General features: G+C 36.6%; 1 protein-coding gene across 6 annotated transcripts; it reads left to right on the top strand.

The window, feature by feature from the left end:
- The first annotated feature begins 132,556 nt into the window (after positions 1–132,556).
- ATP11B (ATPase phospholipid transporting 11B (putative)) lies at positions 132,557–267,579 on the top strand. Of its 6 annotated transcripts, none has more exons than XM_073232003.1 (31): positions 132,557–132,846; positions 164,792–164,908; positions 175,577–175,666; positions 177,325–177,405; positions 180,960–181,067; positions 181,259–181,387; positions 181,974–182,077; positions 188,027–188,074; positions 190,104–190,168; positions 197,393–197,474; positions 199,493–199,643; positions 200,752–200,949; positions 208,131–208,373; positions 208,952–209,127; positions 209,544–209,612; positions 210,900–210,973; positions 211,047–211,150; positions 213,330–213,511; positions 214,682–214,885; positions 219,667–219,820; positions 221,030–221,132; positions 223,187–223,332; positions 224,665–224,724; positions 235,540–235,667; positions 236,660–236,798; positions 245,820–245,885; positions 246,410–246,513; positions 247,793–247,958; positions 250,559–250,644; positions 259,756–259,889; positions 264,004–267,579. In XM_073232003.1, the coding sequence occupies exons 1-30, from the start codon at positions 132,820–132,822 to the stop codon at positions 259,856–259,858; spliced, it is 3,507 nt and encodes a 1,168-aa protein (XP_073088104.1). In that variant the 5' UTR covers positions 132,557–132,819; the 3' UTR covers positions 259,859–259,889; positions 264,004–267,579. The 6 variants fall into 6 exon arrangements, with proteins under 6 accessions (XP_073088104.1, XP_073088105.1, XP_073088106.1 ...); XM_073232004.1 differs by lacking the exon at positions 264,004–267,579 and adding an exon at positions 253,429–253,554 and having other exon boundaries at positions 259,756–259,892; XM_073232005.1 differs by lacking the exon at positions 250,559–250,644 and having other exon boundaries at positions 199,493–199,638; positions 200,831–200,949.
- Positions 267,580–288,358: the final 20,779 nt, after the last annotated feature.

Genomic DNA, 288,358 nt, shown 5'->3' with positions numbered 1-288,358 from the left:
TGGTTGATACTTTTTACCTTTGCCAATCTAATAGATAATAATCAAATGTAATGTCATTTTTCTTTCAAGTACATTTCTTTGTTAGTGAAACGGAGTATTTTCAAATGACTATTTTGTTAATGTTGTAAGGAAAGCTAATTTTGGGGGGTTGACATCTTTACATGCTCGCTTATGGATTGGAACTATTTCATTTTTATTGGCCACTATCCATTTAGCCCAATAAATGATCATCCCCATTTTATAAATGAAGAAGCTGAGTCCAAAGCAGTTAAGTAGATGGCTGAAAGAAAGCGAATAGTTGACAAATCTCCTAATGCTAGTGCTACTTCTGGAAGCGAGCAAAAAAAAAAAAACAACAACAACAGATGGGGCATAGTCTGTGCTGTAGACAGGAAGTGAAAAGCAAAAACATGAAACGACTCACATTTATCCTCATTCTGATCCAAGCCGTACAGAGTCCAATTGCACGTACAACAAAAAACAGCTTGACAAAACACTTGAGTTTGGATTCCAAAACTCCAAAATCTAGACCCCTTGTGCCAACAGTAACTGTATGTCATGTTCGGGTCTGTAGTGTGTGGCGTAAAAACTGGGACAGATTACCTACGGTGTTGAGAAAAAAGAAGCAATTCAACCCCAATGGAAAACCCGTTAATTCTGGGGACGACCCACCTCGGACCCATGCCTCTAACAGCGCATAGAGTTAACCGGATGGAGTCTCTCAATCTTTAATTTTCTATCCTGACATCAAGGAAGAATTACCTGAGAAAGAAAACACAGAAAAGAGCTTGCCCGAGGTGGGGGCGACAGGTGTGTAAGGGGGGATATGCGTGCCCATGTTAAAATTCTACTTCCCTGTGACATTTAGCTTTCTAATTCCATTTTGGTACTCAGAGTAATTAAGCAACATCTGCTAAATACCCTGTCAAAGGTGTTTCCTTCCCCGATCCCAGCCGCACCTCCACTTAACTGGCTTTGTTTCTTTCCTTTCTTTATTTGGAGGCTTGTCAAGGCCTCCCAGTCACCACCTGTGTGGTAAAACTAGCCTCCCCTCAAGATCAGCCGCTCTGCCACAGTGCACAGGTGTGTCCTGGAGCAATCTCGGCATTCTTGTTTTTCGCTTAGGCAGAGAGAAAACAAAAAAGCAGAAGATTAAGTTATACCCAGGTACCAGCAGATGAGAGAGAACATAGGAGAAGCCGTGGGAGCTAGAGACACATCAGACCAATAGTATTGGCGGGGGGTTCCTAGCGATGTCACTGGGAAAAAATAAACAGCTACAGAGACATAGAAGTCTGACCGATTAATTACACCTGTTGTGGAAACGGCAAGTCTGCAGTAAATATGATTATATTATTGAAAGGGAAAAATAGAATTTACATGTATTCAGTACACCTACTAAGTGCCATGTAGTATTTATGCCAAGACTTTAGGTGTTTTTCTTGCTTGGAAGGTTGCACTTTGTCTCCTAGACACAAAGTACATGAATCTATAAAAATTAAGTTATCTGATTTCTCCTTCCCCTCACCAGTTCGCTGGTAGTTCCTGAAGCTTCAGATCTGCCAGCTTTCAATGTGCAAACATTCTCTAATCCTGGCTTCTTCTCTCTCACTCTCTCTCTCTCTCACACATACACGCATGCACACACACACACACACACACGCATGTTGTGATATTAAGTATGAAAATGTTGCATTCTCAGGAAGGCACTGCACAAACCCAAGACTCCCTGAGCCCTGTCAATATAATGCATAAATCCAAGGAGATAATAACTACAGTATTATGTTGTGTTGAAGGAAGGCAAATTAAAATTTTGAAAGAGGGAAGGATTTTTTCAGTAGAGGACAGCAATGCTTTTTCTTTTTCTTTCTTCCCTCCTTCCTTCCTTCCTCCCTTCTTTCCCAAGGAGTGACTCCCATGTTGCAGTAAGACTTCCAGACCCTTGGGCAATTGTAATACCAGTCCCTAGGTACAAAGTATTACTCATTCTGTGGGTGAAGTTTTCTCAGGCATTGGCATGCCAGGACATCAGAAAATCACAGAAAAGGCCAAAGCAATTAATTTTTTTTATGTCTACAAGAAGAAAGAATATTTTAAGCAAACAACCTTAGCCAACATGCATAACTAACAGCGATGTTTTAGAGAGGCTTCCCACTCAAGGAGACTCATGCTTCATTTAGTTTCTGGGATTTTATACCTGACCCTGGAGATGGTGATAGCAAAACTGACAGCAAACCATCTCTGGTAGAAATTTACTCTTGCTACCTAAATATTTGCTGGCCTTAGCTCAGAGATGGAAAACTGAGAAACTAATTCACAGGACTCCAGAATACTACCGCCACACTAATGACGAATGGCCCAGGCGTGGTCCTCCCCAGACCTTGGTCCTGCTGCTGAGTTAGGACAGGCTATAGAACTAAGCAGAAACTGGGGACAGGGATGCATAGCACAGCGGTTAGGCGCAAGGGTGCTCAGTCCACTTGGACTTAGTCCCAGCTCAGCTGCTTACAAACACTGTGACTTCAGGCGAATTATATAACCCCTCTAAGTCACTATGTCTTCATCTGTACAGTGAGCACAGGAGTAGCACCTTCATCTCGAGTTTGCTGCTGTAGGCAAATGGGACAAAGCCAGTGATGTTGGTGGCTGCCCGGTGCCCAGACCAGTGCTTGACAGACGGCAGCAGGCAGCATTGCTTTCCAGGGTCATCCTCTGGGAAAGGCCACGTGACTTGCCCAGGTCTCCCAGCTAGTCAGCCGAGACTGCTGCAGTTAAGTCCACTTTCCCCTTTGGCACTGGCAGGTGGCCCCTCTGCCCCACCATGACTGTGCCCCAGCCCCGCCCTCCCTAGTCACCCTGCTAAGTCTCAATGGAGGCTTCAGAGCAGCCAGGCCTAAGCACAGTCTAAGAAGATAGTGAGGCCAAGGCCCAAACCCTTCACCCACAAATGCAGGTTGTAAACTGCTGCCATTGTCAGCAAAAGGCGGGGATTTGCAAAATAGGGAAAAAGAAATGGAAACCAATAAGTGGTCCCCAACCAGCTCTGGCCAAGCAGCTAAGTAAAGGAGCTTATCAGGGTTCTGTTGATAAAATCAATCCCAACAAACAAAGCAAACTTCCACATAGGGAGAAATGGAGTAAAGGCGAGGCCAGGTGCCCTGGCCACCAGCTCCAGAGTCCCTGATCCTCAGAGGCAGTGGCCAAGAAAGTGAGAAGCGACCACAGAAGACGGAGCCCCACAGGTCTGAGCAGACAGCGAGGACTCGGGATGTCCTGTCTGGCTCACACAGAATGCCGTGCTCAGGGCTGGGCCCCTACAAGAGAATAAGCAGACAAACACTAGGATGTGTCCAGAAGATGGCAACCAGGCCAGCAGGTGAGTCTTAACACCGTGTGGGAAAAGGAAGAGAGAAAAGATTTCAACATGTTTGCCATGGGAAAGAAACCTCTTGGTTCTGATATGTCTACTATCTCTGAGTTGAAGCTAAATCAACTTTGTCAGTGTGGCTCCAAAAAGCAGAACTAGGCTTGGTGTGTGGAAACTACAGCATAATTTCAGCATAATATAAGAAAGGTATGTCCAGCTGACATCTGGAGTTGTAGTGGGAGAGGTGAACTATCTTGGCAGTTGTCAAGGAGAAGGTGGAAATAGAATGGGCATGGTTCCTATATTAGGTAAGGCGGGTAAAAGAGATGACCTCTGATACCTACAGCCCCTTTCAATTTTGACATGGTAAAATGGGGTGACTCAGTAAGCACAACCCAGAATTAATAATTAATACCATTTTATGTTTCCTCCCCTCTTCCCACTGCTTGATTTTTTTTCTAAGAAAGTAAATGTGACATAACTCTTTCCTAACCCTCAGATTCAGTAACACTTAAGAGGTGAACTTATTGAAAATGCCAGATTCTCTCTCTCTCTCTCTCTCTCCCTCATGTTTTGGCAACAGGGAAAATAAGAAGAAATAAAAATACATTTTTAAATGGTCAAGATTGAAAGATTCAACTACACACACTTTTAATTCTCTATATAAGAAACAAAACTAAGGCAAATACACTGGAAAATGACAATGTTTAAAACATACTGAGCAAAAGGATAGTGTCTTAATATGAAGAGTTCATAAATCAATATGGAAACAATCATAGTAATAGAAAAGAATGGAAAAGACATGAATAGAAAATACTCAAAATGATATTTTATGTATATATGTTTTAATATATACATGAATAATGAATGAATGAACACATGAATACAAATGTTCAGATTTATAAGAAATGTCAGTAAAAGCAATAATGAGACAATGTGTTGGACTTATAATACTGGTTTTTCTTTTTTTTAATCAAATATCCAAACACATCTGTATCCCCATTTCTTTGTGGATCAGACACAATGAATTTTATACACAAGGTGTTTGCTTCAGAGGAGAGAGGCATTCGATCCCTCAATTTCTGACCTCTTTTTAGACAGAAACGATTGGCAGTGAAGCTCAATCACAGTACAATTACTCATTTGAGATGGGTTCAGTGGGCAGACCTTCTTCTGGTCTTTGGTAGCATTAAAAAAGCTGTTTTATTTGCTGAAATGTAAGATTTATCTTTCTGAGAAAGGTGCAGACAGATTTTGAGGAGACAGACTAGAAAACAGTAGATAAGAGTCACAACTTTATATTTCCAAATCTTTGCAAGAAAAAGGTAACATCATTAAGTGTACAGTAAGTGACAGAGCCCTGTAGGCCTGTAACAGAATATCTAGCCAATGGTCTCTGAAAATATAATTTCAAATAGGTAGTTTTTCTTCTATATTGCTTGTAATATAGATAGAATTATTTTTAAAAATACTGAAATTCCATTTTGATGCTTGTAAAAACCTTATGTGAAGTTTTGTTTAGGAAAATTTCTAAGCACTAAAAAGAGATGTATGGATATCTTAAAGTCAAAGATATGTGGTTTCCTTGTTCCACATCAGGAGTAACTGAGTAGAAGACAGAGGACAAAACATTGCGATGAGAAATGTGTGCACAGAAGGGTGAACGCCCTTCTCTGAAAGAGGGTGACTGGGAATGCAGGGACTGAGAATGCAGATACGTAAGTCAAAAGAGGAAGAAAGGAAAAACGTGAAAAAGGGAAGAAGTAGGGGATGGAGCAGAGGGGATTCAGTGCAGCACCCAAAGGGGAGGCTCCCTTGGGGCTCTTCTGGAGGTGCGTGTCCTTGAAGGCAGGGAACCAGTCTGCTTGTTTTGAGGGTCCCACCTTCCCAATGCTCTCTGCTTACTGAATCTTGTTGATGGAAACTGAATTTAGAGAACATTGAAGTTGTTCCTTGTTTTCTGTTTTAAATTTTTATAATATTTTATGACTACAACCTATGTTAATTGTAGAAAATTTAGAGAATACAGAGGAAGCAAAAGGAGTAGACTACAATGCACTTTTACCTACTTCTCAGACAACACTAAGTATACATGTCCCTGTTTTTGTTCTTATATTTTTGTTTTCAAAATAAGGATTTAAAAAAAAAAAAACACCCAATGAGCAGTATCTGAAAGTTGTATAATACTGTTTCATATAAACAATAAAAACAAGAGTAGAAACTATTTGACACTTTCAACTTTTCAATGGTATGAAAGTTTCAATTCATTGTTTTCTTAGGAAAAAGGTGGGAGAGTTGGGGTGGCAGTCTTGATCTTGTCAAGAGCCGGCACAAGGGGACAGGCAGCCAAAAAGATAAAGAAATAAATAAATGTGTATAATTCAGAAACTGGGTAAACTACTTTGAATAAAGAATATTCTGTATAAATTACTTTCAGTTGATATAGGAAATAGCATATTATTTATATAAACAAATGTATAACTGGTTAAGCAAATGCCCTTACTCTACAGAGTTTTTAGGGTAACAGTTTTCAATACAATCATTATTAGAGACTGTACTGCAGCCTAAGATTTTTTTTTTCCAAACCAGCCCAAGGGAATCAGGGCAAACCTCCCCAAGGAATGACATCTAAACCGAGACCTGAGGGGTATGTAGACAGATGTGTGAACCAGCTGGCAGGGGAACTGAGGCTGAGGTAGCAAAGAGAATTCCAAGTAGAAAGAATAGTGTGTTCAAGGGAGAAGCAAACATGTCACATTCTAAAACCTAAAAAGGGTTCAGGGTGTGGTGAATGGGGAGCTCCAGGATGATATGGCATGAGATGCGGCTGGAGAAATGAGCCAAATCAGGCAGAGTGCTGCCCAGCTCCTTACCAGACCTGACACAGCATTTGTTCCACATAGGAAGCACTGGTCATAGAAGTCATGGCTTTGTGAGCCACAAAGAAAGCTCTCTGTAGGGAAAAGCACTTACCTGGAGCCTTCTACACTGTAGCACTCTACCACGAAGTTTACCATTGCCACCAATATATGGCTTCTATCAAGGCTGGTCAAAATCAACTAGCACATGTAATAGCCAGCAAGCATTTCTATAGCACTTACTATGTTCCAGGCATTGTGCTAACAGCTGTGCATGAATTCATTGACCCTTCACAATAATCAAATGAGATAGAAGCTAGGATAAGCCCCATTTGCTGATTAGAAAACTGAGACACAGAGAAGTTAAGTGACTTGCCCAAAGTCACAAAGCTGGCAAGTAACGAGGCAGGCAATCTGGCTCCAGCAGGCTTGTTTAAAGGGATAGTCCATACACCTTCTTCATGGACATCAAATGCCCATCATATGCCCTGCGCTTTGCACTGGTGTGAAACAAACAAGCCAGCCTGGGAATGTGTCCTGGTGACAAGAACTCAGCATCCTGCTACAGGAGACCAAACCTCCCCAGCAAGTCCCTTAGCTAAATATTTCAGTAATTCATCAACAGATGCACCTCACTGGTGGCATCGAAATGGTGGTGATTCCCGCTGGTATTTCTACAACACTTTGTCATTACCTCCCAGGTCAACTCAGGGTCACAGCTCTTACAACAACCCTGTGAAGCCAGAAAGACAAGACTGTCTTGAGAATCACACTGTGAGGAGGGAAGTGACGGCCAACGGTGCCAGCCAGAAAGCCCAGTGTCAAACCATGGGGTCCTCGTCACAGCCCTAAGGGGGCCCACAGCACCTGCCCTGGCCTTCGGGTGGACTCATTGCCTGGACAATTAGAAGCTACCCATTTGCTAATTATGTGACCTCTGCCTCAATATCCTCACCTCAAAAATAGGAATAATACTGTCAACAATACACAGTTGTTGGGAAGACTCAGTGAGGTAATAGGGGGCAAAGGTCACCCAATTCTGCTTCCTTTCTCCTATCGACTGCATGTATCTGCCCATCAAGAAGGTATATGTCACATTCCATTTCAAATTTTAAACATAGTTTAGATGTTGTTATATAATGAAACAGCTCCTCCCCTTTTCTTCCCAACATCACTTGCGGAAATTCTGATTTCCCATTTGGGATTTTCTTAAGGCAGATCACTTGAAGTATGATCTCCAGAAAAAATGTTCATGTAGGGGGATGAAGGGCACAGATTCCCCACCACATTTCTGAAGGCAGCAAAGTAACTGTGGCTGGCTCAAACTTCCATGGCCAGTAGATGCCAGAGACAGAAGGGACTTGCTGCGGGATCCCTCCCCAGCAGAAGCACCAGACCCTTGCTCTCCTGAAGCCCAGCTCAGTGTGCAGGCCAGCCATTCACACTTTGCTCTTCCCCAGACGCCGGGGACTCCACTGTCCCCAAAGCACAGATGCCTGCACATCCGAGGAAGGCAGCCAGAGCGTTCAGACCCCCAAGGCCGTCCTGCCACTGGTCCTTGGGGCTCCTTTCTGGCAGCTGCAGCTGCTCACATGTGCTCTGTATTCCCCTGCAGAAGCAACCAGCAGACAAGGCTGGGGACTCGGGAGACTCACTGTCACCTTGAAAAACACGTAAGAAAGAAAACATATGTCATGCTTTTTCTGTGAAATAAATTCTGAAACTGGAATGTCTACAGGAGAAAAGGAGTCTTTGAAGAGAAGCCTGAAGCTGGGAAAGAATGGAGGGAAAAGGTCAAATTTCAAAAATAATTACATTTCTTTTCTTTCTTTTAAACACTGCCTGTTCAAGCAAGAATACGCAGTCTCCAACAGCATTCTCCATTCAGCTCTTCCTACAGCCTCCTCGAAATCCAAGGAGGAAGAAACATAGCTTACTTTGCATCTCTCTGCTGTATTTCTGTAACACTTGATTGTCCTGATGGTATTTACCTCACAACTGTGGCCTAGTTCAGGCCAGAGGGGAAGCAAAGCCAATGAAAAGAACTGCACGGGCTGGAAGGTGAGCAGGCTAGAGACCGAGCAGGGGCCGATTTTTTTTTTAGAGGCAGTTAGTAGTGGGCTCGGGCCTCAAAGGATGCTGTGTCCATGGAGGGTGGTTAGAGTGCCCACAAGGGACGCCAACCTGTGGTTACAGACAGGACTCCATTATCCTAGAACATGGGCCCAAGAATAGGCCTCTCTTTTCCCCCACTCAGCTGGAGCTCAGTTCACCCTGCTTTCAATCACTTACAAAAGGAACGGGAAGGCTTGTAACGAACGGCCTATCACATTCCTCTCCCACCCCCCACATCTCATAGCCTCTTGTATAGCTCTTTGCTTTAAATGCTGTCCTTTGCAGGGAGTGTTTGAGGACCACCCAGGGCAGAACTGGGGCCCCTTCTGGGTCTCTCACAGCAAGATGTTTCACTTTACTAGTGGTGCTTCACTGTGCTGTAATTTCAGTATCTTTTCTTTCCTCTCCCTGACTCTAACTTCCGTAAGGGCAAGAATGGGCTTGGCCACCACCATTAAGTTGAAGTCTGAGAAGACAGAGATGTCAGACCCCAGTAAGCAGGAAGGTGCCCTCAGTAGCTGCTGCCCGTAGCCCCGCCCATTCATCGCTCTCCTTGGAATGCCTCAGGTCATCTACATGGAAGGAAAACGTCAATATACGGTTCGATTATGAGTTGTAATGGATGAAACATGGGCTGCAAAGTCAAAACAGGTTAATTCCTGTACTACCTGTACAAACTTGGACAATTTTTTTGTGACTTCTCTTACTAATTGTCTGTTTACAAAATAGCAGTAGGAAGATAAAACTCATACAACGAACAGAAAAAGCAAACAAAATCATCATGTGATGGGTACTGTACAAAGCCTGGGCATTGCTGACCAGCTGGTTTCCAACTCCTACATTCTTCTACCAATGTCTTTAAGTGAAACCCTGGCCTTTAGGTTCCCCAGCCTCTACTGTAGCCTCCCATTTTTCACTGCCTAGTGCACACAGAGTAATTTCTTGATTTTGTTTTTCCAAAGGCTCAGCTCCTAAAAATCAATAGATTTGGGGGGACTACAGGTAGAGTGGGACCCCCTTCCAGTTCCTCCACTTCTGCCTCCAAGCCCTTCAGAAACAAGTGCCATCTACAAGCTGGGAGAAGTGAAGAGAACAAGTTAGATGTTGATTTAAAGTCCAAGATCCTACACCCTTAGGCCAAGCCCCAGGAAAGAGAGGAACTGTTAGGGGAGGGAGATGGTAGAATATTTATAAGTTTGGGCACCCCTGAAGAGAGGACACTTGAATCCCACTTGCTCTGAGAGGGTCTGCTGGTAAACCTCTATGGGAATCTCAGGCTGGATTAAGAGACACTGCAAGAAGGATGCGGCATGTACACTCCCTCGGGGAAGCCAGTCAGAATACAATTATTTCTTAGGAGATTGTCAGTGTGGAGTAGGACATGCATGGTGGATCAAATCAACCAGCTCTGTCTCATGGGAGATGGAACAAGATCCCAACAGATCAAGAAAGATTTGCCATCCTCTTTTTCACATCTACATCAGCATTTTCACAAATCCCTGTAGTTTTGAGAATCAATATCAGAAAGAATGAGAAGAAGAAAGTCCAGATTTGTGTGCACTTAAATATGAAATGACTAATGTAGTCACCAAGGGGACCAAATTGACATAGATATAACTAAACTAAGCTTTTATACATCAGAAAAAAATGAAAGTTTAAGATAAAATTTAAGTTCACTTATAGAAAAATAAAGAACTCTATATTCCTGCCTTTTTCTGGGCCTGGAGACTCATACAACAAATATAAAGCACCTAAAATGGGGCCTAGTACATAGGAGGTTCAGGAGAAATTAGTTTCCCTGACCTAGAAGAAATTATTTTTTTATGGTAATGTTTCTCTCTTTGAAGTCTGTGATATTTGTAGCTTGGCTCAAGGAAACAGGTTTACTTTGAGAATGCAAACAAATAAATCAGCAATAATTATAAAACCCAATAACTGTACAAGGGGAGCATTGTCCTTCCAGGAGGTGATGTTGTCAGAAGTAAAACCAGATAACAGCCTCATTACCAATGGCCATTGTCTCTGTAAGGCGGTAATGGCAGAAAGGCAATTAAGACCTACAGGCTGTATCTCCTACAGATTTCAGCCGTCAACCTTTCCACAACTCTCAGCCTAGTCCAAGATGCTGTCTCTCATCTGGAAGCTGCCTGGTCTCCCTGAGTCTACTCCCTGATCTTCACAGAGTGACCAAAAACACTCTCAAGAAGCTGAATTCCCATTATCCTCTCCCCCGGGGATAGGCTGGATTCCAAAAGGACAGAGCAGGGAAAGGGGAAAAGAGTAACTTTACGGTGGAGAAATCTGGCAAACCTACCTTAATTGAATGAGAGTTAACATCACCATCCAGGGTCATGTGGACATCAGGTACCCTTTGATGTGACCTGATGTGATCAGAAGGGCACTTGTCTTGCCAATGGGTTTCAGCCCTGGGCAAGTTCACTGTGGATTCACTGTGACCAAAGAAAATAACAGCAAACATTCTTAGGGGTGAAAGGGTTTATCATCTGGCTTGTTCTCCCGCTGGTAGGTCGAGCGCTAACATCTCTGCCTACGCCCAGAGCACTGGGCTGAGCTCTCTATATAGCGCAATAATAGTTTATTGCCTAAAGGTGTGGAAGTGGTAGCCCAGCAACAGGCCAGTTACATCATCAGGTGGTTTAAGTTCAGTGAGGATCCTGGCCATAGGAACCCCAACTTCCCCACAGCACTTCACCTCTATGATGTACTTTCCCAAACCAACAACCCCAGTCTAATCATGAGAGAAACAACAGGCAAACCCAGGTTGAAGAACATCCTATAGGTCATAAAAACAAGGAAAGACTGAGAAACTGTCACAGACCAACAGAGACTGGGGAGACATGACAAATATGTGCAATGTGTTACGAGAGATTAGATCCTGAAACAGAAAGATGAAGTTAATGAAAAAACTAACAAAAGCTAAATAAAACCTGGAATTTAGCTAACAGTAATAAACCAATGTTAATTTCCTAGTCTTGACAAATGTACCATAGTAATTTAAGATGTCAACAACAGGGGAAAAATGGATAAGTGATACACAGTAACTCTGTACTACTGTGGAGAAAGTGAGGTTCCTATGGTCAGGATTCTCACCTGGCCCTGGTCGACTTGCTCACTACACACATGTGGGCAATACATTGTTACTGACTCTATAACAAGAGCCCCACCCAGTGCTCTGGGCTGCACAGCTGAAGGGCTGTGGGGGAGCCAAGGCTGGAGTGGTGGTAGCGTGGAGGACAGAGACTGAGAAGGCTGCGGGGGCGAAGAGGCCCGGAGGCAGGGACCAGTTTGCTGCACGCAGACTCGCTCTGAGTGGGCAAGATTCTAGTGATTGACCTGCCACTGTGGGAATAAAGTTGGGTATAAACTCTTTCACCCCAAGAATGTTCCACTGTCATTTCTTTGGTCTCATTGAATCCATAGTGAACCTGCCAGGGGCTGAAACCCATTAGCAAGACAATTGGTTAAGAAACTGGTATAATGTATTAATGAGACCTATCTTTTTTAACCGATTGGCATACAGATTTCTGACTGCAATTATTTTTATAATCAAATTGTAGGGAAAATTGCAATATTTCCAGAATCTCTCACCTGGCCTTAGTGCATCTCCATATCAATAGGTGTTTCCAAGAAGTGAAGTCCATCTCCATATCAATATGTGATTACAAGAGTAGGGGGAGCAAGGGTATGTTTGGACCAGAGAGGTTGGGTGGGGTCCCTTTTTTGCAGCTGGGTCGTGAGAGACACAGGCAAGCAGAATAAAAGGTAAATCACGATTGCTTGTAAGCAATAAATGGGTTTCTCCACTTTATTTCTCCCTTGGACTGATTTCAGTTTCAAAGGTAATTTTCCCTGGGCTGGGAACATACTTTCCCCTCAGAGTTACACAAATATGGTCTACATAGTTCAAACTGTGGCCCTTACAGGAGGGAATTTTCTGAAATGATGGAAATGTTCTATATCTTGATTGGAGTGATGGTTACATAGATGAATACATTTATCAAAATTCATTGAATTATACTTAAGACCTGTGAAGAGAACTGTATGTAAATTTTACCCAATTTTTAAAAGTATGGCCCTAAATTGGCAATAATCCCATTCATGCAACCAATGCTAAGAAGACCCAATCTGAAGGAGAGATGTACATGCTTATAAATAACTATCTCACCTAAGGGGGCTTGCCCCTGGGGAAGTTCACTCTGGATTCCATGAGACCCAATAACAGCTACAGAACATGAGGGGTAAAAGGGTTTATACCAAGCTTTATTTTCAAGGTGGCAGGTCAAGTGCTGGAATCATGTCTGCCTCTGAGGCTTTTGCAATCTGTCTCCATCTCTGCCTCCAGGCAGAGCACTGAACAGAGCTCTTCATATAGTAATGTGGACAATGATGGCTCAATGCCTACAGTGTGGAAGCAGTAGCCTAGCAGCAGGCCAATTACATTATCAAGTAGTTTAGGGTCAGGTGAGGATTCTGGCCATAGGAACTTTCATTTTCCCTACAATAACTCAATCAGTTATAGAAGGCATGTAAATATCATAGTGACTAACCTTTGAATTGTACTTTTTGTTTGGAACTTCTAACCAAAAAGCACTATACCGTTTTTCTCATTTATCATCATCACTATATATATTACATTAGTTTAAATACAAATCACCTTGAAACTACGTTTGTTCTCTTCATGCAGAAAAATGAAAACCAATAGGTAAAAAAAACTATTCTTGCAATTCTAAATATTATCTTAGTGACACAATCTTAATTTGAATACTTCCAATTGTGGGAGAATTTGCATGGAGAAAAGGTAAATCCCTTAATTGGAATTAAGCCAGGTAAAACCCCTATTTCCTTAAAAGGGGAAATAAAGATACCTGCAGATAACTAACCTGATCATTAATACAAAAGGGGATGCAAAATATCCACCATGCTGCAAGCACTCACTGTGATTCTGGGAATAATACTGTGGATCTAGAATTCCATCAGTAAATTAGCTTTTAAAATTATTCCAAGGCAAAAACTTTATAACATGTATTTCTGTGTCTAAACTACCAGATTATAATTTACAAGGAACTGACTTTAAATTTTCCCAAGAGTGGTACTTTTACAGAAAAGTAGAATAAATATTGGCAACACTTCTCCCTTCAGTTTCACAAAGATGACCTAATATACTACCAATTACAATATAAACATTTTTTCTTTTTATTTTTATCAAAGAAGACCTCTTAAGGTAGAGATCAGTTGTGTGAGGCTGACAATCCTTTTCAGCACTTGCTTTGGCCATTAACTTCCCTAACTTCACTTAGGTAGCTCACAGCACTTATCACCATCTGAAATTACATTACAGGCATACCCGGGAGACGCTGCAGGTTCAATTCCAGACCACGGCAATAAAGTGAATATCACAATAAAGCAAGTCAAATTATATTTTTGGTCTCCCAGTGCATACGGAAATTATGTTTACACTGTAATGTAGTCCATTTAATGTGCAATCTACATACCTTAATTTGAAAAATAATTTATTACTAAAAAGTACTAACCAATCAACTGAGCTTTCATTAAGTCATAAGCACTGGCCACAGATCACCATAACAAATATAAGAAGAAGAGGAAGGTTTGAAATATTGAGAGAATTACCAAAATGTGACACCAAGACAGTAAGTGAGCAAATGCTATTGGAAAAATGGCACCAATAGACTCACTCAGCACAGGGTTGCCACAAACATACAATTTGTAAAAAAAAAAACATGATATCTATGAAGCAAAAGAAAGCAAAGCACAATGAAACAAGGTATTTCTGTATTTATGTCTGCTGGTTACTTGTTTGTGGGCGGTCTCCTCTCTTGCCATGTGAGCTCTAGGAGAGTGGGACTTGGATCCCCCTGTCTGTGTGTCCCAGCACCTGGAGTGGCAGCCCCATGCATGGTAAGCCCTGAAACCACCAAATCTGCCAACTTAATGGTAAGTACATGCCCTGGAGGAAAGGCAGCCATAAGACTGAAAGAGCGCCAAGCACCTGTGTCTGGGACCACTCCAAAGAGACTCACAGTGCTGGTGCAATGGCCAGATAGCAGGCAGTGTGGTGGCAATAGAAGGTGGAAATAGGTGTGGTTGGGAGGGGTGGTCAGGGCCACAGAACAGTGAGGAAGATGCTGCAGCAAAGGGATGCCTGGCTGGCAAAGGCCTAAGGAATGAGGTGCACAGCAGTTCTGGAGTGGGTAGCCTATCAGAGCGTGAAAAAGCATGTAATGATAGTATTGGCAGCACAGTGGGTCCTGATGCAGGACCTGGAGTAGAGCAGTGACAGTGACAAAGAGGCAGTATGAGACACAGTAGACTGACTCACAGGCAAGGCCAGATGACATGAAGGTTACATAGAAAAGCTATCTATAGTCCATCTGTAATGCACAATCACCATTACCATGTGGGTTTTTTCCAAGTCCTTTGTTTTCAAGTTCACATACTACACAAACACACTACATCCTAGGGAGTCAGTATAGCTACTGCCCCAGGGTCAGTGCACTGTCACACACATGTTCCCACACATGCTCTCCAGTGTCCCACTGGTTGTCTGTCCTCATTCAGTTTTTTCTGACTGAAATGTCCTATCCTTTGCAAATTTCCTCATGACTGCATTTTACCTACTTGTCAAAGGTCAAACCAAATGTTGTATGTGTAATTTAAATTATTTCTTATGTCCTTTTAGAAGATGGGTCTCTCTGAGGGTGAGAATCAGCTGTAGCCGTAGAAAGAAGCAGTGAGGTGTGATAGAGTTCTAGGCTTTGCAGTCAGAAATATCTGGGTTCAAGCCAGCAAAAATCACACTGATAAAATATCAGTTATTCATCAGTTTCCCTACTGCCATTAACCCGTGGATCAAAGAACTGATCAGATTTGAATGGTGTTAAGTTTCATTTCTTCAAAGGTGGGAGTGGGTTTGTGGGACAATTCCTTTGGGTTACCATCTTCCAGTGGACCAGATACAGGGGCTGGATCTAGTATCATTGTATCATATATCTGCATATCAGAACATTTTCTATACAACACTCCTCCTACCCTGGGCAAGGTCACTGGGACAAGTTACCAGGACACAGATGGAGATCTGGCCCTACTGGCTCAAACAGTGCTCCACTGGGTAGCAATGACTGATGGGGACAATTTCTGGTGGTCACTATCTACCTGAAAGGCCCCAGAAGTTGTACTCCAGCTTCTCCCTGTAGAACACTAGGAGAGGAGTCAGGTATTGTTTTGTTCTTGGACGACAATCTAAAACTCCCAGTACTAGAGATCATGCTTCAGGTCTTGACTTTAGCAGGCCAGAATATATGCTGAGTTCCATAAAATATATCAGATACTGGTCAACTGCCCTGATGACACTGCAGGAATAGTGCCTAGGTGCCCATAGGAAGCAGATCTAAATGCCATAATCCTTCCAAATTCAGATGTTGTAGCTCAGTTCTTATTTTGTGAGAATTTCCTTGTAGGTAACTTGTTTTCTGGCAAGGTAGGTCTACATAGGCATATCAAGGCAGGTCCTCTTAGAACTTGTGGAAGTTTTACTTGACTGTCAGTATAGATTATACAAGATGGACAGATTTTAAGGGTCTAGACCAGTGAAAGTCATGTCACACTTTAGGATTCTGGGTGATCTGTGAGGCCAGACTGATTATCATGACAATGATGATAGCAATAGCTAATATGTTAGGCTTTCCATGTGCCAGGCACTACTCTATCCTATGTAGTACCTACTATTATTATTGCCATTTTATGGATGTAGAGACTGAGCTTAGAGGAAAAGTGACTTGCATAAGCCCACACAATAAGTAAACACCGGAAGTGGCACTCAAATCCATTCATTTTGAATCCAAAATCCGCCCTTCAAACTAGGCTGGGCACAGATGGGAGCAGGGCCTAGAGAGAGCAGGGTGATAGGTGCAGTCTTGGTGAGAAATCTACTACCTCACAGTGCTAAGGCAATGTGAGAGAGGTTGGTTGGAGATTAGGATGAGGGAAGAAAAAGAAGGACTCATTCCAGTTCATCAAAAACTATGCCCTTCAGCCCTTCCTAAAACTAAGTCTTCACACTTGATCACTCCATTCTGAAACTCCCACCAATAGGCAAAGCCATCATAATACTGGGGCCAACTTACACCAAATGCAGCCCCAAATTTGTGCTTTCATGGTGCTAAAAGCTTCCAGAAGTCTTCTGAAGGAGGCTTACTAATCTGGAAGGAAAGTTCTATTTAATAGTCTGCTTCTTCAACCTAAGTGTCCATCAGAAGATGAATGGATAAAGAAGATGTGGTACATATACACAGTGAAATACTATTCAGCCATAAGAAAGAAACAAATCCTACCATTTGCAACAACATGGATGGAGCTGGAGGATATTATGCTCAGTGAAATAAGCCAGGTGGAGAAAGACAAGTACCGAAAGATTTCCCTCATTTGTGGAGCATAACTACGAAGAAAAACTGAAGGAACAAAACAGCAGCAGACTCACAAACTCCAAGAAGAGACTAGTGGTTACCAAAGGAGAGGTGTGGGGGGCCGGGTGGGGAGGGAGGGAGAAGGGGATTGTGGGGTATTATGTTTAGTACACATGGTGTGGGGGATCAAAGGGAAAACAGCGTAGCACAGAGAAGACAAGTAGTGACTGTGGCATCTTACTACACTGATGGACAGTGACTGCAATGGGGTATGGGGGAACTCGATAATAAGGGTGAATGTAATAACCACATTGTTTTTCTTGTGAAACCTTCATAAGAATGTTTATCAATGATACCTTAATAAAAAAAAATAGTCTGCTTCTTTCACCAAATACAAGGCAGACCACCTTGACCCCAGACTGTATGTCCCCATGTTCCCTATGTCCTGACATAGCTGCGCCCGAAGGACAAAGCACAGCCACGTCTTTGAGTGGCAGGTAGATTGCCTACAGTGCAGCTGTTGCAGAACTGAGGCAGTAGAAATGCCCAAGGGACCAGGTGACCTGGGCTATGCACTCAAACATAAGTTCCCTTGTCTACAGCATAAGAAGTAGGCCATGGGGCTCACTGTTAGCATCACATGTCCCTCTGTGGCCTCTGGAGGGTGCTGAGGCCTAGACTTGAGGCACCTGGTCCTGAGAACTAGGGACTGAGCCCCAGGTACACCTTCTGAAGCCACCCAAGGACTCTGTGGCCCCCCAGAATTTGCTGCAGCTGGAGAACAGGGTAGGTCCTTGTAAGCACCAGGGTTTCTGGAAATAACTGTCTGACATTGCCTCCCTGTGGCTTCAGGGCATTGGAATCAGCACCCGAGGGAAGACGGATATGGGAGGCAAGGCAGATACAAAGAGACAGTTTCAGGCCAGAATCCACAGTGCAAAGTTAACAATTACCAGGAGTGCTGAGGAAAGGTTCCAAAGGCCGAGCCCAGGTTCCGCCCCAGAGCTGATACAGAGAACCCAGGTTGTTAAGAGAGTGACTGTGGCGATCCCATGGGCAGGGAAGCCAAGGTGAGGGCTCTGTGTCTGTTCAGACAAGAATTCATAAACTACATTTCACCCTCACACTAGTTCTCATAAAACTAGTATTGTCTTACCCTATAAAAGGTAGATACAGTAATTTATGTTTGCCCATTCAGTGACAGGGTGAATTGAGAGTTTCCTTTTTACTTAGGTGTTACAAGTATTTAGAATATACATACAATTTGTACATACATCCTACATATTTTATATATATCAAGTAGTCAACTGTATCTGCAGGTAGTGTACACACAGTGTCTAGGAGGTATATGCATAACACATCTGTAAATATAAGATATTGAAGGAGACATAAGAAGAGAGAGAGACAAAGAGAAGGAAACTGGAAGTGACAGAGACATGGAGAAAAAGAGATTGAGAAAAGGAGAGAGATGTACAGACCTAGAGTTCTACATGTAAGAAGAAACCAGTCTTGTTTGTTTTTTGAGAGGGGTGGTACACTTTGGATTCGTAACGCTGTGTCACAAAAACAATGTGCACATGTCTGGGTTATGTTTGGGTTATCTGCACCCTCCAATCTAAGTGCAACAGGATTTGCCAGTGGACCATGTCCACTGAAACAAAGATGTAAAAAGGATGTACATTCCTTTACACGCGCTGTCACACTGTGACCTCCAGGGTCCAAGGGCCACTTCTGTCTGTGGCACGTCCATCTCCTGTCATTAGGCCTCCATGCCTTCAACCATGACGAGTTTACTAACAGAGAGAAGAAAAAGAAGCTTGACACCTTTAGCGATTTAGTAAAAGCCCCTTTACAGGTAAGTTTTCTTTAGTATTTCCGTTTTCCATCTTTAATATCCAAGGCTACACTTGACTACAGTTAAGATGGAGGCTGCCATGACTGTAGTTATTATGCTTCAGATGTTTATGTTTGTTGATGTGTATGGAGTACTGGCCACTGTCCTCCTTTGCTAGATGCAGTGCATTTGAGTAAAGGGTCCTACCTGCTAACTGATATCTCCACTGAGTGTCAGAGTGCTGGGATATGCATGCTACTCTTTAGTGTGGGTCACTTGAAATGATAAATGTTGGAGGATGTCAGATTAGATTTTCCTGAAATTCTAGCTTTCATTTGTATAAGTAAATGTCATCTAATGCTCAGCAAAAGCATTCAACTGAAATGAATAAGAATCTCAGGTTTCAGACAGAAATGACCAATAGAGATAATTCATGTCATTAGATAAATGTTCCATTTTGCCCATCCGAGGTTTGGCAAATAGTACCTACATGCCAAAGTAAAAATGTTTAGAAGAGGGGTCAATGCACTGGGAGGAAACTGAATTCTCATTTAAAAATTTTAAGGAAATTAGTTTAAAAGACAAATGAGTTGATTTCCACAAGCTATCCAAAATCATAAAAACCCTTTACTTTTTAATTCATAAGGGTATGCAAAATAATCTTATGAAAAGTATCCAACCTTCATCCCTGTAAACATTTCTCTCTGCCCAAATTTTTTCCTCCCATTTATCTTTCCTAAGTCACCAAAATATATAATAATGCATATATAGAGAGGATTTATGACCTCAAACTTTCTTCTGAAATATCCCACAGGAATACTTAATGGCAGTGAATATCTTCACTTATTAAAGCTATTTATTTAACCCACAATCAATCTATGTTTTCTTTCAATCATTCAGAAAGTATTTATGGACTACAAAATGTCAGACATTGTGCTGAGAACGCAATGGGAGTAATATAAACCATTTTCCTGCCTTCATGAAACGTGTAGTCTGCTGATAGAGAAGACAATAATTAAAACAATCACATAAACAAATGTAGAGTTACAGTTGTGTTGAGTGCTATGAGTGAGAATTATACAATCCTATGAAAGCCTATAGTCAATGGATTTGACCTAGAGAATATCAGAAAATGCTTCTTTAAAAGAAAATTGTTATTTGTGTAAAGAGAGCAGAAGGAAGAGTTGAGTGGTAAGTGAAAGTATCAGGGAAAAGAGAAATGTACATACAAAGAGCCTGTGGCAATAGGGAATGATGAATTTCAGAAATTAAAAGTAAACCAGAAACTGCATTAGTCACCAGAGAAATGAAAATCAAAACCACAATGAGATACCACTTCATAACTATTACTATGGCTATAATCAAAAGATGGGCAATAACAAGTTGACAAAAATGTAGAGAAACTAGAACATTCATACTTTGCTGGTGGGAATGTAAACTGGTAAGGCCATTTTGGAACACAATTTGGCAGATCCTCAAGACGTTGAACATAGAATTACTATATGGCCAAGCAATTCTACCCTTAGATATATACCCAAATGAATATGTTTACACATAAACTTGTACATGAATGTTTACAGAAGCATCATTCATAACAGCCCAAAGTGGAAACAACCCAAATGTCTACCAACTGATATGTGAGTAAACAAAATGTGTTATATCCATAAAATTTGGCAATACAAAGGAATAAAGAACTAACATATGCTACAACATGGATGAACCCTGAAAACAGTACGGAAAGTTAAAGAAAGCTAGACACAGAAGGCCCATTTCATTTATATGATTCCACTTATATGAAATGGCCAGAATAGGCAGATCCAGAGAGGCAGAATACAGATCATTCTATAATCTTTGCCAGGAACTAAAGAAGAGGAAATGGAGAGTGGCTGCTAATGGGTTTCCCTTAGGAGTAATGAAAACAGTCTAGAATTAGACAGTGGGGATGTTGCACAACCTTGAAAATAAATTCAAATGACTGAAATGTACACTTCAAAAGAATGAATACTATGGTATGATGTACCATAAAAAGTCAATGCCAAAAAGAGTGAAGGATATCTCAATTTTTCAAAAAAGTAAATCAGGACAAGAGAAGCAAAGAGGGTTATGGGTAGTATAATGCAAAAGGAGGCTGAAATGAGATAGAAGCCAGACCTCACGGCCTTAGTGACTTAAGGATTTGGTCTTTGTTCTATGAAAAATGAAGCCTTTAATGGGAAGGAGGATGTTACTAGACACGTGATAAGAACCAACCATCGGGCTGTATCATGGATAGTGAATTAGAAAGGACAAGAGTGGATGCTGCGAGGCCAGTTCAACTTTTGTAGGATCCCAGGTATGAGAAGTCGGTAGCATGGATCAAAGAAGGAGAAACGGAGATAAAGAGAAGTGGGTGGATTTAAGATTCTTAGGAAGTAACGTCTATACTATTTGATTCGTGTGATAGAGTGTGGTGTTAAGGATGAATCCACATTTCTGATTTGCATAACAGAATGAATTGTAATGCCATTTTCTGAGAAAAAGGAAATTGTAAGAAGACTGGGCAAAGGCAGGAAGACAAGGATCTTGATTTAACATTGATTTGGAAGTGCCTTTCAAAGATGCCCAGGAAGCTGGTGGATATGCAGGGCTGAGGCACAGAAAAGAGGTCCAGACTGGAGCTAGACATGCTGAGACATCTCTGTGAGACAGGGTGAGAGAGGCATGGGGGAATAAGGAAGGAAAAGAGGAGAAAGCTTAGTTTCCTGGATAGGGTTTGACATATCAGGCCCTAAAAATCAGTGTAAGATTGGGGTAAATATAGCTTTAAGGCTCAAAGATCACAAAGCAGTCCAGAGTGGGCCTAAGCATTCCAAATACATCACTTTCAGTATCAAGCACATGTCCACCATATAATCTATTCAGTAGTTGGCTGTTAGAACACACACACATGTTCTCTCTTTCTCTCTCTCCTCTCTCTCTCTCTCTCTCTCTGTCTCTCTCTCTATCTCTCTCTCTGTCTCTCTTCCCGAAGACCAACATTATTCTGAGACAATATAACTAGTAAGGAGGAAAAATATTTTCCTAACTTCTTCCACATCTTGCAATATCAACCATCTAACAATTAAAATAGGCACCTCATCTTTTTATGAAAGACACTTCTTCTCAGTTTCTGTTTTTCTTCGCACTCCATACTGTTTTAATTGTGCTTCTTCAGGTCTTCCAGTAATGATACACAGTTCCATTGTTGAGCCATGCATCTTTTGACAATTACCAAAAGATTCAGCTTATAAGGGACCACATCAAAATATTCTTGCAGTGGGAGAATTTGTTTGATTCTGCTAGAAAACACGACTTGGTTCTTCACATTCTTAGAACATTTGGAACAAGGAGTTGCAGTAAAAATTTCTTCAACTCTTAAATGCATGAAACACAATCAAATTCATGCATAATTTTTATGTATAACTGCATTTCACCATAAGAGATCTCTAAAACTCTAGAACTTCCTAAAAGGTATCAATGGGTTCCTTGTGCCCTTTTTAAGATTTTTAAATGTATTAAAGTCACCATAAGAGAGTCTATAATGCCTATAAGTTTCTTTGGTTTGTGTGGAAATTACAGCAATTCAGTGTTGAATATTGTTTCACATTCATCACCATAGTTAACTAGTAGCTATAATTGTCTTTGCTTATAAAAATTGAATAATTTGAAACTACTTATTAAAAAATTTTGAGGGAAAAAGGAAAAATTCTTTCAAACTTTGCAAATCATGGGACAGATGCGTAATATGACTTTTGCTTCTAACAATGTTGGAAACCACTGCATCTACAGTCTCACTGGAGTCATAGGTGCCCTAAAACAATTCATTAAATGAAGCAGATATTTTCTGGTTTAGTAGTCATAAGCAGGCAGTCTTCTGCTGACAAATTTTTGTTTTGTTTTCTGTGTTTGTGTTTACAGTTGAAAACATTTCTTTCCTTGCAACAACAAGGTTATAATTATTAGATGTTCCCATTAAAGCCATGTAGGGTTCATCTATTGTTACATGATTTTGAAAACATGCTATCTCTTTTGATGACTCTGATATTATTAATTAGCTAATTATCATCACTGGAAAAATATGTGTCCAAGTAGTTTTAAAAACACCTTCTGAAACAAAATAATTTAAACTCTTAGAATGTGTATGTTATTTGCAAATAAGATGCATTTTTATGTGTAATTGCTCAGCTCCCAGCAATGGGAAAAATAAGTACAGGACCCCACAGGAATTGTGTGTTCTTGTTCACATCTGATATTTTTGTGACATTCCCTCCAAGCTCAGCACTAGGTATTTGTCTGTCAGCAATGGTCAGCTAAATGATTAGCTGACACAGCTCTTCACTCTATGGGTCACTGGCAGAACAGACAGGTTCAAATATACAAGATGTTGGCTATAGCTCTTCCTGAATGCCTTTCCTACTTCATTAAGCTTTAAGCATGGCTATTTGTGTAGGAAAATAACATGCATTGGCACTGAAAAATATAAACCCACTGCTTAAATGCAATAGATCAATCTGTGTAGGCATGATCTGACAGACTGATTCTCAAGGTAAGAAGAGATTTCAACTATTTTTTAATTATGTTTTATCCACATAGCCATATAACTATGACATAGCAGAAAGACCCAAAAGTGACCACAAAAAAATATCAGTTCTCCCTCCCTAAATCACACCCCTAAATGAGGTGATATTAACCACAACTCATCAATACAGTTTATGGCCAATGAAATACATTTGGCATTTTCTCAACACATCTTATAAGACAAGGGAGTGATTTACTGCCATGGCGTTGTACTTCTCTGGGAATGACTAAGGAAGACCGGCAAGTAGAAAAAAGGTGAAAAGGACCACGATGTGGAATAATGGGTCAAGCCAAAGGCTAATATTTATTAAATGTAAATTGGCCATCTTCCTTCCCGAAGCCGACTATTAAATAGGAGAGTACCCTTGAATTCTGGGAGACTGGAGACCCTTATATCACTGGCTGATCACTTCACCCCTTGCACCTGGGACTTAGTAGGCATGCATCAACATTTGTTGAGAAATAACTGGAGCTTCAAAGAATTTTAGAAAATCTCTAGACGGACACTTCATTTCATGGAGGGGGAAATGGAAACCCAGAGGAGTAAAATGATTTTCCAAAGTCACAAGTGTCTGACAGTCTCCCCATGGCACTACCACAACATCTTGTTGGTCTTTCCTGGAGGAGGGACCCATTCTCCACACTAAAAGGAAAGTCTTTATCTTTTTCTTCCAGGATTCTATTTCCTATGGAAGTTATGAGTTAACTTTTAAAGAGTTAAAAGTGCTCACCCTAATCTGAGATGTGCTTTAATCTTATTCCACATTCCTTTGGCACCAGAACAGTTTCTCAGAGAAACTCCTTTGCACTTAGATTGCCCCAATTTATGCTTCTCTTGAAGTGATCATATTTGCTGTTGAAAGCTGAGGGGAGGGCTCTACCTGACCCTGCCAGCCCAAAATAGAGGAAATGTTGTGAAGATGGAGGAATTTGAAAAGCCATTTGGTGAAATAAAAAGAAACCATCTATTTGGTAAAACAGAAAGTCATTGAAAGCCAAGAATTTATTTACACAAGAAAGCTCCTATCCCAGTGCCTAGTTGCCATGGTGTTGAAATGTAAGCTAAAATCCTTATTATATATAAAGAAAGGAATTTCCTTTCTCATTTTGAATATGCTTGAGTGGCAATGGCATATTTTGTTATCAGATAAAACAAAAGAATATTACCCTTTGTACAGGGTTTGTAGTAGAAGGACACCATTTTACAAACTCAAAATTGAACGTTAGAGACATAAACCAAGGTAAATTCTGCGGATGTAGGAAAGGATTTAACAGGCAGCTACTGTGTTGGGCAAAAATAGATATATCCACCACCCTATGGGACTGGTCTTCAGCCTTTTTTGACAATGCACGTCAGACCCAAAACTAGAATGTTTGTCCTCGCTGGCATTATGAAGCACCCAGCTGCATGTGGCCTTAGATGAACAGCATTCACGACAAGCAGAGCACACATCCTGAACTCCTGGCCCTCACAATCAAAGGCAACTTTAACACAACTGAACCAAGTGACACAAGGATATTCGATACACATAAACCAAGGAAATTAACACATACGCCCTATTCCACTTACACACAGCATAAGCATGTTTCATAGGGAAGTAGTGGAAAGGGGAGAAAAGTAATGAGGTTTATTTACACAGCCAGCTTGGAGCGTGAAAGAGCTTGTGACCTGTTACAGGTGTATTCAGGATGATACCACAAGAGTGCTGGGCATTCTAGAAGCTCCCGGCTGCCAAGTGATTTGATGAGCATGAAGGGTGAGGGTAGTGGGAATGAAACAACAGCCTAGGAGATTTCTCAGGGGTGAAATGAAGGTGATTTGATAGGCTCCTGGGTAAATTTTCTTCAGAGGCCTGAGGGTCTGAAGAAAGCAGTGGGAGATGGGAGACTGGAGAAAGCAGAGCAGGCCATACATGAAAAAGACTGACACCTCCATGTGAAGAGGTTGACCTCAACCTACAGAAAACATCCACTGGACCCCTAATTTACCTGCAGATGTATTCAAGAATTCAGGAGTATTTTGCACTTTCATGAGCTTGGTCTCCACCTAGGTCATAAGTACTCTGGAGGTAAGAATAGTAATCTCCTGTTTCATTTGCATTTATATGTAGTGGAGAAAAAAAGGAAAATAGGAAATTTAGTCACATGGCTAGATATCCTGGGAACCTAGGAAAACCAAATGACCAGGCTCAGGAAGTTACAAGGTCTGAACTGGAAGGCTACTCCCTACCCAAGGAAGCTCTGGCAGTCAGGTTATTGTCAACAACAGCAGTCCCTGGTCCCTTAATACGGAATTTAGTTGTGGAGTTGTAATCAACGGTAGCTCCAACTAAGTTTTTATTTTCCTCAGGAATGTTGGCAAAATACCCTCACAAGACACTTACCGTCCCAGAAATGGCCGATGTGCTTGTTTACATGGCTGTCTGGGTGCCTGTTCTGGCTCAGAGGGTTCTCCGTGCTCCCCCGTGTGGCGCTACCATGTACTGCAGTGGAGGGTATCCTGTCTCCCTCAATGGCCCTGGTTAAGGCTCATTAGCCTATAAATACAAAATCTGTTATTTTTCCTTAAGTGTGATAACATGTTATTGCACATCTGAAAACTAGATTTTGATGAAAAAAATTCAGTACTGAATTATCTTCTTTCTTCTCAGTTAACTGCTAGTGGAAAAATACATTTCCATTAAAAGTACATGGATAGCTAAAGGGTACTCTGCAAAAGAAAATTTGTTCAGAAACTAATAAACAAAACAAAGTGTATATTTTAAATAAATCCAGAGATGAAACACATGTATGATATTTAAGACTCTAGATGTCTGATTCTATTTTTTCTAGCCCCAAATTTGTATCTTTCCTAAGAACCAAATTTTACAAAAAGAGGGCTTTGCTGTACATCTTTACCTAGTGTGGGGCCTAGTTATGTTATAGCATTTTGTATAATATTATATTGTATTATATATTATTACATATTAAAGCACTTGTACAATGACTATAAAGATAAATAACAGTTTTGTATTTCTGTTTTAGAAATCACAGTCAGTAGAAACAGATTAAAAGAATTTGACACCATATTAAATTTTAAAAGATCATGGTAATTGTTTCTATGCAGAAGGGTTAGATGTGAATAACTTGCTACAAGTACACATTCCACTTAGATAATTTGCTCATAATTCTTGCTTTGACCCTCCCACTTAACTGAATACATGTACTAACTTTCAATTTCAAGAAAAGCAGATTAACATGAAGATTAGACTTAATAGTAGGGTAATGTTAATTTAATCAAAGTAAATTAAAATACCAAATTACAAAATATAGTACAATGCACTAAACAGTTTATTCTGTTCTTGAGTCTTGGTTGTACCATTCCTGATTTCCTAGTTAATAACCAGTTGTCACTGAAAAGAGAATTTTCTTGTCTTCTTAATTAAATTGATCATTGAAAACCTCTTGGATTAAAGCAGTGGCTCTCAAACTTGACTGATCATCAGAATAACCTGGCGGAGTTATTAAAACACATATTATTAGGCCCCACCTCCATGTATTTCTGATTCAGTAGGTCTGGGATAAGACCAAAGAATTTGTATTTCCAAAGAGCTTTCAACTGATGCTAATACTGTTGGTTCAGTGATGATACTTTGAGAACCACTGGATTAGAGCACATCATTGTTGACTATTAGCCTTAACAGATAGAAGAAACTTCCCCATCCGTAACTACCAGGATCTATGGTTTCACAGTGAATATTTCGATAATGTTGTTATTGGCATCTTCAGCAACAGGTTGGTAGGCCAGAGCAAAGCAAATAGTGAACCTGTGCGGTGTTAGCAAGTGGGGTTGATAATTCCAGTGGAGAAGAGAAAGGAAGCTAAGAGAAACTAACAGGATCAAGTCAACATTATAACTTAAGTTGCCCCCACCCCTGAAATCAATTAGAAGATCTGACAGCCAAAAGACCAGATCTCACAATACCTAACTCTGAATACCTGAAATACCTATTCTGTCAAGGTACAAATTGAGTGTGAGAGTCCTGGGAGCTGTGAAGCAGTGGAGAATGGAATCAAGTCATGGAAACAGTTCCTAAAGAATTGGGTGGAAATAGTATGAATATCAATCCCAGGCCAGATTGTTCCTAGAATTTCACTAGAACAAATAAAGAAAGGTAGCTTCTCCAGGTATTGTAGATGGTTATGGTGTGACCTTAGAAGGAGACAGAAAATCCTGAATATCCAAAGTACCCATATATATCACCTGAGGAACTCTTCAAAAATACCAATGTCCAGGCCCCACCCAAGGCCTTAAATAGAATCCCTAGTGGTAGGGCCTGCATATTAATATTTTTAAAAATCTCCCAGGTGATTCTGATAGAGGATTGAAAATCACTGGAACAGAACAACAATATTACAGGTTTAGGGCCGTATTAGAAACCAAAGCAGTACAACAGAAGAAAAATAAAGATGAAAACAAGCCCAAATATATCAATAATTTAAAAATAAAAACTTCAATAGACTAAATTTTCCAGTTTGAGGCAAAAACAGATACTGACATATTGAACTAAAAATACCAAAATCTAGATATATGTTGTTCAGAACAGACACACCAAAACCAAAATAAAAATCTATTATTCCTGGAAAACAGAAATCTGGAGTTGCTATCTTATCAGCCAAAATACAATTTGACAAGCATAATTAGATATCTGAGGTTACTATATAATGATAAAATGCTAAATTGTTCAGAACAATGTAATAATTTTGAATTTATATGCACCTAATAAAATAGCCTCAAAATATATAAAGCAAATATTGCTAGAACTACATGGAGAAGTTAACAAATCCATGGTATATTCAGAAGAAATTGCCAGTCCAAAAGATTCTGTTTTTGAAAAAAAACAAAAACAACTATCCCATCAAATGGTCAATATATTTAGTAGCTCTAGAGAGGATAAATATCCTAGCTTACTTTCTTGTAGTGGCAAAGTACGTCAGAGAAGTGGCATTCATTTTCCCAGTATGTATGCAGAGTGCTAAATGATAGCCAAAATTGGGATGAAAATTTAAAATATTTTTACTATATCTTGTATGAAAGGTAATTTTCAACAGCATTTTGGATTACTAATCTGGAATGGTGCCATAGCATCCTTACTGCACTCCCCATGTCTCTCACTCTTGATCTGACTATCATTCATAGCTTCAGAGAGCACCATTTTCTTTCATAATACTATTTATAATTATGTCCATAATTTACAATGTAGTCATAACACGATTTATAATTGTTGATTTCTGTATTCATTATTGCCTCTTCCTTAAACTATAAGTTCCATGAGGACCAGGACCAAGTCTTTTTTTTTTCAATACTGCATACCTAGCACTTAGCAGAATGTCTGGCACATATCCAATAAATGTTTCTTAATGAGTACATTCATAGCATTCAGAGCAAGTTAGTGATAAAGAAGCTCAGCACCTGCTAGCTAAGTTTACATTCACGAGAAAACAATCAACTCAAACAAGTTTTGTTTCAAAACCATGAAGCAAAATGACTGCAACATCAACTCAATAATGGACAAAGGAAAAAACATTTCCAATTTTTTTCTTCTGTGCCAGATTAAAATACACATTTGAAGCACATTAGAGTGAGGCATTTAAAACATCTTCAACTGCCATAGCAGGAGAAAGCCCTGAAGATGATAGAGATATTGTATGTTAGGAAAGCTAGAATTCACTCTTCGACTCAAATGTCATCCTTCAAAAGGAACAGGTCTTACTGAACAGGCAAATCTATTTCTAAACTTTGTTGTGGTAACCAGCAATCGTAGTGACAACAACTGTGACTTGTAAGGTAACTCTTATGCTCTAAGATACTATTGAGGAAATTGCCAATTTTTATTCTTTCTTTCTTCTGAAGGAAGTATTTATTTTCTATGAAAAATGCAGGGGAAGAGAAAGAAAAGTAAAGTCAAAACAGCCTTGAACAAGATGGGGTCAACTGAGTTACTGAAAAAAGAGTAAACTTCAGTTCACACCAGCTCACCTGGAAGCTTTGGAACAGATGGATCCGTTTCATATCAGTTCTTGGTTGGGAAAGTCTTCCTAACTGGATAATTTATATAGAAAAAGATAGTTATTCTTCCATCCACAAACAAAAAGAGATCACACTGATGTATGCTAGTGTTCCTCAAGTAAGAAGGGCTAAAAGACAGGATGAGTATAAAAGTATAGGGATGATGAAATCTCAAAATGCTTTTCTCCAGTTTTCCTGCTAAGAGCTATTTACAGAAATATACTGCAATAAGATTCAAAATGTCAATAGTGGACATAGAATTTATTGACTACATGAACTTTTAACTTTTTGAAACAACTTCTCTTCCTATTTTCACTTCCATTTATATATGTTTATATATTCACTTTACATTCAAAACCAAACTTGTCAACTTCCTTCCAAAACCAGTTCTTACTTGGAATTTCTATGTTGTGGTTTATTCTTCAAGTTTAGGAACATAGGGACCATCACTTGTTTGTCCTAGTTGTGTGTGTGTGTATGTCTGTCTGTGTGTAAATCCTGTTACTGGTGCTTGAAAATGTTTGTTAAGTCTAAAAATCTGTCTAGATCATTTGCTTAGTAATTCCTTTCTGCTAGAGGAAAATCATAAATAAAGACAACAGTTTGAACAAAATATTTATAGCAGAATTATATATAATAATAAAAATTCAAAGAAAATCTCTGGCACACATATCCATCAATGGCAAATGAATAAATAGATTGTTAAATCCATGAAAGGAAATGCCTTCATTTCTGCAAAGAATATTTAACATGTGAAAAAACTTATCAAATATTTCAGTTGATATATTTTAAACCACTGAAATATATAATAAAATATTAACTTTTATATTCAGTATTTTACAAACTTACTACTTTAATATGCATTTTTTTAACAAAGGGGGAAACAAGTTATTAGGAAGGAAGGAATGAGAAAGACAGGGAGGGAGAGATAGAAAAAAGAAAGTGGGGAGATTATCTTAGATTCATTCCTCCCTATTCTCACTTGGACCACGGAAGTTCAGTGGCCAGGCGCCGCACCTCTGCGTTGTTGTATGGCACCAGCATCTCTTCCTCCCATCCCTCCACCAACTGCTGCCAGATTTCTCCTCCAATCATGAACTCCACTGAATCCAAATTTCTCTGCCAAGAGTAGAATGAAATTCACACTCTCATATTCTCCTACTGGAAACGTGTATTGGCACAAGCTTTCAGTGAAGTGATTTAACAAAATATATCAATAAAAATTTAAATATTCATAAATTTTGAACCAAAATGTGTCTTTTCTAGTAATTCCCCCTATGGATAAAAAGTAAATAAATAAATAAAACCATTTTAAAAATCATTCTCATGGTAGTGTTATATATTATGAGAAAAAACTTAAAGCAACTGAAAGTTTAACAGTAATAGGCTGATTAACTTGCAGCAAGATCACAAAATGTGGTATTATGTAGCTATCAGAAATCATACTTCCAAAAAATACGTGGTGGCACGAAAAAATTCTGATAATGTAATGCTAAATGTAATGTTAAAAACATGTTACAAAGCGCACATATAGTATTATATGTTTTAATTAGAAAAGTAAATACTTGCATAAGGAAAAAATAGAAAAAAATATATAGCAAAGTAGTTATCTCTGGACAGTAGAATCATTGAATATTGGTCTTTTCTTTCCTTTGTTTATGTCTATTTTCCACTTTAAAGAAATATATCTTTATATACTTCACCTAGTCAACCTTGTCTTTTATGACTCACAACTTCAGTCAGAGGGTCTCCTCATTCTCCCTCCAATACCATGACCTTCCCCTCCCCCACACCTTTGCTTATACTGATCCTCCTACTTAGAGTTTTCATCTCCTTTTTCTCAAAGAGCAAGCTGCAGTCTTTTCATCTTCCCTGGCTTTTAGCAGTCACTTCTTTCTCTGGACCTCTGTCATTCCTGAGTTAGTGACATGCACTATCTCCTGTAATCCTCAAACCTCCTGGGAGACTTACATCATTATATCCATTTCATTGGTGAGGATACCATGTGATCCACAGAGGTTAAGTAACTTGTACAACAGCCTAGTTTCATTATTCTTTAATTGTTTCATGTCTCTACATGCTTTATCTCTCCACCAAGATTACACGCACTTAGCATTCAAGGATCTTGTTTTCTGCAGTAGTACCTTATATCCAGTATCCAGGAATTCGTTTTTGCCATAATTGTATTTTCTAAATGATTTTTTGTTTTAATTATCGACAGTATTTTGTGTTAACCATGTTTAGTCATTTTAACAATCTGTACCTTCTTAAATTGAGTATTGTGAGCATAATTAACTTTTTCCCTAATAAGCACTACCACTATAAATATCAGTTATGATACAGTGCTGTAACATAATGATGCTGTCAGAGAATCACAGGGAATAGAAGAATTTGCCATCATGCCAGACATCAGGCACAGAATCCTAGTGTGTCTCACATTAAGTATTACCAATGAGACTCATATATCTGATTCCTTTTCTCTCCTCCCCACTGTTAAAGTGAACCAGTGAGCTCGTTTTAACAAGTACAAGTATCATGTCTATGCATTTCCAGCTGCATCTGTTGATAAAAGGAACGTAGTGCTGAAACACTTCAACTAGGCTAACTGTAAATGAAAATGTACTGAAAAATGAGCAATTTAAAGAATGGGTCAGATGACAAAAATATGTTCTATTTCAAGAATCCTCATATAGGACTTCCACTGAAAATTTCCAAATTGTCAGGCAGGGATAGATAGATAGATTTAGATAGATAGTTAAATAGATAGATAGATAGATAGATAGATAGATAGATAGATAGATAGATATTATCTAGTATGTATTTTATTTATGCTCAGACATATACACACACTGCAAAGTTTATCACTACTGAAAGTCTATTCAGACTCATTTGTTGTCAGATTAGACTCACAAGGTTTTCCAAACTTGCTATATGACAATAACTACATGAGGCCCTTTGGAAATATTCAATTTAACAGTTGAAATATTCAGATTCCAGGTCTGTCCCCAGGAATCTGATTCTGTTGATTTGAGTTGGGGCATGAGAATTGATGTTTTTTTAACATTACTGTGGGTGATTCCAAGGTCTCTCTCAGGAGCTGGAGTTTGCAGGTAATCTGGTCTCTGAGTCCCTGCATATCAGTAAATGTTCCTTTGTTTTTTTCCCTCTACTAATAAGAATATATGACCTTTTCCCTTCATTGGACAAATGGTGAGAGCTTATAATGGGGAGGCCTTACAGTAACAGAAGACACAAATGCTCTGTCCTCATGGTGCTCATATTCTAGGGAGAGAAAAGGTACAATAAAATAAACAGTAAAGTAGATAATGGTAAGTACCATGCAGGAAATAAAGCAGATTAAGGAAGACAGATCAAGATGGGGGTGGGTGCCGTTTTATTAAAATTCAAGGAGCTGCAGAAGGCTTCCTTGGTAAAACAAAAATCAAACAAAGCCCGGATGGATGGGAGAGAGTCATGTGGGAGTCAAATTAAGTGAATTCCAGGTGGACAACAAGGCGCCGTGGTGGCTGGTGAGGTGTGAGCAAGGGGAGAGGGGTGCTAGATGACAGGAGAAGAAAGTGGAGGGCTGCTGAAAGGGGACCTATTACGGAGTTTGAGCAAGGAAGTGATGCAATTGGCCCAATCCTTTAAAAAGATAATGTGGCTAGTAAGTGGAGAACAGGCTTGTTTGTAGGCTATCGGCAGTAATCCAGACGAGAGATCCAGGTGGCTAGGACCAGCTGTTTGGGATGAAGGTTCATGGGTTTATTTCTCTTTCCTCTCTTGTGAGTTAATCTACAATAGTTTCATCTCTGTCTTCTGCAGATGCTATATTCCACTGTCTTATGGTTTTCTGTTTCGAATAGAAAGAACCAGGACAAGCCTGAGCCTTCTGACTTTTTTGCATAACTTGTTCTTGCTGTTTGGAGGCTTTTAAGACTTTCTCGTTTATCCTTGAGCTGAGATTTCCAATGAAGCAGAAAGAAAACACAGAAAGTGGTGTACCAGAGGATATAGTTGGGGTGTCAACTAAAGGTCAGAAAAACCCAAGTTAGGGACAAGAAAACTCTTGGAAGCCCTGGGCCTGAGCATGTAGGCAAATGGGTTGGGGCAGAAAAGCAGCTTTTAGAGAAGGTTGTTTCTGGGACCTTCCTTACCTGGTTTATGCCCTTCCCCATCAGTCTCAGCTCAAACCAATTAACCCTAGATTCCAGGTCCCAAGCTGGATTAACGTCCTATCCTATGCTTTTACTATGACTTTTCCTTGACAAAAAAAATATGTGGTCAGAATTATATTTGGAGATCATTTCACTGACCACATATGTTGCCAACATTTAATTTCTGTATGTCTACTTTCACTGCTATTCATAAGCATCTTACTTAGTACTTAGATACATCTAAGTATTCACACATATCTGTGGCCTTGAAAGAACTTGGATATATTTATTCAGAAGTATAAGTAAAAATTCTGCTTTATATAGATGCATTTCTTGATTTTTTATGTTTCATATTTGGCTAAAAGCTGAGTTCATATCTATAAAAAGTCAGTCTCATTTTGGATGTAGTCAGGGGAGAGCCTTGAAGGAAGTATTTATGCCTGGGGCTGTTTGATGGTGGGAGTGGAGGGGGTAAGCAGGGAAGCCTTATCAAATATGGGGTGAGTCCTGCTTCTGCTGCTGTAGAGTGTGAGTTAGAGCATAAGTTTCAGGAACCTATCAAGAAATGAGCAGGTATCTAATGGGAGACCCCTGCAGGAAAGCAAATGATAACATTTGATAATGATCCACAGAAATATAAATGTTCAATAAAGACAAATAACTTCTCAGTTGATTCTGCGTGTCCTTACTCCTCTGCCTCCTCTGAGATCTGTCTTGCTCCCATTCCTTCCCTGTTGCCCACATTCACTGCATTTTCTCTCTCATCCATTCTATGAACACCTTCATCTGCTATTTCTATGTTTTCAGATGAAAAAACACTTCAGTGCATGTAATGTGCAGCTAGAAGTTATGTGTGCAATTGCGGATGAAGCTAACTAACCAAGGGACACCAGGGGGGCATGAAGACCCAGCAAACTAAGTGGGCCAGATGCCCAGGCAGCGGACGGAAGAGAGAGATGAGCAAAATCCAAAGAGCCACCTGGAGGACAGATGGGGCCTGGGGACCAGAATGCTCTTCCTGATGCCAACAGAAATCAAGAAGGCTGTCCAAAGACTGGGGGGCAGGGAGAGTGAGCCATGCAGAGGCACTCGTGACCGGTGAGCTCCTTTCTTAGAGAATATACCTGCAGCAGGTCCAGACAGAACAGGGGGTTCCCATTAAATATGTATTGTATGCTCAACTGATTCTAGTGGGAAATCTCAAAGGATGCCACAAGTTTCAACCTTAAAATACCCTTTTTCTTCAATGGGTGTCTTTGTTTTTAAGAAGACAAGTACAATAAAATATCCAATGTGGAGTTTTTGATGGAAAAAGGATATCCCAGGGGATATCTTCTGGTGCTACAGGGTCACTGTGTGGAACTTTCTCCCTCTCACTTCATTTTTCATTTGGTTGGAATTGGGATAAAAGAGCAGAATGGGTCATAAGGTCCTGTTCCAAGTAATTAGAGACTTTTTTCTTTTATCTAAACGTGCCTTGTTAAAGTATATCAGTGTCACCAAGTTAATTGGAACTTTAATACATAATTGATGTTAATTTGTGGCCCTTTTTGTTCCAAGATGCTACTGCAGACCTTAAAGTCAGGATACAGTTTTCTCGTTATTAATGATATACAGAAAGCCAATATCCCCATTGAGAAGAGACCTGTGTCATTTGTACCTTATTAAAGATACAGTGTGTCAGCTATAGGTCACTTTTACTGTGTAAGTCCTCCCTAAATTCCTTATTATTCAAAAATAACATAATACACTAATCACAGTAAGTAAAAATTATTTAGAGTTTTGAGCTAAGGCTCATGCATGCTGCATGTTAAAATGTTTAACATACAATATGAAAAAAACCATAACAATATGTATTATATCTCTACAGACACACTGTATTCCACAGGGCCAAGGAATCATTTTGATTTTGGAAATGAGTGCACCGCCTTGGAGCCAAAAATGTCTCCATAAATATAAAGGCAACAGTACTGGCAAACTGAGGCTGCCATGGATGCAGAATGCCAGATGAAGACCACAAAACTTGGATTTCCTTGCAGTTTCCATTGCAATTCTAATTCTTATTAATCACTTATTTGGAGATGAAAAGAGAAAACTGGTGTGTCCTAAATCTACTAAAAAGTAGTGTCCTCAGATTCTTCCACTGTGAGAACTAATGCTAACTTTAGAATTTAGTAGACAAAAGTACAGGATCTTGCAAGAACTGTAAACTGCCTAAGTCCATATTTTGTCCACAGTGCCTTAACCAAAACCTCAAACTAGAAGTTGAGGGAAGTGCTAAATTCAGTGTATGACTTACTTGGTGAATAGAGTTGTAGACTTATTGAGGGCTAAAAGATGCCATATTTGCCAACTTCACCTAATGACTATACCACTTTGAAAATGGAAATAATGGATGGCCTTATATAAATCTACTGTACTAGATTTCTTTCTAAAAGGTCACCATGTTTCATTCAACTTAATCATACCACAATGTGATCAGATATGATATAATGTGATAAAAAGCAGTTGTGTCTCACAATGGAACGTGACACAACATGATGTGTCAAGTTTCTTTTGAACCTTTCTAGCGATCCAATATCAGCCAAAAGGAGGTCATTTTAATCATCAGATGATTAATTAATTAGATAGTTAATTGTTAGAGATAGATGAATCCAAAGACAATGTGGTTCTGTACATGCATGTATATACACAGGGAAACGTGACATTTTAAAATGTATGTACTAAATGAAAAAAAAATGAAGTGTAAGGATTTCAGTTATTTTTTATTGAAGTACCATTCATGAATAGCTACTATGTGTTATGTTGTGTGAAACATGCTCAGAAGTAAAGAGCTTTTCCTGCCCTGAAAATGCTAATATTCAAGTTGGAAACACAAAGCACTCCAAGAAACAGCCTGGACTTTGAGAGAGTGTTTAATAGATATGGGGGTTTTAGTTGGTTTTTTGTTTTTTGATTTTGGGGGTTCTTTTAGTTAATAATAAAGGAACAAGTCCTAAGGCAACAAATTAAAAAAATGTGAACTATACTATGAAGTGTGTTGGCACTGTTTGCTTTTTAAAGGCAGCTACCATATTCCTGGAAGAAGGATAACCAGCATAGCAAAAGTTTTTTTAAAAACACAGGAATGAAGCCCCAATATGAAATACTCATACGAGTTAGGTATGAACCCCAAAAATTAAGATCCTGTGTAAAACTTTAATAAAACAGAGTTTTAAAGTTATTGTATACTTTTTGTTTTTCTGCTAAAAGCAGAGATTCAAGACACGACAAATATTCAGTTTCACACTTTTATCTAGTGGATATTTTACCTGTGAGACATCTCCCTTGCTTCCAGGAAGAGCTGGAGACTCTTAACCCTAATGTAGGTGAAACTGGTATTGTAAGTTCCTTTATACATATTTAATCATTGTTAAATATGTGTCTTAAGCATCTATTTGCATGACATTCTGTCTTAGTCATTATACAAAACAAAATAAGCATGTAGTTGATGATCCACAATCTAAAATGTAAAGTACTTTCCATTATTCTAAATTAATAAAGATGTTCCTGTTTGATTTTTTTCCCTCAACATTTGTAATCACTTCCATTGACCTTTCCAGGCCTCAGTATCTTCATCTGCAAAATGGGGTGCACTGTCTGTTCACAGAGCCCAGGGAGCGCCAACAATCCCAGTGGATCATGTGTGCTGCTCTTTAACTGCCCCACATTAAAAATCAAATATTACCAGAATGTGAGAAAAGAAAAAAGCTATGGCACACTCCAGTTGCGTGAGCCAAAATAGTAAGAGTTCCCAGGCCATCACTCAATATAGCTAAAACTGTTGTAAGTTATAGCCTTTTAGAATGTTTTTCAAAACAGTGTTATGCTAGATCCCCCTCCTTTTCCTGACACCCATTTCCAGTCCATCAGCAAGCAGTGCATGCATGAATGTGCACACTCTTTCCTCATCCTGATCCCTCTCCACCACCTCCCGATCCAGGTCCTCAGCATCTCCTGCTGAGAATGACTGCAATGGTCTCTTCACGTCTGGGTTTCCCCTCCCAGCCCAACGTCCACGCTGCCACAAGAGTGAAGTGCTTTAAGTACACTTCAGTGGGTCCATCTAAGCCCTTTCCTTCTCAATTGACAAACTTATTTCTTATCTTGCCGAGATAACAGAGGCAAATTAAAGAGAACTCCCACAAAGTTCTGCCACATCTAGCCACATACCTGTGCCCACATTCACCCATTTTGCCTTTCTTCTTGTATCTCCAGGTGAATCGTTTCCGTTCCTATCAGAAGGCGACCTTCCGCTTGCCTTCTAGCTCCCGTTCCTTCTTGCCCACTTGATGACATTGCTCCAATGACTCCTCTCCACAGTCACATTTTTCCTTCTCAACTGGATCATCTCTATCAACAAATACACTAAAATCTATCACACCATAAAAAGAAAATTCTCCTTTAGCCTTTCCTGCCCACCTCCCTAAGCCACTACTCCCTCCACACTGAACCCCTCCCCTGAACTTCAGGTTCATGTCTTCAGCTCCCCATGCAACACCTTTACACAGATGTCTGAAAGGCATCTCAAACTGAGCTCCTAATCTTCCCCTAACGCTGTTCTTTTTGCAGACTTCCTCACCTCGGTGGATGGTAATTCCATCCTTCCAGCTGCCCGGATCAATACCCTTGACTCCTCTCTTTTTCTCATCAGCAAATCCTGTCATTTCATTGCACCTACTTCTGTACTTTTCATCAACTGTACTGATACCACCTTGGTCTAAGCTACAATCCCCCATCTTCTAAATTATGTGATGTGGTATATAATTAAAATTTTGTGAGATACTATATAATAGCCTTCTAATCAGCCTTCCTACTATTTCCGTTTGCCTCCCTTCAATCTATTTTCAACACAGCAGCCAAAGTAATCTTTTTAAACATAACTTAGATGATGTCTCTCCTCTGCTCAAAATACTGCAGGACTCCCTATCTCAAGCAGAGGGAAAGTCAGAGTCCTTACTATGTAATATCCTTACATGATCGGAGCCCAGTTATTTCTCTGAGCTCACGTCACCTTCTGTTCTCCTCCTTATGAATCTCACTACAGCTGATCTCCTTGCTATTTCTTAAACATGCCAGGAATGCTTCTGCCTCAGGATTTTTGCATTTGTTCCCCCTGTATTGAAAATTTATCACCTAGATATCCTCAAGGACCACTTTCTCACTTCCTTCAGGTCTTTCTCTTTTGCTCAAATTTACCTTCTCAGTAAGATCTTCCCTAATGCCCTATGTGAAATTTTTTCTCCACAAACCAGACACTCAGCTTTACTTTCCTCTATAGCAACCATACTCTGTCAGCTTCATGAAAGCAGGGAGATTTTGTCTATTTTTTTCACTGATGTACCCTCATGCCTAGTATTGTGTTGGTCAACAATAGGCACTCAAAAAGTTTTAGGGGAATAAGTGATAACAGTTTCAAAAGCTAAGGTTAATGCCTGGTAAGGATACAAGACAATAGTTAATCTCAAATTCTGCTGATTAAAATATAAGTTTTAACAACTTTCTGGTTGTTATGCAGAAGGATCCAAAACCCTAAAGACATAGGTATTATTTGAGTCAACTTATACAACTATGCTATTATAATTGAGCCAAAGAAATTTTCATGAATATGCTGGAAAAAAGTTTGTACAGGAATGCTTATTGCAGCACTCTCTGTAATGCAAAAAAATCAGGAACAATCATAAATGTCAAACAAAAGAGGTTTGGTAGGATAAACTACAGTACAGTACACCTATACAATGGAATTTTATTCATCTAGTCATCAAAATATTTTAGAAGATTATACAACAAAGTCATAATAATAGGTACTATATAATAAAATACAAATTTGTGAGATAACAATACATCCAAAGAAAATAACTGGGAATAGATATCTGTTTATCTCTGGATGATGGAATTATGCATAATTTTATTTCCTTTTTTGTCTGTATTTTCTTAACTAGCCATAATGAATAGATACCACTACTCTAAAAGAAAGTGTTGATAATGACAATAATTAGCTTTACTAAACATTTACAATATGCCATATGCTTCATATATACCATTTCAATTCATTTTCAAAGAGTTACTATGAGTTATTGTTTTAGTCATTTTGGGTGGCTGTAAAAAAATACCATAGACAAGGTGGCTTATAAGCAACAGAAATTTATTTCTCATAGTTCCAGAAGCTGGAAAGTCCAAGATCAAGGTGCCAACATATTTGGTGTCTGTTAAGCCCCTGCTTCCTGGTTCATGGATGCCATTTTCTCATGTGTCCTCACATGGCTAAAGGGGAAAGGGAGCTCTCTGGGGTCCCTGTCATAAAGGCATGAATCCCATTCACAAGCTTCATCTTCATAACCTAATCACTGCCTGGAGAACTCACCTCCAAGTACTATCACACTGGGGGTTAGGTTTCAATATGTGAATTTTGAAAGAACACAGTCACTCAGTCTACAGTAGGTATGTACTTTGATTATCCCCATATTACTGCTTTGGAAATTAAGGCCTAAGGAGCTTAAGAATTTGTTCAAGTTCCCACCATAAATGGCAAAACCTAGACTAGTTATCTCTGACATCAAAGTCTGTGCTTTTAGTTATTATGGGGGTAGGATAGATAAGAGATGAAATATTCTCTTTTCTTTTATGATCCAAAGCACACACAGCCTCAAAGACAATCAGAAAAGGTATCACCCTTTCCCTTCAACTCTTGGCATTACCATAAGCCCCTAACTTTCCTCTTTCTTCCCCTTCCAAAGAAACAGTTTCTTCCGTCACCCCCCGGCCTTCACTTAGGGTAAGCTGGGGCAGAATAGCACAAGTGATAACTGTGAACATCTCAGGACCTACCCAAGCACCTCTGTGATTAGGGCTAATGATTTCGAAGAATTAGTTAGGGCTAAGAATTACAAACATATAAATAGAATATGCAAAAATGAACAATATTTATTGTGTATCAACTAAAGATTTATTTTCTTTATTGAAAGCCCTGTCATCACCAAGTAAGAACTTAGCAAAAGTGGGTAATTGGTTTGAGGCCAAGGGCTGATGATTCCTACTGCAGAGTAAAGGAAAATTCACAAGACAAAATAACTAATCTGTTTCCATACAACTACGAAAGGACTCCAACATTTCAATTACTATTTTAAACATGCAACAATAACTAGTTTCAAGAAAGACAAAATATTAATTGTAATGAAGGCATGTTAAGAAAACACCACTTCAAGGGAAGGACCAAGATAGCAAGATAGGTACTCCTGGACTTCCTTCCTCCCATGAACAATTACAGCTACACGTGGAACAATTCCCTACTCCCTTTGGGAGAATTTCAGAAATTGAGTGACTCCTACACATCATGCAAATGAGAAAATAGCTACATTGAAGTAAGTAGGAAGGACTGAGACATACTTGCCATAAACCCCACTCCTGGCGTAGTACCAAAAAAAATCAGTAGGGAACCCCACAACTCCCAGCTACTCTTTATGGAGCAAATAACTTAGACTGCATAGCTGGAACCCTGCCTTTTAAGGATTCACTTGAGGATGGGCCTCAAAACACTAAGTTCTGAAAGCCAATGGGGCTTATGTCCACAAGACCCACAGGACTATAAAAACAAAGAAACAGTTCTTAACAGGAGCATGACCATGTGTAACCCCCAGGGCTTACTACAGAAGGAGCAGGCAAAATGCCCATCTCCCAGCTTTTCCCTGGAAGTTTTTCCCTGGCTTAAATACATATTTTCCTATCTACTGCTTGGGGGTCTGGCTTCTGATCAGTCTGCATCTAGGTGCTGACTGCAATCTTTTCCTTTGAGACACTGATGGGTTTTGGCACATCCCAAAATATTGGATGCCACAAAGAAAAAAGATCATGGCTGGACAATCATGAAATTTGAGAGACGACAAGGAGCTCTGACTGACAAAGTTTATTTCTTACATGAGACAGTCTGTTAAGACTGGGAGAGGTGGCTATTTCATCTAATGCAGAAAACATCAACAAAGAGTCAAGAAAAATAAAGCAACAGGGAACTGTTTTCTGAACAAATAAACAAAATAAATCTCCAGAAACCGATCTTAATGAAATGGAGATAAGTGATTAACCTAATAAAAAGTTCAAAATAATTGTCTTAAAGATGCTCACTGAGGTCAGGAAAGAAAAGAATGAGCAAAGTAAGAATTTCAACAAAAAGATAGAAAACATTGGAAAGTTCAAGCAGGAATTACAGAGCTAAAGAATACAATAACTAAATATTTAACAGAGGGGCTCAACAGAAGACTAGATCAATCAGAAGAAAGGATCAGTGACTTCAGAAACAGGGCAGTGGAATTCATCCAATAAGAAGAGTAAAAATAAAAAGAATGAAAGAGAGGAGAGATACTTGAAAGGATGTATGGGACAACATCAGATGGACCTGTTTACACAGTTGAGAAGTCCCAGAAAGAGAAGAGAGAGAGAAAAAGAGCAGCAAAAAGCTTATTCAAAGAAATAATGGTTGAAAATTTCCAAATTTTGGAAAGGAGACAGACATCCAGATCCAGAAAGCACAAAATATTAAGTAAGATGAAACTAAAGAGCCCCTCATGAAGACATTATAATTAAAGTGTTAAAAGTTTGAAGACTAAGAGAGAAGCTTAGAAGCAACTAGAGAAAAAGCAACATGTTACATACAAGGGAAACCCCATCACATTACAAGCAAATTTTCAGCAGAGACTCTATAAGCAAGAAAGGAGTGAAATGACATATTCAAAGTGCTATAATAAAAAAGCTGCCAACCAAGAATTTGTTGGCAAAGTTGTCTTTCACTTTAGAATTAAAGGAGAAATAAAGAGTTCTCCAGACAAACATTTGCTGAAGAAGTTCATCAACACTAGATCATTATCATAGGAAATATTAAAAAGAATTCTTTCAGTTGAAATGAAATCCTGCTAATTAGTAACATTGAAACATATGAAAGTATAAAAATCATTGATAATGTCAAATATATAGTTAAATTCAGAATACAGTAATATTGTAATAGTGATGGGTTAGTCATTTGTAACATCAAAAACATAAAATGTTGGGGGAGTGTAAAAATCTAGAACCTTTATATGCATTCAAACTTAAATTGCTATGTTTTATGTAAGCCTCACAGTAAGCACAAAGCAAAAACCTACAGCACTTATACAAAATAAAGAGAAATAAATCAAAATATGCCACTACAGAAATACATCAAATCACAAAGGAAGGGAGAAAAAGAGGAAAAAGAGAGCAAAAGAAATGCAAAACAGCCAGAAAACAATGAACAAAATGCTAATAGTCAGTCCAGACTTACCAATCATTATTTTAAATATAAATGGACCAAATTCACCAATCAAAAGATTTAGAATGGATTAACAGCAACAAAACAACAAAAAACAAGACCAAACTATATGCTGCCTACAAAGGACTCACTTCAGCATTAAAGACATACATAGAGTGAAAGTGAAAGGTTGGAGAAGATACCCCATGCAAATGAAAGTGGAAAGAAAGAAGAGTAGCTATACCTACATCAGATAAAAGAGACTTTAAACCAAAAACTGTAACAAGAGGCAAAAGAGGCCATTATATAATTATAAAGTGCTCAATTCATCAAGAAGAAAGGACAATTATAAATATTTATGTATCCAAAGCAGAACACCTATATATAAAGCAAATATTAATAGACCTGAAGGGAGAAATAGACAGCACCATAATAATTATAAGGAACCTCAATATCTCACTTAGATCAATGGCTAGATTATCCAGACAGAAAATAAATATGGAAACATTGGGTTTAAACTGTACATTAGACCAAACAGACCTAATAAACATATACAGAAAATTCCACCCAACAACAGCAGAGCACACTCTTCTCAGAACACATTCTTCTCAAGCATACATGGAACACTCTGCAAGATGGATACTGTGTTAGGCCAAAAAATTAATTTTAATATATTTAAGAATATTGAAGTCATATTGAGCATCTTTTCCACCCACAATGGTATGAAACTAGAAATGAATTACAAGAAAAAAATGGAAATTCACAAGTATGTGGAGATTAAGCAACATGCTACTGAACAACCAATGGATCAAAGAGGAAATCAGAAAATATCTTGAGACAAATGAAAATGGAAATATACCAAAATTTATAGGAAGCAGCAAAAGCTATTCTAAGAGGGAAATTTATAGCAATAAATGCTTGTACTAAGAAAAAGGAAATATCTCAAATAAAGAACCTAACTTTACAACTCAAAGAACTAGGAAAAGAACAAACTAAGCCCAAAGTTAGTGGAAACTAAGAGCTGGTTCTTTGAAAGAATAGACAAAGTTGACAAATCTTTAGCTAGACTAAGAAAAACAGAAGTTTCAGATAAATAAAATCAGAAATGAGAGAGGAGAAATTACAACTGTTAACACAAAAATAGTAAGGATCATAAGAAACTACTATGAGCAGTTATACACCAACAAATTAGATAACCTAGAAAACAAATAAATTCCCAGGAATATAACCTACCAAGACTGAAATAACAACGAAATAGAAAATCTGAACAAACTGATTACCAGTAAGGAAACTGAGTTAGTAATCAAAAATCTACTGCCAGAAAAAAAATCATAATACCAGATAGCTCCACTGTTTAATTCTAGCAAACATTTAAAGATTTAATATCAATTCTTCTCAAAATATTCTAAAAAATAGAAGAGAAGGATACACTTCCAAACTCATTTTAAGAGGCTAGAATTACTCTGATATCAAAGCCAGGAAAGGACACTATGAGAAAAGAAAATTACAGGCCAATAGATGCAAAATCTTCAACAAAATATTAGCAAACTGAATTCAACAGTACACTGAGAGGATCATACACTATGATCAAGTGGGATTTATTCCAGTGATACAAGGATGACTCAACATCCACAGATCAATAAATGTGATATACCACATTAACAAAATGAAAAATAAATAATATATGATAATCTCAATACATGCTGAAAAAGCATTTAACAAAATTAATATCTTTTTATGATAAAAACTTTTAGCAAACTGGGAATAAAAGGAACGTATATCAAAATAATAAAGGTTGTATATAACAAACCAACAGCTAGTATAATATCAATGATGAAAGCTGAAAGCTTTTCCTTTAAGATCAGGAAAAAGACATGGATGCTCATTCTCATCACTTTTATTCAAAATAGTACTGAAAGTCCTAGCCAGAACAATTAGACAAGAAAAAGAAATAAAAGGCATCCAAATTGGAAAGGAACAAAAAAGTTGTCTCTGTTTTCAGATGACATGGTATTATATCTAGAAAACACTGAAGACTCCACCAAAAAGCTATTAGAAATAATAAACAAATTCAGTAAAGTTACAGGATACAAAGTCAATATACAAAACCAGTTGCATTTCTACATATTAATATATATAGAAAAAGAATGAACTATCAGAAAGAGAAATTAAGAAAATAATCCCATTTATAATTGTGTCAAAAAGAATTAAATACCTAGAAATAAATTTAAGCAAGGAGGTGAAAGACCTGTACACTACAGAGTATAAGATATTGATGAAAGAAATTGAAGGAGACACAAATAAATGGAAAGATATTCCATGCTCATTGACAGGAAGAATTAATATTGTTAAAATGTCCATACTACCCAAAACATAGATTCAGTGTAATTCCTATAAAAATTCCAATGGCATTTCTCACAGAAATAGAACAAATAATACTAAAATCTGTATGGAATCACAAAAGACCCCAAATAGCCAAAGCAATCTTGAAAGAAGAACAAAGCTGGAGGCATCACACTTCCTGTTTTCAAACTGTATTGCACAGCTGTAGTAATCAAAACTGTATGGCATTGGCATAAAAACAGAGACATATCTCAGTGCAACAGATTAGAGAACTTGGAATTAAACTCATCCATGTATGGCCAATTAATTTTTAACAATTAAGGCATGAATATACAATAAGGAAAGGACAATCTCTTTAATTATGGTGCTGGGAAAACTGGATACCCACATGCAAAAGAATGAAATTGGTGCCCTATTTTACACCATACACAAAAATCAACCCAAATTAGAGTGAAGACTTGAAAGACCTGAAGCCATAAAACTTCCAGAATAAAACATAGAGGATAATCTCCTTTACACTGGTCTTGGTAATGATTTTTTGGATTTGACACCAAAAACAAAGGCAACAAAAACAAAAATAAAACAGTGGGACTACATAAACTAAAAAGCTACTGCACAGCAAAGGAAACCATCAACAAAATGAAAAGGCATCCTATGGAATGGGAGAAGATATTTACAAATTATATATCCAATAAAGGATTAATATACAAAATACACAAGAAACTCATACAACTCAATAGCAAAAAAGAAAATAATTTGGAAAATGGGCAAAAGACCTGAATAGGCATTTTTCCAAAGAAGACATACAAATGACTAATAGGTATAGGGTAAGGTGTTCAACATCACAAATCATCAGGGAAATACAAACCAAAACCACAATGAGATCCACCTCACACCTGTTAGGATGTCTAATTTCAAAAAAGATAAGAGATAACAAAAGCTGTGAGAATCTGAAGAAAAGAAAATGTTTCACACTATTGGTAGGAATGTAACTAGGTACAGCTACTATGTAAAATAGTATGGTGTTTTCTCAGGAGACTAGAACTACCATATGATCCAACAATCTCACTTCTGAGGGACTTCATCTCCAAGGAAAATGAAAGCACTATCTGAAGAGATGTTTATACTTCTATGTTCACTGCAGCATTATTGAAAATAGCCAAGAATGGGAACAGCCTAAGTGTCCATCGACAGACAAATGCATAAAGAAAATGTGGTGTATATATATATATATATATATATGTATATATATATAATATATATATATATATATATATGTGTGTGTGTATGTATATACAATGGAATATTGTTCAGTCTTAAAAAAGGAAAGAGGTTCTGCCATTTGTAGCAACACAAATTAACTTGGAGGATATTATGCTAAGTGAAGTAAGCCTGACAAACAAATATAAATGCTGCATGGTATCACTTAAACATGGAATTAAAAATAAGTCAAATTCACAGAAATGGAGAGTACAGTGGTGGTTGCCAGAGGCTAAGGGGGATATAGGAAGAGGCTGGTAAAAGAGTACTGACTTTCAGTTATAATGTGAATAAAGTCTTTGGATCTAACATAAAACATGGTGACTATAGTTTATAATACTGTATTATGTCACTGAAGTTTGCAAAGAGAGTAGAATTTAAGTGTTCTCACCAAAAGTGGAAAAAAGGGTAAATATGTTATGTGGGAATCCTTTCACAATGTATACCTATATCAAATGATCATGTTATAAAGCCCCTGATTTGAAAAGACATATGCACCACGATGTTTATTGCCATACTACATGCAATAGCCAAGATATGGAAGCAACCTTGTCGCGTGCCCTGTCCTCGCCGGCAAGAACAGCATGCAACAACAGCAGGATTCTTCTGCAGAAAGCTTTATTCTTCAGCTCTTTGTGAAACAAATGAGTTGGGCAGGACCCAGAGGGGAAGGAGAGGCTTGCTTATATAGTTCTCATGCTCTGACCTGGTTGGTGCGGCTCCATATGCCTTATTAGCATAACCATTTGGTGGGTCTCATTGGTCCTTATGCCAAGGCGCAATTAGCATGTAGTTTAGTGGTGTGGGATGATTTGTCATTAGGAAGTTCGGGGCCTTCCGGCTGCCCTGCATTGGGCGCTATTTTCTGAGCGCGGCTGCCAACATCTCCCCCTTTTTTGTCTAACAGAAGCTCAAGGCGGAACTTGCCAGCAGAGGCGGAGACAGAGGCCTGACCTCCATCATACTTCCTGATGCCCCCTTTTTGGAGAGGGGTTCTGGGCATCTACCCCTATGCAGTCAGGCATCCCTCTCAGAGGGGTCCAAGACCTCTTGCAGTGCTTTGCCTCGCATCCTCTGGCTGGCGTTGGGACCGCTTGGTACAAAGGGTTTGGACCCTTTTTCTCAACTCTCTTGCACCATGAGCTTCTTAAAGAAAGCTGTGATTAAGCATTGAGGTACTCGGGCTTGGTGCAGTGCCACATGGGCTCAAGGTGCAAGAGCTACCTCAAGCTAAAGCCGAGCTTCCTTCTTAAGCATGTTGAGCCACACTTGGGGAGAGGCACCAACGTCTATCGCCATTAGGGCTTGAGCAAGGATCACCTTGTCCTGCTTATGTTGGTTGCGGAGTCTGCATAACAACAGAGTAAGAGCATGAGACCTCTAAGCAGGAACACGCCCATCCCAGCCATGCCCGCCCACTCCTTGACATGGGAGAGAGCTCTGAGGAACCAGGAAGAGAGTCCTTCCGCTACGGAGATATCTAGACGGGTGGAGTTGATGTGGATAATTTCTCGCCGCAGCTCTTCTAGTGTCCCATCGAAGTCTTGGGACCAGTTTCCTGAAAGATACTGGGACAGGTCTAGTGACAGATTAGGTGCCCGTGTAAAATTTTTATATTGAATGCTAGTGATGCAGAGGGCACGATATTTCCGCTCACATCCCAATTGGGCCATTTGCCAGAGCACCTCTATTTGTTCCTCCACGAGATCTATGCGTTGATTGAGGATCATTATTCCTCCTTTCAGTTTGCCATCAAGTGTGGACTGTTGGTCCAGGGCAGAAGCTACTGAGGCTGCAAGGTTATTGAGCTCTGTAGCCGATTTGATGGAGGTGTCTAAAGCTATACCAGCGGCGGTGGCTGCGACCGCGGTCGCGGAGATCAGGAGCACTATGGCAGCTGTAACACCGAAATCGCGCCTTTCTCGAAACAGAGTCATGGTGTTAGGGGCGTCTACGGGAACAGGGACCCAACGGGGGATGCGGACTACCAAAGCATTGGTAAAGTTACGCGCATCCTAACACTGAGACAGAAAGCAGGTTTCATTGGAGCAGGAGTCAAAGCTACTATTGGATAAGATAAACAGAAATGGGGGGTATACGCATACTGGAGAAGGTGGAAAAAGGGAATTAGGTGACTCTGGACCTGATTTTGCTGAACACGTGTAGTTCTCGTTGTTATGGGTCATGATCATGTTCCAGTGTGCGCGCATGTGGTTATTCTCGCACCAAAAGGTGATATTTTTTACACCGATTCCCCCACCCTGGAGGGCGGAAAAGGGGGAGAGGTCGGTACACGAGCCATTGACTCCACACAGCATCCATTTATGGAAGGGGTTCATGCTCAGCTGCTGACGAAACTCGCCTTCGAGCACCTTTACTGGCCACCAAGCCTCATTGGCTGGCCGTCCCTCCATATCTGGGGAGATGGTAAACTCTTGCCTCTCAGTTGCCCACGTTACTACAGTTGACTGACAGTCAGTCCAGGGCCACAGCTCTCCCTCATAGTCGCCCACACAATGGGAGGCATATTTGGGTTGACGAGGCCTGTCGGTGGAATTGTTCCTGGGAGAGTGTACAAATGTGCCATTGATCCAGAGAACCATCTGGTGGATAGTCATGTTCTTATAGGGCGGGCTCCCTTCCTTATTAGGCCCTTCAAATTTAGCTGACATAACGGGGAGGCTACTGGCCTCTAGAATTATGTCACTGAACCATCCGTATTTCCTCCGTTTCAGGGAGATACAGCCAGCTAGATTCTGAGTGGTGAAGCATAATGACCCATTAGTTACGAAGGATCGGTTTTCTCCCAGGGGAGCTACTAGGGTGTCTTTAACTAAGTAGGGCAAGTTCATACTAGCATTGGTAGTGAAAAAGCGCGGAAAAACGGCTGCATTGAAACGGACAGGCATAGGCTTAGGAAAGGCAGACAGGATTCCCCATCTCAATACTCCCTGAGTCGGGGTCTCCAGTGTCAGGAGCAGGGTCAGGAGGTATAGCGAAGTCATCTCCTTTGTTTAGGACTTTCCTCGTTAGGCGCTCCGGGATCCAGAAGGGATTTTCTTCACCCTGGGGGAAAACACACACAGCTCCCCTGGATCTGATTATGATTGGATCCGGGCCCTTCCATTGGTTAGATAACACGTCCTTCCATTTTACTAGTTCTTGTGGGTCTTTTGGCCACTGATTATGGCGATCCGCTGCTGTATGGCCTTGAGCATCCAGATTCAAAAAATTTATAGTGAAAAGTGCTAGGGCTATGGCAGTTTTTGGTGTGGGGGGTATATCTTCAATTCCCCCTTTTTGTTTAAGTAAATAGGATTTGAGCGTGCGGTTCGCGCGTTCCACAATCCCTTGACCCTGTGGGTTGTAGGGAAGGCCAGTGATATGTTTTATCCCCATGTGATGACAAAATTGAGCAAATTTTGTAGAGGTATAGGCTGGGCCATTGTCTGTTTTCAGAATCTGTGGTAACCCCCATGCGCTCCAAGCCTCAAGGCAGTGCTGGATGACATGGGAAGCTTTCTCTCCTGACAATGGGGAGGCAAAGATGACTCCTGAACAAGTATCCACGGATACATGTACATATTTCAGTTTCCCAAAAGACGAAATATGCGTCACATCCATTTGCCAAACTTGTAAAGGCCTAATACCTCTGGGGTTGATCCCAACATGAGGTGTGGGAAGGAAGCTGCAGCAATGTTGGCAGCTAAGGACAATGTTCCTAGCTTCGGCCCTGGTTATGCTAAACCGCTTGCGCAGTGTTTCGGCAGTGACATGAAATTGTGTATGGAATTTTGAAGCTGTGGTGATAGGGTCTAGCAGGGGAAAAGCTATATTTCTGGTTGCGAGGTCTGCCAGGTGGTTGCCTTGGGTCATAGGCCCGGGAAGGCCTGAATGTGCTCTGATATGAGTTATATACAAAGGAGATTGCCTATGAAGTAGTGCTGATTGTATCTGTTTGAACAAAGTGGCTACTGGGCTGGACGCTTTGATTAGCCCGGCCACTTCTAGAGATTTGACTGCATTAACTACATAACAGGAGTCAGACACAATATTTAAAGGTTCAGGAAAGATTTGTAGGACCTCTAAGACTATGCGACATTCTACTATTTGTGGAGTGTCAGGCGTGTAGCCTTTTGTCACAACTTTGCCATCATGGACATAGGCACCTGTGCCTGTCTTAGACCCGTCCGTGTAAACTGTTTTTCCATGAGGCAGCGGGGTTAGGCTAGTGACCCGAGGAAATACTAGGAGATGATTTTTGGCGAAGTTGATGAGGGGATGTTTAGGGAAATGATTATCAAAGGTTCCTGAGAAACTGTAAGCAAGTATGGCCCAATCATCGTTCATAGCACATAATACTTGTATCTGTTCTACGCTGTAAGGGGTTATAATTTTAGCTGGAGCCTCTCCGAAATGTGTCATGGAGGTTTTTACTCCTCTCAAAGCAAGTTTGGCCACGGCTGCCGGATAGTACTCTATTGTCCTAGCCTGAGAGGCTTGGGGATGGATCCAGATCAGTGGGCCGTGCTGCCATAAAACTGCTGTTGGCAGCTCCGGGGTGGGAAGCACACACAACTCAAAGGGTTCATTCGATTGCACTCTATTTAATTGTGCTGTCATCAAAGCCTGTTCTACTTTGTGAATGGCTTGTAATGCCTCAGGTGTGAGGGAGCGCGGTGACGTTAGTTGTGGGTCTCCTTCTAGGGTTTTAAATAGTGGAGTCAATTCAGTGGTGGGTATCTTTAAGTATGGGCGCAACCAATTAATATCCCCTAGGAGTTTTTGGAAGTCATTCAAATTTCGCAATTGATTATGTCTTATCTCAAGCTTTTGGGGGCAAATTACATCTGTGTAAATGGTTGCTCCTAGGAATTTGCTAACACTAGATTTTTGGACCTTCTCGCTTGCTATATTCAGTCTCCAATTTTCTAGGGATCTAGTGAGATCTATATATGCTTCTTCTATTTCCGCTGGTTGTGGGGAGCAAAGAAGGATGTCATCCATGTAATGGATGATCTTTAGCGTGGGATAGGTCTTACGAATTGGGTCTAGCGCTCGCTGAATGTACAGTTGACATATGGTGGGGCTATTTGCCATTCCTTGAGGGAGGACCTTCCACTGAAATCTGGCATCGGGTTGTTCACGGTTAATAGCTGGCAAAGTAAAAGCAAATCTTTCCCTGTCCTTGGAGCTTAGAGGTATAGAAAAGAAACAATCTTTAATATCTATTATGAGCACTTTCCATTCTTTGGGTAAGGCAGAGAGGAGTGGCAGTCCCCGTTGTACGGGTCCAAGCATTCTCATTTGAGCATTTACTGCTCTCAGATCATGAAGCAACCTCCATGATCCTGACTTTTTCCTGATTACAAATATGGGTGTGTTCCATGGGGACACAGAGGGTTCTAGGTGTCCCACTTGGAGCTGCTCTTGCACTAAGCAATGAGCTGCTTCTAATTTTTCAGAGGATAGGGGCCACTGAGGAACCCATACGGCCTCCTCTGTGAGCCAAGGTATGGGCATGGCATCTTCAATGGCCCCTATGAAAAACCCAGGCCGTGACGGTCATTCTTTACTTTGGGCAGGATGGGCTCTATGTGTCCCTGTTGGTGTTTCCCCAGCCCCTTGCCAGGGATGTATCCCATGTCCATCATCATGCCTTGGGCGGGGGTGGAGTATTCATTAATGAGTTTGAGGCCTAAGTCTCCCATGACATCCCTCCCCCATAAATTGACCGGTAGAGGGAGTACATAAGGGGTGACTGTACCCTCTTGTCCTTCAGGGGCTCGCCATTTCAATGGTTTGGCACTAATTGAAGGGCTTGACTCATATCCTAAACCTTGTAATGAATGTGAGGATTGGGTCACAGGCCACTTGGAGGGCCACCAGGTTGCAGAGATAATACTTTTATCTGCTCCAGTGTCTAGGATTCCCCCAAAGCTCTTTCCCTCTATTTGAAGAGTTAATTTTGGTCTGTCTGCTAAATCTAATACTATGAAGGCTGAATCCCAGTCAGAGGAGCCGAAGCCCCTTTCTCCCCTCTCCGTGTTGGTAGCAGGATAATTGGCGTGGAGACTAGGTAAAACTAAGAGCTGGGCTATGCGGTCTCCCGGAGATATAGGGTAGATTCCTCTAGGGGCCGAACACATGATTTTTACCTGTCCTTCATAATCTTGATCTATGACTCCGGGATGAACTACCAGGCCTTTCAATGCAGCAGAAGAGCGCCCTAGGAGTAACCCAATGGTATTTGGTGGTAGGGGGCCTTTAAAGTCTGAAGGGATAGGCTGAACTCCCATCTGTGGAGTCAACACTATTCTGGTGGTGGCACGGATGTCCAATCCCGCGGAACCTGAAGTGGCTCTCCTTGGGGGGCCTGGTTGTTCCCGAATGACACTTGCATGCTGGTTGCCCCATATATTTGCGGGCCCTGGTGACAGGGGCCCCTCTGGGCATTTTTTGGCAGTTCTAAGGGTTTCCCTTCTATATCTTTAATAGACCGGCACTCATTGGCCCAATGCCTGCCTTTCTTACACTTAGGGCACAACCCAGGGGTCTTTTGGGTTGTTTGTTCTGAAGCTGGGCTCCTACACTCTCTCTTTATATGTCCTAATTTCCCGCATTGAAAGCATTTGATACTTCTGTTAGTGATCCTGGCTTGTTTGTGGCTCTGTAATATGGCCGCGGCTAGGCCCGCATTGGTGAGTGGCCCTCCTATTTCTCTACAGGCTTTCAACCAGGCATGTATCCCTTTTTGTTTCCAGGGTGTTATCGCCTGTCTGCATTCCTTGGTACATTGTTCAAATACTAATTGCTCCACTAGGGGCATTGCTTGTTCCTGATCTCCAAATATTCTGCCTGCGGCCTCCATCATACGAGCGACAAAGTCAGAAAATGGCTCGCTCAGCCCCTGAATAATTTTTGTCAAATTGCCTGATACTTCTCCTTTGTTGGTGAGGGCTTTCCATGCCTTGGCGGCGCACGTGTTTATTTGTGCGTATACCTGTAAGGGGAAGGCGGTCTGGTTGGCTACCCACTGTCCTTGGCCCGTCAGCATATCATATGACCACGCAGGCTGTCCTTCGGCCGCGTTTGCGCGTGCCTGGGTCATGCTGATATCATGCCACAATGCCTTCCATTCTATGTATTGCCCCATACTAGAAAGGCATGCCTTAGTTACATATTGCCAGTCTGCAGGTGTCATGGCTGTCTCTGTTAATCTCTCAACTTGTGCTATGGTATAGTTGGCACTGACCCCATACGCTCGGACGGATTCCGCTAAGTCTTTAACTTGTTTATGGCTCAGGGGCTGGTGAGAGCGTACACCGTTATCCTCAAATACAGGAAACATTTGTCTAATTGCCTGAAGAGTATCTGGGTGGCAAAAGGAGAGTGCACCACTCACGTAAGGTGGCGGGGCAACGGGCGTTGGGGGACACCCTGCTTTCATTTTTTCCTTGGTCCGCTTTTCAACTTTGCTGGTTCCCTTACTTCTACACTCTGCGGTTTTATTTTCTTCCCCTTCCTCTGCGGACGTTAATTCCTCCTCAGATTCCCTATTGGAGAGTTGGAGGTCCCTCAACTCTTTCCAGGGGTATTTACTATTTTCTCCAAGGCGATCGTCACTCGCTTCTCGGGGCTCTTTCGCTTTTGCCCTAGGCGGGCTTTCTCCCTCACTCTGAGGTTTCTTTACCTTCGTTTTTGTGGCCTTTTTTCGGCCGCGCGCTCTCTCTGTTTCCCGTTCCGTTTCTGACATGCTCTCTTGAATATCTGTCAATGCTCTCTGACCTTCTTTTATTACCTTTTCACATCTCTCATCTTGCAGACAAGCTCTAATCAGTTTCCAGAGGGGCCTGGTGCCTCCCCTCAGGCTACCCTCCTCCTCCTCTCTATCAAGATCTTTCCCCAGTTTGTCCCAGCTTGGGATTGAGAGGGACCCTGAACAAATGAACCAAGGGGCCACACGGTCTATCTCCTTCACAAAAGATCCTAAGACTTTGCTGGAGACCTTCAAGTTTCGCTCTTTGAGAGCTGTCTGCAGTGCCGTGACTAATGACGGTGCATTCCCCATGGTGCCTCCTTATTTACAGAGAACCATCAACCATCATCCTAAAAAGCAGGGGCCTCTCGGAACTTACCCCTCCGGGCTTTCTTCTGACCTGCAGTTCTGAATCCTCTCCAGATGTCTGAAGGGTCCTCCCTGTGCCGGTGATGTTCTGGTTCCCGGGATTCGGCACCACTTGTCGCGTGCCCTGTCCTCGCCGGCAAGAACAGCATGCAACAACAGCAGGATTCTTCTGCAGAAAGCTTTATTCTTCAGCTCTTTGTGAAACAAATGAGTTGGGCAGGACCCAGAGGGGAAGGAGAGGCTTGCTTATATAGTTCTCATGCTCTGACCTGGTTGGTGTGGCTCCATATGCCTTATTAGCATAACCATTTGGTGGGTCTCATTGGTCCTTATGCCAAGGCGCAATTAGTATGTAGTTTAGTGGTGTGGGATGATTTGTCATTAGGAAGTTCGGGGCCTTCCGGCTGCCCTGCATTGGGCGCTATTTTCTGAGTGCGGCTGCCAACAAACCTAAGTTTCCATCAATAGATGAATGGATAAAGATGTGGTCCATATACACAATGGAGTATTATTCAGCCATAAAAAGAAAATAAATCTTCCCATTACAACAACATGGATGAATCTAGAGAGTATTATGCTCAGTGAAATAAGCCAGGCAGAGAAAGACAAGTACCAAATCATTTCCATCATTTGTGGAGTATAACAATGAAGCAAAACTGAAGGAACAAAACGGCAGCTGATTCAGACTCCAAGAAGGGACTAGCAGTTACCAAAGGGAAGGGTGGGTGGGGAGGGAGAAAGAGGGTGACTGAGGGTATTACGATTGGTAAACACAGTGTGGGGGGGTCACAGGGAAGACAGTGTAGCATAGAGAAGACAAGTGGTGACTCTGTGGCATCTTACTACACTGATGGACAGTGACTTAGATGGACTATGTGGGGGGCTTGATAATATGGGTGAATGTAGTACCACAATGTTTTTCATGTGAAACCTTTGTAAAGTTGTATATCAATGATATCTTCATTAAAAAAAAAGCAAAACAGAAGAAACAAAATAACAGAAGACTCAATAGACACCAAGAAGGGGCTAGTGGTTACCAAGGGAGAAGGAGAAGGACTGGGGAGGGTTGGTGGGGAGGGAGAAGGGGATTACAGGGCACAATTATTCACAATCACTATATAAGTTGGCCACAGGGACAGGGACAGTAGTACAGCACAGAGAATACAGTCGATGATTCTGTAACATCTTACTACATTGATAAATACTGACCACACTGGAGTGAGGATTTAATAATATGAGTAACTGTTGAACTACTGTATTGTATGTCTGAAACCAACATAAGATTGTATATCAATGATACTTTAATTTAAAAAATCATGTTGTACACTTTAAATATATTACAGTTTTATTTGTCAATTATACCTGTTTCATTAACTGAAAGAAAACGAAAGAAAACACCACCTCTTCATTATGCAGTTACCTTCCTCCAAGGAGCTGCAATAACTCAAATAATTTGATTCTACACAAGCAAGGCAAAGGGCAAATACACTAGCCAGTCCAAAACATTTATGGCAGTAATTTTCAGAGGATTATTCAAGCCATTGCAAGTCTTCACGGAGCCTATTATGTTACTAACACTGCTAGAGCCTCTAGGAGTAATAAAATAAAAAAATGGAGGAGGAAGGGAACAGGAAGAAGTTGAGAAGGATGTGTGTTCTTGTCATAAAGGTGCTTTTAACACTTCAGAACATTAGTTTGAGAATGAGCACATGCTAAGATCTCAGTTGGCCCCTCTGCCTCCACTGTGCACCGTTGTCTGTCTGTTCTCCACACAGCAATCTGAGTGATTATTTACAAGCACGAATCAACACTTGTACTACAAAGTTAAAATCTCATGGCTTCCCAATTCAATTACCAGGGGAAAAAAAGCACGATCCAATCCTCACCAAAGGGCCGCAAAGGTACTCTGGGTCTGCAGACCTCTGAGACTCCATCTCCTACCACACGTCTCTACTCTCCCTAGTGCCAGACACACTGACCTTCCTGTTCCTAGGTCAGGCCAAGCTCTTATCTGCCTTGGGGCCTCTGTACTGGCCAGTCCCTCCCCTGATACAGCTGGCTGCTTGTCTTCAGTGAGATCTCAGGCCTCGGTTACCCCTGCGAGAGGCTGTCCCTGACTGACCAGTGCCAGCCAGCACCTCACCCCACTCAACACTCTCTGGCCTGTGTTTTCTTCACAGCACTTTTCACCATCTGAAATGGTCACCATTATTTGCATCCTTCCTTATTGTCAGTTTCCTCCTACATGTTATCCACCACAGGTACTTGGCTTCTATAAATACTTAGGGATGAGTAAATGAATGACAGGCAGAAAGTACGTCTGTGTTGATTAGAGTTTTCCAGGAAGACCCCAGAAACTCAATGGGCCTTGAAGGACAAATAGTGATAAACCACTCACAGTCTGATTGGGCTAACTCTCCCTCACCGTTTTCTCACTGGCTACCTCCTTCAGCATCAGCGAAAGTCAACAAGTAACCCAGAGAGCAATGCTAAATGCTGTTGAACTGAATAACTATTTTTAAACAATTTCATGTGGCATGTATCACTTCTGAGTAGAAACCTTAAGAGCCAGTGTGAGGTTCAGAGGTATTTCTAATGCCAGTGTCCCAGATGGAGGCTGCTCTATGCCTAGGGCAAAGACAAAATTAGCAGAGCTGCAAGTAACCCACACTGGTGCTGAGGTAAAAAGAAACAAAAATCTACTCCAAGCAAGCTCCCTTCCCATCTCTAAGCCTCAAACCTGACCTAACAAAGTACATGGAACATGGCGTCTTGTCAGCTTTTGTGACTTAAATGCTGCAGTGCTTGCCTAGTCAAGTTTTGGCCTCTATATCATGCTTTTATTTCTGGAAATACTTACACAAAGGAAAGAAATTTAAGGCCTAATCTCACTCTCTATTATATATCCAAACTCCCAAAGTTTTAAACCATTACTACTTTGAATAACGGCACCCATTTCCAGCCCATGGTCCCTAACACCGTCATTTCCACTAAACCAGATGGGATACCAAAGGGGATTAAATGTTCATTCAGAATGAGACATGTGCAGAAAACCCCGTAAGAAGCAAAGATCCCTTTTCTATTCATGTCTAATAATACTGAACAAAAAAAGAAAAAGGCAAATGGAAAAGCAGCAAGAAGCAAGTACAGGATTGTTTGGGAGCTAAGGGGTTGACAGAGCTTTCCCTGGTATGACAAAGGTCTTGAGCCTGGTGTTTGTGAGACCAAGACGGAGATTGTGATCCTTTCTACCTGACACATTATGTCCTGGAGAACACTCCAAGGCAAAGGGAAAACTTGGCAAACAAGAAAAAGTGCTGTCTAAAATACATAAAGCTGCCTCAAATCTTAGACTGCACAGTATTGGCTTTGGCAAATTAGTTTGTGTGTGTGATAAAGTCATAAGCACATAGTTAAGAAATGTTTCATTAAATGTCTGGAAATCAGTAAGTACTCAGACACATGTAAACACACAGTTTATACTTTGTGGAGGGGAGGGAGATTTGCCAAATGTGTTACAAAAGATCAAATCCGTATGATGTTAAACAGTTTACAAATAAGGAAAAGACAACTGCCACAAGAATAAATAAATGAGCAATATGAAAAAGCAACTGACAAAACAAGAAAGTCAAATGTGCTACTCACACTTATTCAGTCTTTTATTCATTCAGTGAATAAATACTTATTGAGTACCAACTATGTGCCTGGCATTACACAAGGCATCAGGCATATGGTGATGAGCAAAAAATGGCCCTGCTCTGAAAGAGCTCATAGTATATAATACTAAACCTGACTCATAATCAAAGAAATTAAAATTAAAATGGTTTTCACCTATCAGAAGCCTTGAATTTACATCCTATAAATTTGGCAAGATACACTAAGGAGCTTAAAATTTTTCATATGCTTTTTCCTGGTTATTCCATACCTGGGAATTTTTCCTAAGGGAATAATCAGAAAGAGGCAAAAAGATTTATGTACAAAGATGTTATTGTGGTATCCATAATAGTGGAAGATGAAAACCATCTTAATGTGCCACAGATGGTCACTTTTTTCTAAATATATTTAATGCCATTAGAAAATTCTCACCAAAAAAAAGTGTGCCTGAAAAAAATCACGATACAAAACTGGAGATAGTAATACCATGGTGTATATTTCATTTTTTCTACAAAGTGTCTAGTAATTAAGAAAAAAGCTTTAAGATTAACCAACATGAGTCCTTTTCATAACCATGTCATCTTGTAAGCTAACTGCCAAATAAACCGTCTATATATGCTTTCTTGAGTGCTCACAATTCGGGCACATTTTGTTGGGGAGCATACTGGGGCTAAGAAAATCCTGCTTACGCTGGAAGCAATACAAATCAATCCTCCTCATCATTTAAGCAATAAAATGCTACTTTAAGCTGTTTTTAAAAGAAGATTCAAAGTTGAGCTTGACATTCACTTCTGCCTTTATAAGAGAAAGATATCCTATAAAGTCGTTTAAAACCTCAGACCACCGACTTGGGCTCAGGTCCGGGTTTCGCTGCGTTTCGCCCTGACTCACAGAAGGTCCCCAGCCGACCCGCGGTCTGCAGATGGCAGCCTCCGGGGGAAGCAGCTCCACTTCCTGCCTGGGGGAGGCACTTCGGGCCCTGGCCGGGATTTCAGAAACCTGTTCGAGCCATTCCTCTATGGCTGAACGTCCTTATTTAGTAAATATTTATTTAGCTCTCTGAGGACTCAGAACTAATCACTGCCACTTCTGTTTAATAATAAATGGTGAACTTCAAATGCTGCAGAACTCGACCGACTAATCAGTGCTCGCCGGGAGGTGCAAAACCGACATGAAAGACTAAACATTTCCTGTCCCAGCTCGCGGCGGCCCTGAATAAACTTAACTCCGAGTGGGCAGGAAGGTGCTGAGGCGGCCGCCCCCCGCGCGCCGGCCGCAGGGGCCCGGCCTCCATCTGCCCATGGCAGGGGGGTCCGCCCTTCCCTCTTTCGCCCCAGGGCCCCCAGCTCTGCCTGCTCCACAATCTGTACTGCCGCTCCCTTAGGTGCTTAATGCTTCCATCAAACTGAGTGCTCAGTTGCACATCAATTCGCTCTTTCTGTCTGGCGTGGGGAGAAACGTGGGCTCGGCGCTCTGGGCCCCGGGGCTGCTGCGCCTCGGCTCTGCTGACCGGGGCAGCCCGCGGGGCGGCACCTACGCCCGCATTCCCGGCTTTGCTCTTCAAAGTCATCTCTCACTGAGGAAGCTAAGGATGGCCCCTTTGAAGGTCTTATGCTAGAATGTGTAAAACAAACTATAAGCCCGCACCCACCCACCCATACCCTTGTATTTGCATAATCAAAACGCGGTTCCACCTTCATCCACTGCTGATTTGGAAATGCTATCGGGCCTTTGGAAATGTTGAAAGACTTTTGTCCCAGGCACAGGAGTAAAGATGAATATGTATTGGGACCTAATTCATATTTATCTAAACTTCTGTTAGTCCAAGATGGAATGTGAATTCTGTATTGCGCATTATGATAAAGGCGTGGGCACTGAGGTAGAGTCGACTCTAGTTTTGCTGATAATCCATACAATAGCCTTAGAACTACATTGTCCCCAAATTTTTCCATTGTTTGCATAATTATTTTAGCTTTGTATATGGAGACCCAAACAGATCTTAAGTGAAATTCGGTTACAAATGTAACGTATTTCTGTTACATTTCTAAAGATGAAATGATTTATAGAGTAGGTTGCTAGCATCATAGGATTTATGTTAAAATGGCTTGGCCGTGTTCACAAAGAGCCCTGCCCAAGTACTTTGAACTCTGCCTATTTAATCCCAGGTGTGGAGAAAAGATTGGAAGCGCAGGTTCACCAGCCGCTCACTGAGCGTTTTCAGTGGTGGGCTTGGAGTGCCTCTCCGTGGAAGAAGAGGAGCACTACAGTTTCTGTTTTACAGGTGACTTCGTAGTTGCTTCTACTGTCTTGGGAGAGTTTTAGTTCTGTATCTCTGTCCTCCATGAGGTGAGATGCCACTTTCTATTAGCATCTGTGAGTTGAATCCACTCTTTTCTTGCATGCCAACATAAATATTTGTTGAAAATCATGAATGAATCCTTTTTCCTCCTCTCTTCCCAAAGTCTTCCGCAGCTGATAAAACTTGAGAACATTAATTTTCCCACGAAACCCATGGTTGAGTTAGTCCCCAATTCTGACATTTGGGAGCAGATAGAATGAAATGATAAGGAGCACAAATAGGTGCTATCTCACGTTCCAGTTCTCAGCAATTGGCAGTGGCTGCCACAGAAGGATATTAAAGCCAAGTCTGGGCTCAGACTTGGGTGATGTGCTAAAGTGCAGAAAGGAATCTAATCACTGTGTGCTAGGAGCTGAACCCTGTATTGTTGATTAAAACAGTACTAGCCATTGGCTCATTGTCACTGAGTTTGATTTATTTCAGTCCTTGTTTTCATCTCAAAAGTCAAAACAGTGTATTTGTCATATCCCTTTAACCCCCCAATCAACTCCATTTTCTCAATGTGATAATAAATTTTAAGATTCTCCCTAGATAATCATTGCTGTAGCCACTACCCTGTTTTTCCAGCTGGTGACTCATTCCATCCTCCTTAGGCTGTTCTATTCCTCAGTCATGTAGCTTATAAGCAGGAACTAGTAGAGGGGTATATTAATAATTATGGCAGCATAAAACTGGGACTATCCTGGGCAAACCAGGACATGTGGTCCCCCTACTTATGAACCCTAAAGTTCACGGGCTAGGGTCACTGTGCACTCCTAGAATGCAATGAGCAACTGGTTCACTCCACACCTGCTAAGCTCACCTCTCTGAACTGCCCTCAATAAATGTTCTTCAAAAACAGTGTATATGCTATCCAGTAATTCACTTTTCTTGGCTCAACAGTAGATATGTCTAACTACAAATTCCAGACTCTTTGCAAGCTTCCTACTAACTTCTGGAGGAAACTTAGATATTTGCCACAGAAGTTTATCTACTACTAGACCCTAAGAAATTGAGCACAGAGATGATATTTAACTACCCAGAAGTCCAGAACAAGTGTGCTTCCAGTTTGCACAATTGACATGTCCCTGAAAAATTATACATAGGTGAATCACATATTAAATTCACTGGGGAAACTGGGTAGATAACGAAACCTTGTAGTGAACCTCCTATAAAATATTTTGAACTCATTTTAAAGACAAATAATTTACTGTTTTATAAATCTGGGTCTTTGTAGAATTGGTTTTCTTAAAGCAGAAAGTGTGACCTAGAACTTTGGTTTCCCTCAGAGGTAATGAACCCTTACTTGAGAAAAATGTTGAAGTTATACTCTAAATGGAGATAGTTTCATTAGGATGCTTGTAATGGCAAGTAACAAAAAAAACTCATCTGTCTTATACAATGAGAATAATGAATGCATTGGCTCATTTAGCTGAGAATTTCAGCTCAAGCTTCAAACAAGTGTTGATCCAGAGGCTCCAATAGTGTCACCAAAGTGTTAGTTTCTTTCTGTTTTTCTGCTTAATCTTCCCAGCTTTACCCTAAAGGTGAATGAATAAAATCTCCAACACTATCATAGCTGCAAGCAGTGTTCTCTAAGAAGGAATAGCGGATGAAAGTGGCTTAGTCTTTTGAATCGAGATTTTTTTCATGAAATAATCTATAGATTAAGCAGTATTTAAGAAAAAAAACTCTTTATTATGAGCCTATTGAGGTCCATGATGGAGGAACATGTCCTCCCTTTTGCTGCAGTACAATATTAGTGTGGTAGTAAGAGGAGGTCATGGTGAATAACCCAGGCATCACATACATCACACTGACAGCACTAGAAGAAACCTTAGAAAACAATTGGTCCTGCCTCTTTTAGTGAGCTGGGGAAGTAGCTAAGACCCAGAGATTGGGGATGAACATAAACTTCATTTTGAGAAGTGAAGAGGAGGCACTTTAAAATGTGAGTGGGGTTCAAGACTCTGCATGCCCAGATTTGTTTATCAAGAAACAACACCTGCAATTCAGAATCTTAAGCAGAACTTCAACCACTCTAGACCAATCAGGTCCCCCAGTGAAGACTCCTTGGTGCAGTTTCCGGACGTAAATTCACTTAGTTCTGATACCTACAGCTTCTTATGGCCTTAATATGGTATTTTCTGGATTGAGATATACATACAGCACAGATGACTTGGGAAGTTTCCACTTATTTTTACATATTGTAGGAAAATACACCATATATAAAGTTTGTGGTTTCACCAAGGTTATTGTTTAGGATGAGACTATAATTGATGTATTAGTGGTATTCCATTTTATTCATTCCATTTTTAACTTTAAGTATAGGATTCAGAAATACCTAAGACTTCTACAGAGTCAGCTTTACACTTGAAAGCAATTTATACACTGCTGTATCCACATAAAACCTTGAATACCCTAGGTATGTATGAAGATCTAAGAGAAAATGTTTATAAAGATTTAAAGATTGTCAATCTCATTAATGTCAAGCCAATGATTTCTTTCTTGTTTTATTTAACCTTTTTTAGAGATGGAGCTCAATAATGTTCTCACTCTTCTGTTTGTTTTGTAAGAAATTCCAAGTCTCTTCTGTATTTATCTCCAATCTGCCAAATTGTATGTGTGACTTGTGTTGGTGTTAAAAGATAGTTGCTCCAGAGAAAACAAGTAATGACTCTATAGCATCTTACTATATATAGTGACTGCAGTGGGGGAGTAAGGACTTGATAATATGGGTAAATGTTGAAACCACAATGTTGTTCATGTGAAATCTTCATAAGATTGTTGTATATCAATGATACCTTAATAAAAAAGATAGTTGCTCATATCAACATTTTAAATATAGACTTCAATGACAAGTTTACATTCCACATGCAAGATAAAGTGCAGGGGAAGATCATAAAACTGGAGCTATGAGGAACACTGCTTGATCATGTCCAGTAAGATGGGTTGTCTGAATTACCTTTTTAAACTAAGCTAAAGAACTAATTGTAAATATTTTAAACCTTATTAAAGAGACACTGGAAAAAGAAGAAGCCTCAGATTTTCACTTCTGGCAGTAAGAGAAACTAAATATTCTGAAAAGTCCTCCCGCCATAAAACATAAAACAAGTAGGTCCTGGGTAAACAATCCTTATTGTATGTCTGAATTGGTAAGAAAAAGGGAAAATCCTTAGGGTATTCTCTCCAAAAGTAAGCTTTTAAAATGCAAGTAATAAAATGGGCTAGCCTAAAGGCAAGAGCCAATATCAGAGCTACAATAGCTGGACTAAGTCTTGAGCTTTAACCAAGTATAGGAGTTGAACTTGACAGTGTCACATTAAGCTGATATTCTCAAAGGGAACTGCTGTGTTCCAGGCCAGTAGTCTCCCTGCTTCCTCCATAATGGAGGAAACCATCTCCACAGTATTCCAACAAGATTCCCACATCTTAAAAGTGAGTAAATATGAGCTCAAAACCAAAATCAGAAATTACACATGCAAAGAAGACACCATTATTGCAAATCGTTAGTAACTACTTCTGTTTAAGTCCCCCAAAGAATTCATATTTTGGAATTGTCAGGTTCAGAATATAAAATTGCTATGTATAAACTGTTTAAATAATTAAAGGTGTGTTCACAAAATGAGTAGTTGTTAAAAGCTGGTCAAAAATATTTGCAAATTTGAAAAAGAGAAATAAAGAATATAATCATTGAGAAAGAACTGTAAATGGAAGGTTTAGATTGCAGATTAGAATTGAATGAAGATAGAATTCATGAACTGGAAAATATCTCTGAAAGAAATATCTAAGATTCAGTATAGAGAAAAAATAAGATAGAAATTAAGAGAGTTGTAAGATATGGAGAAGATTAAAACTTGATTCATTTAAACATAAGTAACAGAAGTCAATATACAATAAGCAAGATAAGTAAAAAGAAATCCACAAAGATATATATTGTAATGAAATTTCATACCACAAAAGACAAAAAAGAAGATTTTTTAAATAACCTGAAAGAAAAGGAATGATATTTAATCTCTCAACAGTAACAAGAGGAAGCAAAAGAAAAGGGAATAAAATTTCAAGATGTTGAGAGAAATTAACTGTCAGTATTATGAATTCAGAAAACTATCTTTTCAGAAATAATGAGAACATAAACACACTTTCAGCTGAACAAAAATTTAGAGAACTTGCCACCAGCAAATTTTCACCATAGGAACTTCTAAAGAATGTGCTTCAGTAAGAAAAAAAAACTATTACTAAAGGGAAGCCTAAAATGCAGAAAGAATAGTGAATAAATTGGTAAAGATTTGGACAATTTTAAAATGACATTGTATGTATTAAAAAGAGAAAGAAAAGGACAAGGAAGAGGAGGAGATCTAATTTATAGTGTTTGAAAAACAAAGTATAGAACTAAAGTTCTAGCCTCCAATAGCATCTGAATCAGAAGTGAGTAGTTGATTGAAAGTGTCCTAAGATCCTTGTATTTTCCAGGAATGCCTCTAACATACTTACTTAATTGAAACCAATTTAAATTTAATATGTATGATAAAATTTAAATACTAATTACTAAAAAAAAATACTATATTATTTTTAACAAGTAGAGGGGAAATATTTGGTTAAGAAAAAAATTAACTAAAAATGATTAATTTTTAAAAGGCAGGGGAAAGAAGCAAAATTGAAATGGGAAATCTTACATTGATGAAAATAAGTTCAAATATATCAATAGTAACAATAAATTAAATGACTTAAACATCAGGTAATTTTTAAAAATCCATTTATAATATTTATAATAGTAACATCTAAAATATAAAATACAGAAAAAGTCTAAAAGTACAAAGACTAAAAAACAAATACCAGGGTGGAGCCAGGATGGCGGCGTGAGTAGAGCAGTGGAAATCTCCTCCCAAAAACACATAGAGCTATGAAAACATAACAAACAAAACTCTTCCTAAAATAGAGACCAGAGGACACAGGACAACATCCAGACCACATCCACACATGCAAGAACCCAGCGCCTTGAGAAAGGGGTAAGATACAAGCCCGGGCCCAGTGGGACCCGAGCGCCCCTCCCCCCGGCTCCTGGTGGGTGGAAAGAAACCAGAGAGGTTTTTTTTTTTTTTTTTTGGCGAGTGCTTTTTGGAAGCCTTAAAGGGACAGGGACCCCGGTGCTAGGGAGGCAGGGCGGCGGGACTGGTGAGCGGGTGCCTGGGACGGGCACCTGAGGACAAAGAATATCACGCGTTTTTCCCTACGGGACCGGTGGGCAGGTGCCTGAGACCAGTGCCTGAGGATGGAGGAAATCGCAGGCTTTTCCCCTTTTTTTTTTCTCTTTTTGGCGAGTGCTTTTTGGAAGCCTTAAAGGGTCAGGGACCCCAGTGCTAGGGAGGCAGGGCGGCGGGACTGGTGAGCGGGTGCCTGGGACGGGCACCTGAGGACAAAGAATATCGCGCGTTTTTCCCTGCAGGACCGGTGGGTGGGTGCCTGAGACTGGCACCTGAGGACGGAGGAAATCGTGCATTTTTCCACTTTTTTTTTCCTCTTTTTGGCAAGTGCTTTTTGGAAGCCTTGAAGGGACAGGGACCCCGGTGCTAGGGAGACAGAGCAGCAGGACCAGTGAGCGGGTGCCTGGGACCGGCGCCTGAAGACAAAGAATATCGCGCGTTTTTCCCTGTGGGACCAGTGGGCGGGTGCTTTTTGGAAGCCTTGAAGGGACAGGGACCCCGGTGCTAGGGAGGCAGGGCAGCAGGACCAGTGAGCGGGTGCCTGGGACTGGCACCAGAGGAAAAAAAAAAAAATCGCGTGTTTTTTCCTTTTTTTTTTTTTCTGTTCCCTCTCTCATTGCTGCTGTTGTTGTTTTGGTTTGGGGAGTGCTTTTTGGAAGTCTTAAAGGGGCAGGACAGGACACTTAGACCAGAGGCAGGGAATCTGGGGATCTCTGGGCACTCTAACCCCCTGGGCAACAGGGAGCATAGAGGCCCCTTACGGAGAAAAGTAGCCTCCCGGCCGCTCCCCCTCCAACGGGGCTCCAGCACTTTGGAGGAGCAGCCCCAGCCAGGCCACGCCCACAGCAACAGCGGAGATAAACTCCATAGCAAACGGGCAGGTAGCAGAAGCCCTGTCTGCGCACAGCTGACAAGCATAAGCCACTAGACGTCGCTATTCTCCCAGGAGAGGAAGGCCACAAACCAACAAGAAGGGAAGCTCTTCCAGCGATCACTCGTGCCAGGTCTGCAAACTATCTCTATCACCATGAAAAGGCAAAACTACAGGCAGACAAAGATCACAGAGACAACACCTAAGAAGGAGACAGACCTAACCAGTCCTCCTGAAAAAGAATTCAAAATAAAAATCATGAACATGCTGACAGAGATGCAGAGAAAAATGCAAGAGCAATGGGATGAGATGCAGAGAAAAAATGCAAGAGCAATGGGATGAAGTCTGGAGGGAGATCACAGATGTCAGGAAGGAGATCACAGAAGTGAAACAATCCCTGGAAGGATTTATAAGCAGAATGGATAAGATGCAAGAGGCCATTGAAGGAATAGAAGCCAGAGAGCAGGAAGGTATAGAAGCTGATATAGAGAGAGATAAAAGGATCTCCAGGAATGAAACAACACTAAGAGAACTATGTGACCAAACCAAAAGGAATAATGTTTGTATTATAGGGGTACCAGAAGAAGAAGAAAGAGGAAAAGGGATAGAAAGTCTCTTTGAAGAAATAATTGCTGAAAACTTCCCCAAACTGGGGGAGGAAATAATCGAACAGACCATGGAATTATACAGAACCCCCAACAGAAAGGATCCAAGGAGGACAACACCAAGACACATAGTAATTAAAATGGCAAGGATCAAGGACAAGGAAAGAGTTTTAAAGGCAGCTAGAGAGAAAAAGGTCACCTATAAAGGAAAACCCATCAGGTTAACATCAGACTTCGCGACAGAAACCCTACAGGCCAGAAGAGAATGGCATTATATACTTAATGCAATGAAACAGAAGGGCCTTGAACCAAGGATACTGTATCCAGCACGACTATCATTTAAATATGATGGCGGGATTAAACAATTCCCAGACAAGCAAAAGCTGAGGGATTTTGCTTCCCACAAACCACCTCTACAGGGCATCCTACAGGGACTGCTCTAGATGGGAGCACTCCTAAAAAGAGCACAGAACAAAACACACAACATATGAAGAAGGGAGAAGGAGGAATAAGAAGGGAGAAAAGAAAAGAATCTCCAGACAGTGTATATATAACAGCTCAATAAGTGAGCGAAGTTAGGCAGTAAGATACTAAAGAATCTAACCTTGAACCTTTGGTAACCACGAATCTAAAGCCTGCAATGGCAATAAGTACATATCTCTCAACAGTCACCCTAAATGTAAATGGACTTAATGCACCAATCAAAAGATACAGTGTAATAGAATGGATAAAAAAGCAAGACCCATCTATATGCTGCTTACAAGAAACTCACCTTAAACCCAAAGACAAGCATAGACTAAAAGCCAAGGGATGGAAAAACATATTTCATGCAAACAACAGTGAGAAGAAAGCAGGGGTTGCAGTACTAATATCAGACAAAATAGACTTCAAAACAAAGAAAGAAACAAGAGATAAAGAAGGATACTACATAATGATAAAGGGCTCAGTCCAACAAGAGGATATAACCATTCTAAATATATATGCACCCAATACAGGAGCACCAGCATATGTGAAGCAAATACTAACAGAACTAAAGAGGGAAATAGACTGCAATGAATTCATTTTAGGAGACTTCAACACACCACTCACACCAAAGGATAGATCTACCAGACAGAAAATAAGTAAGGACACATAGGCACTGAACAACACACTAGAACAGATGGACCTAATAGACATCTATAGAACTCTACATCCAAAAGCAACAGGATATACATTCTTCTCAAGTGCACATGGAACATTCTCCAGAATAGACCAAATACTAGCTCACAAAAAGAGTCTCAGTAAATTCCAAAATATTGAAATTCTACCAACCAATTTTTCAGACCACAAAGGTATGAAAGTAGAAATAAATTCTACAAAGAAAACAAAAAGGCTCATAAACACATGGAGGCTTAACAACATGCTACTAAATAATCAATGGATCAATGAACAAATAAAAATAGAGATCAAGGAAAATATAGAAACAAATGACAACAACAACACTAAGCCCCAACTTCTGTGGGACGCAGCGAAAGCAGTCTTAAGAGAAAAGTATATAGCAATCCACGCACACTTGAAGAAGGAAGAACAATCCCAAATGAATAGTCTAACATCACAATTATCGAAACTGGAAAAAGAAGAACAAATGAGGCCTAAAGTCAGCAGAAGGAGGGACATAATAAAGATCAGAGAAGAAATAAACAAAATTGAGAAGAATAAAACAATAGCAAAAATCAACAAAACCAAGAGCTGGTTCTTTGATAGAATAAACAAAATAGAAAAGCCTCTAGCCCAACTTATTAAGAGAAAAAGAGAATCAACACAAATCAACATAATAAGAAATGAGAATGGAAAACTCACGACAGACTCCACAGAAATACAAAGAATTATTAAAGACTACTATGAAAACCTATATGCCAACAAGCTGGAAAACCTAGAAGAAATGGACAACTTCCTAGAAAAATACAACCTCCCAAGACTGACCAAGGAAGAAACACAAAAGTTAAACAAACCAATTACGAGCAAAGAAATTGAAACGGTAATCAAAAAACTACCCAAGAACAAAACCCCGGGGCTGGACAGATTTACCTCGGAATTTTATCAAACACACAGAGAAGACATAATACCCATTCTCCTTAAAGTGTTCCAAAAAATAGAAGAAGAGAGAATACTCCCAAACTCATTCTATGAAGCCAACATCACCCTAATACCAAAACCAGGCAAAGACTCCACCAAAAAAGAAAATTACAGACCAAGATCCCTGATGAATGTAGATGCAAAAATACTCAATAAAATATTAGCAAACAGAATTCAACAGTATATCAAAAGGATCATACACCATGACCAAGTGGGATTCATCCCAGGGATGCAAGGATGGTACAACATTCAGAAATCCATCAACATCATCCACCACATCAACAAAAAGAAAGACAAAAACCACATGATCATCTCCATAGATGCTGAAAAAGCATTTGACAAAATTCAACATCCATTCATGATAAAAACTCTCAGCAAAATGGGAATAGAGGGCAAGTACCTCAACATAATAAAGGCCATATATGATAAACCCACAGCCAGCATTATACTGAACAGCGAGAAGCTGAAAGCATTTCCTCTGAGATCGGGAACCAAACAGGGATGCCCACTCTCCCCACTGTTATTTAACATAGTACTGGAGGTCCTAGCCACGGCAATCAGACAAAACAAAGAAATAAAAGGAATCCAGATTGGTAAAGAAGAAGTTAAACTGTCACTATTTGCAGATGATATGATACTGTACATAAAAAACCCTAAAGACTCCACTCCAAAACTACTAGAACTGATATCGGAATACAGCAAAGTTGAAGGATACAAAATTAACACACAGAAATCTGTAGCTTTCCTATACACTAAAAATGAATCAATAGAAAGAGAAATCAGGAAAACAATTCCATTCACCATTGCATCAAAAAGAATAAAATACCTAGGAATAAACCTAACCAAAGAAGTGAAAGACTTATACTCTGAAAACTACAAGTCACTCTTAAGAGAAATTAAAGGGGACACTAATAAATGGAAACTCATCCCATGCTCATGGCTAGGAAGAATTAATATCGTCAAAATGGCCATCCTGCCCAAAGCAATATACAGATTTGATACAATCCCTCTCAAATTACCAGCAACATTCTTCAATGAATTGGAACAAATAATTCAAAACTTTATATGGAAACACCAAAGACCCCGAATAGCCAAAGCAATCCTGAAAAAGAAGAATAAAGTAGGGGGGAATCTCACTCCCCAACTTCAAGCTTTACTACAAAGCCATAGTAATCAAGACAATTTGGTACTGGCACAAGAACAGAGCCACAGACCAGTGGAACAGATTAGAGACTCCAGACATTATCCCAAACAAATATGGTCAATTAATATTTGATAAAGGAGCCAAGGACATACAATGGCAAAATGACAGTCTCTTCAACAGATGGTGTTGGCAAAACTGGACAGCTACATGTAGGAGAATGAAACTGGACCATTGTCTAACCCCATATACAAAGGTAAACTCAAAATGGATCAAAGACCTGAATGTAAGTCATGAAACCATTAAACTCTTGGAAAAAAACATAGGCAAAAACCTCTTAGACATAAACATGAGTGACCTCTTCTTGAACATATCTCCCCGGGCAAGGAAAACAACAGCAAAAATGAGCAAGTGGGACTACATTAAGCTGAAAAGCTTCTGTACAGCGAAAGACACCATCAATAGAACAAAAAGGAACCCTACAGTATGGGAGAATATATTTGAAAATGACAGATCTGATAAAGGCTTGACATCCAGAATATATAAAGAGCTCACATGCCTCAACAAACAAAAAACAAATAACCCAATTAAAAAATGGGGAGAGGAACTGAACAGACAGTTCTCTAAAAAAGAAATACAGATGGCCAAGAGACACATGAAAAGGTGCTCCACATCGCTAATTATCAGAGAAATGCAAATTAAAACTACAATGAGGTATCACCTCACACTTGTAAGGATAGCTGCCATCCAAAAGACAAACAACAACAAATGTTGGCGACGCTGTGGAGAAAGGGGAACCCTCCTACACTGCTGGTGGGAATGTAAATTAGTTCAACCATTGTGGAAAGCAGTTTGGAGGTTCATCAAAATGCTCAAAACAGGCCTACCATTTGACCCAGGAATTCCACTCCTAGGAATTTACCCTAAGAACGCAGCAATCAAGTTTGAGAAAGACAGATGCACCCCTATGTTTATCGCAGCACTATTTACAATAGCCAAGAATTGGAAGCAACCTAAATGTCCATCGGTAGATGAATGGATAAAGAAGATGTGGTACATATACACAATGGAATACTACTCAGCCATAAGAAGTGGAAAAATCCAACCATTTGCAGCAACATGGATGGAGCTGGAGAGTATTATGCTCAGTGAAATAAGCCAAGCGGAGAAAGAGAAATACCAAATGACTTCACTCATCTGAGGAGTATAAGAACAAAGGAAAAACTGAAGGAACAAAACAGCAGTGGAATTACAGAACCCAAAAATGGACTAACAGGTACCAAAGGGAAAGGAACTGGGGAGGATGGGTGGGCAGGGAGGGATAGGGGGGAGGAAGAAGAAGGGGGGTATTAAGATTAGCATGCATAGGGGGGAGGGAGAAAGGGGAGGGTGGGCTGCACAACACAGAGAGGACAAGTAGGGATTCTACAACATTTTGCTAAGCTGATGGACAGTAACCGTAATGTGGTTGTTAGGGGGGACCTGATATAGGGGAGAGCATAGTAAACATAGTACTCTTCATGTAAGTGTAGATTAAAGATTAAAAAAAAAAAAGAAAGAAAGAAAGAAAGAAAAGGGGGATTACTCCTTGATAGGATAAAACTATTGGTAAATCAAAGATCAATGCATGCTTTAAATATCCTTAATGTTGATCACTTACAGGATGTCAGATGATCAGCTATGGAGGTACTTTTTTCTGATAATATTCCTTTCTCTTAATAAAAAAAAAAAAAAAAGCAGTCCCTGTGTGCTGACCTCCAATGAGTTCTGCACAGTGGTATAGAGGGCATGTCAAAGTGTGGGCAAAGGGTCTGTTTGTTTCTATGCAGAAGATCAAGGCCTAGCTTGGATACCCAGAAAATGAATCTAAGATACAATATGAGGAGGAGCTTCCGGCATCAGCACTCTCTGGAGGACTCGTGCCGGGGATGATCATCAAAAAGCCTCCACAGGGATCTGGGCGATACTGTGGTTGTGGCTGCGTCCACCCCACCGTTTCCTGGACTTGCCATTGGAATGAGGAGGGAGATGTCTAGGCTGGCATATGCATACAGTGAGACAACGAATTTGACCGGATCTGTACTGTTGGAACTCAACCAGGAGTTGGGAGGGGTGCAAGTTGTAGCACTCCAAAATCTTATGACTATAGACTATTTAAGGTTAAAAGGACATATGGGAGGTGAACAGATCCCAGAAATGGGCTGCTTTAATTTGTCTGATTTTTCTCAGACTGTTCAAGTACAGTTGGACAATATCCATCATATCATAGACAAATTTTCACAAATGCCTAGGGTGCCTAAATGGTTTTCTTGGCTTCACTGGAGATGGATGGTAATTATAGATTTGCTTTGTTTATGTCACCGTATTCCTATTATGTTAATATGTGTGTACAAATTAGTAGTTTAAAACCTATACATGCTTAAGGTACTCTACAAGAAGATATGTCAAAGAAATAATCAATCCTCCCATGTTTTCTTCCATATGCTACCTCTATAGCTTTTCTTCTTCCTTCCTAATTACAACCCTTAAATAGAATTCGTGCCTCATATCAAAGTTACCGAGTATCATAATTCCTCCAGGTGGTACAGATACCTCGAGACAAGTGCTGGGTATAGAAGCCACAGGGCATAAATCTGCAAAGAAGTAAAAAGCTAACCTTTTCAAACAATATGGCTTCTCTCTCACTTACCAACTTTACATTTCCCTGTATGGCCCCGGAAGATGACTGGTTAGCCAGAGACGGATAAGATTCCTCAAGGGAGGAACAACCTAAGACAGGCACAGTTGCAGGGGGGCCATCAGGTGAGAAATTGGGGATCAACAGAGGTGAGGCTCAGAACCTCATCCCCCCTGCTTTGAGAGAAATCTTCTGCGTCCGTGGATGTTTTATTGCCCTTGTCTAGCTTGGATTAACACATAGTCTACAGGCACACACCTGATTATCTACAATTGCTCTCTTACAACACTAAACTATGTTTTATACCTTTATCTTGCATCTACCTACCACTTCAGCATTTTATTAAAAATAAAAATAATAATAATAATAAAGGGAGAAATGTGGGATCAACATATAAATCAAGTATAAAAATCAAACAAATATTCATATTTGACCTGATTGTTTATAGTTCATAATGCGTGATCAAAACCGAACTTTTCTGTGATGAATGCCCTTGTACTGTTCACCATGTAAGAATTTATTCACTATGTAAGAATTCATTCACCATGTAAGAACTTGTTCATTATGCTTCAGAAGATTGGAGACTGACGAGAGTTAGGCTTGAGATGGATTAATGATTGTACATTGAGCATTGACCCCCCTATACTGAATTTTATTGTTGTTAACAACCATTTGATCAATAAATATGAGAGATGCCATCTCAAAAAAAAAAAAAACTAAAAAGAAAACAAATACCAGACAAATACCAAAATAATGCAGAGATTGCTATATTAATATTAGATAAAATAAAGTGTAACACACAGAACATTATTGGGAAAATAGAAACTCACTATATAATAATAAAAGTTTTCAATTTACTATGTGAGTATAACCATTTTAAATTTTGATGCACATAATAAAATTGCCTTAAAATCATTATAGGATATTTTAGCACACCTTAATAATTATTGATGGTCTAGAAGACAGCAAAATGGTACAGGTAAAGAATATTTAAAGAATATAACAAAATTGCTCTAATAAACATTTTAAATCATTTATCTAATAAATAGAGTTAAATTATATATCTAATAACTGTATATCTAATAACACATTCCTCTAAACATTCTCAAAAATCCTTCACATTCTTCACAAGCAATACTTCCAAAACTCAACCACTTACTCAGCTATAAAGCAAGTTTCAACATACTTCAAAGAATCAGTATCTTAAAGACCATATTCTCTGGCAACAATATAGTTGAAAAGTTAAGGGACAATAAAATAAACTTGATGGAAGACTTCAAGCCATACATTCAAGAAGCCCTATGAATCCTGATTAGAATAACTACAAAGCAAAGCAAAACAAATAGCTAAAAATAGCTGAAAATCAAAGACAAGGAGCAAATTTTTAAAGCAGCCAGTAAGAAAATACATATTATTCTTAAAGGGCCAACAGTAAAATGAGCAACCATGTTCTCAGCAGAAGCTATAAAAGTCAGAAGATAATGTGCTAAAAGAGAATAACAATAACCTAGTTTTCCTATTCACCAAAAAATCCTTCAAATATAAATGCAAAATAAAAATAGATTCACTCATGAAAAACTGGGTGAATTCATCCTAGTAGACCTGCATTAAAGTAAATGCTAAAGGGTGTTCTTCAGGCAGAAAGGTAAATAATCCCAGATGGAAGCTCAAAGATGCAAGAAAAAAAGAAAAACAGGGATGATAATATGTGGGTAAATATAAATGAATATTTACTATATAAACAAGAAGAATATTATTTTGGGGCTATTAAATATCTATATGACAGTAATAGCACAGAAATCAGGAGAAAAATAAGTAGATTCAAAGTGTTCTACAGCCTTTACACCTAATAGAGATTCTCAAGGTGTAGTCCCCAGGTCAACATCATTAGCATCACTTAACAAATTGTTAGAAATGCAGATTCTCAGGCCCCACCTCAGACCTGCTAAATCATAAATCTAGGATTTAGTAATCTGTGTTTTAACAAACCCTCAAAGCAATTTGGATGCATGGCTTAAATCCTAGGGCCATTAGCCTAAAAAATCAGCAAAAGTACTAATTTACATAGAAATTTCATGATTCAAGTTACACGTTGTTAATCTTACAGCTAATCATTGTAAGGTTAGTAGTTATGTCCCCTTTTTCACATGTGACATTGGTAATTTGTGTCTTCCCTCCTTTTCTCAATCTGACTGGAGGTTTATCAATTTTACTGATCCCTTCAAATAATCAGCCTTTGATTTCATTGATCTTCTCTATTTTCTGTTTCCTGTTTCACTGATTTCTGCTATCTTTATTATTTCCCCTTATTCTGCTTACTTTGGGCTTGATTTTTCTCTTCTTTTTCTGGTTTCTTAAAATAGAAGCAGATAAAGGACACCTACAAAAAACTTATACATGTCAGGCTTAATGATAAAAGACTGAACACTTTCCCCCTAAGATCAAAACAAATCAAGAATGTACACTGTCTGCTGATATTCTACACCATAATGGAGACCCAGTGGAATAAAGTAAGAAAAAATAAATCCAAGGCATACATATTGAAAATAAAGAAATAAGCCTGCCCTTATTTGCAGAAGACATAATTTTCTATATAGAAAATCCCAAAGAATACACACACACAAAGACTAAACTGTAAGTTTAGCAAGAACACAGGATAAAAGATCAATTTAAAAAAATATCAATAGTCAGTCTATACACCAGCAGTGAACAGTTGAGACTTGGAATTTAAAAGCAGAATTATTTACAATAGCAACAATAAACGTGAAATGCTTAAGGATAAATCTAACAAAATGGTGCAAAAGCTGTATACTGAAAAGTATAAAACAGTGCTAAGAAAAATTAAAGAACTAAATGTACTGAGTTTATAGATCAGAATATTCAATATTGTTAAGATGTCAGTTCTTGCCAAAATATCTACAGATTCAATAAAATCCCAGTCAATATCCCAGCAAACTTTTTTGCAGAAATAGACAAGCTGATTCCAAAATTTATATGGGAAAGAAAAAGACCTAAAATAAATTATTTCCCTACCAGCCCCCAACAAATTCCCTATACCCCTGTTTCATACTATCTTATGGTTAAGAGTTTTCCCCTAACTAAACCTGTTTGTCCTGTAGTCACTGCTTAATTTATTGTACCTTGAACCCTTGTTCATTTTTTAAGCCATATACAATCACATTTTACTAAGAGCAATGGTTGACATAAATGCATTCCATTAAAATAACTTCCCCATCTAGATTGACTTGTTGCGATGATCAAGAAATTCATATATCAATGTGTGAATTTACCATACAACAGTTCTAGAAAATAAAAGTATGAACCTGTATTTTTCTCACTCATAAACAGTGGCAGGAATGAGTATTCTTTTCCATATTTTTCACAGCAGCTTCTGTCACTAACATTTATATAATGTTTATGTGAAAATACATAAGTTATAAGTTCTATCAAAAAGCATGATATACAGAGCATGTGTGAACAAAAACCTTAAAATATGAATAGCACAACCTTATTTTTAAAGCATTACCTATGTCATTTTCTTTTATGGACCAAATTGTGTCCCCCCAGAATTCATGTGTTGAAGCCCAAACTTCAGTGTGACTATGTTTGGAGACAAGGCCTTTAAGGAGGTAATTAAAGTAAAATGAGATAATAAGAGTGGGGTCCAAATCCAATATGATTGGTGCCCTTATAAGAAAAAGAAGAGATACCAGGTGATGTATGAGGAAAGGCCATCTGCAAGCCAAGAAGAGAGGCCTCAGGAGAAACCAAACTTGTTGATACGTTGATCTTGGACTTCCAGCCCCAGAACTGTGAAAGAATTAATTTCTCATGTTTAAGTCACTCAGTTTATATAATTTTGCTCTGGTAGCCCTAGCAGAGCATAACATAGTCCATCAAGCATTTGCCTATACCCTTTGCTTAACCTGTTTCTGTAGATGTTTCTGTAAAATAACAGACCAAAATTCATGCCATTTGGCCTCCTCACCCCTTACATTCTGCCACCATTTGTCTGACCCAGTCATCTCTCCACCTCCTGTATATAGCATGTCTCCAAAACCTCCTAGAAATTCTGCAGAATTTGGGTTAGTTTCTGCTGAACCTTTTTGATTAGCTCATTTTGCAAGTTTCTGGGTTGATGCAAACTATCACAAAGCCCGCTCGGCCAAAGGACAGAAATTAGTAAGGAGGGAGACAGCAGGAACAACAGGGGCTGGGTTCAGAAACCTTGCCACACAGTGAGCTAGCTTTGTTGAGCTTCATGGCACAAGCCCATGTTCTGTAAACTTTTCATCTGCACACAAATTGCATTTCATAGTGTTACTAAAAGGTTGGGTTACGGATGCTGCATGTGGGAGGTATGTGCACAAATCCTGTTATCAGATAAATAGGATTACCATGCATACCTCCTGAGCAAGCTTTGAAAGTTTACGCCTTAATCTACATATACAGCTGCAGGCCAGCCATTTTATTGCACAACAAATAAAATTGCTGCCAAATCAATTTTAAAGCCACTCTTATTTTCCTCATTATTTCTATCATCATTTCTGAGTTGAGCTGAAGCAACGGCCATACCAAAGACAGCATTTTCTAGTTCCTTCTCACATCCACACCATCACACCCCTACCACCCAAGTAACACCAAAATTTTTCGTACTATATATTCGGAAATCCACAGGAAATTATAGGCCTTAAAGAAACTAAGGGAAAAATCAATAGAAACTGGGTATTTTAGCAACACTGATGAGGTGTTTTCTACAAAATGCATAACCAAAGACTTATTTAAAATGATTATTTACCATACATGTTGTCATCAGCTTAGAGTTAACCCTTTCACTTAGTCTTAGGTTATGGACAACACAGGTGCAGGTTCAAAATTTCATGTGAGTGACTTTCATCCTCTTGTGGCTAGGAGGGCCTCATGCTGAGTCCCAACTTCACCACACTAGCTGAGGAAATTGTTCCTTGTAGAGACCAGAGCCTTGATCCTCAAGCTGATCAAAGTCCTGAGCCAAGAGCCAGAATACCTCATCTATCAAAGATTTTTCTTTCAAATGTGAGTTTATTTATTTGGAAATTATTCAACAGATACAAATAAATCTCATATATACATTTAATGAATTATTTTTTCTGTAAATTATATGAAGAAAAATATAAAATGTGTATAAATAAACTAAATATACAATCCAATGAGTAATATACCTGTTTCAGGTAACACATGAACACTTGGAATCTTGAATATCCTAAAATGTTCAGTGCAAGATGAGTCTAGGAGAAATTATGAAATGCATTATGTTTAATTCCATACCAATGCTGTAACTCCCTTCCTTATATCCATTCAAGACCCTCCTTTATGATCCTTTGACTGGACAGAGCCTCAGCTTCAGCTGCCCTCTGCCTTGCTAAGAGGGATCCTGTCTGTTCCCCATTACTTCCACTCATCCTTTCCTTAGCTGTCCTAAGTCTCATTGCCTCAGGGTTTTACTTTAGTCTATGTATTGAAAGAGAATTCCGTTCCATATGCTTTAGAAGTGTCACACTCTTTTAATCATCCATGTAGGTTTGCCTTCATATAAACTTTGCACGCACTCCTTCTGGACCCTGAACAAATCTTGAGAATGCCCTGACGCAATCGTGTATACCCAACACCCAACAACTCCCTTGAATTTTTTGGTAACTACTTCCCTGCTTTGTTTCATAGTTTTACCACCCAAGTATGAATTTCTAACCAATATAATTCAGTTTTGACGACTTTTGAATCTTATTTAAATAGAATATTCATACAGTGTGTTTTTTTGTTTTTGTTTTTGTTTTTGTTTTGCATCTGGCTTCTTTTACTCAAAATTATGTACATAAAATTCATCCATGTGCTTGTGTTGTTGTTTGTTTCTTCATGTTTTTTCTTGCCATATAGTATTTCATTTTATGATACTACACTTTATTTAACCCTTCTATTGTTAATGGATATTTGAATTGTGTGCAGTTGGGGTCTATTCCGATTAATACTGCTATAAACATTCATGTACATGTATCCTGGTAAACATAAGCACATATTTCTTTAGGGTATATACTTAGGAGAGGAATTTCTAGGTTACAGGATATGCAAATCTATACTTTACAGGATAATGTCAGTCTTCTGGAATGGTTGAGTCAGTGAACCATCCTCTAACATACCAGCAGTGTATGAAAGCTCCTATTGCTCCACATCTTTGCCAACACTTCTTATGGTTAGAACTTTCATCTACTCAAACTAATGGTATGTAGCTGTACTTCACAGTAGTTTTAATTTGCATGATCTTGGTTCCTCATGAATCTAAATACCCTTACATATGTTTACTAACCATTTTGACATCCTCTTTTGTGAATTGTTAAGTCTTTTCCATTTTTCTATTGGACTGTTTGTTTTTGCTCTTGAAGGGAACTGAAGGAAGTATAGAAGTTCTTTTTTTATAGATGTGACCCTTCTGTTAGATGTGTTGCAAGTGTTTTCTTCTCTCAATAACTTTCTTTTTCCTTCTTTTAATGTGTCTTCTGACACATAGTAAATTAACAATCTTTTTTCTTATTTAAAAATATCATTCCCTAATCCATAAGCATAAGGATTTTCTCCTAGATTGTCTTCAAAAAAAGCTTTGTTGTTTTGCATTTAACATGGAGATCTACTTTCCATCTAACATTGACTTTTGTGTATAAGTCTTAAACTATTATGCTCATTTGCATTCATTTGTCTGTCTTTGAACCAAAATGATGTTTCTTAATTTTTAATGCTGTTAATTCCTTTTATCAAGAAAAACTAGTCTCTGTTCTCTGGATTATCTTAGCTATTTTTGTACCTATGCATGTCCATAGAACTTTTGGAATTAGCCTGTCAAGTTTTACAAACATACACACAAATACACACAGAGAAAAAAAATGTTGCTATTTTGACTGGGATTGCACTGAATCTGTAATTAATTTGGAAAGAATGAACATTTTTTTAAATGCTGAGTCATTAAATCCATAAATGTGACACATTTATTTAAGTCACCTTTATTTTCTTTCATTAAGTTTTATAATTTTCTTCACAAAGGTCTTACACAGTTTTTATACTTATACCTAGGTACATGACTTCTTATGCTCTTTTGAATGGTATTTTTTATTTCCTTTCTAAATATCAGTTAATACTATTTAGAAATATAATTCATTTTTATATTAATTTTGTACCCACTGCTCAATTTTTTTATAAATTTTAATAATGTGTAATTATTTAAGTCATTTTATAATATCAATTATAATTTTAATAATGTATTCATAGGTTCTTTTGTATTTTCTATGTCATAATCATATCATCTTTAAATAATGATACTTATTTCTTTTTCTTATCTAACTGCTCTGAGTGGGGCTCTGATAAAATTCTAAATGGAAATAGTAATAGTTGACATCCTCATGTTTTTCATGATTGTCTCATTTGTAACTTCAGGATTTAATTTATAGAGGTGACTAGTGATGACATGAGAGGTTAATATCATTGAAAGATTTTATCACTTACAGTTCCTGAGAGAAGAAGTCACACCACATCACACAGGACCAAATGGGGACCACCACCTGTGGTCAGGAGGCAGAAGAGAAGAGAGGAAAAAGCCTAGGCCCAGAGCCTTTGATGGAATTTTTGTTGGAAAGGCAGGACAGAATAAACAGTTTAGGATTGGCAAGTCTGAACAGTAAACAGTGCATTGTGAGATAGGGGTGGCTGCCTGGTACCTGGTTCTGGGATGACTTAGTCCAGGGGAAATATTGGCTTAGTGTGTGAGAGTTAAATAAAGGAGGTGGTTCACTTGCATATGAGAGGCATGCTCCCAAGTAAATTATTTACTAATTTTAGGAATTAGCTAGCCCTGGGAGGCATCTCTCCTTAACTGGCAAGATTTTTTTTTATTGAAGTATCATTGATATGCAATCTTGTATTGGTTTCAAATGTACAACACAGTGGTTTGACAGTTACCCATATTATTAAATCCTCACCCCTTCTAGTGTGCTTACTATTATCAATGTAGAAAGATGTTACAGAATCACTGACTATATTCTCCATGCTGTACTACTGTCCCTGTGACCATCTTATATTGTGATTGCAAATTATTGTGCCCCTTGATTCCCCTCACTTTCCCCCCTACCTACCCCAACTCCTCCCTTGGTAACCATTAGTCACTTCTCAGTGTCTATGAGTCTACTGCTGTTTTGTTGCTTCCATTTTGCTTTGTTTTTATACTCCACAAATAAGTGAAATCATATGGTATTTGTCTTTCTCCACCTGGCTTACTTCACTGAGCATAATACCCTTTAGATCCATCAACATTGTTGCAAATGGCAGGATTTCTTTTCTTTTTTATGTCTGAATAATATTCCATTCTGTATATGTACCACTCTTCTTTATCCATCTACTGATGGACACTAGGTTGCTTCCATATCTTGGCTATTACAAGTACTGCAGCAATAAACATAGAGGTGCATATGTCTTTTCAAATCAGGGACTTTGTTTTCTTTGGATAAATTCTTAGGAGTGGAATTACTGAGTCAAATAGTATTTCTAATTTTAGTATTTTGAGGAACCTCCATATTGCTTTCCACAGTGGTTGTACCACTTCACATTCCCACCAACAGTGTAGGAGCTTTCCCATTTCTCCACATCCTCACCAACATTTGTTATTTCTTGTCTTTTGGATGTTCGCCATCCTAACTACTGTGAGGTGATATCTCACTGTGGTTTTAATTTGCATTTCCCTGATGGCTAGCAATGTGGAGCATCTTTTCATGTGCCTATTGGTCATTTGTACTTCTTCTTTAGAGAAGTGTCTGCTCAGGTCCTCCACCCATTTTTTAATCAGGTTCTTTTTTGGGTGTTGAAGCACATGAGTTATTTATATATTTTGGATGTTAACCCCTTATCAGTTGAGTCATTCATGAATATATTCTCCCATACTGTAGGATCCTTTTTGTTTTTATGGTTTCATGACTTATGTTCAGGTCTTTGATCCATTTTGAGTTTACTTTTGTATATGGGGTTAAACAATAATCCAGTTTCATTCTCTTACATGTAGCTGTCCGGTTTTGCCAACACCAGTTATTGAAGAGACTATCATTTCCCCCACTGTATGTCCGTAGCTCCTTTATCATATCTTAATTGACCATATATGCTTGGGTTTATATCTGGGCTCTCTAGTCTGTTCTATTGATCTATAAGTCTGTCCTTGCTCCAGTACAAAATGGTTTTGATTACTGTGGCTTTGTAATAGAGCTTGAAGTCAGGGAGCATAATCCCCCAGCTTTATTCTTTTACAGGATTGCTTTGGCTATTCAGGGTCTTTTATGGTTCCATGTGAATTTTAGAACTATTTCTTTTAGTTCATTAAAAAATGCTGTTGGTATTTTGATAGGGGTTGCATTGAATTTGTAAACTGCTTTGCTCAGGGTGGCCATTTTGACAATATTAATTCTTCCTATCCATGAGCATGGGATAGATTCCTATTTTTTGGTGTCTTCTTTATTTCTCTCATGAGAGTTTTGTAGTTTTCAGAGTATAGTTCTTTCACATCCTTGGTTAGGTTTATTCCTAGGTATTTTATTCTTTTTGATGTGATTGTAATTGGAGTTGTTCTCCTGATTTCTCTATGCTAGTTCATTGTTAGTATGCAAATGTGACAGATTTCTGTGCATTAATTTTGTATCCTGCAACTTTGCTGAATTCAGTTATTAGTTCTAGTAGTTTTGGGGTGGATTCTTTAGGATTTTCTGTGTATAATATCATGTCATCTGCAAATAGTGAGAGTTTAACTTCTTCCTTACCAATTTGGATGCCTTTTATCTCTTTGTGTTGTCTGATTGTTGTGGCTAGGACCTCCATAGATGGTGGATTTTATCAGATATTTTTCTGAATCAATTGAAATGATTATATGATCTTCTTCATATAATCTGTCAGTATGAATACCTACATTTATTGAACTATCAGTGTTAAACTACATTTTTATTTCCCAGAACAAATTCAATTTGGTCATGATGCACTCTTTTTTTTTTAATGTATTGATGGATTTGGTTTGTTAACATCTTACTAGAATATTTGCAACTACATTCATAAGTGCAGTTGGTCTGCATTTTTCTGTGTGTGCAGTCTCTATTGAATAGTAGTATAAGATTATGCTAGCCTCCTGAAATTAGCTGAAAAGTGTACCTTTTTATTCTATGCCAAGAAACAATCCATAGAATGTTGGACATGTTTTCCCCGTTTGGTAGAACACTCCAGTTAAGCCAGTCAGGTCTACAATCTTCTTTGCAGAATGAGCTTTAAATAGAGACTTTATCTCCTTAATAGCTATAGACATATGTAGGTTTTCTGTTTTCTCGTGTCAGTTTTGGTAAATTGGTAAGCTGTATCTTGGTAAATTTGCTGTTTTTCCAGAAAACTGAACATGTTGCCTAAATTTTCAATTTTTTGACAGAAGGTTATTCATTTTATTCTCTTATGATCTTTTTATTTATTATTTGTTCCTTCATTTTTTTTTTGATAAGTCCCACCAGAAGGTAATAGATTTTGTTGGTATTTTCAAAAACTACATTTTGGCTTTATTAACTTTTTCTATTGAATGTTTATTTCATTAGTTCATGTTCTCATCTGTTTTATTTCTTGCCTTCTAATTTCTATGGAACACTTTTCTGTTATTTTCTAACTGCTTGAGACTAATGTAAAGCTAAGTAGTTTTCAGCCTTTTTTTTCCTTCTTAAAATATATATTTAAAGCAACATATTTCTAAGTACTGATCTAACCCTATCTTAAGAGACTTAATTTGTAGCACTTCAACTATTATTCAAATAAAAATATTTTCTAATCTCCATTGTAATTTCTTCTTAGACCACTGGATTGTTTAGATCCATAATGATTAAATTCTGTATATATGGGGCTTTTTGTCTTTTTGTTACTGATTTCAAGCATGAATATACTGTATTAGAACATATTCTGTATGATTTCAGCTCTTTTAAATTTGTTAAGACTTTCTTTGCTGCTCAGTGTAGTGTCAATGTTTGTAAATATTCTGTATGACTTTGAAAAGTGTGTACTATGCAGCTTTTAGTGCAGTACTCTATATATTTGATCAAATGTTCAAATGTGTTAACTATACTGTTCAAATCATTTATATCCCTCCTAATTTTTTTATCTCCTTGCTTTATCAGTGAGTGTAAAAGATGTGTCGAACTCTTTTCTATGAAGGTGAATTTGTTTCTCCTTGTAATTCTATCTTGGTTTTCTCTTTATGTGTCCATGTTGTCATACTAAAAGCATGCAAAAAGATACACTTGCCATATCTTCCTGGTGAGTTTAACCTTTTGTCATTATGAAGTAAAGCCCTTTAACTCTAGTAATGCTTTTTCCCTAAACTCTATTTGTTTGGTATTAACATAACTGCTCCAGTTTTAAAACAAATTGGGCAGAGAGGCTAATATTTTGCTTTCTGTCTTTCTGTATGTTTATCTTTATCATTGAGTTACATTGCTTGAAAAAAAATGTATATATAAATTATATATTTATATATACAACTTTTTAACCAGAGAATTTAGTTGATTTATACTTAATTACTGCTATCTTTGATGTTATATTTACCTTCTTACTGTATGCTTTCTACCTGTCTACCAAGTCCATGTCCTGTTTTCTTTCTTTCCTTTCCTGCTTTCTTGGGTCATGATTTTTGTGTGTGCCATTTTCTCTATCAGCTTGAAATATACACACTATCTCTATATTTGTTTTTTTGTGATTGCCCTAGAATTTACAAAACGGATTAAACTTTTAACATCTAATGTAAATTGAAAAATTATTTGTAGAAATAATTCAAGGCCTAGAGTAGGATTATAATCTTCCAGGTGTTATTTTTATTTGCTTCATTCAGGCATCTGGAAGTAGTAACGGTTAGGATCACCATGCTTGGGATTTTCTGATCTGCCCATATGACTGGAAAGTATTTCCATTTCATTTTTATTGCTCTTTTTCCAGTCCAAGGAGTAGAGATAGGATGTTATTTATCAGGTCATGCCCTGGATTCCAGTTTTGACACCTCAGGCTCAGTGAGGCCTCAGGTCAGCCTCATGACTCCCTCTTCTGAACCAGCAGCAAAAGTAATCAAGTGATATATTAACAGTTGAGCTCCCATTCTTTGCCAGATCTCAGTCTAATAATAGTTCACTATGTTATTTGCTCTTAGATACTTTTTATTTATATTTCAAGTTAAATGTTTGGGGGCTTTTTAATTTTTTTATATTGAAGTACATATAATAAATGCACAAACTTTAGTGTACAGTTTGATGAATTTTGACATGTGTATACACTCATGTAACCATCACCCAGATCAATATAAACATTCTTACTAGTCATTTCCCCCTGCACCTATTTCACCCACCCCCCATCCCCCACACCTATGGCAACCACCAGTCTTCTGTTCTCTATGTTTATGAGTCTATTTCAGTTTTGTTTGTTTGTTTTGTTTTTTAAATTCCACATATAAGTGAAATGTTCTCGTGTTTGTCCTCTGACTTATTTCACTTAGTGTAATACCCTGTAGGTCCTCCCATGTTGTTGCAAATGGCAAGATTCCATTCTTTTTTATGGCTGAATAATATTCCATTGTATGTATGTGCCACATCTTTTTTATCCATTCATCTGTCTACGGACATTTAAGTCATTTCCATATTCTGGCTATTGTAAATAATGCTGCAAAAAACATAGAAATGCATGTATCTTTTTGGATTAGTGATTTTTTTCTGTGATGGTTTTTAGAAAAAAAAATCATATAGTTCATTCAGGTTTTTAATTTCAGTTCCTTTGAGATTACCCCTCAGTTTTTGCCACTGAGGTTGTTGGAGTTGCTTATAACCTTGTTGCCCATTTAGCCAGTACATATTGAGAGACTATTATGTGCCTGGCCCTGTTCTAGGCTCTGGAAATTCAGCAGTAATGCCCTGCCTGCATACAGTTGACCCTGTAGTTGGGAAATGATATGATAAACAAGTAAACATATCTGAATAGAGTGAGAGAGTGAACTATATAAAAGTCTGGGGAAAAGTTTCTTTGGCAGGTGAAACAAGTTCAAAGGCCCTGGGGCAGGGGAATGCTTGTTGCTTAGACTAACAACAGGGAAGGCAGACTTATATGATCAGACTGAAAGGAGGGTAGCAGAGATGGGATAAGGGCAGTCAAAACAAAATCACATAGGACCTGGTAGGGTGTTATTCTAGGTATAATGAAAAGCTCTTAGTGTATTTTGGGCAAGGCAGAGATTTGCAATGACTTGTATTTGTACTAAGTTTCTCTAGCAGCTTTATGGAAAATAGCCTGTAGATCTTCTTTCTGATTCTGATTTAACACACTCCAATAAATTCCTTTTCCGTCCAAAATTTGTTACAGTCATAACCCCATCTACCCACCCACTCAAAAAAAAATCCAAGTAATTATAAAGGGGACTACAGAGAAATGTGAGATATTTTATTAGACTTAGTTAAAGACAGTGAAAACCCCTATTTACCTTCCAGGTTGGGAAACTAGCAGCCCTCGATTATGTAGGACTCAAGCCCTGATATCCTGGGTCTGGCGTCCCAAGGTGGCTACTCCCTGATACAGCCACACCTACAGCAAGAGACTGAGCAAACTGCTGGAGCCTGGGACCCAGGCTGTTCTAAACCAGCCACTCCCCTCAATCAATCAGGTCCTGTTTCCAGCCTAGATCACCAGTCCTGATTTCTCTCCCCTTCATCCCCAGAGGGATATTTGGTGTTCTCTGCTTCAGCTGAGGTGAACCTCTGTCACCTGAGATGTTCTCAAAATGGAAAGAGGTCAGGCAGGGACAGAACAGTCACAGATTGCACAAAACAGGAAACCACTGAGTAGTGGCAGGACACCCCATCAATTTCACTCCTACAGACACGGAGCATTAATAGACGGGCACAAAATGTCACAGAGCAGTTTTTTGACCATTCTGGAAAAATAAAGTAGGAATAAAGTAGTTAGGGCATAAGAAAGAGAGCAAATCCTTATGGTAAAATCTCTAAGGTAAATGGTTTCCCATGCCTAGATTATGTGTGTGAACAGATATTAAATATGACATATGCCAAGATGGGCCACGAAGTCAAAATAGCCATTTTAGTCCCATGCACGGTAATATTTTGTCTCTTCAGAATCCAGCCATCTAGCTATTTCAGCTGTCCGGAATGCAGGTAAGAAACTGGTAAACAAAAACTAGCCGAAGAACGCAAATAGATCTTACAAGGTTTGTTCACTAAGGCCCATATCTTTTACTCAAAGGGGAACCGTTTGCACACTTTGTGTTTCTTTTCTCCTAGTTTATTCACATTTGCCTCAGTTCTCTTTTGTCTCGGCTCTTTTTTTCTCTTAGTTATACACAACATATTGATATCAGAGGTGAGAGATGAGCTACCATCTGACATACACAGGAAGCAACCAGAAATAATAATTCAACATGACGAAGTAACAGTCCACCAGAGTAAAAATTCAAAATAATGATGCACATCTCCAAAAACATTTTTGAGGCTGGTTTCATTTTGTTTATGGGTAAATGGCACCACAGTTTTCAACTACAGCATTATAGCATCACACGACAGCTGAAGTGCACAATGATTTCCCTTAAAGATCAAGAAAAAGTTGTTTTCTTGAAAACAGCGAGAAATGTGTATTGCACTATGAAAAGAATCCCTCTAAAACCGAGTCAAGATTCATTTTGAATAATGAGTGTATATGGGAGGGTAACTCACCTATTCCAAATTACTCTTTACTACAGTAATTTCTCTCCTCACATGGTGGTTAGGTAACACTCTTAAGAAGCCATATAATTGTGTGGTTAAGAACTGGGGATCTAAAATTAGATAGATTTGGAGTCAGATATTTAACAGCTGCATGACTTTGGACAATTTCCTTACTTCCCTAAGCCTAGGTTCCTGATTTCTAAAATGAAATCGTTAGAAACTCACAGGATTAGTGTGAGAATAAAACTAAACTAAGCACATGAGGCCCTTAGTCCACACAGTAACTGCTCAATAAATGGAAGCTATTACATTTACTATCTCAGTGCTGGAGGCATTATTGCCTAATGCTATGGACACTACAGCCAAAATGCATAGGTTCAAAGTACAAATCTTGGTTTGACTACTTACTTAACCAAGTGAGCTTGGGTTACTTACTAATCTCTCCATGCCTCCATTTCTTGGTCTTTAAAATAGAAATAGTGATTGTACCTACTTCATAGGGTTGTTGGGAGAATTGAGTTACTGCATAAAAAGTGCTTAGATCTAGGCCCGACACATAGTAAGTAAGCACATGTAAGTGTTGCCTGTCATTGCTATTAATGACTGACCATACCATTATTACAAAGCACTTTCCTCCTTCAATTTAGCCATGACTCCCCAGTTCTGTCCTCTCCTGGCAATCATGTCATATATAAAGTGCTCTTATGTGCATTATCCCAAGCAAGTCTTAGGACATCCTGTGACACAATCGGAAGGAGAACCTTTATACCTGTAAGTTCCGCACAAAATTATTTGTCCAAACAAGTGTTTAAATGAATCATGAACCTAGCATCAAACAATTCAAGTATCACATGACATAAAGGTAAACTTTGACCAAGAAAAGAAATTAACAGTGCCTTGTTACAAAACAGATTTCCTTATCTCTCTAATTCATGGAGAATTATAGAGACTGAGTCTAGTACAGGGAAACACATCTAAATAGGTACAGTTCATTCAATTCAGCATAAGGTGGCGCCAAAGTATGTTTTGCCACGCACTGGACAAGGCGTTCATCCAGCTTAGTCAGAAAGTCTAGGAAGGCAGCAAGAGCTTCCACGCTACTTGGGCACTCCCGCCTCAGCTGTCAGCAACTTCCTTGAACATCCTGTGCCCAAACTTCTGAAGCTGCTTCATCTTGGGTAAGATCAGGAAAGTTCTACAAAAGTGCACCTTCGGTTCTACTGATGGTATTAAACTCAGGCAAACGTGTTTGACACCTGTCAGGAAGCTGTGTTTTCCCTTTGTTTCTTTAGTTTCATTTCTGATAAACAAAAGTAACATAAACACAGAAGGAAATCCATTAGATTATACTACAAGATACTACGAGATAATGATGTGTACTACCACAACCCAGAGATAACCATTAACCTCTCCCCAATATTTCAGCCTCCCAAATTCATTATTTCTGTCAAAAGTACCAATATTCTCCCTGACTAAATTCACAGCATTTGAGTTATTTTATTCTTCCCTAACAGAAACTATAATATCCACAAAGAACTTTATTGCTGTAACTACTGGAAATCTGCTGCACAGCAATGTGATTGTATTTACTATTGAACTACATACTTAAAAATGGTTAAGATGGCAAATTTTGTGTTGTTTTTTTACCACAATTCAATTTTTTTAACTTGCAGAATGAGAAGAAAAATAAACCAATAAAGTATTTAACCATTAACATTTTGATGCCTTTAGTTCAAGTTTATTTAAGCAGTTGTGTCCATAGTACAGAGAGGCAGTGGGAAATGGGCCAATAAGCAAGCTCATGTTAAGAAAATAAATCACCTTGTGACTTTGGGACTCACTGAGCATGTGTTCCAAGAACACATACCGTGCCTAGTGCTATGGGTGACAAGAGGGCAAGACAGACGTGGAGGTCAAAAGCAGACCTTCAGCTTCAATGTCAACTTCTCCCATGGCTTGGCCCTGTGGTCCAAGCTACCTGAGCACTTTAAGGAGGTTAGACGGTGAGCAAAAGCTGGAAGAGTCCTGGATTAGACTTTGGCACCCATAAGAATTATTGCATGTTTAAGACACAAGGAAGTAATGAGAGAAAAACTAAACTGGTTGCTTTTTGAGATTCCATCCAGATTTCAGGTTGGGGTGGAGGAAGGAGGTTTTATATGATGTACTTCAACAGAAGTCACATTGAAGTGAGGTTTTGGAACCTGCAAAGCTCCAGAGGCAGACCAGACTGTACAAGTCCAAACCCTGGTTCTGCCATTCACTCGATGCATGGCTAGCTTTGCAAGTTACTTTATCTTTATGTTCCCCTCTGCCCATTTTGTAAAGTGGGCATAACACTGATCATTGTAGTATGTATAGAATCGTTAAGTAAATTAAATGAGTTAATATATACAAAGCTCTTAATATGGCACTTGACATAAACACAACTGATAAATAGTAGTGACTGTACAGAATTTGGAGGGCCCTAAATCAGTCTGAAAAGTTTGAATGGTAAGCAGCTACAAGACACACTCAGGAAGATAGGATGAAGGCAAAAGCACAATAGAAGATCAATGTGTTGACCGGGGGAAATGGGAGAAACAGACTCAGTAAATTGGGCTTGAGGTTTCAAGAGCCTGTCCTGCAGTGGTACAGTAGGGAGCAGTGTGTGTTGAGAGATAGTTGGTTATCATAAGGAACACACGTTACAGGGCTTAGACGTGGGAAGAGCATGCTGCTAAGAGCTTGGTGACTGGTTTCTTTAGCTAAGGGGTCTTAGGTGAGTCACAGTCACCCCTCCCAACCTCCAGTTATTCCTCATTAGTTTGATGAATATCTTCACTGCCTCCCTTACAGGTTGGATTTTTCATATAAATTTTCATACTGGTATGAAAATACTTGTAAAACAATGAAAGTAGTTTATGTTTTCTGCACTGGAAGGAACAGCAGTACCATAGTCATGAGGGCAGTTACATACTCAACAGAGACTTTGTTTTCTGCTGGGCATAAGTACCCCCGGGTTTGTCTTTGGGATGTCTAAAGCCTCCTCCCTGAGTGAGGAGGCTCTCTGTGAAGTCTCTGCAAGTTACCCTTTCTCCTAGGCTATCCTGAGCTGAGGAGAGAAGCTCTCCTGGTAGGGTGGCCCCTCTCTCCTGGACCACAGAGGGTCAGATCATGTAACAACCAAGAAAATTACAGACTTGAAAACAAAGCACTCAGTTGATAATAAACACTCTTGTAAAACAAAAGATAATGGTGAAATCAATCTAGAAATGTGGATTTACTGATGTGAAGGCTTCATTTCTAGTGTGGTGACCCCCAGTGATGAACTAGGCTTGGTGTTTGATGAGCGTTAAGTAGAAGTTTTTGTAGGTTCTAAGGATGAAGAGTAAATGTCCGCCCCATGTCTGCTCACTGCAATGCCGGTTTCTGTTGGAATTCAGTTTCCTTTCTTTTTTTTCTGTATACGAACATTATGGGGACTATTTAACTGCCCTCATGCTGTGGTTCTGGCGTTCCTTCCAATGCGGTAAGTTTGCTCCTATACTTGATGCTAGTTTTTACTGAAATATTTGTTTGGTTACAGATATTGTCGACTCCCTGTATAGAAATTCATTCAAACATATGTTATGTTGCTGCTTGCTTTGTGGCCATTTTTACTGATATATTTCTGTAGGTTGTACAGAAATGTACTCTCATGTGTTTTCTACAATAACTCACTTTTTAGTGCTAGTATTTAATAAAATAAAGTCTCAGTATTTGCTTTTACAATATGACATGTAGGACAGAGGACTTAATTTACCAGTCAGTTTGTGATGTTTTAATCTCTTCTAGGCACCAACATTCAATGGTAATCAATATATTTCTTTAGAATTACTATTTTATTTTTTATATTTTATAGTACTTTTTATTTTTCCAAAGTTAGTAGGATATTGTAAACCATATATTATATGAAAAACTATTTTCCACACAAAAGCCAGTTTAAAATCACTTTTAATACAAATTTAGAAATAGATCTATTCATGAACATTTCCTACGTTGCACACAATTTTTTATGTTGTTTCATTTAATCCTCAGGACAACCCTAAGAGGGAGGTACTACTTGCACCCCTATTTTGGAGATGGTGGAACTAAGACTCAAGATGGAGTGACAGAGCCCCCAAGTGGGCTTTGGGGCAGGGCGCTAGCGCTCCTGAGGCCTTGCCCCTATCTGTGCAGTTCCATCTTTCCTGAAGGGCCCCTCCTGGCTCTGGGGTTTGCTTGGGCCAAGAAGAGGAGAAGATGGAAATCTGAGATTTCTGTGCCTTGTGAAGTCAACAGTGAATAGAAAGAGTCACAAATAAGAGTCAGTCCATGTCAGTTCCATTTCCGTCTCCAATCCCACCACTGCTGGCCATGGGCATGCAGACAAGTTACCACTTTCACTGGTCTTGAGTTTTCTCAAAGCACAAATTGGGAGCTTGGCTGAGTGATTGAGAGCTTTTCAGTTCTAAGTGCTACGACTGAGTTTCCCTTCCATGTCTGTAAGTGGAGGAAAGGTGTTGGAAGTTAAACTTCTTGTGAGCCTGTGCAGTCATATCTTATTAACATTTTGATGCCTACCTTTATTCAGCACTCACTGTACACCAAACATCAGACATTCTCTCATTTAATCCCCCAAAGAACCTTAAAGGTCAGTGATATAATTCCCACTTTGACAAGAAAGGAGATTGAGCCTTAGAACAGATAACTAACTTGTCTAAAGAGACAGCCAATGTTTTTTTTACACAGCAATAGTAATGATGCCGGGGTTCTTGTTTGTGGAGTTGAAGAATGAACTTAGCAAACACCCAAGGTGGGAGAGCCAGGGAGAGGCTTTCATTGAGAGATACAGTGAGAGGACAGAGCTCCTGGCTCACACCAGGAGGGGACAAAAGAGCCCGTAGTGGTGCATTGTCTAGGGGTTTTATAGGCAGTTGAGGATTTGGGGGAATGTGAAAAAAGTCTTAGGGGTGTGGACTTATTAAGTGGTCCCAGAATATTTAGAATTAACTTAAACTTCCTGCTCTGATTCTCTCCAAGATACTGGTGGCTTGGTCTGGAGCATATCAAACAAGGCAGCCTGCCCAGCCCCCAAGGTGGGCTGAATTATTGTCTGTTTGCTAAAGAGTAAGTTAAACATCTTACTTAACTTCCTGGGTGCTAAAATGCAATCTTATCTTTAAGGTGGAATCCTTCCTGCCTTTTACTCTGTTGTTTATGGCTGGGCCTGCATGCTAAATTAGTTGCCCAGATTGCAAATCACCTCATCAGGTCTGAAGGAGGAAAGACAGCACATAGGCCTGGGCCTTTTAGCATACTAAAGTGAATCTTACACATGATCACAAATGATTAGCATAATAAAACATGTGCTGCTCTTCTTTATCTGGGGAATATTAACTGATCTCACCGAAGAATGACTCTAGAGCTTAATGTTTAACACAGAGTTTTGGTAGGGGGTTTCCTTGCATGTAGTTATATTGCTCTGACTGTAAATCCTGCCTTGCTTTTTCCAGAGGCCCTCACCCTACTCTGACTACACCCCACGGTCCCGGTCTATACACACAGGAGTCTTAGGTAGAAAGACAGACATGAGCAGTCAGAAAAGGGGAAGATAAGGCTCGGAGAAGAAGCTGCCCAAACTCTGCTCAGATGGGGGGCCCATGTGGAGACAACAAAGGCTTTGCAGGGAGGTAACTTCCTCCCCAACCACATCACAATCAAACGGAACTAAGAACTGCTCAGATCACAGCTCATCACAGGGAAAGGACATGCTCACTGAGAGGGATAGCTATATAGATGGCCCTGTCAATCAAATAGCCCCACCTTGTCAGTCAAAGAGGTGCCCCCTAACCAGAATGCAATATACAGGCCTCCTGTCTAACAGGTCAAGGCTTTGTCTACCTTAACTCTGGCGGCTCCTCCCTTGGAGTTTATTCAAACTTTACCGCTGCTTCACTGTTGTGTCTCTGCCTGTCAATTCTTTGTTGCGGCAGGGACAATGACCAAGGAGAATGAACTCAGCCAGTAACAGTAGTTCTAATCCTTTCAGGTTCCCGGACCCACTTCCAATGCATGTGGTGGGGGAAGGGGATCTTCCTACACAAAACACCAAGCAATTCTCAAACACCAGAAGGGTTCCAAGAACTCAACTCAATTCTGATGCTATCTGCCCGGACACAGCACCAGATTCCCAGGTTAGGGCTCCATACTACAAGGCTGCCCTCCACCACCCACTCCAGACACCTGTTGCAAGCCCCCAGCAGTTCCCTGTGCTTCTGACCTACCAGCTACAGATGGGAGGTTCCCACCACCTCCCTCTTAGATTCAATTAATTTGCTAGAGCAGCTCACAGAACTCAGGAAAACACTTTCAGTTTGCCAGTTTAATAAAGGATACAAGTTAACAGCCAGATGAAGAGATACATAGGGCAAGATCCTAAATAAAGGAGCTTCTATTTTTGTGGAGGAGCTTGGGGCCTGGCTCAGTGGCACTTAGATGCGTTCTGGTTCCCCAAGCATAAAAGTTCTCCCTCAAAAGCAGAATCTGAACAGCAATAAGCTCTTCTCAGGGGTTTTGTGAAGGCTTCATTGCATAGGCATAATTGACTAAATTATTGGCATTGGCTGATCAACCTCCAGCCACCACCCTTGGATGGAGATCCAAAAGTCTCATTAACATGACCAGCAGTTCACCTTTAAGGCTCTCAAGTGTTTTCAGGAGCTGTGGATGAAGACCAAGCATACATGGGGAATATATATTTATTGGTCATCCAAATGACTAAATATGTATTTCTTACTAACTCATTATATTGCAGCCAGTAAGCAGTAGAATTTGGAGTGGAACCCAGGTTTGTCTCCCTGCTATGAACCACTGTCCTGCCTCCTCCAGCCGTGTTAGGCATGGGTTCAATATAGAGATGGGAAAGATGGATTATGCTGGCAGGAACCCTCCCACTTTTCAGAGTGTGGCACCAATTTTGTGAATATGAATGTGTATATGATATGACTTGTAATCTCTCCAAGTGTCCACTTCCTTGTTCTTCCATCCTGTAAGATGGTGCAGGTAAAATTGCAGTCTTTCCAGAATCTCTTGCCTGGCTTTAATTCATCTCCATACAATGGGTGTTTCCAGGAGGTGGAGAGGAGTAGCCATCTCCTTATCAATAGGTAATTACAAGTGCAAGGCTTGTCTGGACCTGAGAGGTTGTGTGGGGGGCCCTTCTTCTGCAGCCTCTGGTTGCAAGAGACACGGGGGAGCACAAGTGGATGACTGCTTGTAAGAAATAAACTATTTCTCCTTTGACTGGTTTCAGTCTCAAAAGTATTTGCCCGACAGTATAGCACAGAGAAGACAAGTAGTGACTCTGTAGCATCTTACTATGCTGATGGACAGTGACTGTAATGGGGTAAGTGGTGGGGACTTGATAATGGGGGAAATCTAGTAACCACAATGTTGCTTATGTGATTGTATATTAATGATGCCAAAATTAAAAAATTTAAAAAAAACTATTTGCCCAAGATTTCCCCCCCTGAGTTAAAGATGGTTAAGATTAAAGTATTAAAAACAATGCAGCATAGGGGAATTAGGACCTGGGTTCTGCCCTAGCTCCCTGACTTACATACTTTTACAAGTACAGATACTCTGTAAAATAATATTGAGAATATTTTCTCTACTAGCTCACAGGACTGTTACAAAAATCAAATCTATTAATTCATTTATTCATCCATTGAATAAATACTTGTTGAGTGCCTAATATGTAAAAAGTACTGTTCTGGATGCTGGTAAGAAAATGGTGAACAAAATAGGTAAGACTCTACCCTCATGACACTTACATTTTAATAAAGGAAAATAAGCAATAACAACGTGAACAAATAAACAGGATAGTTTCAGACTGAGATAAGTATTGTAACTGCAGGAAGGTGACTGACCAAGCAGAGGGGGCTATTTTAGATGAGGATGGGGTGGAGGGGAGCACCAGGAAGGTATCTGAAATCAAATACCTGAAGTTTGAGAAAGAGCCAGTCATTTTAAAGAGCCTTCCAGGCAGAGGGAACAGCAAATGCAAAGGTCCCAAGGTAGGAATGAGCTGAGTATGTCTGAGGAAGAGAAGAAAGGCCAGTGTGGCTGGAGCACAGTGAGCAAGGGGCAAGAGGTAGAAAAGAGGAAGGAGACAGGCATGTAAGAAGGTTGGTTTTATTGCAAGTGCAAAGGAGGCAAGTAGTAGACAGTATAAAACTGAGGAGTGACATGATCTGAGAACTCTTAGAAGAGATCTTTATGGCTGGTGTGTACTTGGGGTGGAGGCAGTGGGAACTCAGGAGACAAAGCTGAAGGCTATTGAAGTCCAGCAGAGAGACCTGGATGGCTTGGGTCTGTGTGAGGCTGGACGGTGGTGGAGAGGTACATCACGAGGGAAAGGGAGGCGCCAAAGATGACAGAGGCAACACCCTAAGTACCAAGGATTGCTCACGTAGAATGCGCTGTACCAAGCTAAGGAGTTATTAGATTATAGCTTTCTGGAGAGCTGGCAGGGAGGATTCCTGCTGGGAAAGAAGTAGAGGTAAAAAAAAGGCTGATGCTCACGACCTTCAGTACAAACTTCTACTCCATAATTTACCTGCATCTGACCCCGCTACAGGGGAAATGTGTTTGAAATTCTAAGGAGCATGTTCAATTCCCAAGCCATTTATGTCTATTTTTACTTCATTATTTCACTGATGCTCTTTTTTAAGGTAAAAAGAATAACATTACATTTACCATCTTAACTATTTTGCATGTACAGCTCAGTAGAGGTAAGTATATTCACAATGTTATGCTACAGACCTCTAGAACTCTTTTATCTTGCAAAACTGAAATTCTATACCACTAAACACTAATTCCCCATCCTTCCTCCCATTTCTATCTTATTTTGAAGGTAGATCCAACTATTCATTCTCCACAGACTCAGAGTCCATCCCTGGGTACTTGTCCTTCATATGTGAAAATATCATTGAAATTAATCAAAGTCTAAAACATCCAACTTAATCAGGTTCTGTTTTCAAGGAATTTGACTCAATTTGAATTAAAAGTCATCAGGTCCATCATCACAAGGGAGCTTTCTGTGGTGTCCATGGCCCCTGTTTCCACGGTGATACAAGCCTGCTCAGTGGTACCGTTCTTCCTTGCGCTGCACCACCCGTGTGGTCTGTGCCAGATTCCCTGCCCCCACCCCAATCACTGTGACAACCAAAACACACCCTCACATTTCCAAACACCCTGGGGGAGTCTTGACCCATCCCAGCAGAGATGCACAAGCTGTACATTATTGGGACCATTTGACTCTGGGGAATCTTGTCTATCATAGTCATATGATCTAGATCAATTATATCATCCCTCATATAGGACACTGACATGGTTCCAGCTACTGATTTTGCAAGAAATAATTATGTTTTCCCACACTATTTTGCCCTACAAGCATCAGCGTGGACGTTTTGGCCAATTCCCTTTGGCTTACACTTCTTTGAAGTAACTATCATTAAGAAAGTCCTTAATAAGAGACTCCTGCCTGCCCTGCTTCGCTCACCTGCCCTCCCAGTCTGCCACCACTTCTGCTTTTTATTTTCTTACACAGACCCAAGGAGGGTGTGTCCAGGAGCACAGAGAGTGCCAGTAAGGGACACAGTTAGAGGAAATGGGGCAATTGTCTGTCTTGTCAGGACAAGAAGTAGATAATATAATCTTTTAATTTAATTCCTGACATTTAATTCTACATTTTAACTACCTCATAGTATTTGCACTTGGTTTTCCTATCCTTGCATGCCAATGAATGGTTCAAAAAGGGAGAAACTGGGTGGCTATCTCCACCATCACACCATTGGTGTGGCCACTTTTTCTGTGCAAAGGCATTACCTTGAAGAATAGTCTGATTTTGTGAGAGAGAATGGAAGTGAGAGAATGCAGCAACTTTTATCAGACAAGACACAATGACTTGCTCCTTCCCAGCAGGTTCCACCAGTTCTTCTGACATTGGGTAGTTTGATCTGATGGTAAAAACCAAGGATAAAATACTTCCTGGCTCTGCCTCTGATTCATAGAAAGTCTTTATTCTTCTTGTGATGAAATATTACTCACCAAAGTAAGCCATAGCCACCAAACTTGATAGTTGGCTTCTCTGAAATCCTCCCAGAGAAAGAAGTACATATTCCAAAGCACACAGTTATGAAATTACTCCAATTGCATCTGTACTTTTACTTCATGTAAGTGATGACAAGTTGTATGTATCATGCCATGACAAGATTGTATTATCTACTTCTTGACAATGGCCCAACTTTCTCTGAGAGCTACAAAGCCAGGGTGTGCATCAGACTGTATCCTTTTCTTTGTTTTTTTTTTTTTTCCCAGCTCACACATCAGTTTGCAGTAACATAATCTTCTGTGAAGTCTCATGGGAAGAAAAGTAATTTGGACACTCCCCACTGTAACTTGATTCACAGACTCTTGAATGCAGCAGACACCTCATGTTACTATCTTACCGATCCTAGAAACACATGATTGATGCCTCATTTTCTCTCCATTCTGCCTCCCATCATCTCTCTTTACACCCTTTCTTTCATCCTCCCCACCAGTCTCAGACAGGGGATGTATTGCTTACTTCCATTTGCTCTCTCCAGCACTGTCTGTCTTACCTCCTTCCTTATTCACTTGACTCCTCTTTTGCATCTTCACTCCCTTCTAATTCACTGGCCCTTCTCTTCTGTCTACCCTCTGAAACAAGCTTCTTCTGTCCTAGTAACAAAGCAAAGCAAACAAAAAATCCAAGGCTAAGCCACTCCATTAGTAAACTATCCTGCTCCTCTCCTTTCCTCTCTGCCAAGCTCCTGGTCTCCACCCACTGCTTCTATTCTTGTATGACCCATTCACTTTAATCTATTTCTACCCCCAAAGTTCCAGTGAATCTACACTCCAGAGATGTTCACCTCATCTCTGCAGTTTCCCACAATTGACTATCCCCTTGAGAAGTTCTCAGACCCTCTGAATTTCAAGAGAGTTTTTTAGTCAATCCTCCCATCTGTTTTTCTTTGTTCTTCATCATTTTCTTCTCTGCAACCACTTCCTCAGAAATGACACCCACACTTGGATCTTCAGCTGTCAGGACACTTTGCAATTTAAGCAGCTGTGCCTACCCAAGCAGCATGTCCCCATTTCACAAACTTTGTTTCTCAACTGCAACAGGTGGTGACTAGTGGCTGGCAAGGGGAAAGTCCTGACTTATTCCTAGCCTTGTTCCCCTTGACACTCATTACTCATTCTGCTGTCACAAACTTACTTCTCCCCTCAGATCATCACATTCTCCCATTTGGGGAACACATTTATTTCATAGATGTTGGATCCTGAATTTTCTCCTGACATTTAATTCTACATTTTAACTACCTCATAAGTACTTCCACTTGATTTTCCTATCATTACCTCAAACGGAGAGCCTAAGAATAAATGTATTTGCCTCTGAGGGAGTGTGGGGAACATGGTATTCTTTATGGCTCACAAATTTCTATCAATGATACCATCATTAACCTAGTCAGTCAATCTTAAATTACCAACCATTTTGCTTCCTTCCTGTTCTAGTTACTAAGCTATCTTAATTCTTCCCCCATACTTCTCTTTCCTTTCTACTTCCAACACTAGCATCTTGATTTCTCCACCCTGTCTGCTACCAGATTAATCTTTATAACACCCTGTTCACAAACATTTGTTACCTATAATCAAAATTCATTCAGTTGCAAGTTAAAAAGCCCAATTCATTTGGCCATTTTTAAAAAGAAATATATTGGCACACAACTAACTGAAAAGGCCAAGGGTCTCTTGTCCTTAAGCATGGTTGGATCTAGGTTTGCAAACAGTGTCATCTCTATCCCTCTGTCTCTTGGCTGTGCGTTGGCTTCATTCTCAGGCACACTTACTATTTGTGACAAAATCACCACCATCACCTGGAGACTTCACTGTACTACTGAAGAAAGGTAGCATCATTAGCTGAAAGTGTACTTTCTCAATTGCCTAGCTGAAGTCCTAACACCGACTCCGAACTGCAAGACCTGGGTCACGGACCCATCCCTAGAGCCTTGAGAGGCATCAACCCACCCAACCTACATAGATTAAGGATGGGAAAAGCATGGTTCTCACAAAAAATAAAGGTGCTATTACAAGATGAGGGGATGGGTTCTGGGTAGGCAAAGGTAACAGATGTCTAATACCCTCTCCCATGATTATATAGTACTATATAGTCAAATTCCTTTTGTCTGACATTCTAGAGCTTTGTATCTTAATGTGACCTAAAACTTATTTTCCTATCTTCTCACTTCTTATTCAACAGAAGCTTTTCTCTAGAGCCAATTTTTTCCAGTTTTATTGAGATATAATTGAAATATAACTGTGTGAATTTAAGGAATATAATGTAGTGATTTTATATGTATATATTGTAAAATGATCACCCCAGTAGCTCCCATTATATAGTTACATTGTTCAGACAAGCCTCGACTTTTAAAAAGAAGGAAAGAAAAGGAAAGTGAAACCATAAATATTTATATCTACTCCTTAGTAAGCTAGTTTATGAAAACCAAGAATTCACCAATTCTGAAATTCCTGCTCCCATTATATAGTTACATTGTTCAGACAAGCCCCTTAATAGTTGAAGAAAAATATCTCTTCTACCCAAGAGGAAATTAGTAAACGAACATAGTAAACAAATATATGGAAAAAAGGTTCATCCTTGACAGTAATCAAATGAATATACATGAAAGCAACTTTAGAACAGAATTTTATATCTAATAAATAGTAAAAAAGTATAGCTTTTAATTATAACAATTGTCAGTTCTGAATGCACTCTTTCTTAATGGCACTTAAATTAATACAATCCTTTTAGAAGGGAATATGGCAATATGAACAATAGACATAAATATAATCAGATTTTTTGTTCCATTATTTCTACTTGGAAGAATTTATCCCAAAAAAATAATTCAAAAAGAAATGAAAAGATGTACATGGATATATTCATTACCTTTTTACCCACAATAATAAGACATTGGTATAAAATAAATAATCAGTAGTCAGGATATAGATTAAAATTTTGACATTTTTGGAAACTAGGTACCACATTTCTTTATCAACCTTAATTGAAAATGAGCATCTATTTTATGATATAAATGTGTAGTAAAGAGACTACAGACACAATCCAGCAGCTTACAGTAGTGAGAAATAATTGATTCGGCAATATAATGTCAAACTTACAAAATTTAATTACTAAACTTTTAATAAAAATATACTTTCAGTAGTTGATGGTCCTACTATAAGGACCTGTACCTAAGACTAACCTAATAGTGATGAGGCAAAGTTTCTTTTTTAGAGTAATACAGCCAGTAAATGAGAAAGAAATAATGGAATTAGAATATCGCTATATAGGCATTACCCAATAATGGCTGCTTACACCCCAAAGAGACAACTAGACATACACCTTCTAATACAAGTATATAATCACCTATGAGGTAGTTTTATGCTCCACCAAAAAAAGTCTAAAAATTTAAATATTGTCAGGCCTCAGGTTTCAGTGTAAAGAAAATACCCAGGCTAGAGGAATACGTTTGATGAGGCCATAGATAATCAGCAAAATCTGGACAGTGAGCACTTCTGCCGGACTATGACTTTTTTTTTTCACTATAACATTGCAAGAAAAAAAAAGGAGATCCAGAGGAAAAGTTTAAAGAAAAAAAGTCCTCAAGATACAGATCATCAATAACAACTACATGGACCTTGTTCGTATCTAATTTTGAACAAATGTTTTTAAAAATGGTTTTATAATTATGGTAAAGAAAATGGGAACCCTGGTTATTAATAGTATTAAGGCAACTTTTCCTGAATTTTGGGGGAGTGATAGTACTGTGGCTATTTGAAAAAGGAAGTCCTTTTCATTTTAAAGATGCATATTGAAACATATGGAAAAAATGATACAATAGCTTGGATTTGCTTCACAATAATCTGGAGTTTCTTCAAATAGAATTCACATCAATCTTGTTACGCAGCTGAAGCCTGTAGAATGTTGCACATGTGCTCCAGACCTTTCCATTTATAAATGTATTTATTCCTTTGAAGGACCTTATCTTTTCTCACCAGAGCCTATTTAAAGCTTACTTCTGCTTCATGGATTTTGTCTAGCTTCTCTCACTACTTCAGTAGCATATGAACTATTTCCCACATTTGCTTCTTTAAAAACATGAACACAAATTCTGATATTAAAATATAATTCCCCTGGCATTCTCATCATATAACTAAAGCCACAGAATCTGAGACTAATTAAACCCATTTTATTACATTTGTTAATGTAATTTTATTTGAAAGTGGTCTTTCCTTCAGATGTGCAAGATGGATTAAGCATGGAATGTGACTGAAAGGTTAAAAATAAATTCTTTCTTAAGGAATTGCTCATTCACCTAGGGGAGAAGACCATGGGGAAAAAATTAACTTCTTACTGTGTGTCCAATATGAACAAAGTACTTTATATGAATTTAATTTCAATCCTCATAATGACTCCTTGAGGTAGGTTGTTGTCCCTCATCACTATTAGGTTAGTCTGAGGTATAGGTCCTTATAGTCCTTATAGGTCCTTATAGGACCATCAACTACTGAAAGTATATTGTTACTACTTCTAAAATACCAATGAAGAAACTGAAGTGTGAAACTTGAGATAGCTTGCTCAGTGTTTCACAAATTGTAGATCAGCATGAAATAGCCTAGAACCCAGGTTTCTTGAAGCAAAAGCCTATGCTATGCACAGTTGCACCAAACTAGCAGTTGTCTATTCAATCAAGATTTGCTCTGAACCTTCACTATGAAGATCCATATACAGTGAACAGTGCCTATACAGACGCCATATGAATGTTCTGGTGGTTCATGTTATGTGTCAACTTGACTGGGCCACAGATGACCAAATACTTGGTCAAACATTATTCTGGCTGTTTCTGTGAGGGAGTTTTGGGATGAGATTAATATTTTAATTGGCAAAGCAGATTGCTTTCCATAATTGGGGGGGCCTCATTTTGTCAGTTGAAGGCCAGAACAGAGCAAAAAGACCAACGTTCCCCACAATAGGAGGAATTCTCCAGCAGACCACTTTGGGACTTCATCTGCATAATCAGCTTTCCTGTGTCTCCACCTGCCAGCCCACACTGCAGATTTGGATTTGCCAGTCCCCAAAATTCCATTAGCCAATTCCTTATAATACATTATCTCACTATATATGCACACACACACATACATACTATGTATACACACACATACAGTTATATATACATATGACTGAGGCATATATTGTGGCCTAATTATATATTTGTTTAACTCAAGAGAGGTTAGGTAAGGTATTTCTCATTATCACAAAAAGTTTTCTGCCCCTTGCTCACAAAATGACATTTTTTGAACAATAACACTAAGAAAGGAGGAAACATTTTGAGCAGAGACAGAATTTGTGACTTACTGGCTAGTGAAGTACTGACTGGGATGTACCTGTGGGGTCATGTAAATCCAATCTATATGTATATATAGCGAGTTAGTTAGTTACTTAGTTCTGTTTCTCTGGAGAAGCCTGACCAATACAAACGTGTTTCAAGAAACCCAAATAGAAAGAAACAGTGTTTAAATTACCCCTATGTTTTGTAACACTGCTGCTGTAATTTTATATGAAAGTGGTCTTTCCTTACATATGCACCCCTATGTTTATTGCAGCACTATTTACAATAGCCAAGATATGGAAGCAACCTAAGTGTCCATCAGTAGATGAATGGATAAAGAAGATGTGGTATATATATATACAATGAAATACTATTCAGCCATAAGAAAGAAACAAATCCTACCATTTGCAACAACATGGATGGAGCTGGAGGATATTATGCTCAGTGAAATAAACCAGGTGGAGAAAGACAAGTACCAAAAGATTTCCCTCATTTGTGGACTATAACAATGAAGCAAAACAAGGAACAAAACAGCAACAGACTCACAGACTCCAAGAAATGACTAACAGTTACCAAAGGGGAGGGGTGAGGGGAGCCGGGGGAGAGGGAGGAGGAAGGAGATTGAGGGGTATTATGATTGGCACACATGGTGTGGGGGGATCATGGGGAAGACAGTGTAGCACAGAGAAGGCAAATAATGACTCTGTGGCATCTTACTACATTGATGGACAGTGACTGCAATGGGGTATGAGGGGTACTCAATAATATGGGTGAATGTAGTAACCACATTGTTTTTTCATGTGAAACCTTCATAAGAGTGTATATCCATACCACCTTAATAAAAATAAAATTTAAATAAAAAAAAGAAAGTGGTCTTTCCTTACAATGAATCATATTCCCCAAAAAATGTGTGCTTAAAGTCATGAGCAGAGGATTCCACCTGCTATGTTTGGTTTCATTTTAGAGCCTTAGTTTAGTCATCACCAATTGTTTCCCAAATCACTCCATTGGTAGCAACACTGACCTTATAGTGGTCTTATACTACTACTTTATGTAATAAAATTATTAGTTAATTCAATACATACTGGCCGGCCCCATGCAAGGCACATAAATCCACAGAGAAAAGAGTCCCTGGCCCCAAGTAGCTTATAATCTTAGTTAGGAGCCAGGGAAGCTAAAACCACTACAATATAATGATACCAGCTATATTGGAGGCATGTCCCAACTGTAACTGGTAAAGCCGTTGGCAAAGAAGCAGTGTTGAAATCTACTAAGAGTCAGGAAGACATCCCAGAATAAAAGTTTTAATAATTTAAAAAATATGTTCTGTTAGGTGATCAGACTGATCTTCCTTTCAGACCTTCACTTAGGGCAAGCTCCGTATTACACAACATGGAAGGACTCCTGGTCCGCCTTTCTGTCCTGCGGACTTCTGTATGCAGTTCTGCAGCTAATGAGTCTACCTTGATACCACAGGGAGCTCATGTTTTCCTAGAGAACTCCCTTTTTTCCCTTTCTCTCTTTGAGAGAATCCCAGAAGATGGCTTTCAGAGCAGCAGTACGCTGAATGATGTCGTGCATGCCCACAGTGGTGTTGCATCCCCTTTTTCTGTTGTACACTCCAGATCAGTAATGTCAGTCTCTGATGCCAGTAGCAGACCTGCAAAAAGAATGATTTATTTCCCCAATGGTTTTCCACACTCAAATTCAATTAAAGGGTTTGAAATTGTTTAAAATAATTAATAATAAGGTCTCTTACTTTTCTTTCCTTCCTGGATTAGTTTTCCTTGTGAGCCATCCCTGAGAGCTCATATGTAAGAACCTGATCTTTATTGACATTAATGGCCCTAATGTTACCTCACAAGCAGCCCCTTTATGCCTATTTGCTCAATCAAAAATAAATTTAATCACTGTATTGCACGCTGTGACTTAGATAATGCTCTCAAATTAGACTCTTTGCCAACTTGTGTCTCCTAGTAACTTTCTTGATCTAATTAGGATCTTTACATTAGAATACTGCTTCATATCTACTGACTGAAGAGTATAAAATAACGGTCAGATTTTAGGTACACTTATATGATTTAAAATTGACCTAATTATATATATTTTTTAATCAAGAGAGACTAGGTAAGGTACTTTTCATTACTGTAACAAGTTTCTACCCTTGCTCTCCCTCCTTCCCTCACAAAATGGCATTCTGAACAATAACATTAAGAAGAGAGGAAACTTGGAGCTGAGACAGATTTGCAACTTACTGGCTAGTGATATACTGAGTGGGGTGTACCTGTGGCATTTGCTCACTGGAAGGTAGAACAGCTTGATACTATCTTATCGAGGGTGGAGAGGTGGCATGTGATAAAGTGCCATTTGTTTCACGCAGGTGTCAGTGGGTATCTGATTGGAAGGGCCAGAGCAGGCAGCATTAGTTCTGGAGATTCTGGGGCCTAAGCGTACAAAGCAGAGAGGTGTGTTTGTGGTGAGATGAGGTGTGCCATGGGCCAGCCCTGGAATCCAGCAGCAGCCAAGAGACAGCTAGCACCCCAGCAAGCTTGCTGCGCTCCAGGCTAACAGAGGTGTAACCAGGCACAAAGGACCAGCTGTGAATTCTGGTCAATTTTAATAAAACTAGATATGAACAGTATCCTTGGTAGTGATGTGGCATCTGGGATTTGCTTTCCGTCATGGGGAGCTCAGAGGGGCAGTCAAGCATCATCCCCAGGGGAGGAGCAGGTAGAAATTAATCTGGGGCTGGGGAAGGGTAAAGGATTCAGGCGATTGTGATGCAGTTCATAGCTTGAGCCCAGTGCTACTGTCCTATTGGGAGTGACCTGAAAACTAAGAACCAGGGATTCAGAAGGAAGGCCAATACAGCAGGCTGACCACACACAGGAGAGGTTGCTGTTAGTACTTCCTCAAGTTCAATATAATATTTCACTTAGACCTCATGTCCAGAATTTAGACACATGGCTGCAGCTAACTACAAAAGGCTAGAAAACATGGTCTTTTATTCTAAGTGACTGCACTCCCAGATTAAAGTTGGATTCTGTTAAGGAAGAAGAGAAGAACTGATCTAGGGAGGAAATTACCACTTTCTATCACAATCCCCACATTGCCTTTTTCTTTTTAAAACTTGACTCTGCCACTTGTCAGTAGTATGACCAAGTGCAAGCTAATGAATTATCTGAATCTCAGTCCTAGCATCTATAAAATGGGCATATCACTACCTAATCCACAGGTTTGTGGAGATGAAGTAAAATTAACATTTGTAGGTGGTAATAAACAAATGTTTATTGTCCTAAAGCTGGTTTTGCTTGTCTATTTACCTTTTTCCTTTACCACTTTCCTGATATTGTTTTGATTCCTTGAGCAAGATTGCCCTGGGGTGTCATCTTGGCCAGATGTTACCCATGAAGACAAGGAAGGGATTCATCCAATGAAATTCCTCTCAGGTCAAGGGAGGGAGTTGGTAATGTAATAAAACACATTCAATGAATTCTTGGCATTTGACAATTACAGATTTTGAGAAAATTTTTGAAGAAATTTATTAATTTGGGCCCAAACTGTATTCTCCTGAATGACACCTTAAAAAGAGTTAAGTGTGTCATTTTGAAAACCAAAGTAAAGACAGAGTTTATTAAAAATAGTTATATTTTTTGTGTCTGCCCTAAATGAAGTTCATAGTTTATGGAACCTAAACACTGCGATACTCAGTGCCTGGAGTAAGATATTTATGGCAGTATGTTTTCTTGTCATATGACTGTCACCTGTTAGATTTCATTATAATTGTGGCCTCATTCCTATGGCTCCAGCTCTTGTTTGCTATGACAATGTTGAACTTAGATTAGATAGGAACTCTTTGCTAAAGTCAGTGGTTGCAAAGTCCCTTCAAGTGTGCAGTACTTGATTGTTCTCCTTTTGACCTTCTCTTTGCATTTTCTTTCGTATCTCGGTAACAATAGAAATAACAAGGAGAGGTACACTTGGTCCAGATCCAGTCCTTCATTGCGTGGAAGGTGACAGCTGCACTAGTGCTTTGTCAACAGCAGTTTGACAGAAAAGACGAAAGGTTGAACGTTGAAGAGCAGCTATTTTGGCCTCAGGGAGTATGCAACAAAGAGGGAGGCCATAGGGATTACTACCCCTGCAACTCTTATCTCTTGCTGTCACCATTAAATGCACTCCCAGGAGCTCCTTGAGTTTTCCCTCTAAGGTCACTGATGCCCACCCTGCTTGCTCTTTCCCACTTACACTCATTTGTCTTTACCTCCCTTTGTTGATCTGACTGTGTAACTTTCTGAAGGTACACAGTGAGTGGGAGCTTTGGAATTACAAAGATCTCCTATGAACTAGTGCAACTGATCCTCAATTTCCTGCTCTGTAAAATGTTAATAAAACCTACTTCTCAGCAACATTGGAAATGCCCAATCTCAAGCCCCACCTCATATCTACTGAATTGGAATGTGCATTTTCACAACATCCTCCCGCCAGATGTCTCATGTGCATGTTAGAGCTTGAAAAGCACTGCTCTAAAACAAAAATTCCTTCTCTTTTCATCCTTTTTCCTGGGGGGCAGAATAATGGGTGCCACTCACCATGTGCCTACTCTGTCAGCTGCTGCTTTCCTAACTGCCTTCTCCTCATCCTCACATCATGAGGTTTGCACTATCATCTCCCTTTGCCAGTGAAGAAATGGAGACAAAAGACCTTTGTCTACTGGCCTTTATTGCTGGAGAAGAAGACAGAAGTGAAAGAAATAAGTTAGAAAACGAAAATGAGGAAGAAAAAAAGGAATACATTTAAACATCACAGGTAACCTTGAATTTCAGTGAAATCAGTAGAGTCCCACTTCCTTCATGATTGAGTACAGCTGTCCTCAATTCTTTTTCAAGTTCCTTTTGCTTTATTTAATATAGCCATACGTTTTAGCACCTGATAAGCCAAGACAACCTATTCCACAAAAATTAAACGATTATTTAATTTTCAGCCTGTTTAGTAAAATGATGTATCAGCTGATGGTGGGACCTAACCCAGCATGTGAGTGCATGACTTTGTGAGTTTCTTTCAGGTGCATTTTTTCTCTTAACTACATTGCAAGATTGTTAGGGGAAAGCAGCTCCTTCCTTCCTCCCTCCTTCCCTTCCTTCCTTCCTTCTTTCCTTCATGACTGCAAGGGTAAAAAAACATTGTATTTTTGTTTCTGGAATGGGAAATGTAATTTACCATCAGATTACTTAATAATCTTAGTTCATCTGCAATTAACCAATTATGTTTTATTATTAATGCTTCTCCTGATTTGAGCAAAGAATCCACGCCGATCAATTTCATTTTAGATCAAGAGACAGTATCTCCTGTCTTGTCTTTTGCACTTATTTGGATGTCTTAAATTTCTGGCTATGTTAACAGCTTCTAACTATGACTTTTGAAATTAAAAAGGCATGAAAACATCATCTGAAATATTTGAGGTTTCAATGGGAATTTTAATAATAATAACAGTGACTACATATGGATCAAAATAAATATAATCTAAAAATTGGCTCAGGTAGAATATACCCTACATTCCTCTATAATGTTGTTAAGCAAGAAGAGTCATGCCAGAACCACAAACTGATTTTTAATCTTTTGGAAGGATCTTTCTTGGAGGCAAACATTTTTCTTTTATAATACTCTTAAGTAAGTATTTTGAAGAGTCCACGCATATACTATGTTCCATATATTTCCCAGGTATATTCTATATTCAAACTGTCAAAGTAAATGAACTGTACCAATTTACCAATTTGCAAATTTTCCTTTATGACCAATTTTTCCATATTTGAAGTTTAATCACTGGACAACATTCTCTAACCAGTCAGAAATGAGATAACTACTGCCAATAAGTAATTTTTTGGAACTTCTCCACTCCACTTATTCATTTAAACTTTAAGACATATTTCTTTAAGAGGAGATGATTATCTGAATTTATCCTGTCTGGACATCAAAACCATAAATGTTAGGTGGTAGTTTCCATGACAAATTCCTATCTGTTGTGGGAATGAATTTCAGTTCACAAACAGCTGTGCAGGGCATATAACATTTCTTTATTCTCCCTACATCAACTGAAATCTGACTTTGAGCCCTTATTCTGCAGAAAAGGCAGAGAATTCACTGTCCTGACAGGCTCTGGCCATAGGACTGTGCTAAGATCCTAGGAAGATACTGATCAATCTAGCACATCCTGGCTTTTGCCAGCATCTTTATGTCTCTTCGGCAGGGTCTGAGGGCTTAGCTGCTTCTGGACCATCCTTGGAGAAGGAAAATCTTAGGGGAAATTTTGGTTCCCTGTACCTAGAGTCTGTCTTCCTCAGGAGCACTGTGAGCCTTCCCCTCAGAGGCCTTGCCTTGTCCAGTGGACACTGCCATTGAGCAATGCAGCAGGTATCTGGAACTCCACAGAACCCACTGACTTCTGTCCCCTGCCCAGTCTCCCACATCTCTCATCTTTCTCTTTTCTGATTTTAAAAATGTCTTCCTCTCTCTTCTTCCCTTCCCTCCCCAGGTTGTCTTCTATGGACTTAGGTTTCTCCAAAACCAGAAGAAGCTATGAACTCATATGTATGTTTTCAGCTCTGTAAAAATTGCTAAGGTAAGAAGTTACAAAAGACTTTCCTTCTTACTTGAGACTAGAGAAGGAGAAAAACAGGAAAACTGGGTAAATTAGAATTTTAAAAAATAAAACCAGTCCCTCAAAGAGGTTTTTATCTTGGGTTTTACGAAGACAATAAAGGTAGTTATGTTTAATTAAATCTACTGTAGAATGAAAATGGTGTTTTATTTTTTTTCTTTGAAGGTGCTAATCATAGCATTTTTTTAATCTATTCGTGCCCTGCAGTATTCTGTAGCACAGGAAACTGAGTTTTATATATATGCATCTCCAAACAGATAATCATACTTTTAGATTTATGCATTTCAGGTTTGTATTTCAGGTATATTAAATAAATATCCATATATAAATTGATTTAAAGGCATGTAACTAGATGTCTTGAGGTCTTTGTCTACCTTGACTCTGGCCCCTCCTCCCTTGGAGTGTTTTCAGGTAAAACTTTCACTCTACTTTGAAAAAAAAAAAGAAAAACCCAAAAAACTAGATGACTTAAAGATGGAAGTCATTTTAAAAGGAGAATAATATGCCACTTTTCCAGAATAAACAAATAAAAAACAATTTTATGCAAATTACATGCTACTGAGACATGTGTGATATAGTATATCATATTTTTAAAGTATTAGAATATGCTGGTAAGATGCTTTTTGGAAACCCTTTTTGGAAAGTGAAGAGTTGACCTTGAGCAATAATGTATCTCTTTGCAGCATGAAGAGATGGATAATAATGTGGCTTTACAATTCAGACTGCATGGTTTTAAATGCTGTCTCACAACTTGTGTGATTTCAAACAGATTACTTAATCTCTCAGAACCTCCATAAAATGAGGATAATAATTACTTCACAGACTTGTGGGGATAGAATGAAAAAAATACATGTAAAGCACTTAGAATTATGCCTGACACACATTTAGGACTTATGTTAACTATTATTAAAAAATTTGTATAGAATGAAGCACCATTGTAAATGATCATGGTATGTAATCCATCCCATCAATTATTTACAGTAGCTATTACTTATTCTTTTGTTTAAAAGTATTGTATATGATATATCTGACATATTTGCTTCTTATAATAGTGAAGCTTCAGAAAATTCACTATGTGTTATCAAATGTGAATGCCTTGAAAAGCTATTGAGCGTGATCAGACATCAGAGTGGAAAAACCTTACTCTAGAATCACGTGGAATTCCACCTCTAGACTCTCTGATACATACCACCTCCTAAACAACACCTACACCCTCACAAATAGATAGCAAAGGGTGCCATTTGCTTCAATGTTTGCATGCAAGAACAAACAAAAAATCTATGTCTCTGAAATAAAATGTTAACTTTTCATGCCAATTGTTTGGAGGAAGATCATTTAGCAAACAGGCACTAGAATTTCACAGCTAGGGTACTGTTTTAACTCAGAATCAGTCTATCTTTCTGAAACCTGATGTATTTTCTTCCTTCTTTAATATGTGTGCTAGTAATAATGGTACCTAACATCCATTGACCAATTACTACATGCTTGTGCTTTCTTTGTATTAAGTTGCAACAACTCTTTGAGCTGGGTGCTCATTATTTCCATTTCAGAAGTGAGGCACAAAAGCTTGAGTAACTTGCATAAGGTTAACAGCTAGTGAGCAGTGGAACCAGGATTTGAACCAGACAGTTGGCTCTAGCCCTGACTCACTTTACCACTACACTGTACTGTACACTAAACTGTGTATTCGTGAGTTAAATGTATAATGTTAATGTTCCACCAAATGCTTGAGTATGGTTTGCATTTGCCCTAGGGTTGATTTTACATCAAGTGAAAATCAGAATTGTAACTCTTAGACTATATTACAATAAACATTTATAACATTTTAAAAATATTTTATAGAGAAATATACCTTATCCAGTTGACATAGATTTTGTTTTTTAAGCTCTAAGTTGGTTCTTTAAAATGAAAAAAAAATTTGCTATAATGAAGCTCACTTTGTCAAGGAATGTATTGAATGAGACTGAAAATAATAAAAACGGCAGCTTCTGTTTGTCTAGTGTTTTATTTTTTAAATGTTTACTGATGTTGAATTCACTACAGAGGAGTAATTCTTTACAAAAATGATCCAGCATTTTCCAAGAATTTCCTTATCACATTCATTTAACTAATGAAGTCCCTAACGTTTCACATATATTATCCACTATCCTCTAGTAGCAGAAAGGAAAGAAATCTGTGACTGCTAATCTGGGATGTTCACATTTGGGAAAGGAGGTGCTGTGGAATGAAGAATGCCCAGTTAAATTTAAGGAATATGGGAAGAAGTCCTCAGGAAGAAAACCTCGGATTTGATTCCTGGGTACTACACTCAATCTCAGGTGATGCCAGGAGCTTTCTTGCCCTGAATATGACTGAATCCATTTACCAACCTTTTTTTTTCTCCTGGCTTCCACCTTATAACTTCAGCCTGAGATAGAGAGGGTTAAGCTGCCTTCCAAAGTACACAAATTCACAAAACACCAGGGCTGGAAAGTAAAACAGGAAATATATTTAGTGATTTTAGTAAAATACAGTTACATGGTTTACTGTCACTTCCATGGGTAAAGTTATTGCTAGCCATTTCAGTGCAGGAAATGAAATAGCTTCTAAGGATATTACTACCAACCTGAGTACTGGCTTATATACAAATCTGTCCTCCCAAAAGTGCAGGGCCAGATTCTCATCATGAGATGTATGTTCCACAGAGGCCTCTACTAGAGGCACTGTTTTGTGGAGGAAAATAAGGTTTAAAATATTAGGAGCAAGAAGCTCATCTGTGAAACCATTTTCCAACTCTTATAGATCATAAATAGAAAAACATGACAGAGCTTTTCCCAAATGTAAATGTAACAGCATCTAAATATTAACGTGATATTGCCAAGTATGAGTTACGAAGCTGAAATAAGCTTGGACATATATATCAATAAAAAAATCAAAAGCCTCAATGAAGCTAGAGGAAATACTGAATTATATTTCTACTTTTTTCTAGGAAATTTTACAAAATAATTGTCAAATGAAGAGCTGATTAGAGAATTTGCAGCCAAAAATGTACCAAGCAAGTATTATACAGGCATGCCAGATAGTTCATTAATAAAAATATTGCTGCTTCTTAGATCTTGTGATTTTGTGATGTCAACTGTTCAAAATTTTTAATTAGTTGTCATTTAATTCTCATCCTAAGTAAATATTTATTTACATACCAACTTTTTCTGTCTTTACCAATCTTTTGGTTAAATGCCCATAATCTGACAACAGACACAATCTCCTACTTCCAAATTTTTGGAATTGAAGTATAACATGCAATATCCTAATAGTTTCAGGTATGCATCATAGCGATTTATACACTACAAATGATGCCCACAATAAGTCTACCTACCTTCTGTCACCATACAAAGTTGTTACAACATTATTGACTATATTACCTATTCTGTACATTATATCTCTATGACATTATTCTATAACTGGAAGTTTGTACCTCTTAATCCCTTTCACCTGTCTGCTCCTCCTTTCCCCTCTGGCAACCACCAGTTTGCTCTCTGTATTTTTGAGTCTGTTTCTGTTTTGTTGTTTGTTCATTTGTTCTGTTTCTTAGATTCCACATATAAGTTAAATCATATGGTATTTGTCTCCATATGACCTATTTCACTTAGCATAATATCTTCTAGGTCCATCTATGTTGTCACAAATGACAAGAATTCATTCCTTTTCATGGCTGAGTAATATTCCATTGTGTATATACATACCATATCTTTATCCATTCATCTATCAAAGGACACTTAGCTTGCTTTCACATCTTAGCTATTGTAAGTGTTACAGCTATTAACATAGGAGTGCATATGTATTTCCAAATTAGTGGTTTTGTCTTCTTTGGGTAAATATCCAAAAGTTGAATGGCTGGATCATATGATAGTTCTATTTTAAATTTTTTGAGAAATCACCGTATGTTTCCATAGTGGCTGCACCAATTTACATTCCCATGAATAGTGTACAAGGGTTCCTTTTTCTCCACATCCTCACCAGCAGTTGTTATTTCTTGTCTTTTTTATACTAGGCATTCAGACAGGTGTAAGGTGATATCTCATTGTGGTTTTGACTTGCAGTTCTCTAATATTTTGAAATGTGGAGCATCATTTCATATTTTGTTCATTATCTGTATGAATTCTTTGGAAAAATATTTTTTCAGGTCCATTTTTAGTCAGATTTTTTTTTGTTGTTATTGAGTTGTGTGAGTTCCTTATGTATTTTGGGTATTAACCCCTTATCAGATATATCATTTGCAAATATCCTCTCCCATTCATACATTACCTTTTTGTTTTGCTATTGGTTTCCTTCACTGTACAAAAGCTTTTTAATTTGATGTAGTCTCACTTGTTTATTTTTGTTGCTGTTGCTCTTGTCTGAGGAGAAGAAGTATTTTTAAGACCATTGTCCAAAAGTTTACTGCCTGTGTTTTCTCTTAAGAGCTTTGAGGCTTCAGATCTTACATTTAGGTCTTTATTCCATTCTGAATTTACTTTTATATGGTGGAAAGTGATCTAGTTTCATTCTTTTGCATGTAGCTGTCCAGTTTTCCCAAAACTATTTACTGAAGAGATTGTCTTTTCCCCGTTGTATTTTCTTGCTTCCTTTGTAATAGATTAATTGGCCACAAAAGTGTGGTTTGAGTTTTTGGCTCTTTATACTGTTCCATTGATCTATGTGCTTATTTTTGTGCCAGTACCATACTGTTTTGATTACTATAGATGTGTAGTATAGTTTGAAATCAGGAAGTGTGATGCCTCTAGTTTTGTTCTTTCTCAAGATTTCTTTGGCTCTTCAGTCTTTTGGGTTCCATACAAATTTTGTATTATTTATTCTAGTTATGTGAAAAATACCATTGGAATTTTGATAGGGATTGCACTGAATCTATTACTTTCTTTGGGTAGAATGGACAATATTAATTCTTCTAATCCATAAGTATAGTATATCTTTTCATTTATTTGGGTCATCTTCAATTACTTTCATCAGTGTCTTACAATTTTCAGAGAACAGGTCTTTCACCTCCTTGGTTAAATTTATTCCTAGGTATCTTTTCTTTTTGATACAATTGTAAATGAGATTGTTTTCTTAACTTCTCTTTCTGGCAGTTCATTATTAGTGTATAGATACAGAACATATTTCTGTGTATTCCTTTTGTATTAGATTATTTATTTGGGATTTTTGTTTGTTTCTTGAGGTAGACCTGTATGGCTATAAATTTCCCTTTTAGAACTGCTTTTGCTGCATCCCAAAGATTTTGGAATGTTGTGTTTCCATTTTCATTTGTCTCTAGGCATTTTTTATTTCCTCTTTTATTTCTTCATTGACCCATTAGTTGTTTAGTAATATATTGTTTAGCCTCCATGTGATTGTTTTTTCCAGTTTTTTCTTGTTATTGATTTCCATTTCCATACCATTGTGATCAGAAAAGATTATTCATTTTCTTAAATTTATTGAGACTTGTTTTGTGGCTTAATATGTGATCTATCCTGGAGAATGTTCCATGTGCACTTAAAAATAATGTGTATTCTGCTTGTTTTGGATATAATTTCTAGGTACATCTGTTAAGTCCACCTGGTCTAATGTGTAATCCAAAGTCACTGTTCCCTTATTGATTTTTTATTTGGATAATCTATCCTTTGATGTAAGTAGAGTGTTACAGTCCCCTACTATTATTGTATTACTGTCAGTTTCTCCCTTTATGTCTGTTAATGTTTGCTTGATATATTTAGGTTTTTCTATGTTATTCCACAGATATTTACAATTATTATATCCCCTTGGCATTATGTAATGTCCTTCTTTGTCTCTTGTTACAGTCTTTGTTTTCAGCTCTATTTTGTCTAATATAAGTATCACTACCCCTCCTTGTTTTTTTCATTTGCATGTTATAGGTTTTTCCATCCCTTATGTGTCTATATCTGAAGTGAGACTCTTGTAGGCAGCATATGGGTCTTATTTCTTATCCATTCAGTCACTTGATGTCTTTTGATTGGAGCATTTAGTCCATTTACATTTAAAGTAGTTAATCCACTATCAATATAGGGATGTATTATTATATATATATATATGTATATGTATATATGCCATTTTGTTCATATTTTCTGGTTGCTTTTGTAGCTCTCTGTTCCTCTCTTCTCTTGCTCTCTTCCCTTGTGATTTGATGACTCTTTAATGTTATGTTTAGATTCCTTTCTCTTTACTTCTTGTATGTATATTATAGGTTTTTGATTTGTGGTTATCATGAAGTTCATATATAACATCCCATTTATATAGCAGTCTGTTTTAAGTTGATGGTCACTTAAGTTCAAACACCTTCTCAAAGCACTACATTTTTATTCTCCTTCCCCTCATCTTATGTATTTGATGTCATATTTTATATCCTTTTCTTTTGTTTATCCCTTAATAAATTATTATAAATAGAGTTTATTTTACTATTTTTGTCTTTTAACCTTCATACTAGCTTCTAAGTGTTGAATCACTACCTTTACTATATGCTCATTTTTTACCATTTTTTCTTTCAGAATTTTCTTACTTCTAGTAATGGCTTATTTCTTTTCTGTTTAAAAAGTCCTTTTTTAACAAATCTTGTAAGGCCAGGGTAGTGGCAGTGGACTCCTTTATATTTCTTTTCTGTTTAAAAAGTCCTTTTTAACATTTCTTCTAAGGCCAGGGTAGTGGCAATGGACTCCTTTAACTTTTGTCTGGAAAACTCTTTTATTTCTCCTTTAATTCTCAATAACATGGCAGCACAGAGTATCCTTGTTGTAGGCTTTTTCCTTTCAGCACTTTGAAGACATCACACCACTCCTTTCTGGACTGAGAAATTTCTGTTGAAAAATCATTTGATTTTTTTTTATGGGTTTTCCCATTTATGTGACTAGTTGCTTTTAATAGTCCCTCTTTCTTTAAGTTTTGACATTTTAATTATTATGTCTATGCATGAACCTCTTTGGGTTCATTTTGTTTGGGTCTATTTGTGATTCCTAGACCTGGATGTCTGCTTCCTTCCCAGGTTAGGGAAGTTTTCAGCTACCATTTCTTCAAATAAGTTTTCTGCCTCTTTCTCTCTTCTTCTAGGACTCCTATAATGTGAATGTTAGTATGTTGATTCTATCTAGTGTGGTTTTTTTAAATATATTTTCTACCCATTTGTTGAAGTTCTCACTGTGTTCACCCGTTCTCCCAAATTCAGTGAGCATCTTTATGACCATTACTTTAGACTCCTCATCAGGTAAATTGCTTATCGCTGTTTCATTTAGCTCTTTTTGTGAGGTTTTGTCTTTTTCTTTCTTTTGGAACACATTCTTCTACTTCTTCATTTTGCCTAATTGTCTATGTTTGTTTCTATGTATGCAGTAGGTCAGTTAAGTCTCCTGGTCCTAAAAGTAGTGGCCTTATGTAGAAAATATCCTGTGCGATCCAAAAGTATGACTTTGAAATATGAATTTAGCATTGCAAAAAAAATGTTTTAATTCAAGATTAGCCCTGAATCTCCTTGCATTCAATTATATTCCTGAACTTGGGATTAGGAATTTACTTTGAACAACCAAACCATTTGCCTCTCTACAGTCTTATTTAATAAAAAAATGTGAAGTAGACATTAAGTAAAAAGTTTTTTAAGTTGTTCTAAGAAAATGCAATATATTTAGTAAATATTCATTTGGACGGATACAGAGGGTATTGTTTTGAGAGGGAAAACTCTTTTTTTGTTTCCATTTGGAAAACTTCGTAAATTTACCAACCAATCCTGTGGCCATCCAGATACAAGTCAGTGTACTACCTGCTCCCTTTGGAAGGTGACTTTTCAAGCCAGACCATGGCTCTGCTCCAACCCAGAAAAGCAAGAAAGAAGAGGAGTAGGGCCTGAAGAAAGCATTCACAGAATAGCTAGTGGACTTGGCTGTAGCTTAGATGTAGTGTACAAGCCAGGAGTCTCAAGGTCAAGTAACCAAATTGACTTAAGCTGATTTAAAACTGACAGGATTTTTACTTATCTGCTTTGAAGTTTACTGGCTTTAGCAATTTTCTTGACCCATAGAGACATAACAGCAGTGAGAAAATGCTCAGATAACAATGATTTTACAGAACATTTTATGTCTTGCATGGATTTTACTTCTAGGAAATTTAATAAATTGTTTTCTTTTTCTTGTTTTAATTGGCACCCAATTAAATAATAAGCATGGTAATTAAAATAGCAATAAGAGCATAATATTTGACTTTTGAAACAAGTGAATTCATCAAAGGGTTAGTTAGGCATTAGGAAACCCCAATTTTAAACCTAGCTCATTAATTATGCACTCTATTTTCATGCTATTTCTTCCATTTCTGAAATTAATGTAAAACTAGAAATGATGTCAAAATAATTAATAGCTAAGAGTTCAGTAATCACTCATAAGTAGAGTATGGGATAAGGATATACTCTCAAATAATGGAAATAAGATTGCCTTCTGAGTTTTAAACTCAAAATCAACACTGAAATTCACCTAAAGGACAGAAATTAGCCTGCCAGCTAATTAACATAGTGAATGAAGGTAAGAATGGTAGTGAGACCTGGTCTGACACAAAACATAGGAATAGGAGACTCACAGTGTAAACATTGGCAGAGCCCAGTTATACTGTATCTTGATGAAAGGGAATTTCCTTAGAGGAAGGTAATTTTTTAGAGGAGAAATGCAAGCATTAGGCTCTCATAACATAATGTCATTAAATATAAGCCTCTCATAAACACCTCCTCTTTTAAGCCTGAGCTCCTCAAAGTATCTGTTAATAGTTTGGCTTCTTATGGGGTTTCAGTTGAGAACATGAGAGGAAGAAATATTGAAGAATGAGATCTGCAATCCATGAAGGTTTTATTTCTCATTGTGAATTAATAAAATGCCTTTATGGTTTCATATGTCAGTCTTAGGGGAAGTTTACTAAATTGAATATCTCTAGTCTGTTCAGCTACAAAATACTAATGAAACATTTTCTAATCTGCAATGTTTGGAGTAGACGCTATGGAACAGTGAGTTCTCCAGTTCTTGTTCAGGTGATTCCTTCTGCTTTGATGAGTGTCAGGCAAACCTTTTCCATTCCAAAATGTCTACACCCTTACTAATGAGTGTGGTGTGCTCCATCTCACACTCCAGCTGCAGAATGTAAACATAATGGTGGATGCACAGGGATGACATCTGGAAGTTATTTTCTTCCTCTGTTCCTTTCAGGTGAAGCTGACCTCACTTGCTCCATCTCCCTTGAACTATATAGTAGCAAATACAGCTCCTAGCACATAGTAGAGCTTCAGTAAATAAGTGTTGAAATGATGGCTGCTCTTGGGCATGTTTGATGGCATCTCACAGAAGTAAGGTAGCAGCTAATCATTCTGGGAGTATTTTCATAACCACGTTTGACTAGACCATTTTGTCTCAGAGTCTCAGAGTGTGGCCCTAAAGACCACAGAATTTCCCACAATTTGGGAAACTTTCTAAAACAGATACTCCTCCGGTTCCCAGGGGGGAAAAACAATGCAAAGAAATGAGGCTAACATAATCATCACCAGCTCAGGCCCTCTCCAGGGTACTCACTAGAGATTCACCCTCCCCTTCCAGGTCCCTCTGGCTCCCATCATGGCCCCCGGGGATATCGGCCGCTCCAGTCCTCAGCAACCACAAGAGCTCCTACCTTGGCTGCTCCCCACCAATTCTGATCTTGCTAGGTGGAATGATGAGGAACTTCAGCTTCAGGTATGTTCTATGAGTCTCTGAGCTCTGATATCACCTGCAGCCACCTTGAACCTGTGGGTAGGTGACTCTAGAGCAGGTTGAATCCTTTCCTAAATGCAACTGAAAGCCCAGCATTAGCCATCACTAGATTCCTGTGTGGCCTCAGCCTTAGAGCCTCAGGTGTTGCTGCAGACCCAGGAGATTCCACAGGCAGGGATGTCATCCTTGCTGCTTTGGGGTGAGATCACTTGGTGCTGTTACAGGCTGACTCCTCCACCGATCCCAGGGGTTTCAGATTGAGCCAAAAGGCCCACTGTGAACTTGAATGGGTCAGCGAGAAATAGGCACAGAGTGCTATCCCAGAAAAAGGGCCAGATGGGGCCTCCAGCAAGAAACTTTGCTGGCACTGCCCCTGATGCCAAACTTATCTTCCAAAGTTCTTCCAGCTTATTCTTTCCCCACATGCTACATACGGATAAAATGCTCTCTCGACACTTCCAGAATATTTTTGCCTTTCCCCTAATCAGATTTCCCTGCTGTGGGGCATGGGTGTGGTATATCCAGTTCAGGGAGGCTGTTATCTAACTGCATTTCGTTAAATAAATGTGAACTTTCTAGTTGGCAGATTTGTTGATTCACATGTCCATGCTAAGTAACTGCCTTTAAAGGATACACAGCATGTAATAGTAGCATTTGAATTTCCTTTACTACTAAGGATGGGTTGTATAAGTGACCTGGATGTTTATGTATGCTAAATTGGAGGCTAGCTTTTTATCAGGAATGGAGAGAAAGACATGATAGATGAGCCACATAAATAGTGAAGCAATATATAATGCCAAGGGTTTTCAGCCTTTGATATTTGGATTTTGGACATAAAAATCACACACAGTTTGAAAGTATACAAAAATGTACTTTTGTAACTTACAATTCTTGGTTAGGTCGAATACCAAAGTTTCTATATTGGGGGCCCAGTCATAAAATGAATAAGGTAATTTCTACCTATATAGAGATTATCACAAAATACAATATTGGCTAAATCAGTGAATATAGGCTTGTTGGCAGAATTGTACAAAGTAATACCCATCATCTTAGTACTTACATGCTCATTAGTATGGCTGAGAACTAGTTAGAGAACAATACTCTCACGGCTTTATAGTATATTAAAAAAATATATAATTTAAAATTTATTGTATGAGTAATCAGATGCAGTGAAAGTATTCATGTTGAGCCTGGGAAATTAACATCAAAATCAATCTGGCTTTCTCCATTTTTTGGTACATAGTAGTAATTAAGAACAGGAATTTTAACCTGAGAGGTACCTGGGTTTGAATCCTGATTCTGACACTTCCTAGGTGGGTAATCTTGGGCAAGTTGTTTAACTTTTATGGATTTATGTGAATTTCCCCACCTGTGAATGGGAATGATGATACCTACATGACTGCTCTCAGTCAAAATACTGATCAACTGGTACGGCTCAGGCAGCAATCATTCAGAGAAGATAGGCCTTGCCCTGGGGTGGGGTCCTGGAGAGCTCCTACAACGCCAACTCTTACTGCTTTAGTTTCTAGATTTGAGGAAGACAAGGGTAAGGGGTTCTGCAGGAGAAGAGCTTGGCAACCAGAGAGACAAAGGTGGGGAGGGCACTTGAGGAATTTAGGACAGAACTCTTCACTGCCCACTATGGAGTATTTCAGTGTTTTAACAATCAGTTTGGCTATATGGCTGTGTAACCACATTATGCAGAGTTGATGTGAGGATTAAATGATACAATATAGGTAAAGCACTCAGCACATTTTAAGCTCAATAAATGGTAGCTATAATAATAATAAAAATAGTGTCATGGTAGGAATAAAATAATGCCACCCTCAGGACTCCAGTGAGGAGTAAGAAAATATGTTATTCAGTTCAGGCTTTGGCTCCCCATAAGTGCTTGATGCACAGTAGGCATTGTTATTGATGTGATTGTTGTCATTGCTGTCATCATCATTATTATTATTATTATATAATGCCTGACATGTGCATTAAATTGTATGCAGTGGATTAAAAAACCAATCAGGGCCAAGTAAATATTGCATTTTCTAGCTACTTTCTAGCTACTAAATGATTACTGCAGTCATGTTTTTTGGGAAATAATAGGAAAAACTAGGAAATAATTTTGAGAAAAATAAAGAATAACTTCTACAAAACATCTCATAACCTGGGAATACCAGGTTGTCAAACAGTGCAAAAGAAATTTAAATTCATAAATATAATTGCATCTGGCAAACCCAGAGATGGCAGTAATATAAGGAAAGTGACAAAATGATCAAATCAATTCTAAAATCCTTGAAGCAACATGAATCCTGATCGTTATTGAGAATTTAAAATTCAATGGCATATTTTTTTTCATTCCTGGGAGTCTATATGAGAGATAAATCATGTTTTTGGCTAAATCAGCAAGCAAGTAATGATTTTTTTCTTAATGAAACACATCACAAATCTTGAGAGTCTTCTGAAAGCTTTTTCAGACTCCACAATTTAACAGTTTTTCAGACTGTGGTTCTGCAAACTGAAGTAGCTATTTTAAGGTCTTCTGCTTATTTTTCTTAAAGTAGACATTCAAAACACAATAATTTAATAGATTTGGGGTTTGTGGGTTTTCAGCCTCAATTGTGTCAATATAAAATTAATGAATTACCAAATTGTTACCTCATTTCACTAAGACCTTAAAGTCTCCAGTGGTAGTGGTCTAGTATTTGGAGAACATGGGTGAGATGAAATGAAACTCTATTGCACTTACTTACAAATAAAATTAATAGCATTTTCTTCTTCTTACAGGATTTATTTCAGGTATGATAGCAAAAGTCATCAGATTATTTTTTTACACTATGTGTGAGGGCATCGATCATTTAAGGAAGCCCAGAGCCAGAACTGAGGGTTTTACATTCAATTTCAATTCATTTTTTTCCACATTTTGATAAGTTCAAAGCTAATTTGCATTACCCCCAATTAATCAATATTATACTACAAGTTCTGTTATAGCCTTAAAGGTATATTTTTTTCCACTCAAGTAATCCTGATTGCTACCACATAAACTTTGCTTAAACAGAAAAATGTTTTAATTTTACTTACTGTAATAGGATTATTAAACAGACAATGTGTATATATAATTTTCTGTCATCTGTTGATTCACTAGCTTTCAGAAGTCCCCTATCTGAATGATGAAATAAAGACAACTGCTTGCAGAGAAGAAAGCTGAAACCAATTGGGGATATAGAGAAGACAGATAGTAAGAACAAGATGTTGAAGATCCACTGTTATCTATAGAGATGATATTGATGGAGAGAGAAATACAAACAGGTAACATAGACTTTGAGTCCCCCAGCACTGTATATTCACAAAAGATGTCTTTCATTCCACAATTACACTAAGCAGCATAGTGTGGAGATTTATTAATTTACTAACAATTAAATTTGTTACGAAGTAAACTTCTGTATTAGTTACAGGAATGTATAGTATTTGATAGTTACATCACCAAATTCACCTCACTATAAGTAGCCAAATTTAGTTTAATTAATCAAACTTTTACTCTCAGTCTAACATTTAATCAATAGAAATTTGGGCCACATAAATAAAGAGGAATTAAAGAGCAGGCTGTATTTGCTCATCCCTGCTAATTACTATTAATTATTAATAATGTAAATAAGCTATTATTAGTATTGAAGTTAATAAAGCACCAAACTTACATTAAAACAGGTGTTCAATAGTAGCAAATGCCCCACTTTGAACAATGCAAGTACTTTCTGTCATTTTCCCAGATTGGATTCAGTGATGCACCACCCCAGACTCTGACTCAAGGATCAAGGAGAGGCTGGGAACCAGGATTCTGAGGAAAGGCAGAGGGGGGCAAAAGGAAGAAGGGAAATCCAGGGAGGAGACACTGTCAGGTTTTAACTGGAGACAAATTCCATCTGTACATGATACAAAGAGGCCCAATGAGAACTTTAAGACCCTGAGATACTCGTGTGTCCATGGTCCGGCCTCAAATAAGAATAGGTCCTTTCTGGTACTGGACTAGCATACCCACCCTAATGCTGAGGAGCGTAAGAGCATGTTTAGGAGTTAGTAATGGAAGCTAATGGGGACAATATGGAAAGTACAAACGATATGCTGTTTTGGAGTTTAAATAGCACTTGATGAAACACAGCAGATGTAGCTAAAATGGATTGATGCAACCTAAAAACTGACATCACTCCCAATACACTGTTCAATTAATTAACACAGGAAAAAAGTTGCATTTTCTTGTCTGACATATCAAAACAACTCAATAAAGTAAAAACAAGATGCCATTCAGAATTCTAATGCAACCTTGTGGAGCTCTCACATTCACTGTCATTATTAAGTTGTACTGAGGTCTATTAATTAGAATTCACACATGTTTTTATATTATTCAAAGTTAAATTATATTTACATCTTTCTGTACAGGTACCTAAATAAAAACAACAGATATAAAATAATATAGAGGAAAACATCCACATATGTATGTGTTTGAAAAGTTGTTTACCTTTCCTATTATGATTATAAGGGTTTTTTTCCCTCTTTTCCACAATACCGTGGAAAGCCACAGAGTGATACATCTAACAGCAATCACCCCTCCAATTATTTACTATGGATAATATTGATCCAGCATTGTATGATCGAATTATTTTTCTGGTTATGCTGGTGGTTCTACTGAGTTACCTGCTCTCTCTTATTCTATTTTGGGACTGGAAGTACAAGCTATGGTCATGTAACACAGTTTACCTCTGTGTAAAAGTAACAACCACTTCTGAGGGTTGAGCCTACCATTTTATGCTCATTAATAACTGTGGATATAAATCTAGTGAGCTAAGAAAACATGCATATATCACCTCCCTATATCTTCCCCTCTTAGCACATGCATACTCATATACATGCATAAACACAAACCCCCTGACAATACTGTCACCCATGCTTTGTGTAAATGAAGTGCAGTCTCCTTTTCTGAAGACAGGATGTTTCTTCATGCAAGGTCACTGAGTGTGTATATGCTGATTGGCAACAAACATTGCCCCATCTAGAAAAGCTACCGTGTCTCAGTTGAAACATTGAAGATCTGGTGAGTGAACAGCAGGCCTTAATTTGGAAATGACAGAACTAAGAAATTCTAAACTTTATCTTCTAATGGACCTTCTTTACTCTATGTACATATAATTTCCTACATAGCTACAGTTTAAACATTTCTGAATACTTCCACATATTATACTTTTAATATATTCAAGATGACCGACATAACATTGTGCTGCTGTTAATTAACTTAATTCCATGTCTAAAACAATGAACTCCTTGAGGGCAAGATCTGTGCAACTGCTAGCCCAGACTGTCACCCCAGGCTAAATGCTCAAATAATGGCAAGAGGTGAGGGTGAAAGAAGAAAGCTATAATCCAGCATCTGGACCAGAATGGGAAAGCCCTTAGAATGACTTTATAAATAGGTCTTAGAAAACTGTCAAACAACAGGAACTGATTGTAATGACAGATTTTAATGTATTTGACTAGGAATTATCTAAAGGAAATCAATTTCCTCAGCAAGAGGCAACATTAAGAAGTCTGTGAAGCCTTATAAAGTCACTAGTATGTAGGAGAATGCCTCTGAATTCTTTTGTCCTTCTCATTTAGTAAGTCACCTTCTTTTATCCCCTTTTTATTCATATAAGTCCAATTAACCACTCTAGCAGATTCCCTGATTTCTTCACTGGCTGCTTAAAAGTTGTTTACACTTTACAGAACAGCTGGTAAAGCAAACCAATAGTTGAGCTCTTGAATTCACAAACTGAATCCAGCCCTACAGAAGAATACAGTGTCAGAGGGAAGACAGACAATAAGCAAATTGCAGCAAACAATTCCACAGTTGCCAGTGTGCCAAGTACTTGGAGAGGTATGGGATACTGTGGGAATGCCTAACGGGGAGAATGCAGAACTGCCTGCACAGCTGACTCCGAACTTGCTGGGGTGCCAGTAGAGGCTCCAGAAAAAAAGAGAGAGAGTGCTTAAGGCAGCATGTGTGAGAGACAAAGAGAGACAGAAGGGGGTAATTTGAATCTGAAAACAATCTAGAAAGAAGTTATTCAGGATATATATACATTTTGTTGTGTCATTTCAAAATAAAAGTAAACATTTGTTTTACACTTTTGTGTTTGAATCCGTATTTAGGTGGGAGGGGGAACCAACAGAACCTTTTAAATGCTTAGGGTTTATAAATGTCTTAACCCAGCTCTGCAAGAGGACCTAATCTTCTTTGATGGGTAATTTGTAAATTGAAATTTAAGTGATGAAGCAGAATTAGCCAAGTAAGAAAAAGGTGAGAGATATCAGAAGATATTTCCAAACAGAGGGTAGATGCAGCATGTGAGAAGATCCAAAGGTAGCTGGGCCCACAGTCTTGGTCGCATCTATCTACTTCCTCTTCTCTGTCGGGAGTCATTTCCGAAGGCCGACTCATCCAGGTCCTGTTGTGCATGCACAGGGAAAGGCTGTTTTGCCGTGAGAGCCATGTTAGGACATGAACCACAGGCAAGTGGACAATCTCAGTAAGATAGATACAGAGTTTAATTAAGTCCAGCTTTATTTACACAGCAACAAAATTTTGAACACATATTATATGCCAGGCCTTAGATCAAGTGCTGGAGATGCCCACGTATTTCTCATATTCTGGGTTCTTATAGATCATCACCAGATCTCAGCTCTCTCCAACTGAGGTCTTCCTCTTGCCTTACTCTCCAAGAAGTGTGGCTTCTCTTCCTAGTTCCATTCTGTCTCTGCCCAGCATGCTATCTCCCCTAATCCCAAACCAACCCAGCCACTGTCTTTAGTCCATCCCAGAGCCCTCTGCTCAGCCAACCTGAGCACTGAGAAAGCAACTGTCACTTAGCCAGGATTACTCAGGACTCTGCCTCACCATACCACCCTTGCTATCTGATATCCCCTTGTTATTACTGTGACTCTCCCACACCCTTCTTGAGTGGTAAACTATTACAAAATCAGATGCGCAGGCTAATCCCTTGAACAAGTAGCCACTTTCTTCATGTTTCCCATACAGAAGCTTCTCTGAGCTAGTATTTCTCAGTACTCAACTTCCAACCCATTCTACATCTTGCAGTCTTAACAATCTTGATTTCATTCCTTCGGCTCAGCATGTTGTCTTCTTGCTCACATTTCCTCCTTTCACATACTCCCTTACCTGGCTTCAGCTTTATTCATTGTTTTGTTTCCTTTCAATCAATTTCTTACTCATACAAATTAACATTTATAGTCATTGTAAAGTAGTAAAGATATATAAGTGATTGTGGTGGAAGTAGAAGAAATCCCATCATCTTCAGATTAGATTATTTGGGGTTCATTGTTATCTCATCTTTAAACTAATCTTTATGACCTATAATAATGAATGGTTATGTCATATTTTCATTTCCTCTATTCAAAAAAGATTGAAGGTGGCTTACAAAACACATACAGTTTAATAAGATGTTAACTGGAGTAACCAACCAACCAAAGGGAAACTAAGAGTAGACAAAATAGGAAGTCAGGGTAAAAGTGATTCACAAAATATACACTGCAGTGCCTGGGCACTTGCTGTAAGCAGTCTCTGCATTTTTAAACTACTACACACAGCCGGAGGAAGCACATCCAATTACATGCTTCAAAATGCTCAGAAGATTATATAACAAACTAGTTGCTCAAGAGCAGCACAGTCACTTGTGGGAAGTGAATTTCTGCATGTTCTTGTTAAGAGAGCAGTGTGAAGCATGAGCAGTGTTCTCAGCGGCACCTCCATAGTAAGAGTAGTCGTGGGGTTCCTGAGACTGCTTCTCCTACCATCCCTACACTCCAGCTCCTCATATGATCCCAAATTGCAGTTCAATAAAAGTAATCATAGGAGCCAAAACAGGACCATCCAAGACAGATTTCTGATCATTTTTCTTTGAAGATAAAATGTAGATCACCCACAGTGCATAGTCTTGAGGTACATCCTCCATTAACATTATTTCTCATGGCTGAGCATTTCTGACAGCTGCAAAATAGACAGGCATGTTGGCAATTTAAGATGTATTCATTCCTATTAATACTCACCAAAATTGGGGATAGGGTTAATTTTGTTTCATAAAAGTAAAGAAACAGAGGTGCTTGAGGAAATGTTTGTGGACTAAGCCTAAATTTTCCTCAGAAAACAATTTTGGATCCATTCTAATACAGATAAAAGGACAAATGCCAAGATTTACCAGTGAACACACTGATGGTTTAGCCTAGAAAATACATGAAGTGGCTGTTACCAAACACCTATCTAGCCAGTCATTTTTCCCCATTTTCTTCCTGCAGTAAAATACACATATAAAGTATACCATTTTAACCATTTTAAATGTACAGTTCAGTAGTATTAAATATACTTATAATATTGTGCAACCATCACCAACATCCACCTTCAAGCTCTTTTCATCTTGTAAAACTGGAACTCCATAACCATTAAACAAAAACTCCCAATTCCCACCTTTTCCCAGCCTCTGGAAACCACCATTCTACTTTCTGTCCATGATTGTGACCTAAGGCAGTCATTTTAACCAGAAAAAAAAAAAACCTCATAAAATATTTAACCTCAAGCAATGAAACTTCCTCATCATGCCCATCAGATAAAGTATTACAGAACTGACACCTCCAAATGGCTAAGTAATTTGACCTATTGTGTAACACAAATAACCAAAAGTTGGTCAAGTATTTGACACTGTCTATGAACAAGTGCAGCTTTGGTTTTGCTGCAGCTGATCTGAGGCCATCAGTCTTTCTGTCAGTCTGAGGTGTTTGTCCTTTTAAACTCCTCCTCTCTTGTGACAAGTAAAACTTGAGTCAAAAATGTATACAGAAAGTTCATTTTCTGTTTCTTACAGAAGTGATAGAACACCACATATGGTTCATGCAAAAGTAGTATTGAGTTATTAAAGAGCAACTTAAAAATAAGGAAGGAGGAAGGCGCAGAACATATTTCTGCTTTGTATACTTAGACTTTTCGGGAGATTATTATTATGGATCCTAACTCTCACAGTGGTTTTGAGTTTCAGTTCTGTGTAAGCATAAACAGCCAAAACCTAAAACTGCATTCATATAACTTAGTACACAACTGGCATCTGTTTGAGAAAATTTCAAGAAAAGTTGTGAATATATAATGTGGTATTGTTCCTAATGAATTTCTTCACAAGATGATAAGTCTATAATCCTGGTCAGTACTGGAAAAGCTTGCCTGATGTCTGTGTTTTTTCTTTCCCTAAAGTCTGGTCTGGAAATTCCGGAATGACAAACAGAAAGAAAACTACTTTTTAAGTGTAAAAATTTGTAGTCTACTAGATCTGTGATCTTGAGAAAGTGGAAAGTTGCCCTTTTAAAAACTGAGATAGAGCAGATTCTAGATCCCATCTCATGACTTTTACCACTATAGAAATAATTAAGGCAACAGATTGGCAAGGCTTAGTGTCCTCCAGTCGAATCAACCCTTGCAGAGTTCAGAGAGAGACACTGAACAGAGTGTGCCCAGAGTCTAAACGATGTCGACCGCTGGTCTTACTGCATAGCTTTGAATCTATTGAAATCATCCAGTATGCTTTGCTTTATACTATTTTGATATTCCTGAACTAGATATTTCCCCCCTAACTACTCAGATATTGACATTAACTTACTCATTCATTTAACAAACACTCACTGAGTGCCCTTTAACCATTATGGGCACCAAAATGAGCGAGCCAGGAATCTTGACCTTAACAAGCTCACAGTCTGTGCTTTCTTTTGATGGCCAAGAGGTTGTAATCAAGAAAAATATCCCTCTTTTTTAGTCTTTGTTATAACTGAGAATCTCTATTACATAAAACCAGGAGATTTTTTCCCCCCAGGGAATGAACACATCTCACAAGTATAACTAGCACAGAGTTACATTAACGAGCTCACTCAAGAACAAGAACCATATTTACCATTAATGCAGTGGCTGTTACTTGATGATGGTAAACTTACTCTCTTGAGAGGTCTGTCACCTCACGTGGAATGACTGAAGTTTCAGGTTTCCTTATCTGTAACCAGAGCATGACTTCCTGTATCATGCTTTACTCTGGCTCTTTGCCAGTCCAGCACTTTGAACTCAGTGCTTCAGTCTAGCAATAATTTCCTATCTGACCTTTCTTCTCACTCCACCCTGTTATATATAATGTCTCTAGAATAACACTCTGATTCCATTCTGTTATTTCTGTGTTCAGAAAATTCCAGGGATTGATCATTCCCTGTAAACTTTTATTTTAGCAAGGAACTTACCACTAGTATGCCTCCCTTTACGCATCCAACCCTTCTTCTTATTACTGTGTATTACTTTTATTAGTTGTACCTCTAACATCTTGAGGTTTCCTCACTCTTAAGTATTTGCTCCTGTAGTTCTTCCTGCTGGAAAGTCTTTTCCTTCCACCATTTAAATTCAGCTCCTTTCTTCTGAAGACTCCCCAGTTACTACTGCCCACATCAATTTTCTGAAATTGGTGCATATTATCAGTATAGGTCTTCAGGACTTAATCCCATACTGACTTGGATTGTTATTTAACTGATTTCTCTCTGTAGCCTGTCTTTCCAACTGCAAGCTCCACCCAAAAAAAGGCCTCACCTTAAAAGTTGCATTGTGTTTCCAAGTTTTAGGAGGTTGTTAGGCATACATTTGGTGCTCAATACATTTAAGAGATAGCTGTGGAATGAATGAATTGCCCCTGACTCCAAATACACTTTCTTTTACAGCTCCTATCTGCCTTAAGTCTTGTGTACTTCCATGTCAATACTTTTTCAAATCTCTCCAACCACAACCAATAGGAAGAGATTCTTTTTTATATTGTGATCTGATGTACACGTATGTGTGAAATAGAAGATTCACAAAATAATACATATTACTTACACTGTGCAATATATTCTCATGTTTTCTATTCCAGTGTTTAAAATACTGATCATGACATACTAAATTGATTTCATCACCACTGAAGGGTTATAATCTACAGTATAATAATATTCTATTTTATGCTCTTTAATGTAAGGTGCATATTGCTCTTAAAAAATGCATCGTACAAAACACTGTTCTGAGTGCTCAATCTGTGTCTGACCACCTGAGCTACAATTATAATCTTTACACAGTTATCTCGAGAGCACATCTTACCCTATTCCACCATAGCATTTAGAATCAAATCCTCCTCCTCCCAGTTCTACCTTGTGAAATTCAGGACACAGTTAAATGATAATGCACAAACTGTCCTCTAGATTTCTATTTCTAATGGTGTCTTGACAAATTATAGTGGCATATAAATAAAATTTTCTAGGCCTTATTTTAATCAGACCCTTTGCAGATGAATAAAAGTACATTTGGTTGTATTTTTGTTTCTTTATATATCTTAACAACATGAGCTTTGTTGCCTGACCATCCAGAATTTGAGTTCCAGCTTTGCCAAGTTACTTGACCTGAGCAAGTTACTTAACTGAGCTTCCATTTCTGCATCCATTCAATGGGAATAATAATATCAAAGGATTGGTGGGGGTTAAATTAGACCATACAGGGCCTGCTCTATAAATGGTATTAATGTTTCATCACTGTAACAAATAAGTAGATGTATCTCAAACTTCCTTTTCGGGTCATAAAGCAGGGTTTTCATAAGAACAGAAGAATACTTTCTCTCTTTAAATACCTCGCTAATTTTTGTAGTCAGATTATTTATAATACAAAATTCCCCTGCTGGTTTTATAGATCATAAATATCCCTAAGGACAGGTTCTATTTGTGGTGCTGGATCATCATCATATAGTAAGAAATGTCTACTGAAACTAAGACTGTATGTATATAAATACACATGTATATACACATATGTAAATAAAAATATTTATGTATATACATATATATGTATGCAGTAACTTGCCTGGTCATTTAATCTAATTTAGATTTGTCTTTGCTTAAAAAAAGTTTTTTTTTAAACCACAAACTTCTGTGTGTTGAATAGTGAAATGTGCTCTAATCCAGCAAAAATTTTTGCACACAATACACATATATAATAATCAAAATATATATATGCGGCTGCTTTTGAACCAAGTCAAGCCTTGCTCCAGTTGCTTTTATACTCCGTTTACCTCTATCCACACCCTTATCTCACCTAGGTCTCCCTACCTCTAGGTGTTTCTGATTGCAAGAGTTTGGCAGTTAACAATAACAACGATCTTTCATTTACAGTATTCCTCCGCTCACCTGTTTAGTTTAGCACGGCAAGACAGAGTATCTCATCCATTGTCCCAGAAACACTGGTCCAGAGTGGACCGAGTCCAAAGGGAGTTGCAACCTCTTTCAAAATTACTTAAAGGGAGTGATCAAGATTCCCTTATCCCCAGCCCAGTCTTTTGCTAAAGTAAAGGGCTGCGTTGTGTTGAGATGAAGACTGATAATTTAATAGAACTGGAGACTCAAACTGGAGACCTCTGGAGATTAACCTTCCGTCACTGCGTGCGTATGCATGTTATGGGACTGGGGGACCAAAGAAGGCAGAGAGGCAGAGACCGACCTGCAACAGGAGGTATAAACAGGAGTTTACCAGACGGTGCAGGCTCCGGAGGCAGACAAACACATAATCGATTTTGCCCTCTGGCTGAAAAACGCGGGGCCTAGGGTGGGGAGTGGGACGTGCTAGGGTAGAAACCCTGTTCGAGAACCCCGCCCCTCTCCACGGCCGCAGTCGGCCCAGCCCACGTGGGTCATCCAACCCTGGACAGCGGCTTGGCGCGCTGGGCTCCTCGGTCCGCGCAGCCCCTTTCGTCACGTCCGGGGACGGGCCGGGGCGCCGGGGGCGGGCCCGGGTGGGGCCGGGGAGCCGGGGGTGGGGTTGTGCTAGTGCTTTGGGTGACAACGGTCAGTAATGAAGGTGGCTGCGGCGCGGCAGCAGGCTCAGCCACGCCGGGCGGGGGCGGCGCCGAGGCCGCGCCTATAGGACCTCGGGGCCGGTGCGGCAAGATGGGGACCTGGCGCGGGGAGTGAGGTGGCGGCGGCGGCAAGCGCTTCCCTCCTCTGGCTCGTCGGCCTCCACCTGCAGCCCCTCGGCCCCCGCGTCCCGCGGGACCGGGACGGCGACGGCGGGGGCATGTGGCGCTGGGTCCGGCAGCAGCTGGTAGGTGCCTCCGTCCCTCCACTTCTAGGACGTTCGGCCCCGCGCGGTCTCCGGGGCCCGGGCGGCGGGCTAGGCCGCACGGAGGCGGACACGGGGCCCGGAGTCGGCGCAGCCCTGGCGCGCGTCTCGCCTCCGAGCCTGGGCCGCCCCCCGCCAGCGCTCGTTGGTTCCCTCCCGCCTCCTCTCCGCCCCTGGGTGGCTGCGGTCAGAGGCGGAGATCCAGAGCCGGGTCGGCGTCCTGTCTGTGGAAATAGGACGAGGGAACGGAAAGAGACTAGGTCTTAGGAAGAGAAGAGAGGCTTCTATTTCTTGCGTCTAACAATTCGGGACACATTTGAGTGAATGGGAGGGAGAGGACTTGTCCTCAGCCCCCTCGTCGCTGTTCTCTGGTTGGTAATTCGGTGTTGCGTTGATTGTCAAGAAGGAGGGGTACATTATCTGGTCTAACCTTTCTCAGCGAAAGAAATTTTATCTCAGGCCTGGGTGAGGGAAAGAGAATATTCTAACACCCTGTTTAGTTTTGGAAAAGCTAAGTACGAAGTTAGGAGGTACTATGTTTGCCTTCCTACCTTGTCCTCACCCCATCCCACGTGAAACTTAGAATGTGAACCTTACTTGTTTTCATTCTCCTCAAGTCACTTGAACAGGATGGAACCAATGGTTAACTTTTCAGTTTTACTGAAACATCTGGAGAAAAAAGAAATAAAAAAGGGTGACTTAAGAAATATGAAGAGCGCCACTTTTCTCAGAATTAATTCAGAGAGAAAAATCTTTCCTGCCTCCTGGCAGCTACAGCCCAAATACAGCACTAACGCAACGGTGACCATCAGGACAGAAAGGACTCCTGGGTGAAACCTAACCTTATCTCTTTGATAGTTTAATTTCTAAAACGCATTAATGAAATGCTTCTACAGTGCGGTGTTGCCATTTACTAATTCAAAAGGTAGTGAAATAGTGAAACAAACGATTTTTGTGGGACTGTAGAGGTTTTGTATAACTGAAGTATTGATACATCTTTTCCACTGCTCTAGAACAGCAGTGGAAATGTTAATGTTTTAATGTTAAGACTAAGAAGTATGCCGTTTCAGAGCCAGCCTTCTGTTAATTCATTTTGCAGTGGGCATCGTTCTCAAAAAAAAGTCTTTTAAATAAAACTAGAACTGCCTGCCACTCCCGCAAACAAGTGTTGGCGCTCTATTTTTAGCTAATTGTAGAATCAGCTACCCCAGATATATGCCTTATTAAGAAACCAAGCTGATGATGTCATTGTAGTGCCATATTGCTGTAATACTTTAGCTTTGTTGCAGTAAGCCGTAGCTCGGTAACTTGACTTTGGTAGTTAATTATTACAGGTCTGGTCTCATTTGATTTGCCAATGTTTTCGTAGGAAGATCATTTTAAAGTGGTTCTCAGAAAGCTTTTCCTAGTAGTCGAAGACAAAATTCTTAAGTGTTAGATATTTTTGTTAACCTGAGTGAAATCCTGGTTGTATAATCACTCTCATCTTCAAGACAGATAACCTGGTAATGTTTTTTAAAATGGCTTCAAATGAACACAACTGAAAGGAAGGGCAGGAAGTTGTGTGGTTAATTTACAAGACAACTACCTTGGGGTGGTTAACAAGTTGAACAAGTTGCAGTGCATAAAAAATGGTCTCTGACATTTAGTTGTTCACCCACTGTTTTAATTTTAAGTTAGATCCGATCTTACAAATATGTGATCAGACCTGTGCCAATGTAGGACTTTGTATCTCTGATTAAGTTTGTACAGTCACTTAAATTGTACATTAAGGAGAGTGGATACTTTCAGGGTAATGAAAGTATATTTTACTATCCAAGTCATAAACAGCTATTCTAGTTAGTATACCAGGAATTATTCAACTCAAATGCTAGGTTAGGTTATACTTCATTTGCTCAGTGGATTGAGTCACCATGTCTTTTAACAATAGGGTCATTTTTAAAATTCAGATAATAGGAAAGTTCTGAGGAAATTAATAACTAAATCACAAAGACAGACGTTTTGGAGTTTTTAAGCACACTTTATTCATTATACGAATCCTGATTTTCAACTATTTATTTTGTTTTGTCTCCCAAAAAAGTGTGCCATTCTTTTTAGAGAAACAGCTCCTATATCCTAGTAATTTCTCTCTAATTAAAAAACTGACTCCTTATCTCCACCAAGTATTATCACTGCTTGACAGAAAAATCAGGAGATTTTCAGAAGGTTAATGTTTTCCCTTGAAGTAGAGTGAAAAGAAAAGATTGAAATATCCTTTCCTTTTCCTTTTTCCTTTTTCCTTTCTTTCTTTCTTTTTTGACTCACAGTGCTAAAGTTATTTTACACTAAGAAAATTGTAAGAAAATTTTCTCATGTCTTTCTCATACAGTTAGTATTATTCATAGTGTACTCATTTCTAGCAGCATGTTACATGTATTTAACTCATTAGAGATGACAGCATCTTGATTTTAATGGTGGAAATTCCATTAGCTAGTTACTGTATTCTAATATTTATATTTCTATTATAGTCATTAACCACATTAGCTATTGAAATTGAAAATCCCAGTTAATTAAATTAAAAATTAATGTGACTGTTACCTACCATGTTGGACAATTCAGAGAAGAACATTTTCATCGTCAGAGAGAATTCTACTGGACGGCATTGCTTACAGGCTCTTAGATTAAAGTCTTTGTCAGTATATATTTTAGTTGACATGGAACATTTATTTACAGGGCAATGTAATGCAATTTTTTAAGAGCACTTACTGTGTGCATACATTATATAGTGTGTTAAATACTGTGGATACAAATATAGGTCAGTGAGGGCCTTATTCATCTGTATCCTCAGTGTCTCACACAGTTGTTAACAGAGAGAGGTATAGGGTACATGTTTGCTGAATAAATAAATAAGTGAGGAAAGAAAGAACGAATCTGTACTATTGCTTCTGTGTTTAGAGATAAAGTGACAAAACTCAAGATTGACCAATTCAGAAGAAAGCTAAAAAATTATGATGGTTTTACAAAAATACCACTTAATATTGCCACACTAGGATAGTGGTTCTTAAATTGTTCCATAAATGTAGTCCCTTCAGATTTGTATTGGCAATGGTAGTAAGATTATGTTCTGATTTCTAAAAAATAAACTATCTCAGTTTTTTTATATTGGTTACATGTTGAAATAATATTTTGGACACATTGGATAAAGTAAAATATTATAGATAATTTTTGTGCTTCTTTTTTAAAAATGTGGTTCCTAGAAATTCTAAAATTATGTTTGTGGCTCATGTCATATTTCTGTTAGTGCTGCTGTGTAACATTACGAGTGAGCTCATGTTTCTATATCTAAATCTGGATGCCTCACCCATTAGACTAGACCATGAATGTCTTAGGGCAGGGGCCATATTTTGTCTTTATATTCCTTGCACTTGAGATAGCAACTGGCCCATTGTACTTACTCACTCACCAACTGTTGAGTAAGTGAATATCAGATTTATTTCAGCATCAGTTGAGGAAGTACCTGCGTTTTTGCCTTTCTCTTGAGAAGTGAATGAGGAGTAGGAAAGAAACACAGGCCTTTGGTGGTATCATTTTGGTGTGACTGAGTAACTTTTAACTTAGGAATTAATGTTTAAGAACCTAGATCTTTCATCTGTATGTTCAGACATCCATTCTCATATAGCTGGTTTTTCATTTAGTTAGAGGGAGGGTCAACCATTAGAGGAATCCCAATATCCCAGCAACCCTGAAGTAGGGAACTTGCCCTGATCCTCCAAAGAATCTTATGATTGCCATTGTCATTAAATATCCCTTCTGTCTATCCCTGCAGTCTGTTTTCAACAGCAGCCAGAGTGATTGCATTAAAACACAAGTTATGTCTTACAATTCCTGTGTTTAAAACCTTCTAAGGACTTGCCTTCTTGCTCAGGGTAAAAGCCAAGTTTATACTTAAGCTGTATTCCCCTCTTTCCCAAACCACTTCTCATCTCCCCTCACGCTTCATTCACTTTGTTTTATCCACACTGGCTCTCTTGCAGTTTATCAGAAGTGTCCGGTGTCAGGCATACTTCAGTCTCAGGATCTTTGCCCTGGCTGTTACCTCTTGCCTGGAATCTTCTTCCCGTAGTTACCTGCTGGCTCCTTTACTCCCTTCAAGTTTTCATCCAGTTCTTAGGGTGAGGCCTTTTCTGGACATTAAATAAAACTATAACCTTCCCTAATATTTGCCTATCCCCTTTCCCTGCTTTTTATTTCTCTTAACACTTAATCACTAACATACTCTATAATTTACTTATTTGTCTCATTTATCTCAGGAGGTCAGAGATTTTTGTCTATTATGCTTTAGTTCTCCATGTAACAAAAACCCTTTCTCAACTTTGCATCTGCTTTTAGGTAACACCATTTCTTATTTATTTATTCAAACAATTTCTGAACACCTAATCTGAGATAGCATGTTGTTCTGCTATGTACCCAGTGAAGCAACTCCTGCCCTAGCTAGTCTTCTAGGAGTCTGTTCCCTGATGAATTGTTGTCATTTTTTTTCCTATTATAAAAAATGCTGCAGTAACTATTCTTATTTATGTTTACATTGTTTTTTTTAATTGTAATACTTAGAAGTGGAATCGCTAGATCATGGAGTATGCACATTATGACTATTAACTAGATGTTGCCAAATTATCTTCCAAAATGTGAGAGTTCCTCTTCTCCTACGTCTTGGTTAACACTTTGTGCTGTCACACTTGAAAAAATTTACCAATCTAGGGTGTGAATTGTCTCTCATTTTGCTCTAATTTGCATATTCCTGCTTGCTAGTGAGATTGAGGTGTCCTGTATTTGGTTTATATGAATAAATTACCCACTTTTCTACTGGGTAGTGTGTTTATTCCTTCAAATTTCCTCCTGTAGCCTGGATGTTAATTCTTTGTTGCATATATTGTAAATATATTTTTCCACTCTGTGTTTTGTATTTAACTTTGCTGATGGTATCTTTTTTGAAACAAATTTTCAAAATAAATTTACTAGGCAAATGATTTCTGCTTTATGTTGCTTTTTTAGAAATCCCTTTCCTGTACCAGATCATAAAGCAATTTTTCCAATGTTTTCTACAAATTATCTTAAAATTTAGTTTTTCAACATTTGGATCTTTAATGTACCTGGAACTGATTTTTGTGTGTAGAATAAAAAACTAAGGAATTTATTCTTTCCGTATGGAGCAGTGTTTGTCCAAATGCTGTTTATTGAATGAGCCATTTTTTCCTCTCTTCTGTGGTGTTTGCCTTTTCTGACATATACCAGCATTCTTTCCCATTTCTAGGTCTCTTATTAGTCTCTTCCTTCTTTCTTACTCATCTGTTGATCTACTGGTGCATCAGTAATGCACTGTCTTGATTATAGCATTATAGTATTTTTATGATAAGTTTTAATATCTGATAGCTGGGCAGAACCCCCAATCCTTTTTCCTTCTTTTTCAGAACTTCATTGAATCTTTTTATTCTTCCATATGCTATTTATGATGTTTGTCTAATTCCGTGAAAAATCTTTCTATGATTTTGATTGGTATTGCATTGAATTTGTTAAGCTTCTTCTATTCATATTTTTCCCTTTGATGATGTGGAAGCTAAGGATTGTATTTTCATTCTTTCTTCTCTAGCTTTGCCTGTATATTGAGTATCTTTATCTGCCAAAATACAGGGATTTAGAAGTTTTAACTACAATATTTTCTCTCTCACCTTCCACATTAGTATTACATAATAGTTTAGTTTTCCTTTTGTTTCTTTTACTAGCTTTATTGAGATAAAACTCACATACCATACAATTAACCAATTTAAAGTATACAATTCTAATAGTATATTTATGGAGCTCTGCAACCATTATCATACTCTGATTTTTTTTGTTTCATTTTTTTTTTGGTGTCATTAATATACACTTACATGAACAACATTGTGGTTACTAGATTCCCCCCATTATCAAGTCCCCACCACATATGCCATTACAGTCACTGTCCATCAGTGTAGTAAAATGCTATAGAATCACTACTTGTATTCTCTGTGCCATACTGCCTTCCCCAGCCCCACCCCTACATTATGTGTGCTAATTGTAATGCCCCTATTTTCCCTTATCCCTCCCTTCCCACCCATCCTCCCCAGCCCCTTTCCCTTTGGTAACTGTTAGTCCATTCTTGGGTTCTGTGACTCTGCTGCTGTTTTGTTCCTTCAGTTTTTTCTTTGTTCTTATACTCCACAAATGAGTGAAATCATTTGATACTTGTCTTTCTCCGCCTGGCTTATTTCACTAAGCATAATACCCTCTAGCTCCATCCATGTTGTAAATGGTAGGATTTGTTTTCTTCTTATGGCTGAATAATATTCCATTGTGTATATGTACCCCATCTTCTTTACCCATTCATCTACTGATGGACCCTTAGGTTGCTTAAATTTCTTGTCTATTGTAAATAGTGCTGTGATAAACATAGGGATGCATATGTCTTTTTCAAACTGGGCTCCTGCATTCCTAAGAGTGGAATTCCTGGGACAAATGGTATTTATATTTTGAGTTTTTTGAGGAACCTCCATACTGCTTTCCAAAAGGTTGAACTAATTTACATTCCCACCAGCAGTGTAGGAAGGTTACCCTTTCTCCACATCCTCGCCAATAGTTGTTGTTGTTTGTCTTTTGGATGGTGGCCTTCCTAACTGGCGTGAGGTGATATCTCGTTATGGTTTTAATTTTCATTTCTCTGATGATTAGCAATGTGGAGCGTATTTTCATGTGCCTGTTGGCCATCTGAATTTCTTTGGAGAAGTGTCAGTTCAGCTCCTCTGCCCATTTTTTAATTGGGTTATTTGCTTTTTGTTTGTTGAGGTGCATGAGCTTTTTATGTATTTTGGATGTCAACCCCTTATTGGATATATCATTTATGAATATATTCTCCCATACTGTAGGATGCCTTTTTGTTCTACTGATGGGTCCTATGCTGTACAGAAGCTTCTGAGTTTGATCTAGTCCCACTTGTTCATTTTTGCTTTTGTTTCTCTTGCCCATGGAGATAAGTTCAGGAAGAATTGCTCATGTTTATATTCAAGAGTTTTCTCTGTATTTCCTTTAAGAGTTTTATGGTTTCATGGCTTCATTCGGGTCTTTGATCCATTTTGAGTTTACTTTTGTATATGGAGTTAGACAGTAATCCAGTTTCATTCTCTTACATGTAGCTGTCCAGTTTTGCCACACCAGCTGTTGAAGAGACTCTCATTTCCCCTCTGTATATCCATGGATCCTTTATCATATATTAATTGACCATATATGCTTGGGTAAATATCTGGACTCTCTACATTCTGTTCCGCTGCTCAATGGGTCTATCCTTGTGCCAGTACTGAATTGTCTTGATTACTGTGGCTTTGTACTAGATCTTGAAGTTGGGAAGCGAGATTCCCTCTGCTTTATTCTTCCTTCTCAGGATTGCTTTGGCTATTCGGGGTCTTTTGTGGTTCCATATGAATTTTAGAACTATTTGTTCCAGTTTGTTGAAGAATGCTGTTGGTATTTGATAGGGATTGCATTGAATCTGTAGATTGCTTTAGGCCTGATGGCCATTTCAACAATATTAATTCTTCCTACCCAAGAGTATGGGATGAACTCCCATTTATTAGTGTCCTCTTTAATTTCTCTTAAGAGTGTCTTGTAGTTTTCAGGGTATAGGTCTTTCACTTCCTTGGTTATGTTTATTCCTAGGTATTTTATTCTTTTTGATGCAATTGTGAATGGAATTGTTTTCCTGATTTCTCTTTCTGTTAGGTCATTATTAGTGTATAGGAATGCAACAGATTTCTGTGTATTAATTTTGTATCCCGCAACTTTGTTGAATTCAGGTATTAGTTCTGGTAGTTTTGGAGTGGATTCTTTAGGGTTTTTTATGTACAATATCATGTCATCTGCAAACAGTGACAGTTTAACTTCTTCCTTACCAATCTGGAGGCCTTTTATTTCTTTGTGTTGTCTGAGTGCCATGGCGAGGACCTCCAGTACTATGTTGAATAAAAGCAGGGAGAGTGGGCATCCTTGTCTTGTTCCCAGTCTTAGAGGAAAAGCTTTCAGCTTCTCACTGTTAAGTATAATGTTGGCTGTGGGTTTGTCATATATGCCCTTTGTTATGTTGAGGTACTTGCCCTCTATACCCATTTTGCTGAGTGTTTTTTATCATGAATGGATGTTGAATTTTTCAAATGCTTTTTCTGCATCTATGGAGATGATCATATGCTTTTTGTCCTTTTTGTTGATGTGGTAGATGATGTTGATGGATTTTTTAATGTTGTACCATCCTTGCATCCGTGGGATGAATTCCACTTGGTTATGGTGTATGATCCTTTTGCTGTATTTTTTAATTCTGTTTGCTAATATTTTGTTGAGTAGTTTTGTATCTTTGTTCATCAGGGATATTGGCATGTAACTTTCTTGTTTTGTGGTGTCTTTGCCTGGTTTTGGTATTAGAGTGATACTGACTTCATAGAATGAGTTTGGAAGTATAACCTCCTTTTCTATTTTTTGGAAAACTTTAAGGAGAATGGGTCTTATGTCTTCTCTAAATGTCTGATAAAATTCAGCAGTGAATCTATCTGGTTTGGGGATTTTGTTCATGGGTAGGTTTTTGATTATCGATTCAGTTTCATTGCTGGTAATTGGTCTGTTTAGATTTTCTGTTTCTTCCTGGGTCAGCCTTGGAAGGCTGTATTTTTCTAGGAAGTTGTCCATTTCTTCTAGGTTATCCAGTTTGTTAGCAAAAAGATTTTCATAGTATTCTCTAATAATTCTTTGTATTTCTATGGGGTCCGTTGTCATTTCTGATTCTCTTTATGAGTGTAGATTCTCTTTGTTTCTTAGTAAGTCTGGCTAGGGGTTTATCTATTTTGTTTATTTTCTCAAAGAACCAGCTCTCTTGGTTCCATTAATTTTTTCTGTTGTTCTATTCTCAATTTTATTTATTTATTCTCTGATCTTTATTATGTTCCTCCTTCAGCTAACTTTGGGCTTCATTTGTTCTTCTTTTTCCATTTTCAATAATTGTGACTTTAGACTATTCATTTGGGGTTGTTCTTCCTTCTTTAAATAGGCCTGGATTGGTCTATACTTTCCTATTAGAACTACCTTCGCTGTGTCCCGCAGATGTTCGGGCGTCATGCTGTTGTTTTCATTTGTCTCCATATATTGCTTGATGTCTGTTTTAATTTGGTCATTGATCCATTGACTATTTAGGAGCATGTTGTTAAGACTCCATGTGTTTGTGAGCCTTTTTGTACAGTTTATTCCTACTTTTATACCTCTGTGATCTGAGAAGCTGGTTGGCAGAATTTCAGTTTGTTTGAATTGACTGAGGCTCTTTTTGTGGCCTAGTATGTGGTCTATTCTGGAAAATGTTCCATGTGCACTTCAGAAGAATGTGTATCCTGCTGCTTTTGGTTGTTGAGTTCTGTAGATGTCTGTTAGGTCCATTTGTTCTATGTTGTTCAGTGCGTCTGTCTCCTTACTTATTTTCTGTCTTGTTGATCTGTCCTTTGGAGTGAGTGGTGTGTTGAAGTCTCCTAGAATGAATTCATTACATTCTATTTCCCCTTTTAGTTCTGTTAGTTTGTGTTTCACATATGTAGGTGCTCCTGTGTTGGGTGCATAGATATTTATAATGTTTATATCCTCTTGTTGGATTAACCCCTTTATCATATGTAATGGCTTTCTTTGTCTCTTGTGAAATTCTTTGTTTTGAACACTACTTTGTCTGATACAAGTACTGCAACACCTGCTTTTTCTCCCTATTGGTTGTATGAAATACGTTTTTCCATCCCTTCACTTTTAGTCTGTGTATGTCTTTGGGTTTGAAGTGAGTCTATTGTAGGCAGCATATAGTTGGGTCTTGTTTTTTTATCCATTCAGTGACTCTATGACTTTTGATTGGTGCATTCAGACCATTTACATTCAGGGTGATTATCAATAGGTATGTACTTATTGCCACTGCAGGCTTTAGATTAGTGGTTACCAAAGGTTCAAGGGTAACTTCCTTACTATCTAAGAGTGTAACTTAACTCACTTAGTATGCTATTACAAACACAATCTAAAGGTTCTTTTTTTCCCCCTTCCTTTTCTTCTTCCTCCTTTCTGTATATATTAGGTATCATATTCTGTACTTTGTCTATCCCTTTTTCTTATCTCTGGTGACAGCTATTTAACCTTAGGAGTTCTATAGCAGTCCCTCCAAAATAGACTGTAGAGATGGTTTGTGGGAGGTAAATTCTCTCAGCTTTTGCTTATCTGGAAATTGTTTAATCCCTCCTTCAAATTTAAATGATAATCTTTCTGGATAAAGTATTCTTGGTTTGAGGCCCTTCTGCTTCATTGCATTAAATATATCATGCCACTCTCTTCTGGCCTGTAAGGTTTTTCTGCTGAGAAGTCTGATGAAAGCCTGATGGATTTTCCTGATCTTATTTTTCTCTCTGGTTGCTTTTAATAGTCTGTCCTTATTCTTGATCTTTGCCATTTTAATTATTATATGTTTTGATGTTATCTTCCTTGGGTTTCTTGTGTTGGGAGATCTGTGCACCTCCATGACCTGAGAGACTATCTCCTTCCCCAGATGTGGAAGTTTTCAGCAGTTACTTCCTCAAAGACACTTTCTATCATTTCTTTTCTGTCTTCTTCTTCTGGTACCCCTATCATACGAATATCATTCCATTTGGATTAGTCACCCAGTTCTCTCAGTATTCTTTCATTCTTAGAGATCCTTTTTTCTCTCTGTGCATCAGCTTCTTTGTATTCCTCTTTCCTAATTTCTATTTCATTTGTCTCCTCCACCATATCTAACCTGCTTTTAATACCCTCCATTGTGCTCTTCAACGATTGGATCTCCATCCTTAATTCGTTCCTGAGTTCTTGAATGTTTTTCTGTACCTCCATGAGGATGTTAATGATTTTCATTTTGAAATCTCTTTCAGGAAGATTCATGAGGTCGATTTCATTTGAATCTTTCTCAGGTATATTCATAATTTTGCTTTGAGCCAGGTTCCTTTGACTTTTCATAATTTGTCTATGGTGCCCTCTAGTGCCCAGAAGCTCTACTCTCTGGAGTTGCTCAGCCCCTGGAGAAATGTTGGTGATCGCAAGGGAGTGGTGTTGGTGGTTGGGGGGAGGAAAGAGCTGTTTCCTACTTCCTGGCTGCTGTGCCTGTTTCCACTGCTAGAACCAGTGGGCTGAATATACAGGTGTAAGCCACTATGCTTTGTGTTTGTATCTCTGTAGGTGGGGCTTCCCTCTGGCTGGCCTGATGCCATGGCATGGGTTGCCGGTTTACCAGCCTGAGCCAGGTACAGGCTAGCCAGGAGAAGGACACAGCAGACTGCGTATCACAGTGGGGGTCCTTGGAGCTGCATAGCCAGCCAGTGGGATGGAGTGCCTGAAGATCATTTAAGCTCTCAGCCAGCTGGGCAGAGTGTACCTGGACAATTTTGTCTGCCTGTCCTTTCTCCTGAGCAGTAAGCTCTGTGCAATCCTTGCCCCTTTAGCAGCCCTCTCGCTTTTAGAAAGTCTCTCAGACTGCCCACCCAGATCAGCTGGATACGAATCCCTGTTTTCCACAAGGAGGTGGAATCTCCATCTCTCCAGGTATTCTTGGCTTTCCAATCCTACCACATCATCAGAGCACCGTGCAATATATGTTCATGCTCCCAGAGCAGATCTCCAGGGCTATGCATTCAGCATCCCAGGCCTCCACTCCCTCCCTGCTCTGTTTCTCTTCGTCCTGCCAGTGAACCTGAGTGGGGGAAGGGCTTGGGCCCCACCGTATCACAGCTTTGGTACTTTACCCTGTTCCTTGAGGTCTTCTCTTTTCTTCAGGTGTATGTAATCTGGTGCAGCCTTATTTCCTGTTGCTCTTTCAGGATTAGTTGTATTAATTATATTTTTGTATTATATGTGGTTTTAGGAGGAGGTCTCTGTCTCATCTCTCACTCCGCCATCTTTAATCCCTGCCATACTCTGATTTTAGAACATTTTTGTACCCCCTGAGAGACTCCACATTAACTGTCACTCTCCATTCCCCAAAACTTCTAGCACTTAGACAAGTTAATCACTAATCTACTTTCCTTCTCTATAGATTTGCCTACTCTGGACATTTCATATAAATTGCATTGTACAATATGTGGTATTTTTGTGGCTACCTTTTTTCACTTAGCATAATATTTTCAAGGTTCATCATGTTCTAGCATATATTGGTACTTCATTTTTTATTGCCAAATAATATTCCATTGTATGGATAAACCATATTTTGTTTATCCATTCATCAATTAGTAGACATTTAGTTTTTTTCCACCTTTTGGCTTTAGAAATAATGTTGCTTTGACCATTCATGTGCAAGTTTTTGTGTGGTTGTCTTTTTTCATTTCTCTTGGGTTATATACCTAAAGAGTGGGATTACTGTGTTATACGGTAACTCTGTTTTTAACTGTGCAGAGTTACTAAACTGTTTTCCAAAATGGCTGCACTGTTGTACATTCTCATAAGCAATGTTAGGAGCGTTCCAGTATCTTCATATCCTTGCCCACATGTGTTTTTGCCTGTCTTTTGGACTATAGCCATCATAGTGGGAATGAATGGTATCTCGTTGTGGTTTGGATTTGTATTTCCCTAATGACTACTGATTTCAAACATTTTTTCATGCCCTAAATAACTGTTTGTATATCTTTTTTTGAAGAAATGCTTATTCAGATCTTTTTGTCCATTTTAAAAATTTTGAGTTGTAAGAGTTCTTTGTATCTTCAGATACAAGACCCTTATCATATGATTTGCAAATATTCTCTCCCATAATGTGTATTGTAGTTCTAGTTTTTAAACTAAAAAATATCTTCTATCTTTTTAAGAAACTCATTTTGATTTAGTACAACAATTTAGTGATTTCTTTTACTCACCCTCACCATTGTTTCTTGCATATCCCCTCTTCCCTCTGGATTTACTTTTATTCTTGCTGAAATACACCCTTTAGTTATTTCTAAGCAAAGTTTGATGGGTAGTAAACTCTTTTAGTTCTTATGTCTTAAAATGTGTTTATTTCATAGTTACCATTGAATACTAATTTAGGTAGCTACAGAATTCTAGAACAGTTACTTCTGCTCAACATATTAAAGATACTGTTACATCATTTTCCAATATTATTGCTGATGTAAAATATGCTTTTAATCTAATTGTCATTACTTTGTTGGTAATCTTTCACATTGTTCTTAAGATTATCTCTTGTCCTTGATATTTTGCAGTTTTACTGTGCTGTATCCATCATATTTTTCATAATATTTTTTTTCCAGCTCTGTACTTGTTTGTGCTTTCAATCTGAAGGCTCTTGTTTCTACAGTTTAGAAAACTTTTCAGCCATTTTTTTCTTTAAATATTGCTTCTCATCCTTTACTTCTCTTATTCTTATAGAAGTTTTGCTTGATATTAATCTGTCCTCTCAAACAGATGAGCTAAGTGGTGCTCAACTTCATGTTTTCATCTGTGCTTTCAGTATGTGAGTTCCTTAGTTCTAGCTCAGGTTGCTTATTTTCTCACCTGTGTCCAATGTAGAGTTTCTCATGACCTCAGAATTTTTTATGACAGATTTGCATTTCCAGAAGTTATTTTTAGTCCTCTTTTATTTCCATCTGTTCTTGATGCATGTCTTCCTAATTTGTCTCATAATATTTTGTCCCATATATATGGGGCAAAAAAATATATATAATTATATTTATTATTCTGTTATATCTTTGGAGGTTTTATACATATTTAAAGGTATACATCTTTTTCAGCCTCCTTTCAATAGAACCTGACTCCAGGACCCAGGTCTGAAAGGGGTGCAAGTAATCCTTATGGTACCATAGGAGTTGAACTTCAGACTGCCTGTTTCTATACCCAGAGTCCCAAGGACTCAGCCCCCTGATTACAGAAATGATTATCTTATTTTAAGCCTAGCTAAGTTAACTTAACTAAAAGAAAAAAAGATTTTATCCATCTTTGCTTTTGTGACATTATAGGGAAGTGTTCAAAGTATGGACTTTTCCAAGGTCAATAACTAATTAATGTCTGAGGCAGGACTTGAACCCAGAGAATGTTTCCAGGGAATTTATTAGCAGTGTTATTATTAATAGAAGAGAATTAGTTGCAGCAGTTTTCCCTGTATCGCGGTTTCCCAATCCTGCCATCTTAAATCTGCTCTGGGCAGAATGGGTTAGGAGAAGAAATTTCTAGGTACTTTGGAAATGGGTGTGACAGGTTTGTAGAAAATGAAAGAAGTAATTGAGTGTTCCTGTAATTAACTCAGCCATGGCCATTCTGAAGTTGACATATTTTAGGTACCAGAAGAGATTAGGCCTTGTTATAACTTAACTTATCTGTCCTCTTGAAAATATTATGTAATATAAAACACAATACACAATACATTTAGGTTGATTTTGAACAGCTTGCAAAATTTTTGAGTTTTTCAGTTTTTAATTTATTTTTTCATCTTAAACCTTAGGAGCCCAAAAATGATTTTGAAGTTTGAACTTTGTGGTGGTAAAATAGAAGTTGAAAATGCTAAAAAGAGATAAGACAGTTTCCATTTTTATAGTCTTTTTATTAAAAAGTGTAGTTATGTATAGTTTCTGTTTTAATAACTTTTATTACATCTCTAATGAAATTATGCCATACTTTTAACTCTTCAATCAGAAAAATGTATTTGGTAATTTCTAGGAAATAAAGTCATGTATTTTCACTTAAAATTTTATTCATTCTGTATATACTTATTTCACTTTTTGTGCCTGTTAAGAGGCTTTATTTTTTTTAATGAAATTTTATTCAGAGCAGGGGCCATGAATTCTTTCTCATTTTGATATTTGCATACCACCAATCGTATTACCCAGCCAATAGTCAATGCTCATACTATTCATAAATGGAATTTTAAAAAATTAAATTATAGTATAATTTAACAACAAATGATCATACCAAGAGCATACCAAGTGGCTTGACATTTCAGAATGGTCAAATATTTTTACTTAAATCTGGTACAGTACCTATCATAGTGTCAAGCAAATTTTTCTCAATAAATAGTTACATATTGGTGTTCTAAAATTTTGCTTTGAAAGGTCCTTTGCAATGAATGCAATTGGAAGACAAACCTCAAGTAGTCAGTTCATGTCTTAATCAGGTTACCTAGGAAACTATTTTTTCACTCTTTCATCTCCTGAACTGCAACAGGAATACAGATACTCTTGTCTCAGCTCTCCACTATACTCTTTCATATACAAGTTCTGAAAACTCTAAGATGTGAGGGTGTACTTGATTCTTTACTGTTGAAAGAAAGGGAAGTAGTTCTCTAACTTTGTCTTTTCCTGTTGAAATTTGTATGTTGTAAGGGAACTGATCTCTAGCTTACATATGCAAGAGACCCTTAGACATTATGGCTCCAACTCTGTGTGACACTAAAGATTTAGTCCTTGCCTGCCAATGTTGATCAACTTTTTTTCCAGCATATATTTGCAGAATTAAAAAAAAAAACTTAGGAATTTATTATGAGACAATGAAAGTCAAAATTCTTAAATAGTCAGAGATGCTTTTCATAATTATAGTGTGCTTGACCATGGATTTTCAAATGATAATGTTTTCTGTAGACTGAGATGAATTTTTTCTTAGGATAATAGGTATGTATTTTATTTTACATGTTTCTTTGGGGTTCATTGTTTTTTTCTCTTTTTTTTATATTTTATTTTTTATTTTGTTATTTTGTTATCATTAATCTACAATTACATGAAGAACATTATGTTTACTAGGCTCTCCCCTACACCAAGTCCCCCCAACAAACCCCATTAGAGTCACTGTCCATCAGCATAGTAAGATGTTGTAGAATCACTACTTGTCTTCTCTGTGTTGCACAGCCCTCCCCTTTCCCCGACTCCCCACATTATACGTGCTAATTATAATACCCCCTTTCTTCTTCCCCACCCTTATCCCTCCCTATCCTCCCATTCTCCCCAGTCTCTTTCCCTTTGGTAACTGTTAGTCCATTCCTGGGTTCTGTGATTCTGCTGCTGTTTTGTTCCTTCAGTTTTCCTTTGTTCTTATACTCCACAGATGAGTGAAATCATTTGGTATTTGTCTTTCTCTGCTTGGCTTATTTCACTGAGCATAATACACTCTAGCTCCATCCATGTTGTTGCAAATGGTAGGATTTGTTTTCTTCTTATGGCTGAATAATATTCCATTGTGTATATGTACCACATCTTCTTTATCCATTCATCTACTGATGGACACTTAGGTTGCTTCCATTTCTTGGCTATTGTAAATAGTGCTGTGATCAACATAGCGGTGCATCTGTCTTTTCCAAACTGGAGTGCTGCATTCTTAGGGTAAATTCCTAGAAGTGGAATTCCTGGGTCAAATGGTAAGTCTATTTTGAGCATTTTGAGGAACCTCCATACTGCTTTCCAGTGGTTGAACTAATTTACATTCCCACCAGCAGTGTAGGAGGGTTCCCCTTTCTCCACAACCTCACCAACATTTGTTGTTGGTCTTTTGGATGGTAGCCATACTTACTGGTGTGAGGTGATATCTCATTGTGATTTTAATTTGCATTTCTCTGATAAGTAGCGATGTGGAGCATCTTTCATGTCTGTTGGCCATCTGAATTTCTTCCTTGGAGAACTGTCTGTTCAGCTCCTCTGCCCATTTTTTAATTGGATTATTTGCTTTTTGTTTGTTGCGGTGTGTGAGCTCTTTATATATTTTGGATGTCAAGCCTTTATCAGATTTGTCATTTACAAATATATTCTCCCATACTGTAGGATACCTTTTTGTTCTATTGATGATGTCTTTTGCTGTACAGAAGCTTTTCAGCTTGATATAGTCCCAACTTGTTCATTTTTGCTTTTGTTTTCCTTGCCTGGGGAGATATGTTCATGAAGAAGTCACTAATGTTTATGTCCAAGAGATTTTTGCCTATGTTTCTTTCTAAGAGTTTTATGGTTTCATGACTTACATTCAGGTCTTTGATCCATTTTGAATTTACTTTTGTGTATGTGGTTAGACAGTGACCCAGTTTCATTCTCTTAAATGTACCTGTCCAGTTTTGCCAGCACCATCTGTTAAAGAGACTGTCATTTCCCCATTGTATGTCCATGGCTCCTTTATCGAACATTAATTGACCATATATGTTTGGGTTAATGTCTGGAGTCTCTAATCTGTTCCACTGATCTGTGGCTCTGTTCTTGTGCCAGTACCAAATTGTCTTGATTACTTTGGCTTTGTAATAGAGCTTGAAGTTGGGGAGTGAGATCTTTATTCTTCTTTCTCAAGATTGCTTTGGCTATTTGGGGTCTTTGGTGTTTCCATATGAATTTTTGAACTATTTGTTCCAGTTCGAAGAATGTTGTTGGTAATTTGATAGGGATTGCATCAAATCTGTATATTGCTTTGGGCAGGATGGCCATTTTGATGATATTAATTCTTCCTAGCCAAGAGCATGGAATGAGTTTCCATTTGTTAGTGTCTTCTTTAATTTCTCTTAAGAGTGTCTTATAGTTTTCAGGGTATAGGTCTTTCACTTCTTTGGTTAGGTTTATTCCTAGGTATTTTATTCTTTTTGATGCAGTTGTGAATGGAATTGTTTTCCTGATTTCTCTTTCTATTGGTTCATTGTTAGTGTATAGGAAAGCCACAGATTTCTGTGTGTTAATTTTGTATCCTGCAACTTTGCTGTATTCTGATATCAGTTCTAGTAGTTTTGGAGTGGAGTCTTTAGGGTTTTTATGTACAATATCATGTCATCTGCAAATAGTGACAGTTTAAGTTATTCTTTACCATTCTGGGTTTGTTGTATTTCTTCGTTTTGTCTAATTGCTGTGGCTAGGACCTCCAGTACTATGTTGAATAACAGTGGGAAGAGTGGGCATCCCTGTCTTGTTCTCAATCTCAGAGAGAAAGCTTTCAGCTTCTCACTGTTCAGTATGATGTTGGCTGTGGGTTTACCATACGTATATGGCCTTTATTATGTTGAGATACTTGCCCTGTATACCCATTTTGCTGAGAGTTTTTATCATGAATGGATGTTGAATTTTGTTGAATGCTTTTTCAGCATCTATGGAGATGATCATGTGGTTTTTGTCCTTCTTTTTGTTTATGTGGTGGATGATGTTGATAGATTTTTGAATGTTGTACCATTTCACTGCCTCCCACAGAAGTTGGGGCTTTGTGTTCTTGTCATTAGTTTCCATATATTCCTTAATCTCTATTTTAATTTGTTCATTGATCCATTGATTTTTTAGAAGCATGTTGTTAAGCCTTCATGTGTTTGTGAGCCTTTTTGTTTTCTTTGTACAATTTATTTCTAGTTTTATACCTGTGTGGTCTGAAAAGTTGGTTGGTAGAATTTCAATCTTTTGCAATTTACTGAGGCTGTTTGTGTGGTCTAGTATGTGGTCTATTCTGGAGAATGTTCCATGTGCACTTGAGAAGAATGTGTATCCTGTTGCTTTTGGATGTAGAGTTCTATAGATATCTGTTAGGTCCATCTGTTCTAGTGTGTTGTTCAGTGCCTCCATGTCCTTACTTATTTTCTGTCTGGTAGATCTATCCTTTGGGGTGAGTGGTGTGTTGAAGTCTTCTAAAATGAATGCATTGCATTCTATTTCCTCCTTTAGTTCTGTTAGTATTTGTTTCACATATGCTGGTGCTCCTGTGTTGGGTGCATATATATTTATAATGTTGGACTCTTGTTGGACTGAGCCCTTTATCATTATGTAATGCCCTTCTTTATCTCTTGTTACTTTCTTTGTTTTGAAGTCTATTTTGTCTGATACTAGTACTGCAACACCTGCTTTCTTTTCCCTGTTGTTTGCATGAAATACCTTTTTCCATCCTTTGACTTTTAGTCTGTGCATGTCTTTAGGTTTGAGGTGAGTGTCTTGTAAGCAGCATATAGATGGGTCTTGCTTTTTTATCCATTCTGTTACTCTGTGTCTTTTGATTGGTGCATTCAGTCCATTTACATTTAGGGTGACTTGGAAGATATGTACTTATTGCCATTGCAGGCTTTAGATTCATGGTTACCAAAGGTTCAGGGTTAGCTTCTTTAGTATCTTACTGTCTAACTTAACTCGCTTATTGAGCTGTTATAAACACTATCTGGTGATTCTTTACTTCTCTCCCTTCTTGTTCCTCCTCCTCCATTCTTTATATGTTGGTTGTTTTATTCTGTGCTCTTTTGTGTTCTCTTTAACTGCTTTTGTGGGTAGTTGATTTTATTTTTTGCCTTTAGTTAGTATTTGGTTGGTCTGCTTTCTTTGCTGAGATTTTATTTTCTCTGGTGACATCTGTTTACTCTTAGGAGTGCTCCTGTCTAGAACAGTCCCTCTAAAATACCCTGTAGAGGTGGTCTGTGGGGGGCAAATTCCCTCAACTTTTACTTGTCTGGGAATTGTTTAATCCCTCCTTCATTTTTAAATGATAATTGTGCTGGATACAGTGTTCTTTTTTCAAGGTCCTTCTTTTTCATTGCATTAAATATATCATGCCATTCTCTTCTGGCTTGTAAGGTTTCTGTTGAGAAGTCTGATGATAGCCTGATGGGTTTTCCTTTGTAGGTGACCTTTTTCCTCTCTCTAGCTGCCTTGAAGACTCTGTCCTTGTCCTTGATCTTTGCCATTTTAACTATTATGTGTCTTGGTGCTGTCCTCCTTGGGTCCCTTCTGTTGGGAGTTCTGTGTGCTTCCATAATCTGAGCAACTATTTCCTCCCCCAGTTTGGGGAAGTTCTCAGCAATTATTTCTTCAAAGACACTTTCTATCCCTTTTTCTCTCTCTTCTTCTTCTGGTACCCCTATAATGCGGATATTGTTCCTTTTGGATTGGTCACACAGTTCTCTTAATGTTGTTTCATTCCTGGAGATCCTTTTATCTCTCTCTGCGTCAGCTTCTATGCATTCCCGTTCTCTGGTTTCTATTTCATCAATGGCCTCTTGCATCTTATCCATTCTGCTTAGAAATCCTTCCAGAGATTGTTTCATTTCTGTAATCTCCCTCTGGACATCATCCCTAAGCTCTTGTATATTTCTCTGCAGCTCCATCAGCATGGTTATGACCTTTATTTTGAATTCTTTTTCAGGAAGACTGGTGAGGTCTATCTCCTTCTCAGGGGTTGACTCTGTGATTTTGGTCTGTCTCAAATTCTGCCTTTTAGTGCCTATAGAGATAGTTTGCGGAGCTGGCGCAAGTGATGGCTGGCAGAACGTTGTTTCTTGTTGGTTTGTGGCCTTCCTCTCCTGGGAGAACAGCGACCTCCAGCGGCTTGTGCTGGGCCGCTGCATGCAGACGGGGCTTCTGATTCTTTCCCAGCCGCTATGGAGTTCAGCTCTGCAGTTGCCGTGCGCGTGGCCTGCCTCAGGCTGCTGCTCTGATATGGCGAAGCCACGTTGGAGGGGAAACGGCCAGGAGGCTGTTTGTCTCCGTGATGGGCCTCTGAGGTGCACTGCTGCCAAGAGGGTTAGGGTGCCCAGAGTTCCCCGGGATTCCCAGCTGCTGGGCTAAATGTCCCAGGATGCTTCTGTCCAGCTGTGAGGTCCCTGTCCCTTTAAGACTTTCAAAAAGCACTTGCTTTTCTTTGTCCCCGGGGTGCCAGCTGTGGGCTGGCTATTAGCAGTCCTGGGCTCCCTCTCCCTCCCCGCTCTGACTCCTCTCGTCCTGCCGGGAGCTGGGGTGAGGGGCGCTTGGGTCCCACTGGGCCGCGGCTTGTATCTTGCCCTCTTCGTGAGACGCTAGGTTCTCGCAGGTGTGGATGTAGTCTGGCTGTTGTCCTGTGTCTTCTGGTCTCTCTTTTAGGAAGTGTTGTATTTGTTGTATTTTCAAAAATATATGTGGTTTTGGGAGGAGATTTTCACTGCTCTTCTCATGCTGCCATCTTGGCTCTGTCCCCCCCCCCATTGTTTTTTTTTTTAATATAATGTTTTTTATTAAGGTATTGATACACACTCTTATGAAGGTTGCACATGAAAAACAATGTGGTTTCTACTATCCCCCATATTATTGAGTCCCCCTCGCATACCTCATTGCAGTCATTGTCCATCAGTGTAGTAAGCTGCAATAGAGTCACCACTTGCCTTCTCTGTGCTACACTGTCTTCCCCATGATCCCCCCCCACCATGTGTACTAATCATAACACCCCTCAATCCCCTTCTCCCCTCCCTCCATACCTCCCCCACCCCTCCCCTTTGGTAACTGCTAGTCCCTTCTTGGAGTTTGTGAGTCTGCTGCTGTTTTGTTCCTTCAGTTTTGCTGACTGAGATAAACTTTTAAATAGTCTATGGCAAAATAAGAAAAACTAGGTCATTGTAACCCGTAAGTGTGTATTTGCCTTTACTTAAATTTATACAGGTCCTTGTTTTTAAGGACTGTGTTTTTTTAACTTTTAAAAAGTAAAATTTTAAAAATAGTTTTAGACTTACATCAATGTTGCAAAGATAATACAGAGAATTCCTGTACATTCCCCTCACCTGGTTTCTCTTAACATCCTACAGACATCATAAATTACTGTGCTGCATTTGCTGCACTAAAGAACTAATGTTAATGTGTTTTTATTAAACTCCATACTTTATTAGGATGTTAGTTTTTCACTAATAACTTTTTCTGGTTCAAAATCCCATCTGGGATAGCACATTACATTTAATCATCTGTTCTTGGTCTCCCCTGGGCTGTGACAGCTTCTCAGGATTTCTAGAAGAGCTGTCTTATAAATCTTAGATAGTTTTCCTTCCTCTCTTTTTGGTTAATATTCTTGCTTGGAAAAAATAAAAAGTTGGCAATTCTGTTTTTCCCAATCAAATTTTTTTTTACTGCTCGGTGAAATCCAGAACTTTGAGAACCAGTGCCTTTGGTCATCAGAAGTCAGTGTGATGACTATTAATACTTAGAGTCTACAAACTTCCTAATTACAAGAAAGACATACCAGTAATAAAAAAAAGTACCTGTAAAATTCAGGGTTAATTGAATCTTAAAGGGAATAACTGGTGATCTGATTTGTGACTGTAGTCTGAACTTCCATTAGAGATTTGAGTATATGCAGAAAGCCATGGGAAAAGGCAGTCAGTTTACACAGACTTCATGGGGCTTGATGAGTATATCAACTCATCACAAAGGTATTTCTTAGAATTACCAAAATAGACAATGTGTTAGCATATGATTTCAACTTTATTTTTCATTCAAATGGAAAAATTCACTCCATTTGAAATAAGGAGGGATCCTTTCCTCTTCTAAAGTTAATGTATTACACCTTGGCTCTTGATCAGTTTCTTTTTCTTCCTTGATTCAGTAATTTTTTTGTTTCCCATAACTTTTCTTCCTCTTTACCATATCCTTCATTTAAAACCTAAAAATATGCTTATGATTCACTTAACTTAAAAATCTTCACTTGATCCAACTTTTCAGGAATTAACCACTGCCCCTAGTTTTCCACCCTACTCTCTATACCCATTTAATCAATCCATTGCATGTCTTCTAACTTTATTCAAACTGTATTGGTACAAGCCACCAATGGTTTCTTAATTAGTAAATTCAGTAGTCTTTTTTTCAGTTCTCATCTTTCCTTGCAGCACACGAAATAATTCCCTTTTGCAACTTCTTCCCGTGTTTCTGCTACATCACTCGTTTTCCTTCCTCCCTGATGATCTTTCTGCTTTGCTTATTTCTTTTCTCCCACATGTATCTTAAATGATAGTCCTGAGAATTGTAACTCTTACCCTTATTCTCTTCTTCCTCTGTACATTCTCAATAGGCAGTCTCATACATATCTTTGACTTTAACCATCATCATTATGCTTGCTGGGTTCCAAACTCAAGTCCAGCCCTCTTTCCTAACCTCTCAACAAAATACCAGTTGTTTAATAGTTACCAGTGCTGGGTTTCCTATATTGAAACCAGAAAATAACTCCAAGATCTTAAAAATGGAGAGGAAATAGGAAATTTGATGATCTCTAAGATAAATAAACCCTCCCTAAAGTTTCATCAGTTCCAAGTGTGCAGGGACTAAGTCATATATTTCTTTTTATTGTCAGTGGTCCTTAGCGCACTACAAAGCACAAATAAAGTACTTAGTAAATACTCTTTGATTGGCTGCTAAAGTAAATTCTTTTCATTACATTCAAGAAGATACCAGAAAGCAAGAATTGCAGACCAGCAGTACAATTTTAATAGTCATTATGCAGGGTAAATGAACTAACTGCTTTGCTGGAAGAACAGAAAATAGGCTGAAAAAAATCTTTTTTTTTTTTTTAAAGAATTATGTCAGTTTAAACCAGTGTTGTTAAATAATCATTCTTCTGCCTAAGGTTTAGTTTTCATATTTTCTTAGCAATTGTTTAGGATTTTTTTAGTCCTTTTTATTTTAACCTTGTACATGTTTTATTTCTTCTGAAGCATGTTTCAGCATATAAAATTACTGAAACAGTTCTGTATCTTACTCCACCCTACTTTATTCTACCTTTTATTTCACTTCTAGTCTAAACTAAGTGGGATCCACTCAGCATCTCCGTTCTTTGTCTTCAGTATGTTTTAATGTTGTTATTCCTTAGAATTGTTTTACCTAATAAATTAGCCTGTTTAAATCTGTATGTGGAAATATTTGTTGTTTCCTGGTTTGAATGCTGACTACACTGCTTATGGTATAAGCAGCCGCTTCTAATGTAGGGGATTCTATTATAGACCCAAGATAGTGAATACTTGTAATATAATTTAAACTTTGGCCATCTAAGTACATAGTTGCTTTTCAGCTCTGTCAGACCCAGTGCCCCCTATTTCCAAAAAGTATTTTAACGTTTCTTACTTCTTATCCTGAAATAAAATGTAAATATATAACCTCCCTACAGAAAATAACTTATTTTAAAAGATCAACATTAAAACCTTAGTTGTCATACAAAGGAAAAAGTAATCATTTATAATAAACAGTACGTAAATTTCAGTATTTAAACTTTCACTCATACCTACATTAGAATAGTGAATAATTATGCTATAATCATAAATGCATGGCTACTAGTGCAGACTGAAAGCATAGTATATTGGTGACTCAAATTCAGGTAACATTTCCATTGGTGATACAATTTTCTGAAATAGTGACTGGCTCTTTATAAAGTTGTGATAAATCAAAGTATTATCTTCTTCCAGTTTACGTTAGTTGCATTCCTGAAAAACTCATAAGTCCATAAAAAATATTTTGTGTTTATATTTAAATAGGGACTTCATATCATTCTGAAGATGTTTTTACCAACATGAATATCAGGCAGGACATTTGAAAGTTGTCTGGTTCACAGGACATTTCTTTTGTTGGCAGGGCTTTTACAATGTGTTGCAGAATGTCAATTATCTCTGCCCCACTGATCCATCTATCCATCCATTAAATGCCAGTAGGCCCCTTAAGTCATTACGAGAATCAATACCGACCTTATTTCTGAAACAGTTCCTAGAAGTCTTCCTTCCTTCCCTTAGGCTCATTCACCAAAAGGAGTTTTGATTTAGTGGCATAGGATATCTTGGCTGTTATAGAGACCTATTACATAATAGTTCTCTCAATAAGAATAGGAAATCACACTTAAGCAACCAATCAGAAAATGGTAGGTGAATAGGAAAGCCTGTGGAGCAAAGTATATGGTCAGTTAGAAACATTATTTCAGTGAGAGTAGTATTTTGGTTGAATTGCTAGATGTAAATGCTTGGTATTGTACTTATAACAAGAACAGCATACAGTTTATATATAAGAGCAAGAGTGTTACAGATTTTGAGAAACATTACAATTATATATAATTATGGCAAGATGAAAGGTTAGGGTATCTAGATAGTGGAAAATGGGGCTGGTAGGAAGTGAGGGGAAATGGAGAAGGCCCAGAAATCTTTGAGAAACCTTGGTGGAAACTTTTTCCCCATCTATCTCTACTTTGGATACCACAGTTTAAATATTTTCTGATTTCATTCCTTATCCAGCCAGTGTTCAACTGGATAGGCAGATCAGAAAAATCAAAGTTAGGGTTCTTGGTTATATAAACTTTAAATTCTCCCATACTAAGACCTATGATTTTAAAATTTGATATAAACTGAAACAACCTCACACATTTATTTTTATCATAAATACCTCTGATTCCATACATGGAAATTACTAGTCTTAACAAAGGCATATTTATTATCATGGTTAAATTACAGCCAAATAGGTCTCTTCTAATCCAGAAAATCCATGGTAAAATCCCAAATGGCAGAAATTGGTGTTTTTAATTTCAGAAAATATATGTAATGTAAAATACACCATTTTAACCATTTTTAAGTGTTATTAAATTCTGTTCTGTGGCATTAACACTCACATTGTTGTGAAGCCGTTGTCTCCATCCGTTTCCTGCTTTTTCATCTTCCCAAACTGAAACTCTGTACCCATTAAACACTAACTCCCTATTCCCACACCTGGCAAACTATGAATTTGGCTACTCTTATTACTTATATAAGAAGAATCATACAATATTTGTCTTTTTGTGACAGGTTTATTTCACTTAGCATAATATCTTCAAGCTTTATTCATGTTGTAGCATATGGCAAAATTTATTTCCATTTTAACTGTGTACACCACATTTTGTTTATCCATTCATTTGTCAATGAACACTTGGGTTGCTTCCATCTTTTGGCTGTTGTGAATAATACTGCAATGAACATAGGTGTACAAATATCTGTTTGAGTCTCTGCTTTCACTTAACTTTTGAGTATATCCCCAAAAGTGGAATTGCTGGGTAATATATTCTATTTTTATTTATTTATTTATTTTTTATTTTTTATTTTGGTATCATTAATCTACAATTACATGAGGAACATTATATTATGTTTACTAGACTCCCACCATCACCAAGTCCCCCCCATATACCCCATTACAGTCTCTGTCCATCAGCGTAGTAAGATGCTACAGAGTCACTATTTGTCTTCTCTGTGTTGTACAGCCCTCCACGTGCCCCCTGCTCATTATACATGCTAATCATAATGCCCCCTTTATTTTTTTTCCCCGCCTTATCCCTCCCTTCCCAGCCATCCTCCCCAGTCCCTTTCTGTTCAGTAACTGTTAGTCCATTCTTGGGTTCTGTGACTCTGCTGCTGTTTTGCTCCTTCAGTTTTTTCTTTGTTCTTATACTCCACATACGAGTGAAATCATTTGATACTTGTCTTTCTCTGCCTGGCTTAATTCACTGAGCATAGTACCCTCTAGCTTCATCCATGTTGTTGCAAATGGTAGGATTTATTTTCCTCTTATGGCTGAATAATATTCCATTGTGTATATGTACCACATCTTCTTTATCCATTCATCTACTGATGGACACTTAGGTTGCTTCCAATTCTTGGCTATTGTAAATAGTGCTGCGATAAACATAGGGGGGCATATGTCTTTTTCAAACTGGGCTGCTGCATTCTTAGGGTAAATTCCTAGGAGTGGAATTCCTGGGTCAATATATTGTGTTTTATTTTTATGAGGAATTGCCATATTATTTCCACAGTGGCTGCATTTTACTTTACATTCCCACCAGCAGTGCACAAGGATTCCAACTGCTCCATATCCTTAACAATACTTAATGTTTTCTGTTTTTGTTTTTGTTTTTAATAATAACCAGCTAACATGTGTGAAGTGGTATCTCATGTGCTTTTGATTTGCATTCCCCTAATAGAAGTTTATTTCTCTGACATTTGCAAGTGAATCCCTACCAACTCTAAAGCTGTAATAAATGGCTTAGATAAAAATCAGAGAAATCAATACTGTTTTGAAATTTTATTTACTAGTTATTGCTGTATCCAGATTTTACCTCATTAAGAGATGTTAGGCGCTCTCTTTTAAAAATACCAAAACCTTTTTCTTTGACAAAAATAAAAACAAAAAACAAAATAAACAAACAAAAAAATTAGATAAATCCAGGAACACCACAATAAAAAGGTTTGTATTAGCCTCTTTTTCACTAGTAATGCTAGATTTCACTTTACAGAATCACTTTCAAAGTTTTTCTTTTCCTCTTAAATATCATTGAATTTACATTCAATTTGGTAGAAAATTTATTTTTAAAGATATACTAAAACCAAACTCAGGACCTGAAAATGAGAGAATTTAACCTAATTCAATAAAAATTCTTTAAGTAGCACGTGCTGTTGCATTTAAGAATCTTAGTCTGAAAGGAAAAATGGCTATACAGACTGGCAATCACAATTTAGCCTAACAGAACCTCTAATGGGAATGTGTAAAAGGTTAGGTGATTGTAGATAACAAATTTTTGTTTCTGGGGAGTGTGGGGTACCAGGTAAAGCTCCACAAGAATGAAATTCTTAAACTGAAGTTTGAAGGAGAGTAGGCCTTTGCTGGAGGTATAATGTGGGGGTGGAGTAGGGAATCAAGTTTGGGAAGTAATGCAGACCTGTCAGAGATGAGTTCCTATAGTAGTACAGCACTGACAGAAGAGTTAAGAATTTGGGGAGTCAAAGATCACTCTAAAGTTTATATCCAGCTGTTAGAGAGACAGTCCCAAACCACCCCTGCATTAAGCCAAAGTTCTTGGAAACCCAAACTGGTCTGATAGATGGCAAACTATCTTGAATACCAAAATGAAAATTATGTAACATGAAACAAAAAAGTTTAAATTATTGTGTTTGTTTATGTCATGAGCATTTTAAGTTATTCTCTATCAAACCTTGCTTTGGTCTGTTAACAGTGTAAGATCATCTTGACCTTACAGTACCATATAGGTATATTTTATTTAAAGGTATATTTTATTTAAAGTCAATGTCCAAGAAACAGTAATTTACCATTAAGTTGATAGATTTAGTAAAATATATTAAATCATTCTTTCCCAGAAGCATTGTATTTTTGCTAGATCATTTTCACATTCTTGTATATGTAGAACATATAGCCAACAAAAATCACTTCCTGTCATATAAAGCATATGAACTAAATAAAGCTTCTGTTCATTTAATAGTAATGTTATTGCAGTTTTTATTCTGAAGCTTTTTTTCTTGTTTTGGGGTTTTGTTTTGAAGCTTTATTCTTTATATTATGGAGGAAACACATCACATGTAAGAATGATAAGAGGCACAAATTTACTTTGATCACTGAGAACTCTAAAGATGTTTTCTTAGTTATGTAAAGAAGTGTGACAATAATTATAGGACTATAGTTTTAGTCTCAACTCTCTTATTTGTAGTGCTTGTATTTCTCATAAAATCTTTGAGATTTTAAGATAGTGCAGAGCCTGGTATATTTGGTATTAAGATGTAAAATGTTGTGATTTATTTCCAAGTACTGTTTTGTGCCAAAGACAAGCTTCTAAAATTATAAAGCTATTTGCTGGTTTGATTTCCCTACGTCTCATCAGTCTGTGGCTGCAAAAGGAGTCTGTTTGAGATTAATCCTGTGTGTTGTCAGTTCTTCTCCCAAGTGCCACCATGTGATTTTTCCACCTTAAACTTTTTTTTTGGTACCTTTGGCTTTAACATGTGCTCACAAAATCAGATAGAAAAGAGGTTTTGAATTTAATGCTTTTTTTAGAGCATGAGTTTTTATTTTAAAATAGTTTAAATTTTTTGTGCTTCGAAAGCCTATACTTTGTAGCAGGCACTAAAATAAAATCATAGTGGCTAGACTCTCAGTAATCTATCTCATTTGTTTTGCCCAGGACAAGATGAAATCAGAGAAGAAAAGAGCAGACAAACCTTAAGGTGTTGATGGTGTGGATGGGTAGTCTGGGATGACAACAAAAATGTGATATATGCCAAAGGCTTCTGAACCCTGACTTGTAGCCTTGACTTGGTAACTAGGGAGTTCATATTGTATTTCTTTCTCAGAGCCACAGAATTGCCAATAATGGTTGCTAGAAATATTATGAAACTATACTTAAACTTCACACTAACAGGTAGTTATGCGATTCATTTTGATAACAGATGTTTGTTTTGACTCAATTTTAACTTTAAAGTAGAGAAAGTAGAGGCATTACTGAAAAAAGATTCTCTTGTGTTGCTTTTAAAATACAGAGTATTAGATGATGAACTAATTATAAAAGCAGGACTTGAGGTAAGTGGCTTTGAGTTTCTTTACATCATGAATATCTGATGAAAACTATGCCCACTCTCATTTAAAAAATGCACATATATGCAAATTTGTATACAGTTTCAGAGAGTCTCAGACCTGAAATCCATTTATGGACCCTGCTCTCTTTCCTCATTTCTGGACAGTTTTATTCTTTTATTTTTATTTAGTTCGTGGCTGGTTATAATTTGTTGCAGAGGTGATGCTAATGAACTGAAGTTACAGGTTTAGTTTCCATAAGAACATTTAGCTATATTTATACTACAGTCACAAATACAAATTTAACTATTTTGCATGTGAAAAAATACACCCACATGTATATGCATACCACTGTTTATAACATGATTGGATGAAATTGTATGAATTAATCACAACTGAAAATACAACTTAAAATGCATTAGTGGATGTTATAGCATCTTTGGAAATAAAAAATTATTCTTTTGGAATTGCCATCTTATTTTAAATTATGGTATCTTGGTGATGGTGAGTTTAAAACTCAGTTTAACTGGAAGTTGATTTTATTTTTGGAGCATTTCAATATAACCCCTTGAAATAACTGTAGAAATTCGCAAACTTTAGTATGTGATCACTGGTACATCCAGTATAGGTGAATGGAAAATGATGAGCATTTACTTCCTGAAAAGTGCCTGCATTTATATGTATATTAATTTTAGTCATGAAGGAGATATTGCAATAGTATATATAAAACATATGTATATTGGGGGGGTTGTTTTCTATTTCTTAACTTTAAATGTACATAGTAATAAATTCCAGTGTTGGTGGAATTTAGCAAAAAATAAAATTCTGTATAAGTCTCAGTGTTGTCTTGACATCTTACAGATTTATATATTCTTTCAGACCCTCAAATTTACTTTCTTTTTCTTTAATTTATCCCAGAAGCTTAAGGCATGTTATGTTAACCTTGTTGGATGCTGAGTAAATACACTTCACACAGTCTGATGAATGTTCCAGTTAACTGTGTGCCTCTCTTGTAATTTTATGAACCTTATGGGGAAACTTCCTATGAACCTCCTTTGAGAAATACAGCTACAGACTATAGCAGTTAATTCAAACTGTTCATTGGAGCATGTTAGGATTTGCTTAAGTATATAATAAATCATCTAATCCTTCATGGCTTAACATAGTACTTAAACTCAGTAAATATATGTTGAATGAATAAATGGCATATATCTTTAAGATGATTGTGATATTTTTAGATCGAGCAAAGAGTTCCAACTCTGATTTTGAGCCTGGCTTTTCCACACATGAGTTATTACAGGGCACAGTTGTGAATTGTGTAAAGGAAAATAAATATGCATGCCACATTTTATCCTTGAAGAAACTGATTTTCAAATCAGACACATAATGGCACATTCACATCCATAAAATGTGGTTATCACTATAAATAGCATAAGCAAATAAAATTAACCTTCATGTTTTTTTAATGAGCATACAAATAAATTTAATTTACACAATCCTATACTAGACTAGCTGTTTCTAGGATCACAAACTAAAATTTTTAAGACCAATAATAATAACAGCAATTGAAAACCATACATACCACTGTTAGTATTCTGGTGTACTAAACAAGATATCCCTCTAAGTAATATGGGGATATTTAATGTATGTCTGTGCTTAATGAAATTTTACAGAGATGCTCAGCATTGAATGGTAGCCCATTACTTACTTGTTAGTAAGTTAATAAATTAGTGTCCTTTATATCAAAAAATGGATCATTGTAGTTTATGAGTATCAAGTTTTGTTGACCTTTTAATAACTTAGTAGTACTCGTAAGTAGCCCTGGACACCCATGGGAAAAAAGAAAGAAAATTTAAGAAATTTCTAATCTTTGCCTGTTAGGACAAAACAAAGGTCTTGCTTTTGGTTGTTGCTTTCAGTCTGTAAAGGCATTGCTGAGATATAACAAAGGACTGTTGAAGATTCACTTGCCACTCCAGGGAAAGAGAACAATACTATATGAAGATATACCAGTATTCTTGTGACCAGTGAAAACTTTTCTACTAGAGGTTGTTATTAAATGTATCTTGAGAGTCTTCTAAATTTGGGGCTAGGTATAATATATATCCATATTTCAGCGAGTCAATTGAAGTATAACTAGCACAAAGAGATGATTATATGGAATAAATCTGGGCAAACTCTGCCCTGTGCATTGGAAGTCCTCTGAGAACAAAACTCTTTGGAACTGAGTTGATCTGGGTATGGAAGAAATAAGATATAAATTTTTGTCATCAGATGTTGTAGGTGCTGCCTAGGCCATAGCTACACAGGCCTTCCATATCACTGAGTAGGAATCTGTGCTATGAAAAAGGCAAGGAGCTCCCAGGAATGAAGGGAGAAAAAGAAGTTTTGTCCCCAGATACTTCTGCAGGTCTTCTGTGTGACTTTTTTTCCTGTGGTAGCTGTTCTGACAGAGTACGGACAATTTTTCAGTAGCAGAGATTTTACCTAGTTAGTTTATATATGAAGCTAATGTACCTGTTTACCTGTGAAAGAAAAAAGCATATGACTTAACTCTGATAATAATTAAATAGATTGACTCTGTATGCAATTCAGGACCAGTAATAATATGTGTAATCTGCTCAATTGAAACCAGCAGGGAATAAAATTTATAATACAGGAAGTGTATATATGTTTATTATATAAATCATGCTATATTCACACACTGAAATATATAGTGATTAAAGAGAATGCAGCATTCAGACACATACTACAACATGGATGAATCTTGGAGACAATGAAATGAAATAAGCACAGGAGAAAAACCTCAACAGTAAAGAATCATAACTAACTTGTTGACCATTACTTTTTCTTTCATTTGGTCTTAGGGTTTTGACCCACCACATCAAAGTGACACAAGAACTATTTATATAGCCAACAGGTTTCCTCAGAATGGCCTTTACACACCTCAGAAATTTATAGATAACCGGATAATTTCATCTAAGGTAAGAAATAACACTTCTGTTATTAAAACTGTGACATGTACCATTTTCTTTTGAAAAGTGATTTGTATTGTTCTAGTATACATTTATATCCTTAAATTCAAGGAAATGGTGGTGATAGATTTATTTTAACCAAAACTATAAACTGTAAAATAAAAGGAGTTGTGGATTAAAGATGGCAGCATGAGAGGTGAGACAGAGACCTCTTCCTAAAACCACATATAATACGAAAATAAAATATAATTACTACAACTAATCTTGAAAGGGCAACAGGAAATAAGGCTGCATCAGACTGCATACACCTGAAGAACAGAGCAGACCTCATGGAACAGGGTAACATACCAAAGCTGTGGCCCAGTGGGGCCCAAGCCCTTCCCCCACCCCAGCTCACTGGTAGGAGGAAGAGAAATGGAGCAGGGAGGGAGTGGAGGCCTGGGACTGCTGAACACAGCCCTGGAGATGTGCTCTGGGAGCAAAACCTACATTGCATGGTGCTCTGCTGATTACTGGGGTTGAAAAGCTAAGACAGGTGGAATACCTGGAGAGATGGAGATACCAGCTGCTTGTGGAAAACATGGATTTATATCCGGCTGATCTGGGCAGGCAGTCTGAAAGATTTCCTAAAAATGAGAGGCCTGCTAAAGGGGCAAGGATTGCACAGAGCTTACTGCTCAGGAGAAAGGACAGGTAGACAAAATTGTCCAGGTGCACTCTGCCCAGCTGGTTGAGAACTTAAACAATCTTCAGGTGCTCCATCCCCTGGCTGGCTATGCAGTTCCAAGGACCCCCACTGTGATATGTAGTCTGCTGTGTCTTCCTCCTGGCTATCCTGCACCTGGCTCAGGCTGATAAACCAGCAACCCATGCCGTGGCATCAGGCCAGCCAGAGGGAAGCCCCACATATGGCATCTACAAAGACAAAGCATAGAGGCTTACACCTGTGTGTTCAGCCCACTGGTTCCGGCAGTGGAAACAGGCATACCAGCCAGGAAGCAGGAAACAGCTCTTTCCTCCTCCCAGACACCAGCACCACTCCCCTGAGACCCCCAACATCACTCCAGGGTCTGAGCAACTCCAGAGAGTAGAGCTTTTGAGTGCTAGAGGGTGCCACATACAAATATGAAACTTAAAAGGAACCTGGTTTAGAACAAAATCTCAACACCAGAGAAAGGATCAAGTGAGACTGAATGAATAAATCTTCCTGGAAGAAATTTCAAAATAAAAATCATAAACATCCTCATGGAGGTACAGAAAAACATTCAAGAACTCAGGAATGAATCAAGGATGGAGATCCAATCGTTGAAGAGCACAATGGAGGGTATTAAAAGCAGGTTAGATATGGTGGAGGAGACAATAAATGAAATAGAAATTGGGAAAGAGGAATACAAAGAAGCTGATGCACAGAGAGAAAAAGGGATCTCTAAGAATGAAAGAATACTGAGAGAACTGGGTGACCAATCCAAATGGAACGATATTCATATGATAGGGGTACCAGAAGAAGAAGACATAAAAGAAATGATAGAAAGTGTCTTTGAGGAAGTAATTGCTGAAAACTTCCCCTATCTGGGGAAGGAGGTAGTCTCTAAGGTCATGGAGGTGCACAGATCTCCCAACACAAGAAACCCAAGGAGGATAACACCAAAACGTATAATAATTAAAATGGCAAAGATCAAGAATAAGGACAGACTATTAAAAGCAGCCAGAGAGAGAAATAAGATCACATACAAAGGAAAATCCATCAGGCTATCATCAGACGTCGCAGCAGAAACCTTACAGGCCAGAAGGGAGTGGCATGATATATTTAATGCAATGAAGCAGAAGGGCCTCCAACCAAGAATACTTTATCTGGAAAGATTATCATTTAAATTTGAAGGCGGGATTAAACAATTTCCAGATAAGCAAAAGCTGAGAGAATTTACCTCCCACAAACCATCTCTACAGTCTATTTTGGAGGGACTACTATAGATGGAAGTGTTCCTAAGGTTAAATAGCTGTCACCAGAGATAATAAAAAGGGATAGACAAAGAGTACAGAATATGATACCTAATATACACAGAAAGGAGGAGAAAGAAAAGGGAGGGGGCAAGAACCTTTAGATTGTGTTTGTAATAGAATACTAAGTGAGTTAAGTTACACTCTTAGATAGTAAAAAAGTTACCCTTGAACCTTTGGTAACCACTAATCTAAAGCCTGCAATAGCAATAAGTACAGACCTATCAACAATCACCCTAAATATTAATGGTCTGAATGTACCAATCAAAGTCATAGAGTCATTTGAATGGATAAAAAAACAATATCCAACTATATGCTGCCTACAATAATTCACTTCAAACCCAAAGTGACAAGAGACAAAGGGCATTATGTAATAATAAAGGGATCAATCCAACAAGAGCATATAACCATTATAAATATCTATGCACCCAACACAGGAGCACCTATATATGTGAAACAAATACTAACAGAATTAAAGGGGAAAATAGAATGCAATGCATTCATTTTAGGAGACTGCAACACACCACTCACTCCAAAGGACAGAACAACCAGACAGAAAATAAGGACATAGAGGCATTGAACAACACATTACAACAGGTGTACTTAACAGACATCTACGCAACTCTGCACCCAAGACCACATACTAGGCCACAAAAAAGAGCCTCAGTAAATTAAAAAAGATTGAAATTCTACCAACCAACTTCTCACATCACAGAGGTATAAAACTAGAAATAAGTTATACAAAGAAAACAAAAAGGCTCACAAACACATGGAGTTGTAACAACATGCTCCCAAATAATCAATGGATCAATGACCAAATTAAAACAGAGATCAAGCAATATATGGAGGCAAATGAATACAACAGCACAACACCCCAACTTCTGTGGGACACAGCAAAGTTTTCAGAGTTAACTTTATAGCAATTCAGGCCCATTTAAAGAAGGGAGAACAATTCCAAATGAATAGTCTAAATTCACAATGATTGAAACTGGAAAAAGAAGAATAAATGAAGCCCCAAGTCAGCTGAAGGAGGGACATAGTAAAGATCAGAGAAGAAATAAATACAATTGAGAAGAATAGAACAATAGAAAAAAATTAATGTAACCAAGAGCTGGTTCTTTGAGTAAATGAACAAAATAGATAAACCCCTGGCCAGACTTACTAAGATAAAAAGAGAATCTACACTCATAAACAGAATCAGAAATGAGAAAAGAAAAATCACAATGGACACCACAGAAATACAAAGAATTATTAGAGAATACTGTGAAAATCTATATGCTAACAAACTGGATAACCTAGAAGAAATGGACAACTTCCTAGAAAAATACAGCCTTCCAAGACTGACCAAGGAAGAAACAGAAAAATCTAAACAGACCAATTACCAGCAATGAAATTGAATCGGTAATCAAGAACCTACCCATGAAAAAATTCCTGGTCCAGATGAATTTACCACTTAATTTAATCAGACATTTAAGAGAAGACATAATACCCATTCTCCTTAAAGTTTTCCAAAAAGTGGTGGTGGGGGGGAATACTCCCAAACTCATTCAACGAAGCCAGCATCACTATAATACCAAAACCAGGCAAAGACACCACAAAGAAGAAAATTACAGACCAATATCCCTGATGAACATAGATGCAAAAATACTCAACAAAGTATTAGCAAACCGAATTCAAAAATACATCAAGGGGATCATACATCCTGACCAAGTGGGATTCATCTCACAGATGCAAGGATGGTACAACATTCGAAAATCCATGAACATCATCCACCATATCAACAAAAAGTTGAAAAAACAAATGATTATTTCCATAGGTGCTGAAAAACCATTTGACAAAATTCAACATCCACTCATGATAAAAGCTCTCAACAAAATGGGTATAGAGGGCAAGTACCTCAACATAACAAAGGCCGTATATGACAAACCCACAGCCAACATCATACTTAACAGTGAGAAGGTGAGAGCTTTTCCTCTTAAGATCGGGAACAAGACAAGGATGCCCACTCTCACTGCTTTTATTCAACATAGTACTGGAGGTCCTAGCCATGGCACTCAGACAACACAAATAAAAGGCCTCCAGATTGCTAAGGAAGAAGTCACACTGTCACTGTTTGCAAATGACATGATATTGTACATAAAAAACCCTAAAGAATCCACTCCAAAACTACTAGAACTAATACCTGAATTCAACAAAGTTGCAGGATACAAAATTATTACACAGAAGTCTATTGCATTCCTCTACACTAATAACGACCTTACAGAAAGAGAAAACAGGAAAACAATTCCATTCACAATTGCATCAAAAAGAATAAAATACCTTGGAATAAACCTGACCTAGGAAGTGAAAGACCTATACCCTGAAAACTAGAAGACACTCTTAAGAGAAATTAAAGAGGACACTAGTAAGTAGAAATTCATCCCATGCTCTTGGATTGGAAGAAAATATTGTCAAAATGGCCCTCCTACCTAAAGCAAGATTCAGTGCAATCCCTGTCAAAATACTGGCAGCATTCTTCAATGAACCGGAACAAATAGTTTTAAAATTCATATGGAAACACAAAAGACCCCGAATAGCCAAAGCAATCCTGAGAGGGAAGAATAAAGCAGGGGGAGTTACGCTCCATGACTTCCAAGCTCTAGTACAAAGCCACAGTAATCAAGACAATTTGGTACTGGCACAAGAACAGACCCATAGACCAGTGGAACAGAATAGAGAGTCCAGATATTTACCCAAGCATATATGGTCAATTAATATAAAGGAGCCAATGGATGTACAATGGTGAAATAAAAGTCTCTTCAACAGCTGGTGTTGGCAAAACTGGACAGCTGCATGTAAGGGAATGAAACTGGAATACTGTCTAACTCCATATACAAAAGTAAACTCAAAATGGATCAAAGGCCTGAATGTAAGTCATGAAACCATAAAACTCTTAGAAGAAAATATAGGGAAAACTCTTGAATATAGACATGAGCCACTTCTTCCTGAACATATCTCCATAGGCAAGGGAAACAAAAGCAAAAATGAACAAATGCAACTATATCAAACCAAAAAGCTTCTGTACAGCAAAGGACACTATCAGTAGAACAAAAAGGCATCCTACAGTATGGGAGAATATATTCATAAATGACAGATCCGGTAAGGGATTAAGATGCAAAATATATAAAGAGCTCATGCACCTCAACAAACAAAAAGCAAATAACCCATTTAAAAAATGGGCAAAGGATCTGAACAGACACTTCTCCAAAGAAGAAATTCAGATGGCCAACAGGCACACAAAAAGATGCTCCACATCACTAATCATCAGAGAAATGCAAATTAAAACCACAATGAGATGTGACCTCATACCAGTTAGGATGGCCACCATCCAAAAGACAACAACAACTTTTGGTGAGGATGTGTAGAAAGGGGAACCCTCCTACACTGCTTGTGGGAATGTAAATTAGTTCAGCCTTTGTGGAAAGCAGTATGGAGGTCCCTCAAAGAACTCAAAATAGAAATACCATTTGTCCCAGGAATTCCACTCCTAGGAATTTACGCTAAGAATGCAGGAGCCCAGTTTGAAAAAGAATATGTACCCCTATATTTATCGCAACACTATTTACAATAGCCAAGAAGTGGAAGCAACCTAAGTGTCCATCAGTAGATGAATGGGTAAAGAAGATGGGGTACATATACACAATGGAATATTATTCAGCTATAAGAAGAAAACAAATCCTACCATTCGCAACAACATGTATGGAGCTAGAGGGTATTATGCTCACTAAAATAAGTCAGGCAGAGAAAGACAAGTATCAAATGATTTCACTCATCTGTGGAGTATAAGAACAAACTGAAGGAACAAAACAGCAGCAGACTCACAGAACCCAAGAATGGACTAATAGTTACCAAAGCGAAAGGGACTGGGGAGGATGAGTGGGAAGGGGGGGATAAGAGGAAAAAGGGGCATTACGATTAGCACACATACTATAGGGGGAGTCGCACAGGGAAGGCAGTTTAGCACAGAGAAGACTAATAGTGACTCTATAGCATCTTACTACGCTGATGGACAGTGACTGTAATGGGGTATGTGGTGGGGACTTGATAATGGGGTAAATCTAGTAACCACAGTGTTGCTCATGTAAGTGTATATTAATTATACCATAATAAAAACAAAAGAAAGAAAAAAAAAGGAAAAGTAAGAGGAGTTGCCAGTTGTTAATATCAGGTAGCTAACTTGCCAGAAATTATCCTTAGTTGCAATTAAACTGAAGAACTAACATATATATACTATTTGCCATGCACTATGTTAGGTACTTCTTACATCATTTAATCATTACAACCATCAATCCTTACAATCCAAATAGCTTTTACAAAGTTTTATACTCATCTTATATCCATTTTTTCAGTTGAAATCCTGGGAAATAATTTACCCAGGTTGCACACAAGTAAGTGATGAAAGTGGACTTTAACTCAGTGGTGTGACTTTAAAGCGTGACTTCCTCCAACTTTATTACTCTTCTGTAAACGTCTTACAGTACCAGTGTACTGCTTCACTTATATATTCTTCAGTTTTTCTTTTTTATGGCATTTTTAAGATGTCTCAGTTTGCTTTAGAACAAAATTGTGTAGTATTGTTGTCCAGTAGACTTGTCTCTCATGGTAACAATGTTTTCCATGCTGTCGGATAGCCATTAGCCATATTTTGAATGGTGGTTCTAAAGCAGAGGGCAGGAAGGGGAAATATCAGAATCTAGGGAAATATAGGATCTCTAGATTAAATAATACAGTTCTTAATTATGCAACAAATAAGAGTCCTTGAAAACTTTAATTAAAAAAGACTTTGGGTATAATTTATACAATAAAACTGACCAATTTAAGTGTACAGTTTAATGAATTTTGACAAATGTGTAGTATCATCTGATCACCACCACAATGAAGGTAAAGAACATACCCATCACTCCAAAAAGGAGGCAACCAATTTCCCTCTTCCTCACCTCTAGCATTACCAACCACTAATCTACTTTCTGTAACTATAGTTTTGTCTTTTCTAGAATTTCATATAAATACAGTCATATAGTATGAGTCTTTTGTGTCTGACTTCTTTTCATTTACCATAATAGTCTTGAAGTTCATCTTTGTTGTTACAAGTATGAGTATCAGTAGTTCATTCTATATAGTATGCAATTTAACTTTCAGCCTGGGTTTGGATAGTTTATATTCTGAATTTGGGTCATTTTCTATGTATGATTCTTTCACTACCAGTATTTTACCCTTAAATTTTCAGCACCTTTTCCAACCCTGAACTCTATCTAATCTCTGTCATATTTTGTTGATAAGGGTATAGTTTATTCCCTATTGTTTTGTTGCCGTGACTGTGAGAATTGGATAATGTCTCCATGCTAAGAAGCCATAGCTCATAACTCTTAATCCTTCCATTTGCTTTTTTTTATTCTTATTATTAAACTCTCTTCCAGTTTCTTTATGTTGGACACTGTCCCGAATTTTTAAGTTTTTCATATCTATTCTTCATAATGCTTTCGGCTTTCAGAAGTGTTCCTGTTCTTCTTCCTCTGACAATACTAGAAGCTGAATATCCTGGAAAACTTTAGGAATTAAATATCTTTATATGATTGTCTTCATATGCAGCAGTACTAGGTTTAATGTTTTTGACCAGTTTCAAAAATGTAAACATGTAATATTGCCTTTTTTTAAAGCATACATGAGGACTGTCTCTCTCATTACTCCTTTTTTACTTTTTTACTCCACTACTTCTTTCTTAAGCTCCTTCTAAACCAGATTACCAGCTATTCCATAAACTCGTGTTGAACTTTCCTGCCACTGTGCCTTTGCTATGATTTTGTGTTGATAACCACAATTTTAAAAATACACCTGTTTTTGCAGTGATTATAGACTTTATGTTTTTGCAGAAATGTAGAATGACTGTTTTTGACCATAATTTCAAGAATGTAGATATTTATATAGGTGTGTCCATTTTTTTCCTGACCGTAAATGAAGCTGATTTCTTACTCCCTTTTTTACTACCTTTCTGTCCCTTCTTATTCCCTTAAACCCCTTCCAGATTGTGTTATTTTCCATCCCACAAAGTCTTGATAAACTTTTCTCCTCTCTGATGTGGTTCTTCTTTCGTGAAATGTTCTCCCTCTGTTTGCCCCTTAGTTTAGTCTGTTGAATGTTCCTCTCGTAAAGTCCAGTCATCTATGACCTCCTTCATTAGACTTTTCTTTCTCACTGACTGCTTTTCCTTTAAATTCTGTGTATATTCCTTCATTTACTTTATCTTTGAATATAGCTCTTGGTGTTTTGTTCTTAATCTCTTCAGCAGTAAACTTTGGATCTTTGTTCCTTTTAAAATGCAAATGTCTTGTAGTTGTAGATCCATATGTCTTAAATTATAATAACTACCTTACCTTAAGCTTCTTTGCAAAAGATTTAGTTTCATGACTATGTTTTGGTTTTCTTTCTAATGTCAGACCTTAAGAGGAAAAAAGGTCGATTATACAGTCATATATACATGACTATAGAAAAGTTATAATTCATTTTTTTCTGACCATTTTTACATAATAAGTAAAATAATTTTAAAGCATAGTAAATCATTGTTTTTCTTAGAATATTTTCATATTAAGTAGTATTCTGCTGGAGTCCCTCCTCTCTCTGCGACAGAGAGAGATTCTTACTGCGTTTGCATTTCAGAAAGCCTGGAAACTATAGTCACTAATATTTATAAGCCAAGTTTCATAAGAAATTTATTAATTCTTAGTCTTCCCATTGTATTATTGAACTAGCCAAAGAAAATATCTTTAAACCAATTACCTTACTGCCAATTTATGTAGTTGCTCTTTTCAAGATTCTAGAAGACAAAATATATTGCCATTTTAATGATTTGAATAGATAGGTTTAAACTTAGAACATTGCCAACTTAAGTCTTACAAAGTTTCATATATTTGATTTGGTAACTGTGGAAATTACATAGACTACTCTGACCCCTGTAGGGACAACTGTGTTTTTATTGCAGTTAAGATCACCTAGAGATGATTTGACCCATAGTTCCCATCTCAGTGTACACATTGAGCAGTGACTAATTTTGGTTCCAGAAAGTATCTGCCTCACTTCTCTCTAGAGCCCTGAATGTAATTTTCAATCTCAGATTTGGGAGCCACTGGTGCTCCCACTGCCACAGAAAAATGTATTTGACATATGTCTGATTTGAACTGAAAATACAACTTCACCTAAGAAAAACAGGTTGCTAGGTATTGTACAACTCTTTATATACCCTTTGGTCAGATAGGCTTTTATGGGTTCTGGGAACTTATCCTATTTATAAATTGTTCACATAGGAAAGGATGTTTCAGATCTTAAGAAGTAAGTTTTTGACATATGAAAATTCGGAAATCAGAACCATCTTACAATGCACCAGAGAAAATTAGGTTAATTGCTTCTTTGAAAGTCTTGAATTGGTCAGTGACCATTATTCCATTATTTAATCGGTCAGGCTACATTGCCTGATATCAGGAGAGGTATCTGAGGAAAAAATTAATAAACACATTTCAACCATATTTATTTATTTATTCATCTACTCTGCTAAAATCTTGATCTCCAACTATATGCCAAATAGTAGTTTAAGTGCTGGAGATAGAGCTATAAATAAAACAATGTACCTGGAGAGCTTCAGGGATCTTAATTCTACTGGAAGAATATGCATAGGGTAAAGTAACAGTGCTATGAAGTATCTCCATGTTTCATATATGAAGTGTTGTGATTACTGAGTGACACAAGTAAAATTTGTACCGTATTACCCTGCCTCTATAGCATAGCATTATAGGCTTATAAACTAGTTAATAATATAATGGACACTTACAGAGCAATTAGTATGAGCCAGGTTCTGTCCTAAGTGCTTCATAAATATATTAGCTCATTTAATCTTTATAACAACCCTGTAAAATATGATTCTTATACTGCCCTTATTTTATAGCAGCACAAAGTAGGATGCAGAAGAGTAGTGACCTGGGATTAGGATTTAGGCCATAGCAATTTAACTCACTACCATCTATGTTCTTAACTATTATATTCTACTTAGTTTAAAAATTGACATTATGACAGATTTTCATGTCCTTTATGAGATTTTCTTGGTGGTTATACCAGTGATCACTTATGTAAAGTCCTTTTTAATCTTTTTCACATTCTAGGTTATTTTCCCATAAGTCATACTTAACAAAGAATAATTGAATAATTATACCATCTCCAGTCTTTCTGATACTGAGCTAAATAAATAAAACATAAATTGTATCTAGGGTCAGCAGTTCTGTCAACTTTTGTTTATCTTCAGCATTAGGTTTAGTGTTTTGTAATTAACCTAAGTCCAAAATCAATTACTAAAATGCTGTTTTAGACCTGCCATCTCCAACTTCTAAAAAAGTCAAGAATTTAATACAAAATTGATGGGTTCTAATTTATCTAATTTTTAAAAATTATACCGAATTGCCAGTAAATAAAGAAAGAAAAAAGAGGAATAAAGCTCCTGAAACTCTAAAAACGAAATACATAGTTTCTATAGCATTAATTACATGAATTTGTCTAAGTGCTTATTAGTAAACCTGTTTCTGCTTTTCTTATTATTACATCTATATAGTATATATTATTTTTATATATTAATTTATAAATCCTCTTTTTCTTTTTTAGTATACTGTGTGGAATTTTGTTCCAAAAAATTTATTCGAACAATTCAGAAGAGTGGCAAACTTCTATTTTCTTATTATATTTTTGGTTCAGGTAAGCTTTATTACTCAATAGATTAAGTATATAGACCTGATTTCTAAAAATGTATCTTCAGGGAAAACTTACATTTGCATTCTAAATCATTTGACTATGGGACCATTTTTTTTCTGAAGAGTTCCCCCATTGTATACAGTTTATACAATCGTTTAAACCACATACGGATTTCTAAAAAATAGACTATGCATTTAATGATAAATTGTTTTTTGTTTCCCCATTGTATACAGTTTATACAATCGTTTAAACCACATACGGATTTCTAAAAAATAGACTATGCATTTTATGATAAATTGTTTTTTGTTTCATCACTGCTGCTCAGTGGTGCTGATAACAATAATCAAAACCAAGAAAACAACATCATCTTTCAGATTCTGTGCCTCAAAACATAAATATTGTGGCTTTTAACGTATAATATATGTTTTGACACATGTCTGTGCATGGAACCATCTTTGTACAAAACAAAATTTTCTTTGGCTTTTCTTTTCTTTATTTAAATTTTACTTTTATTTAAATTAAAAGTTTTTTTATTAATCCCCCATTAGTATAGATTTCTACCAAGGAGACCATTTCCTTAACTTAAATCTGAATTCATTTTAAACTCTTTGATGGTTTCTTAATTTTCACATTGTGCTTTTTTTCTATCATCAAAATATCAAGAGAACTGCTTATGAGACTGACTATAAGTCAAGATTTTTAAATACTGATTGTCATTTTCTTTTAAAGAGGTTATTTTCTGATAATACCTTAACAGTCTCTTTCAATGTGGCATTGCATTTTTGTATAAACTCTGAAATTTTTTTTCACTAAAACCTGGGATTTCAGAAGAAAAAATCTTGTCAGTGATTACTTGAAAGTTTGAGGAAACATTTACATTTTTTAAAAAAGAAAAGGAACTTCTGTTTTCTGTCAGTATGTTATCAGCTTGGTTTTTGTGGAAAAATAAAAAATTTATAATAACCATGTCCACATATTGCATGTATCTGTGAAATTACTATCTGAGGTCAGGAAATTACTATTCAACTTGTTTCTGGAATAGAAATTTCATTTAGTTGACCCATCTAGAGTAAAGGCACATTAATACATCATTAGATCCATGTTATAACTAACCAAACATAATTACTGCAAAAATTGCTTCTCCAGCAATTCATTGAAACCTCGGCAATATGATTTAGATCATAATTGGAGCATCATTTTCTGAGCTGTGCTAGATACAACAAAATCACTTTAGAAAAAAAACCCATACACTAGTCCCATTCCTTGTTCTCTCTCAATTCTCAAGGTTATTCTGAATCCTGGGTAAAAATTGCTGACAGACTTCAGCATTTATCAGGGTGGGCAAAGAATGTGAAATGAGGTTCTGAGCAGCTGAATCTCCACTCCTAGGTATACTGAGGAAGATCTTAAATATTCTGTGTTAAGAAGGCATGAGTTCACTCCAGCAATATTTGTGGGTATGCAATGGACTTAGTCTACTAACCCCATATAAGTGAACTCGTGAAACTGAACTAAACTATATGAATGTTACCTCTCCTGGACCATGATATACATTTTGTATAGTGTTCTCAGAATTCCCAATATGTATGAGATTTTAGATGTTAATAGTATGACCTGTACCATATAAAAATATAATACTGTGCATTCTTTTTTAAATCTAGCTTATGATTGATACACCTACCAGTCCAATTACCAGTGGACTTCCATTATTCTTTGTGATAACAGTAACTGCCATAAAGCAGGTATGAAATGCTTTCTATTGTTGTTTTCCCCCTAAGTCATTCAGAAGTTGCTAAATATTTCTGCTCCAAAGTATCATTTATTGTGAAAATAATTTCCATATGAAAGTAGTAAATTTTGCTTGATATTACATATTATAAAATTAAATTGAGATAAGCCATTCTATTCTATTTCAGGTACCTGGGGGCTCAAGGAATGATTACCATTGTTAAAATATGTTGTTCCATTGACATACCTAGGAACCACCCAAAAACAATCATTTTATATGTATAAATCAATTTATGAAATAGGTTAATTTTCATAATCATCTTTGTAGATTTTGGCAATAAGGAAATATAGGGATCAAATATAAGGAAATCAAAAGGGATATATTTATTGGGATGGAGCCTGTATTTTTGGCATGAATGTTGAATTAAAATGATGTAGTGCTTTCCTACTTTTTTACGACTTTCTCTGATGAAGTTAATTTTTATGTGAAGTAGAACCCTACAGAAAATAGCTTCAACTAAATCTTGAATTTATCCTAAAATCTAGGTATAGAAAAACAGGATTATTGGATAAACATGCCAAATAAGAAATAAAGAAATTTGTAGAAATGTCGTGTCTGTATAGCTACTACACTCCTCAAAAAATCTTATCAGGAGCTCAGTTGTACAGAGATGATCTCTTCTACCTGAAATAGAGTTAATTGAATTTTTTTGTCTAAATATTACAAGTTTCCATTTTATAAGATTTAGGGATAAGGTTTCAATTGACATGGAAATAAAATTGACAAACATTTTATGATTCTTATAATATAGGAATGTGGCATATTCTTTATTACTTACATAGGAAGGATAGGAGTCTACAGATTAATTTATGTATCTTCTGTGTCAGAATATCATGCTACTGCTCTCACTAAATTTGATTTCCCTTCACTGTTCTGTTGAAAGGGTAATTTGTGTAAGTCAATAACATCCAGATCATTTCATACAATTACATATTTGCTTGGTTCTGCATATTGCCATTTATTTTATCAAAGTAACTCATATTTGTTCCCTACCTCTTTTCTACACATAGTTCCCTCTTGGGTGCTTTCATATAGTCTGGTGTCTTAAAGTACCATTTATAGGTTGATGGTTCTCAATTTATACGTATTTTGAAACTATCCCCTGAACTTCAGACACATATATATACAACTATTTGTGCAGCATTTCCACGTAGATATCTTAGGCTTTTCCTGACCACCATTATCATTCTTTCTGGTCTTTTTGTCTTCATGTCATTTATCACTACCTGCTGTTCTATTGAATAAATATTTGGAACTTTGTTGCTTTCATTTGAATGGTTAACTCTATGAGAGTAGAGACTTTGTTTTATATACTAGTTTATTCCCAGTGATGAGAACAAAGTCAAGCATATATTGGACCTTAAATAAATACTTGTTTAATAGATGAATAAATGAATGAACTGACTCTTTTTTTAAAGTAATGTAAAATAAATATAGTACTTCTTGACCTGCTTTCCCAGTGTGTATTTGGCCTGATGCAGTCTGGGTCTAGTTGGAATGTGACACTATTAACTGAGTTGGAAAAATGCTGGTGAATTTGTATCTGCAGAAATGAGAGAGTCTTAATATAATAATAATAGTAATTCACAACCTGTCACCTTCCAAAATGGGTTAAGTAAAAACACAAAAAATCTGAAAGTAGGAAGATTATACTTCAAACCTGTGTTAGTATGGTTATTGCAGTTAAGTACTAAATTTACTTGAGAGCTTCCTGACAACCAAGGCAAAGGGGAAATATGAAAAGTCATATAATTTTCAAAGAGAAAACTTCATCTATAGGATTTTTCTCCCCTTCTCAGAAACAATTTCAGGACTCAGAGTAGTAAACTGCCAGTGAGCCCATAGGGTGTTCAGAGAGGGTGGAACATTGAGTCTGGAAAATTAAAGGCTTCGTGGAAGAAACGTTATTAGAGATGAGACTTGGAATATGGGTAAAATGAAAATTGGTAAAGAAGGTGAGGTAGAAACAATTTGGGCAAAGGCCTAAATGTAAGAAGGCAAGCCCTGTTTTGGACATGTCTGACTAATGTATGACCCTGCGTAGGAAAGACCTGAAAGGTAGGTTGGTACTAAATTAATGAAGTTGGAAGATTCTTTGCTTTAAGCATTCGGAGTTGTTGATGGTATTTTATACAAGATAGTGAATTAAAATGATGTTTTGGAAAGATTAATCTGGTGGTAATATGTAGGATGAGTTAGAATTTGTAAACCCGTGTTAAAAAAATCATTATTATTGCTCTGCTGTTATATCATCTGACTGTAAAAGGAAATGTGCTTTTTGATAGATTCAGAAAAGATGTTTTGACTCTCAATTAAATTTCTCTAAAATTGACCTGCAATATCTTAAGTGGGGCCAACATAATTTAAGTATCTTTAGAATACTTCTGCAAAAGGTTTCTCCCTGAAAAAAATAAACCTTCAAAGGAATCTTTAATATTTGCTTTATATTTTATAGTATAATATTTAAGGTGATAGATACACATTTAAAAAAAATAGAAACAATACAAGATAGCATATAATAAAAGTCTCTTATACTTCTAACCCATAGCCTCCTAGTTCTCCTCCCCTGAGGGAGTCATTATTTTGACACTAGTCCTGATAGCTGCAGTGTTCACATAGGCAAGCATGTATTTTTCACAAGTGGTAGCATAGAACACACACCTTTTTATACCTTATTTTCCCTCACTTACTGCTATTCTTTGATATCATTTCATTATCTGTACTTGTGCTATACCTCTGAGTTCTTGAATTTTCTCTAAAATAGCACAAGAAGTCTTTTCCATTTAAAAAAAATTGCCACTACTTAACATTTAGTCCAAAGATTGTGAAATGTTTTGTCTGTTTCCCTTTATAATGATGATCCATATAGCCTACCATATTTTTTTAACGTACAAATCATAATTAGTTATGTTAGTCTGTTAAGAAAGTGAAAGAACTTCAATTTCAGAATCTCTTCATTTTTTTCTATTATATTGTCTGTAATAATACCCTGAATTTATATTTTATGACTAAAATATCATTTGTATATAAAAGCGATAGAACTTTTTCATTGAAATAATGTTAGGAAGAGGTAGGAATCAAGAATGACTCCCAGATTTCTGGTATGAGCCGCTCAGTAGATGATGATGTCATTTGTCAAGACGGGAAACACTGAAAGTGCAACAGATCTTGAGGGATAACATCATCAGTTTAGTTTTAAATGTTTGATAAGAGATATCAAAATGGAAATACAAAGGAAGGTGATACAGAAGGAGCCTCCCAAAGGAAAATTGACAAGGAGTGACTAGAGAGGTGCTGTGAAAACCAGGAACATGTGTATAATTAAAACCAAGAGAAATGTGTTTTCAGTAGGATTGAATGCCAAATACCTATTAGTACATGCATCAAATGGCCTAATGTAATTCTGGTGAATGAGATGCTTTGGGGAAATTTTTGTTTTTCTTATTTGATAAAAGTATCTTCTAATTGTACTAAAAAGGGTTTTCTTTATTCTTTTGATATTTACAGGGGTATGAAGATTGGTTACGACATAACTCAGATAATGAAGTAAATGGGGCTCCTGTTTATGTTGTTCGAAGTGGTGGCCTTGTAAAAACTAGGTCAAAAAACATTCGGGTATGCATTTAGTAAATAATAGAAATCAATTATAATTTGATATCACAAATTTTAATCTGATTATATTTTTGTTAAAGGCCTGCTTTTCTATTTTAAAATGTTGTGATAGGCTATTAGTTTAGAACCCAGTAAAAGTAAGTCCTTGCCTTTTAAAATCTATATATTCGCTTTTCTCCCCAAATTCTTCTTAGGTTGGTGATATTGTTCGAATAGCCAAAGATGAAATTTTCCCTGCAGATTTGGTGCTTCTGTCCTCAGATCGACTTGATGGTTCTTGTCATGTTACAACTGCTAGTTTAGATGGAGAAACTAACCTAAAGGTTAGTTTGAGTGTTCGTCTGGTAAACCAAAGGTTATAGTGATATTTTCCTTCACTAAGCTAATAACATTTGATGTGATATGGTATGAATTTTTTAAATTACTGAAACTTAAAAAATTAAGTTTTTTAAAAGAAATAATCTTATGTATTTATTTCAAGGATAGCTTCATATGTGGTGTAGTCAAGTAAAAGAAAAATGGGAAGTGTTTTTAGGAAAAATGAATTATTTTAATATTTTGGTACTTTTTTAGATAAGGGACACATTTAAATTTTTCTGAATTTTCAAAGTACAATCAAGGATGAAATTAATGTTTTTCCTGTAAATTACTTTAAATAAACTTTGAGCAGTATTGACTGTTAACACAGTCACCATTTCCTTATATGCAAATGGCCTCTGTAGACAGGTAAAATCACAGCAGCTCCTTTTGCTACTTACTATTTTACATCCTTCCGTCTCCTGTCTAGCTAGTACATACTGAAGTACATATGCTATGATTTCATCTGTAAAAGAGATTTAAAATAGATGATATATAAGGTTCCATTTGGATCCTGAAACTGTGATTTAACACCTTCCCTTTTTTTTTCAGACACACATGGCAGTTCCAGAAACAGCAGTATTACAAACAGTTGCCAGTTTGGACACTCTTATAGCTGAGATAGAATGTCAGCAACCAGAAGCAGACTTGTACAGGTATAGTATGATATTCAACATAGTCATTTTTTAAGTCCTGTTTTCAGATCTCATTTGTATGGTCATGAAGATATAATGAACTCTTTAGCTAATGGAAGCCTTTATTAGTTGGAGATAAAGGGAAGATCGATTAAGGGGAAAAAAGCTAAAAGAATTTGCCAGAACTCATAAGCCAAGGTGTAATCTTGAGAAACAGTGCTTTTATTTTCACTTTCTTTCCCATTATCTTCTACTTCAGTATAAACTGGTTCTACAATAGTAAACTTCATAATAGTAGTTACAGGAAAAGATTATTTCATTAAAAGAAAATAATCTCGTAGTAGGGGGGCTGTATGTGTGTACTCCATGAAGTCAAGGGCTATGTCTTTGTGTTCACTAGGAACTACTTTTAACGTTACAATTTACTAAATACAATGTAAGTCATCCTTCATTGATATGCTAATCATTGTGGGCTATGGAATGAAAACAACTTTTTATTATTTAAAGACTAACATGAGAAACTGAACTTATTTTTACTCAGTAACTGGTGATAGAATATAAATTAGAACCACACTGTAAAAAATCACTCTCAGCTTCTTGTCATATTATATATCCCCATCTGTTGGTTGAAATGTTTCAAAAATCTAACCATTGGCTTTCCCCAATCTCTTATGTATCTTTGTTCTGGATCCATATATTTATTTATAATTGAATTTTCTCTGAATGATATAAAACTCTTGCGTTTTTCTCAAAGTCAAATGCAGTATGGAATTTTCCAATAAACTGTAAAAATTTGGAGTCCCGTGCTTTAAGAGCATTTAAAATCTATGAAAGAGTTAACTGTGAAGTCTTCAGTAGTTTTAAAATTTCTGTATTGCTACTATTTCCTGGTCTCAGACAATGGTGGGTCGTAAAAAATTTTTTGGAAACTAGAAAATGATGCAGCATTAAGCAAACAAGATTAATCTGAGATCAAGTATGACTATTGCTTTGGTGGATGGGTTTTTACATTCTCTTGGAAAATGGGGAGAAAGTAAAAGAAAATTTTAATAGGAAGTAATTCACTATTAAATATAAGGTGTTCCTCTTTGTCTTCCTCTTCTTTACTGAAAGAATATATTGTTTTAAATATGAATGTAATATAACTACTGCAGAATACTTCCCTAATGAAAGATAATTATACATTACTTAAAAATTTTTATTGGTGTTTTATTTATTCATGCAGCAAGTTACTAATGAACACCTGTGTAGTCAATATGATAGGTGATAAATAAGATGAATAAGCATAGTTTTTGTCTTTGAACTCATAGCTGTAAAGATACTACATATATGTGTGTGTGTGTAAATTATATTTTTTCACTTGACTATATGCTGTGTATAGGGGAAATAATGAAACCATTTTAAATGTCCAAGTAAGAGAATGCTTCACACAGGTATATGATACAGATACAAGATGAAATATGTAGATAATAAAAGTGATGTTTTCAAAGAATTTAAAGATATAACATACTGAAATACAATGTTAAATAAAATGAGATACAGAGTTGTAACTCTCTTGTGATCCTAATTATATAAAAAGGAATGTGTCTGTATGTATTAGGTAGCTAAGTAGCAAGATAGAAAAATAGATGGATACAGAGAGAAAGAAAAAACTGGAGGAATTAGATGTCAGAATATTTGTAGTTATTTCTTGGTGGTAGGATTTCAGCTGCTTTTTAATTACCTTTTTTCTCCATATTTTGTGACAATTCTTTAAAGAATATGGATTGCTTTTATGATTTAAAAAATGTTTTCCATCTTACTGTATGGTGTTCTTAGTCATCATTTTTGAAGTCTGCACACTAGTCTAAGTAAACGTGTTAGAACCTAGCCATTCCCTAATCTTTCAGTTGTTTTGCTATTACAAATATTGTGTGGCACCTTATTACAAATAAGTTTACCAGTTCAAAATCCTGTTGGATAGTTCATTACTCCCTCCTTTTTGATAGTTCAGTGGGCTTCCAGAACACTAACCTCTCTTGTTTTTCCTCCTACATCACTAGTGCCTCCTTCTTAGTCTCTTGCTGATTTCTCCTCTTCTCCCTGACTTCTTGATATTAAAGCGCCCCAGGACTGTCCTTGGTTCTCTTCCCTTCTCTGCCAATACCTTTCCTTATATATGCAGATATAGATATAGATATAGACATATAAATATAGATACCCTCACTCCTTTGGTGATCTCATCCAAGTGAGGGCTTTAAAGACTGACTACATGCAGATGACCCCCAGATTTGTATCTCCATCCCAGACTTCTTTCACAAATTCGACTCTTATGTCCAACTTCCTTTTCTACAATTCACTTGGATATTTATTAGAAATCTCAAACTAGTCATGTTGAAAACTGAAATTTTTTTCTGTTTACTGAAACTGAAAATATAAAACATTTTTATGCCAACAACCTTTCCCATCTCAGTTGGTGACAGTCCATCTTTCCAGTTGTTCAGGCTAAAAATCTTGAAATCAGCCATGACTTCTTATATCCCCTCTCTGCTCACCTCTCTTCATCTCCTTTCCCATGTCTCATCTCAATCTATGGGATTGAACCTCTTACTAGTTTATCTTCAAAATTCATGCCAAATCTGACCGTCTTTCACCAATTTCACTGCTTCTAATTTGGTCCAAACCAGCATCATCTCCTAGCAGGATTACTGCTATTAAAGGCATTCTTACTGGTTTTTCTGCTTTTACCCTTCTCTCCCATGCAGTCTGTTCTCACAGAAGCAGCCAGAGTGATTCTTTTTAAATGTAAGTCAGATCATATCATTCCTCTGTCAGACCCTACACTGACTTTTCCATTTCATTGAGTCAAAACACATATCCTTAAAAAAGATCTCTCTAATTGTCCCTATCCCCAGCCTATCCTTTATGACATTTCTCCCTCTTACTCATCTTTCAGGTATACTGGCCTCCTTATCTTCCCTTGAGCATGCCATGTCCACTCCTACCTTTTCACTAGCTGTTCCTTGTGTTTACTTTCCCACCTTTTATCTAGTCTTTGATTAAATCACCTCCTCATGAGGCCTACTTGGACTATTTATTATTGCTTCCTAATCCTTCTTACCCTGTTCTGCTTTTCTTTTTTCATAACACGTAATATCTTCTAGTATACTATATACTTATTTATTATGTTCATTGCTTATTATTTCTGCAACTAAAATATAAACTCAAGGGCAGGCATCTTTGGGTGTTTTGTTCTCTGATGCATTCAAAGCATGTAGCACAGATCTAGCATATAGGAGGCCTTACTACGTATTTGTTGACAGTTGAAAGAATAAACATCTTAATGTGCTTTATTTTATGCACTTAATTTTTCCCTTTTATTAAATTACTTCTCTATGATACAAATGAAGCAATATTTGTGTGTGTATAGTTCACTTAACTGTTGAGTTGATGGACCTAACTCAGTACCAGGTACATAATAAACAATAAACATCTGCTGAAGGGATGGAGGGATGGGTGAATGACAGTTCCAAATTATTACTCTGTCATTAAAGTTGCATGAACCTTAAGCATTAAAGTTGATTAAAGGGTGCATGAACATTTTTATTGCCCATTCATTCATCAAATATTCAGTCAGTGCCTGCAGTAACCTCAGTATAGCACTAGACATGACACACAAGAATACAGTGGTGAAGAAATGATGATAGCTCCTGCCTCCTAGAGTGTACAGTCTAGTACTAAATTATTCCATAAGACAGACTTGAAAAAGTAGAATTATTGGAGTAAAGCCCTAATAGAGTTTGGCTTTTAATAAACATTGTCACATTCCTTCACAAAAGCATTGGGCTGATTTTTATCACTATGAGCAAAATATAAGTTTATGAAGTTTTTTTATTATTTCAAAATTTTATTAATATTATTATAATTTTTAAATGTTGGCTAATTTTGTAGTTCTATCATTTTAAAACTCTAGCTTTGATTCATTTTTTATTTAAAAACCCAATGTTTTTCTGTTTGTTTATTAATTTTTCTCCCTTGAACATTGTTGATTCCTTCCCAAATACCTGTTTATTAATAGGGGTTCCATTATTCCTTTTTAAAGACCTTTAATAGTTTACTGAGAGAGGCTAGAATGTGGTATGAAATGATCTCTGCCAAACCACTGGAAGAAAGAAATAAAAATTAGGAGAGCTATCTGGGAGCAGCTTCTAGCAGGTGCCTATTTTATGGTATTCTCCCCTTTTCTCTTTCCTTGGCTCCTTTGTTCCTTTAGTTCTTTTTTCTATTCTTCCCACCTTTTTATTTTTTAGACTCTAACTTAGTACTTCTACTTCTAGGGATTTTTCCTAACAAAATAATAAAACTCTACTTCTAGGTATTTATCTTAATGAAAATGTGAAAAGATATGTACAAAGATTGTTCAGGTCTGCATTGTTTAGCTGCTCCATAAAAAACCTTAACTTCAATCAGTAGTGAATTGTTTAAATAAATTTGTAGTAACCCCAAAATGTAATAGTATGCATGGCCATTAAAAATGCTACAGATCTACTTTTTTGACAGATGTTAAGTGGGTGGGGGGAGGAGGATTGTTACCAGTGGGATTTATGGTATGATACTGTTTTTGTTTTTAAGACATACATATTTATCTGTATGTGCATGGATAAAAACCTGGAAAATATACCCCAAATTATTAACAGTGTTTGTATTTGAGTAGTGGGATTCTCTTTATTTCTCTTGGCTGCTTTTTATATTGTCTGAATCATTTTATAAAATAGATTTGAGTGTATGTAGTCTTTATAACCAAGAGAGAATAATGAAACTATTTCTACTTTGAATCAAATTGAAGTGGAATTTGGAAAAAGGTCTAAGGAAAGTGTAAGATGAGTTAATCCAGCATGGATCTGGTGTCAACAGATATGAGGAGTGCCTTAGAATCAAGGGTCATAGGACAGATAAAATGAAGGAAACATGTCTCTTATTGGAATTCAGTTCAGGAAAATCAAAAAACTGATCACACATCATCTCTGTAAGATGCCCAGCTGGTTCTTTGAACCTAGTTCCAAATTTGAGGCTGGAACCAGGGCTATGTAAAATTCCACTAAATGGAGGCTTAGAAAATAAACAAAAACTATGCTTATCCCTGATACAGAGAGCTGAAAGAAGTAAAAGTAAAAAGACTAGCAAGAAACAATGAATCCAGAGTGTACAAGCATCTGTGACCTAGAAGCAGGAGGAATAATAGGGGTATTTGGAAGGGAATGCTTACTATTTCTCTGCCTAATTAAACAGTAAACATGAAACTCTGTCTAGAATGTTCTTCAACTCAAAATTTACTTCCCACTGTGGTAGAAAGAGTAATTGCATATTTGAACTGATTTTATGTTACGGAGCTGTTTTGGTAGTAGAAGTTGGAACTGAAAGGCCAGGCTGTGAAAATCTGTTAAATAGGCTACTCAGCTCTAGATCTCAGAACAAGCAACTGATTAAAGAAGCTCTGGAGTATACTGATAGGTTTTTACTTACTACTCTGTCCCTACCACTTGATTCACACATAGTAGTTGCTCAGTGAATATTTGTTTGATAAATGAATGAGTGATTCTAGTCACAGGAGGCTTTATTTAGTAAACTGTGATGAAATATGTGAGCATTCATTGTTGGCTAAATAATGTATGCATCTTTGTGTAGCAATAAATTCCCATGATAACCAGACTAATAATATATAACATTTACACTGCCATTTTGGAAGCATTTTTTCATTCATTACCTCATAGCTATAGTGGAGATAGCAAGAATATTAAATTTTTTAAAGCTTAATGATTTATATTTACTTGGGTAATTTCATGAATATTGGACCATTCATATATACAAAAGGTTGGTTTTGTTTCATGTATAAGAATAGTACCCAAATCTGTCTAAAATTTTCTACCCATTGATGTCATAAGTGTCATATGTCTATATTGTTTTTTTATAACATGGTGAATTCTTTGGTAGATTCATGGGACGAATGATAATAACTCAACAAATGGAAGAAATTGTAAGGTAAGAATAAATTTGCATTATCCAATTAATTTTAAGTGTGAATTGTTTGGGGGATAGCCCAAAATCAGGTAAAGAGCAGCATAGGATGGAAAAGGGTTAATTTTAAAGCATTTAGCATTTCTTCTTCCAATAATTTGTAGCATCAGCAAGGATGAAACACATGCCATGAAAGGATATCAAAATAGTAACATCACTTATGTACTTGTATTTCTTTTTCTAATAATATCAGATAATAACATAAGGGAAACATAACCATTCTTATTCATATACTTACACATTTAAAGCCCCTCCACCTAAAGTTGAGAATACAAAAAATATTTTATATAATGTTTAGTAAGTATAAATGTTACATTCTTCTTCATTTCAGAATCATTCAACACAAACTTAGAGTATTTAGTGGCCAATCCAGAACCTCTTATTTACTCTTCTGTTTGGTTTTTTGTTTGGTTAGTTGTTATGGTTTGTTTTTCCCCAATATTCAGGGTAATTTCTCGCACCCACATGAAAGGCTTTGGAGCATTTCAAAGGTACGCTGATAGGATGAGATTACATTGTTGCTCATGACCAAAGTTGGATTTAGAACAGATTTTGGAATCAGCCCTTGAACTTCTAAATTAGTATTCCACCTCTTTTCTGGAGATAATGTTCACTTTATACTGGCTGCATGAATAAGTCACTGACATAAACAATTGAGCGTTTTTAAAATTAAATCCTTAAAACAAGCCATGAAAAATATAGTTCATCAGCATTGATGCACATTTCCAATAAACACTAACTTAGGAGCACATTCAATAAACTCTGTAACAAGGTCTTTGTAAATGTAGAACCCCTGCTGAATAACTGTCTAGGTTTATTTTGATTTCTGCAGTGACATAGTGGGACACATGTATGGATAGTCTGAACTGCATTACATACAGTATTGTGGCTGGTGAAGGAAAAGATCAATTATGGTACCAGTGCCCCTAGAGCGGTTTTTTAAAAAATTGAGCCATGTTCTTTGAGGAAGCAACCAAAAGGATAAATTATCATTTAATTTGAAACTTTCTATCATTATATTACAATTTTATATGTCGGTGTGAGCTCAAAAGTTTTTTGATTCATTCTTGGAACCACCACCAATTGAAAAAGAGCTATTTTATGACTCCTGAATAATTTATTATGGAATATCCATGGAGTGTACTCCAGATGTGACTATCTGACAAAACCATGCTTGTTAACCATGTCCCAAACACCTGACCCTCCTTGGCTCATTGGATTTTTTTAGAGTGTTTGGGATGCAGACATCTTTAGGATAGTTTCAGATTCTGTTCGACTTAAATAAATATATGGAAGTTTCAGAAAATCAAAAAAAATTAAGGCTTTCATACTTATCCATAACAGAGTCTTATTATTTTGCTATCACTAAGAAAGTACAATTTCCTTTCTAATTATTCCTTCTCGTTTTATATCTCCTTTATGGAGAGAAATTCAAACAGCAAGAAGACACGTTCTCCAAGAAATATGCAATGCAAGTAGTCAAGTTGTGCTGTTTATTCATCTTGCCTACAAAGTACTAACTGTGTTACATTTCATAAACCAGTATAATTTTAATTGTGTAGAATTTATGCATTTGTATACAAATCATACAATTAATGTTTCCATTGCATTTTAATTCTGCATTTCCATTTGAAAACTGCTTATTAATCTTGCTCAAATTTTTAAAATATCATCTTTTAACATTTTAATCTTTGACTTTGTTGTATTTTATGTTTAAAAAATTTTTAAACTGGAGGCTTTGTGGGCTTATTTATAGACATAATCTTCTTTCTGAGCCAGTGATCTTAAAAGTTACTGACATACTAAAGCAGGTATTTGTTTATATAGTAACTAACATCATCATTGACTTAGACAACTTTATAGTAGCTGAGATTTTGGTTTTATATGAAAGTACTATTGTATTATAGCTCAAGTACCTTCTGCTGAAGATGCCATTTTAGAATTTAATTGAATTTTTAATATATTCTGTTCTTACGGGTTTTTTTCTCCCTAGACCTTTGGGGCCAGAGAGTCTCTTGCTGCGTGGAGCCAGATTAAAAAACACAAAAGAAATTTTTGGTTTGTATATATATTCAAAGTTATTTATTATAAATTCATGTTGATGCTTTATATGAAATATTTTTAAAAGCACAGGTTGGATCATTACTTAGTTAAATATTTTTTATGGTAATTTTTTTATTAAGATATTGTTGATATACACTCTTATGAAAGTTTCACAAGAAAAACAATGTGGTTATTACGCTCACCCTTACTATCAAGTCCCTTCCCATACCCCATCACAGTCACTGTCCATCTGTGTAGTAAGATGCCACAGAGTCCTTATTCATCTTCTCTGGGCTACACTGTCTTTCCTGTGACCCCACACATACCATGTGCACTAATCATGAAACCCCACAATCCCCTTCTCCCTCCCTCCCCACCCCACCTTCCGTACCTTTCCCATTTGGTAACCACTAGTCCCTTCTTGGAGTCTGTGAGGCTGCTGCTATTTTGTTCCTTCAGTTTGCTTCATTGTTATACTCCACAAATGAAGGAAATAATTTGGTATTTGTCTTTCTCTGCCTGACATGTCACTGAGCATAATACCCTCTAGCTCCATCCATGTTGTTGCAAATGGTAGGTTTTGTTTCTTTCTTGTGGCTGGATAGTATTCCATTGTGTATATGTACCACATCTTCTTTGTCCATTCATCTACTGATGGACTCTTAGGTTGCTTCCATATCTTGGCTATTATAAATAGTGCTGTGATAAACATAGGGCGTGCATATGTCTTTTTGAATGTGATAAGTTGTTTTCTTTGGGTAAATTTCTAGGAGTGGAATTCCTGGGTAAAATGGTATTTCTATTTTTAGTCTTTTTGAGGAATCTCCATACTGCTTTCCATAATGTTTGAACTGGTTTACATTCCCACCAGCAGTGTAGGAGAGTTCCCCTTTCTCTGCATTCTTGCCAACATTTATTGTTCCTAGTCTTTTCTATGTTGGCCATCCTAACTGGTGTGAGGTGATACTTCATTGTGGTTTTTATTTGCATTTCCCTGATAATTAGCGATGTGAAGCATCTTTTCATGTGCCTGTTGGCCATCTGAATTTGTCTTTGAAGAAGTGTCTGTTCATATCCTCCACCCATTTTTTAATAGGGTTTTTTGCTTTTTGGGTATTGAGGCATGTGAGTTCTTTATATATTTTGGATGTTAACCCTTTGTCGGATATGTCATTTACAAATATATTCTCCCATACTATAGGATGTCTTTTTATTCTGCCGATGGTGTCCTTTGCTGTACAGAAGCTTTTTAGCTTGATATAGTCCCATTTGTTCATTTTTTTACTTTGTTTCTCTTGCCTGAAGAGATGCATTCAGGAAAAAGTTGCTCATGTTTATATTCAAGAGATTTTTGCCTATGTTTTCTTCTAAGAGTTTCATGGTTTCACGACTTACATTCAGGTCTTTGATCCATTTTGAGTTTACTTTTGTGTATGGGGTTAGACAATAATCCAGTTTCATTCTCTTACATGTAGCTGTCCAGTTTTGCCAACACTGCTTGTTGAAGAGGCTGTCATTTCCCCATTATATATTCATGGCTCATTTATCATATATTAATTGACCATATATTCTTAGGTTTATATCTGGGTTCTCTAGTGTGTTTCATTGGTCAATGGGTCTGTTCTTGTGCCAGTACCAAATTGTCTTGATTACTGTGGCTTTGTAGTAGAGCTTGAACTTGGGGAGCATAATCCTTCCCCCCCTTTATTCTTTCTTCTCGGGATTGCTTTGACTGTTTGGGGTCTTTTGTGGTTCCATATGAATTTTAGAACTATTTGATCTAATTCGTTGAAGAATGCTGTTGGTATTTTGATAGGGATTGCATTGAATCTGTAGATTGCTTTAGGCAGGATAGCTATTTTGACCATATGAATTCTTTCTACCCATGAGCACAGGATATATTTCCATTTATTGGTATCTTCTTTAATTTCTCTCATGAGTGTCTTATAGTTTTCAGGGTATAGGTCTCTCACCTCCTTGGTTAGGTTTAGTCCTAGGTATTTTATCCTTTTTGATGCAATTGTGAATGGAATTGTTTTCCTGATTTCTCTTTCTGCTAATTCATTGTTAGTGTATAGGAATGCAATAGATTTCTGTGTAATAATTTTATATCCTGCAACTTTGCTGAATCAAATATTAGATCTATTAGTTTTGGAGTGGATTCTTTAGGGTTTGTTATATACAATATCATGCCATCTGCAAACAGGGACAGTTTGACTTTTTTCTTGCCAATCTGGATGTCTTTTATTTCTTTGTGTTGTCTGATTGCCATGGCTAGGGCCTCCAGTACAATACTGAGTAAAAGTGGGGAGAGTGGGCACCCTTGTCTTGTTCCCAATATTAGAGGAAAAGCTTTCAGCTTCTCACTGTTAAGCATGATGTTGGCTGTGGGTTTGTCATATATGGCCTTTGTTATGTTGAGATACTTGCCCTCTATACCCATTTTGTTGAGAATTTTTATCATGAATGGATGTTGAATTTTGTCGAATGCTTTTTCAGCATCTATGGAGATGATCTGTGGTTTTTGTCCTTTTTTTGGTGTGTTGGATGATGTTGATGGATTTTCGAATGTTATACCATCCTTGCATCCCTAGAATAAATCCTACTTGATCATGATCGATGGTCTTTTCAATGTATTTTTGAATTGTGTTTGCTAATATTTTGTTGAGTATTTTTACATCTGTGTTCATCAGGGATATTGTCTGTAATTTTCTTCTTTTGTGGGGTCTTTGGCCAGTTTTGGTATTAGAGTGATGCTGGCCTCTTAGAATGAGTTTGGGAGTATTCCCTCCTCTTCTACTTTTTGGAAAACTTTAAGGAGGATGGGTAATAGGTCTTCATTAAATGTTTGATAAAATTCAGTGGTGAGGCCATCTGGTCCAGGGGGTTTGTTCTTAAGTAGTTTTTTATTACCAATTCAATTTCATTGCTGATAATTGGTCTTTCCAGATTTTCTGTTTCTTTCTGGGTCAGCCTTGGAAAGTTGTATTGTTCTATAAAGCTGTCCATTTCTTCTAGGTTATCCAGTTTGTTAGCATATAATTTTTCATAGTATTCTCTCATAATTCTTTGTATTTCTGTGGTGTCTGTAATGATTTTTCCTTTCTCATTTCTGATACTGTTTATATGTAGACTCTCTTTTTTTCTTGTAACTTTGGCTAGGGGTTTATCTATTTTGTTTATTTTCTCAAAGAACAAGATCCTGCTTTCATTGATTCTTTCTATTTTATTCTTCTCGATTTTATTTATTTATGTTCTCATTTTTATTATGTCCCTTCTTCTATTGACATTGGACCTCATTTGTTCTTCTTTTTCTAGTTTCGTTAATTATGAGTTTAGACTGTTCATATGAGATTGTTCTTCTTTCCTGAGCTAAGCCTGTATTGCAGTATACTTCCCTCTTAGCACGGCCTTCACTGCGTCCCACAGATTTTGTGGTGTTTAATTATTGTTGTCATTTGTACCCATATATTGCTTGATCTCTGTTTTTATTTGGTCATTGATCCATTGATTGTTTAGGAGCATGTTATTAAGCCTCCATGTATTTGTGGGCTTTTTCATTTTCTTTGAGTAATTTATTTCTAGTTTCATACCTTTGTGGTCTGAGAAGCTGGTTTGTACAATTTCAATCTTTTTGACCTTACTGAGGCTCTTTTTGTGGCCTAGTATATGATCCATTCTTGAAAATGTTCCATGTGTGCTTGAGAAGAATGTGTATCCTGCTGCTTTTGGATGGAGTGTTCTGTAGCTGTCCATTAGGTCCATCTGTTCTAATATGTTGTTTGGTGCCTCTGTCTCCTTACTTATTTTCTGTCTGGTTGTTCTGTCCTTTGGAGTGAGTGGTGTGTTGAAGTCTCCTAAAATGAATGCATTGCATTCTATTTCCCCTTTTAATTCTGCTAGTATTTGTTTCACATATGTACATGATCCTGTGTTGGGTGCATAGGTATTTATAGTAGTTATATCCTCTTGTTGGACTGACCTCTTTATCATTATGTAATGTCCTTCTTTGTCTCTTGTGACTTTCTTTGTTTTGAAGTCTATTTTGTGTGATACAAGTACTGCAACTTCTGCTTTTTTCTCCCTATTCTTTGTATGAAATATCTTATTCCATCCCTTCACTTTCAGTCTGTGTATGTCTTTGGGTTTAAAGTGAGTCTCTTGCAGGCAGTATATAGATGGGTCTTTTTTTTTAATCCATTCAGTGACTCTATGTCTTCTGATTGGTACATTCAGACCATTTACATTCAGGATGATTATTGATAGATATCTACTTATTGCCATTGCAGGCTTTATATTCGTGGTTACCAAAGGTTCAAGGGTAAATTCCTTGCTATCTAAGAGTCTAACTTAACTCACTTAGTATGCTATTGCAAACACAATCTAAGGTTTACTTTTTTTTCCTCTGTTTTCTTCCTCCTCCATTCTTTATATATTAGGTATCATATTCTGTACTCTTTGTCCATCCCTTGACTTACTTTGGGAGTAGTTGATTTAATTTCACATTTGCTTAGTAATCAGCTGTTCTACTTTCTTTACTGTGGTTTTATTTCCCCTAGTGACAGCTATTTACCCTTAGGAACACTTCCATGTATAGCAGTCCCTCAAAAATACACTGTAGAGATTTTTTGTGGGAGGTAAATTCTCTCCACTTTTCTTATCTGAAAATTATTTAATCCCTCCTTCGAATTTAAATGATAATCTTGCCGGGTAGAGTATTCTTAGTTCAAGGCCCTTCTGTTTCATTGCATAAAATATATCCTGCCACTCCCTTCTGCCCTGTAAGGTTTCTGCTGAGAAGTCTGATGATAGCCTGATGGGCTTTCCTTTGCATATGGTCTTATTTGTCTCTGGCTTCTTTTAATAGTCTGTCCTTATCCTTGATCTTTGCCATTTTAGTTATTATATGTCTTCGTGTTGTTCTCTTTGTGTCCCTTGTGTTTGGAGATCTGTGCCACCTCCATGGCCTGAGAGACTATCTCCTTCCCCACATTGGGGAAGTTTTCACCAATTACTTCCTCAAAGACACTTTCTATCTCTTTTTCTCTCTTCTTCTTCTTCTTCTAGTACCCCTATAATGTGAATATTGTTCCATTTGGATTAGTCACAGAGTTCTCTCAATATTTTTTCATTCCCAGAGGTCCTTTTTTTCTCTCTGTGCCTCAGCTTCTTTGTATTCCTCTTCTCTAATTTCTGTTCCATTTACTGTGTTTTCTACTCCATCTAATCTGCTTTTAAATTTCTCCATTGTATGTTTCATTTCAGATATGGAATTTCTTAATGATTGAATCTCTGTCTTAAATTCATCCCTGAGTTCTTGAATATTGTTGGTACCTCCATGAGCATGTTTATGATTTTTATTTTGAACTCTCTTTCAGGAAGATTGGTGATTTCAGTTTCAGTTGGCCCTTTTTCTAATGTTTGTGAGATTTTGGTTTGAACAAGGTTCCTTTGATGTTTTATAGTTGTATGTGGCATCCTCTAGTGCCCAGAAGCTCTACTCTCTGGAGCTGCTCAGCTCTGGAGTGATGTTGGTGGTTGTAGGGTGGCCATGCTGGTGCCTGTGGGGAGGAAAGCTGTTTCCTACTTCCAACTGCAGCACCTGTCTCCACTGTCAGAACCAGTGGGCCAAGCCTCTGTGCTTTGTGTTAGTAGCTGCCATAGGTGGGGCCTCCCTCTGGGTGGACTGATGGGAGGGCAGGGACTGCCAATTTGCAAGCTGGTGCCAGCAGGCCAGGAAGAAGGTGCAGCAGGCCTCATATCACAGTGGAGGGCCTCAGAGCTGAGAAGCCAGCCATGGGGATTGAGTACCTGAAGCTCCTGAAAGTTCCCAACATACTGGGCAGTGCACCCAGATAGCCTTATCTACCTATCCCTTCTCCCGAGCAGCATGCTCCATGCAATCCCCGCCACTTCAGCCACCCTCTTGCTGCTAGGAAGCCTTTCAGACTGCTCGCCTTTCCTTTGTCCCAGAGCAGCCAGATGTGGATTCCTGTCCTCCACAAATGGCTGGAATCTCAGTCTCTCCAGGTGTTTCACCTGTCTTAGTTTTCCAACCTCACTAATCTCCAGAGCACCATGCAGTGTAGGTCTGTGCTCCCAAAGCAGATCCCCAGGCCTGGGTGTTCAGCAGTCCTAGGCTTCCACCCCCTCCCTGCTCCATTCCTCTTCATTCCCCCAGTGAGCTGGGGTGGGGGAAGGGCTTTGGTCCCGCTGGATCAAGGCTTTGGTATGTCACCCTGTTTCGTGAGGATTGCTCTGTTCTCCAGGTGTATGCAGTCTGGCTCAGCCTTCTTTCCTATTGCTTTTTTAGGATTAGTTGTATTAACTATATTTTTGTATTATGCATGGTTTTTGGAGGAGTCCTCTGTCTGACCTCTCACGCCATAATTCCCAATTCCTTCTATGGTATTTTTCTTACAGAGATTATGTTGATGTAATCTTGTGTTATATTTTTCATTGTTAATCCCTATTTTTGAGTAACAGACTAGGATCCTACTCTTATATTTTCTTTATGGATACTTGCGAAACAGTGCTAGGAAGATAATTCTTGCACTACTATTAATGATAGATGAAGACCAGTACAATCTGACATCATGGTACAGTAAACCATCTGTGTAATGCCATTATGATTATTCTTAGATTCTGGCATTCAGAGCATTTTCTATTCTGTCCCTAATGCATTGTTATAACCTAACAAGAAGTGCTTTTCTATTTCTGTCTTTGTTAACACTGGTTGCTTTATCTATAATGGCCTTCCCTGCTATTTTATCATTTCAGATCCTTTTCTTCCATCAATTCTAACTCAAGTATTTCTTTCATTCAGACATCTCAATTGTAACTCAGGAAAGAACCCCCATGCCTTCCCCATTCAATAGGTTGAGTAACTGTAGTTTCCTAAAATTAGATTTAGAAAGGTTCAAAAACTCCAAAAAGAGTTGAAGAAAAGCCAAATTGTAAATCAGACAATACATGTTCTTAGATGGTTTCATGCCAGTGAGTACATTTCTCTTCTAAAATATGGTATAGAATTATTATTTTTTTAATTGGAGTATGTGTAGTTGATATATAATCTTACATTGGTTTCAAGTATATAACACAGTGGCTCACCAGTTACCTACAATATTAAGTCCTTACCCCAACTAGTGCAGTTACTGTCCATTAACATAGAAAGATGTTACAGAATCATTGGCTATATTCTATAGAGAATTCTTTTAAAAGACATTTTTTATTTTGCAGGTGTTGCTGTATACACTGGAATGGAAACTAAGATGGCATTAAATTACAAGAGCAAGTCCCAGAAACGGTCTGCAGTAGAAAAGTAAGAAAACTATTTTCATTTATTTACATGTAGCTATGTCTGTGAGTATGTACATTATTCACATTCATATAAAAACATACTAAGTCAACAAAAGATGATATCCTTGAGGATAGGAATGGTTTCTTGTATCTTGTACATTCATGTAGCATTTTGTACAACGTTTGACATACAGTAGGTACTAACCTATGACTTTAAAACAAATATTATTGGGTAATAATGAAGTCTATTGATCAGACTAAACCTCCTGCAGATAATTTTAATGTATGGACAAAATATCTTTTTGAGACTATTTGAAAATATTGTAGTGACCAAAAAAACGGGTGAAATTGGTAGGTTCTACTCTCAAGAGATGGCAGCGGCAAGCAGAAAGATTTAAGAGTAGCTTTTTGCCTGAGGGTACTCCCCAGTTCATGTGCTATATAGAGTATCAGAAAGCCTGAGCTTTACAGTGTTTAGGTATCAGAGGACAAGGTTTAAAGCTGAAAGAGCAGTTACAGTGTTTAGGTGTCAGAGGACAAGGTTTAAAGTTGAAAGAGCAGTTACAAAGAGGTAAATCATGTAAGGGAGGGAGTCACAGAAGGGAATGAACTCCAAAATCTGCACATAAATTATGCCCAGATCATTGGCTGACTTAGAACTATATATGTGCAGGGGAGACCCTATTGTACTTGATAAAAAAGCAGTATCAGAAGGCTAAAAGAACTGAACAGAGAATTTTGCTGTTTATCGTTGCAGTGGACACAGTTTGGTGTTTGAGCCTACCCAAGTTAACTTCCTAATAAAAAGAAAATCACTCTTCTGAGCAACATAGAAGAATACAGAGTCTCTACAACCTATTATTTAAAAAATCTAATATCCAATCAAAAATTAAGCAGACGTGAAAAAAGTGTAACTCATAATCAGGAGAAAAAGTACCCAGTAGAAACTATCTGTAATGATCTAGATCTTGCAATTAGCAGACAAGGACTTTAAACCAGATACTGTAAATATTTTCATCAGCCTAAAGGAAGATGTGAATGAACACACGTGAAATTTTAGTGAAGAAATAGAAGTTACCGGAAATTATAAAAAAAGAACTGAATTGAAATTCTTGATTTGAACATGTAATTATTGAAATGTAAACATCACTAGATAGATTCAACACCAGATTGAGGAAAGCAGAAATTATTACTGAACTTGAAAGAGCAATAGAAATTATCAATCTAAAGATCAGAGAGAAAAAAGATTGAAGAAAAATAAACTGTTTCAGGGCCATATGGGATAATATTAAGCTTTCTGGAATAGGTCTAAGCAAGTCACCCAAAAAAGAGGAGAAAGCAAAAGGGTCAGAATAAAAATATTTGCAAAAAATATAACTGTAAATTTATAAAATTTGAGGAAAAATGCTAATTTCAGTCCAACATACCAAAATTTGTTGGTATGTATGTTGAAAATTACAAAATGCTGATCAAAGAAATCAATGATCTAATATAAAGATTGCCTAGCAAAATATTGTTTGCCCAGTGAAAAGAAGAGGATTCTTGACTTGGGTGATTTTGATAAATTTACAGAATGATTTTGGGCTTTGGTCTTCATCATTTGAAAGGTTGTAATAATCTCTTCCTCACAGGATTTTTATAAAAATTAGACAAGTTAGTGGATGTGACAAAAGCATTATAAAATCTTAATGTTACATAAATGTTAGTTATGTTTACACTTAAAATTAGATAGGTCTTGAACATGTAAAAAATCTTAGAATAATTATTTATGGTAAAAATAACTGACCAAAACTCTCATTTACTCTAAACAGTTTGAACACTTAATATAACTGTAGTAAATAGGCTTGTAATCTTAGGTATTGGTTATTTTTTTGCTAGCAAATACATTGTATTGAATAGTCATTTCTTGAAAACAAAGACTGTGTTCTTTAAATAGCTACCGTATCATATATTTTTATATCTTATTTAATAACAGTATTTCTAAGCAGACGACTATAGTAATACATAATTGTTATGCTTGTATTCTTTTTCTCATTTCAGATCAATGAATACATTTTTGATAATTTATCTAATAATCCTTATTTCTGAAGCCATCATTAGTACTATCTTGAAATATACATGGCAAGCTGAAGAAAAATGGGATGAACCTTGGTATAACCAAAAAACAGAACATCAAAGAAATAGTAGTAAGGTATTTTAAGGTGTTCTTGACTCTGCTATAAAAGAAATGTTATTCTTTGGCACAGTAATACTTTTTTGGTAACTTCTGGTAGGAGTGACCACTGTGATCTTCTAAAACCATTACAACTGAAGGGTGTTAAAAGGATATCACAAATGAAGAGTAGCCAGCATGTTAGTACTGGTATGCTTTTGTAATTTAGGGAGCAATATGACTTTAATAGTTAAGAAAAGATCACAAAAATTTAAATTAACTATATTTGCATTACACTTCACTACTACAAATTCAATGTCTTATTCCATTTACTGTATGTTATAAATGAATTAAAGATTAAGTTGATTTATTTTCAATTCTGTTGGAATAATTCAAGGAGTCTTGCTGTTACTATTGATGGCATGAAGTAATAACACAAATTACATCATATAAAGTTTTAAACCAATTAAGTATAGAAACCAACAATTAACATGTCATTTTAATAAATAATTGTTCTCCAGATTTCACTTTAGATTAAAATACAAATATTAGAAGGCAGATTTGAATCTCAAGAGACCGCAAAGCATATAATCATAAGAACATATTTTCCATTTCGTTCACAATGAGGTATTTGACCTTTCACAGAATGATGTTAAATGTGGTACTGCTATGCCATTGAGGTAGATTATTCCTATATAATCTGTAATTAAAGGTTTTAATTTCTAGCAGTTCTACTCTACCAATAACTTAATACTTTTTAAAAATTACAATCAATTTTTACTTATCTGTGATTTTGAAAATGGGAGTTAGAATGGTAAGTATACTCCAGAGGCTGTAATTTTGCTAAAGACAGTTTTGGTCATACCTGGTTTTTTGGTAACTTCTGAAAAGTAACAAATTAAGTAATTTGAATTTAACTTGTTCTTCTTTTATTTTGTTCAAGTTTCTATGGGCAATAAAAAAACAACCAAAGGAAAAGTGTTTAAAAAATAATTGAATAAATTAATTTTAATTAATAAGACTGTTTTGCTTCAGAATATAGTTAGCAGTCTGTTTAGACATGGAACTTTCAGATAATGTTCTTCAATAATACTGAAGAAATGCTCATGTTTTCTCTTATCAAGTAATCATTTTTTTCCCCCCCTAGATTCTGACATTTATTTCAGACTTCCTTGCTTTTTTGGTACTCTACAATTTCATCATTCCAATTTCATTATATGTGACAGTTGAAATGCAGAAGTTTCTTGGATCATTTTTCATTGGCTGGGATCTTGATATCTATCATGAAGAATCAGATGAGAAAGCTCAAGTTAATACTTCTGATCTGAATGAAGAGCTTGGACAGGTAAAAATCCTATTTTCCTAATTTGTTATTTTTATTTTGTTGTTTATTTTATGTTTATTTTATTTTCTCATTTGTTATTTTATTGAAATAATACATGTACAAAGACTAATACAAGAGAAAATATTATGAGGCTTAAACCAAAGTGTATAGTACTACTTTTCTCCACACCTAAGAATTTTTTAATCTTAAACCATTTCTTCCATTATTTATTATATTTCTGTATAATAGTCTTTCTTGATTTTTAATTTTAAACATTATTTACTATGGAATACAAAGCTGTAAGTTTTAATTACTCCTACACACGTCTAGATCATATCCACTTTGCCTCCCATAGCCCCCCAAGTATTGTTATATCGTAATTTGGGATTTAATAAATAATTTATTTGACATTATTGTGATTATTATCTATTTTAGTATTGCTTACTAATTGCTAGTTTTTATGTGTACCATGTGACACTATAATTACATTTTCTTTCTTAATATATTTTATTTTACCTAGAGTTAATTGTTCTGTTTTTGTCACTTGCTTAATATCCATATAGCACAAATGAGTCTCTGACAAATATATGAAACATCTCTTTACATATTCAAACATATCAGGTAATCTAGGATTTCTTTTCTCTCTCTCTCTTTCTTTTTCTGGTGGCAGCCTTTTTGGAGCCTCTTATCTTTCTGCTTCAATTTGGACTTCTTTCTGGGCCTGCTTCTCAGTTATCTCCCTGGACTTCCCTTTACCACCGCCCTGGAAATTCCTTTGCCTCTCTCCAGTTTGGATATCCTGTCTCCTGAATCCTGTGTCTTCCCACCTGTGGCTTAACTTCTCATTTTGGTGGAGCACATCTAATATTTCCTGAAAAATGATGCATGAGAGGAAAATATTTTGAGGCTTTACATGTCTGAAAATACCTTTATTTCCTTTTTATTCTTGATTAGTAATTTGGGTAATACAACCCAGGTTGAATATTGTTTTTCCTTAAAATTTCAAAAACATTTCTCCATTTATTTCTAGCTTCCAGTGTTGCTGTTAAGAAGTCCAGTGCCATTTTGATTCCCATTTCCTCATGTGTGACCTGTTTTATCTCTGTAAATGTTTAGAATCTTCTTTTTATGCTATAATTATGAAATTTCATGATGTGTCTGGTGTGGATCTTCTCTTTCTTTCATTGGACAATGAACTCTGAGCTCTTTCACTCTGAAAAACACGTCTTTCAATTTCTAGACATTTTTCTTGTATTATTTCTTTGGTAGCATGTTTTTTATATTTTGGGGCTTTTTTGAAATTTATTATTTGGATGTCAAACCCTTTATCTTGATTCTCTAATTCTCTTTGACTTTCAGTTTTTATTTACTTCTTTGTGTTTATAATATGCTTTCTGAGAGAATTTATTAACTTCATTTTTACCTAACTTTTGATTTTTTTACATTTCTATTATAATATATTAATTTCTAATATTTCAGAGTATCTGAATTGTCATCTTTTAATTGCATCTTTTTCCTGTTTCTAATCTATTCTTTTCCTTCTCTGAGGATAGTAATAGCAGTTTATTTTAAATCTCCTGTTCCCTGCACTTGTTGTCTTTCAGTACAGTCAGTTCTGTTATAATGTGACATGTAGATTCCTAAAAATCACTGTGCTATGCAAATTGCTTAGTAAAAACCACAGAGCTTTTGGGAAAGTGGGATTAGGTATACAGTAAGAACTGTCAGTAACACATTTAAAATAAAAGGATAGGAACCTAATAAAAACAGCATTTGATAAATTGTTAAGAAATACATAAATATTGCAGTAAATATGGCACTTTATCTTAAAAAAGATCTGATGTTTACTTGTGGAAGTAGTCATCAGAAGTATTACAACTTCGATGGCATATTGGAAGGAAGGTTATCTGAAAAAAAAAGGGAAGTCGTCACACCAGATAGGGAGGAGTGTGGCTCATCACACACAAGATGACCTGGTAGTTGTTTGAAGTTGGTACATTTCATGTATTGCTATGTGGCTTGGATGCAGTTTTCTGTATTCATCTAGTGTCTCTCACAGACAAAATTGTGTATAATCAAAAGCAAAATCCACGTTATGCTCAAATTGTTCCTTTATATATCAATAACATTGTAATCATGTTTTCAAGTCAATGTTGTAACAGAACTGACCATAATTTGTTGTAGACTACATTTCATATAAAGCCAATCTTTCATTTTCTTTACAAGTTTAAAAGTTTTCCCTAGTAAGGGTAGACAGCCTAGCTGTTTTTTGGTGTATCCCCAAATATCAGTATTGTTCTTTTCCTCAGTTTCACAAGAGAGAATTACTGCAGTGTTAGTATTTCTGCTGATTGTGATTGTTGGAAACATCTAGTAGAAATCTCCCTCCCAGTTTTTAGTGCACTGCCTCACACCTATTTTCAACTTCCCACAGAGTTCAGATTGTCCTGTTTCAACCTCCTTAGGGAATAAACCTTCCGGCTGTATAAGGGGCAGTCTCAAGTTTAAAAGTTATAAAGGCATTTCAGGTGTCCAACTGCCCCTGATACCTCCATTTTCAACCTCCTCCTGTCCTCTCACATTCAATGGTAGCTGGTATACCTACTTCCTGAAACTTCCTGGAAATGGTTTCTTCTTTGCTTAGGTTTCATATTCTGAGTTCTAATAAGTCTCTCACCACTCACTCATCTCCTTTCCATTTCCCAAATCTGTCAAATAACCCTTGTAATGTTGTGTCATCTACTGTTATATTTGTTTATTTTTTTATTCCTTTACTCTTATTTTGGTGATGTTTCTAGAGGAACAGAGATAACTGCATTTGTTCAACCTGCCATTTTTTAACCAAAAATCAATCAATTTACTTTTAATAGCATTTAGGAGGCATTGATAATTTATACCAAATATTAATTCATGTCACATTTCTTTAATTAGATATCACATATTCAAGACCTGAAAACATAACCTGTTTTTACTGTTTCTCTGAACACATTTTTCCCATTTTTTTTCCTTTCCTTTTACCTCTTCTATACCAATTTCTCTTCCTTCTCTTCATGATAGAATATTGTTTTTCTGGAACCCCACCATGTATAAACATACTCCCATCTGCTTTCTGTTTAAGAAACTTTTAAGTGATAAGTTTCTTCAGTTTCTAATTAATCTCAGCCTCTCTTTTTACTTTTAAGTCTGTCAATATTTCATGTTTATTGCCTCTATTCCTACTCTGTTTTTGTATTAATTAAATCTATATTTCACACTCTTCTATGTCCTTTCATTTCCTTACTATCCAAGAAATTACTCTTATGAAGATGTACGGTGACCTCTTTATCACCAAACTTAAAAGATGAAAATTCTTGAGGGTATATAGTTTTTTTTAAGTCAAAAGTTAATTTATTTTATCCATCCCTACTACCTAATCTTAATTCTAAAGAATCCTCCATGACTGATAGGTCTGTTTCTATTCCAATCATGTTTTGAGTGTTATTTCTATGTGACTTCTGATGTATTTTTGTATCATATTTTTTCTATACCTCATTTCCATTACTCTTCCTGACCCAGAAGTTTTTTATTAAGTTGTATAGGTAAGTGACATCTCTATATCCACTTTATAATTACGATTCAACATTTGCTATAGATAAGTCACATAGCAAAGATAATGTCACATAGCAAAGATAAAGTGTTTTATCTCTTACTTCCAGTTTCCCCATTTGCTAGCTCTATGACTGGGTAAGTTATTTAACCCTACTCTTCCTTAGTTTTCTCTTCTCTAAAATATACATAATAATAGTATCTACCTCTTGGAATTGTTGAGAGGATTAAAAAGTTAGGACATTTGGCAGTGCTTGGAATGTAGTGCATGCTTTACAATTATTGGCTTTTATTATTATTTCACCTAGTAGAATTATTACATCTAAGGTTCTGTTTATCTTCACTGTTCCCAAAAATATGAACTTGAAGATATAGTTTCTCACTTTTCTTTATTCTTGGTCAAACAATTTTTTTCCAAATTTAACACCAGCTTCCTTTTTTTTTTTTGACTTAATTCTTTTTTTATCGAAGTATCATTGATATACAATCTTTTTTTTTCAATTAAGGTATCATTGATAAACAATCTTTAAAAGGTTTCACATGAGCAACTTTGTGGTTTTAACATTCACCCATATTATCCAGTCCCCCACCCCCACCCCATTGCAATCATTGTCCATCAGCATAGTAAGATGCTTTGGAGTCATTACTTGTCTTAATGCTATACTGCCTTCCCTATTACCTACATATGTTGTGAGTGCTAAGTATAATGCCCCTTAATCCCCTTGTCCCTCCCTCACCATCCTCCCTCCCCAACTCCTTCTCTTAGGTACCCACTAGTCCCTTCTTGGAGTCTGTAAGTCTTCTTCTGTTTAGTTCCTTCAGTTTTGCTTTGTTATACTCCACAGATGAGTGAAATCATTTGGTACTTATCTTTCTGCACCTGGCTTATTTCACTGAGCATAATACCCTCTAGCTCCATCCATGTTGTTGCAAATGGGAGGATTTGTTTTCTTCTTATGGCTGCATAATATTCCATTGTGTATGTGTACCACCTCTTCTTTATCCATTCATCTACTGATGGACACTTAGGTTGCTTCCAATTCTTGGCTATTGTAAATAGTGCAGTGATAAACCTAGGGGTGCATATGTCTTTTTTAATCTGAGAACTTGCATTCTTTGGGGTAAATTCCTAGGAGTGGAATTCCCGGGTCAAATGGTATTTCTGTTGTTAGTTTTTTTGTTTTTTTTTTTGAGAGGGCATCTCTCTTATTTATTGATCAAATGGTTGTGTTAACAACAATAAAATTCTGTATAGGGGACTCAATGCACAATCATTAATCAACCCCAAGCCTAATTCTCAACAGTCTCCCAATCTTCTGAAGCATAGCGAACAAGTTCTTACATGGTGAACAAGTTCTTACATAGTGAATAAGTTCTTACATGGTGAACAGTGCAAGGGCAGTCATCACAGAAACTTTCAGTTTTGATCATGCATTATGAACTATAAACAATCAGGTCAAATGTGAATATTCGTTTGATTTTTATACTTGATTTATATGTGAATCCCACATTTCTCCCTTATTATTATTATTATTTTTTTTAATAAAATGTTGAAGTGGTAGGTAGATACAAGATAAAGTTAGAAAACATAGTTTAGTGCTGTAAGAGGGCAGATGTAGATGATCAGGTGTGTGCCTATAGACTAGGTATTAATCCAAGTTAGACAAGGGCAACAAAACATCCACGGATGCAGAAGATTTCTCTCAAAACGGGGGGTGAGGTTCTAAGCCTCACCTCTGTTGATCCCCAATTTCTCACCTGATGGCCCCCCTGCAACTGTGCCTGTCTTAGGTTGTTCCTCCCTTGAGGAATCTTACCCGTCTCTGGCTAACCAGTCATCTTCCGGGGCCATACAGGGAGATGTAAAGTTGGTAAGTGAGAGAGAAGCCATATTGTTTGAAAAGGTTAGCTTTTTACTTCTTTGCAGATTTATGCCCTGTGGCTTCTATGCCCAGCATTTGTCTTGAGGTATCTTTACCACTTGGAGGAATTATGATACTCCGTAATTTCAATATGAGGCACGAATTCTACTTACAGGTTGTAATTAGGAAGGAAGAAAAAAAGCTATAGACGTAGCAGACAGAAGAAAACATGGGAAGATTGATTATTTCTTTGACATATCTTCTTGTAGAGTAACATAAGCATGTATAGGTTTTAAACTACTAATTAAATTGCATACACACATTAACATAATAGGAATACAGCTACATAACCAAAGCAGACCTACAATCACCAGCCATATCCAGTGAAACCAACCAGCTTCCTTTTTGTATATTGATCTTTTTATTCTGCAGTCTTGCTGAACTCATTTATTACTTATTAACTTTAGTAGTTTTTAGTGATTCGTTAGATTTTCCACATACAAGGTTATATTATCTCCAAATGAAGATAGTTTTACCTTTTTCAATCTGAATACCTTTTATTCCTTTTTTTGTTACCTGATTATCCTGTCTGGAATCTTCTGTGTACCATTGAATAAACATGGCAACAGCAGACATTTTTCTTTTATTCCTGAACTTAGTTTAGGGGGAAAGCACTCAGTCTTTCTCCATTAAGTATAATGCTAGTTATAGATTTTTTGTAAATGCAATTTATCAGGTTGAGGAGCTGTCTTCCTATCCCTAATTTATTGAGTATTTTTATCATTAAACCCTGTTGGGTTTTGTCATTTACTTTTTCTGCATCTATGGAGATAATCATTTTATTAATAAAATAATGGACAAGTACCATTTTTTTTTTATTATGGTGGGTTTTCATTGATGATTTTTATACAAACAAATCTTGCATTCCAGGGATAGATCTAACATGTTTGTGGTATATAATCCTTTTTATATGTTTCTGGATTTGGTTTGTGTCTATTTTCATAATGGATGTTCATCTATAGTTGTTTTCTTACAATACCTACCTCCCTTTTTAAATGGCTTACTTCTCTAATCATCATTACAATAATCAAATCCTCACCATAACCCTAGTTGTGTCAGTACTTGACTATTTCATTCTTCTGTTTGTGGACCTACCTGCAGTTAGGGTTTATTTTCCAGAATTAGTCCTGAAGAGTAATAAAATTGTTTGTCTGACTTCTTAAAATATTTCTTCTTCTAATCATTTTTCTCTTTCACTGAGTTTGTTTCTTGCCTTCAGTTTCAGTTCCCTCTGCTTTAGAAGCTTCTCACCTCTGACTACTTCTGTTGCTGTGATTTTGTTTTCCTGTTCCCAGTTCTGTAGCAATTCTCCTCAGCCAGATACTCTTTCACATTCTAGATTAGTAAGCATCCCTTCCACCCTTGCTGAAAGATCATTCTTGAGTCATACTACTTAAAAACCCCTTATTGGGATATAGAAAAGAAATACTGATACACATTTTCAGTCAGCTGTACAGATGAAATGCACCTAAAGATGCCACAAATTTCTAAGTGTATATACATCTGAAATATTTTGTGTTACCCTGCTTTGTTTCCATGGCATGTTTAATTATTTCAGTGTGCTTTGTATTGTAAGAATCTCAGCATCAGTATATCAGTTAATAAGTAAACTTGACCTCAAGAGACAGAGGACAAGGTTTTTTTGTTCAACAAAAGACCATGAATATAAAGGTTTGTTTTGTTTTTTATCTCTAGGTGGAGTATGTGTTTACAGATAAAACTGGTACACTGACAGAAAATGAGATGCAGTTTCGGGAATGTTCAATTAATGGCATAAAATACCAAGAAATCAATGGTAGACTTGTATCTGAAGGACCAACACCAGACTCTTCAGAAGGAAACTTATCTTATCTTAATAGTTTATACCATCTTAACAACTTATCCCATCTTACAACCAGTTCCTCTTTTAGAACGAGTCCTGAAAATGAAACTGAACTAGTAAGCAACTTTTAAATTAATAAATAGGTATTTCATTTGAAACACTTCTTTTTTTTAGTTGATAGGCTGTAGGAGAAAAAGTTAGGTGTTAGTGGGACAAGGAATATGTATTTGGCATGTATATCCTTTGATTCAACACTGAGAATTTGTAGACCATAACCTAGTTTAACTTGTCACTTAATATGTGTCTGCTTTAGTTCTCTGGGTATTTAAATGGGACTAAGTTAAGGAAAGCTCTTAACTGCCTTTAAGCAAAGAAGACTTTGCTGATAAATAGAGCTTAAATTTATTTAATACTTTTTAAGACCTCCCTTCTACAAAAGAGTTTTCACTTTTACTTGCAATTTGATTAAGCCTCCTATAAAAATGATGAAGGGTCATAAGCCAATATGACATTTTATTCTTCAGAGTTAGAAGCAGCAAGCTGTTTCTCAGGCAGTTCAAAATTGCAGCACTCTTCTAGATCTGAGATTATTAAACTGTTAACTGTACTTGGAGTTTTTAGAATTCTGTTTCTGGTGTCCTAAATGTTCTTTGAGGAATAGTATTTTTATTGACCATTAATTATGTTTCTACAGATTAAAGAACACGATCTCTTCTTTAAAGCAGTCAGTCTATGTCACACTGTACAGATTAGCAATGTACAGACTGATGGCCTTGGTGATGGTCCCTGGCAATCCAACCTTTCGCCCTCCCAGTTGGAATACTATGCGTCTTCACCAGATGAAAAGGCTCTAGTGGAAGCTGCTGCAAGGTAGTTTTAGTCTAATTTCCAAATCTTCAGAAAAATACTTTTCTTCTAAATAAAAATAAGAAAATACTACAGAATTACTGTGAATTGTCAGACAAATTCAAAAACACATAGAGGTAGAAGTACACTTTATATTTTAAATAGGAATTTGAAAATGTAAATTTTGTGGTCAAGCTTGCATTGAGTCATATTTTAAGAATTGTCTTTAAAAATCCTGTTACTATGAATATAAATAATATAACTTGTGAGAAATACTTGTGTATGTATTGTTTTGGACCTGCCTGATCCTTTAAGTTCTTAAAAATAATGCTATATTCAAAGGAAATATTTTTAAATACATCAAGTTAAGTTATAATATCATTGTGAAATATGAACTATCATCCCTTAAATTTACATTTCTTTCTCCTTTTAATCCCTAGAATTGGCATTGTATTTATTGGCAGTTCTGAAGAAACTATGGAAGTTAAAATACTTGGAAAACTGGAACGGTATTTTTTTTCTGTATTTTAATTTTCTATATATTAATTATTTAGTATAGAACAGGAGTTGATAAAAATCTATGGCCCACAGGTATAAAAGGCCTACAGCAAACTACATTGCATTTTTAAATGGTTATTTTTTAAAAAAGAAGAAAAGTTTGCAACAGAGATCATACATGGCCTATAAAGCCTAAAATATTTACTCTCTGGCCCATTACAGAAATAGTTTCTTGACCCTTGCTCTAGAATGATGTCAGAATTACATTGTATCTCATCACAGTAATAACAATATTCTGCTCTGAATCTTTCCACTGTATTTTGGTTTAGTGGTTCTTGAATTTACTTATGTGTTTATTTTTATATAGCCCTGAGGTAATGAGTTTTATAAATTTCTACTCATTAAATAAAGAAAAACATATTTCCTATGATTTTATCTTTCATACTTTAAGAAAGCTGTCTTATTTCCAGTGTTTTCCATTTTATAAATTAGTCTATTGCTATTATATTTATACTTTTCATGGTTTTTATCAATTCTGATCATATCTCAACTCCAGCTGTGCTTTTCCAAACTAAAGAGAGCTTATTCTTTGACTCCTTTCACATGGGAGCTGATGTAGCTTATTTCTTCAACTTATAAACCATCATTCCACTCAGTATTTTTCTTTGAGATGTACAAAGCATTCCATATATACATTTCAATATAAATTCACCTGTAAGACTTTTCCAGCCACACCTGAACCACCCATACAAATTGTTTTATAGCTCCCTGTGGAAGCGTTTGTTCCCCTACCTGCACATACATACACTGTCCCAGGTTCAGAATCACTGCTTTCATGACCTTGTGTTACTAATGTGAGTGTATTTCTCAGGTGTGTTTTGGCAGAAAAAAGTTAGGGTCAATCACCTTTTTTAGCAACGAAAAACATGGATCTGGATTCAAATCATTGCTCTGCCACTCAAAGGCTTACTTGACTTTAGGCAAGTTACTTAATCTTGTTTCAGTTTAATAGTCCTCAAATGTGAAATGAGTAAGACCTACTTCCTTTGGGTATTAGATAACATAAGGTATGTAAAGTACATGGCATTTGGTAAGTATTCAGTAATGTCAGTTCCTTCTATTTCTGTCTTGTGTTGTTATTAATGACTCATACATAACCCATCATCTTGAAAATGTAGTTTAGAAAAATTTTTTTTCCAAACTAACCATTTTATCTTTCATAGTATTCTTTCCAGATATTCACATAACATTATTCAAGTACTAAAGTTTTTGTCTTTCTTATTTCCTCTCTTCCTTAGGTACAAACTGCTTCATGTTCTTGAATTTGATTCCAATCGTAGGAGAATGAGTGTAATTGTTCAGGCACCCTCAGGTAACCAATCTAAACTTTTATGAGTTTTTATTTATCAAATATTAAGAGCTTGATAACTCATTTTTCTTTTTAGGTGAGAAGTTTTTGTTTGTTAAAGGAGCTGAATCATCAGTTCTTCCGAAATGTATAGGTGGAGAAATAGAAAAAACCAGAGTTCATGTAGATGAATTTGCTTTGGTGAGTGTAAATTTCAGTGATACATCTGTACTTTTTCTACACACACACACACGTGAAAGATTTGGGGCCTCATTTTTCCATTAATAATCCATCAAAAAAATACAGAAATTGAGCAGTTCTGTTACACTGTATGTAGGCTCCACATGCTCTAGTTATAAATTGACATTGAACATGGTAATATATGTCTTGTCTTTGAACCTATTACAGTCAGGGCATTTCTTGCTAAAAGGACCATTCAAATTGCTATTTTTAAAAGGGAGTTTACTAAAAGAATATAGGGGAATTCCAAGGATGGGAAGAAACTGGAACTCTCACACATTGCTGGTAGGAATAAAGATAATACAACCACTTTAGAAAATCGTTCAGTAGTTCCTCATACAACACAGAGTAATAATAGGTTTACTGTATGACCTCGCAGTTCCACCCCCAGGTATAAACCCAAGAGAATTGAAAACCTATGTCCACACAATGTGTACAAAAATGTTCTTAGCAGCATTATTCCTAATAGCCAGAAAATAGAAACACCCAGAAGCCCATCAACTGATGAATGGATTAAACAGTATGTTATATCCATATAATAGAATGTTATTTAGCCATTAAAATAAATGAAATTCTTATATTGGTACATGAATGAACCTTAAAAGATTATGCCTAGTGAAAGAAGCTAGTCACAAAAGGTCACATATTCCACTTACATGAAATATCCAGAATAAGCAGCTTCATAAAAATGGAAAGCAGATTAGTGGTTGCCAGGGTCTACAGGAAGGAGGGAAAAGAACTGACAGCTAATGGATATGGGATTCCTTTTGTGGGTGATGAAATTATTCTGGAATTAGATAGTAGTAATGATTGCACAATTCTGTGAATGCACTAAAAACCACTGAATCGTACTCTTTAAAGGCATGAATTTTATGATAATATAAATTACGTCTCAATAAAAGAATGTAGGAGGATTTTAGAAAAGCAAGTGCTACAATTCATGTGAACAGGAAATTTATTAAGCAGGTCTCTCTCAGTCTTTGGACCTCATAATTTCTCATTTCTGATTTTTGTAAATGTATATTCCATACTTATCTCCACTCACCTGCCTCCTTTACTTAGAGTTTCTTTTCTCCCATTACTTTTTCCTATTTGTTTCTGACCTAGTTAATCTACCACACTGTAACATCCATGAGAACAAAGACATTGTCTACCTCACTATCATTTTAATATCCAGAACAATTCCGGCACATAGTTGGCGCTCGATAAATATTTGTTGTAGAATGAATTAATTAATTTGATATGTTAATAACTCTCATGGTCCCTTAACAGTTTTAATGAGAAAGTTATTTACAAGTGACAGTCATTTGCAAATCAAGGAATTCTATTTAGAAATCTGCTAAATAGTCTCATTTGGTATTTTAAAATATACCCTTTGCAAGTTCTGATATTAGAACATTTATTTGGGGTTTTTCTGAGGAAAATGTATAGTGAAAAAATTAACTTTTATAAACTTTAGACTTAGATTACCAACTTTGAAATGTTAATACCAAAGGAAAATTTGAACCCCATAGAATAACATATCAAGTATATATTCCTAGTTTTTATGTAATTCCAGTTCACCAGCAGAGATATGATGTAATCTAAAATCATCCCTTCATTGACTCCATAAAGCATTATTTGTTTGATAATGGTCACCTTACAGACTTCTTTATTTGAAATACGAATTTGTCATACTATGATTTATGGTTCCTTTTCCTTCAAAAAAATTGTTACAAAGTAGATAAAATGGATTTGTAATGGTTAAAACAGAAGACTAGAACCTGGAGCTTCCTGTCTTGACAATCCTGAAGGTAGCATTATAGCTAACCCTAACTTTCTGGCTTTCCGGAAGAATAATTTTATAACCATAGGTAAGAGAGTCTTTATGATCCTATCTAGGTTCTACAATTCAATGACTTTTATTATTTTGAGCAACTTTTTAAGAATCAGAAATTCAAAGAGCAATGAAAATATGTATCCCATAACTCAGATCCTTAGGTCTTTGTGACACTTCATTTATTTCCTATCACTAAATGGTAGTACTTTTTAAATTATTTGTAATTGATTTTTGGTAGGGAATTCTCAGTCAACTTCATGACTTCTTGATTCCCCATGAACTGTTTGTGTTAAATTTTTGCCTTTTATTTTTTTGTTTTAGAAAGGGCTAAGAACTCTGTGTATGGCCTATAAACAATTAACATCTAAAGAGTATGAGGAAATAGATAAACGCTTATTTGAAGCTAGGACTGCCTTGCAGCAACGGGAAGAGAAATTGGCAGATGTCTTCCAGTTCATAGAGAAAGACCTAATGTTACTTGGAGCTACAGCAGTAGAGGACAGGTAAGTATCAGATAAATAAGTAATGTGATTTTTCTCTTGTAAGAATTTTTCTAGCCTAAATTCCACTTACTAACATTCTGTAATAATACATTTAAGACCAAAATAGAATTAAAGCCTTAATTTTTTGTTCTACTAAGATATCTGAAATAGGTGAAAGAATTCAGCTATGTGTAGTCTTGCTGATAGGCTTGAATTTTTTAAATACTCCTCAGTGTGCCATACAAAGACTTTAAACACTTGCTTAATTTTCTAGTCTCAACCTTCCACCACTGCCTGCTTCAAAAGTACCGAACTATCTGTAGTTCTCTGAATAACAACTATAGTTAAAACTGTTTTATTTTGTGCCTTTTTTCCTTGGCAAAGCTGTGCCTTCTGTCTGGGTCATTCTTCCCTTGTGATTTGTGAATATCTATTCAAAAAGTTTAGTTCACATATTACCCCCATTCCAGTAAGTCCTTTCCTGACTCCTAACAGGATTAAAATTCTCTTTGTGAAGTCTGCTTGTTTTCTAGTTAGTTCTTTGTTGTCCTTGTTATAGTATATTATAATTATTTGTTTAGAGACTTTCTTTTCTGTTAGTTGTGAATTCCTAAGGTCCACTTACTCTTTGTTCCCCAACATCTATCTCAATGTGTATTTCAGTTTCTCAAATAAATTGAATTCTGATTAAACCTGTTATGTTTTCTTCTGCTGCTAGATCTAAGGCTGTTTACATTTTTCTAAATGTGGGTTTTCTTTACTTCTCAGTTGTCCTCATGAGATTTTTGAGGATCACCTATGTAGTCCCTTACTATCCGCAGTCTGATTTTTGACCTATTGTATGAGAGATTTACTTATCAAAAAAAATTTAAAAATCTAATTTGAAATTTAAGTCTTTCTAATAAAATAGGAGTTTATGAAGACCATATTCTTAATTTGGTTTTATAAAAATAAACTTTGAAGATACACTCTTAAAATATGAAGCTGTAGTTTTATGTTAACCAGATGATCACTAATTTGATTATGCCTGTTTCTTTCCTAATGGGAAAAAAAATCTTCAGTTGTATTACTACACTGTAATATTCCTATGTCAAGGAGTCCAGAATTTACCTTACTTATATTATGTGGTTTATACTTAAAATAGTCAAAAGAATATTTTCTACTACTAAATTTTGTTTCTTTTATTTTCAGACTACAAGATAAAGTTCGAGAAACTATTGAAGCATTGAGGATGGCTGGTATCAAAATATGGGTTCTTACTGGAGATAAACATGAAACAGCTGTTAGTGTGAGTTTATCATGTGGACATTTTCACAGAACTATGAATATCCTTGAACTTACAAACCAGAAATCAGACAATGAATGTGCTGAGAAATTGAGGCAACTTGCCAGAAGGTAAGAATATACTTATCTGGATCATGGAGTTCAGAGGTCAGCAAACTGTGCTCCATGTGCCAAATATAACTCACTGCCTTCCTATAGCATCATTTCCAAAAGGCCATGATGTCAAAATAATTTTCTCATTTTTTTGGTAGGTAAAAGGAATCCAAAAAAGACTATTTTGTGATACAAAAATTATATGAAATTCAAATTTTGGATTCTGTAAATAAAGTTTTATGTGAACACAGCCACATTCATTCATTTAAATATCAGTAAAGGCCTTTGCATTACAGTACAGTTGAGTAGTTGCAACACAGACCTTATGAAGCACTTTTGTCATTTTTCACTGCTGCTTGATACACGCAACACCAATCACAGTAACAGCTATAACTTGGTAGTGCTATATGTGTGTGTGTGTGTGTGTGTGTGTGTGCATGCGTGTGCATATATATATAGAGAGAGAGTCATGACATTTTACTGTATTTTTCAGTATTACTTATCACATCCAAACAAGAAAAGAAAGGGAATTTTAATCACACTTTAAAAGAAGAATGGAGCGCTATTTTACTATCAACTTAGATGGCAAAGCACTGTTTATTATTCAGTGACTCAGACATACCACCTGTTTGAAAAAACATATTCAGAAATGAGATACAGAATCTCATTACAAATCATTCTGTTGTATTAAATTATAAAATGTCTTTATAGATCAGCATTGAAAGATGGACATTTGCAATTGATTTTGATGATAAAGAATGTTAACTTTGAACCCTAATTAGGCAAATGTTATCCCCCCACCCTCCAAAAAAATTTCTATTCTTATCATTAGTTTTATTCTCATTCAATTTTATTTTTAAAATTGCATACAATTATTATTACATTTTTACTTAATAAAAATTTTCTCAAAATTTGTTTCCTCTTTTGTAATATAACTGCCTGCATTATATACGTAGTTTAGCCTCTTGGCCCACAAAACCTAAAATTGAAGTATTTACTTCTGGCCCTTTACAGAAAACTTTTGCCAATCCTTGAACTAGTTCCTATGACCAATATGGAAAATTAATCTGCATTTTACTCTTCAGAGATAATTTCACAAGTATTTATACTCTAAATCCATTCTCTTTTTTTCTAAATCTATGTGTTATAGGCAGATATCTATATTTAGGAGCCCCCATTTTAAATAAATTAAGGAGTGCTTTTTTGTAAGCATGAAGGTTGCTTGTTTGTAGGCATCTTAGGTATCCTATAGGAAATTACTATTTGCAGTCTTGTAATGCTAAGGCAGAAAAACATGCAAAAAGGCAGTGCCAGAGCTGTCAGTGTACATTGAGTACTTTATATTTATTATGCAGGCACTGATGTGATAATAAACTCTGGATTTCATCAAAGAAAAAATTATTTAAGGGGTGTTTTTAAAAAGTAGAACTCACAGAAGGTTCTTTGCTTGAGTTCAAAAAGGTGATTGATCTAGGGAATCATAGAACAGTTTGAGAGCAGAGCTAACACCACTGGTTACTTGAACGTTTAAGTACTATTTTGTTAAGGAGAACCCCCTAAAACCTGGAAATTAATTGCCTAGAATCATTTACTTTATTTTTATTTTTATTTTTTTTATCAAATGTACATCACAGAGGTTCAACAGTTTCCCCCCTCCACCCCGCCCTTGCCTACTCCTCTCTGCCTTGGTAACCACTACTAACCTCTCAGTGTCTGTGAATCTAACGCTGTTTTGTTCCATCTGTTTTGCTTTTTTATAGTCCACAAATAAGTGAAATCATATGGTATTTGTCTTTCTCCACCTGGCTTATTACACCAAGCATAATACACTCTAGGGCCATCCATGTTTTTGCAAATGGTAGGATTTCTTTTCTTTTTATGGCTGAATAATATTCCACTGTGTATATGTAGCACATCTTCTTTATCTATTCATCTAATGATGGACACTTAGGTTGCTTCCATGTCTTGGTTATTGCAAACAGTGCAGCAGTAAACATTAGGGGTGCATATGTCTTTGAATCAGAGATCTTGTTTTCTTCAGGTAAATTCTTAGGAGTGGAATTACTGGGTCAAGTGGTGGTTCTATTTTTAGTTTTTTGAGCAACCTCCACACTGCTTTCCACAGCAGTTGCACCAATTTGTAGTACCACCAACAGAGTAGGAGGGCTCCCATTTCCCTGTACCCTCACCAGCATTTGTTATTTCTTGTCTTTTGGATAGTGGTGATCCTAACAGGTGTGAGGTGATCTCTCATTGTGGTTTTAATTTTCATTTTGCTGGTGATTAGCCATGTGGAGCATCTTTTCATGTGCCTGTTGGCCATTTGTAATTCTTCTTTGCAGAAGTGTCTGTTCAGATCCCCTGCCCATTTTTGGATCAAGTTATTGTTTTTTGGGTGTTGAGGCATATGAGTTCTTTCTGTATTTTGGATTTTACCCCTCATCAAATGAGTCATTTACAAATATATTCTCCCATACTGTAGGATGTCTTTTTGTTAGGCTGATGATGTTCTTTGCTGTACAGAAGATTTTTAGTTTGGTGTACTCCCACTTACTCATTTTTGCTTTTGTTTCCCTTGCCTGAGGGGATGTGTTCAGGAAAAGAATCATTTACTTTATATATGTCTTCTAAAATATTATTCCTGAATATAAAAGTAATAAATGTCCATTTAAAAAATGCTAGAAATGGTAGGGAAGATATGGTAGTTAATAACATAACCATCCAAAGATAATTATATTTTCATTTTAGAATATTTTCTTTAGTGAGTCTGTTAAGATCATGGATATTGTTCATTTCCCTTTTTGTACAAAAGCTATATTATAAAGTAAAGACTATACCTTAAAATGAATTTTAGACTTGTTATGTGAAATTTATGTTTTAGAGATACCATATTTTTGGTGAGATGTTTTTTCTGTGATAACCATATAAGTCAATAGGATTTTGATTTACAGACTTTTTGAAGTTAGCTATTGGTGGAGCAAAGAATTCCATACTTTTGAAACTTTAGTTTATACTTCCTTCACAAACATATTGTTGTCTCCTATCTGGGCATTTGGAAAACAGTCAAAGAAAGTGTATTGGTTACCCTCAGAACACTTTGTGTATAGGAAAAACAGAAGTAAATATATTGTCATATACCTGTCACAACTGAACTGTGACTGAGGCAAGAACAGAGAGCTGTGGGTAGACAGAAAAGGGAAGCTGAGCTTCGGCAAAGAGCTCTGTAGAAGAACGCACAATATGTTGTCTCCAGAGATGAAATGTTGACTGGTGAGAGAGCAGCACCAAGAAGCAAAGGAGGCAGTGTGTGTAAATCCCAGAGCTGAGAAAGAGGCTCATTCAGGGAACTGATAATAGTTATGTGTGGCCAGAGAATGGAATAGATTGGAGGGGATATGAGGAATAACTGACATGAGGCTACAGAGATGAGCAAGTGCTACCTACTGTGTGCCAGCACTGTGAGGTGCTTTTCCATATTTCATAAATATTATCCCATGGATTGTGAAATAGCATGGTGATTTATGAAGTCTGTCCAGAGAAAACACTTTAGTGTGACTTGAGAAGTTCCCCTAGGAAAATTGATCTGCTATGTCCCATTCCTGGCTGCTAACCCTCTTCTGAGGCATGCACTCAGGCGGTGCTTCAGCTGAACACTTGGGAAGCAGCACAGGTTGCTAAGTAAAGTTTAACCAGTAGGCAGGAAAAATAATCAATATAGGTCCTGATTTCATTTACTGGAGAATTAATGAAGAAAAAAATACATTTTTTTAAATGTTGTGAAGTGAATTGTTTACCACGTATTAGTTACAGCACGACACAATGGTGATTAGGCATACTATGAAAGACTTCGTTTTGACTTGTAAAAGATTTTTCTTGATATTACAAAACTAAAATCTATAAAAATATGTTTAGTTTTTATAGTTTGCTGCTCATTTAATAGACTTCCCACTTTTCATTTAAAAAATGAGCATGCAGCCACTATGGAAAACAGTATGGAGTTTCCTCAAAAAATTAAATATAAAACTACCATATGATCCAGCAATCCCACTTCTGCCATATATCCAAAGGAAATGAAATCACTGTCTGGAAGGGATACCTGCACTCTCGTGTTCATTGCAGCAGCATTTACCATAGCCAAGAAGGAAAATAATCTAATTGTCTATTGATGGATGAATGGATAAAGAAAATGTGATATGTATATTATACACAAAGGAATATTATTTAGCCTTTAAATATCTTACAGCATAAACCCAAAGGGAGGTGATACCTATGTTCCACCATATTAATATCTGTCATAAGAGTCCAAAATAGGAGTTAATAGCAAGAGATAGTCATGGTATCTTCATTCCTTTCCTTCCTACTTTCATATTAATGTATGAACTTTCCTGAACTTCCCTGAACACTCTTGATTTCATTTAATTTTTTAAAATTAGGATTCACTAAATATATAATTAATACGTTTATTTTTTAAGGCCTTTGTACTCACAATTTAGGAAAATATCCTCAGATTATGTGTTATAATCCACATTTTAGAACATCTAGTTACTATATCTATACATCAATTCCTTGTAAAATTGAATATCATGTTTTACTCATCATATCAGTCACTCTCAGATCTGCTTAATCTTAACTTCTCAGGTAATACTATTCAGTTTGTTCTCCAACATACCAGTTTCGTCAACAGACAAGTCTGTGGGTGAATGGTCCATCTTGCAGTAAGAATCTTCTTTTAACTAAATGAGTATAAATAAAATGGCTTCGAAGTACCTTACATAAAATACAATTATTTTCTCTTTCAGAATTACAGAGGATCATGTGATTCAGCATGGGCTGGTGGTTGATGGGACCAGCCTCTCTCTTGCACTCAGGGAGCATGAAAAACTATTTATGGAAGTTTGCAGAAATTGTTCAGCTGTTTTGTGCTGTCGTATGGCACCGCTGCAGAAAGCAAAAGTATGTTTGTGTGATAAAAAGTTCCATAAAGATATCTAGATCCAAAAGTATTTCTTAAGGTTAATGTCTTACCTAGTTCCATTTGATGGTGTGCAGTATAGGAATCTTACTAGGCATCAGTCATTTCTCATATTACTAATTTTGACCATGTACATTAAACCTTTGGAGTTTTCAGAATGAATATTAAAGTTCCAACTTTATAATAACCTAGAAAGTCTGAGGTAGGTAGTAGTTTGTGATTCTCCTGAGACACAAATTTGAACTGTGATAAGTAAAGTTTCACAAGGTAGTCAACTAGCAAGGGAGCTTATAAAATTTAAATTCATCCTCTGATCTCTACTCATTCTTATATTCTCATGAAGTGACAGTTCTGTTACGAATGGCTGGTGATACATGAGACTTCAGTAAAAAGTTGAAAAGCCACTTAAAGTGATATGAAAATATATATAGGAAATATTTGAATTTCCACTATGATTTAAATGAAAGCTGACACAAATATTTTTTATAATTCCAGATTGTAATTTGAGCTCCTAGACTGTATCCTTCACAAATATCCTTTGAAATGCACATCTAAACATTGATTATTTCTCATACAGATCTAAAATATTAGGTAACCAGTTTTTTTTGGCTTCATGGAATTTTTTTACAATGCCTATATTTAACTATAGTTAACTATAGTTAGTTTGTGAAGACTAAAACTGGTGACCAGAGTTAATGCCTAGATTCTTTATAAATATATATACAATAATTCCAAAGAAACCTTCTTTTGATTTTATTGAATTTAATTTTGATTGTATTTTTAATTTCTTAAATTTTATTAAAAGAGAAAGTAATCTTTCCTCTATATTAAATGAAAAGAATGATTTCTTGAAAAAATTTTGCCTGAGTTCAAATAACTGTAATTATTTTTTTATACAATTATTATTAAGCTTTTTCAAACTTAAGCTATATTTAAAAGATTCTTGTTTCCCATCATAAAATTTAAAGATAAACACTTTTGCTGTCTTTTCTGAAAGACATTCCTAACATCTTAATGGAGACATCCCTCAAAAAATGAACCCCTGTGCATATTATTGTCTTAATATAAAATGATTATTTTTCATTAGTCTGCTTTTCTTACAACAGAGTCATTTCAGATAAGTAACTTTATATAATTACAGGAAAATTGAAATTTTACCATAAATAATTAATTAGTTGTCTATCTTTCAGGTAATAAGACTGATAAAAATCTCACCAGAGAAACCTATAACATTGGCTGTTGGTGATGGTGCTAATGATGTAAGCATGATACAAGAAGCACATGTTGGCATAGGTGATTAATTTTTTTCCTAAACTTTTAAAGTTGGTATAATTACTTGATGATTTTGAATTTTCCTTTTGTAGACTAAAGTGTAATATCAAATATATGAATGAAAACTAAATGCAACAGAATAATACCACACTAGTAAATCTTAGCAGTAACTATTTTTACATGCCAGTTTGTACCTTTTCAGTTACTCTCATAAATTATTTTATAATTTTTAAACTGTAAATTTATGGTTTACATAATTGCTCTCATAGTTTTAAATTCTTGTTTTAGAATGTTGTTATTATATTCTCCATTTGTCCAACTAAAGATTGATTCTCCAAACCATTTTAAAGACAATTTTAGAGACAGGAAATTACACCAAATTATTTTATATATATATATACACACACACACCCATACATATATATGTATAATTTCAAACAGTTTCATGATTTATGTTTTTGCCTCAAATTTTTATTGGATTCAAAATATTGATAACGTTTCATTATTTTTAAATTATCAATCATTTCCTTAAGCCACATTCTAAACTTTCTTCCTCCATTATTTTATTTATTAATTTTATTATATAATGATTTATTATAAGACAAAAGCGAAAAAGAAAAGTATGTGTTCTTTATTGAGGGATAAAATTTTAGAGTTAGAAAAGAAGCCAGTCCCTGTTGTGGAATTGCCTCTATAAATGTCCTGTGACAAATTTCCTGCATATCTCTCAAATCAAGTCCTTCCTCTTTTGGCTAATTAACTCTTAATTTTGAAAACTTAATTTTCTTTCTAGTTTGTATACCTTTGTTTCCCTAAAATCTCCATAACAATTTGATAATTTCTTATGCCATATGTAAAAAGCCACATCATATGTAAGTTTCATTCTAGTATGGACACAGTCAGGGAATAGAATAGATTTAAACATCTGGAAATTTAGTACTAACAAAGGAGATGTTTCAGATAAGTAGGAAAACAAATAACTTGGTAAAAGAAACTGATAGAACTGGTTAGTGAGCTGAAAAAAAAAAAGAAGTTGGAGCCCTTTCCATTGCTTACAGCAAAAAAAAAAACAAAAAACTTTCAGATGGATTAAGGATCTGAATAATGTTTAAAGACTGTAAAAAGTACTAGAAAACTTTGATGAATAGGCCCATAATTAGATGTATGAAAGGATATTTTAAGTACAGAATCAAAGCAAAAATTATGAAGGAAAAGATCAATATGTATGGCAGAAGTAAGTACTCCCCTAAAACAAATTTTAAAGATAAACTATTAAAGAGTGTTTGCAAAATAGATGACAAAGTCTTAATATTTCTAACATGGGAAGTCTTAACAAATTAAGGAGAATAATAAAAACACTATAGTAGAAATATGTGGAAGGAGATGAGCCATCAATTGTCACAAAAGGAGAAATCTAGAATGAATACTAAGTGCATGAAAGTGTTTAGTTTCATTAAAAATTACAAGTTAAAACTGCTTATCGGACTGGCTAAAATTACAAAGATTGATAAAACCTGGAATTGGCAAAGGTATGAAATCAACACATGCTCTTATATAATGTTAGTGGGTAGTGTAAATTGGTACACCCTGCGTTATTATGTATAACAAAATTTTAAATGTGTGTTTTTGACTTAGCAATTATGCTTAATTTCTTTTTAAGAAAATAAATGAATATGCTGACAAAGATACACATTATCAACTGTGTCCATAATGTATTAAGTGACAAAAGCAGATTAGAAGACAAGTAATCCCATTTTGTACACTTGTTTTTATATATATCAAATACACATATATGCAAAATACACAGAAGGAAATATTCTAAAAGGATATAAACCAGAAATAATGGTTTTCTCTAGGTGTTATGAATATAGGTGATTATCTTTATCTGTACAATTTGAAACATTTTGATCCTTCTATAACAAAAATTAAAATTTTTAATTTTGAAAAATAATATCTCAAATCTACCTCCAGATTGACAACAAACTTATAAATAACTCTTGAAACCTGAAGTATTATTGTAACCTAAAAAAAATTACACTCATTTATCAATGAACTTTTTGTCCCCTTTATTACAGGAATCATGGGTAAAGAAGGAAGACAAGCTGCAAGAAACAGTGACTATGCAATAGCTAGATTTAAATTCCTCTCCAAGTTGCTTTTTGTTCATGGTCATTTTTATTATATTAGAATAGCTACCCTTGTACAGTATTTTTTTTATAAGGTGAGTTTTTGGAGATACTTTATAATCAATTACTTGCATAATAATTTGAGGTCTCAATTTAAGACCTCAAATGCTATTGCCATACAAACTATTCTTTTATTTATTTATTTATTATTTTTTAGGAGAGCAAGTGAGAAGCTTTTATTTAGAGATATAGTGAAAGGGCAGAGCTCCTGGCTCACACCAGGAGGGGACAAGAGTCCTCATACAAACTATTCTTAAAAATTGTTTCTATAAGTAAAAATAACAGTTTATGGACTATAGTTTGATTATTTTGTCATAAATCTAGTGAGTACTAACAGAAAACAAATAAGTGGTTGCCTGAGACCAAGGGTGCAGGTGATAGAATTGGCCGGAAAGGGGTAAATAAAAGAGAACTTGGCATGATAAGTTGTCTAATTTTATTGTGGTAGTGGTTACACAGATAGATAAATTTTACACACATTAAAATTTACACTTAAAAGTGATACATAAAAATTCTTTGCAAATTAGAGCACAATTTGATTCCTTGAATGTTATTTTATCCTGTACCAGTAATAAGTTTTAACTTTAATATGATGGCTTTTAAGCAGAGGTTCTTAATCTTTTTTTGTGTGCCATAAATAACCATTTCGTACTCTATAAAGATGTATAAACTACTAGGATGGAGGTTTTAAATCATAAAATAAACTACGTAGGATTCTAACTAAACTATATTAAACTACAATTCTTATTTTTTGACCCTTTAGGGGAAGGCGTGGCTCTATAGAACGCTTGTTAAAATCCTGTAAGAACCAAGACATTTAATTGTCCAAAGTGTCTTATATGCACACATTACTATAATTAAGTAATAGCTGCAAGCCAATGAAAGAACACAGACTGCAAATTGATAATAGATGATGGTGGCAGTTTTTTTCTAGCTTATTATTATAACTTCTCCTGTGACATAGAGTATTGAAATTGAAAGATGTTTTTATAGTCCCATTTATGTATTCTAAAAATTTTTGCTAAGCTATTACTAAGTTTAAATAAACCTTACTTATTGTACTATATATGAAAAGTATTAAATAATAGTTGGGTGGTTGTAAATTCAAAATTATGTTATTGCTTGGCAGTAATAGTCCGAGGCTATTTTCATTTGACATTTGCAGGGCTGCTTAGAGTACTTTTAGACACTTTTAATTTAATAGGAATCCTATTTTCCCATTTTGTATGGGAAGTTCTTACAGGCAATCTTTTACTTAACTTATCAGCTGAAATTGTGCTTCTGGGCTCTTTAATGGCCATTTTTAGAAATTGTGTCTCTTGTAGACCCAAATATTTTAATTATTTCCATTTAATCTTGTTTTTCAGAATGTGTGCTTTATCACACCCCAATTTTTATATCAGTTCTACTGTTTGTTTTCTCAGCAAGTAAGTAAATAAAAGCTTTTGTTTTATCCTTTTAAAATGAAGTGTGTTCAGTTTTTGGATACCTGGAGAGACTTTCTTCACTTTCCCAGTCCAGCAGATAATTAGATAAAACTTTCCTAATTACTATTATTTAAATCAGTATAACATTCATAATTATTCTGATTTTCAGTTTGAAGTGTGTGTTAATATCATGATGTCTTTTAAAAATAGATATTAACTCTTAACAGCTTATGAGAGAATTTTGACTACTTTTTCAGTTTAGGTATAATATTTCTGTAAATTCCTTATCAAGCCAGACCAGATAACTATTGGGGAATTCTCTCATTATTTATTTTTTGTCTCATAGAATTTTTTTTAGACTGGGAAGGACCCTTAGTGACTGAATCCAGGGATAAACATACAGACTTTACCTCAGAAGCTAACTCTAAATAATTGATAGAGGCCACCAGGAATGCTCTATTGAAAAGAGTTCTGAAGCTGTAAGCTCAGAGGGAAAGCTCTGTAATTAGTTAGCAATAGCTATAATGAGCACATGTGGGTCTTGGTTGTACTCATGTCACATATTTGCCATTCCAGATCTACTCTTGTCTTATTTTACAGAAAAGGAAATTGAAATCCACATAGATTAACTTGACCAAGATCACATAGCTAAGTTAGTAACTAAGCTGTACTTGAACCTATTGCTTCTGCCTAATTAAAAACCCTTCACATGTCACACTATACATCTCTAGTTAAGACATTTATCCAAATTTCTTGAACCAGCAAGAGCTTAATTATCTTAGGTTTTACATGAGTTATTTCTATCCTTAATCATTGTTTTTCCCCTATTTATAGCATCTAAGTCTAGATTCCAAATGCTTGGATATTCATTGCCAGTACCAATATTTGCCAACCTGAATGAAATAAAATGTTGGAAGAGTATATTACAAGGAGACCTAACTATTTTGATTAGGTTTTCAGAAAATTTACAGTGTAATTTGAAAGACAGTATCAATAAAACAATATTAATAAAATAATGTATGAAGCATAGCAAAGTGGTGAGCAGTTAGTGCTAACGGTAGCACGTGTGACTGTTTAGAAGAGGAAGCTGTCACAAAGGACTTGAACAAGTGTTTAAAGCTTCATGGATCATGCCACAAAGGAAGTATAGGACTTAGATGAAAGCAAACCTACATCTGTAACATAACAAAGAATAGGAAGAGCCCCACCTTTCGGAGGTTATTGGCAGAGAATGGTCGGGAGAGAATGTGACAAGTGCTGGCTCTGGCGGCCGTGTCCCTGCATGTCTCATGCCTCCCGTGGTCACTCGGATGCGCACACAGCCACCTCCCTCTGCCCGCGCCGCACATGCACCAAGACCATGACTTCTGCCTTCAAGCTGGATTTCCTCCTGGACATGATGATTGAGGGCCACCTGCTAGTTTCCGAAAGAATGTGTGTTGTGAACAGAAACCCTAAAAGGATTGCCACAGTGGGTCTGAAAAGTCTCTACCCATTTTAGACCTGGAATGTATAAAACTCCCTCTTTTCAGGCAAGAAACTTGATAGTGTCTCTAGGCTACAATTAATCTAGCGTAAAAAGGACTGCTATCCTTGTATAGATGAAGCATCCTACAAAAACATTTTATCTGAGAAGTGCAAATTAAAACCACAATGAGATATCACCTCACACCAGTAAGGATCGCCACCATCCAAAAGACAAACAACAACAAATGTTGGCGAGGTTGTGGAGAAAGGGGAACCTTCCTACACTGCTTGTGGGAATGTAAATTAGTTCAACCATTGTGGAAAGCAGTATGGAGGTTCCTCAGAAAGCTCAAAATAGAAATACCATTTGACCCAGGAATTCCACTCCTAGGAATTTACCCTAAGAATGCAGCAGCCCAGTTTGAAAAAGACAGGTGCACTCCTATGTTTATTGCAGCACTATTTACAATAGCCAAAAAATGGAAGCAACCTAAGTGTCCATCAGTAGATGAGTGGATAAAGAAGACGTGGTACATATACACAATGGAGTATTATTCAGCCATAAGAAAAAAACAAATCCTACCATTTGCAACAACATGGATGGAGCTAGAGGGTATTATGCTCAGTGAAATAAGCCAAGCAGAGAAAGACAAGTAGCAAATGATTTCACTCATATGTGGAGTATAAGAACAAAGAAAACCTGAAGGAACAAAACAGCAGCAGAAGCACAGAACCCAGGAATGGACTAACAGTTACCAAAGGGAAAGGGACTGGGAAAGATGGGTGGGAAGGGAGGGATAGGGCAGGGAAAAAGAAAGGGGGCATTACAATTACCATGTATAATGTTGGGGTGGGCATGGGGCGGGCTGTACAACAGAGAAGACAAGTAGTGATTCTACAGCATCTTACTATGCTGATGGACAGTGACTATAATGGGAATTATGGGGGGGACTTGGTGAAGGGGGGAGCCTAGTAAACACAATGTTCTGTGTGTAATTGTAGATTAATGATAACAAAATAAATAAATAAATAAAATGTTTTGAGGGATAGAGATGAAAGATGGGAGCATAAGAGGTGACACAGAGGCTTCCTCCTAAAACCACATATAATACAAAAATAAAATTAATATAACTAATTCTGAAAGGGCAACAGGAAAGAGGGCTGCGCCAGACTGCATATACCTGGAGAAAAGAAAGACCTCATGGAACAGGGTAACATACCATAGCCATGGCCTGGTGGTACCCAGGCCCATCCCCGACCCCAGCTCACTGGAGGGAGGAAGAGAAATGGAGTGGGTTGGGAGTGCAGGCCTGGGACTGCTGAACACCTACCTCTGGAGATCTGCTCTGTGAGCACAAAACTACATTATATGGTGCTCTGGTGATTAGGGGAGTTGGAAAGCTAAGACAGGCAGAATACCTGGAGAGACTGAGATTCCAGCCACTTGTGGAAAACAGGGATCCATATACGGCTGCTCTGGGACAAAAGAAAGGCAGGTAGTCTGAGAGACTGCTTAACAGCGAGAGGGCTGCTAAAGGGGCAAGGATTGCATTGAGATTACTGCTCAGGAGAAAGGACAGACAAAATTGTCTGGGTGCACACTGCCCAGCAGGTTGGAAACTTTCATGATCTTCAGGTGCTCCAGACCCCTGGCTGGCCACGTTACTCCAAGGCCCCCCTCCATGATAAACAGCCTGCTGCGCCTTCCTCCTGGCCAGCCCATGCCTGGCTCGCAAACCGGCAAACTCTGCCCTGGCATTAGGCCAGCTGGAGGGAAGCCCTGCCTACAGCAGCTACACATTCAAACCATGAAGGCTTATACCTGTGTTTTCGGCCCACTGGTTCAGGCAGTGGAGAGAGGCATAGCAGCCAGGAAGCAGGAAACAGCTCTTTCCTCCCCCCAGGCACCAACACACTCCCCTGTGACCACCAACATTGCTCCAGGGGCTGAGCAGCTCCAGAGAGTAGAGCTTCTGTGCATTAGATAGCACCACATACAAATATGAAATGTCAAAGGAACCTGCTTCAAGGAAAAGTCATAAATACACCAGAGAAAGAGTCAAATAAAATTGACCTCATCAATCTTCCTGAAAGAGATTTCAAAATAAAAATCATAAACCTGCTCATGGAGGTACAGAAAAATATTCAAGAACTCAGGAATGAGTTACGGTCAGATATCTAGTCACTATGGAACACAGTATCAGAAATGGGACATACACTGGAAGGTTTTAAAAGCAGATTAGATACGGTGGAGGAGATGATAAATGAAATCTAGAGAAGAGGGATACAAAAAAGCTGATGCACAGAGAGAAAAAAGAATCTCTAAGAATGAAGGAATATTGAGGGAACTGTGTGACCAATCTAAATGGAATAATATTTATATTATACAGGTACCAGAAGAAGAAGAAAGAGAAAAAGGGATAGAAAGTGTCTTTGAGGAAGTAATTGGTGAAAACTTCCCCAATGTGGGGAAGGAGATAGTCTCTCAGGCCATGGAGATGCACAGATCTCCCAACACAAGGGACCCAAAGAGGACAACACCAAGACATATAATAATTAAAATGGCAAAGATCAAGAATAAGGAAAGACTATTAAAAGAAGCCAGAGAGAGAAATAAGATCATATACAAAGGAAAGCCCATCAGGCTATCTTCAGACTTCTCAGCAGAAACCTTATGGGCCAGAAGGGAGTGGCATAATACATTTAATGCAATGAATCAGAAGGGCCTTGAACCCAGAATACTTTATCTGGCAAGATTATCATTTAAATTTGAAGGAGGGATTAAACAATTTTCAGATAAGCAAAAGCTGAGAGAATTTACCTCCCACAAACTGTCTCTACAGTGTATTTTGGAGGGCCTGCTATAGGTGGAAGTGTTCCTAATATTTAATAGCTCTCACCAGAGATAATAAAATCACCATAAAGAAAGTAGAACAGTTAATTAGTAATCAAATGCAAAATTAACTACCCCCAAAGTCAATCACAGAATACACAAAGGCTACAGAATATGATACCTAATAAATAAAGACTGGAGGAGGAAGGAAAAGGAGGAGAAACAGAAAAGAACCTTTAAATTGTGTTTGTAACAGCACACTAAGTGAGTTAAGTTAGACTCTTAGAAAGTAAGGAAGTTACCTTGAACCTTTGGTAACCACGAATCTAAAGCCTGCAATGGCAATAAGTACATACCTATTGATAATCACCCTAAATGTAAATGGCCAGAATGCACCAATCAAAAGACATAGAGTCACTGAATGGATAAAAAAACAAGACTCATCTTTATGCTGCCTGCAAGAGACTTGCTTAAAATCCAAAGACATACACAGACTTAAAGTGAAGGGATGGAAAAAGAGATTTCATTCAGCTGATATGAAGAAAAAAGCAGGCATTGTAGTACTTGTATCAGACAAAATAGACTTCAAAACAAAGAAAGTCACAAGAGGCAAAGGACATTACATAATGATAAAGAGGTCAATCCAACAAGAGGATATAACCATTATAAATATCTATGCACCCAACACAAGAGCACCGACATACATGAAACAAATACTAATACAATTAAAAGGGGAAATAGAATGCAGTGCATTCATTCTAAGACACTTCAACATTCCACTCACTCCAAAGGACAAATAAGCCAGACAGAAAATAAGTAAGGAGACAGATGCACTAAACAACACATTAGAACAGATGGACTTAACAGACATCTACAGAACTCTACACCCAAAAGCAGCAGAATACACATTCTTCTCAAGAGCAGATCAAATACTAGGCCACAAAAAGAGCCTTGGGAAATTAAAAACGATTGAAGTTCTACCAACCAGTTTCTCAGACCACAAAGGTGTGAAACTAGAAATCAACTACACAAAGATAATGAAAAATCCCACAAATACATGGAGGCTTCATAACATTCTCCTAAATAACCAATGGATCAATGACCAAAAACAGATCAAGCAGTTTATAGAGACAAATGACAACAATAATTCAACACTGCAAAGGCTGTGCTAAGAGGAATTGCAATACAGGCCTACCTCAGGAAAGAAGAACAATCCCATATGAACAGTCTAAACTCAATTCATGAAACTAGAAAAAGAACAAATGATGCCCAAAGTCAGTAGAAGGAGGCACATAATAAGATTAGAGCAGAAATAAATAAAATCAAGAAGAATAAAGCAATAGAATTAATGAAAGCAAGATCTGGTTCTTCGAGAAAATAAACAAAATAGATAAACACCTAGCCAGACTTACCAAGAAAAAAAGAGTCTACACACATAAACAGAATCAGAAATGAGAAAGGAAGAATCACTATGGACACCATAGAAATACAAAGAATTGTTAGAGAATACTATGAAAAATTATATGCTAACAAACTGAATAACCTAGAAGAAATGGACAGCTTTATAGAAAAATACAACCTTCCAAGAACCAGGAAGAAACAGAAAATCTAAACAAACCAATTACCAGCAATGAATTTGAAGCGGTAATCAAAAACTACACAAGAACAAAAGCCCTAGACCAAATGGATTCACTGCTGAATTTTATCAGACATTTACAGAAGACATAATACCCATTATCCTTAAAGTTTTCCAAAAAGTAGAAGAGGAGGAAATACTCCCAAACTCATTCTTTGAAGCCAGCATCACTCTAATACCAAAACTAGACAAAGACACCACAAACAAAGAAAACTACAGACCAATATCCCTGATGAACATACATACAAAAATACTCAAGAAAATATTAGCAAACAGAATTCAACAGTATATCAAAAGGATCATACACCATGACCAAGTGGGATTCATCCCAGGGATGCAAGGGTGATACAACATTCGAAAATCCATCAACATCATCCACCATATCAACAAAAAGAAGAACAAAAACCACATGATCATTTCCATAGATGCTGAAAAAGCATTCGACAAAATTCAACATCCATTCATGATAAAAATTCTCAACAAAATGGGTATAGAAGGTGTGTACCTCAACATAATAAAAGCCATATATGACAAACCCACAGCCAACATTACACTTAATGGCTAGAAGCTGAAAACCTTTCCTCTAAGATTGGGAACAAGACAAAAATGCCCATTCTCCCCACTTTTATTCAACATTTTACTGGAGATCCTAGCCACAGCAATCAGACAACACAAAGAAATAAAAGGCATCCAGATTCGTAAGGAAGAAGTCAAACTGTCGCTGTTTGCAGATAACATGATATTGTACATAAAAAACCCTGAAGAATCCACTCCAATACTACTAGAACTTATGTTTGAATTCAGCAAAGTTGCAGGATTCAAAATTAATACACAGAAATCTGTTGCGTTTCTATACACTACCGCTGAACTAACAGAAAGAAACATCAGGAAAACTATTTCATTCACAATTGCATCAAAAAGAATAAAATACCTAGGACTAAACCTAACCAAGGAAGTGAAAGACCTATACCATGAAAACTGTAAGACCCTCTTAAGAGAAATTAAAGAGGACACTAATAAATGGATATTCATCCCATGCTGTTGGGTAGGAAGAATTAATATTGTCAAAATGGCCCTCCTGCCTAAAGCAATCTACAGATTCCAAGCAATTCCTATCAAAATACCAACAGAATCTTTAACGAACTGAAACAAATAGTTCTAAAATTCATATGGAACCACAAAAGACCCCAAATAGCCAAAGCAATCCTGAGAAGGAAGAATAAAGCAGGAGGGATCATGCTTCCCAACTTCAAGCTCTACTACAAAGCTACAGTAATGAAGACAGTTTTTTACTGGCAAAAGTACAGACCCATAGACCAATGGAACAGAATAGAGAGTCCAGAGATTAACCCACGCATATATTGTCAATATATGATAAAGGAGCCATGGATATACAATGGGGAAATGATAGCCTCTTCAAAAGCTGGTGTTGGCAAAACTGGACAGCTACCTGTAAGAGAATGAAACTGGATTACTGTCTAACTCCATATACAAAAGTAAGCTTGAAATGGATCAAAGACCTGAATGTAAGTCATGAAACTATAAATCTCTAAGAAGAAAATATAGGCAAAACTCTCTTGAATATAAACATGAACAACTTCTTCATCAACATTATCTCCATGGGCAAGGGAAATAAAAGTAGAAATGAACAAGTGGGACTATATCAAACTAAAAAGCTTCTGTACAGCAAAGGACACTATCAGTAGAACAAAAAGGCATCTACAGTATGGGAGAATATATTCATAAATGACATATCTGATAAGGGGTTGACATCTAAAATATACAAAGAGCTCATGTACCTCAACAAACAGAAAGCAAATAATCCAATTAAAAAATGGGCAGATGATCTAAACAGACACTTCTCCAAAGAAGAGATTCAGATGGCCAACAGGCACATGAAAAGATGCTCCAGATAGCTAATCATCAGAGAAATGCAAATTAAAACCACAATGAGATATCACCTCACACCAGTTAGGATGGCCACCATCCAAGACAAACAACAACAAATGTTGGCAAAGATGTGGAGAAAGGGGAACCCTCCTACACTGCTGGTCGGAATGTGAACTAGTTCAACCATTGTGGAAGGCAGTATGGAGGTTCCTCAAAAAACTCAAAATAGAAATACCATTTGACCCAGGAATTCCACCTCTAGGAATTTACCCTAAGAATGCAGCAGCCCAGTTTGAAAAAGACAGATGCACCCCTATGTTTATCGCAGCACTATTTACAATAGCCAAGAAATGGAATGAACTGTGTCCATCAGTAGATGAATGGATGAAGATGGGGTACATATACACAATGGAATATTATTCAGCCACAAGAAAACTAATGCTACCATTTGCAACAACATTGATGGAGCTAGAGGGTATTATGCTCATTGAAATAAGCTAGGTGGAGAAGGGCAAGTATCAAATGATTTCACTCATCTGTGGAGTATAATACCAAAGAGAAAACTGTAGGAACAAAACAGCAGCAGACTCAGAACTCAGGAATAGACTAACAGTTACCAAAGGAAAAGGGACTGGGGAGGATAGGTGGAAGGGAGGGATAAGGGGGAGAAAGGGACATTGCGATTAGCACACATAATGTAGGGGCAAGAGGCACAGGTAAGGCTGTAAGCACAGAGCAGACAAGTAGTGATTCTATAGCATCTTACTATGCTGATGGAGAGTGACTATAATGGGGTATGTGGTTGGGACTTGATAATGGGGGAATCTAGCAACCACAGTGTTGCTCATATAATTTATATTAAATAAAAATAAAATGGCCAAATAAAATAAATAAATGGCCAAAATAAAAATAAAATGGCCATCCTGCCTCAAGCAATCTACAGATTCAAAGCAATTCCTTTCACATTCCAACAGCATTCTTCAATGAACTAAAGCAAATCTTTCTAAAATTCATATGGAACCACAAATGACCCCAAATAGCCAAAGCAATCCTGAGAAGGAAGACTAAAGCTAGGAGGACTACGCTCCCCAACTTCAAGCTCTACTACAAAGCCACAGTAATCAAGACAATTTGGTACTAGCACAAGAATAGAACAATAGACCAATGGAATAGACTAGAGAGCCCAAATATAAACCGAACCATATATGGTCAGTTAATATACAATAAGGGAGCTATGGATATACAATGGGGAAATCAAAGCCTCTTCAACAGCTGGTTTTGGCAAAACTGGGCAGCTACATGCAAGAGAATGAAACTGGATTATTGCCTAACCCCATACACAAAAGTAAACTCAAAGCGGATCAAAGACCTGAATGTAAGTCATGAAACCATAAAACTCTTAGAAGACAACATAGGCAAAAATCTCCTGAATATGAACATGAGCAACTTCTTCCTGAATGCATCTCCTCGAGGAAGGGAAACAAAAGCAAAAATGAGTACATGGGACTACATCAAACTAAAAAACTTCTGTAAGGCAAAGGACACCATCAACAACCAAAAAGCATCCTGCAGTATGGGAGAATATATTTGTAAACAATATATCCATTAACTGGGTAACATCCAAAATATGTAAAGAACTCAAACGCTTCAACACCCAAAAAACAAAAAACCCTATTAAAAAATGGGTGGAGGATATGAAGAGACAATTCTCCAAAAAAGAAGTTCAGATGGCCAACAGGCACATGAAAAGGTGCTCCACATCTCTAATCATCAGGGAAATGCAAATGAAAGCCGCAATGAGGTATCACTTCACACCAGTTAAGGATGGCCAGCTTTCAAAAGACTAAGAACAAAAAATGCTGGCAAGAATGTGGAGAAAGGAGAACCCTCCTACACTACTGGTGGGAATGTAAGCTAGTTCAACCATGTGGAAAGCAATATGGGGGTACCTCAAAAAACTAAAAATAGAAATACCGTTTGACCCTGTAATCCCACTCCTTGTAATTTACCCAAAGTATACAAGTTCTCAGATTCAAAAAGACATATGCACCCCTATGTTTATCACAGCACTATTTACAGTAGCCAAGATAGGGAAGCAACCCAAGTGTCCATCAGTAGATGAATGGATAAAGAAGATATGCTACATATACTCAATGGAATACTATTCAGCCATAAGAAAGAAATCGTGCCATTTGCAAGAACATGGATGGAGCTGGAGGATATTATGCTCAGTGAAATAATCCAGGCAGAGAAAGAGAAATGCCAAATGATTTCCCTCATTTGTGGAGTATAACAATGAAGCAAACGTGAAGGAACGAAACAGCAGCAAACTCAGACTCCAAGAAGGGACTAGTGGTCACCAAAGGGGTGTGGGAGAGCGGGAGAATGGGATTGAGGGGTATTATGTTTAATACACATGGTGTGAGGGGTCACGGGGAAGGCAGTGTAGCACAGAGAAAGCAAATAGTGAATCTGTGGCATCTTACTACACTGACGGACAGTGACTGCATTGGGGTATGGGTGGGGCTTGATAATATGGGTAAATGTAGTAACCGCATTGTTTTTTTCATGTGAAACATTCATAAGAGTGTATATCAATAACACCTTAATAAAAAATAAATAAAAATGGTTTTTGAGAAAACAACAAAAAAAGAATAGGAATAAGCCTAGAGTGCATGTACGAGAATTGTGTGAAATTACATCCCAGTGACCAAATTGTGGAGAATCTTGAAATTTAGATTGCTTTCACCATAATTCCAGAGACACTTGACATAACAAAATGTTCCAGTTCCCACCAAAAATATAAATCTAGGATCATTATGTGTTTATGTCTAAATTAAGAAACAAACTGGAATTATTAAAGTGGATTTTTGTACCAATTTAAACAGCTCTGTAGGTTTTGTGCTTTTAATATACTTCATTGTGATTATATACATCATAGTAACACGTAGTTTAGAATCTCTAAATTCCTACCACTTTCTCCTTTTAGACACTCTATGACGGCGTGTACCTGACTTTATACAATATTTGTTTTACTTCCCTACCTATTCTGATATACAGTCTGTTGGAACAGCATATAGACCCTCATGTATTACAGAACAAGCCCACCCTCTATCGGTAAGTATTTTCCAGTATTGAATGTCCTTAACTTTCCTGCTGGCAAATTGTATATTACACAGTTACCAATTTTTTTAAGTATCTTAAAAATAAGCAAGTATATTAGGGTGTGTCTTGGTGATTAATTTACTAAGGAAAATAATTGTATGTTTATAATTGTTGAACATGAAAGAGAAAATAAGAATAATGAATAATTTTTCTGATGTATTTTTAGGAATGAACACTTTCATCCTAGGAATGCTTTGGGCAGTTGTGTAATTTGCACTTACTGTTGCAGACCAGTAATATTCTAGTTCATGTGCACAAAAAAAGTAATTCACTACTTGTTTGTCCTAGAGTTCAGTGTTCTGGTATTGCCAAACTTGTGAGTAGTGATCAGTGCAAAATGCAGGTTGGGAATATTAATCCCCATGCCAGATCTGCTAGGTTATTCCTGCTTCCCAGAACCACGTGATTATAGTTCCCACATTAACCTGACCACTTAAGTAGAGGGATTCAGTTATCTAGAAATGACTGTAACTTACCTTTATTGCCCAGGATTCTTAGGACTGGGCTTATCCAAAATTCGCGGACTGTTCTTCCTGTAATAGCTGGTGATGGACATAAAGTCAATTAGGAGTTTAGTACTGAACCAAACTTATAAATGACTCCACTAAAAACACAATCATGACAGAGTGATTAAATGTTTAAACAGAATATAATATAAATAAATCAACTTTTCTCCGTTAAACTTAAATATTATGCCTGTATCATATTTATCAAACGAGAAAATGTATTTGAATATATATGTGAACTGTAAGCTGTTACCCAGATGTATATTATAGGCAGTGATTTGTAAATTCAGGTTCATTCTTTCTGTTAATATTTTCAAGGAACTTTTAAGTTAAAAATCCATCTTGGTCTTTAATTATCAAACTGTAATAATCATTTAGTAGGTAGACAATAAATATGAGTCTAAATCTGTTCCTTTTTCTCTTTTTTTTAATTTACAGAGACATTAGTAAAAACCATCAGCTAAGCATTAAAACATTTGTTTATTGGACTATCCTGGGTTTCAGTCATGCTTTTATTTTCTTTTTTGGATCCTATTTTCTAATAGGGAAAGATACATCTCTGCTTGGAAATGGCCAGGTAAAATACATAGCTTTTTAAAGAGTGTTTGTTAATAATTTGATTTAGTTTGGTTTTTGATAACTTTGCCAAAAAAATAAAAGTAAAATTCAACTAAAACAGCAGGTATTAAAATGCAGTTATGGAAAGGTTTTAAGCTTTTTTATTTAATAAAGTTTCATACAAATGAAAATTAAAACAGAAAGGCAATACAATGTAATTTTAATATGAAACTCAAATTACTAGGCAGTTTTGCTACTAATTTACCCAAGGTGGTATGTTCACGCCCCTGCATGCTGTTCACTACTTCAGGATTGCATTTTTAATAATAGCTCCTGTTTATTTGTGCTTATTGTTAAGTGCTTTTCATACCTCATCTCCATTAATCCTCACAATAATCCTCGCCATCACCCACCTTTTTCAGATGAGAAATGAGGACTTGATGTTTATTTAGTTTTTTGCTTTTTATTCCATGAATTTTTTTTGTGGTATGCTTAGGAAGTGCTTCCTGTGACATCAGTGCACTCTAGCAATTCTGAGGATGTACTTAGTGTTTAGAACTGCCACTTTTTAAAAATGTGAAGTTGGGAAAGAGTGCCACAAAGTAGCGTTGTTACTTGTTATTGGAGTGCTCATGGTAAGAGACTGTTGTCAGAACAAGACCTCTCTCTCTAGTTGGCTAGATGGGTTAGGAGGAAAGGAATGACAGTGGTACTGTGGTAGATGGGAAATGCTTATCACCTTCACTTTCCCTTTTCCATTGGTAGTACTTAAGTATTGCAAAATATATTTGGAGACACAAATATAAGATTTGCAAATGCGTGAATATACAGTTTGATTAGTTCAACAAACATTATTAGGGACCAACCATTCCCAAGTACTATACTAGTCTCTGGATATATGAGAGTAATTATAACACACTTAGTCATGGAGCTTAGAGTCTATAAAGGATACAGAAAAGAAACAAATAAAATAATAACAAAATATGCAAGTGCAATGAAGGAAATGGATTTCAGTTGTAAAAAGGTTTTAACCATGCAGATGTCTTTAGGGAGTAGAGTAGAAACGTACATATTACTGCCAATTCACTTTTGGGGACGTATTTAGCCTGGTTTGGACAAAACTATGAATCTTGTTTGTGTAGCATAATGGTTAAAACACTTCCCAAATGATAACTACCCATTTTTGAGTTTTTTCTCTGTGCCAAGTATATTATATGTATTAGCTTATTAAATCATAATGACCCTTTTTGAGGAAAATATCATGTAGTACTTTTTTTAGGAAATTAATTCAGAAAGGTTCAGAAACTTGCTTGAGGTTGCACAGTAGGTAAATTACAAGAGTAGAATTCAAAGTGAGACGTGTATCACTTAAAAGCCTGTGTGCTTAGCCATGATCCTAAATTCGTTTGAGAAACATGTATTAGCCATTGCTCTTCTGCGTAGAATTGTCACCTGTGCAAGGACTATCAAACACAGGTATATGAGTGAGTGAAAACTGGACAGAATGAAAAGGGGAAAAAAGTTATGAAGATAGATGCCATTAGATAAAAAGGAAATTAAAAAGATCTTCTGTTGCTAGTTTACTACTTCTTTTCTGATTTTAAAAGTAGTACGTGCCCATTATGGTGAATTTGAAATATATAGGAAAAAATAAGTCACTTGTTTTCCTGCACCCACATATAATTACATCTATTATTTTAACATGTTTCCTTCCATTTTTTAATTTTTTTGCTATTTTTCATCAGCCTCTTTATATCCACTTATTTCTCAATTATAGCCTTATAATTACCCCTAATTATAGCCTGCATTTTCCATATTAGTAGAAAAGTGTCAAAAATATTTTCTGTGGCTACAAGAACTGTATTACATGTTATAATTTACTTAAGTATTCCCTTAATTTGAGAATTTAAGTTTGTTTCTAGTTTTTAGTAATTCTTTTTAAAGTCAAATCTTGAGCATGCTTTATACCAAACATAAAATCTGAATGAAGAGTAAATTGTTCAGCCTTTACTAAAAAAGTTGGGTTTTTTTCCCTCTTTACACCTGTTAATTATTGTTCTTTTTTTTAACTCAAATTGTAAATCATTAACTTCTTTCCCCTTTTAGCCTACCAGCCTTAGCACCCATATATATACCACCAAAAATTACTCTACCACTCCCTGCCCTCAATACTAGGTAGAGGGAAAAAGAAGCACACATTGGAATCAATTAGATTGGCTTCCCATCCTGACACCTGAAGTTACCATTTGAGGGATTTGGGTGAGTTAGTTAACCTCTCTAAGACTCAGTTTCCTCACCTGCCAAATTAGGAGCATAATCCCTACCTTATAGATTTCCTATAAGGATTAAATGACATGTTTTATATGTAGAGAATTAGGCATTATGGCTAGTTCCAGAAGTACTCAGTAAATCTTATTATTAGTTGTCATTTTTACTATAGAATCATTATATTGCAAACCTTGTCCTACCCAGTGCCACCTGATCTACTTCTCCCAAAAGCCCTCCTTTGTAACTGTGTAAATTAAACTGCCCTTGCTGGATCTCTCAGAACATCAGAGCATGCTGTGCTCATTTCTAGTTCCAAGCCATTGCTAAGTTTCCTCTAGAGTGCTCTTGCCGCTTTTTCCCAAAGTTACTCTTATGACCATCTATCCTTCAGGGTTGAACCCACAGACCCCTGTCCTTTAGCTCCAGCAGCCTTTTACATCTCCCTGTACTGAAACTCTTTGTAAACATCTAGTCTGTGAGCTTGTGTATGTGTTGAATGCTTTCTGATTTCCAATAATTATTCTTGTATTCCTGAGAAATCTACAAACAGTTGAAGGGCCTGGAGTAGAAAACATTATTGGGGAAAGTACTGGGAAATAGAGTATCTGGATGTAAAGATGAAGTTGATGCAAACAAGTGATCCTGAGAAAAGCAGAAGGAATTGCATTAGTTTGGTGTCTTAGGCAGGGAAGGATAGTTGAGAGGAAGTAAAGATTCAACCCCTGTTTTTTGTCTATTAGTATCATGAATATTTATAGGCATTAGTAATTTTCAACAAATGTATTTACTCATTCTTAATTTCTCTTTAAGTTAGGAAAGAACTTTTCATTCTTCATATACTTATCTCATATCTTTTTAATGAGTCTTCCTTTTCCTTAGTAAAATATAAGAATCCTGATTCATTTTCTCTGAGATTTGGAAAGGCTGGAAGAATGTGTATGACATGTCTGTGCACCTGTTTGTGTGTGGGTCCAAGTCTGCTTTCCTGTGTGCGGGTCTCTGCCTCCAGCACCAGTTAAAGAGCACTCCTTAACTGTTGCTGTTTGCTTACCAAGTTGCCTGAGAACAAAAATAGATTAAGAGGACTGAACTAGTAACTAATTTTTAATTGTTTTTCTTTAAAGTAGTAGAAGAGTTAAATTTAAATTTGCCTATTCTTATGTAGGCTTAAAATACAGTATTTGGAGTATGAGTTAAAAATGGGCTTGTCATTACAGTACGGCAGTACCATGACAAACATTTGTCAGAACGTCACGGATTAGTAATTTGATGAATATATATTGTTTGGGTAATCTTTTTCATTTTATTTTTCAAAGTTAAATATTGACTTAACGTAAAACTTTTACTTCTGTAATCCAACAGTATCAACCTTTTTTGAATTGGTGTTTTAAACAGTCTTTATAGAAAAGTACAGTCACCATTTCTTTTTTATTAATAGAATTTTGACAAAAGGTAAAATTGTTATAAAATACTTGTTAAAATTTTTGATAGAACTTTAGATAAATTTGAAGTCCTCTAGAAGTAATAGAAAAACTAACTTCCATGTACTCTTTTTTAAAAAATATTTGAGGTATAATTGATATATACTAAACAGTACATATCTAAAATACACAATTTGATACCTTTTTTTTACCATGTTAAATTTTTAAGAGTACAGTTCAGTAGAGATAGGTACATTCACATTGTTGTGCAACAGATCTGAGCTTTTTCATCTTGCAAAACTGAAATTCTATACCCATTAAAGAACTACCTATTTCCCCCTTTTCCCAGCCCTTGGCAATTACCATTCTACTTTCTGCAAATTTGAATATCTATGAAACCTTTTTTTTTTTGAAGCTAAATAATGGGAAGCTAAATACCAGTGAAGAATATTTATTAAGTATACTGTAAATTAGAGAGGTACTGAAAATAAATGACTGTGTTTTTTACAAAAGACTTTGTCTCATCTGTTGCTGTCTAGAATAAGTCTTCTCATCTTAGGACGTACTAGTTCTAACAATGTTGCTGTTGTCCAGAATATTTTTGGGAATAGCTTATGTTGTCTTTCTGTGATCTCAGCTAGGAAGTATTTCTCTTCCCAGGAAGCTATTTAATTAATTATAGGTAAGGAAAATGCTATTTAAGATTATAGATAATAAAGAAGGTGATAGGAACAATTCAGATTAAAAGAGTTCACCTCTAGTTAGAGCAGATGGCCACAGAACACAGCGGCAAAGGCCTCCCAGCTTGGGTAAGAGTGTATTAGAAGAGTGAGAACATGATAATGAAGGAAACAGAAAGGAGGGAGCCATAGTCGAATGATGAGAGTGGAGAGCTAAGGTGATGCAAGGAGGAGGATAGCCAGAGAATAGTTTCAGAGGTAGCTGGATTCCCATTCCAGCACTCCATGACATTCTGCGTCAGTAGTGGTTTCAACCAAATACTTCAGAAGAAAGAAGATAAAGAAAAAAAGAATCCTTTTCTAACTAGGAACTCAAGCACTAAAATCTGTTGTACTTGTTCTCAGTGGTCCGATAAGAAATTTATAAACTAAGTAACTACTGTTTAAAATGAGATCCCACCCAAATAAGGCTTAATATGTTTGTTCATTTCATTTTTGCTTTTTGAGGTATACAAGAACCCAGAGGAAAATATCTACCTTTAGTGATTTCTTTCCTCTTTATGGAGTTAATGCCCAGTTTGAAAAACTAAAATAATTGAGATTCAAAAAATAAAGGCTTGGAAGAAAAAGGGAAAAGCCATCAGTGTATTCTAATTCCAGTTAAACTTCTCTGTTGGAGATGCTAGAAATGTCAGACCCTCAGTACCTTTCTAAAATATATATTATATATTATTCCACCACATTAAAAATTAATTGAGAAAGAAAGGATTAAGGAAGAGAAACTATTTTCCTTTTTATCAAGCCTATGTCTGTCTGGACCTTTTGTCAAATGAGGGGGAAATAATTAGCAACACCAAATAGATTGCAGGTATGAAATTTCAGGTTGTAATTGTGAGAGAAAAAGGAAAATAGGCCTTTTTGTAGTGCCTACTACAGTTTTTTTCTTGAGATTTTAATAATTTCTCCCCTTATTTCCTGTCCTTAACTACTCTTTCATACTATACATGTCATCAGTTGTTGAAAGCTAACCAACAAATAGTAAGAACTCTGTATTAAGACTACAAATATACTATTTTGTACCTGTATTCCACAGAGAATGCAGAATCTTTTATTTCAATTAAAATTATTAAACCATTGTAATTACTAATCAGGTCATTCAAGAACACACATGCAGTTTAATCCTGTAAGTAGATAAAGATTTAATAAAAGGTTATATGATTAAAATAGCTTTGATTATCTAGTTCACTATAGAATTCCCTGTATGTTCATTTATTCATGAGACAAATATTTAAAACACTAATAATATTCCAGGAAATTAATAGAAAATGAGATATAGTATACATTAGAGGAGAACAGAAAAATATTCCTTGCTTCTTGAGGTATCACCCAGCAATTGGTCAAATGTTTAAAATCTATAACAGAGTTTGTACAGGACAACTGAACAACTGGGAAAGTAATTCTTTTATAGATAGGTGTATAGTTAAGTTAAACCTGATACAGAAAAAGGTTTTACCTTTTGTTTATTCTTAAACCCCTTCTTGCCTAACCTTGGACTTCACTGCTGTCGTTATCTTCTCTTTCGTTCATCATCAGTCATCCTCTATTGGATCAAACAAATCACCATATAAAAATGGTCCAGTATCTCCTATTTTCTAATAAAAATTACAGTTCCTTGACCCAGAAACTGATCTGGCTACATTTTTCTGTGCATCTGTAACGCTAATTTAATTATCTTTTTTTTTGCTGTATCTACTTGCTGGCGTCCTCTTTTCCCTGGAATGTACTCCTTATGGGGCTTTCACCCCCAGCAGTCCCATCAAAACCATGTTCTATGGTCACCAGCCTCCTCTGCCTAGCTAAATCCAGGAGCATGTCTCAGCTTTTAAGAGCTAGACCATCAGGCACAATTCATGAAGCCTCCCTGCCTGTCACATCATCTTCCCTCAACTTCTGTTCCTTTGGCTTCCTTTTCAGCCTTTCCTTCCCACCCCCAGAATCAGGGTTTCTCAGTCTCTCACTAAAGACATTTCAAGCCAGGTAATTTTTTGTTACGGGTTTTCATTCAGTGAACTGTAGGGTACGTAGCAGTGTACCTCTCTTCTGCCCACTGGATACTAGTAGCACAGGCTTGCACATACCCCCGAGTGAAGGCAACCCCAAATGTCTCTAGATCCAACCAGATGTTCCCTGGGAAGCAAAATCATCCCCGCTTAAGAACCACAGCTCTAAATGGAGCAGTGGCCTAGGGCTCAGTGCTACACCATCTTTTTTCTTTATCTGTACACAGGGTGAACTCTTCCTTACCATGATTTAAACACTGCTTCTTTGCTGAAAACTCCAGTTACACCTCTACCAGTTTCTCCCCAGGTTCAAAGAACTAACATTCCCCACTTACAAGTACTTACAAGTCTCAGATCTTTTAAAAATTAAGATTTGGTCATACATTCAATGATCTGCTCAAAATCATCCAGTGACTTCTTATCACAGTAAAAAAAAATCCCACTGTTACCTGACTCTATCTACCTCTTGGACTCTATTTCCTGCCACACTTGTGTTCTTGTTACTTGCGAAGACCAATTTGTTCTGCTTTAGGACCTTTGTACTTGCTGTTTCTCTACTTGGATGCTTTTCTCTTCCATGGTCATATGACTGACTCTCATTCATTCAGGTCTGCTGAAATATCACTGTCATCATAGGCCTTTATAGCCCACTCCAGTAAAATGGTATCTCACTCACCCTCCATCACTTCCTGACCACTCACTCTCCTTTTAGTTTTCTTCAAAGCACTAATCTCTACCTGAAAATATATATTTTTTAGGTTGACTTGTTTATTATCTGTCTCCTCCACTATTGGTAAGTTCCATTAGGTCAAGGAACTTTATCTTGCCACTGCTTTATCCCCAAGGTCTGGAATGATATTTGGCATATAATAGATACTCCATTATTGTTTGTTGAGTATACAGATGAAAAATGAGCAATCTATTTAGAGTACAAGTTTGGCTTTATTAAATAACTAGGTAACAAATTCAGTAGAAGTAGTGATCCAGAAAAAGGCAGATTGTGATAGAAGGTGTTTTGAGCATCTCTCTTTGGAGCAGGCAAAGCCAAGTTTAGTAGAATTTAAAGTTTACACATTTTGACAGGCCTGCTTTAAGGGAACAAAATATACAACTAAAGTACAAACTTACATATATGTGAAAGTGACTGTGAGTGACATAAATAAGTCCCATTTAACCCAAGCCAGTATGGTAACTCCAACTCAATTTCTCTTTAGCCAGATCCCCAAAATGAAAAGTGTACTGCCGTTTATTTCATCACCAGCTAGTCAAAAGGAAGTCAGAATGAAAAAGGACAGCAGTCAACTGATTGATTGCTGTTGAAATACATTACTTTTGCTAATTTTACAAAAAAAAAAAATGAATATGTGAATGTGTTTCTACAGCTCCCTCTAGGGCCATGAATGCAAGAGGGGTCCTTAAGTCCTCTGCTTCTAAAAAAGGTACCACATTATTAGTCCCAATCTGAGCCCAGTAAAAATGCTGTGGGATAGATGTGTAGTTGTTAGCACTTCCAGCCACAGATTCCCTGGCTGCATAAAATATTTGTCCCCATAGTCCTGAAAGAAGAGACTGGCACTCCTCCAAGAACTGGGTTGAATGAGATCCTCAGTATTTCCAGGTCATTTCTAGAGATAAGAGCAGGAACATAGGGAGGAGTTCAATAAGCCTTTTCCATTCTTTTCCTCTTGACAAACTCCGAAAATACTCTCAAGTAAAGGAATGTTAATTGATGTTTCATTTTTTTAATGATAAAAACTATTATTTATTGAGTGTTTATTACATACCAGGCACCTATCCTTTTTGCATACCCTGATTCTTACAGAAACCTGTAAAGTTTTTTCCTATTTTACAAATGAAAAAAATGAAATACGGAGAGGTTCAGTAATTTATCAAGTAAGTGGTAATTGTTAGAAATCTCTAAATTTAAAAAAAGCCTTTTAAATAGTTATTTAAACCAACGGTAAAGACTGAATACTTTCTAAACTAAATTAACATAAGCTTCTGGTTGTATTATTTCTGGAAATTAAATCCTGACATTCTTTAAGGATTCTGCATTTTTAATAAACCTTAGTAAGTTTTGGCCATAAAGCCCAGGGGAATGCTTTATGACTGAATTTAACTGCATTTTTACATAGAATCCTTTGAGGAGTAATTCCGCAGGCCTTTATCTTGTCAGGTATTGGTTTTGTGTTTAAATTTATTCTGTCCTGCTCTGCCTGAGCTGTGTCCAGAAATACAGTAGTACATGATCTTGTAACTTCTGGTTGGAATGGTTTCAGAAAATAACTGTGATTGAACAGAGTTTTGTTATTTTCACCGTGTAACAGGAATAAAGCACTCACTAACAACTATGTTTATTATTCTAACTAAAAACAGTCAGTGCCACATAATTTCAAACCCATCTTTGTACTTCCAGTCTGACAATGTTATTCAAAGGACCATTTAAAAAAATTTTTTAGGACCATTTTGCATAACAATAAACATAATATGTTTTATGGTGTTTCTTCTCATTCTCTTTTAACTTTACTAATCTAGTCACAAATTTCAAATGTAATCTGATTGAGCATCATATTAACACATAATACAACAATAGTTTATTCTTTCTATTCAGATGTTTGGAAACTGGACATTTGGCACCCTGGTTTTCACAGTCATGGTGATTACAGTCACAGTAAAGGTATGGTACAGAAATTAGAAACATGGATAGGTTTCATGTCTGTATAATTCATAGTTAATTTTATTTCATTAGTCATTGATAGCTATTTCCCCTTTATCCCTTTATAGTCAGGAATAATTCACTGATTGCAATTTTAATAATTCATGTAAATTTTTGTCAAAAAATCCTTTTTTAAGTTCATTAATTTGGAAAGCCTCAGGTGATTTTTATGGTTAAATAAAGGTTAATCCCACAGTACTCATCTCTGAAATTTTGCTTCTCTATATAATGCTAGACAATAAAAGTTGTTTTAGAGTTGAGAATAAAATACTTAGGAAATTTAGTGCTGCTTCCTCACAGAAGAAAAACTATTATAAACTTGAAATTGTCCAGTTTCATACCAGGACCCTTTCATTAATATTTATCTTCTGACAGACTTTACCGTAGGAGCATTAATCACTTACTGTTAGTACATTTTATTCTTGAGTTTTATCTGAGAGGTTAATGTAAGTATTATTTATATTAAAGATTTTTTTTTTTTTAAGATGGCTTTGGAAACTCGTTTTTGGACCTGGATTAACCATCTTGTTACCTGGGGATCTATTATATTCTATTTTGTATTTTCTTTGTTTTATGGAGGGATTCTCTGGTGAGTGACTATATTGTATTTTTATTATATTGACTCAACTCTAATATTTATTGTGATAGATTATATAATGTACCAACTCTGCTCAGAATAATTTTGAGACCCTATCCTAATAATAAATTGACTTCTTTCAGTTGGTCTTTGATGTGGAGAAAAAAGAAACTAACAATTACTAAATATCTACTACATTCTAGGTGTTTTACCTAGGATACGAGATTGATTCATCACAATAATCTTATTTTCCCCATTTTTTCTATAGGAAACCGAGCCCCAGGATCACAAAAGTTAAAAAGTAGCAATGCTAGAATTTAAACCCCAATTTTTTTACTCCATAATAAATGTTCATTATACTTAACATATTAACTCTAAATTATTTATTAATGTCAATAATAAAAAAAGTCACATAGAACCATTACATTTTCATGAATGAGTTAACTTTTCATCCAAAAATGCTTCATCTTCATTGGTTAAATCAACTATAGAGCAGCTCTAATAGATTAAAAATTAATGCCTTTCCTAAGATTCTTTGATAAGTGATGGACAACTAAAGTCTCTCATTTGGAGAATTTATATTTGTCTGTTGTGTCTTTGATCCCTGTATCAGGCAAAAAATTATCAAAGTTAGGCAAAAAAAAACCTTGAATTAGTTAACTTCCACTTAGGATCATAAAAGGATACTCTTAGGAATATCATTTGCTTATGACATGTATTTGTTTTTAATCCTCTTTATTTCTCCATTTCTTTCTGTATTTCCCCATATTCTTTTGAGGTAATATATACAAAAACCCAGAAAAGAGTATCTTGACAGTACCTGCAAACTGTGTAGAATAAGCATCTGTGGATTCATTTATTTTAAAATATGTTTATAGAGGAGAACCTCTAAGTAGAGCTTTTCAACCTAAAATTTGGGTCATTAATATTTAGTTGTTTAGTAGAAAATGCTTTGTTACGTACTTTTTCTTGGTCTCTTAAGTCTCTAATGACAATTTTTGTGATAACCTACCACTAAGATAGAGTTATCTAGTCAACTACTTGCCACTTACGTAATATTAAAAACTGTAGTTGTCATTAAAAGTAATTGGATTTTATTTTTAACAATTAAAGTCTATCTTGTTTTATGAGTTATTCAATTAATTAAATTATACTGATTCCAAATTTTGGCCATTTTTCTACAATACTCTTAAAATTATAACCTTCAACTATATTGTTTACATAATGTCTTAATTTAAGAAGCTGTCTTGTTAGCTTCTACTTTTACAAAGCCCATTTTCTTTCTTTGCAGGCCATTTTTGGGCTCCCAGAATATGTACTTTGTATTTATTCAGCTCCTGTCAAGTGGTTCTGCTTGGTTTGCCATAATACTCATGGTTTTTACATGTCTATTGCTTGATATTGTGAAGAAAGTATTTGACCGACAGCTCCATCCTACAAATACTGAAAAGGCCCAGGTACAACTTTTTATATACAATACTGTTTTAGTTAAGGGTCTTTAACAATGAATAACTGTCATTACAATTTGCTTATGTCAGAAAATAGGAGACTGTCCATTCCTCTATCAACTATTTTGCAATATAAATACTGTTAAATCTGATATTCTTAGTTATTTCTGTTTGTTAATTTTATGACTCCTATCAAGTTATAATTTTTTTAAATTACATTTTGTTACTAATGGAATTCTAGGTTTTCAAATATAAAACTTGTTATGTCCAGATAATAATAGTATGTTTTAAATAATACTGTCACAGTATGCTATCAGGGGTATATAATTGAGATACATATCCATGTCTTTAGAAACATCAGAATTCAAGTAATACTTTTTCGGCTTATATTGTTTTCAGCAAAAGAATACGAAGTAAGTTCTTTAACCTAAGTAATTTTTACAGAATGGATTTTTATAAAATATATTCTCACTAAAACTCATTTATAAATATTAAAAGCACAGTAGATATTAACAGTATCAAACATAGTATTAAAGAATATGGTCTTTCATGCCTGATAATTCTCAGTTCAAAATCTAGTTCTACCACTTGGTAGCTCTGCAACTTTAAGTCTCAGTTTTCTCATGGGTAAACTGATGGTAGAAACATCTATTTCATTACCTTTGTGATAAGGATTAAATGAAATAATGTTCAAACATATAGTAGATGCCCAAGAAATGGCAGTATTTAGTTGAATGTTCCTTTTTTCCGTATCTGTTCGTGCGTGAGTTAGAAATCTATCTTAATTTGTCCTATTAACTGTGCCATAGCACTTAATATGTATCCTCAACTAGCTAATCAGCTTTCATACCCTGTAAACACTTAAGTTTATTAACCATTTTATTCTGCCTCAGTTGAGTTTTTTTCTGTATGTGTGCGATATGCCAAACAAATTTTGTTTAAATTTGGAAATTCAATTGCATATTCTGCAAATAGAATAACTGCTCCCTAAGTATTTAGTGATTTGAATTAAGCTTCCTAAATCAGTGTATGGGTTTTAATTTCAATTGATCATATCAGCAGTTCTTTAGCATTCATTTGCTTCAGTAACTGAATCTTAGCCAATACATATTTTAACACCATTGAAGCAGCATAGGCCTCTGAAGACTGATAAACTTAATTCAAATACTATTTTAGCCATTTACAAAGCATATGTCCTTAGTTAAGTCACTTCTCTAAGCCTCAGTTTCCTCCTCTGTAAAATCAGAATAATAGTTACTGCCTTACAGAAGTTTATCATCAAATTTATGTTCAGCATAGTGAACATAAAAAGACCTCATGCTGGGCCTGTATGTAATAAGTTCTCAGTAAAAAGAATTATAGGGATGATGAGGATGTTGCTCTGTGACACTGATCTCCAAGTGGGACTTTAAAAAAAAAACATGTGTAATTGATTACTCTCTCTACATATGCATGTATTTATATCAGTATGGACAAATTTTTTCCATTCTGCAATATATTACTTAAATATGTATCAAAAACTTGCCTATCTTTTTTCTAATCTTCAAAGATAAATATTTAGAGTAAGAGGGAGCTATTTTTAATACATTGTCTATTATACTTTTTCTAGACCTTTTTGGAGAACATATTTGTCCCCCCTCTTGCCTAAAGTTATATTTCATGAAAATATATTAATGATGTCACTTTAAGAACTTCTTTATAAAAATAATCAGATTTGTTTACATTTATCCTTAGAAATTATACATGAGGCAAAGCATTTGCAAACTTATGATGTGTTTCTGTGGATATTTCTTAAAAATAGTAAGAGGTGATAATAATTGTTTTTATTACATTTACTGTAGCCTCTTTTTAAAGGATTACATAGGAAATATTTGGTACCTCAAGGTGGACCCTTAAATAAGAAGAAGTAAAAAGTACTTTATGTGTATTTGGTTTTTTACCATAGGTTAAAGTTTATTAAAAATGGAATCATTTTATCATTTTAATAATGATTGATTAAAAAAATCAATCATTTTATCTCTGTGAAAGCCAATACAATCTGCCTTTTTGCCCCACTAAATTCACTTTGAAATGAATTCATCAAATGTTCTACTATGGCCTAATCCAAAGAGAAAATCTCTACTTCTCCTCAAGGATCTTCAAGCTGCTGGATTTTGTTTTGTTTTGTTTCTTTTTGGCTAAAACAAGCAGTGTGTAGTCATTCATATGCCATGTGTGACATTATTCCTTTGCCATAGGCAGTAATCTTTATTCAGCCTTACCATCACCTCTGATTTCAAATGATGATAAAATGATTAAAAAGTTATTAGCTACTTCATTGTTTACAATAAGTAGCAAAAAAATCATATCAAAAGAACAGTTGTCAGCATTTATTTTGAGCTTTGTTTTTCTCCAGCATAACAATGTGGTATTAATAGTGAAGAATAAATTATTTTGATGGCAAAGCCAATGGCCCTACAAATGTCAGTCATATATGTGTACCATGTATGATATTTCCTACTCTTGTAGGAGCAGATGTCTTTACAAAGCTTGTCCTGTGTCTGTCTCTTAGGTGATAAATGCAGCTCACTGACTTGTTGTATGTCCATCCCTTTTCTGTCCACTTATAGATGTACTCCAACACAGTTGCTTTAAGTGACGAGTTCATCGCACTGCAGCCATTGTCGAGGGCAAGGAAACAGCTGAGCAAACTTAGGTAGAGTAGGAGGAGTAGAACCTTGTTTAATTCTTCTGCATGCAAAAGGTCAATTAGACAATATTCAAAAGATGGGCAGAGGCATGAAATAAGATTGGGGCATTGTTGTTAACACAGCTCTGTCTCTAATTTGACCTTTATTAATGCATATATTAAAACTAAAAAATATATCCATTTCTTCTTTCAGAAGAAAATACAGATGAAAATTCAGCATGATAACAGGACAGAGATCTGTACCTTGCTATATATTTTACATCCTAGCTATCTTTTATAGCACAATTCCAATGCTTCTGCTTGTCATATTATTCATATTTAAGAATGCTCCTGCATGTTGAGTTATTTTAAGCTACAGAAATTTATCATCAAATTTAAAGTTTTAAGTTTCAGTTACTTGAAACTAAGAGCTGCCCATTTTTATCTTGCCTTAATCTGTGTTGTTAATACATGTGTGTGTTTGTCTTCGTACACTGTAATGGCTGCTGAAGCATTTCACATCCTTACTACTGCTTCGTGCATCTATAAATTGAACAGTGTGTTTTGTATCTCTTACATACACCTTTATCTTCACGGATGTCCATTCTGACAGTTTCCACCAAAAAATAACCAGTAGTCTGTAAAGATGTTTTTTGATGGGAGAGAACGAAAGCTTAAATTCTAGAACTTTTGGTATTAACATACCAAAACTATATATTAACTTTGACTCCAGTCTGAAGAGAAAAAGTGATATAACTAAAATATTTGTTTTTAGTTTCGGTACTCTTGAGTTTCTCACCCTGTCAGTATCTTGTAGATTCGTAATCATATATATTTTCTAAATTCTTTCTTATTTTCAAAGTTTCTAATCTGCCTACATTCACTTGATCAAATGGCTTTGGCAAATTATTGCTTAAGTAACCTATTAATGTAACTCAGTGGGTTCATAATTTTGAGCTGCTTTAAAGTTTTGTCAAACCTTTCTATTTTATTCTTACTAGCCTCAAGATTTTTTTTAATATTCTACTTTGAATTTAAAAGGTATAATATTTGTGGGTGAATGTACAAATGGATATTTAAGTAGGAGTCAACTAAACTTCATGTTTTAAAAAAAACTAAAATCAAAACACATTTGAAGATTTGCCATCACCTTTGGTTGAGCTGAGTATGTGTATCACATTTTATCCATATGTGCCTTTTTGGAAACAATATCACATTTTTGAACATCTTATTATGTAATTCTAAGGCAATAAGAATGCTCAGTATTTTAAAAAAACACTGGCAAACCCTTTTGTCAAGTGAAGATAACTTTTGCAGTGTGAATAATCTTAATATTCCCATGAAATCATATTTTCACATATGTTGGCTTAGATAAAGCCACATTTTTTGAGCAATAATAGACTAAAATAGAATGAGGTAAAAAGATAATAAGTTAAAGAGATCCCAGTCTCTGTAATAATGTAATAAAGTAGTATGCTTGACATTCATGTGTAAAAGAACTCTGAGAGTAGGTTATACTGGTCAGAAATAATGACTGGCCCTTGTGCAAACCCTTCTACAATCAGGTGGCATAACAAAGCAAAAAGAGCCCTGCGGGGTAGACAGCAGGCCTCCATGCTATTGCTACCCTTGGTTCTACTCCCTGTACCACCTGACAAGTGAGTCCGCTTCTCTGAGCATCAGGGCTCTTCACCTGTCAGATGATCATTTTACATACTGTGGTCTTTTTACTTAATGTCAGCATCAGAAAAAAACAAAAAGAAGAAATACTTTGCTCAACCAAAGAGCAGGCAGAAATAACAGTTGTTTAAATGAGCAGTGAGCGACCACTGGGTTGGCATTTACTCATAGCTGAATGAAGACCAAATGCCCACATATATCTGTTTGCCGATGCGTCCTGCTTGCTTTCAAACCTTAAATCAGGTTAGTACTCGTTAAGAACTGTAATGCAAAACTTTTAATTTTCTTTTGAATAAAAGCTCATACTCATCTTGAGTATTTTTCCTTCCCCTGTGTTATAGGTAAAGCTATAATAATCTATCTTCACATAAACTTCGTGTACCTTGAAACCAAGGAATTCTACTACTTTTTTTTGTATATATATAAGAAATTCACTCTAGCATTTTTTTCATAGAAATAATTATTGGTCAGTCCTAAGACTGAGAAAATGCATATTAAGGAGGAAAAATATGGTTTTTATTCACTGAGGGCATTTCTTATAATTTTAAGAAACATTAAAATTAACATGGCCATGGGCACATAACTCCTTAGGAGAATATAGAAAAAATAAAGAACAGAACAGAAATTTGTATAAATTAGTTGATACTAAAAAATATATTTCAAATTAAGAGTTAAATAATTTTGTTAAATAAATCAAGCCAATCCCATACACACACGTCTAACATTTGAAAGACCCATGTGTGGCACCCTTCTACTCTGCTAAAGTACATTTAGAGAAGCCTTCTGAGACAGGAGCATGAGAAGTGTGAATGGGACAGACCTTTGCAATAAGAATCCTAAATCTTGGTGGCAAGGCTTTAAGAGAAGAAACTGAATTTTATTGAGGGAAACCTGATTTTAATTAAATTTTGTGCACTGGAAAATCATGGCTTTATTTTGTGTGCTTTGTCGTATACCCCTTAAGAAGCTGCTATTAGCTCTCTTTTGTTACAGTGAATGAATGTGGTGGTGTGTGAACATTCATTTGTGTTTCACAGCCTGTGAACCCCAACTTGCTGTTTGATTCTAAACCTATATACAGTAAGAGTATTGTTCTGTAATATGAGACTTGTTGCTTTTCTGTCCTTCCAGATGGAAGAAGATAAGGGTTCAGTCAGCTCAGCATATGACTTTGCTGAAAGCAAGCACAGAAGGGAGGACAGTAGGCACCTGCTAGCTGAGGCTTGCAGCCAGCAGGACAGTTCTTGCGTGCACTAGGTAGTACTGCGCTGCGCTGGACCTTCCTGGGGAGCATCCGCTAAGTTCTCATGCTCGGGGCATGCTATGGGAGAACTGGCCCCACATTTCAGTTTTTACTTTACGAATTCCTTCACTGTTGCTCATATGTTGTTTTGGTTTACTTGTTTTCATTTTTTGTGATCTTCACATTTTTTTCTATGTCCACCCCCCAGTATGTTATTAATCTTCCTCTGGAATTGGTGTTAAATCATATCTCACCACAAATTGTAACCTAGTAAGGTACCCTTATGACTATTGTCCTAAATTCAAGAAATTATTCCTTTTCACTTCTTCTTTTTAAAATACATCATGCTATTTCTATTATTTCTGAAACTAGTTTTTCCACTTGAAGTCATAGTTCTGTATCATTTTACACATCTTAAACCTAAATCTACCTCTGAGCTGGTCAAATGGATGAGTGCTTAGATGTGGCACTGAACAATTTTCTATAAACTGATATTCACCAAACTCTCAGTTCTTACCTTTCATAAAATGTCATTGTTCTACCTTTGTAATAAAAAAGCACAAATTGATTAGGACTTGATTCACTCCCACCTTTAGGAATAAACCCTAACAACCACTTATAGACTGAATTGGAATATGCAGAATATTTTTTGAACGGTGATAATTATGGAGGAAAAAAATTCTTACCAGCAATAATTATATTCTTTCTTGGACTGTTTGCCATTTTGTGTATCATAATTACTGGTCAAGAAGGTGCTATTGCCTCATCTAGGATAAACTTTTGTAAATAGTGAAACTTTAAAACAAATCTACTTGAAGATTGTAAATCTTTACTATAATCAGACTCAGAGAACAGGTATAATAATTTGAAAAATCATAATTATCCTGGAAGACATATTCAAAAGAATTCTGAATTTTTGTTTAGGATGCTTTATATGAATATAATACAGTTATTTTGATAAATATGGAGGGATTTTGGGTTTTTAAAATATGCCCTGATTGAGCTGCAGAGAAAATTCAGATGAAGAGCTCTCTGGGTAGAAAGGGAACTAGCTAGGATTTATATTATACCCTGTTTACCCACAAAGCGGATAATCCACTTGGGACCTGACTATACTAAAACTGTAAAATTATGTCCTCTGTGACAAAAGTTCCCCAAAGGTTCAAGGTCAAGCCAGTATTTCATAAGACATGGGTCTGGTGCTGCTTTAAGTATATTCAAATATGTGATACAGTTGAAAACAGGCTCTTAGAATGTTCCTATTAAATAATAGGGGCCCTTTTGTAGCTACTTTTGCAAAGGAATGATAGGTGAATTTTCTCATCATGCTGTGACATTTGATCTCTTCCTATAAACAAGAAGCCAGATGAACCCTCAAACCATGAATGTGATTTTAGTAATATTACTGGGGACATTACCCTCATCTGCAGTTTTTTTCTATTCATCATTGAATTTTAATTAGTTAAGTGAAATGTATCTTGAATATTTTTCTTCTCATATATTTATGCCTTTGGCATATATTTTGAGATAAAAATCACTCTTAAAAAAGAAAGTGTTGTATAATATTCCTCTTCTGTTTTTTTCTGTCTTGAAATGGGAGTTGTTTCTCCAATCAAAATTTGGTCAACATTGCCAACTCAGGCAGAGGGTTATGCTGAGCCCTGAGTATTGCTGTGGATAGGGTGTTCTGATCATCTCCCTTTACTGTCACCTGTCTTTGAAGCCTCTAGTGTTTTGTCATTTCCTTGTCTCTGGCTCTGCTCTGGATGCCCTCTTTCCAGCTGTACGTAGCAACCATGGGGATGTCAGTAGGATTCTAGGGCTTCTGGACCAGGGTGCTTAAGCCTCAGACCTGCCTCCTGCCACCACCAACAACCAAAAACATTTTAAATAGTTTCAACCAACTGCAAGTCCCCTTCCTCTCCTGTGACAAAATGCTTGCAGCTGCTGCCTCATTTAACAAAGCAGTGAACTACAAAAGGAACAGAAAACCTTGCTGGCCTGTGTAAGCTGTTTGCCACTAAAAGCTACTTTTCTGAATGACTAAAATTCTGTAAATAGAATTGAACAATTAAAAGAATAATAATAAGGCTGCCACTGGTGGCAAGGCCTGGATGTATACTGGATAAATATGAGTATGCTTTCAGCACCTTATAAAACTAATGTGATTTTCAAATCTGTGCTGACTTACTGAACAGCTTTTTCATCAGGAGGTTAAAATGAAGAAAAATATTAACATTGACATTATTTCTACCAAACAGTTACCTGTATCATGCCATCTTAAAAATTTTTTTAAGAAAACTGAATTCTTAAATCAGCTGGACCATGGCTTAGTTCACTAATTAGTGCTATTCTAATTTATCCTCTCATCATTACCATCAATGATATGTAAGTAGTGGAAGTAAGAGCAGTGAACCCAAATTTATTTCAAAAGGCAAGTTCTGAAAAGATGACCATTTCTATTAGCCATACATAGTCATGTTAAATCTCCATAGTTGTTTGCTTGGCAGCCCTTCCAGCTCTAGTTATGTGGTAGAGAGTAAATCTTACCAGTAAATCAGAATTTCTGGTAAATTAAAAGCTACTTCTTGGTACTACCAGGTAGGGTCTCACTCCCATTACTTGGCTTTTTTTCTTTTCTAGTATTTATAAATAGTACAAAAAGATAAACTAATAATTCCTTCCTTATATTGAGTGAAATGAGATCTGAATGTTCCAGCCCATTCCCACCCCCAGTTATACAAGCAGTTGCAGCTACATGTTGGCCAGCTGGACCCCAGGCCCTGAAAATGAGATCACAGATATGTGTATATGTGGGAAAGCGGTAGAGCGAAGTTTGCTAGAGGGCAGTGTAGGGTTTTCCGTAGGTAGCTTTAGGGAAACATAATTAACATTATGCATTTTCAAAGGCTTTTTTTCTGTTTAGGGGAGAAAGGAAATATATTTTGTTTAGTTCAGAAGGTGAGCTGAAGAAGTCATTTATTATATTTTTGACATTTCAAGATATTTAGTCTTTCTGTTGGGTTGCCCATATATTAATACCTGTCCCTAGGTTTTAAAGTGAAAGGTGATAAATGCAAAGCAGATCCAGACCTAAGCAATATTCTGCATGTATGTGGCCACTCAGATGCTGCTGACCTTATGGATATCTTCTTTAGTGAATCCTGTCAATTGGTTGAGCACCAACTACGTAGGCAAAGCACATGTTGTTAAACTAAGTACCAGACTTCTTGCTCTCTCAAGTTTCTGATCTAGTTCAATGCACTCCAGGTAAATATGGTGAAGAACTAATTTATTGTTTTGTTGTTTTGTTTTTTGTTCATAATTTCCAGTCCATCATTGACTAATACTTTTATAAAATAAAATAAAATTTAATTACTAGGAAATGAAATTTTTGAAATATATAAAATAAGCTCTAATTTTTAAAATATTATCAGACTCAACAATCATAAAAGTATTCTGTCAAAGTGCCATAAAATTTTCTAATCTCTTACTCTCACAAAGCAGAAACACTTATCTCCTCATGGGTCAGTAAACAGTGTTTTCAGACCAGCCCTGATCCCTGAATCACACTTGGACTCACACCGGTCTTCTTACAAGGGGGCATGAGTAACACCTCGTGCTCATACAGCTTGTTCATACTTGGGCTAAACAAGTTCTGGATACACATCATACTTTTCTACTCATACATAATTACTCATTCTTCTCACTTAGCCTGGAATGGTCTTTCTACCCCATCTCCAGCTACTAAAAATTCTATTTGGTCTTCAGGATGTATTGCAGATGCTATCTATCTCATCAAATTTTTCATGCCCTCTCACCAATACCAACAGCAACTGGGTTTGAGCTTTCCCTCCTCTTTTTTGATATGTAGTCCCCCTCATACAATAATTTAAAAAGGTAATGTAGTGGCATTGTAAAGAGACTTGGGCTTTGAATCAAAGACTCAGTCCCCAGCTGGTTGACCTTGAACAAATTCTTAACTTCTCTGTTTCTTCATCTGAGAATATGTATGAGTATGGTACCTATCCCCAAAATTTTTTTATAAGTTTTAAGTGAGAATACTCCATGGGAAGCACCTTGTGTAGTAACTAGCACATACGTAATAGCATGCCATTAAAATATCTGCCATTATTATTTGTTCCTGATTGATCTCTCCCCACCCCCACCCCTTACCCTTAACTCACTAGATTAAGGGCAGGGTTGCTATCCCCTGTAGGAACCAGCACAGTGCCTTGCTCAGAAAATAAGTTAAGTGTTCGTGCCATTTAAGTGATGGAAACAAGCAGTGGAATAGAATCCAGAGAGAAAGAGATTACTGATAGTTGGAGAACCAAGGGAGGTTGTATGGAAATGGTGGTATTTAAACTATTCTTGGTGTAGGGGTCAGTATTCTGACCCTAATTGGTCCCTTACACATGCCCACAGGTAGGGAACACTGACTGGTTGGCTGAGAGGAGATGTCACAGTGCACTGGAAAGCAAAGGAAGAAAGGCACCTGAGGTCAGGTTATAAAGGACTTTAAAGGCCTCCTTGAGGTGTTGTACTTTCTCTTTTGGGCCTGCGCGAGCTCTGGAGTCCTGCTCCCTACGGTGGGTGATTTTGAGGTGGAGAAAACTGGAGCCCAAGGACCTAAAGAGAAAACTAGGAAACTGATGAAATCCTATTACCTAAACCAGCATATCCTAAACTATTCCTCTGAATATTGATGTTCCTCCTGGTGTTGATTAATGTTCTCCTCAGGCAGGGAGTTGTTTACTGGAAAAACGAGTTTGAGAATTGTGCTATGTCTGGCTCTTCCCTGGAGAATGACCATGCATCCTAACTATGATAATCCAGTACTCAAAAAGTCTTTTTAGACCTTTGTTGAATTAGTGTTTCCAAAACTAAACTGGCCATAGAACTTTTTCTCATGAAATGATTATACACATCTCACAAAACACAGTTTAAGAAACAGTGCAGTCAGTAGTCCTAAACCAAGGGTATTATAATGAAAGAACAAGTAAAATTTGGCTATTTCTCAATGCATAACAGATCCTAGGACATTGGTGCAAAATCCTTGAGTGGGGATTTTGCAGGACCTCACCAGTTGCTTAGGTTCAGAATGCCCGGTTGTTGACATTCCCTCACATCTGTCTCTTCTGCCCATTGTGAGCATCTCCACAAATGTCCCCTGTTGCCATGCCTGCACTGGACACTTGGTGATTCCCAACCTCTGTGAATTACAACACTCTAATGGATATTTTTGTTGTTCTTCTTCCTCTATATTTTCTAAAGATTTGTTAATGTATTATGTTATATATGTAAATGAAAGTGAATGAAAATACGTTTGTTTAAATGACAACCCCTGAGAAATTTAGGATGACCCTTGACTGTGTCACAACCAGGGTTGGGATTCATTGGTGCTCTGTCATACCATTTTTTTCCCTTCATTTTAACAGGATTAAAATTATTAGTAGTATGGCTTTAAGTTTTCTTGCTGGATTATTTATGACTGAATCGACATAAATCTTTCATACTTTCAGAAATTAATTAAATTACAAATCTTTATAGTACTACTTAGTCACTATTTAACAGATTTTACTACATGTACCATCAGTTAATTTTTAAAATGCAAGAGGGGCTGATTACGTGCATGTTTGGCTCTTAATAGCTACTTAGCAATTTAAGGTAAATGATGCCCATGTTCAGGGATAATTATGGAGTGCCGTAGGTGAAGTGCTTAGAACCTGGCACGTCATCAATACTGGATAAAGTGATTGCTACTATTGTCGTCAGTGTGGAAGATTGGGGTTAGGTCCTGTCTGGTTGTTACTTCCCAGTCTTCAAAATAGTTCATACTCCACAACTGAAATCACAGGAGCATTTCGCCTAAACAAAAACTCAAAGAAAAATGACAATGTGTTAAGTTTCTGAGTGGTTGATGTAAATCATTTGACCACAATAAATTACATTAAAAGGTATTAAAATTCAAAATCTTTGCAGATTTAAATAATACACAGCTACTTGTTTATATAAATATTTTATATACAGTGCCTTTTAAATATTTTTGTATGATTACTCTTAAAGCCTTCCATACAGTTCCATATTATAGAAAACATATATATTTATATACATTACTTTCAGTTTTAAAGTGCTTTTCGTAATTTTTTTAAATGCTTTTTAGAAGTCCAAATCTATAAATAACTCATTTTTTTGTGCTTCAACTCCTCCAGCTTACTGAAACAAATTCACGTATCAAGTGCTTGGACTCCATGTGCTGTTTCTCAGAAGGAGAAACAGCGTGTGCATCTGTTGGAAGAATGCTGGAACGAGTAATAGGAAGATGTAGTCCCACCCATGTCAGCAGGTGTGAAATTTCTCTGAGTAGCCTTTGCTGCAGATGAGTATCCTATAAACTGGAACTGCATCTCTAGATACTTAATCAATCAGCAGCTGGTTTTACCAACTGAAACAAAGTGTGCTATTTATTGGCACTGTTTGATTGTAGATTTTGCTGTATGGCTTTGGGGTAGGGAGTTCTTTCACTAACAGAAAGAGAAAACACCTTTGAAGAGACTTTTCATCTAATGAACAAAAAAAATGTTGCTTTACAGTCTTTCTAAAATGTGAATAGGAGTGTGTACATGGTACTCTTACTTGGTCCTTATAACTTTCTTTTCTCAATTATACCTATATTACTTGTTTCTGGTTTTTTTGTTTGTTTGTTTTTTGTATTTACAAAATAATCTACACATAATAGTAAAATCAAAAGATTTTGCTGTTATTACTCTTCATGTATATTTTCTTGTCAGTCATTTGAGACTTGGAGGTACTTGTAAACACAAAAGGCTGTATTTCTGTTCTCCTTCCCTTTTCTCTCTAATGAGGTTTTTAAATGAGTTTGATATTTAAGTCTTTACTTGGCATATGTGGTCTAATTAAAAATTTGTAAGTTAGAAAAGGCTATTTAAGTTATAGTTTAGAAGAACTTAGCATTTTTGTCCCTCCCTAAATCTGTTTCTTGAACTAGATTTATCACCTTTTGCTTTTGCAGATAAAAACATACCATTTTTGTAAACAGCACTTAAGTTTTTTTTTAAGTGATTCATTTATTCATACATTTCCCCAAGTGACATACTATTTAGGGGATATTAAGGAAAAGAAATCACTCTTTTCACACTTTGGTGTTCTTTAGATATATTCCCCAAATCAGAGCAACAATGCATTGGTGTACGTAAAGGGCCACAGGTGAGCAGGGATGGAGGGTGATTTCAATGGTCACAGTGTGTCACCTGAGTAGTAATCACTTTCTACATGTGCCAGAAGAGATTGGAAAGTACTCCAAGAGCAGGAGGGAAGGGATGGAGGCACTACTCTTACCTGTTGACAAAAGAATTTTTCATGTTTGGTTAGCTTTGTGTTTTATAAGTGATAAGTATGATATCATTCATGTATCATAAAATTCAGGTAACTTTTACCAACAAACTTGTTAGTTCCCACTTTGCCTTTAGTTATGGCCAAGCTTTATGGTACAGTTGCATCAATAGCATTCTTATGTTAATGTAACATCTGGTTTCAATCCCCATTTATTGATTATAACATCATCAAAAATATTTCCATAGTGCTGTGATACCATTTTTGTAGAATTTTATTCCACATAAAAGAATTACCAGGATCATTTAAATGAATTGGGACTTATATGTTATGACTTTCACAACTATATTTTAAAACACATTATAAGAAAGGAGCTCTGTTACGCACCCAGGCTGAGTTTCCCAAAGGAAGTTCCATGAAGGACTTACTTAATGTAATTTTACTTATTAAGACAGCTTTACTGCACAGACCTAAGGTGGGAGTTAGACTAAGAGACTACTATAGAACTTATACAGAATTTTTTAAAAGGTCTACTTAAACAGAAGTTCTCTTTAATGAGAGTCTACATCTTCACTATTAAAAAAAACTAGAATTAATTTTAAATGAACCAAAAAATACTTTTCTGCTTTATATATATTCCCATTTTCTTGATATCGGTTATTTAGGTAGTATGCCCCCATTATTCTTTACATAGCCATTTTCATACGGCATTATATCCCTTTTGAACCTGCTCCAAGAATTACAGAATTATTTCATCATGTTCTCTTAAAGGTGGCTATTAATCATCTGTACATCTTTTCACTTAAAATTGTACCTACCATATTCTTTTCTAAGACTTTATATTTTTATTTCCTAATAAAATGTTTAACAATAATAAATATCTTATTTGATAGACTATAAATACCGTTCTAGTTTTGCCTGACATGTCAAGTTATTATCAGTTGCTGGTGTCATTATCTTTTATCTTCAAATGAATAGCCTAAAAAGTCTTTTCAAATCTGTTCATTTTTTCTTAATGGATAGAAATCATATAATATGCAGAACCACTTGGTGCTTTTCAAAGGGCTATATGAAAATTGCCATAGATAATGAACATTTAAATTTTGAAATTCATTTTGATACATATGATCAAAATGAGTTTTTGTTCTTTATACATAATTATTATTAGTGAGATATGTTTTCAATTTGGAACAACCTCTATTCAATATTTCTATTTCATGTCTAATTTAAACAGTAGGACATGGCTGATTACTTCTATACAAGATGTAAAAGCCCTTGGATATTTATTCCATTAACATATTAAGCATAAGAAGTAATGAACATCACTTGAGAAATACAGCTAGTTCTCACATATGACAGGTTTCTCTGCTGATTAAACTTTTACCAACTAGGCACAGAATTCTACTTATATTTTATTGATGTTGTTATGCCATATTGCAAGCTCAGTTTCAAAAGTAGCATTGTGGTGCTATATAAAGGATATGCCATGCTGTACCGTAAAGGGCAGTTTTTCGGCAGTAAATGATATTCTGTATGTATTTTACCAACAGTTACTTTGTCCAAAATAAAACTGTTGTCTAAATAGAAAGGAGTTTATCCTAAATAAAATGATTTTCTAGATAGAAAGGAGCTAATATGTAGTTCAGGTGTCCAATGGTCTGTTAAATAAGATATTTACCGTGAATACACATATGTGCTTTGAAAAGATAAAAAATGAAGGACACCCTATCTAATAAGGCTCTTTGTAAGCAGTGTTTGGAAAGAAGAAAAAATAATATGAAGTATTAGCAATTTGGGAGTAGGAATTTGACTCCAGTAATTGGGCTGTTGACAAAAAAATGTTTTGTCAAGGTATCTGAGCATATTTTTTCTTGCACAATATTTTTACATATGTTCATAGTCTCATTTCATTCATTTTACAAATATTGAGTGCCTGCTGTGAATCAGGAACAGTTCTAGGTGCTAGAGAGACGGTAGTGAACAAGCCCTTCCTTTCAAACTAAAGAAGATAATTGGGTAAGGTTTTCTGGAAACTAGTAGAATTAGAGAATCTGTAAACTACTGGTATGGTTGTTACTTGTTTGTTTGTCTTCCTCTTTGCTAATTTTTAAACTTTCTAGGTTCCAAACTTCATTATGACTGTGCTCACTTAATTGATTTAAACTTGAACTGCATACAGAGTCTCTAGGAAATAGCAGATATTTGATAAAAGTAAATTTGGGCTGTTTTAAATTCTGGTCTCTTCCTCTAATAGCTTTGTCTCAGGCAAGTGGGAACCCTGGTAAAAATTACATAAAAATGTATTTACTAAGTGCTTTTAGTCATCTAAGAAAAACCATCTTTGACTTGGTAATCCTAATACTGTCCTTGAAATAGGTTAGACTTTTTTAAGCATGGTAGGCTATTTTTGGTCTTGAGTTACTTTAAATTAATACAGCTTCAAATAAATTATGTAATAAATTGCTTATGGATCATATCATTCAGACAGTAGTTGACTTTTCCAGACCTCTAGAGGATTATTTGTTCCTAGTTAAGTAAAAACCCTAGTGATTTACCAGGTGTCTTTGATACCTATTGAATAAACCATTTCCACATTCAAGCTACTTAATGCTAAAATCTTAAAAAACTTATAACTTGAAAAGAGATACTAATAATATAATATGGACACACTACTATTTCATTCCAAAGCTTTTGGTGAGTGGGATTTTTGTTTTTTGCTTCTGTAATGTCAAAATACAGCCTACTTGCTTTTCAGTAAAATTGAATCTGCATAACTCTTAATAACATTTCTTATTGTTAAGATTTTAAGAGCCTCCCCTCATGCTTTATTTTACCTATAGAAACTGTTTTAATACAAATGAATGTCTGAATTTTGGATAATATTTTTAGATGATGACTAGAGAGCATTATTTTTCCAAGCTTTTGTATAATATAAATAGAATGTTCATTCAGTCCTAATGTGAAGAACTTTAGCATTTAAAAATGAGTCAATTGGTGATCATTTTAATACTCAAATTGAATTTTGGTCCTAACATGTAGAGTAAATTTTTTTCTCACTTGAAACATAGGTCCTGGTGAGCCAAACTTTTCTTTTATTGTTACTTTAGATCATGGAGTGCATCGGATCCTTTCTATACCAACGACAGGAGCATCTTGACTCTCTCCACAATGGACTCATCTACTTGCTAAAGTGGCAGTAGTACTTTGTGGGAGCCATTTCAACTCCTTTTCTAAAATTCAGTGTGACCATCCTGGGAATGAGCACACTAGCTCTCCAGAATTACTTTCTGAAATCTCTGGAGTAGGTCTTAACTACTCAGATTTATAATGGCAGATAGAAAAAAAAAACATTAACATGAATCTCTCTTTTAAATCTGAGCATTTGAAATATGTGAGAATATGTAAAGAAACATTTTTCATTTCTTCTATCTGGGTTGTCCCTTGTGCTTGTGGGACTCCTAATGGCATTTCGGCCTCTTCCTAAGGTCGCTATATTTTAACAGCAAGGTAGAAAAGGAAGAATATTCCTAGTTAATTGTATTTTTTAGTATTAGCTTAGTTATTGAGTCTTCTATTTAAATCTGCTTCTGTACATTATGCTGAGAAGTTTGCCTTGAAAACTCTATTTTTTTATTAGAGTTATATTTGAAGCTTTTCATGGGAAAAGTTAATGTGAATAGTAAGAAATTTTGGTCCCTCAGTGACCCATGTTGTTAATTCATTAGTGCTTTCTAAATTCACAGCATATTAGGAGAATGCATTTCTAACCATTTTTTACTGCACTATGTGGGTAGTAAATGTATACTAATGCCAAACTTGCTCTAAATGTACTGTAACACCACCAGTAAAATTAACCATATATATGCAAAGGGTATATCATATCTTATATATAAATCAGGAATCAAGTCCATTCACCAAATTTCAAATTGATATTTACTCTTGTAATGGAATATGAAGTGGGTAAATTAGATACCATTAGCATATTGTTATTTAATGTGTTTATCATTGGATCTTTTGCATGCTTTAATCTGGTTAATATATTTAAATTTGCTTTTTTCCCCCTACTCTCTCCCTATGTGAAAGCTCTGTTTATAGTATTTTATGACACTGTTGTAAAGTTCAGCTATATTAATAAAAAACAAGTTTGAATAGTATTTAAATATTGCAAATACTTTTAATTATACAGACCAAAATATTAGGGTAATTAAACCAATAAAAAGAGAAGAGCCTTTTTCTTTGGCTTAGAATTGCTCTACCTTTCAGTATGCTAGATTTGAGAATAAAGAATTTCAGATAAAAATCCTGTTATTTTAGGTTAGTATATGTTATCTAAGTTACTTTAGACTACCACAGTAAACTGAAATTTGCCCAGTGCCCCCATTATTAGGCATATTTTCAGGCATGGCTGTGAAATGTTAAGTTAAGGTCTAAAATGCTAAGTTTTAAGGGATAATGGCAGCAGTAAGTGAAGATGCTAGAATGATTAATCAGGTATGTATTACTCTAACTCACTGCACTTCAACACTTAATTTCTGTTATGAATTTATCATAGATTCAGTGTTGTCATTTGTTTTAACAAAAAGTAATGTTTTAAAATTTGGAAATAATTATTGGTTTAATAACTATTAGCCAGCTCTAAGCATATAATAATTATGTACCTATACATTTAAAATTGTGTGGATACAGTTAAATAAGGTTTGCCAAAATTTTCCCCTGGGAAGGTAATAATTCCTTTTCATAGATTTATTGTGCAACCTTCCACCGCTTTCCCATTTCATGAATATAAGACTTCTGGAATTGGGCCAGTAGGGAAAGAATGGTAGAGTTAAGAATTAAGACTTCACCTTGGTTCACTATTTTCTTGCTAATACAATGTTTGTGTGTTACAATAATGCAAGGACTTTAGGTTATAATTTCAGCCTAAATACTAACTTTCAAAAATAGCCCCTCTTTAACTCAGATATTCCAAATTGTGTTTAGGAAGATACTGTTATTCTTAAGATACATTAAAAGGATAATAAAAGGTACCAGTGAACACTTATCAGTTCATGTTCCAAAACTGGAAATACTGCGGAAAATATTTAGTGAACAGTTCAGCAGAGGATAATATGGAATTTGCTTCTTTAGAATGTCTTATAAAATGTTCATATAGCAAAATAATGTTCAGTAGGCCATCATTACATCTACCCTACAGTGTTGATTTGCCATCAGTTAAACTGACGACTGACACTAGAGAAGGACTACAAACCCATCAAGCCGCCTCTGACCACCTGCAGCAGGCAGGTCATCTGGCCTCTATGGTGCTTAAGGTGTGACTGATGTAATTTCCTGCATTCACTATTTGAAGTTATTTAAGATATTTATAATTTTACAAAGTAAATGGCAGCCACTGGTAGGCTCATCCAATTCTGTTGTTCAAAACCTATTCCATGTAAGGAAGATTATCTTATAAGGAAAGGGTTTACTTCTATTTATTTAAGAAAGTAAGTGTCAACTACAAGCTTTCCATGGTTTTCTAATGCAAATATTCATATTGTAAAATTATTAGTGTATAACTGGTAATCATAGAAAGTACCCTCTTGGCACATTTTTTTAAAGCTTTTTGGAAGGTACGATGTTGATAATTAACTTATCTGCCAAAACCAGAGCAAGATGCTACATGTGTTATTGCTAGTTAATTAAAGGCCTCAAATCTATCTGCCTCACTTGCTTGTGTTTGCCTAGCCTGAAGGCTGTAGCCCTAAAGATAGTAGCAAGCACCAAGTCAGTTCCCAGAATTGCCCATCAGCTGCTGTAGGTGACTCAGCACCGTGCCTCAGCTTTAGCAAGCATCAGGCCCAACCCAGGAGTAAAGTGTGGGTCAGGAAAACTACAGTGGACTAGGCTTGCTGTGGGTGAGGCAAAGGGGGAGAATAAAACAGATTGAATTTCTTTTAACTTGAGGCTTAATTTCCATAATGTCCAAAGGCTTCCCAGACCTGATCCAAACTCTGGCACTGTCCTGAACAGGAGATTAAACAGGCAAATCACCCTCTTAGGAAATACTTTGACTCAGACCACGGTTACTTCTACTGCATAAGATTGTGAAATTGGGCTTGTGCGATAAGCTTGAGACTCCTGACAGGCAAGGCCATTAAAAAGTTGGCAATTAATACCTAAAGTTCTTTAAATATGCTGCTCTCTCAACAGTTATTGTGAGCTGAGGAAAAAGGGGAAATCACCTATGTTTATGTTTCTCAGGTAAAGGTCAACTTGGCGGTATGATATAAGCAGGTATTAATTTAAAAACACACCAAAGAGATAATGTAAAACATGTTTTATTAATTTTGGTCCCCCTTTAGAGACATTTTTATTTCTATCTAGAAATGAGTCATCTATTTTCATAAAGGTAGAACATTATTAAAGTGCTGTTTATGTTCAAGATAACTTGAATGGTTTTCTTATAAAAATAGAGCATTACTAATGATATGTTTGTAATAGTTGTGATGGATTTTTGTGAGGAATTAATAGCTGAAAATAATGGTAGCAACACTTACTTTAAACTTCTGGACCTCAGACACTGTAGCTGTCTAATTCTTTAAAAATTCTCTGCATTGTCAGTAAGTGTAGTATACTTATTGTACAGCTCTCAGTAATTTTTTAAAGTTTATGAAATTATATTAAATAAAATTTTTCCTATATAATTACAGGTGTTTTTCCATTATTCAAGCATTTTAAACCTCTCTCTGCTCATCACAACCAGCACTGCCAAATTTGTTTTAAGTTAAATTTTACTACATTTACACTCCTTTATAGCACAGGAATGCCATTATGCCTTCTACTTACTGCAGTTTTCAAAAATCTAGAAGTTCTTTGGTTACCCAGGTTTTATAGATAGCAGTATAACTCCTGAAAAGTGTCTAATAGAAATCTACCATCTATAATGACCAACACACTTCAACCAGAAATGGTATCATTCACGAAAAGCTAGCCAGTGTGAATTTGGAAATGTCTTGGTCCGTAGAAAACATGTGCTTTCTTTAAAATATAACTGATGTGATGTATACTCATATACTCTAACCTCCTGGTGACAATCATTATCCTAATGCTTTATCAGTTGCCAGTTAAAACACACACAGTTGTTTAGGTTTATTAAAAAGGTAAGCTGGTTGTCTGTGCCCAAGTGTTCATATTTCAAAGGATCACAATGTGTGATATATATAACGTATTTTTATTTCTGAAGTGAAATAGGAATATAATCCTGGACAAGTTAATTTAGATATCTGTTTTTATTTAAAAAGAAGTTTAAGGTTTGTACTAATTTTAGGGTAACTTCAGTCCTTTAATTGTAGAACATGATGAATCATGTTCTTAATGAATTACAAATTTAGAACAAAAAAATGAAACTATGAACAGCATTTTACTAGAAAATTTAGTGAGTTCAAAATCAGTTTTATTTTGAATAGCTGACTTAAAAGATAAAGCTATTATAAATAGAGGTAAGTGCACATGCCTCTGTGAGACACTCTTTATGGTTGGAAATGGCAGGGGACCCTCTGGTAATTCAGATTTTTTTAATACTTATTTTTAAAGATAAAATGGTTTGTGTTCAACTAAAATTTGTAGACAGTGAAGTGCTTAAGTTTTACGATTACATGCTATCACTTTGGACAAATCAATACATTTGTGTAATTCTTACCGCAATCCAAATAAACTTTCCATCATCCCAGAAAGTTCCCTTGTATACTTTCCAGGGAATTGCTTTCTTCCTTTCTGCCTTTGGCAACCATTTTACTGTTTTCTATTGTCATAGATTAGTTTCACCTGTTCATGAATTTTGTGTAAATGGAATTACACAGTGTATTCACTTTTGTGTCTGGCTTTGTTTTGCTCAAATGTCTGAATGTCTGAAATTCATCCATGTTGTTGAATGTGTCCAGTTTATTTTTCCTACTCAGTAGTGTTCCATTTCATGAAAATCCCACAATTTATCCTTTCTCTTGGTTATGGACATTTGAGTTATTTACTGTTTGGGGTTATTATAAAGTTATTATGAACATTCATAGTTACTGTTCACGTTGTAGACATGTTTCCATTTCTCTTAGAAAATAACTAGTAGAATTGCTGGGTCATGAAGTAGATTTATACTACTAAAAAGTTTTCCAGGGATTGTATGTGCTATTTTATGTGCATTTGTGTGCAATTACGAGAGTTCCAGTTCTATTATATCTCATCATGATTTTAATTTGCATAATGACTAATGACGGTTAACTCCTTTTCATATGCCTATTGGCAGTTTATCTTTCCTTTTTTTCTGATAATGTTTGTCAAGTCTGGCCATTTTTTCATTAGGCTGCTTGTCTCATTACAAAATGCTTAGAATCTTTTATATAAGCATGTCAGTCCTTTGTCAGATTTATGTATTGTAGCATTTTCCCCCCGTTTGTGGCTTGCCTGTGTATTTTCTTAGTAGTGACTTTAGGGAGCAGAAGTGCTTTATTTTGAAGTCCAATTTTTTTTTCTTTATGGTTATGTGCTTTTTGTGTCTTGTCAACCCCAATGTCATGAATGTTTTCTTCTGAAAGCATTTGCAGTCTTTTATGTTTAAGTCTATGATCCTTCTCAATCTCATTTATGTGTATGGTGTAAGGCAAGGATTGAGGATCTTCCTCCTACCCCCATAAGGATATCTGGTCTAGCTCCATTTGTTTAAAATATTCTCTATCTCCACCAAATTTATTGGGTGTCCTTGTTTAAAATTAATTGACTATATAAATGTGGGTTTATTTCTGGACTCTATTGTATCCGTTTATCCTTACACCAGGAGCACACTGTCCTGATAACTACAGCTTTATACATAGCCTTGAAATCAGGTAGTGTAAGTCTTCCAACTGTTGTCAAGATTGTTTTGGCTATCCAGGGTCGTTTGCATTTCCATATAAATTTTTGAATCAGCTGATCAATTGACTGGAAAAAAAAAGTCCTGATATGATTTTGGTTTGGATTGCTCTGAATATGTAGATCAGAAATTTAGAAATTTGGAAAGAATTGAAATCTTAACAATATCGGGTCTTCTAATCCATGAGCATGATATATCTCACCATCTATTTTAGGTCTGCTTTAATTTCTCTGATAGGAATGTTTTATAGTCTTCAGTGTAAACATCTGGCAAACCTTTGTTAAAACCATAAAAATTTTTACAAGTTTTAATGCTATGGTAAGTGCAATTGTTTATTAACTTACTTTTCAATTACTCATCACTAACCTACAGAAATGGAATTTTGTACTTTTAATTTAGTGACCTTTATAACCTGTGACCTTGATATATTCATTCAGTTCTTTTTTTTTTACCTTTATGTAGAAGCTTTTCACTTTTTACCTACACAATCATGTCATCTGAGAATGAGAACAGTTTCAGTATTTTTATCCAATCTTCATGCCTTTTATCTCTTGTTTTGCCTTACTGCCCCGGCTAGAACTTCCTGTACAATGGTAAATAGGCATGTTAAGAACCATGAATTAAGGTATTGAATTTTGTAAATGTTTTTTCTCCATTTATCAAATCAAGAAGATAAGATTTTTTTATGTTTTAGTTTGGTCATCTGGCTAATTATCTTCATTGATTTTCAAATATTAAACCAACTTTACATACCTGAAAGAAATCTCACATTGTAATTATGTGTTATCCTTTTATATATTGCTATTTGATATGCTAATACTGTGTCAGGGACTTTTGTATCTGTGCTTCTGAAGGATATAGGTCTGTAATTTCATTTTCTTAAAATGTCCTTGTAAGGTTTTGTTGTTAAAGTTATGCTGGCCTCATAAAACACTTGGAAAATGTTCCCTCCTCTCATCTTTTTTGGAAAAGTTTGTGCAAGGTTGGTATTACTTCTTTTAATATTTTGAAGAATTCACCATTGCATCTTTGAGCCTAGAGTTTTTTTTTATTTGTGGGGATATATATCAGAAATTCAATTTCTGAAGCAGATGAAGCATTTTCAAATTTTCTCTTTCTTCTGTCAAACTTGGTAAGTTGTGTCTTTTAAGGAATTTGTCCATTTCATGTAATTGCCAATATTTTCTACATAGAGTTGTTCAGAATATTCTGATTATCTTTATAATAACTATGGGATCTGCAATAAAGTTCCTGCTTCCCTTTTTTATATTGGTAGCTTTTTTCTTCACTTTTAACTTGATCAGTAATGCTAGGGGTTTAATCAATTTCATTAATCTTTTCAAAGAACCAGCTTTTGGCTTTGTTTCATGTATTTGTTTTGTATTTTACTGCCATATGTTCTCATTGTTATTCCTTCTATTTTGGTTTTAATTTGCTCTTTTATGATTTTGAGGCTTAGGTAATTAAAGCTATACATTTCCTTTAGTGCACTGCTTTAAATACATCCCACAGATTTTGTCTTATTTTCATTGTCATTCATATCAGAATATTTTCCTTTATGATTTCTTCTTTGATCCCTAAATTATTTAGAGTGTTTCATTTGATTTCTAAATATTTGGAGGATATACTTTTTCTCCCTTTACCTTCCCTTCACTTTTTTCTTATAGTGTCACTCAGGATTTCCAATACTTGATGTTAAACATTTGCATTGACGATGGATATCCTGATCTTGTTTCTTATCTTAAAGGCTGTATCTAAGGTTTATCCATTTAGTGTGATGTATACTGTACTATTGGGGTATACATACCAAATTAAGAATATTCCCTTCTACTCCTAATTTGCTAAGTTAATTATAGATATGTGTTAAGCTTTGTAAAATGATTGTTCTGCTTTAACTAAAATTATATAATTTTTTATCCTTTATTAATGTGTAGAAGTATATTGATAGAGTCTTCCGGTGTTGAACCATCCTTGCATTACTGGCACAAATCCTGCTTTTTCATAATGCATTATTGTTAGTGCTATGTTGGATTTATTTAACTATTGTTTTAGTTACGATTTTGCATCTATGTTCATAAACAAAATGGGCCTGTACTTTTCTTACATTCTCTTGGTTTTTTTCTTCTTTTGGAGTCAGTATTACACTAGTCTCATAAAATGAGCTAGGAAAGCTTCCCACTTCCCTGTTTTCTGGTTTATGGAAAAACTTGCATAAAACAGAATTAGCTATTTTGAAAGTTTGGTAGAATTTACCTTAAAGCCATTTGGGCCTGCAGCTTCTTGAGAGGGGGAAGTCTTTTGTTACCATTTCTAATTTTTTTTTACACATTTTATTAGTCTATTCAACTTACTCCTGTATATTTTATATGTTTCTAGGAATTTATCCACTTTATCAAAATTTTCCAATTTAATCCATTAGTCTTTTATTATATTATCTCCATGCCTGGAATTTGTCTTTTCTTAATTTTGCCATGCATTCTTTTTGTTTTTTCTTTATTGAGGTATAATTGACATATAACAGTATATTAATTTTAAGTATACAACATGATTCAATATTTGTATATATTGCAAAAGAGTTAATAATATAGTTAACATTCATCATCATAGTTAGAAAATTTTTTTCCTTGTGATAGCAATTTTTAAGATCACCTCTCAACTTTTAAATATGCAGTACAGTATTAACTGGAATCAACATGCTATACATTATATCTCCATGACTTACTTATTCTATAACTGAACTTTTGTACCTTTAGATTTTCCCTTCATCTGTTTAACCCACTCTTCACCCTGTCCTTGTCAGCCACCAATCTGTTCTTTAATCTTAGGAGTTGGCTATTTAAATTTTTTTTCTTTAGATTTCACATATAAGTTAGATCATATGGTATTTGTCTTTATGTCTCACTTATTTCATTTATCATAGTACTCTCAAAGTCCATCCTTGTTGTTCCAAATGGCATGGTTTCCCTTTTCATGGCTGAATAATATTCCTTTTGTGTGTATGTATATGTATATACCACATTTTCTTCATTCGTCCATTAATGAGCATTTAAGTTATTTCATATCTTGGATTTTACAAATAATGTTGCAGTGAACATAAGGATACATATCCTTTTGAGTTAGCATTTTCATTTTCTTCAGGAAAATACCCAAACAGAATTGCTGAGTCATTTGGTACTTTAGTTTTTTGAGGAACCTCCATACTGTTTTCCATATGCCAATTTACTACACCAATTTACATTCCCACCAACAGTGCACAAAGGTTCCCATTTCTCCACATTCTCCCCAACACTTTTTTTTAATGATGACGATAATAACAGATACTAGGTGACATTTCTTTGTGGTTTTGATTGGCATTTTCCTTATAATTAGTGAGGTTGAGCACCTTCTTATGTACTTATTGGCCATCTGGTCATCTTAATTGGAAAAATGTCTGTGCTGATCCTCCATCCATTTTTTATTCAGATGGTTTGGGTTTTTATTTTTTTGGATGCTTTTTTTTATTATTAAGTTATCTTTGATATACAATCTTATGAAGGTTTCACATGAACAACACTGTAGTTACTACATTCACCCCTATTATCAATTCCCCACCACCACATACCCCGTTACTGTCACTGTCCATGCTATAGAGTCACTACTTGTCTTCTCTGTGCTATATTGCCTTCTCCATGCAACCCCCTACATTATGTGTGCTAATCATAATGCCCCTTATTCCCCTTCTAGCTCCCTTCCTGCCCACCCTCCCCCACCCCCTTTCCCTTTGGTAACCACTAGTCCCTTCTTGGAGTCTGAGTCTGCTGCTGTTTTGTTCCTTCAGTTTTTGCTTTGTTGTTATACTCCACAAATGAGTGAAATCCTTTGGTACTTTCTCCACCTGGCTTATTTCACTGAACATAATACCCTCTAGCTCCATCCATGTTGTTGAAAATGGTAGAATTTGTTTTCTTCTTATGGCTGAATAATATTCCATTGTGTATATGTACATCTTTATCCATTCATCTACTGATGCACACTTAGGTTGCATACATATCTTAGCTATTGTAAATAGTGCTGTGATATACAGGGGTACATGTGTCTTTTTGAATCTGTGATCTTGTTTTCTTTGGGTAAATTCCTAGAAGTGGAATTTCAGAGTCAAATGGTGGGTCTTTTATTTTTGCTATTGAGTTGTATGTTCTTTATGTATTTTGGATATCAACCTTTGATGAGAAATGTGATTTCCAAATACACTGCTTTTTCATTTTGTTGGTATCTGTGGAGAAGCTAAGTTTGATGTAGTCCCACTTGTTTCTTATTGCTTTTGTTGTCCTTGATTTTTATGTCAAATCCAAGAAAAAAAAATGCCAAAACTATATCACTGGGCTGTCTGTTTCTTCTATGAGTTTTATGGCTTCAGGTCTTAATATTCAAGTCTTTAACCCATTTTGAGTTAGCTTTTGTATATGGTATAAGATAGTAGTACAATTTCCCCCAAGCCACTGATTAAGAGTCTGTCCTTTCCTATGGTATATCCTTAGTTGTTTAGTCATAAATTATTGATTAGATAAGCATGGGCTTATTTCTATACTCTGTTCCATTCCATTGATTCCATGCCATTTTGATTACTATAGCTTTGTAATACACAGTTGACCCTTGAACAACACAGGGATGAGAAGTACACAACCCCCACAGTCAAAAATACAAATTAACTTTAGATTCCTCAAAATTTTAATTATTAATAGCCTACTGTTCACCAGTAGCATCACAATTAGAGTTGATTGACACATACTTTTTATATTATATATTGTTTACATACTGTGAATGGTAACATGTACAACTCTGAGTTTTAGTTAACTTCTTATAATAGATTTGTATATATTTGATCATACTAAATGATGAAACAGACTAGTATTTACGTATATTTTGGACACTAATGACTACTTTTTTCTTAGTTTTTTTAATATTTCTAGGCTACACAGTTACATGTTTTTCAAATTGTCACAAATCTACAAAAATTTTTAAATATATTTAGTGAAAATAATCTGCATCTAAATGGACCCACACCATTCAAGTTGTTCAAGGGTCAGCTGTAGTTTGAGGTCAGGAAACATAATGCCTCTAGCTTTATTGTACTTTTTCAAGATTGCTTTAGCTTTTTTTTTTTTTTTTTTGGTAGTTGCACAAAAATTTTAGGATTGTTTATTCTTTTTCTGTGAAAAGTTCCATTGGAATTTTAATGGTGATTATGTTTAATCTGCATACTGCTTTGGGTAATATGGACATTTTAACTATTAATTGTTCCATTCATGAGCACAGAATATCTTTCCATGTATTTGTGTCTTCAGTTTCTTTCATCAGTGTCTTAGTTTTCAGTCTTTCACCCTCTCAATTAAATTTATTCCTAGATATTTTATTTTTTAATGCAATTGTAAATTGTATAGTTTTCTCAATTTCTCTATCCAATAGGTCATTATTAGTATAGCAACATGCAAGATTTCGTCTATAACTTGGTTTTTTCTTTTTTGGTATCAATATACACTTATATGAACAACATTGAAGTTACTAGATTCTCTCCATTATCAAGTCCCCACCAGATACTCCATTACAGTCACTGTCCATCAGCCTAGTAAGATGCTATAGAATCACTACTTGTCTTCTCTATGCTATACTACCTTCCCATGCCCCACTCCAAATTATGTGTGCTAATCATAATGCCCCTTTTCCCCCTTATTTGTCTCTTCCCACCTATCCTCCCCAGTCCCTTTTCCTTTGGTAACTGTTAGACCATTCTTGGGTTCTGTGATTCTGCTGCTGTTTTGTTCCTTCAGTTTTTGCTTTGTTCTTATACTCCACAGATGAGAGAAATCATATGATATTTGTCTTTCTCCGCCTGGCTTATTTCACTGAGCATAATACCCACTAGCTCCATCCGTGTTGTTGCAAATGGTAGGATTTGTTTTCTTCTTATGGCTGAATAATATTCCATTGTGTATATCTACCACCTCTTCTTTATTCATTCATCTACTGATGAACACTTACTTAGATTGCTTCCATTTCTTGGCTATTGTAAATACTGCTGTAATAAACATAGGGCTATATATGTCTTTTTCAAACTGGGCTGCTGCATTCTTAGGGTAAATTCCTAGGAGTAGAATTCCTAGGTCAAAAGGTACTTCTATTTTTAGTGTTTGGAGGAACCTCCATACTGCTTTCCACAAAGGTTGAACTAATTTATATTCCCACCAGCAGTGTAGAAGGGTTCCCCTTTCTCCACACCCTCACCAACATTTCTTGTCCTTTGTCTTTTGGATGTTGGCCATCCTAATTTGGGTGAGGTAATATCTCACTGTGGTTTTAATTTGCATTTATCTGATGATTAGCGGTGTGGAGCACCTTTTCATGTGCTTGTTGGCCATCTGAATTTCTACTTTGGAGAACTGTCTGTCCAAATCTTCTGCCCATTTTTTAACTGCGTTATTTGCTTTTTGTTTCCTGAGCTGCATGAGCTCTTTGTATATTTTGAATGTCAAACCCTTATCGAATATATCATTTATGAATATATGCTCCGATACTGTAGGATGCCTTTTTGTTCTACTGATGGTGTCCTTTGCTGTACAGAAGCTTTTTAGTTTGATTTAGTCCCACTTGTTCATTTTTGCTTTTGTTTCACTTGCCCAAGGAGATATGTTCATGAAGAAGTTGCTCATGTTTATATTCGAGAGAATTTTGCGTATATTTTCTTCTAAGAGTTTTATGGTTTCATGACTTACATTCAGGTCTTTGATCCATTTCAAGTTTACTTTTGTGTATGGAGTTAGACAGTAATTCAGTTTCATTCTCTTAAGTGTAGATGTCCAGTTTTGCCAATACCAGCTGTTGAAGAGGCTGTCATTTCCCCATTGTATATCCATGGCTCCTTTATCGTATATTAATTGACCATATATGCTTGGGTTAATCTCCGAACTCTCTATTCTGTTCCGCTGGTCTATGGGTCTGTTCTTGTGCCAGTAAAAAACTGTCTTCATTACTGTGGCTTTGTAGTAGAGCTTGAAGTTGGGAAGCCAGATCCCCCCTGCTTTATTCTTCCTTCTCAGGATTGCTTTGGCTATTCAGGGTCTTTTGTGGTTCCATATGAATTTTAGAACTATTTATTCCAGTTCATTGAAGAATGCTGTCAGTATTTTGATAGGGATTGCATTGAATCTGTAGATTGCTTAATGGAGAATGGCCATTTGTACAATATTAATTCTTCCTGCCCAAGAGCATGGGATGAATTTCCATTTATTAGTATCCTCTTTAATTTCTCTTATGGGTGTCTTGTAGTTTTCATGGCATAGTCTTTCACTTCCTTGGTTAGGTTTATTCCTAGGTATTAAATTCTTTTTGATGCAATTGTGAATGGAATTGTTTTCCTGATATCTGCTAGTTCATCATTCGTGTATAGAATTGTGACAGATTTCTGTATATTAATTTTGTATCCTTCAACTTTGCTGAATTCAGATATTAGTTCTAGTAGTATTGGAGTAGATTCTTTAGGGTTTTTTATGTACAATATCATGTTATCTGCAATCAGGGACAGTTTAACTTCTTCCTAACCAGTCTGGATGCCTTTTATTTCTTTGTGTTGTCTGATTGCCATGGCTAGGACCTCCAGTACTATGTTGAATAAAAGTGGGGAGAGTGGGCATTCTTGTCTTGTTCCTAATTTTAGAGGAAAAGTTTTCAGCTTCTCACTGTTAAGTATGATTTTGGCTGTGGGTTTGTCATGTATGGCCTTTATTACGTTGAGGTACTTGCCCTCTATACTGATTTTGTTGAGAGTTTTTATCATGAATGGATGTGAATTTTGTCAAATGCTTTTTCAGCATCTATGGAAATGATCATGTGGTGTTTGTCCTTCTTTTTGTTGGTGTGGTTATGTTGATGGATTTTCAAATGTTGTACCATCCTTCCATTGCTGGGATGAATCCCACTTGATCATGGTGTATGATCCTCTTGATGTATTTTTGAATTCAGTTTGCTTATATTTTGTTGAGTATTTTCGTATGTATTTTCATCAGGGATATTGGTCTGTAATTTTCTTTTTTGTGGTGTCTGTCTGGTTTTGGTATTAGAGTGATGCTGGCTTCATAGAATGATTTTGGAAGTATAACCTCCTTTTCTATTTTTTGGAAAACTTTTAGGAGAATGGGTATTATGTCTTCTCTAAATGTCTGATAAAATTTAGCGGTGAATCCATCTGGCCCAGGGATTTTGTTCTTGGGTAGTTTTTTTATTACTGATTCAATTTCATTGCTGGTCATTGGTCTGTTTAGATTTTCTGTTTCTTCCTGGGTCAGTCTTGGAAGGTTGTATTTTTCTATAAAGTTGTCCATTTCTTCTAGGTCATCCAGTTTGTTAGCATATAGATTTTCATAGTATTCTCTGGTAATTCTTTGTATTTCTGTGGTGTCTGTCATGATTTTTCCTTTCTCATTTCTGATTCTGTTTATGTGTGTAGATTTTCTTTTTCTCTTAATAAGTCCGACTAGGGGTTTATCTATTTTGTTTATTTTCTCAAAGAACCAGCTCATGGTTTCATTAATTTTTTATATTGTTCTATTCTCAATTTTATTTATTTCTTCTCTGATCTTTATCATGTCCCTCCTTCTGCTGACTTGGGGCTTCATTTGTTCTTCTTTTTCCAGCTTCAATAACTGTGAATTTAGAGTATTTATTTGGGATTGTTCTTCCTTCTTTAAATAGGCCTGAATTGGTGTATACTTTCATCTTAGACCTGCCTTCCCTGTGTCCCACAGAAGTTGGGGCATTGTGCTGTTGTTTTCATTTGTCTCCATATATTGCTTGATCTGTGTTTTAATTTGGTCATTGATCCATTGATTATTTAGGAGCATGTTGTTAAGCCTCCATGTGTTTCTGAGCCTTTCTGTTTTCTTTGTACAATTTATTTCTAGTTTTATACCCTTGTGATCTGAGAAGTTGATTGGTAGAATTTCAGTCTTTTTGAATTTACTGAGGCTCTTTTTGTGGCCTAGTATGTGGTCTATTCTGGAAAACGTTCCATGTGCACTTGAAAACAATGTGTATCCTGCTGCTTTTGGGTGTAGAGTTCTGTAGATGTCTATTAGGTTCATCTGTTCTAATGTGTTGTTCAGTGCCTCTGATAGTTATTTTCTGTCTGGTTGATCTGTCCTTTGGAGTGAGTGGAGTGTTGAAGTCTTCTAAAGTGAATGCATTGCATTCTGTTTCCCCTTTTAATTCTGTTAGTATGTGTTTCACATATGTCGGTGCTCCTGTGTTTGGTTCCTAGATATTTATAATGGTTATATCCTCTTGTTGGATTGACCTCTCTTTATTATAAGTAATGTCCTTCTTAGTCTCTTGTTACTTTCTGTGTTTTGAAGTCTATTTTGTCTGATACAAGTACTGCAACTTCTGCTTTTTTCTCTCTAGTAGTTGCATGAAATATCTTTTTCCATCCCTTCACTTTTAGTCTGTATATGTCTTTGGGTTTCAGGTGAGTCTCTTGTAGGCAGCATATAGATGGGTCTTGTTTTTTCATCCATTCAGTGACTCTATGTCTTTTGATTGGTGCATTCAGACCATTTACATTTAGGATGATTATCGATAGGTATTGCCATTGTAGACTTTAGATTCATGGTTACTAACGGTTCAAGGGTATCTTTCTTACTATCTAACAGTCTAACAACTCACTTAGTATGCTATTACAAACACAATCTAAAAGTTCTTTTTTTTTCTCCCCTCCTTTTTTTCCTCCTCCATTCTTTATATATTATCATATTCGATACTTTTTGTCTATCTCTTTTTATTACCTCTGGTGACAGCTATTTAACCTTAGGAACAGTTCCATCTACAGCAGCCCCTCCAAAATACAGTGTAGAGATGGTTTGTGGGAGCTAAATTCTCTCAACTTTTGCTTATCTGTAAATTGTTTAATCCCTCCTTCAAATTTAAATGATAATCTTTCTGGATAAAGTATTCTTGGTTTGAGGCCCTTCTGCTTCATTGCATTAAATATATCATGCCCCTCCTGTAAGGTTTCTGCTGAGAAGTCTGAAGATAGCGTGATCCACTTTCGTTTGTTTGTGATCTTATTTCTCTCTCTGGCTGCTTTTAATAGTCTGTCCTTATTCTTGATCTTTGCCATTTTAATTATAATACGTCATGTTGTTGTCCTCCTTGGGTCCTTTGTGTTGGGAGATCTGTGCATTCCATGGCCTGAGAGACTATCTCCCTTCCCAGATTGGGGAAGTTTTCAGCAATTACTTCCTCAAAGACACTTTCTATCTCTTTTTCTCTCTCTTCTTCTTTTAGTGCCCCTATCATATGAATATTGTTCTATTTGGATTGGTCACAGAGTTCTCTCAATATTCCTTCATTCTTAGAGATCCTTTTTTCTCTCTGTGCCTCAGCTTCTTTATATTCCTCTTCTCTAATTTATGTTTCATTTATCTTCTCCACCATATCTAATCTGCTTTTAATATCCTCCATTGTGTTCTTCAATGATTGGATCTCCGCCCTAAATTTGTTCCTGAATTCTTGAATATTTTTCTATACCTCCATGAGTATGTTAATGATTTTTATTTTGAAATCTCAAGAAGATTCATGAGGTCAATTTCATCTGAATCTCTCTCAGGTGTATTCATAATTTTGCTTTGAACCAGGTTTCTTTGACATTTCATAATTTGTCATGCCCTGTAGTGCCCAGCAGCTCTACTCTGGAGTTGCTCAGCCCCTGGGGCAATATTGGGGGTCACAGGGGAGCAGTGTTGGTGCTTTGGGGGAGCAAAGCACTGTTTCCTGCTTCCCAGCATGTATGCCTGTCTCTACTGGCAGAACTAGTGGGCGGAACACAGGTGTAAGCCTCTGTTCTTTGTGTTTGTAGCTTCCGTAGGTGAGGCTTCCCTCTGGCTGGCCTGACGCCACAGCAGAGCTTGCCAGTTTGTAAGCCTGAGCCAGGTACAGGCTAGCCAGAAGGAAGACACAGTAGGCTGTGTATCACAGTGGGAGGCCTTGGAGTTGTGTAGCCAGCCAGGGGTATTGAGTGCCTGAAGATCATTTAAGCTCCCATCCTGCTGGGCAGAGTACAGCTGGACAATTTTGTCTACCTGTCCTTTCTCCTGAGCAATTAACTCTGTGCAATCCTTGCCCCTTTAGCAGCCCTCTCACTTTTAGGAAGTCTCTCCGACTGACCACCCAGATCAGCTGGTTATGAATCCCTGTCTTCCACAGGCAGCTGAAATCTCTGTCTCTCCAGGTGTTCTGCCTGTCTTGGCTTTCCAACCCCACTAATCACCAGAGCACCATGCAATGTAGGTTCATGCTCCCAGAGCAGATCTCTGGGCCTAGGTGTTCTGCATTCCCAGGCCTCCACTCCCTCCCTGCTCTGTTTCTCTTCCTCCCTCCGGTGAGCTGTGGTGGGGGAACAGCTTGGGCCCCGCCGGACCACAGTTTTGGTACATTACCCTGTTCCATAAGGTCTGCTCTTTTCTCCAGGTGTATGCAGTCTGCTGCAGCCTTCTTTCCTTTTCTATTTCAGGATTGGTTTTATTAAATTATATTTTCATATGTGGTTTTAGGAGGAGAACTCTGTCTCACCTCTCGTGCCACCATCTTTAATCCCTTCCTGTCTATAACTGTATCCTGCAACTTTACTGAATTTATTAGGTTTGACAATTTTTGGGTAGAGTCTTTAGGGTTTTGATACATAATATGTCATCTGCAAATAGCAAGTTTTACTTCCATTCTGATTTGGATGTGTTAACTTTATGTTGCCTAATTGGTCTGGCTAAGACTTCCAGTACTATTTTAAATAAAGTGCCCTAAGTGGGCATCCTTGTCTTGTTCTTGATCTTCAAGGAAAAAGCTTTCCAAATTTCGGTGTTGCATATGTTAACTGTGGGATTGTAATATATGGTCTGTATTATGGTTAGGTATGTCAGTATGTTCTCTCTGTACCCACTTTGTTGAGACTTTTAATCATAAATGGATGCTGAATTTTGTCAAATGCTTTTTCTGCATCTGTTGAGATCATATAATTTTTACCCTTCATTTTGGTAATGTTGGTGTATCACCTTGATTGATTTGTGAATGTTGAACCATCCTTGCATCCCTGGAATAAATCCTACTTGATCTTGGTGTATGATCCTCTTAACGTTTTCTTGAATTCAGTTTGCTAATGTTTTGTTGAGGATTTTTGCATCTATGTTCATCAGGGATATTGGCCTGTTGTTTTCTTGCAGTGTCCTTGTCTGGCTTTGGTATCAGTGTACTGCTGGCCTTCTAAAAAGACTTTGGAAGTGTTTCCTCCTCTTCTGTTTTTGAACAGAAGGGTTGATAATCATTCTTCTTTAAAAGTTTGGTAGAATTTACCAATGAAACCATCTAATCCTAGAATTTTTATCTGTTGGGAGGTTTTTTAATTACTGATTCAGTCTCCCTACTAGTAATCACTGTATTAATGTTCTGTTTTTTCCTGATCCAGTCTCAGTAGGTTGTGTCTCTAGGAGTTTACTCATTTCTTCTAAATTATCCAGTTTGTTGTTACATTCTCTATAGTCTCTTGTGATCCTTTATATTTTTATGGTATCAGTTGTGATGTCTCTTCCATTTCTGATTTTAAGTCCTCTCTTTCTTGGTCAATCTAGCCAAAGGTTTGTCGATTTTGATTGCATTTACCTTTTGTGTTATCCTTCTAGTCTCTATTTCATTTATGACTGCAGATCTTTCTTCCTTCTGTCTCCTAACTTGGGATTCATTTCTTTCTTCCTATTTCCTTGAGGTGTAAAGTTAGGGTATTTGAGATTTTTCTTGTTAATGTAGGCAGTTACCACCGTGAACTGTCCTATTAGAACTGACTTCCCATGAATTTTGGGAAGTTGTATTTCCATTTTCATTTGTCTCCAGGTACTTTTTTGACATTTACTTGACCCTTTTGTTGTTCAATACCATGTTGTTTAATCTCCACATGTTTGTGAATTTTCCAGTTTTCTTATTGATACCATTGTGGTTGGAAAAGAACCTTGATATGATGTCTTACTAAATTTATTAAGACATTTTATGGCCTAACATATGGTGTAACCTGAAGGATGTTTCATGGGCACTTGAGAAGAATGGGTATTCTGTTCCTCTTGGATGAAATGTCCAGTATATATCTGTTAAGTCCATCTTGTCTGATGTGTAGTTTAAGATCAATGTTGCTTTCTTGGTTTTCTGTCTGGATGATCTATCCACTAATAAAAGTAGAGTATTAAAATCCCCAGTATTGTACTTCTGGCTATTTCTCCCATTAGGTCTCTTAATATTTTTTATATAGTTAGGTGCTCCTACACTGGGTGCTTATTTACAAATACATCCTTTTATTGGATTGACCTCCCTCCCCTTCTTTATCATTATGTAATGCCCTTCTCTGTCTCTTATTACAATATTTATCTTAAGGTCTATTTTGTTTGATATAAATGCAGCTATCCCCAGCTTTCATTTGGTTTCCATTGAGTATTTTACCATTTTTCACTTTCAGTCTGTTTTTATATTTGAAGTGAGTTTCTTGGCAGCATATGGATGGGTTTTGTTTTGTCTTTTGATTGGGGGATTTAGTCCATTTATATGTTAATTATTGATAGGTATATACTTATAGCCTTTTTTGTGAATTGTTTATATCCCTTTGTGTATCTATAATAGGTTTTTGCTTTACGGGTAACAAGGCTTTTATATAACAAGTTATAGCAGTCTAAGTTGATAAGTGAGTGCCTCTAAAGTGTACATTTTTACTTTGTTTTTTTATATTTTACATATTTTATATCTTGATCCCTTAACCAATTGTTATAGTTATTTTTACTACTTTTGTCTTTAAACCTTCATAGTAGCTTTATAAGTGATTAGTCTTTAGGGTAATTAAGCTTTCATTAATTTAAATAATTAAGCTTCATCAGTATAAAGTTCACAGTCTGGTGGCATAGGCTTACTAGAAAACAGAACTAATCGTAGGATGTAAATTTCCCCTCCACATCTTACCATCACCACATTACCAAAAAAATGCTAGAGATTTTTAAAAAATTAACAAATGTTAGTTTGATGCAGAATGCCTTTGGTTGGTAGGCTTATTAGGATAAAAAAGGATCTCCAAGCTAAAGGATATATCAATAGAATCCTCAAAAAGCAAAGAGAACAAGAAAAAAATATATGATATTCTAAGTCTGTGGGACAAACTAAAAAAGTATGACGTTACAGGTAATGGGTACACCAAAGAAAAGAAAGGATGAGAATAAATATTTGAAACAATGACAGATTTCCCCCAAATTAATGACGTCTCATATCCAGAAGCTGAGAACACCAAACAAAATAAATGCTAGAAAAACTACACCTCAGCATATCATTTTCAAACTACAGAAAATCAAAGATAAAAAAAAAAATCCTGAAAGTAGCCAAATGTACGTAAACACCTTAACTATAGAGGAACAAAGATAGATAAGAATCTTATCCAAATTCTCAGGAACCATACAAGCAAGAAGAAAGTGGAGTCAACTGAAGTGTTGAGTGGGAAAAAAAAAAAATCTACCTAGAATTCTGTACTCTGCGAAACTATCCTTCAAACATGAAGAAATAGACTTTCACAGGAAAAAAAAAAATTGATTTCTTGCCAGGAGATTTGCTATGCAAGAAATGGAAATGTTAAAAGGACTACTTTAAGCAGAGCTGAGTGTCTGACCTATATTTTTCTTCTTTCTAAAGTAAGGAAGAACAATGAAGGAATAAATGATGTGAAATAAAGACTTGTTTTTCTTATTCTTAATTGATATAATAATGTTTGTTCAAAATACTAATAATGTGTTCAATTACATATGCTTATATGCTTTTGTATGTTTATATGTAAGTGATATGAATGACAGCAATGATATAAGGAATGGGAGGGAGGAATTAGGATTATTTTGTTACAAGGTTCCCACACCATCAAGTGCTATTTGAACTTGAATTAGTTGTAAATGTATATTGCAAACTTTAAGGCCCCCACTGACAAACTTTAAGTATAAACAATATCCTAAGGAGAGAAAATGGAGTCACAGAAAATGCTCAATTAAAACCACAAAAGCCAGAAAAAGACAAAAATAAGAGAACAAGACAACAAATATGAAAGTTACAAACATGAGATATTAACACAACTATATCAGTATCACCTGGAATGTCATTGGTCTAAATACCAATTAGAAGAGATTGTCAGAGAGGATCTAAAAACAAGACCCAACTATATATATATATGTTGTCTACAGAAACCTACTTTAACTATAATATAAAATTAAAATTTACATATTAAAAGTGGCTGGAAAAAATATATACCATGCTAACGTTAATCAAAAGAAAGCAAGAGCAGCTATATGTTTCAAAAAATGTAGACTTCAAAGCAAAGATAGTCATCAGTAATAAAAGTATTACATAATGATAAAGGGACCATTTCTCCAAGAAGATATAACCATCTTTAACATGTAAGCCATTAGCAACACAGCATCAAACTATGTGAAGTAAAAACTAATAGAATTGCAAAGAGAAATAAATGAATCCCATATCATAGTTGGAGACTTTACCCCATTCAGAAATTGACAGATCCAGCAGGCTGAAAATCAGTAAGGATATAGTTAAACACCAATCAATCAGTCAACTTAGATATAATGGACACCTGTGGACTGCTTTATCCAACAACAGCAGAATGCAACTTCTTGAGCTCACATAGGACATTCACTAAGGTAGATCACATTCAGAGGTAGAGCACATTCAGAGCTAAAAAACACACCTTAACAAATTTTTAAAATATAGAAAACATTCAGTATCTCAGACCACAGTAGAATTAAAAAATCAATACAAGAAAATGGGGAAATCTTAAAATACAGGGAGATTAAACAATGCTTCTAAATAACACATGGGTCAAATGAGAAATCCTGAGAAATTTAAAATTATTTTGAGGTAAATGAAATGCAAATTATCAAAATGTGTGGGATGCAGCAAAAGCAGTGCTTAGAAGAAAATTTATAGCATTTGTAATGTATTTTTTATTTAAAAACAGTAAATTTTCTCCTTTGAAAGTTAGAGAAAGTAGTGTAAACTGAACCCAAAGTAAACAAAACAAATAATAATTAGAGCAGAAATCAATAAAATTGAAAACAGGATATTAATAAAGAAAATTAATAAAGCCAAAACCTGTGTTGTTTTTTTTTAAAGACTGATGAAATTGATAAGCCTCTAGCTAGGCTAAGAAAGAGGACACAATATCAGAAATGAAAGAGGAGACATCACTACAGAATCCACAGACTTTAAAAGGATAATAAACTAATATTATGAACTCTATGCCCATGAATTTGAAAACCTACATGAAATGGACTAATTCCTTGAAAGACACAATCTGTCAAATCTCACACAAAAGCACAATCTTGAGTGGACCTATCTATACCTACTAAAGAAATCCAATCAATCATTAATAATGTTCCAAAATAGCAGCAGGCCCAGATGGGTTCATTGGTGAATTCTAACACATTTAAGGAAGAAATTCTCTATAATCCTCCCATAAAATAGCACAGAAAATACTTTCTGTGAGCCCAGCATTATCCTAATATCAACACCAAGGATATAGATACAGGTAAAAAAGGAAACTATAGAGTAGTATCTCAGGAATATAGATGTAAAAATCCTCAATAAAATTTTAGCAGATCAGTAGGAGTGGTATTAGCTTCATGGCCAGCATAAGCCATTTTTTTGTCTTTCCATTTAAAATAACAAACAAAAAAAAAAAGAACCCACCTCTGCCAAGCACACCAGGACACCCAAGAGATCCACCCACCTTTGTACCTGAAAAAGTGTAGTTGGAACTTGAACAAGACTGAGGACCCAGGGCAGTGAGAGTAGTGGTAGGTGCGACAGTGGGTCAGCACATCCTAGTAATGAAGGTAGAAGGTGAAGGTGGTGAGTGGGTTCCTGCATGGCCACACATGCTGCAACTGGTGGGACTCACTCCTCTAAGGAGAGAGTGCAGTGGCCAGAAGGGAAAGGACAAGTAAGAAGGCAGAGAATAAACACAGTCCTGCCATCTGCCCCAGCATTCTGGCAAGATGCCTGCCCATGGGTCTCTGAGACCCATACCTTGCCCTTAAGGATGCCCCTATTAGTCTGTGGGCACACACAAAGCCCCAAGTACCAAGCACTTAACTCCCCTGATTCTGCCACCACCCTTTTATGTGCATGTTCCTAACCTTAACAGCAAGTCATCTCTGGTATGAGTAACTAAAAACGTGCTATCAATCCACCTTCTGGTAAACGAAAGGAAGCTTCCTGTTAACCAATCCGTTGAACTTTTAGAATTAGTGTAAAACATACCTAAATGAATAAGAAAAGTTTTTGCTACTTCAGATGTGGCAACAGAGGCACTTTTCTTCAAACACTATGAAAAATCACAACAGTAAGGTATGACAAAAAGAAAATGACAATTGTCCAGCAACCAAAAACAGAATATTGCATTGTAACTGATAAAGAACTAAAAATAAATGTTATGAAGAAATTCAACAAGCTACAAGAAAACAGCCAATACCATAATCTCACAAATAATATTAACAAACCAACAAACAGAATGAGCATTTACCGAAGAGACTGAAACTCTAACAAAGAACCAGACAAATTCTGGAGCTGATGAACTTAGTAAATGAGATGAGGAATGAATTAGAAAGCACTGGAAATACTGCAGATAAGACAGAAAAGAAAATAATTGAGCTCAAGGATAGTAATATGGAAATGTTTCTGGTGGAAGAGGAGATTTTTAAAAAGTGAAGGAACACTTACTGACAACTTTCAGACTTCATTATAAGAGCCAAGATAAGATTAATGGGTGTATCAGAAGGCCGAGAGAGAGAGAGAAGGCAACAGGGCATATTTAAAGAAAAAAAATAGCTGGAAACTTAACCAAACTAGGGGAAGAAACTGGATATACAAGTCCACAAACCTAATTGGACACCTTATTATTTCAATGTAAAAAGACCTTCTCCAAGACATTAAAACTGTCAAAAGTCAATGATACAGAATTTTAGGGGGAGGTCCACAATGGCAGCATAGATAAAGCCTGAACCCATCTCCCCCCACATACACATGGGATCTATATCTGCATACAGAGTAGTTTCTCCTGAGGAAGAACAGGGATGTGTGAACACCTTCTGTTCAGTGAGGGGAAAAAAGACATCAAAAAAAAAAAAAAAACAGTAGTAGACACAAACACAGTAACAGTGGGAACCCCACTCCCAACACAGGAACTGTAGTAGGGAAGGGAGATCACTGAGGGACCCAGGCACCGATTAACCTGCCCTGAAGCACAGAAAAAAAAAAGTGGTTTAAAAAGCAAGTAGACCATAAGTGAAGAGGTCAATTTTCAGAAATAAAGTACCCAATAAACAGCAGGGAAACTGCTGGAACTCTCCAGATTGGAGGTGCTGGCAAGTGCCATTGCTGTTGTTCCACCTACACACTCATAATGCAGATGGGAGCAGGATCCAGACTAACACACCAGCTCCAGTTGAAACTCTAGCAGCCTCCCAGTAGTCCCTACATGCACCCAA

Source organism: Manis javanica, chromosome 3 (genome assembly GCF_040802235.1).
Source record: "Manis javanica isolate MJ-LG chromosome 3, MJ_LKY, whole genome shotgun sequence".
Classification (NCBI taxonomy): domain Eukaryota; kingdom Metazoa; phylum Chordata; class Mammalia; order Pholidota; family Manidae; genus Manis; species Manis javanica.
Note: the sequence above shows the minus strand (reverse complement) of the source record. Positions and strands in the feature narration are given on the sequence as shown.

Bases quoted from the DNA above. Each gene is read 5' to 3' on its own strand.
- ATP11B (XM_073232002.1), top strand. From the start codon at position 132,820: ATGTGGCGCTGGGTCCGGCAGCAGCTG. The intron at 175,667-177,324 runs GTAAGCTTTATT...TTTTAAATCTAG, and splicing joins TTATTATATTTTTGGTTCAG to CTTATGATTGATACACCTAC. The intron at 211,151-213,329 runs GTGAGTGTAAAT...TTTTTGTTTTAG, and splicing joins ATGTAGATGAATTTGCTTTG to AAAGGGCTAAGAACTCTGTG.